The sequence below is a fragment of the Chamaea fasciata genome, unplaced genomic scaffold (genome assembly GCF_029207755.1).
Source record: "Chamaea fasciata isolate MVZ Bird 193981 ecotype frontalis unplaced genomic scaffold, bChaFas1.0.hap1 SCAF_5, whole genome shotgun sequence".
In the NCBI taxonomy this organism is placed as follows: domain Eukaryota; kingdom Metazoa; phylum Chordata; class Aves; order Passeriformes; family Sylviidae; genus Chamaea; species Chamaea fasciata.
In genome coordinates, this window is record NW_027094090.1 from 5,831,712 (window position 1) to 6,040,596 (window position 208,885).

General features: G+C 41.0%; 3 protein-coding genes across 14 annotated transcripts in view; 2 read left to right on the forward strand and 1 right to left on the reverse strand.

Annotated features, from left to right (window-relative positions):
* CELF2 (CUGBP Elav-like family member 2) overlaps positions 1 to 2,630 on the forward strand; it is a 450,951-nt gene extending 448,321 nt beyond the window's left edge. For all 10 annotated transcript variants that reach the window (XM_066182701.1, XM_066182695.1, XM_066182693.1 and 7 more), the window contains one exon: positions 1 to 2,630. This exon is cut by the window's left edge and continues 1,693 nt beyond it. The gene's annotated coding sequence lies outside the window, so the exon portion shown is untranslated.
* A 56,732-nt stretch (positions 2,631 to 59,362) lies between these two features.
* On the reverse strand, positions 59,363 to 170,560 carry USP6NL (USP6 N-terminal like). Of its 3 annotated transcripts, XM_066182704.1 has the most exons (15): positions 170,463 to 170,560; positions 165,354 to 165,443; positions 119,005 to 119,078; positions 116,890 to 116,972; positions 99,841 to 99,880; positions 95,025 to 95,105; positions 86,489 to 86,596; positions 84,477 to 84,586; positions 82,203 to 82,251; positions 80,425 to 80,545; positions 77,213 to 77,307; positions 75,604 to 75,669; positions 75,417 to 75,516; positions 73,101 to 73,253; positions 59,363 to 62,926 (listed from the first exon to the last, which is right to left on the reverse strand). In XM_066182704.1, the coding sequence occupies exons 2-15, from the start codon at positions 165,355 to 165,357 to the stop codon at positions 61,485 to 61,487; spliced, it is 2,526 nt and encodes an 841-aa protein (XP_066038801.1). In that variant the 5' UTR covers positions 165,358 to 165,443; positions 170,463 to 170,560; the 3' UTR covers positions 59,363 to 61,484. The 3 variants fall into 3 exon arrangements, with proteins under 3 accessions (XP_066038801.1, XP_066038799.1, XP_066038800.1); XM_066182702.1 differs by lacking the exons at positions 165,354 to 165,443; positions 170,463 to 170,560 and adding an exon at positions 147,627 to 147,700; XM_066182703.1 differs by lacking the exons at positions 165,354 to 165,443; positions 170,463 to 170,560 and adding an exon at positions 125,177 to 125,360.
* A 19,904-nt stretch (positions 170,561 to 190,464) lies between these two features.
* ECHDC3 (enoyl-CoA hydratase domain containing 3) lies at positions 190,465 to 196,093 on the forward strand. The gene is made up of 5 exons (XM_066184537.1): positions 190,465 to 190,604; positions 190,691 to 190,812; positions 192,951 to 193,048; positions 193,886 to 194,086; positions 195,592 to 196,093. The coding sequence occupies exons 1-5, from the start codon at positions 190,477 to 190,479 to the stop codon at positions 195,919 to 195,921; spliced, it is 879 nt and encodes a 292-aa protein (XP_066040634.1). The 5' UTR covers positions 190,465 to 190,476; the 3' UTR covers positions 195,922 to 196,093.
* Positions 196,094 to 208,885: the final 12,792 nt, after the last annotated feature.

Genomic DNA, 208,885 nt, shown 5'->3' on the forward strand with positions numbered 1-208,885 from the left:
GGTTGAAATCAGAACAATGCACAGGGCAGATCTGAAGGACAAAAATATTTTACTGCTGTCTAAATTTCTTCTGTATCTATAACTAAAATTATTTAAAACCGTAATTAACTTGTGGTTTTCCTTTTTAGATTTTGGGGATTTTGTCTTTTCTTAAAGAGCTTTTAATATGCTGCTGGAATATGCTATTCAGTATTAATAAAATAAAAGAAAAAGAAAACAATTCTTTAATTATCTATTGTGTGAGCCACTCCCAGCCAGGAGCGGTCAATCCACCATTTGAAAACCTTGAGGAGAAAAAAAAAAAAAGAATAATAATATTTTTGTAATTTAAATAAATGAATTTTTGCTTAAATCAGATGCACTAGATCTTCCTGGGTGAAAATTCAGTGTGCACTGCAGTTAAACTACTTTTTATGGATAAAGTTTACATACACTGTAATGTTTGGTGTTATTTGCCATTATTTGTCACGGCAATATATTGGCTTACTCCTGCAGACACTCATACAGAGAGGAGTAACTTTACTCCTACCCGTGGTCCATGGGAACATCTGTGTGACTGATGTGGGTGTTTGCTGGAGGAAGCTCTTTGTAAGGAACCAGGAAAGAGATGCTGGTAGCCCTTTTCACTGCCTTGTAAGTCTGATTGGGTTGTGTTTCTACCACACAAACAGTGACCAACAACCAAATTCGGTTCTTTGCCACCGGTTTAGTGAATTCATTGCCAATCCAATGTGTGTGAGCAGCAGTACCTGCTACAGGTCATGAAGTGCCATACCTTCTTCCACCTCCTAGTTCTATCTGGTTATATCTGAAGCCACCTAAAATTAAAAACTAAGCCCTATATGAGCAACATCAGCTGGTGCACTCTTGTCTCTCATCCCCAACTTAAATGCTTCTTTATGTAGAGCCCTGGGATGGAAAGGACTAGCCTCTAGTGATGCAAAAAAAGTTTCCTTCTTATAGCACATGCACTTATAAATAAATGATCTATACTTTTCTCACGTTTTTACTACTGCTGGGGCCTTCCTACACCCTTTGAGGGCTATTTTGTACTACTTGCAGCAATTGTGCGTATTCAAAGTATCATCTCACGTATGTTATATTATATATATGTACATATATATATATAATATGAGATCATCATTTGGATTGTTTAGAGACTGTTTCACTAATTTTTCTCATTGTACCCACCGTCTAAATTTCCAAAGCTTTTGTAGATGCCCTGGTGTGTCCTGTGGGTTTTCCAGTCCAGTTAGAGCGGTGATGCCTCTGGTCCCTGGGCGGTGTAACTCGGCACCAGGCTGCCCTGAATTACTCCATGGGACATTGGCTTAGCAGTGGGAGATAAGGAATCTTTCTGTACTTCCAGGCAACTGAGATGAGTCATTGCTTAGAAAAGTGTCCATCTCTGAAAAAAAAAAATCAAAAATAAAAAATAAAATTCAAATAGAAAACCAAAAACCCAAACATACACCTCCTGGGAGGCAAATTATCTACCAGTTCTCTTTCAAAATAATGAAAGGAAAAAGCTGCAAGGGTGCAAGGGCCTAATAAGAGAGGAAGTAAAACAAGGGAAATTGCTTTACAAAATTCTAATCAAAAGACTAGACTAGTTGTTTTATCAAACAAATTAGCTAATTGCAATGAAATGGCAGTCCTCAAAGGAGTAACAAGTTCATCTTTCTTTCACCATAGGGGTTACAGTTCCTTGGCTTGTGCTACTCTGGAATCATTTTACTGTTTCTGTTTTTATTATCTTAAGTGCTAATTAACAAAAAGAAAAAAAATATCCTGTAGTTTCATTACCTTTTTGGATAATGTCATACAAAAAGAAAAAAAAAAAACAAACCTATGTATTTGTGTTTTTTTCGTGCTGTGGGAATTGTTGTTTGTAGATTAATAATACTATCATTTTGTTTAGAATTACAAACTAGTTTTTAAGTATTGTCTGAGAAAAGCCAAAGTTAATGCAATCTAGTGGAAACTGTAAGACCATTTGAGTATTGTTTCTGTTTTATTGATGCATTTGGATTTTGTTGTTTGATGGAATTTGAGCCAAAAAAAAAAAAAAGAACAAAAAAAAAGGCAAAAAAAAAAAAAAAGCAGGCTTTCCTATTTCTACAACTTGATTGTACTTATGCATTTTGTACCAGTGGAACTTTTTATACTGGAGATTAAAAAACAAATGGAAATTTTTGTGGCTTACTCTCGTGGGCCCCCTCGATCATGACTGATTTTCAAGTTTGATTTCTGGATGGTAGAAAGAGAGTTGGTTTTGTTTCGAGAATTCAAAACTTTGGCTTGATTTCTTTTTTTCCCTTTGCTTATATCTAGTGTTTAGAATTTTGTCTTAACAAAAGCGGTAAGTTTCACTTTTTATTCTGTATCGTGCAGTTACACAATAAGGTAATTAGAATTAGGAGTACTCGGTCACTTTGCGTGGATAAATGTATTAGTTAAAACGTTAGGGGTTTGCTTTTTTGCTGTTTAGATCAGAGTTTTTTCTGATTCTTCTGTCCTCATTGTGAACATAACCGTGTAGTTGAAACAGTCAGACTTATTTTTGTAACGTATGTTATTGTGTGATGCAGTTTTTTGCTTCTGTCTCCAATATTAAACCATTTTCCTAATACTTGTCTCTCTACTTTGTGTGTTGTATTGTTGGTGGTCATTCTGTGTTGGTAATGCATCTGCACACCTCACTGTTTCACGTGCCTGTTTTTTTTTTTTTTTCTCTATTTGTTGGTTGTGTACAAAAGATACAGTCGATTCCACCTAAGTGAATAGCTGATTGGGGGGCAAAAGAGGATTTGTACATTTTAGACATGTTCTGGTTCCTTTGATTTTTTTTTTTTTATTATTTTTCTCTCTTCCTCCCCCTAGTCATGCCTTATCACTTGGATAATCTCTTGGAGCAGGAAGCATTTTAAATGAGTTTCCTGCAAAGTCCTATTGAAGGGAGCTTTTGTTAGCCTTGGAACTGCAAAACCTTCTGCACACAAACACACAGAAGACACCTGAAAAAATTTTTATTTTTTGCTGTGGCATTTCAGTCAGTCTGAAAAATGTGGATTATGGAGATAATTTCTTCCAAGCTGTTAAAAAAATAATAATACTACTCTGCCACTATGTTGCAGAAGCATATGAAACATTCAAGAAAAGGAGGATATAGCCTTGGGATTTTTTCCAAACTGCACAGTAATCTGTTGGCATATGGCGTTAGTCAAACTCTCCCTAGAAACTAATCATGTCTTAACTAGGGCTGGGAGAGCCTGCAAAATCTTACCAGGTGATCAAGCTTGTTATGGGCAGTTGTACATAAAATACTTCAAAAAATACAACAAGATCCAAGTGAGCACAGGAAGACTTTCTACTAAAATCAGTGGAAGTAAAAAAAAAAAAAAAATCAACAAAATAAAAAGAAGGAGAAATAAATGATGGAAAAAAGATCCCCTGTTGTTCCAATGGGTGATATTTTTGCTGTGGGCTTGCAAAGCAGATCATTCTCAGCATTGGCTGATAGTATTACAGAAATCTCAAAAGGGACTAAAGAAATACCATAGCACTTTTTCTTCTCATTATTTTTTACACTTGGTTCTTAGCTTTTTTATTCTTTCCTTTCCTGTAATTTTTTCCTACTCACAAGAATCTCTCTGCTCTCCCCCAAGCGGTGTCTACCACAATGAAAAAAAAGCTGCAAAAGAAAAATCTATGTTGTTCTGGTTTACAGAAAGTCTCTTCTCTCCTCTGATCGCAGATTACAAACCTTACAATTTGGAGAGGGGGGGAAAGAAAAAACAAAACAAAACCAACCAAACCAAACCCAAGGAGGAGAGAGAAGCACTGGCGAGTGCTCTCTGGAATTTAAGCCATACGCCCCCATCCCTTTCCTTTGTCCCACTTTCTGTGATGCTCAGGAATCGAAGACCACTTAAAAGTGCTCTTATGAGACCCAAACGACACTCCTCCCTCTTGTCTCCTCTCCCCTGGTCTTTCTGGCGCTCTGGCTTTGGCTCACACACACACACACAGCCCCATTACTACCGTCCGACAAGGTCCTGGCGCACTGGGTGTATCCGTGTGATGTCAGCAGCAACGTTGGTTCGTGCGTTTGGAAGACTTTTGAAATTTTCTGGTGGCTTGTGAGTTGGCCTGGTTGTTACTGCTCGATCTATTTTTCTAATTTTTTTTCCTTTTTTTCACTTTTCCATTTCCATGAGAAGCAAACAAATGATGAGTCTGGAGCCCCAAACAAGCTCCAGTGCCATCCCACAGGGTCTGTTATCAGAGGTCAGGGGTCCAAGCAGCTCAAGGTTTAACCTAAAAACCACAGGAGCCTGTAGCAGACAGCCCAGGCAGGAAAGCAAAACCCAGTGGTCAGACTACATCCTGAGTCTTTGACACTTCTAGAGTTTATGATCTCGATTTGGGTAATGTCGACACCAGTGGATTCAGTTAAGTAAGTCTTGACTTGCATGATGGATAAATCAGAATTGCTCTCTTGGGGTTTGTTTTTTTTTTTTTAGCTTGCTGTGGATGTTTTCTTTTTTTCTTTTCTTTTTTTTTTTCCTCCAAACTTGGTCTTAGGAAAGAAACTAGAGCTTTGTGAAGGGTCTTTTCTTCCAAAACTACAACTGAAAAAAAAAAGACTTATACTGCAGTTAAGTTTCTTTTAAATACTCAGGGCTGAAAGATACAGGGTTTTCTTTCTTTCTTTTCTGTTTTTTTTTTTTTAATTTCAACAATGGGAGAGAAATGAGTTCCTTAAAGCAGTGCAGCTGAACAGTTTGTCCTGCTTAAACACATGCTTTTAATTTCAATTATGTAAGGCACCTTGCAGTGTTAGCAAAATGTCTCTTTGTTAGCTATATGTGTATCGCCATGGGAAATTACCAAACTGTCACAAGACTTGCTGATTAAAGTATAGCCTGCCAGAGTGTGTGTGCCTTTGCCCAGTGTGACTCTTAGGTATTAGGCTAAGGAAAACAGTTTAACAAAATGTAGTGTGAATCATTCCTGATAAGTGAATAAAGCATTGTGACCAAGCAATCAGATTATTCACTTATCAGGAATCGACTGTACTGATAGTTTGCCTGATCGTTTTTGTTCCTCATCTCTGTTGTAGTTTCACTACTTTGCTGTGTTCTGTTTTTTCTCTCATGCTCTTAGCAAAATCACTGGGAATATCCCTTCGTGTGATCATGAAACGTGCTACTGAGTAACAAATAAAAAAAAATTAAATATAAAAATGATATCTTAACAAAATCTATGCACTTGCTATCAGGAACACAATACTGGATGTGTCTTATATATATTGAACTATAATAGTATTCGATTTCTTAAATAAAGCTTAAGAAAGGATTCTGTTGTCTGTAAAATTTTATGAGCATTAAATGGAAAAAAAAATTGTTTCTAGGGTTGGGCGCTTTCTGTTATATTAAATCTTCCTGGGTATATGGTCTTTAACCATGCCCAGGCAAATGTTCACTAATTCGCTTGATATTTCATTAATAATGGAGACTTTGAAAATTAGGCTTACTGAAATCTGTGGGGAGAAAAAGTCTTGCCATTCAGTGACTTGCAGCAAATGATTCTAAGATGCAGAAATTTTGATCTCTTTCTGTATTTGCAGAAGCAAATATACTTGGTCTTGCACTAAAATCAAAAAATGGCTAAAATATGTGAATCAGAAAATGCCATAAAACAATACAATACTGTACTTTTTGGTATATGACTTTTTTTCCTCCTGATTCTAGATAGGTTTAGAGTTAAAAAATGAAAACCCATATGCTCAAAATTCCACACTGGAGGTCAAAGCATCTTTTTGGGGAAGATCTATGGCTTACTGTACGTTTCCTGTATTGAGCCTTCTCTTAAAAAAAAATATTTTCACATCAAAACTAAATGGGAATCGAATAGGTAAAACTGTTGAGTACACTGGAAAAAATATTCCTTCAATGGCTGTATATTTGCCACAAAATTGTAGATTTTAAATAATCTGATTTTTATGGAAATGGCCATAATTCTTGTATTTATCAGACTTTCAATAATGTCAGCCTTTGGCAGAAAGATCCAGGAGAATGAGGGGAGGGGAGGGAGAGGGGTTGCTTTCTTTTTTTCTTTTGAACTGCATTACTGCCTCACTTTTCATATGCCATTATATTATCTGAAAAAAAAAAAATTAAATTGTGGAAATCTATGTGCTGCTTGTATCATTCTATTCATGCCTATTTAGTAAATGTTACTGAACTCAACATCCAGTGGGGCCAGGTGCATCAGCCTCGTAAGCCAAAAACACTGTTCCACCAGAGAGATCACAGGGAAGGTTTGCCTCGGTAGGCAGCAGGATGGTCCTGTCCATCCCACATCAGCACGGAGCTCAGGTGGGAACCCCGCCCTGGTTTCCAAGGGCTGCTGATGTAACACAAATATTAAGTAATCGCAATGATTAGCTCATATTTGTATTCCCTCTGATTTTCCTCATTAGCAGACTTTCTTTTTTTTTTTTTCCATTAAAGGGAACTGGAAAGTTGCAGTCATTTTCTGAATCATTTGCCCCTGTTGATAACCTAATTGTTTTACATGAATGCTAATATTTCCCTCTCACACATTTATATCTATCAGCTAAATCAGCAGTAAAGTAAACTCTTCTGGGATACATTCCTATATCAATTAGCAAGGATTTATGCTCCAAAGCACCATTAGCATTAATGGGAGTGTGCTTTTTAGCATAAACAATTGGCAATAGGTCTGGTGGACTTTATTTCATAAACAAAGGAGCATTTGAATCTTAGAGACTTGCTTCCTCAAGACAGCACTTCAGGGACTGGTGTCCCAGCCTCCCCGGCTGCTCTGGGGACATCTCACTCACAGGACATGCATAAATTCCTGAGTTGCCAGCAAAAGGAGACACTTTGGAAAGTGGGCTGACTTCTGGCACGAAGTTTTGCTGGCGGTTTTCCCTTCTGAAAACCTGCCTAAGAACACACCAGGCTAAATTTTCAGCATTATCTCATGTCACTCCAACCAACAGCTTGAGAAATTTCACTCTGAGTATTGTGTAGTGCCTCAGGATGTAGACCACAGAAGGGAGGGAGGGAAGGAATTTGGAAGGAGGCAGGAGGAAGAGCAGAGATGAAGGCCTGTAGGAAAGAAACTGGTGGGTCCATCCGCTCCTTCAACTGTCAGCATCAGGGCTCCATGGCTTTCAGTAGAGAGCTAGAGGGGACCAGTAAATCACCAAGACTCACCTTTCATATGCAGGCCAACAGTTTCTCCCTCACCCCATGTTTGATCAACAAATACACAGTCAAAATATTTCAATCCTAATCTGAAGGCACTGGGAGCAGGGGCAAAAACCCACCACTTCCCAGAGGTGCATGATCTGCTGAATCCCTACCCATGCTCCTGCAGATGTTTTCTCTGTAGGTTTTGGCTTTGCTCAGTTCTGCTACATTAAAGAGCCCTTCTGCATCTGCCATTTCCCCCCAAGGGCACTCATAAGCAGGTCTCAAGTTGCTTTTCATCCCTCATTCATAAAATAAATATAACATGCTCTGGAAGCATCCACACACAATAGTGGCTTTTCAGTCCCTGAATAATTCTTGTGCTTTATTTCTGCAACTTTTTCTTTTTTTCCCTGACATTCTTTTTAAATTTGGGTTACCAGAGCCAGATATACTATTTCAACATCAAGCGGTGCAACATGCAGAAATTAAAAATTTCATCCCGACTCTACTCCTCTGAATGACACAGTCAGGGATAACATCAGAGCCTCTGAAAGCAACAACCAAAAGCAGAAAAACACCGCTTTAGCAGAATTATTTGGGGCTGGTCCTTTAGGATGATGAAATCCCTCTGGGATGCGTTGTGATCCAGGTTCCTCTACGTGTGGTCTGCTTGCCTGTTCTTCCACTTGAAAGCTCACTTACCAGCACGCTGAGAGCATTTCTGTACAACTCCTAGTCCCCTCCAACATTTTCCAATGTTATCAACAGTTCTGATATTTACTTTCAAGTCATTATTGAAGATATTCAATAGCATTCAGACCCCCTCTAAAAAAACCACTCTCCTGCAGTGAGTCTCTTTTGACAGCTTCTTTGTTGACATGTCAGCCCATTCTTATTCCATTTTATGTGCCTTGTATTGATAGGGTAGAATGCTAATTTTTTAATCAGAATCTGTTTTGCTGTCAAACATACAAAAGTCAGAATATATTCCATCTTTGCAATTACTTTTATCAGCCAAAACCTACAATCACATCAAAGAATGAAATCCAGTTTGACAACCTTTCCTCCCTTAAAAAACATGTTGATTGGCATTAATTGTTTACCTCATCTTTAATGTCTTTATACCCATATCAATATGTCCATTATTTTGCCAAAGTAATGTCAAGCTAGCCAACCATGGGCTGGGCCATCCTTGTCTTTTATCAGTACATGAGAATGTCACACTTCCCATCTCATCTAGGATTCTGCTGATGGTCTTAAATATGCCTAAAGGGCATCACATCAATGGATCAGAGCTCTCTGTCCTACTCTCAGCTGCCTAGGGCTACCACATCCTTACAAAATGGTAGCTAAGCAGAGTGTTACAGAGTTAGACCAGAAGCCTTCTTATCCTTCTCCTGGTGTGTAGGTATGTGAAAGAGAATTTTAGACATTACCTCTCTTCCTGCAGCATAACCGGAAGTTTTCCCATCTCCGAAAGTCTAATAAAATAAACATACCTAAAGAAATTTTGGTAGTTATCCTGGCCTTCTCACCCAGATAGAGCTGCCCATTTAGTGTGGAAGCACAGGACAAGGTGTGTTTGTTTGGATGTGATGCATTATTTAAAGGCCAATAGGAAGCCTGTGTGAGGGTAAAATACCCTTTCATTCACCATCCTCCTCTGAGCAGACACAGCTGCTTTCATTGGTGCACATGTGAGTTCAAGCCCTGTGGCTTTGAAGGAGGCAACAGAGAAGAATCAGTGCAACCTGAAGGTATCTGGGGCCTAATAGAGAAGTCATTTGGAAATCTTAATCAAACAGACCTGACTCTGGAGCAGCAGTAGCAGCAGAGGGTGCTGTGCTTATCTGTGCAACAGCACAGGTGCTGTTTCAGGCCATGGTGATCCCATAGAGCTGTCTGACACAGGCCACAGAGCTGTTGAGGCACCAATGCATCTGCTCAGGAGCCTCAGCCCCGCAGACACGAGCTGCTGCTTTACCCTGCAGCCCTCTCCACTAGTCAGGGTGACAAAATGCATCCTGCAGGCAATTATTCCCACATGAAGCAGTGTGCCAAAGACCAGGCAGTGAGGGAGCTGTCTGGAGGTGTTGCTGACTTTCCAGTGGCTATAAGAGACAACAGGAGCAAAAGGGAGTTTTCTCAGTAGAGACTTCAAGTACTGCCCCCAGTGCCCAAGGATACCCTGCTGACTGCTTAACTGCGGCCACTGCAAAGAAGGGCAGTGGTGAGTTGATGGCTGGACTCAATGATCTTAAAGGTCTTTTCCAACCTAAACAATTCTGTGATTCTAAGGGCTTAGAGACACGATGCAGGATGAATAGGGCATTTATGACCTCCAGCTCTCCTAGGCCATTTCAAGGGCTCTAAATACTACAAGTGTAGGAGTCTGGTGCATTCAGATATTCAGCTAAGGATCCCTAAGCTTAGAAGGATGAATCTGTGAGCTGAATCCCACTTTAAGACCTATATTCACTTTCCTAAACCTGGACCATGTTGGATACTCTGAGGCAACTCAAATGGCATTGATTCCTGCATTTATTAAAGAAAAATTGAGCTCTAGGGGTCTAATTTGTAGACAGCTGAAGGTGAAATTCAGTGAATCCTATTGTTAACAAATGAGCCCCAGGTGATGTCCCACAGGCCCTAAATGGGAATTGTACCACACCAATAAAAACACCAGCTGCACTGGAACTGCTTTTTAGGGGATAGATGTATGCAGAATATCCCTCTGACAGGAAAGCCAGACCCCTGAGGACTTGTACATACGTGATCTATAGACCACCTCTGGCATTAGTTTCATCCTATTCAGCTTTTGGCCTTGGATCCCTAAGAAATGATCGCTTACATTTCTTGTGGATGTGGCAAACGTATCACATAATTAGTGATACTCAAGTCTCTGATCCTGGTGTAATCATGCCACACACTTTAGCATCCCATACCCCCAGACAATGTATCCTCCTGTTCAAAAGAACAATAAAATAAAATAAAAAGCAGGAAACTTCACAGACCCATTGGGCAATTTGTTGCTCAACTGTCCTCATGCTGAAGAAGTCTTTCCTGATACCTCTCCTGTTGCAACCCATGCCCTTTCCTCCCACACCTGCCAGATGCCATTGCAAAAAGCCCTGCCAAAACTTCTTGAGAAGTTCCCCAAAGACACCAGGGCAGTGTGCCACTCTTAGGTTCCCCTAAGCCGTCTCTGCTCTATGCTGAACAAGCCCAGCTCCCTCAGCCTCTGCTGGCAGGTGACAGCTTGAGCTTGCCAGCCATGGTGGCTGCCCTCCCCGGAGATCTCTCCAGTTTGTCCATTGCTTCTAAGTACTGGAGGCACTAGTATCTAGATGTGGTGTAGCACATGTCTTAATAGGTAGGGTTTTTTTGGGATGAGAGAGTGATAATAACTTCCCACACTGTCCTGGCTCTGCTGCTCTCTATGCAGCCCAGGATGTTGGCTTGGTTTGCTGCCAGGGCTCACTGCTGGCTTGTGGAGACCTTCCAGCAGGACACACACCCACCCCACGTCCCTCCCAGCAGTTCCTCCCCAACCTGCCCATTCACAGCCTTTGCCACTGCAAGCCCCTCTTCCCTCCTGGGTATGGGTCTTTGCATTTGTCCTTCTTGAATTTCACACTGCATTTCCTGCTGGCCCTCTCCTCCAGCCTGCTGAGCTTGCTCTGAATGACAGCCCCATCCTTGGTCACCCCTCATCAATTTTGTGTCATCTGCAAACTTCACAGGATGGGACGTGTAGTGGTGTGAAATGTGAATGTTGCACTTGCCTTTGGTTGCACTTCTTCTTCTGCATGTGGGTGAATCTCAGGTCAGTCAAGGCTGAGGAAGCAGACAGCACATTATGATACCACTCCCCACTCCCTTTACTTTAAGATGAAATTAAAATAAAAAACAAGGAAATTCCAGAAGGTGCCAATAAAGGAAACAGATTGTTCTCTAGCAGGCACACGGAACTAGTCACAGAGCCCATTCTGAGCACCCCTGGGCATCAGGGCAGGGATCTCTGCTCACCACCCTGCTGTGAAACACACTCAGGGTATGCTTCACCTGTCCGAACACCTACCAGTACTTGTGGATGTCCACAATAGTGACAGAGCTGTGACCCAAGATCCTTGTGCTTTCAAGTGACAGGAACACACCCACACGCCCCATTCACTAGCCAACCAGTGTCAGCCTGCTGCAGTCAGCTAAAAACATTCTTCCTTTCTGCAGGCATGAGCACAACTTGTGGCACAAGTTACGGGCCTCCTACTCTCCTGTCCTGACCCCAGTTGTTTTGGAAATTCACCTTTCTCCTACACACCCTCAGCAAACCTCAGGTTTCTAGAAAACGTGGGTAGGGAAAGGGGAAATAGTAACAGCGCCTCTCAGCCAGGGACTGAGAACATCCTGGATAGAAAGGTGCTAAGACCTCGACCAGCATAGGTGCAGGGAGACAGAGAGATCGTGGAGGACTTTTTCTCCTCCCTATCCCACATCCCAGGTTTCTGTCCCAAAAAATGGTCATAACAAGCCTAGAAAATTAGGTGGCATAGGCAGATGTAGTCTCAGTTTGTTGGGGCTTTTTGTTTTTTGGGTTTTTTTTGAAAACACCGTTTGCCAGGCCAGTGGATTCCATGGTCATTTTCATGGGCCTTACACAGTTAATGCTATCACAAATTCCCATGTTACATATCCCCCTTTCTGGTCTTCTTCCAAACACCTTCTGCATGATTGGGAATGCTTACTTACTAGACAGCTTTCCTTTATGCCAAAATGTACTTTCCAATAAAAAGAAAACCTTGGCACAGTCCCATCCCAGCCCATGTACCTCCCTTTTAGTGTTCCTGCTTCCTGTAAAAGAGTTACAGCTGCAGCCAACTTCTGAACACCAGCAGTGGGGCTGGGCAGTGTAAGTGCTACCATGACTACTGAAATTGTATCCACGATTGGGCCACAGCCTGACTGTTTATATCTTCAACATCTCAGCAAAATAGCTTGTCACTGGGTCAGAACGTAATTTCTTTGCCATAAATCACCTCCTGTGCCTCCTGCAGGAACAGATGCCAGCCATAAATTCACTCCTGGTGGAACGGAGCTCCTGGATGAGAGGTCATGTTCCCAGGTGTGAATAAATAAAAAGTTCACAGCTCACAGAAACGACACCAACCGGCTGGATTGTGGCCTTGCATGGAGGGCAGACAGGATTAATAGGAGGGTTCAGAGTGCCCCCTTCTCCTCCAGACTCATTTTTTTCAACTCCTTTAGCCTTACTGTGTTCTGTTAACAATTGGGCACCTTCCTGCTTGCTGACTGCTCTTCACTTCTTTTGTCAAGTTACAGAAATATTCCTACCTACAGTCCCAGGGCTGTGGAGTTCAGCCCGGGGGATTGATGCCAAAACGCCAACTGAGCATTAGTGTGGCCAGCCCTCAGACTCAGGCAACTGAAGCTCTTGGTTGTTTGAGCATCCCTGTACACTGGGAATGGTGGAGAGGTATCACCACAAGCAGGGCACCTCAGCCTGACAGATTATGCACTGGAAGAAACTGCTCATTCTCTGCTGAAGGCGGGTAAGGAAGGGATCCTGGTGCAGAGACCTGGCTTGAGCATCCTGACTGGGATGGACACAGTGCTCTGAGACTGTACTTCTGTAGGTAAGGAGCCCTTGTGCCATAAGAATGCACTTTGGGGCTTACCGAGAAATTTGTGATCTTCAGCTTTCAAGGTATACGGAAATTAATAATTATAATAATAATGATGATGATGACAATTATAATAATATTAAACCACCACAAAAACACAACCCTTCAAACTGGATTTTATACAGCAAAATCCAAAGGTGCTCCCAGCACTCCCAGTGTCCTTAGGAACGCAAGTTTGTGAGGAGCATTACCATCAGTGTGCTGGAAGTTCTCCTGAGTTCTGCTTCTGTACATATGCAGGACTGCCTTCACCTGGGCAGCTTTCACCTGCTGAAGGCTTTTTGGGCACCCAGATGGTTGCAGGGCTCTTGTTCATGGTGCACTCACCACCGCCCTCATTTCACATTTGGCTGCCCAGCTGTGCCTGGGGAACTGCCTGTGCTCTGCTGCTGTTTCAGACTGACAGGCATCAAAGGCATCTTCTTCTGAGCAGAGCACTTCAAGACCCCAGGAGGAACTGTGTTATGCCTCCCCGAATTAATATGCAAAAGTAAGCAGCATGAATCAGCCACGGGGCACTGCAGCTCTCCTGTATCCCTTTTACTCTTTCCAGCAGCTTGGATTTTATGCTTGGAGCATTGTTCCTTCTCCACTCCTTGCCTCTCAACTGGTCCTCTCTCATCTAGTTCCCATTCCTTTTCTTCCTATGAGGAATTCTTGGTCTCTGCTCTGTATTCAACAAGTGTTTGAAATGAATGAAGGAGGTGATTAATTATTTAGAATTGTACAAGGGAATCTAACTAGGTGCAGTGGGAAGGAATTAAGCAAGGGAGACATAAAGGCTGAAGATCAGGAAAATATTTCCTTAAAGTGAAATGTAATAGAGGGCAAGCCTGCCTCTGAGGCAGCACAGGAAGTTTCTCCTCCCATGGGATTTAAGATTGCAAAGAGCAGAAAATGGTCTTTAAGAGGAATCCTTCTGGGACAAGGGTAGCCAGCCCAAAATACTACATTTGTCTATCCCTCCTAGGCACAACGGTGGGACACAGTGTGTGAGAAAGCACTGAAACGAGAACACAAAGAGATTTATTCATGCTGCAAACTTAAAATGCAGTGGGCAACTTCCCTTCAGCGCAAAAAGCTCTTTTTATAACCTGTTTGAAGAGATTTTTTTATATCTCCTTATTACTCAAGTAATTAATTTTCAACAACAAATGTGAGAGGACACTGCATTAACACAGCAGGTAAATTTGGGAAAGAAAAGAAAGAGCACTAGCCCTTAAAATGAGATTTATTTGTGAAGACTACATCTAAGTTTCTAATGGCACTCTGAGCAAAATCAAGGTTTTCTGCTTTCATTTGCCAGGCTGTCTTCTTTCATTACACAGTGTCCTAGCACAAACTGATCTGCCGCACTCCTGAATCCTTTTATCTCTCATTAACTCTCCTTTTTTTTTTTTCCTCATTGATCACTTCCTTCTCATGCAAAGACTTGATATGTTTAACCTTCATAATCTTCCTACTTTGCAGTTGTGGTCTGTAATTACAGGCTGTTTGAGGGTTCAGCCATCAATAAATCAAGTTGTGCTAATTGAACAAAAATTTGTACAAAAACCTTCTCACTGAAGTGGTCGTTTTGCCCTTTTATGGAAAATTTTACAGCTCAGGAATAGCATGCAAACTTATTATTTATGTGTGTCAGGATTATTTTCATACAATCATAGAATAATTAAAGTGGGAAAAGACCTCCAAGATCATCAAGTCCAACCTTCAGCTGAATACCACCATGCTCACTAAAACATATTGTGAAGGCACACAACTAGTCCGTTTTTTAACACTTCTAGGGATGGTGACCCCACTACTTCCCTGGAAAACCTGTTCCAGTGTTTAACCATTCTTTCAGTGAAGAAATTTTTCCTAATATCCAGCCCTGGCCCACTGTGGCTGCAGATAAAGTGGTCCCTACAGCAGGTTAGGCTGCATGCTGTGGGCAACACAAAGGAAATGTGAGTGACCAGATGTTGGTTTGGGTGAAACCCGTCAATAGAGGACAACTCTGTCACATAAAACAGCCTGACATTTTACCACTACAAACATCCGTTCCTGCCTGTCTGAGGGACTAATAAGGCAGAGCACAAGACCATCTCATGTGGCAAAGACAACATTGCAATCCAGCTGTGGAGCACACGTGGGCTGTGGATTTGGCTTCTACACACATGGGTCTCATGAGTTCACAGTGACTGAGGCTGTGCCAACACTGGAGCAACCCTCCAACTCCTGGCCAAGTAGAGGCAGGTGTGTGGCAATATCTGGTGATAGACACTCACAGTTCTTGAAGCTTTTTGGGTGCCTAATGCCCGTGTCAGTTGATGGGAGATACCTCCTGGCACAGAATCTCCACTCTGCATTGGTATGCAGAGCAGTACTGGCTAATAATTAATGCTTTGCTACTTGCTGGTAAGACCAAAACTACTTCTCTTTGTTGTCCTTCAATTGTCATCCTGCCTGTTCTTCTTTTTTCTCTAATTTACTGCTGTTGAGGTGAGGACTGACTGGTATCCCCAGGCACAGAATGTGTCTTCAAAACTCCAGTGCTCCAAAGAGCTGACAGCAACTTCATGTTCTCACAACCTTGGCTGAGGAAGCAAGGAAAACAATTTTTACCTCTATTTTACAATACAGAACCCTGATGCTTCAGAGCTGGAAAAGCCCCAAAGAGAGTGGGGGGATGCAAAAGTGACACAGGAGAAGGTTCCTCACCACTTTTCCTTTGTCTCAGAGGGTGATGGCCGCATATTGATGCCAACAAGATTGTTCATGTTCTTTAGTTTGGCATAATAACTCCTGCCTTGCTCCTTGTCTGATCTCCTGGATGTATCAGCTGGCTCATCTTCCAGACCCTCAGCTGGAATTTCTCAGTGTACCAGCAGGTCAAACAAATTTTCTGCATGTCTCAGTTGTTTCAGAATCCTTCCCTTTCATTTAATTAGTTCTTGTAGTGGTTTCAGAATCCTTCCCTCTCATTTAATTAATTCTTGTAGTAGCTAATGGCCACCCAGTCTGCTCTATGTTTTTCCCTGTGGGTTATGAAAAGTCTGATTTGGAGGTGATTTCAGAAGGCATCCTGTAGAAACAGAGGGCTTTGCCACGCTGGCCCCCCAAAATTTTTATGCTTCTGGAGATTCTTCACTTCCAGGCTAAATGTTGCAGCAAAGGGACAGGATCCAGCAGAGGATAAGCACGCCAAAGTTCCTCCTGGACACTGCCATTTTTAGAGAAGCAGTTTGAGACTGCCAGAACACATCACCCAGGTTAACTTCACCAGCTGCCATCACCAACAAGCTCCTCTTTGCCCATTGCACTCTGCAGCATGAGCTGTTCAATACAGAGGGGCTTTGTGGCTAACCTGAGCTTGAAAAGCTGCAATCTTCAGCAGCTCCTCATATACCTCAGTGTCCCACAGATGTCTGAATGCCATTTTCCGTCACAGAATATCAAGAGATAATAGTGAGAGAAATTCTGTAACCCTGAAAAAAACTTCTTATTGGTGGCTGGTGAGCAAATTTTTGGAGAAATTATTATGTGCCTAGAATTAAAGAGAAGCTTTGGCAGGATCTTGGAAAGCAGAGATTTTGTCTGTGTAACATTTCAGTTAGCAAAGTTGTGCCAGGAGAAAGAAGAAAGGGAAGGTTAACAGTAAAAAGCAGCAGCTTTCAATTTAATTCTAAAAAATAGAAAAAGAAGATTCTGTGAAAAATTTCAGTTTTCTTACAGTGAAAAACCTGAAATGAGTCTTTCTCCTTTTTTCCCCCCACATTTCTCAATAAGCATAGTATATTTTTTTAATGTTTTTTCTCCATAGGGTGTTAGTGTTACTAAGTGATGCTGGTTCCTGAGCCTCCATTTTCAAGACCCTGCCATGAATGCTTTGCAGCAAAGATGTGCCAAGGCTTGCATTTGACTCTGTAGTGCTCAAAGACTTCAGGTTCTCATTATCACTATGGCAACTATTAATCATTCATTTGTTGTACCATAATAAATACATGCCCTCAACTAGAAAGCGTGTTACAAATCACTGGAGTACCCTCCAAGCTGCTCTGTGCAGCACTAGGTCACCCAAAGGAAGACACAAGTACATCACTGAGTATGTGAAAATGTTGCATCAAACCTTGTGGTTTGGGTCATCAGAAGAACAAAGTAATCAAGTAGTCAGCGTGGGCTTTGTGTGATTCCTCAAAAGAGTAGATGCTCATGATGTAAAGCATTTGCTCTAAAACGTGGAAGCTCAAAGGTCTGATAGTCACACACATCTCTGCCATGTGCTGGAAGATGGCAAGGTGAGCCAGCACACCACCGGCAAGGAGCTGGAACTTCATGCAAGAACAAAATTTGATAACTTGGAGACAATATAGGCACATCTGCAAGGATCTCCATTCTTCAAAGTAAGGCCAATAAGACTTTTCTTGGGCACAGGGTGACACTAACAGGGCTACACCATGCCACACTTGGAGGTACCGTGGAGGTGCCTCTGTTGTGTGACATGGCATGAGCACATTCTCTGTGTGGTCACAAACCAAGAGCCAGCACAAGGCATCTTCTGCTCTCCTCTCTCCTTTCCCAGTCCCAGCTGGCTCTTCCTAGTCACCAGTACCAATACCAAGAAAAGCTTGAGGACAACATCTCTAAAGACATTTGAGCAGCCACATTAATGAAAATTAAAAGTATCTCTCTTGGTCACACTGCTACACCAGAGCCCACAGCAAAGCCCACCCATTTCCCTTCCCCTTGCCAAGAGCAGCTGAGGCAGGCTGGTCCATATCCTGACGGCCTGAGCACAGCAACCGCTGTGAACACTGCTCAGCAACTTGACTTAGGATTCCTATTGGATGCTTCATGGCCCTCAAACATTAATGGGGCCTCCATTCCTATTTCAGACTGCTCCTGCTGTCCCTTTACAACATGCTACTGAGGGTGAGGGCAGAGCCCCAGGCCAAGGGATGAGAAGATGCCTGAGAATGCAAAGCCTGGTTAGGAACATGGGGGAGAACTGCCCCAATACTATTTCCAGAACCTACAGTGAGTCACCATGGCAGCTATGCCCAAAAGCCAAGTGACTCTGCTGAGTTACCCTGGCAGCCACCCTGCAGCCAATGAGTTTGGTCACAGGGATCATCACCAAAACAAGAAGCATCGCTGGCAGCTGGAGACTCCCAACTGCCTGGGAAAACCTTAGCCCTCATCCTGACAGGCCACAGTAAAGAGTAAAAGCCCACACACAGCATCACTGAGTCCTTGGATTCTTTCAAAACAATTAATGATTTTTATTTTTCCTGGATCAGTGTGAACCTTATAAAGTAAGAAGAGGCCTAAGGCCATCATTTATACAGGTCACTGGCACCGACAGCTGGCAGCAGTTTCAAAAGGCTCTGCAGTATCAGTAGCAATGTATCCAGAGCATCTCCTTCGCTCCAGAAGTGGGTCAGGGGAATTGATTACTCACTTTTATTTCGTGCTTGTGAGATCACATCTGGAGCCCTGGGGCCAGTTTTGGGCCACCAAGAGAGTGGTCAGCCAGTTGGAGAGAGTCCAATTTGGTGATCGTCCAAGAGGCTGAGGGAGCTGGAGCACATGATGTGTGCGGTGTTACTGAGAGAGAGAGTTTGCTCATCCTGGAGCCAGCTTCAGGGGAAGCAAGGAAGGATGGGACCTTACAGCTGTGTTCAACAACCCAAAGTGGATAGAGACAGATGTTTCTCAGGAGCCTACAACAAAAAGACAAAAGCTACGTGGACGGGACAGGCATGAGAATTTGCAGGAAGGGAACCTCCAATTAGATACAGGGAAGGAAAAGTTCACCAGGAAAGGAGTTAAGCTCTGGAATGGGAGTCATGAGAGGAGGTGAGATCCCTGACCTTGGAGACGTTCAAAATTCAACTAGGCATGGCCCTGAAGCAACCTGAGCTAACAGGGAAGTCGGCCCAGCCTTGAGCAGCACGCTGAACTAGGACCTCACAAGGTCCTTTCCAGTCAGAATTGCACCGTGGTGCTGTGATCTTTTATTTAGGTGATTCCTACCTCGCTAATCCCCAGCAGCACATCACTGCAAACAGCAGCACATCACTGCAGAATACATGCTACTTAATCCACCACTCTTTGATCTTTAGGACTGGAGTCAGTGAGGGGATCACTAGATGAATCCAGCTCTGGAGAGATCTTGTCTCCAGAGATTTATGACAGCTAACTACATTCCTCTCTCAGCCTACACGGCATTTTATTTTCTTTTATCCTGCCCTGCCCCCATCCCACCCCCCCCCCAAAATCCCTGTACTCAGTGTAGGAATTCTCCTCTGTGTTGTACAGAATGTGACATAAAGAATTCAAAGGTGTGTTAGTGCCACCAGAAAAGGCCTTAGAATTAGCCGTCTGCTGTACATCTGACATTCAGATTAATCAGGGAAATAATCACATACAATGTTCATAAACAGATGGATTCTGTGTTCCTAAAAGAGACTAAACTTGCAAAAAAAAAAAAAATCAAAGGGTGGTTTGCATGTGTGAACAGCAGGCTTAGTGGGTGGAGCAGGAAAATCTTCTCATGATATTTCTGTTCAAGTCCAACCTCCGCATAAGGTGATCATGTTATGTATTCAAAAATGAAAAATTTCCATTTTTCTGAAGGAAGCTTATCACAAGGATTATCTACAAAGGCTACACAGAAAGATGTCACAGCAAGGAATAATGTGCCAGACTGGATAGGAGCAGCAGTAAAGGGGCTCCGTGATGCCCAGCACAGCCGAGATCCTGAGATAACAGCCTCTTTATTCCAGGAATGTTTTTCCATAACACTCATAGCTGAACTACCAGAGCACTTTAAAGTCATGCACCAGGCAATATGACAAACATCTGTCATGTTTTTCCTTTCATCCTGTCCCCAGGGACAGAAGCTTGTGCAGTCATGAGGGGGGAAGTTAATTTACTCACACATTGGTACGCACACATGTGACCCATGCACACGTACATGCTGACAAAATCTTCTTCCTTTAATTTGTTTTTTGTCAGTAAGGCAAAGAGCTAGAAGACGTACTTTCCCCTAGAAGATGTTCTTTCCACAACCATCAGGGTGGAGATTTGCCATACATTCAAAAGCAGAGATGCAATTCTTTGAAGTTCTGAAATCCCAAGGTAGCACACCCAGAATTGCATCCTACAAGTAAAAGACAAACATTATCTTAAAAAACACAATCATCCCTCCTCCAGAAGTCCCAGCCCAGAATAACCTTCTCTGTTCTCAAAACAAAACAAAACAAAACAAAACAAAACAAAAAAAAAAAAAAAAAAAAAAAAAAAAAAAAAAAAAAAAGTTTTGGCTGCAAAAAGCAATGTGAGACGTGGCAAGGCAAGAGATGTAACGGTGTTCTATTCCAAAGCAAACACTCAATGCTTTTATTACAGTGAAAAACAATAATGGGATACAGAGTGTACATGATGTAAACACCTTTAATGCAATTCTAATTTTATTGTTGCTTCAAGATCACAGATTGTTATGGCAACTAAAGAGGGAAGGGGGGGGAACTTGATCGCAGCATTAATTTGATATCAGATTCATTTGTTCCACATTTGTGCTTCACTGCATGCATAATAAACAATCCTGGTTAAAGAAAAATAATATTGTAGCTATAATAATGGAATAATGTAGTATCCACTTAACCCCCAAGTCTGGTTAAAAATAAAAAAAAAATTAAATCCATTATGAGTATATTACTGTTCCAGCTGCAACCCAACACACATTATAATCAATAACACTTATAGAGCAGGAAGGCAAATTTTCAGAAATGCAGTCTATTAAAACCCTGAAAACTGCTAAACTGACAATTACAACAGTGGCCCAATGTCACAGCTGTAAACTCCAGGCAGGAGACTCAGTAGCAGGAGAAGATCTCACTCCACTGCCTCAAATGGGATGTGGGCACTGCAGCCCCAAATGCTGGGAGGGATTCTGCAATGCTGGCAGTTCCTGGGTGCAGCCCTGCCTGAACGGGGAGGGGAATCCCTCATGCTCTGTGAACTTGAGCCATGGGGGTTGAGCTGGAATTTGGTTTCTAAGCTCAGAGTGTGAGAGAATTCACTGTAGCTGAGCAGCTCCCCAGTGCTGTTTGAGCACTTACCAGGGATGCCACAGACCTGCTCAAAATCCTTCACTGGGCATTAAAGCCAGGAACCCAAGCACAGAGACCCCCATCAGGGCTTGAAGCAACTTGGTCTAGTGAAAGGTGCCCCTGCCTGTGGCGGGAGGGCTAGAACTCAGTGATCTTTAAAGACTCTTCCAACCCAGACCATTCTGTGATTCTACAGTCCTTCCTGAAAATAAAAACTAACTGCAAAGCCCTAAAAAACTTTCCACTAACCAGAATGCCCATCCTGCCCAGAAGATCAATAAGTGTAAAGTGGAAAAAAGATTGAAGCTACTTAAATTAGGATTCTTAGGGGAACCATATCCATCTCTGATAAAGTGAAAAAAAAAAAAGGTTGCATCAGAGAAATGGAAGATACAAGCTATTGCCCTCCAAGGAATGTGGTGTCTGCAGTTTGCCCAAACATAATTCTGGAGGCTTTGGGGCATGAAGTGTGGCTTCACTTTGAAAGGGACCCATTATTAATAGTGTCATGGGTTTCTGGGATTACTGTGTCTCAGAGGTTTATTGTATGTTCATTTGCTCTGTCTACTAGCAAAATGTTTCTCCTCCAGATTCTCATCTTCCAGGGCTGTAAATGCAGCTTAGGATCTGAAAGTCAAGATGAGCTCTTCCAGGGTCATCCATCAAGAGCAATAAAGTGTCTCCAGGAGGTTACACATGGGTAAGCAAGAGCAGAGCCTGACAGCAGTGGGATTACACCGTGTGTACTACAATTAGAAATTAATGATCACTCCTTTCAGATAATGCAGAAGAGAGAAAAGGCTCCAGTTCCTGAGTTCTGTTAGGACACTGGGGCTGAGGGCAGGAAAAATGGCATGTGCTTCCCCAGAAAACACAACTGCTAACACACACACAAAGCATCCAGCATCACCGAGGTGGGAACCGGCCTTTTCTGTGCCCCCCATTTTCAGAGGAGAGGTAGATTTCCCTCGCACTTCTTTCTCTGAAGAGGTGAAAGTAGTAAGGCAAGATGTGGCCTGAGGGTCAGAAAGATGAACACCCTGCAAATGCAGAGTGAATTAAAACATGACAAATGGTTTCACACAATTGGCTAATAGATGGAAAAATGAGAAATTAGTTTGTTCTGTTCCCAGAATAGAGCCTCATTCAAATGTGAGCCTGCAGTGCAGCTTTCGGAAGCATTGTCCTGTGCTTGGGAGCCAGGTAAAACTGTTTTAGTCCAGCTGTTCGAAATCTATCTGTATTATTCTTTCAGTGACAAAAAAAAAAAAACCAACAAAACAACAGGTGTCTTTACAAAGGACTACCAGAGTCAGCAATATTTGCATTTACAAATCATGAATGACCAAACACAATTCAACAGAAGCAGTGTCACATAGCTACCAGCCTCTAGATCAGTGTGATATAATTATTCCTAGCATCACTGCTTCATCTTTTTTTAAGCTATTTTCTGGGTATTCATATATGACAAAGAAAACCAATATGTCACAAACTAACCACATGTTGTGTTCGCCCTCATTGGCACTTAGTGCATAAGATGCAGCAGTAAATTCTTAATTAGCCCCAGCCCCAGACAGATCTTTTTATCTCCTCTACCAACCTGTCACTCGAAAGCAAGGAGACAAAGGCTTTCAAAGATTTTGGTGATCAGGGCTAACTGACCTGCAGGCTTTGAAAAAGCTTTGCAGGACAGGCCACCTCGGCACCATTTTGTGATGATGGCACAAAACCTGTGCTCAGGTTTACACCCTGCCACAAACATGAACTTCCAAGTTCTTCTGACCTGCCAGCGTGATCTTTAATAACCGACATGTCATGCAGAGTTGTAGGAATTCATTTGCGTGGTTGAACCAGCCACGATGGGAAGTGGAAACCTGACAAAACTTCAAGCAGGAAACAGGGTGGAAACAATAGGCTTCCTACAGAGGATACCAAATTAGATAAGCCAATGATCCTTTTGAGGATTGAAGGCCAGGAGTTGCCTTTATTTTTCATAAATAAACATGAAATTGGTGTGCTTATCCAGGTACTTGGATAATGGTTTTCTCTTTTTTTTTTTTTTCTTCCTGCTCACTGTCATCCAGGGCTAGCAAGGACAGGTTATTTGCACAGGAATTGAAATATTTGTCCTTCATAGTTCATTTCTCATTTGACATTCTTTATTCCTGATTGTTGTGCTTTAAAAGATAGGAGCATCCAGCCATGGAGAAGCAATAATCCCCAGCAAGAGAGAAAGCTGATGACACAGCACAAATAGTGCACTCTGTGCTTGGTGCCTGGCACTCAGCAGCACCACGGGAGCTGAATCCAAGGGGGGGGTTTGCATAAGCCCATTTAGAAGATTCTTCCAAACAACAAACATGTTTAAATGAGGCTCAGCCCATAAGCAAGAGGCAATTAAAAAAAATTTAAAAAAAAACCCAAAACCTGCCCAACTTCTCCCATTGGGATTTTGCAAATACTGACAACTGGGTCATGAATATTGGCCACAAGGTCTTGAATGGAGAGCCTCCAGATATTATCCTCAGTTTTCTTCTGGAAAAAAACCCCCTCAGATCAGTAGTTCTGGTGCTGCCCACAACCTGATTTCTTAGGAACAATCTGAAAATGACTCCTGTAGTAAAAAAGTCAATGCCATGGTCAAGTAGATAAATAAGAGGCATGACGTGTCCCTCTCCCAGGGGCTTGCAGCATAAAGGGTCTCTTTATGGGTGTTATAAGGGGTGTAGTTTCTGCAGTGCTGTTTCACATTCTCCTATTGCTGATATTTTTTCCTTACCATCTGTTGCTGTTCTGGAATCGGAAACCACATCCTGAAGGAGAAGTAAAACCAAGAAGGGATTCTTAGGCAATTTAGGCAAACTCAGATTTTGATTCTCATTTCTTCATTATGGAAGTGAAACTTCTAAAAGGTCTTTTCCAGACAAGAACTGAGCATCAGGAGGGATCCTTTAAGTCCCATCACCATGGTGTTTTAGAGTATTACTGCCCAGAGCTGAAGTGTGAATTCAGATGTGAATTTTCGATTTGGATTTGGTCACTTTTGACCAGAATGCTACTTTTGATGTCTTTTTGATGGTACATTTTGGATGACATTGACTTGAGCTAAGAGAGCAATCAAGCAAATGCAGTGAGCCCTCAGAGACTGAATCTGCTCTTCTTTTCCATCCATAAGTTGCCAGTTACCAGTAGTATAAAATAAGTACAACTTTCAATTCCAAAGTTGATTTTTACAGTGATATTGAGTTTTTCTTGCTGAAGTTCGTAATGTTTAGATCATTTTGCTCTTTCAAGCACTTTCCTGCTTATGATCTCTCAGCAACTTACAGTGATTAATGGAAGCTCCAGCACACCCTCATATGACAGAGGAGACACAGGATTACAGCAGTTTCTTCTTCAAGAAATGAAAATTGCACTCTCTAAGCCACTAGAATAAAGTAACTGGTGATGAACATTGTCTTTAATGGCTACTGGGGATGTCTCACTCCACTACTAAAATCCAGCCACTTGTCAGATGAGAACACATCTGCCACCCAGCCATCTGCAGCCACAGAGAAAAGCAGCTTGGAGATGGCTGTGTCAGGGTCACAATGCAACAGAAATGGAAACTGACATTCAACGGAAGTAGCTTCCCTAGCCTGAAAATTATTTTCTCATGAAATTTTAAAATAAAATTTTAAAAGAGACATTTTAAAAGGATTCACCTCTTTCAGTTAGGAGCAGTTCAAGGCAGAATGTTTTCACCAAGTTCGGATTAAATACTGGGAAATGTAATTTGTTTATAGATTCTATCAGTTTCTGAAAATCGTCTTGGACTTGCAGTATTTTCAGTGCAGTGGAAATGCTGCTTATAACACCAACAGCTCAGAGATGAGCCTCAAGACACTCTGCAGATGGATGGGAAGAGATATCCCATGTACCAAAGAACCTGGAGCCCAAAGATAAGAGTCAGGCAAAGAGAGGAAAGAGATGCATGGCAAAGACCAACCAGCAAGTCCAGGTCTCACAAATCCCACTCTGGTGTGTCTTTTATGGAATCCTACCTTCTGATGGTTTTTCCTTGCTTTAAATTGCAAAGGACTCTCAGCTGGTACCTTGACTGGCCAGGCATGAAGGCTGGGGTTTAATTCCTGATGTTTCATTCTTTTGTATGATTATAATTGGCTGAGGTTTAAAATGAAAACAGAATCACAGAACGGTTGAGATTGGAAGGGACCTTAAAGACCATCCAGTTCCAACCCCCTGCCATGGGCATAGACACCTTTCACCAGACCAGGTTGCTCAAAGCCTCATCCAACCTGGCGTTGAGCACTTCCCAGGATGAGCAAATGATTTGTATTTAATGTGTTTGGCATTAATTCTCTCACCTGAAAGGTAGCTCAGGTGAGTTTCCTGGCCAATACAGACTATTTTCTTTAGAGAAGTAAAAGCTGTTATGCAAATCTGGGAGCCAGAGGATTTGTTTCTCCCTCAGCCTTGCAGACAGAGCCAGCTCCACTGAGTGCAAGGCTCTGTGGGCTGCCTTGAAATCATCCCATTCATGCCCTGACAAAGCAAAGCCTCATGGCCATGGTTAATGTGGCACAGATTAAAGACATCCTTTGCTAGGCAGCTTTCAGCCAGCACAGCAGAGCTCCTGCTGCCTGAAAGCAGTTGGGCAAAAACACCTTTAGTGACCCAGGCAATACCCAACCACCCCATGTACTCATTGCCCAGGGAAGAGACCTCTTATCTGCAAAAACGTGCATGGCAGGATCAGTTTAAATATGTTAAGTTCCCTCTGAACAAAACCAAACATCACAGCTTGAGCCCTTCAGCCAGGATTTCCTGGGTCTTTGAACATCCTGCTCTGGGCTCACAAGGAGGTGAGACAACCCTGAGCCTCTGTGTGTTGCACAAGGGAACCCACTGGAAAAACAGCACATCACTCTTCAGTGATAAAAGCATCTCCTGCCCTTCCTCTGGCTGTTAATAGATACGCAAAAATTACCTGCTCTGCATAACCAACAAGCAGTAGTTGTTTGGAGGACGTGTCCTCCTCTGTGAACACAAGACCTCGAGCTCCTGATGGTGGTTGTGGGCTGCCCAGGGTGGCCCTCACCACTGGGAAGGGATGCTCTGCCCTTTCCAGGATTTCTGCCATGTCATCCAGTGACGAAGGTCTCAGCTGTAGAGTACATGGGTGGGAGACATGCTGGGAGGCATCGGGTTTTAACCCCTGATGAAGCCTCACGTACAAAATCTCCTGCAAAACGGAACTAGTTAGAGGTGGAAGAGACTCCTCAACACAAGACAAAAATGACATTCCCATCTCTCTCTCCAGCTGAGCCCAAGAAGTTGTGCAGGCACACTGGGGAACCCTGCCTGGCACAGGAATCAGCCCCACAGTGGTGCAAGGGCCACGGTGAACAAGACAGAAGGCATAGGGTGCAGGGCTCCCTGTGAGCCCAAGGTGGTGGGTTCATGCCTGGAAAAAATTCAGATGATTGTTAGAAGAGGTTTTTCATTGCCCATTTCCTTTGTCCTGGAAGAGAGGTGGGCTCAGCCCCCAGGTGAGCAAGACTGGGAGAGCAGGGAAGGGTGGAGCTAAATTAAAGTGTAATTCTGGATTTAGTTGTCCAAGGCTTTTCTGTCAAGTTGGCCTTGAGGTACAAAGACTGGCTCCTAAGGATCTCAGAGGAGAGGCCATCCCAGCTGATGGAGGCCAGGAGAGGTTGGTTTGTCCTTGAAGCTGTATCAGATTAAAAATTAAAGATGAACAGCTGGGGTAGGTTTCAGCACAAACCAGCCTCCCACGCCTGTCAGAAACCAGGGTGACCTTCAGAGCCTGCCCACCCATCCTCAGCCTTAGTGGATGTAAGGATGGGACATGATCAGCCCATAAAGACATAAAATGTGGCTGTCTGGTGAAAGCTGAGTCAGGATTTGGCAACTCAGGCCTAAGCAGGGCCAGTGAAACATCTCAGGAGAAAAGCAGCAGGGGTGGAGGGGGGGGAGGGGTGTGTGAGAATAACAATTGTGATGATACGCTGGAGGGTGGAACTGATGGAGAAGGTGAAGAACAGACAGCCAAACGGTCAATCTAAAGACAAGAATCCACGGGGTGAAATAAAGGCAGGAGCAATGGAGGCAGCAGGGCAGCCAGTGTGAGACAGCAGCTGACAGGTAGGGCAGGCAGTCAGGGTCCAACCGGTCAAAGGGAGGCAACTCCAGAGCATCAGTCTGTCACTCCCCTGGCATTTATTCCCCTCCACTTCCCCTTTGATTAAATAATTGCCTTTTCATCCAGAAACCCCTTTTGTCTCTGCTGTTGGCAGCTTCACTGTTTATTATCTAACCCAGCCCACCCTGAAGTCATCCTTCCCATCACTGCCCACTCACAGCCTCTCCAGCTCACCCTGCACTCAAATGTTCATGTCCTATCTCATCCAAAGCCAGTCCAGTGCTCCCAAAACTCAACATGCTGCCATGTTTTTCACTGCTGTGCAGCTGGGACACCACTCACCACATCATCAAGTTGTGCAGATGTGCTCCTGAACAAGGCACACATTTCTGCAGTTCCCACATATTCAGGGAGTCTCAGGCTCTGGGAAAAAGATCATGGATGCTCGGGTCCAGGGCAATGTGGGTACAGCACCAGAACTTTCTTATCCCCACCTCTTACAGCAGAAAACTGCTGGCAAAAAGAAACAACAACACCTAAAAGCAATTACCTGTGGTATTTGGGATAACGTATTCCCTGACAGCTGAAAAATGTCACAACCAGCTCTCTGAACATCTGTGACAGAAGAGCTGGAAACTGCTCCGGGTCACAGCCAACCTTTGCTGAACCCAGGCTGGGCCCACAGAAATTAACCCCATCTGGCCCCAAATTCCTGCCCACACATCCTCACACCTTTCCCACCATATGACCACAAGCTTGGAGAACAGTTTGCACCCTGAAAAGGGCAAAGAAATCACAGTTTTGAGTAGAGTCCAGTAAAGAGTTTGGAATCTGAAGGAGGAGAGAGAATTTAAAAAAAAAAAAAAAAGAAAAGAAAAGAAGAAGAAGGAAAAAGAGCTCCCCCAAATCTCGCAAGTATTTAACGTTTCTTTCTCTGATATTTACTAATTCTCAGCTGTCATACAGCATTTGAAGACTCCAAATAGAAATAATACCATCAGTACACTCCCATGTGACTTCACACTACTTTTGAGCAGGGACTGAACTAATCAGGAAAGTTTGTTTGTTCTTGGTCAGGACGGTCCTAGAAAGAACATAATTTAGAATTGTTTGCTTTGGCCCCATCAATGAAAACAGAATCATTTTCAGTGTGGTTCACAACCAGCTTGTAAGTTTCTTCGAAAACAAGAAGGAAAAGATAGGCAAAACTTCTCCTTCTGCCACAGCTGGCTCTTCAGGAAAGTAACCAAGGCAAAGGCAGGACAGAGAAAGAAAAATTGAAACAAACTGAATTTTAAAAAAGTTTTCAAAATCTGTGTTGGGGTTGCTCTTAATGAAAGATATCAAGGTTCCTTTTCCAAATTATGTTCTTGAAAATTCTCTATATCCAGATTTTTCAACCACTGGAAGCTACATATTTTCCATGTACTATTTTCAAAATTCAAAAAGATGGAGAAGAAAACCACCCAGTTCAGCCATTTCAAGAGGATTTTTTTTTTTGGCAGAACAGAACTCCGTGTTTGGGACATTTGCCACAAGACTCTGTGTTTGGTACATTTAGCTTGTAGCTCCTGACAGCTCTGGGAGACACAAAGTGCTGCTCAGAACAAGATATTCCCATTTCTCAGCTGTGTGAAGATGCAGCACCATGAGCACCTTCTGTTACTCTGCTCCAGCATCTGGAGAAGGACAGAGGGAAAAACCTGATTTTGTATAATGATGCACAGGCTCAGCACAAAGGAGGAGCCAGGACCTACATCAGGGAAGAAATAGTCTTTCAGCTGATGGTTTTCATTGGACAAGGAATAATTTGAATCCTCGGCAACTGAAAAGTACAAATTTTTTAATCCAAAGAGGCAAAAAACTCAGCCTTTCTCATTTTTCTCAGTGAAATTTTGCTGGAAAGGAATATAGAAATTCCAGTAAATGTGTTGAAAATGTTCTATGTACCTTTTTGTTTTTTTAATTATGGGGAGAGGTGTTGAAAGGGAAGTTTAAAAAAATAAACTTACCACCTGTCTTTTCAGCTTGTGGGCGTCAAGCTTATAAAAAACCTAACAGCAATGTCAAAATCACAGCCAAATTTAGAGCAAACATCACTTTTCATACGAACCAACCACATCATTATGCAACTTTTAAAAATGACAGATGATAGTTATTGAAAGTAAATGATAATGAGTGTTCAGATGGAAGTGTTAGGAAATGCATAGGCAAGCATACAACTTGAGCTTGCAATCTGTATGTGTTGAATGGAGGCTGTAAACTATATATTTTAAGTGAAATGAGAGTGAAATGTTCCCTAGAAGAGCTGAGCCCTAAGAGTTAAATTAGCCATTCACATGCTGAGTTCCTAAACAGATGTCAAAACTCATGGGTATGCACATATTATAGATAATTATTAAAAATTAACATTTAATTTCATTAAACATTTTATTTCATTAAATAATACGAAATAATATAAATATATCAGTGTGTGTACATAAATATATGCGTACACACATATCTATGGATTTTTTTTTAAACATATTTATGAGCGAACGTGCACACACACATCTCTACATGTGTTGGTGGAGGCCCGCACCTCGTGCACATATGACTGATCCTATTTTGACATAATGAATTTGTAAAATAGAGAGGCAAAGACCTATAAAAATGAACTCTGCTGCAAGGACAAATTAGCATGTTGTGAGAGGCCTGCAGAGGATATCAAGCATCCAGTCGTTTCAGCCTACAATGTCCTGCAACAAAGAGATCGCTCCAATTGCCTGCAGTCACAATTTTTAAAGATGAGGAACTAATTAGCAGCATTATCAGCATAACTTTATCAAAAAATCTGTATTTTTCCCAAGTTGGAGAATGAAGTGCACAGGGAAAACATTGACTTTAACAACATAATAAGAGGGCCTCAGTGGGTTCTCAGCATAATAATAATATCAATAACAAAAGCAACAATAATAGATAAGACAGGTTTTATCTTTTTCCATAGCAGTTGGTGGCACATTCCAGATACCTGTATCAGTCTTTCTTCCTCTGGCCAGAAAGTATTAAAGAAATTAATTCAATCCCACCCCAGTTTAATTAAAATATTCAAAATGTTCCTCAGGGTGTATTACAGAGGGATGCAAGGACAGAGAAGACCAGTCTTGGTGGAGTCAAAAGAAGAACTGAGAAGAGGTTCCTGCAGCAAACCACTCTCAAAACTGCATGTTGGGGAGAACAAGCTGGGGAATGAACCTACACAAATTAACCTGCACCTGTGGGCACAGCAGAGACGGCCCAGGGCAACCTGAAAATCAAACCATTGGAACAGATGCACTTTCAGACTGGGGGGGAAAAGAAAAAAAAAAAAAAAAAAAAAAAAAGAAAAAAAAAAAATCAGCAACAAAAAATACAGCCCAAAAAAAGGAAAAAAGGTGCCTTCTCCTGGTTTCAGCTGGGATACAGGTAATTTTTGTCCTCGTAGCTGGTACAGTGCTGTGTTTTGGATTTAGGATGAGAATAATCCTGGTAACACACTGACCTTTCAGTTGTTGCTAAGCAGAGTTTGTCTAAGTCAAAGACCTTGCAGTTTCCCAGGCTCTGCCAGTGAGGAGGTGCACGGCCAGCACAGATGACTCAAGCTGGCCAAAAGGATATTCCATAGCACAGGGCATCATGCTCAGTATATAAACTGGGGGAGAGCTGGCCAGGGGGTCTGATTGCTGTTTGGGGACAGGCTGGACATCAGCCGGCAAATGGTGAGCAACTGTGTTTTGTATCACTTTCCTTTTTTAATATTTTATTCCTCTCTCTCTTTTCTTTCCGTTACTATTATTATCATTGTTATTACAAACATTATTATTATATTTTAATTTGTTTCAGTTATTAAACTCTTCTTATCACAGTCATGAGTTTTATTTTTTTTTCCAATTTTCCTCCCCATTGGGGCAAGGGGTGGGAGTGAATGAGCAGCTGTGAGGTATTTAGCTGGCATCTGAGGTTAAACCATGACATTCTCTCCTTTCACTGTGATAAAGATGGAACGACTCCATGATCTGTCCATCAACAACCCTTCACTCTCATCCAGGGTCATGAGAGACATCTGAAGTACAGGGACAAATAAACTTTCACAGCCAACCACAGATTTTTTAAATCAGTCTTAATTAATTAATCAAATTAAGGAATTATTTTAAAATCAATATGAATTAATTGAATTAATGTCAGTAGTCAGGCCAGAGAAGTGCAAGCAGTGATAACACACTCTGAGGAACAGTTTGTTTTATGCAGCTTTTGTTTGCTGCTTGGTGTTGCCAACTGTCATGATTTTACCAAGAAACTCACAGTAAGTGGTGCTTTTCCCACTGGCCAGCATTCCTGGAATTGTGTTTGTACTTCATGTGTCATTGAAAGCTTGAAAAACTCAGTCTGGTATGCACCTCTACCTAAAAAGAAAGCTAAAGCAGTTTTAGTTTTCTTTTAATCTTCATTTTCAAGCCATTGCTGGAATTCACAGGAGTGAAAAATTATGCTGGACCTTGTTTCACTGAGCACCCAGTGAGAGAGGTTTCCACTGTGAGTTTTGAGGTTTTACATGAGAAACCCACTCCCAAACTGTGCATACCATGAGCTGCAGAAGCCACTGCTGAAGGGCCAAATTATCCCTGCTGGCACCTTGAGCAGATGATGGAACCTGAGGCTCCAACAACTGGGCTCGGGAAATGTCACAGAAGCCTGAAGAATAATAAAAACACGGAAATATCTCCCGAGGGAATGCATGTCACTCAACACTCCCATCAAGGAAATTGCAGAAAAATTTCAACTGACAAGCACACACCCCCCAGGAACAGCACTACCCTGGGTGACAAACCCATCACACCAGGAGAAGTGATTGCTGCACCCCCTCAAACTGCAGCCTCATCACTGGGGACAGAGCATTCACAGAAGACAAACAACCCCCAGGCCATGCAGACTGCTACACTTCCTGCAAAATACCCCTCTTCAAACCCCAGATCAGAAACAGCCCTCACAGGAAAGGAACACCCTGCTCTTACCCTTCTCCTCCCACCCAGGTGCCACCGGGAGAGAGGAACTGGAGAGAGGAACCAAAGCTTCGCAAGGAACTTTCCTGTCCAGAGAGCAGAAGGCAGCAACATCTCCTGAACAGTGCTCTGGACTTTGGAGTGTTGTGTCACCTCTGAATGGAGAGAAATCAGCCCAGAGGGAGTGTGTGTTGCCAAAAGTAATCACTGAGGTGAGGTCACTGCTCACACAGAACCCCTTTCTCACTTTCTCTCTTTGGGAATGATCAGTTAAACTGAGCCCTCGGCACTGTCTGCAGGTGTGGCCATGGGGGGTGCAGGGACTTGAGCAAAACAACTTCAGTGGCTTCTGACTTGTTCTTCTGTCCAAAAACTGAGTCTGGAAACACACCTGGTTGCACATCAAGGTAGAGGGAGAGCAGGGATGTAAAAATCACTGGAAATCTATGTAGCTTCTATGTTGTACCTAAAATATTTTCTCTGCAGATTTAATCAAAGCATCCTCCAAATCCCATCAATTTGGAGTGTTTTATTTGAAAAACAGATGCAGTGGTGTGTCAGTGCCAGACCTCAACTCTGAGGCACTGGATTTAAATAACACTGTGGGATTTTGGTGCTTGGGTTCCTTACAGAGCCCACATGGCACATCAGCTCCACTGAAAGTTAAGCTTAGGGCATGGGGCTGGCAGGTATGACATGAGACCTAAGCAAGACTTCTTTTCTGGACTGACACCTGCCTTGGGTCAAACAAATGAAGCCCCGACTGTCTGCTGTGCCCTGACTGCTGCTCTCTAGATCAGCTTCATCTCCACTGAGAATAATGGGAGATAAAGACTTCAGCATAAACAGAGAAACCAAATGCAGGTATCACTTCAGGCTGAAACCCACACTGAGTTCTAGAACGAAAAGGACAACACATCCTTTGTTACCCATCTGCTTTCTGTGGAGAATTTCCATTTTGTCTATCTACAGAGATGGGAGAGCAGCCACAGGATGAAGATGGACATCAGCTGGAATGGCCACTGGCCAACAAACTGACAGGCATCACAGACAGAGGGAAATAGTTCTTGGTGATTACCAAACCAGCTCAGGGACTCCTGGAGCTGCCCAGAGACTGTGGCCAAAGCTGGGCCAAACCTGCAGACTTGCTGATCTGGGATGACTTTTGGTGAGAGCAAATGGCGTCTGTGTTGTGAAGAACAGGCTCTATGAGCTGTGCAAGTGGTTCACACGGCCAGCAGGGGTTTTGCTAGGGGAGTGTAGAGCCTGAGGGATTTACACTTCACTCTCATCTCTCTACTCACCACAGAGCTCTGGTCTTGTGCGCAACAAAGGACCCACCAGTGACCAGCTTGAGAGTCCAAATGCAGCCAGCTGCAGACCTTTCCCACTGGGGGTCTGTATGAAGCACTTGCACAAAAGCAGAGATCCTGTCCTTCCTCCTGACACATCCAGAAGAAACACTCCATGTATCGTGGTCGTCTGTGGATGATGTTTGAGAAAACACCCCTGAAAGAGCAGAGGGACTGGGAGGTGCAATATTGCTGAACTCAATTGGACAACAGCAAGAACTCTGCTGAAACTTCACCCCAAATCTTCATCACTCCTGGGATGGCTGGACCACCACTGTGAGATACAGTGTTTTTAAAGGATAGACAAATCTTCAGAGGCTGTGTTGGGAAAGCTGGAATGCCCAAAGAAGAAGAAACTGCCAAGAGGCAGTGGCCTTCTGGTACACGAAAAGTGTGCTGAGCAAGGCAAGGGACAGTCTGTTTTCCAGGTCTGGGGCATATAGGACAGATTAATAGGATTAAGTTAAGAAGAGGGAGATTCATTTTAAATATGAGGGAAAAACCTTCCAGTGGCTGGGATAATAGAGAACTGGAATAAATTTTTCTGATGTTGACAGGTTTATGGCCCTATAACTTTCGGGATTTAGAATTATATAGTCTATTTACACTACAGACAGTATCATTGTATTTGCATGGTTTTATGTATTCTAATAGTGACTTACCAGCAGCTGCCTAGTTCTTTTTGAAGCTGTGCAATACTAGTATCTATTTATCAAAGTATAGTGCATAAAAACGATGCCTAAGTTTGGAAAAAACTTTCGCATGTCCCAAGTGGACAACATTCTGCAAAATTCAGCAAAAAATTTGCAACTGCTTCTGCATTCCCTGTTCCAGCCCATAGCTGCTATGAGTTATGGTAGCTTTGGGAATGTGGGATCTTTCAGGAACCTGCTCGCCTACTCCAATGTGCTTCTTCACCTTGTTAAAACTCTTTTCTCTTATATGTAGATACAAGCACACACATATGCGTAGAGATCTTTAAAGGTCTTTAAAGTCAATCCTAGCAAGTGGAAACAAAGAATTATTTGAGATGGGCCTAACAGATTGGATTCAAAAAAATAAATTAAACCAGCAACAAACAGCCCTTCAGTGACCGTGTGCCAACTTTAATCCCCTCGTTAATTAAAAACGGCCGACTTATAACCCCTTTCAAAAATCAGGTTTATAGCAGAAACGCCAACTGAACAGACCCTTCAGTGCAGCAGTCCTGCTGCCGCCTCCAGAACACAATCGCGGAACGGCAAAACATATTGGCACCTCCTGGACCCGCGATTGGAATATTTGCTCGGTGCCGTCTCTTCCTGCTAATTGCTGTGCGGAAAGCGGTCCCGGCACAACCTCTTTATCTGCGAGCCTCAGAAGCGCTGCCGGCGGCCGCGCACTCCGGGGGCACAGCTTGGCCAAGGCTGCGCTGCCAAGCCCGGCCGAGCCCCGCGTCCCCTCCCCGCAGCGGCAGCTGGATCGGCGCGCTTGGCTCCGGGATCGCCGCGCTTGGCTCCGGGATCGCCGCGCTTGGCTCCCGCGCCGGCGCTTGGCTCGCCCGCTCTTGGCTGGCGAGGGGCTGTGCAACAGCTTGCGGCCTCGCTGGGCGGGATAGGATGCTGGCTGCCCGGGATGGGATGCTGGCTGGGCAGGATGGGATGCTGGCTGGGCAGGATGGGATACTGGCTGCCCGGGAGGGGATGTTGGCTGGGCAGGATGGGATGCTGGCTGGGCAGGATGGGATACTGGCTGCCCGGGATGGGATGCTGGCTGGGCAGGATGGGATGCTGGCTGGGCAGGATGGGATACTGGCTGCCCGGGAGGGGATGCTGGCTGGGCAGGATGGGATGCTGGCTGGGCAGGATGGGATACTGGCTGCCCGGGAGGGGATGCTGGCTGGGCAGGATGGGATGCTGGCTGGGCAGGATGGGATACTGGCTGCCCGGGAGGGGATGCTGGCTGGGCAGGATGGGATACTGGCTGCCCGGGAGGGGATGCTGGCTGGGCAGGATGGGATACTGGCTGGGCAGGATGGGATGCTGGCTGGGCAGGATGGGATACTGGCTGCCCGGGAGGGGATGCTGGCTGGGCAGGATGGGATGCTGGCTGGGCAGGATGGGATACTGGCTGCCCGGGAGGGGATGCTGGCTGGGCAGGATGGGATGCTGGCTGGGCAGGATGGGATACTGGCTGCCCGGGAGGGGATGCTGGCTGGGCAGGATGGGATACTGGCTGCTCAGGAGGGGATACTGGCTGGGCAGGATGGGATACTGGCTGCCCGGGAGGGGATGCTGGCTGGATAGGATGGGATGCTGGCTGCCCTGCCTCTCCTCACTTGTCAGGAGAGGAGCACTCCCGAACTCCTCACTTCAACCATTCTCCTTTGGATAGCGGCAGCACAAGGCTGAAAGCCTCACCTGCCTGGAAAACCAGGCTGCTTTTTCCTCGCATCCTCTGATGTCTGTTCTTTGCTTAAGCTGAGAGTTTCATGAAGCAAGGTTGCTCTTAATTATGAGTTTCTACAATACCTTTCATAGTGCAACAGCACCCTGATATCAGCTATTAAAACCTGTCAGGCAGAAGGTGAAACGCAGTCCGTAAAATGGCTTCTGCCTTTGCAGATGGATTCCCTGTATGAAACCAGGACCAGGGGCCAGATCTCCACTGGAGCTGTGCCAGTCCACACCAGCTGTCAGCCCAGCCACAGAGGATCAAGTATTTCTGTGCCACCCCATCTCTTCATCACAACTGTCAGCTCAGGCCCCAACATAGAATTTTTATTAGTGGTGACAACAGGAAAGAATAGAAATATCAACTCTTAGGTTGACTTTTGCAAAGTCAGTAAGTGAAAAATATACAATTTTCTCCTCATAAAGGGATTAAAGTTGTTGGAAAAGATATTGGGGGAAAAAAAACCAAATCCTTGGGGCTTAGGGGTAGGTTTGCTTTTTGCTTAATGAAGGATTGGAAAAGGACTTAGACTGCATGAAACCAGGCAATGGTCTCAAATTCAGATGCTGAGAAATGAAGCAATCAGTGAAAGCACCAAAGCACTGGCACATCCATGGGTCTGACCATGCAAAAGTTATAGACAACTAAGTGCTAAGGGTTGCTCTGTACTGAGAGACCGTCTGAAGTCTTTGCATTTACATACCAGCTGTCATCAAGGCTTAACCAAAGTGCTTCCAATTTCTTTTTATTGTATTTTGTGCTGTGTTTATGTGCTGGAAATCAAGGCACAGAGCCTGCAAGTAAGGGTGAAAAAAAGGACAAAGACAAATTAAGTGAGGTGCCTGTGGAATTTAGGTGCTTAAATGCGCAGAAAGCAATATTTAAACTCTCTGCTCTGCCGCTGTTTAAATTTAGAGATATTTAAATGCCCACCGTACAATTCTTCACTATTCAAAAATTCCTTTCACTCCTCTACAGTAAGTTAACTAATTTGCAACCGTCACTGATGGCACTCAGTCCAAACCCCTCCATCCCACAGCCAAGCCCTGCCATGAGCCAGCACCTCCCCTTCCCACCAAACTGGGGCCAGTTCCAGGGCAAAAGAGCAAAACTCCCTGTGGGCTGTGTCTGGTTGGAGGAGCTTCCCAGAGACCCCATGTCTGGGACTAAACAGGAGTTAAGGTCCATCTGCACAGTCTGTTTTTGGCAACTGATTTATGGCGTCACTCACTCCCACCTGGAAGGTGGATGAGTCTGACTCCAACTCTCGTTCGGAGCCCCTGAACCACAAGCAGAAATGGAGGAGTAGGGATCTTTGGGTTTCCTGCTGGGGAGACACATCTGCAGGTGCCCCAGAGGGACTCCAGCTCTGATCCTTCTGCCTACAGCTGCAGTGGCTCTCGATGTGGGGGGCTCCTGTCACTTGACTTGGCATCCAGGCTGCTAATAAGAACTCCCTCGACCAGGAAGGCATCACTGCAGAGAACAAAACCATCTCCTGCTGAACTGATTATATTTACTGTAAAACACGGAAGGCAAATGAAATCTCTGATTGAGAGAGAAAGAGAAAGCTTTTAATCCCACTCTGTGGCGTTTGCCAGATTGACAAGTCCAGAAATACAAATGGAAGAGTAATTATACAAGACTCATGTCGCTGCTCAGATTTATTTTTCCAAAAGTAAGAAAGAGAAAGAGACAGAAAAGGTCTGGCTTGTTATACTGGTTTCCATGGCTGTCAGTGCAAGTTGATTAGAAATCAAAGCTCAGGATGTTCCAAACTACTCAAAAAAAACTTCTCCTCTTAGCTGAGGCACAATCAAAATGTTATGGATGACACAAGACAAAGGGAAAAATAAAATGAAGGAAAGAGCCATTTGGGGCAAAGACATGTTTTCATTGTTACAAGTCCTAGGGCTGTTTGTGGAAGAAGGAGAAAATGTCTGTGCTACCTGGTCCAAACAATTTTAAAGTTACATGAGTAAACTCAAAAAAAATCCGTTCAATCTTTGAATTCAGTTGCTAAATGAAAATGATAAGAGAGGACTAAACAGTGAAGTGTTTGTCAAGTTACAGTCACTAAATACTGGGAAAAGATGCATCAGGGCTTTGGGTCAGGGTTAAACTCAAAGCAAATGCATTTCTTCGAGGGCCCTTGAGGACACTGTACTTTATAATTGAACTTGTACTTCCAATTTGAGACCTGAGCATCCATCACACAAAGCATTTTTAAAAAAATGCAGCATAGACAGGATTCATCTTGCCTAATTCAAAACATCCACACTGGAGACATTTGTGCCTCACTGAGCCTCCCATCCTTTGTAGCCATGAAGGGAAACAGGCCCTTTTACAGCATGCTCAGCTGACTTATTTTAGATATCAGCTTTAGGGCAAGATGAATCATGCCTTGAATGTGCCAATTTCCCCGTGGTGCCAAAGCAAGACTAGACAACCAGTTTGTTTGCTCTGATGAATCCCATGTGGCTGAGGCTGATAGATCTGTGCTCTGATCTGGCTGAATGTGGGCTGCCTGTAGTTCCAAGCCTTACCTCATCCTATGGAGAGTCCTGTGTAGCTGTGCCTCAGTGGATCCTTAGAGGTGAGCTGGAAAACAGCAACTGCCTCCAGATATCATCAGTTCTGACAATTGCCATGGTCTGCAAATGAGTCTGGATGGCTTCCCCGGAGAAACAAATCACCTTAAACGTTTAAGTTGTCCCCAGACACTTTATAAAGTTTGAATCAAGCAATGATAGATTCAGACTAATTTCAGCAATGTTTGTATGGACCTGTAATGGGAATAATTTGCATGCTCAGTTTTTGGGTTTTAGTGGATGGATATTAATGCTCCAGATAGTATCAAGACAACAATTCAATTTACATTCTAGTCTTTCCTCCTTTGGTGAGGAGCTTTATAGGTAAAGATTCACACTGCACAAGGACATTGAATATTGAACAGGAGCTTTCCTTCCAAATTTTGTTTCCAGAAGGGCTTTAAGAAAGATAACCAGAGTTTTATGCATCTGATTAAAAAGCCAACTCTCCAAACTCTGTGCATGTAGGTTTCTGGCATTATTTCTGTTATGGTCATAATCAGCTGCTTGCCCATTCCAGCTGCTAAAGCACACTAGACAAGACTTGAATTCCAAATATTATTCTCATCACCATGGTATCCTGTGCACAGATCCCCAAAGGTAATTAAAGAAGTTTGAGGCTCTGACTCCAAAGGCCAGGTCCATAAATAATTTCAGCTCTGGCAATTAGGTGACACAGTGTTTTGTTTTGAGAGTTTTGTACTGCAGGGAGTGAATCCAGAAGCTGCCTTTGCCTCCTGCTGACAGGGAGAGATCAGGGCACCCCCACAAAAAACCACTCACAGAGCAGAAAGTCAGGTCAGTGCAAGCTCACAGAGGATGCTGCACACAGGGACACATCTGTGTGCTCACCTCTCCTGGAGGCTCCTCACCCAGGCTGGCAGGGAAGCAGCTCCATCTCCTCAGGGTCTTTGGACAGAATCCTCCTTTCCTCCTGGGTATCAGTGTTAAAACCTATGTTAAACACAAACACAATTGGCACACAAACAGCACAGGAAGACATTTTGGTCCCTGCCCCCTTCACCTGCCAAATTCACAGCAAGAGCTTGAACTGTGAGGTGACAAAGCAGAGACCCTTTGCTATGCTGGCCCAGCATTCTCATGAACATCCCAAATCCCACATCATTTTCTAGACAGCAGCACAAGCAAAACCAATTTACTTTTCTGCAAGAGGGCAGTTCTGAACCTTTATCTTTAATTCTCCCTCCCACAATTAAAAAAAAAAAAAAAATCAGGATTCAGAAGTTCATCCTTTCCTGCTTTTTCCTGCTTTTACCTAACATTAAAAGTACAACTGTTGAGGCTGACCAGCAGGAAACATGTAGACATAGAGGACTCATAAAGTGGAAGGAGAGACATAATCAAAGTCAGACCCTCCAGAATTGAGACAGGTATTATGTGTTGTTACATTATATTTTACTTGCATCATGTGTATATTTTGCTTTAACTGCCAGGTCCCTTCTGGACACCACCCTTTCTAACCTGCAAGCAAATATTTTCTTTTGGGAGTAGGGAGAGGAGAGCAATTCATAGAGCAATTAAAAGAAAAAAAGAGCAGAAGGTTGTTTTAAGATAGGAATGGAAAATCCTGGAAGGACTGCTCCCTTGGAAAGATCTCACCTTCTGCATAAGGGGTAAAGGACTGACTTTGCCTGAGGAGCAGCAGTGTTTGTCCTGGATCTTCATCCTGCAAAAAATAGCAATTAATGGATTTTAATATGTAATTTTATACACTTCTAAAGATGGTTCAGGAAGCACAGGATCAGTATTATTCAGTTGCATGTTTACTCCATTTTAGATCCTGCAGCTCAAGGTTTTTTCTTTCTGTCTGTTTTGTCCCTCTGTTCCTTTCCTTCTGCTTCAAGGATGAATCGCTGGTAATCCATCTCAGATGTGTTGTCAGTCCTAAACACTGTCAATTGTCTTCTGCCTTCTCTGTAATGAATATCTTTTTTGAAATTATGACTCTAAATTATACTATTTGCCATAATGTAAAAGCTATGAAGGAAAAGAGAATAAAACCCTTGGGAAGAGACATGTACTTTTCCCTCAAGTTCTCTTCCATCCTTGCCATCTTCCATCAGTCTGACAAAAAGCTGTTTGTAAGAGCCTCTTGAAATGAGGAATCTAATATTCAATCACAAAAAGATTAGCCTTTGACTGTACTTCACTCCATGCTACACTAACACAATCAGCACAGGAAATGTTATCCAGGAAGAGGTTAGAGGAGAGGATGGAAGACCAGGTGGTGCTGGAGACCTAAAATTATAGAGGTTTATTTTTTCATGAAGCATGACTTTTATTTGCTTCTAACTTTAGGAAGTAGCAGTGCCAGAGCTGAAGCACACAGCAGGAGATGTTCAATCACATGTGCAAGGGCAGGTGTGCTGCTGAGTCACTGCTGAGCTTGGGGCTGACCTGTGGAAAGGAGATGGGAAAACCGGGATTACTTTAGAGAAGTTAATTCAGAACTTGAGCAGCCTGCGTGCCCAAAGCGTGGGCACAAGGAACCACAGGATACCTGGACAGAGTGAGGGCACACAAATGTGGGAGTTGCAATCCACAGAACATTTATCACCTGAGGCTCCTAAAGGGCCAGAAACACATAATTTTTGCCACTGTAATTACCCAGCTTTCTGGAGTTTTGCTGCTGCACTCAGAAATGTTGTCATCTCAGCAGGACTCTGCAGGTTTGCATCTATGCCACGTACATGCCTGTTGGGATCTGCAAATTAGGTCTTTCTGAGCTTAAGTTCCCTGAGCAGCCTCAGCTTTTCCTTAGGTATGGAGCACAGGGGAGGATGCTTTGCACAGATCCTGTCTCACAACCCAGGAGCTGAGACAATTCTTTCAGAACCGGAGATGGACACATCACCTCACCTCCCAAAACTGCTGCAGCACAAGAGGAAATCTAAAGCTGGAGAGAGAGAGAGAGAGAGAGAGAGAGAGAGAGAGAGAGAGAGAGAGAGAGATGAATGAATGTGCAACCCTGATAAAAGCTCTGACCCTGCACAAAGGCTTGGGATTCCCAATCTCTGTACAGGCACCAATCTGCATTTTGCATTATTTTCAGTAAATTATGTACCAATTCTGCACATTTGCTGCCTTAGCAGCAGAAGAGATGTCTGATCTCCCACAACAGGAGACTCCCTCACAGGACAAATGCATTACATTTTTGTGGCACGTGCTGTCAGATGCTCTCTCAGTGCTAGGATAAACCAGAGTTCATGGGAAACAGAACTGATGACAAGTATCATTAAATCTCCAAGTAACTTTTTTTTCCCCCTGAGATGTCCTTCCTGAAGCCACAGAGAAGGACATTGGATAAATACACGTGTCACCATTACTTACATCAGTAATCTAGCAGACAAGACTGTGGGATTGACATGATGGCCACAGGGGCTGAATTTAGGTCACCTCCGAAATGAATTAAAAGCTTCTCCTTATCTCAGTGCCACATCTCCCCCTCACTCACACCCTTGTCGGGCACAAAGATGATGAAATCTAACCCACTGATTGCCAAGTGACTTCTGAACACCACAGCTCCTTAATCAGGGTAACAGACCATATTAAGCTGGTACAGCCACAACAGCAAAGTTCCAGATTGTGTTTGCTCCCCGTGTAGTTACTGCTACAGATCTCAGTGACCAAGGTCTGTGTGTGAGCTTATCTTAAAAAAACAAACAATAAAACAAACAAACAAACAAAACAAACAAAACCAAACAAAAACCCCACAAACAAAAAAACACCAAAAAAACCCCACCAAAACAAAACACAAACCCAACAACAAAAAAACAACCCAAACAAAAACTCACACAGAAACATAACATGAAAACCAAACAAAACCACTAATAGCCAAAAAAAAGAACCCACACATGCAAGATCTGGGCATAGGTTGCATCAGATCAAATGGCTGGTGACACCTCTGCTCCTTATTTCACCCCCACTTCTACAGAGTGAGCTGTGCAGCAGAGATAGTTTTGGGCTGAATGACAGACTGCAAGCACAGACTGCCACCTAGAAGAGCCACTCCAGCCCTGCACTAGGAAAACAACTCCCTTGTTCCCATTTTTAAGTTATTTATGGTTTTACAAAGCACACTAAATGTCCTCAGTGCCCAGATTTGCAGGCACTCATTACTGATGTCCAAACAAACCTGCAGCCAGCACCAAGGCACATCCTCAGCTGACATCAAGGCATGTTTGAGTCTTCTTGAAGTTGAAGAACAGCAGATGAAGGTGTTTTCTGAGTGTCTGGGAAGGATCTTTTCCTGGACAAGGTGGATAAAGCCTTAGCCTGGCAGCTAAAGGAGCCCAAATCCTTCATCATTCAACTCTCAGGTGTGGAAAAGAACCTTCTCAGGTGTGGAAAGGAACCGAATGTGATGGGGTTGGGGTCGCAGTGCTGACAAGACAGGTCTGGAGCTTTAATCAGGAACATTTCTTGTGTTTGGTTCTGCTTGGGTACCTAGGAACTGACCCTGTATGTTTAATCTGTAAATCCATACTGTGCCAACAATCTCCTGGGCTTTCTCTCCTGAGTCAGCTTTCCCAGATTCCATAGTTTTGGCCAGTGATTCTGACAAAAACCAGGAGCAACGTGTTTTGTTGCTGCCTCAGAAACAAAGTGTGATCCCTCTGTGAAACCACCTGCTCTTCACAGGGCTGGTGGGGTCCCAGCGGCCCATCTCTGGGTCTGCCCAGCTCAAACCAGTGAGGCTTGGCAGAAATTAAACAGAGGTTAAAATTACTGTACAATGCTTTGTATTCACTCTGATGTATTAGGATGAGATTAAATGAGAGGAAGGGGGACTTTCCTTTTTAGGATTATCTCTTGTATTTTGGGAGTTTTGTCCTTGAAGAGCTTTTTGAAAGGTTGCCAAAAGAGGCAGCAGCGTGTAGGTGTGCAGCGAGAGTATAAAGCAGCATCCTGTGGGGAGACAGGAGGGTGGGATGTCCTGCCCAAAGCCATCTGCCTGCACAGGGAGAGGCTGCACAGGGGCAGCCAGCGGGCAGGGAAGAGTGTGTGCCTCTGTGTGCGTGGGGAGGCAGCAGCAGGGGCTGGACAGCCACAGATGCCAGGAAGGGCAGTAGGCCAAAGTCAAGCAGGAGGAAGAAGAGACTCCTGGGGATGTAAGTCAGGTCAGGGTGGTCAGGACTTGCATGCAGATGACACCCAAATAGATGATCTCTCCTGTCCCCATTCAGAGAGGTATTTTAGAGTCTATTAGACCATGGATTAAGACAACCAATTTAGCCATGCCTCGCGTTGTACTTCAGCCTGTTCCATAATCACTGCAAGACAGAATTTGGCTTTAATCATTTCTCATCCCAGGGACAAAGCCTGTTTTCACCCAGTGTGCCAAGACGTTCTATAAGATTAAAATTATGTCTCTTGCAAGATTGTCCAGATCCTGCCTTCAAGGGTCTCTTTCTAATTGTTTTCAGAGGCTGCCAGCCTTGCAGGGTGTAGCGCTAACTTCAGAAGATGTGGGGTGGAAAAGTCTTTTTAAAACGATTTTTTAAATCAGAGGAAGAGAGGAGGCTCTTTAATTCCATACAGAAAATCACTTCTTCCTGCCAAGCAGCAGTGGGAGCACAGGCCTTGGAGTTCACGGTTCAAGAGTGCAATCATTTGACATGCAAGCACTGCCAGGAGGCAAAAGGAGGGGAGGCCAACCTAGGCTGAGACTCTGTGACTGACCTTCCAGGAGAAAAAACCCAATTTGCAGAGCTCTTCTTCAAGGACCTGGCCCCACAGACATTCATTGCATTCACCTGGGCAATCAGAAAACAATAACAAAGGTATCAAGGTTGAAAAGTTTGTACTTAAGATTATCAGGTTGGGAAAGAAAAAAGGGGCTATAGCCCTCCAACAATAACCCAAAAAGCCCTCACTGGGAATGGCACTTGGATTTTGGAAGAATGTGTAAAACTTTGATTTTTTTTTCACTCTCACTCTTCAATTAGGACATTTGAAAATGCAGAGGAGCAAAATGACAATAACAGCAACAAGCCCAAACACACCCTACCCTGGGATAAGTCTGTTGCCTGGCATTGAAACAGCCACCAAGTGACAGAATGTTCTGTGGTAATTCATGTCTGTGACATTACAGTGATTGGCTTTAATGCACTCACCATAAATTACTGCGAGTCAAACAAAGCACTCTGAGGAGACAGACAGACAGAAAGGAACATTCAAGGTTTTTGATTATTTATCAGTTGGCTGAAACATTTAGAGACCAACGAGAGCATTCATTACATATCCTACCCAATGAATCACCTCACAGCAAAGGATTTTACATTCAGATGAAAGTTTCCACCAAGGGCTGGAGGGGAAGGACGTGTAAACAAGGTCTGCGTGACACAAGGAGGTTTCAGCAGTGTTGACAGTGAATTTGGGTTCCTGCAAGCCACACCAAGGATGCTCTGTTAGAGGGAAGTTATCAGGCTAAACACATTTCCAGTTTCACTGCTATCATCTTTAATTGAAATTAAGGGCAGTTAAACCACATAATTTATTCTTCCCTCCTTGCCCTGTGCTTTTTTCAAGATACTTCATGCAGCCACCTAAGCAGCTTAAAGTCTTTGCCTTCCATGAGTTCCCATTTTGGCTCTCCCACGCCTCACAAATGCTGCACCATGAAAATACCACACTGTTCAAATGCTGAACAGAACCTTGTCTCAGATATTTTAAACCATTCAGGAAACACTGATCACAAGTAGATATTTTCCAGTACTTTTTAATATAAATAACATTTAAGTTTCTGCCACAAGTCACTTGTGTTCCTCCATTAGTGGATAACAACTGCCAAGTGCAGTGATTGTGAGCACAGTTTGATGGGAAGAACCAGGCTGGGAGCAACAGAGAGCAAATAGGAGACAAAGTAGTCACCTAACGTTTCCAAGAAACCAACATGAAAGTCTTGTAAACTGCTATCATACTTCCTTTTTCTCTATCATACTTAAATTTCCTTTGCATTACGAATTCTTCACTGAAGAGCACCGTAGACTTGGTGCTGGCTTTTTACAAAGCTATTCTTTAAAACGTTTCATCAAGGTGGAAAAAAACTTCAAAAAAATCCTAAGGCCCTCATGTGACGGCACCCTTCTCACTGATGCAGCCTCTCACACTGGATTCAGTCTGTTCTTAACAACACATGCAATAATTTCTGCATGAGCCACGGGAGATAAGGACCCCCATGGTTCTGAATTGCCACCGTGCTGGACTGCATGTAAGTGATAACTTAGCATTTTGGGATAGAAAATACTCAGTATTTTTCTCTCTTGTAACCTCCTCTTCGTCTTAAACTGTCTTTCATATGATAATTTGAAAGATTCTCCCCAGACCATGTATCTTTAACAGAAGTTAGACAAAGCCTGAATCATCCTGTGTTTGGCAAATGTTTTGCTGTGGATGCATTTTTAAATAAACATCTGATGCAAAGACCTGGCCACACAATGTAAGAGTGGGATGTGTTGCTGTAATTCCTCTACCCAAATATCTCAGTTCATCTGTGATGCTGCTGCATCACCTAACGTTAACATATGCAATTTATAGAGAAGAAACGGAGAGAGAAAATGTGCTGAAATAACTTGCCTATAGCAATATGCTGAGAGATCCGGTGCCAGGGCTGGGAATTAGAGCTCAAATGATTTCTGGTATCCAGCCCCTTGCATAATTCACTAGGTCACAGTGACAAGATTTAAATATGGGACTAATTGAATGTTCATATAGGTACTGCTGCTCTTTTGGTCTGGCTTGATGCAAAGTTGGAGAGGGAGAAGGATACAGAGGAGAAACTAAAGCCTCTGGAGGAAAATTCGGGGAGGGGGGGATAGCTGGAAGAGAAAGCTGCTCTGTCCTCCTCCAGCTATCTCAGTGGCAGGTTAATTCTGGAAGACAATTTAAATGTCAAATGTAGTCCATCTATTGCACCAGGGAAAAAAACCCAACTCCTCAAATCCCTGCTGACAGAGCAGGAGCAGAATGCACCTAGGCCCCCAGTGGGCTGCTCAAGAGGAGAGAGCTGAGCTCCCCAAGAACCATAAAAGTGCCTCCAAGAGCAGGAACATCTCCTGAGGGAAGTGACCACAGACCCAGGGGTCTTGTTGAAGTCATCCTTGAGCTGCTGTGAATAATCATATGCAGAAACATGAGATGACAGAAAATATAAATGTTAGGGTAAATGTCTTCAAAGGAAAATCCTCTCAAAGGTTTGAAAAAACCCCAAATGGATCAGGGCAATCACAGCTTCTCCCTTTCCTGTGCTGTCTATCACATCTGGAGCAAGATTCCTCCTCCTGTTTGTAGGGCAGGGGGTTTGAATGCTGCACATCCTCCAGCTTTCCTCTAGTTCCTGATGGAGCATTGAAGATGCTGTGCTTGCTGGGAAGATGTTTTCCCAAAGCAGCCTGCCTCGGGAGCAGCTTGTGGCTCCCAACAGGGCTCCACTGAGCCACTCCAGGTTTGCTGTGTGCCCAAGCACACACACTACAAATGCTCCTATTCCTCCCCACTGGAAAGCCAGGACAGTCTTTTTCCTCCTCCTCCATCATTCTGCTGGCACAGGAGAGGACTCACATGGCTGCCCTGGCTATGTGGCTGGTCCCCAGAGATGGATCCTGAAGAAACTGCCCAGGTGTTCTTCCCCTACCTGGGCAGTATTAAAGCATATTGTTCCCAGGATTTTCTCCTGCAAGACAGCAAATGCCAGGAGCTTCGGGTGGGATGAAGCTTTACATTTTTTGTAACCTCTAAAGCAGCCAATTCTTCCTCACCCACATGGTATTCCTTCAACTTCCCATTAATTTATACAGGACATCCCTGGGATACTGGAAGTACTCCAGGTATGTTTCCCACTGTAAGACCTGCAGCAACACCTGCTTTCCTTCTTATGCCACAAATGCCACAGATTCTCCATCTGCTCCAATCTTCAGGACCTCTGGGAATGGCACTATCAGGTACTCCCAGAGGAGTGCAACAGTGAGCAGGTGATGTGTGTGCTGAGGTCAAGTCAGGCCAACACCTCTGTCCTCCAGAGGTGGGTGCCATCAGTTCCTAAAGGTTTTGTATCCCAGTAGCTAAATCATCACCCAATCTTCCTAAAAGAGCATCTAAACAATTTCTGCCCCCTCCCAAAAAAGCCCTTTGTTTGGACTGCCCCATGGAAATATTTACTTTTCAGAGTTCATTTAGAAGCAGGAGCAAACCACAGCTGTTCCCATCAGCAAAGGTGAAGCCTGCTGAGCTGCAGGTCTAAAAACCCTATTTCAATTCTGCAATCCCCATTGGAAAGGTTTTATTTTGCTTGGTAATATTTAAGGTTAGTGTTAAAAATTAAAATTCTCCATTCATGCGTCTGTGCCCATGTCCCCTGCCCCTCCCTCGCCCAAAAATAGCAAATCCAAAGCCTTCAGTAACTCTGAACAAAAGGAATTTTAAAATAAAATTCATATTTAAAAAAGGGGGGGGGGGGGGGGGAAAGCATTTGGTTTGGGTTTTGTGGTTGGTTTTTTGGCTTTTGTTTTAATTAATCCAGTGAAATATATTCAACAAAATTATTTCAGAAAAACTTCTGACCAAAACTCACAACTTCTTTAAAATGCATCACCCAATGCCAGCAGGAGAGAGAGATGTTCTGAAAGAAAGGAAACGCTCTGTGTCCTTTTTATATGTCACCACCTGGGGTGTCTTCCCAGTTCACAGACAAGCTGTACTGATTCCTGTGCTGGAAACTCTGGACACACTGATGGAACAGCCAGTTCTTCCAGATCCCTCATGCTCAGACAGTTTCTGTGGGTAGGATCTGTTTATGGAAACGTAAATCCCTTGGCTGGGCCCTGAAATTACTTAGAGCAGCTAAGAAGGCACTGACCAAAATCATTACAAATGTTGCTCATCTTCACAGGGTCATTTGGAGATGAGCAGATACAACTCACCTTTGGACTGTCACCAAAGCAATATTAATAATTATGAAAAATAACTTGGGCTTTGCACAACATCACAAATCTGGAGTGCCATGTCTGGAATTGGCCTTTCCTCAGTGACAAATTCTAAACAACAAACATTCATAACACAAGTCCATGAAGTATTGGCTGTAAAGGATAATAAATCCTTTGGCAATACAAGGAGGGTAGGAAAATCTTCCTGGCACAGGTATTGTTAACACTGTCTGTGCATTTCAGTGACAAGTGCAGCTGGATTCCCAGCTCTGGAGGAGGGTCTAAATAATTATTATAGAAAATGCTATGCAAAATATTCCTTTCAGATAAATGCTACCTGAGCCATACACCTGACTACTGTCCTTAAAACATTTACACCTGGAATGGGTAAAGAAATAGATAACTTTTTTTTAATATCTCATCCATAATATCTCTATATATCTCTATCAGCCAGAAAAGACACCTTCTACCCAGGTGCACAGGAAACATTTAATGCTGTTTCCCTCTCAAAATCATTATTAGGTTTTAATTCAGCTCTTCATGGGCAAGTGCCCACCCTGTGGCTTGGTCCTCTGAGATATTCTGAGCCACACTCTGAGACCTTTGAATACTCAGGGTTATATAGCCAGTAAAACGCTGACATCTGAGCACAAAACCAGATGCGGTGAGACAACAGTGAACTATTCTACAAAAATCACTGTATATTGTAGAGAAAGGAAAGCTAATCTATCACGAGGAAGCACTGCTGGACATGGCCTGCAGCTGCCTAACAAAATACAGAGTTTCTGGGGAGAAAGTAAAGGTCTTTCACCTGACAGCAAAAAATCCCCCAAACCCAGCAGACACATAAAAAGTTGTTATCTGCAAAAAATACATACAGTTTGAAGTACAAATACTTCACAAAAAAAAAAAAAAAGATTAAAAGCAGAGCAGGAAATGGCAAAGAGTTTCAGTCGGGTTGAAAATACAGACAAGTAATAATGGAGAGTACAAAATTCAATGAAAACTTTATAAACTTCAAGAATTCAACATAATAAAGAAGGCAAGTTGAAACAAAGAAATCCCAAGTGTCAGGTACAGCTTTATTGTTGAACATTAATGTTGAAATTGTAAACACTGATATCAAAAGGCGACTTCACATTGTGTGTGTAATCGCATTAGTGGGAGATAGGAATTGGTGGGGCTTTTCCCAGCAGATTTCCCCAGGGACTAACTCTTGGCTCAGTATTATTTAATATTTTATCAATGTTCTAGATGGTCATGAAAATTTCTGTAGATGACAAACAGATGGGATAGCAGTAGATGATCAGAAATTAGTTTTACAAAAGAAGCTGGGTTTGGGGGTGGGGTTTTTTGTTTTTCTTTTGGCTTTGGGGTTTTTTTTTTTGAAGGATCACAATACAGGCAAATTGATTCAAACATAACTAAACATGAAGAAATCCTTCTGGGAACCAGGCAAATTTCAACAAACAATTGGAAGCCAAAGCATTATGAATTCTTGTCTGTCATAGAAGTCTCGATTCAACTGATATTTGCTTGGGAACAAAAACTTAGTTTCATGGGTGCTTCATATTAACACACTTATTGAGCCAAATTATTTGTATATAGCATTTTAAAATAATTTAAAAACCCATAAAGACGTGTGACACGTAGCACAGTCACCAATCAAATAGCATCAGTTAAATTGTCAATAGTTTGTAGACAAGACAGCAAATTCTCTTTGGAAGTCAGTGCCTTTGTAAATCCACTCTCTACTCTGGAAATTTATTTTTCTAGACAATATTTGGGCTCTTCAGCTCTAAGTTTTAAGATGTTCTCAGCTAGAAGCAGAGAAGAGGAAGATGTCTAAGTTCCCTTGATTTGTTCCCATTTTTACGGCCAAATAATAGATGCATTCTTGAAAGTTTGTTACTCATAAAAACCACATCAAATATTGCTAAAAACCCCCAAACTCATAGGCAAGGCAGGTCAATAATTTCTCTCTAAATGTAATGGGCACTCACAGCCTGATCCTGCCTGTCTAGGGACAAGTGGTGACCTGAGCCAGCAACCAAAGTCACAAACACAGATTTTACCTCGTATGACAACTGTCCTTGACCATGTTTAATTACATATTAAAAAATCCTTTCAGTCTCACAGGACAGAGACTTGTTGAGCCTTTGTGTTCAGAGATGTCGCTGAGTGGCTTTTGATTATTGTTATTATTGTTATTTCTCTGAAAGAAGCCCAAGAGAAGTTGTCTCACTTTCATAAGGAGGTCTGGGTCCTCCATCTTACACAAGCCTTTGTTGGCATCTTTGTCCTTGATTTCAACACTCTTTATATCTGACACCTCTGAACCAAAGATGCGAAGAACTTTCATAGATATAATAAGTTTCTTGAAGTTTGTTAGAATTAACACAATACATTTCCCTCCTGGTACATCTTTGCTTTGTGCTGCCACTTCAAACACAGAGCCCACTTAGCTGCTTCTGGAAGACTTCAGATGTCAAGGCTATGAGGGTCCTCTTGGAGCAGTTACAATAAAAATCTCATTTCAAATACATGCTTTTAAACAACACCTTTACAGAAAAGATTCCCATTAAAATAACAACAAAAAGAAGTTTTTCATTGTGAATTAATAAATGTATTGCAGAGCAACAGGTTCATCTATATTGAAGAGAGGAAAATATTTGGTATCCTACAGAGAAACTCAGAGAGAACCAACTTAGTTCAGTACTTCTGAGAAGAGATAAAAGCATCATGCCATATCTGTGTATGCAAAAAAATTCCCCAAATACTGAGTGAAATTAAAGATTAAAGAAATGTAATTTAAAAGAAAAATGGAAATCAGACACAGGAAGAGCTGTTTGTACAGTGCCAACCCTGCATGAAATGTATCAATAACAGTTATGAAGACCTGCCCCAAATTCTTAATCTCAGGCACCAAACACGCAAAGACTAATGGGTTTTTCACTTTGCTTATGGAAAATTCTGTCACACATAAATATCCCAGCTCTGCTGAGCTCAGTGGGCTTGTGCAGTCTGTATTTAGTCTTGGAGCACCATGGAAGGCTTTCCCCTCAAGGACAGAAGGAACTCTCCAGCTGCAAGCAAGAAGCATGGAAAAGTTGGGCAGGTACCAGGCCAGACCCATCCAAATCTGCCCAGCCTTTACTGTGGCTCTGTGCCAGGTGGTTTCTCAGTTCCCATGGTCAAGGAGACAGAGATTGGGGTGGGCAGGGTTCAGTCAGCAGAGGATGGAGGTTCCTGGCTGTGCCTGAGCCTGCCCAGGACAGAGCTCCACGAGCAGAGGGTGGTCTGGCAGCAGGAAAGGCCAAGGCAGAAATTTGGCAATGAAAGACCCGTGAGAGAGGTTTAAATCCTGCTGAGAGGGGCAGGGAGTGAACATCCCGTGGGGACAATCCTCTGTGGGTGAGAGGGGCAGCCAAGAGCTTGCAATAATCCCCAAAAACATGGCTGGGTTGACTTAAGAACTGAAGAAAAGATCTGCACAGGAAGAGACTTAATGGACAAGGGCAGAGAGCACTTAAATATTTAAGAATGTTCATCATAGCTTTGAATTCTAATTAAGATAATTAAGTATTCTAGCTGACATTCTAATAAAGCTTTTTGAATTCAAAGAGCCATTCTCATTTTCTTTTGTTAGTTCGCTGCAGTGAGAGGTTCAGGTATACCCACCTCAAAAAACCACCAGCATCTTCTAGGTCTATTCAGCTCCTAGTTGGGAGAGAAAGGAAGCAGGCAGTGACTGATAAACAATGCCCCAAGCAAAAAATAAGTCCAAAAGGTCAGACTAGACTTACCACAAGTTGGTGTGATGGAAAATATCTGAGAAATTCTGTTCAGCACAACAAAGTGCAGTTACAAGGACACCCCAGGAATTAAACGTTGCAGAGCAGGGGAGGCACTTTAAATCTTGTTAGGCTGACAAGCATTTATTATTTTTTCACAGCAAAGGCAAAAAAATAAAGAGGGAATTTCTCCCTAAGCATCCCCATCATTAACACAGGAGTTAAAAATAAAAGGGCTGCAGGTTTTTCATAAAAACACTATCAAGGAAGTGTCAGATAGAAGATGCAGGCTGGGGAGGTTTTATAAAGTGGCTCAGCTATGTAATGGTAAAACTCAGCATGTCAGATGCCAAAGATATGAAGACAGGAGTTCTTATTTGCCTTCCTAAGCAACAGGGACATTGGCTCTTCAAAATATATGAAGAATAGTGGGTACTAAGTCACTTCAGAGGTTGGACACAACGCTTTGGCCTGCTTCAATAATTTAAAATAATTAAATGCAATTCCCTCATAGGAGCAAGACCATGGAAAGTGCTCCTTCAGCACTGTCGGAGCACTGTTTGCTCTTATGGCTGGAAAAAATTCCAACCCCCACAGCAATTCACTCTTACTGTATTCTTAAAGAGCTGCAAGACAGATGTTCAAGACAGCTTACCTTCCTTTTCTGAAGATAAACCCCTTAAAAATTACTTCTAAACCCCCAATGGCCTCCACAGGTCATGGGTTAGGCTCATAGATAGAAACACAGTCCGTGGTTTAGCTCCAAAGACATCTACTGAGGTGGCCAACTTGCCAGCTAAGATTTTGCTGAGCTCTTCCAGCAAACATGGATGAATCCTTCAGCATACAGTACACAGGGGATACGCTCAAGGTACCTTTAAAAAAGGCAAATCCAGTTCAATTACCTTGTTAGCAGCTGGCAAGTCGTTTCAAAGGTACAGCTAACTCTCCATCTTTGGATGGGTAGTTAAGTAATTTTTCCTTTATTAATCCAGTCCAAGGATAATTTGCAGTCATGGAAGTTTGGCTTCCCTCCTACAAGCCCCATTAGTCCAGCTGGAAAGGAAACTTAAGATCTGAGCTTAGGGTCATTTTAATATCAGAAAATGATTCACTTCTAAAAGGGGAGGTAGACAAGGAAGTCTGGCCTTCCAGCTTATAATAAAGTAATTATCAGGGTTGCACAGAACATTATTCTGGAGCTCAAAGGCCTCTGTAAGAAACCACTTAAATGAACAGGGAAAAACATCACCTGACCAACCCTATTGAGTTTAACATGAAAGTTATAATAAAAGTGATCTGCTTATGTGCCCAAAATCACACGTTCTGAAAGCATTTCAAAGCCTTTCAGACATAACATTTACAATGATAAATGTGTGCCCAGTGTGACACCCCACCCAGTCACTGAAATCGTGGGGTTTTATAATGGCATTTAAAGAGCAAAACTATTTTGTTCCTTTCTGAAGTTCGGCTACCAGAACTTTTCTCTGTGGGGGGCAGACAGAGCTGCACAACTTCCAGCAGGTGAAGTCCACAGATGTTTGACTCCAGAATTCATGATTTTCCCCTATCCTTTAGTACAGGGCATAATTTGGACAGAGCGAGTCAGACCAGGAGACGTGAAAACTGAATACATTCTAAAGCTTTGTCACAAAACCAATAAACCCCACAACCAGCACCCAGAAAGAGCCATAAATACTTAGAGCAGAGAAGGGGCTAATTTATTTCCATCAGACTTGGTGTGCCCAACAGAAACTGAGCCCGCCAGGAAAGCCATGGGAGCAGGCAGGATGGACACTGCCCACCTGCATGCACAATTGCACAGCAAAAAGCACACCAGAGCTAAGTGATGCACTTTTACACAGTACACAGCAAAATCACAATGTACAACATCAAAAATGTTGGGGTATAGCTCTGCACAACTCCAGCAGCCACAAGTGACTTTCTGCGGCTGTGAGCATACTCATTCTATGGCGAGGAGAGACTATTCCTTTTTTATTCACAAAATGCGATGAAATCTATACAGAGAATTCTGTGCTCAGCCATCCAATAAAGGCTGACTTGCTCCTTTGTGCCGACCAGCATTAAACTGTCAAATCATGACACAGCCTCCCACACAAGCCAAGTATCACTGGGGGAAAGAGCTCAGCAAAGCCACTGATCATCCCAGCCCTTCCAATTAACAGGGTAATAGGTAAACACCTCCATGATGATAGAGGTGCTGCTTACAGCACAACCACCAGAGACACCCTTCTAAAGTGCTTATGATTGGCTTTTACACTCATAATTTCTGTTTTATGATCTCCAAATCATGTACTTTGTCCCTTTTTCAACGTTTTCTCCAAAGCAAAGTGACAGTGCTGCAACTTGAAGACAGACTTTGAGATGGATTGGAGAATGCAATGAATTGACACAAAGCATGAAGCTCATGACAGGCTGACACAAGAATTGAAAGAAAACTCATTCACTGGAGAAGCAAACAGGTGGATATCTCTACTGGAATTGAAAAAACTCAGACGGAAAAAATCTGACATGGTAAAACCTGGGGAACAAAAAGGAAAAGCACTCTGAAGGGTTTCAGGAGTTACAGACACAAAGTCTGAACAAATTACATCAAAGAAACATCTAACACAGCGGCTTTCTTTGGAGACTGAAAGGTTGATTGGGTGAGCTGTCTCTAAGGAACACTAAGGCCAAGGGGACTGTTTGAAAACCACTTCAATATAAACACACCCAGTTTGTTCTACGTTACCTTCACGGGGCTTGTGTCCAGGAATTTGAAAGTGCTGACTTCCAGAACGTACCCAACTCCTTCTCTGAGAGCAGGGGTTCTCCATGATGTGTTTCAGCCAGGACACTGCTGACCTTGAATACTGTGTGCAGATTTGGGCACCACAACGTGAGGGAGATGTGAAACTATTAGAGAGCATCCAAAGGAGGAAAACAAGGATGGTGAAGGGTCTGGATGCCACAAGGAGTGGCTGAGGGCACTTGGTCTGTTCAGCCTGGAGGAGACTCGGGGGAGATCCCATTGCAGTTACAGCTTCCTCATGAGGGAAAGAGGAGGGGCAGACACTGATCTCTGCTCTGTGGTGACAGTGACAGGGAATGGCCTGAAGTTGTGTCAGGGCAGGTTTAGGTTGGATTCTAGAAAAGGTTTTTCACTCAGAGGGTGGTTGGGCACTGGAACAGGTTCCACAGGGAAGTGGTCGCAGCACTGAGCCTGACAGAGTTCAAGAAGTGTCTGAACAGTGCTCTCAGGCACAGGGTGCAACTCTCGGGGTTTCCTGTGCAGGGCACAGAGCTGGACTCGATGATGCTTGTTTCCTTCCCTGTGAAATTTCAGAGGAAGAAAACCCAGGTGCTGCTAGAAACAAGCTTTGAACTGAACTCCACTCCCACAGGTTAAGGCAGTTAACATCACCATGTTTGAGAACCCCTTCTGCTCCAAAGTTATGTTTTACTATAAACCACACATTGCTGCTGGGGTCAAGGGGAACCTTGCACCAGTAAAGGTTTTCCACTTACCTGTATTGCAAAACCCCAGTTTTCATGCTGAGTGCTAACATGCCTGAAAATACCATCCAATCCATCCGACGGCAGCACTGGAGATCACTTACTACCCATGGAGTCATTCCCAGATCTGAGTTCTCTTTGGGGAAATAGGGCAACAGAGAAGTTTAAAAAGAAGGTACAGATTAGACAAAGTAATCTGACAGACCTTCTGTTATTGGAAAAAAACCCCAAGTCCTAAGGGACAATGGCACAAATTATCCTAAAAGATACTGCTGAACTTACGAATATAATGATTGAAGCGGACGGTTTGAACCAAAAGCCAACTTCAGTTCTCCTAATTACAGAGGTGCTCAGGCACTCCAGGCCGCAATTCTTTACCTCAATTTCCAGCAGAAAAATCTGACAAAAGCAATGCATTACCAGGAAACGGGCTATTTACTTAACCAAATCAAACATATTAGACTGGCAGGAGGTCAGCTGTAGCTCCAAGCTAGTATGTTTCTGTGGCAGGGACAGCATTTTAGAAAAAAATTCTTCCTTGGCCTCTGTGTAATATGGGTTTTGGTGCTTGACCCCCAAGCAGAAGCAACCTTAGACTTTGGATTCCACAGACTTTTACAAAAGTCTCCACCACACAGGTCCTTTGATTGCCAAATTAAATTTCTTTCTGTCAGGAATTACCTTTCCTGGAGAATTTCTGACCAACTGCAATACTGAGAAAATAATTTTTGTTCCGTTAATTTGCACATAATCTAGAAAGGAAACGCTGAAGAGGCAAACAATAACCTCTGATATACAGCAGAAACAGCAGCATAAAGGCATCACAAAGCCTCTGAAAAACACATGTTGGCACATTATTAGAGAAAGAAGACAGAGGAATCACATCACACACAGCTCACCTTGACAAGGCTGACAATAAAATCAGTAAAACAAACAAAAAAAGGAAGAAAGAAAAGTCAGAACAAGATAGCTTTGTTTTCTGATTATTCATTCTAAAAGTTCCCTTGATTTTTCTACTAACATATTAACTCCATAAGCACAAAGAAAAGCAGTTGGTGTGAGAAGAGAGAATTAAATCACACAGGAGAGGGACCTACGTGTTCCCTGCTGCAGTAAGAATTTCTCTTGGCACAAAGAATCCAGAAAATAGTGTCTTTCCCAGGATTTGGCAACCACTTAAAGGCTATTCCAAAATGACTGCAATTATATTTCCAATTTCAACTCTTGGCCTAGTCATCTCCTCATTGCATCTCTGCCACTAAAAGCATTTAGATTGTCTTAATATTGCCCAAAAGAAAAAAGAAACTGCAGCAAATTATGCAGTACCTTCGTGCCATCTAAAGAGGAGCTTGAATGATACTCGGTTAAGTAGCTGTTAAACTGTAACTATGCTACCTTTACAGAACTTTACAAAAATGCAGTATTTAAGGGACTACAAAAAAAAATTATATTTTCCTCTCACTGAAGTATCAGAAGTGGAATGTTCTCTGCTGGAAATGAAACGGTGGGCGTTTGATAGCATATTTTAAATAGTATTCTTCTTTGTGCATGCAGTGTAATGCCACCCAAGGGGGAGATTAAAAAAAAAAAAGTCTGCAATTTGCAAGTCCATTTCAAAGTCATATTGAGGATGATGTGAAATTCAGGATAGGATTCTTGAGAAAAATCTCCCTGGAAAATGTGTATGCACCTCAGGGAAGCTTTGGATTTGCTTCCCCACACTGGAAGGATGTTCTGCCTTTTGATATTTCAATGTTGTTTACTGTTTGCATCTAATTTCGGAATTATTCTGTGGTTTATTACAATTATGTATCTTTGACTAGCAGTAAGGTACTTCTGCATCCTCCATGACTTCTAAAAATCTCTGGCTATTTGTCTTGAAACTTTACTGATAGTAAGGATAGAGCAGTTACTTTTACAACAATTCATGCTGCTGACAGATATTACAGAAGTAACTGGCATTTATACATCTTGGCCCTGAGAAAAACAGGGTTGTCCACTCCAGCCTGATCATTTTGAAACAATTGCAAACAATATCATGCTTTGAGGCTTTAGGTAGTCATCAGCAGGTGTAGGAGGGAATACTCTCCTTAACAGACTCCTGGCTAAACAGGTTCTCTTTTCTTGGTGTTGCCCTCCCTAAAGCATTACAGACTGGCCACAGATGGATCTGAGGAAAGGGGAAGAATTTTCCTAAGCTCAGATTCCCTTCCTTAGCTGCCCAGACAAGTGGATGTTCAGATTCAGATTCATCACCAAATCTGATGTCAGAACCTTCGCCTGAAGGAGGAGCAGGGATGACTTCTATCTTCACTTGCAGTGCATAACATATCTTGGTTATACAGGTAAGCAAGCATCTGGATCTTGCAATCACATCCCACTCACCAAAAGGTTAAGAGTACCAACAATAGCATGATCATTCCTGTCTTTCTTCCATGGGCACAACAATTTCTACTGCACAAGACTGAAATGCTTCAGTACCACAGTGAAGTCACTGGAGCTAATCTAGCAGAGCATCCAAATGAAAGGAAAAGCAACCTCAGACTATACTCAAGGTCCTTTCTTTTCCCTTTAAATCCTAATTATTTATTTTCACTAAATTTTTGCCATACAGAAGTTAGACATGTCTCCTTACTTAGTCTTCTGCATTAATTCTCCAAATCCCTACACTGAATTTGTCTCACCAAACACAAGGAATGCCGTGACAACCAACTTGGACAAGAAACCTACAGTTTATACAGCTCAAAGCAGAGATCTTGGAAAATTATGAAACCATAGTTAGAAAAAAAAGGTCTCAAATATTTTATGTTGATACTTACCACTCCACTGTTTACAGATCAAAGAAAACAGTGACAGCCAAGCTCTTATGAGGATATCTAAGCCATGACACTGAGATGAGCCTCTCCACCAGCAAAGCACTGGCACAGCAGCATCCCACTTCACTCTCCATCAAGTGGGTTTTGTTACTGGTATGAATGACAGACCCAGATCTGGCTGTACCTTGAGTCTGGTTTGCCCAGTTAAATGAAACCAAAGATGTATTTTGCACTACAATCAGATGCCACAAGGCTGGGCTGCTTTAAAAAAAAAAACAACTCAGTAACATCCCCCAAACATGACAGACAGAAGCCACAGTCAGACTATTATTTTGCACTTTGATCAATCCAACTTTGCAAATTCCCTATGCCAACAATTCTCTTTTAAACTGGTATTGGGTGAGATTATTAGAACAAAACCAGAAAATTATGATCACAGTTTATGCTCCCAGCTTTTGCAAATGACGGGCTAAGGTTTAGCAGTGCAATAAACTATAATCAATAATCTTGCCACTTCTGCAATAATGAAAAAAGCACTATATAGATTGTATCCACATTGCTTAGTCTAAAAATAAACATGTACAAATTAAACAGGATACACCATATATATACACATGATTCATTTATGAAAAGCAATTATTTGTGCTGAGAATAGCAGAAGTCCAGTTTGGAGCTAATAAAATAATTAAGAAGAAAGACAAAACAACATAAGCTTAATTATTATTATTTTAACATGTTAAAAATACAGTCACATCAAAATAGGGTACACAGTTATAAAACTGTTGCAGATGAAATAAGAAAATAGTGTGTATATATTTTTATATATAAAAATCTACAGTATTTACTAATGCTGATACATATTTTGGAGCCTCATGTTGTTTGCACAAATAAATTGTACAGCTTCATTATGAATTACAGAACCATCATTAAACACTGAGATTATTACATTTAGCCACAGTATTATATACATACATTTCTAAGCTTCTGTAAGCAATGAGAATTAAAGTAAGCCCAAGTCATATTTCTCTTCACAATTTTAGTCTAGGATTTCAGTGTAGTGCTTGGCTACAGTTACTTTGCTGCAGTTGTCAATTTTTAAAATATAAAATTGCCCAGTTATTAAAAATTACATCAGACACGTTATATACACAAAAAAAATGTTTTGAAACATACTAAGTAAATGTTACTTCCATTTGTAAAAATTGTTTTACTTCTGTACCTTAAAACTTACAGAGCCAACCTGCAGCAATAATAGGCACTAAAGCTCATTCTTTAAAGGAAAAAAAATAATATCCATTTCTATGTTTTCAGTTAACAAACCTTACAAAACAAAAGGGAACAGGACAAACTGGTGTTGATACCAATGTTCAGTACTTCCCTATTAGAGAAATCTCTCTGTTCAGCACTCCAAGGACCTCTCCTGGCGAGACCCTCCTCTGCCTCAGCTCCCGGCGAGAGGCCAGTGCGTCCTGCAGCTCACAGGACTCCGTCCTACATGTGCCACTTCACCTGCTTTTAATTCCACCCCCAATTCACAGTCAAGGAAAGGAAAACACGAAGTAGAAAAGGCTGCAAACGCTAATTAGAATTACTTAAATCAGCAGGAGTTTAAGGTTCCTGTTAACAACAGTCAGGGTCATTTTAGTGTAAAGCACTGCACAGTGCGAGCCCGACAGCACAGCAGCACACGCCCCACCACAGACAGGAACCTGCCGGCAGTTTGGGGGGAAAAAGGGAAAAACACAAAGGAATCCACTCCACAAAGCTTAAGAGAAGGGACACTGCACACTCACACAGCTCGAGGAATATCAAGCCTGGAGCAAAGCTCAAACTCCTGCATGCACTTCACAGAGGTGTCAAGGAGCTGTGCAATTCTCTGATACCTGTGAGATTTGGCCCTGCAACCAGTTTTAGTCTGACAGCACAGCATGGCAAAAAGTGAAGGGTGAAGCACCATTTCTGTATCTGACATTAGTCTCACTGTGCTCCAGTCTTTTGCATACAGAACGACATTCTGAAGGTAGATCTGGGTGAGAAGGTACAAATTCTCCACTTTCGATGCACCGAAAAAACCCCTAAACACCGCCCTGATTTTAAGCACCATTTCTTAGCCAGATTAGAGAGACATTTTTGGCTTTCTGCTTTTGCCTGCCTGCTCCTTCCTGCTGAGGAAAATGACAAACAGTAGTCAAAGGAGAGGAAATTAACTCTCACTTATGATTAAATTAATAATCCCAAAGCATCTCCCCTGCCCAGAACAGATACTGGGATGCTGAGGCAGCTGTATAAAAATGACAGAAATACCCATTCAAAATGAATGGCTTCTCAAATAAATTACAAAGAAAAATTAATACGAAATAAAAGTACTTCACGAGCTTTGCCCAAAGTTAAATGCATTTAAACTCTTTAGCTCTTTTCCATATGAGTTTGTGTACTGTGAGTGCACACTCACACAGGCGCACACACACACATCTGTACAGTGCATTAACAACGTCAGTTAAAACAAAACTTTTCAGTGTGTTACAGGTTTTAGGCAGAAGGATTGTAACACAAGTTATTTAAAATGTAAGGAGCGACAACAGCATGAACCACATGGTATATATGAGCTTATTGCTATGTCTATGTGCATTAGATCACTTCCAGTAGCCTCCACGCAAGTCCAAGAACTCCACCAGCTTTCAACCAAAGTCTAGAACATCTCTGAAATAGTGTCATTATTTTTGAACTCACATGAACCACCCACATTTCAGAGAACTGAGGTGGATACTACTAACACAGCACTGTTCAACTGGTTTTGGTTCTTGCCATTTTACTAAGCACAGCCAGATTCTCAGAGAAGCACAGATTCATGCATAGACAATCCATCAGTTCTGTTCCGATAGTGTTGGGCTTGAGCTGACGGGCTTGGATATTGGTACTGTGGGGAGCCATTCTCTTCAAAGGCTGGGGAAGTCCTGTACCTCACCGGACTATCCACAGAAACAGCAGGGAGGCTGCGTTCTTGTAAAGGTGTTGACTGAAAATGCTGGTATTTCTGGAAATGATCCAAATGGCCTTTGTTAAGGTCTTGGCTCCAGGGCTGCCGGTAGGGTTCGTGTCTGTAGGTGTAGGCAGCGTCCGGCCACTTTCTCTCCTCTGGTAAATAATCTGCTGGAGGGATTATGAACTTGACACCTGGGGAGGACCTCGAGTTGCTGGTGTAAGCATCAACAGGAGCGACTTCTATCTGAGCAGGGGCTGGTGGAAGAGGACTTTGGCGACTGGCAGGGTAGGAATTCATTTGTGGTTTATTTGGGGAATGATCTACTGAGATGAAAGGAGCGTGTGGCCTTCCAGAGGGGCTGGGCCGATTCCCGTGGTAATGCAGAGGTGCAGAACTTGCACTGCCTATACTGGAAACATGCTTTGGAGAACTCCCATAGTAAGTAGGGGGATTACTATAACCTGGCAGTGACTGTTTTACATTCAGTCCATGAGATGGACCATCAGATTGAGATGCATATTTTGGAGATCTGGGTTGTGAAATGAAGGTATAATTATTGGGTATTTTTAACGGAGCTGGTACTTTTTCCATTTGCTTTCTTGGACTATTAGAAAATGCTACATGCCCAGGACTTTGTGGATGAGCTTTCTCAAGCATCTCTTCAACACGATTCTCATTCTCAGTTTCATCCTCTGAAACATTGTCATACTGAGATGCATTAGACCCTCTCTTACCTTCATCAGCATCCAAAACCCTCACCCTCTGCTTTACATTCAAAGGCTGCATTTCTCCAGGACTTGGTGGTGGGCCCAAAACAGAATGGTTTACTGGCCTCCCTTTCACCTCTGCAGTGAGTTTCATTGTCTTTTCCATTATTTTGATATCAGACGGTTTATTCCACTTAGGTACAAATTCCCTTCTTGTATTGGAAGTAGCATTAGAATTTTGATTAGCAGCTGCATTATTGTATAGACTCGAGTTGTCTTGCTCTGTTGGCTGAGGCTTTTTTCTGGTATCCACCTCGTTCTTAGGCAAACTGTTTTGTGTCTCTATTGGTCGAATCTTTTGCTGTTTTAAGGAAGGTTTATTTTCCACAGAATTAATTCTTTTTCGGTCATTTGACGAACTTTCTGGTTCTTCTTCCATGGACGGTCTTCTCTCTGTTCTTCTTGCTGCTTGGCTACCAGTACTGTTCTGTCCATTAAGCACTGGAGTGGAGTTAAGCACAGAAGGCGAAGGTCCTGACGGAATCTGCCCCAATGGCTTCTTTGGAAATTCATCTTCTTTACCTAAAACAAGAACAGGAATAACATAAATTCACCTTTGTGCAGAAGCCTCCTTTGATCTGTTCATCATGCAAGCACAAATAGCTACATATTAACTGAGCCTCTGTCTGGGTCACCATTCTGCTGAACACCTCCAAGGTTCTTCTGTACACTGACATCAAGCACAGATTTTCTTTAGCCTCTCATCCCAAGCAGTTATTCCTTCCTACAGCTGATGCAATCTCACCAAGCTTTTGCTCTATCAGGACACTGCTGAAAAAAACCACATTTTCCTAGATGACATGCTGGTTACACTATCTACTCTGTATGGAACCCTCCTCACACTTACATTAAGCAAACTACTTTGTCTGCTTTAAAAATCCTTCCCAGTATCACTCTCCCAACTGTTTATTTTCCATCTATTCATCCTTTAATGTTCACCTCTAGCAAGCCACATCATCAGCTCCTCCCTCACATGCACGAAGTTCCCAGATGACATCTTTGAACTGTCTCTCACTTCAGTTTTTGGGTGGAGCTACTCATTAACGTCTACACAATTAAGACCTGGTTCTCCCTAAACCCTTTCCTGCCTAGAAATTTCATCCCCAGTATTAAAAGCCTCCAGTAAAAGGCTCCATACACAGAATCTTTTTCTTCAGTTCAGCTTTCTATAAATACAGAACAACTGAAGCAGCTGACATCAATATTGGCTACGTCATGGCTTCAATTGAGTGTTCCATGGATGGGTTTTGCAGGACACAGGGACATCATTTACAGAACAAGGACATGAACAGAAAGTTCTCCCAGACTGGAGCTCAACACACTGCAACAGTCAGTGGTAAATGTCAATTGTGTGGGGACCAAGAGCAACCCACACTGACATACAGAAACAATAAAGAAGTGTTTCATGGCTTGACGCTGCTCACAGAACAATTCACATCAAATTTTTTACTGCAATCCTCCTTAGCAGTCAATGACTTTCATAATCACAGCCAAAGTATTTTATCATATCTACTTGCATATAACTTATTTGTGTAATCCATTACTTTCTCATTATAAGAAGAAAAGGTCATGCACTTCTCATTAAATGTATTCATCTAGATTTAATTCATTTGATGTTCAGCATTGAAAAAAAAAAAAAAAAAACAAAAAAAAAGACCACAGAAGCTTTAAAGTCAGCATTACCAAACAAGTTCTATTCACTGTGCATCTATTTATAAACAGAAGCTTTGTTGTAAGGAGGAAAAAAGAAATGGCTACCCTTGCTGAAATGCTATGCAAAATAAATTACATAAAATGGCTGTTGGTAAAATAATTTTGTCTAATCCCTGCTTCTTCCTAAGGCAAGGACTGTAGAATCACTTCCCATCAGAGATCAGAGAGTTAGCACCTCACTTTCTAGCTATTTGTAATTTAAATTTTTTTTGTCTTTAAGGGTTCACAGGACTGAATACACACAAATGTCTCTTCCTGACAAGTGCTGTAGCTACAAGTGAGCTATGTTCATTTATACAGGCATGAGCAAGAGCTCCATCTTTGATGAGTGGCTCATGATACAGATACACGAAGGAAAGCCAGCAGCCAAGGTCACTGTTATTTGTTATAACAGAGTAACAAATTACCAGCACGGATCAGTTGCTATACAAACTAAAGGAAAACTCTGAGTTTGAGCCAGCCAGGCCATTGCAGGAGGACAGCGGAGAAGAACACAATGGTGCTGCCAAACAAGACGAGGAAATAAATGCACTTAATAGTAACAGCCGAGATTTGCCAAACAATTAAACTAATGTTTTCTTGATTTTTCTTCCTAAGGGTCAAAGGTCATATGGAAACCTACTCTTCGCTACAGAAATAACTTCAGGAACCTCACTTCACATATAGCACACATGGTGGGGCCAGCCTTCAGCAGTAGGCTCCAGTGAGTGGTGGCTCTTGGAATTACAAGTGTGATGTTTGGTCTCTGTCCATATGTGCCGTCATTACTCCCGAATAAAATCTGGAATAGGGCTCTCAGACCTGCACTCCCCACCCCAGCAAGGGAATGCTCCACCACTGAAAAAACAGATGAGGGGACAAAGGGAAGAAGCTGCATGGATGCTATAAAAGAGGTGATTTAAGAGCTCTGCAATACAGACTGCTGCACCAGCCTCTCCAAAACTGTCCTTTAGTCTTTATGAATAGGAGTTCACTTTCTGAACTTGCTTCTGTTTAGCAAGAGGCATTGGTGTAACTTAATTCCATCTGCATCCTCAAACACACTGTTAGGCAAAGCTAAAGATCTTGTCTCCTAAATACAAGTGAACATTGCACATAATAAATATTCCTGATTTATTTTCTCCCAGCTTTTACTCTAAGAAATACCTACAGAGCAATAGAAGATCCCTTAAATATACCTGGCTGCACAATAAAGGTGGGGTTTGTGTGAGTTTTTGGTTTTTAATTTCACACACTTAAGGTTTCCTAACTACCATTAAGCTCTAATAAACCCAAGTGAGAATACTGCAGACATTTTTACTGAATTCTATTGAGGTTGTTTTGTGTCACCTTTCCTTCTCATTTTAGGGTAGAGGAACACCCTACACCCAGGTATATGTGGGCTGCATGGTCTAGGCGATGTAACCTGTAACATGAATCACAGTTGTAAAATGAGCATCAGAGAAATGCCTGTAGTGAAATTGTTAGAACACAACAGTAATTCACATCCTGAGTAACAAGGAAAGTGTTGCAAGACAACAGTTCATTTAGAAGAAAACCTCTGCATTTTAACAGCATGATACTGTGTTTTTGGGCTGGTAACACCAGGGCTTAGCGCTGTCAGGGAAAACAAAATACAGAACAATGAGAACGAGTGGAAGAAGGTTCAGCAGGGTAAAGAAGAAATATAGGTTGAACCTCAGCCCCAGGACTTCCACAAAACTTGGTTTAACTTGACTTTGGACACAAACAAGTGGCACTGGTTGCTCAGTCACCCACGTCTGCTTGTGGAACTAAGCAAGGCCACATTGCTGGAGGTGCCAACTCAGGAATCGAGGCTACCAGAACAGGCCTTGTTCTGGTTCAAAGTGCTCCAGCACTGATCACCTCCAGCCATCAAAAGCACTGGGAGGAAAGGAATTGTGTAAAGATCTATGATGTTGCAGCAAAAAGACATCTTGCAAAACAATCATCTTCTAAAGGAAATTTTCTGAAACTGCAAAATGGCTACTTAATTCTAACTGAAGTGCACAGATCGTACAAAAATACTCATACAGCACACACACAGAGCTTGCCACTTCCAGTGAAACAAGAAGTTTAAAAACCCCCAAACAAATAAAAACTCCTGAAGTTCCAAAAAAGTTAACAAAATTAACAAGTAGAAGATAACCAAATTACCACCATGCACATGACTACAATGGGACACTCTTCAAATGCACAAAGGACATGCCAACTGTGTTTGGGAATGCTTTAAGTAGTCCACTATCTGCAATAACAGCAACAAACCAATGATGCTGCATGAAAGCATGCTAGCAAGAAAGAAAGAAAAAAGGTAATTGAAGCAAAAAAGCTGAGGAAAAGAAACCATAATGCCAAAGTAAACAAAAGAAACCAAGTCACAACAAACATCTCTACCCGAAGAGGTACACAAACAGCTCACCAGACAAGCATGCAAAAGCATTCATTCCTTCAAGCCCCATTTCTTTTATCTATCATTTTTCCACTCCAAATCTGTCTAAAGCCTCACGCACGGCTCTCAACCATCTCCTTTACTACTTCAACTACACTCAGTATTCAAACTCCTCAGGTTTGTGAACAAAGAAATTTTATTTGGATGTTTTAAAGGAAATTCAATTGAGTATCCGTTTGTGTTGATGACCCAAGATCTGAGTTAATTCGCTGTCTGGACCTTTCTGTCTCACTGAGAAATGGAGAAACTGCCGAATTCTACAAGAAGAACTTTTGGGACAAGTGCTTTTCTATACAATCTGGGATGTTTACATACAAGAATTGAAAGAATTTTAAAACTAGAAGTTAAGAAAAAGCTGTCTAGTTCAGCTGTGACTGTTTTGACCTGTACAATCATCGAAATGTCCCTTTGCCCTCTGAAGCGATCTGGGCAATGAGATTTTTCCCAAGTTGCCAGTATTCCTGTGAGATATGGGTATCTCTACTTTCATCCTTCTCTCCTTCCTTCTTTCAACGGAGTAGGTTTGTAGACAGTTTAGTTACTGGCTTTTCCCAAAAACAAGCACTATAATAGCTTGTATCAGAGTTTACAGAGCAGGAACTATGCATTTTCTATTTTTCCTTTAAAAGAAAGGTAATGATTTAGCTGGCTTCTATGCAGTATAGCATAAAATAAGCAAATCACAAAGGAAATAGGGTGAAAAATGGGTGAGGAAGGAGAAAATGGAAGTAGAGGAAGACAATTTAAGCAAAACAAGAACAATCAGGTGCTTGTTTTTGGCAAACATATTCCCTGACATGAAAAGCAGCAAAGCAAATATGAGCAGGTCTGACTGTTCCCCAAAAGATAAGAAATACAAGCCATATAAAGAAAGTTTGCCTCTTGTCTTCCTCCTGCTCAAACAAGCCTTGGCCACCACCCAGTGGAAGTCGATCACCACTACAAGACTTTTACAGATAATTGCTTCAGGAGGCACTAACAGCCTCGTGCATCGAGTAGCAGACATATAATTGGAGTAAAGTGCTTTAAGTGCTCTCTCCAGTGAATAACAGTCTAGTCCTTAATTTCAGCACCAGAATACATGCACTTTGACTCTTCTAACACAATTTTCAAGGATGGTAATGGTCATAAAAACAACTCTTAAAATGACATCTTGAAATTTTGTGTTTATTTTCCATTGGTGACATCCCATCTTCTTCAGTTTACAAGTCCAAGAGAATTTTAAAGAAATTTAAGTGCCTGCACTAGAAGCTCAAGCTGCTGTGTGAAAGTCAACCTCTGCTCCTCCTTCCTTTATATGCCATCACTGGCACAAGAGTTGCTAAATGAAATACAGCTGGACAACCTGAAGGGAGAACTAAAAGCACTGTTTGCCTCTCTTGCAGCTGTGTCACTTTTATGGTACTGAGAGTAAGGAAAACGTATTTTGTATAGATCTGCTCTCAGATAAAGAACAGAAATCTTAACAGATTTGGTTATTAGCCAGAAGACACAGGTGACCAGCTGCACATCAGTAAGGTGCCCTTGCAAAAAAGAAATTTCTAAAATTAACCACTGCTTTACATTCCTAATTCCACATTTCTTCCAGAAAATACACTTCCTTGAAAAGGCAATTTTAAACAGTAATATGAACAATGACCAACACAACTATCTGGATCATCTGTTTAAAGATCATGCAAGTTCTAAACAGTACTAAGATTTTTTTAATGATGCAAAGCCGAAGTCTAGAACTGCTAAGGATATATACTAACTATATTAGTATTACTCCACATATTATTTTAGTTCACAGCATAGTAAAGTAGTTGCATCACACAAGAAACAAGGCAGAAAAAACAGTTTAGCTGATTAAAGCATGAAATGCATTGTCTGAAATAGCTACTTGTGTATTCTTGAAGAACACGAGAAAAATCCAAAATTCCTCTGAAACAAAACACAACCAAAAGAAAGAAACCATCAGAAACAGGAAAAGTCAAGCTGATTTACATATTTCTACTGTTCTGCCTGTCAAAAGGCTCATTAACAGGAGAGAACAGACATTATTTAATAGATTACTGAGGCAGTATACATTTCTGCACTATCACTGATGACTCTGTAAAATAGATCATTGAATAAAAGATACTGATAATAAATTCAAAAACATATAACAACAAAGATAAATATCAGATAAACATTTTAGATTTTATGGCAAATGCCATAAATTCTGCTAGTTTGCCCAGAATACAGAAAAGATTGGGAAAACTAGCACAACTACAGTTTAAAGTTAATCACAAGGACAGAGGCAGATTCCAAATTTGCCAATATTGCTTTAAAATTAAGGTACAAGACCTTTATCTTTGATTTTAGGCCTTCAGCTGCTGCAAAGTCTATTAAACTTTCAGTTATAAAAATCCAGCCCAGGACCCCCCCACCCATGCCTTTCAGGACTCTTATATTAAAACACAGGTGAGAAACTGTCTCAGTAACAGACCTGAGGGGCTTCACGCCTTGAAGGTGGGCCCGGCTGTCTTGTTTACAAAACACTGGATTAATAAACTATTTTCAGCAACATATTTTTAATATGGAACTTTCACTGGTAAGCACTTCTGTTTATTAAAGTCAGACACTATAAAAATCTATCCATATATAAATACTGTTTATTAAGCATTGCATTATTCATGTATTCCTAAAGGAAAAAAATCACAGCAAAGCTAGAAATTCTATCCATATCTTGTGAGCATTTATAGAATTTAGCTGCTGCATTAAATAACAAACAAGGAAAGAATTTGCATCAAGGAATTTTGGAAATCAATGGTGTATACCAAGAAAATTCTTCTCATTATGGTCTTAACATCACCCTTGAATTAAGGAAGAGATTGTTGAATTTACATTGGCTCTGGCTCCAGGAGAACATGTAAAGTCACGCACGTAAGAGTGCTCTTCAAGAACCAGCCATGGTGTGGACATACTTCATCACATTCCAGGCAATCTAGAAAATACCAAGTGCCTTTTCTTCTTTTTGAGGCTGTGTCAGAGAGGTACCTTCAAGGACAGTTTCTGCGTACAGCTGCCACAGCCTCTCTTCTCCAAGGTCTCAAAAGGCACAGCTCCCCAGTAAGAGGAGTGCTTATCAGACAGCCCCATGTCTCCAGAGCCACAGGAATAGAGGGATGCCCATCCTGGGTTGTAGGAGCAGCACTGGAGTTGCAAACCACCCTCTGGAGGTTGTAGTTGCTAAGTATGGGCTACCCTGCACTGGCCAGCACTCAACTAGAAATCAGCACAGAAAGGAAGAAAAATCCATGGCTGCCTTTATGGAAAACAACCCTGGCACTGGCAAAAACAGCTCATTGGCATCCAAAATTAGCAGGATCCCCTTAACACCCACGTCTTCTGGCTGGACATTTTAAGCGCTTTATCAGTGAGAAAATGTTAAACAAGTCTCTCCCTTCTCTGCTCTGAAGGGAACAAGAAGCAGCCCCTTAATTCAGTGAGAGAAGCCACGGAGGAAGTGAGCCAGAGAAAGCTACATCAGGCATAAATAGACATCCACTTTAAAGTAACACAAAAGTTATTACCTCTTTTAATATCCTACTGCAGCTTACCCTACTAGGGCAGGAAAATCTATACAGCCTAACAAAGGATGCCAGATGGAAAATTCCACTGAGCTTAATTAGCTCACTGCTATTCCTGGATGACTGATACTGATGCAACTGCAAGATGAAGATTTTCTTTTCTTTTTCCTAACACGCATTTTTACTTTAGTTCTTAAAGGTGTAATTTTTGCTCAGTGCAAAAAAAAAAAAAAGTGCAAGATAGGAAGCAGTGCTTTGATTTCAGCTGAGAAAATGAAAATAAACATTATTTTCCCAGGCTACAGTGAATACTTAAATGAGCAGGCTAGTATTTTTTGTGGCTGTATCACATATAACAGTTTCATATGTTTTAGATGAGATTAGAAGAAGAACAGTGACGTTCAAGGTAGTAAAGAGAGCAGAGCCAGACATTTGCATGGGGGTTGCATGGCCAGGTTTTGGCTGCCTGTGGGTCCCACCCTGGGGAAAGGGAAGAGTGTGAGAGGAGTCCTCACCTTGGGAGAAAGAAGCAGCAGAAACAATGAATGATGAACTGACCACAACCCTAATTCCCTGCTTCCTGTGCTGCTGGGAAGGAGGAGGCAGAAAAAAAAATGGGAGTGAAGTTGAACCCACAAAGAAGGGAAGAGTGGAGGAAGTGTTTTATTAAGGTTTTTTTCTCACTATCCTACTCTGATTAAATTGATAGTAAATTCAGTTAATTTCCTCAAGTCAAGTCTGTTCTGCCCGTGACGGCAATTTGCTGAGTGATCTCTCCCTGTCCTTATCTTGATCCAGAAGTCTTGTTTTGTTTTCTCTCCTCTGCCCAGCCGAGGAGAGCACCTGGTATCCTATCAGGATCAACCTGCCACAACACATGAGCAAAGCTGAATATCTAGAGAATGTTCAGAACCTGAAAAACAATACTGCTTGAAGACAGTGATTAATAAAACCAAAATTAGGAGAGAGTAGAAAATTTAAAAAAACAAACCCAAAGGCTTATGAAATTCATACAAAAAACAAATGAGGCAGTCTCACAAACAAATCAGCTAGATTCCCAAGGATGAGGATGAAGGCATTTTATTTTTAAGGATTAGGATGAAGGCATTTTATTTTTAGTCTGTGGAAGGTTAAATAATGTTCCCTTCTGCCCCTAGCAAAAACATACAGAAGGGCTTGCCCAGGTTAATCTGAAATTAAAAAGGAAAATAATTCCAGCACCAAAATACACTTCATTTTGGCTTTGCTCTTCCTGTTTTAAAATTAAATAAAACCTTCTCATTCGTGTTCAGGGGGGAAAAAACAACATACAAAAGACATTTTGTTCCTGATTTTTCTTTAGCTACCAAAATTAAGAACCAATGTGGCCCAAAACACTTCGCATGCTGTCAGCTCACTGCATCAGAAGTTACACCTAAGTGTGCATGGTGTGAAACCAAACAACTGCATCCCACTGCCAAAGTGTCTCAGGAAGAAGACACAGTCACCATTCCTTGCTGTTGGCATCCACAAGAAGACTGAGTGAGTCTCACATTTTCTGTCACAAGGGGACATAAAAAAATCTATGAAGTTGTTGGGATAACCCCCTCACTGCTCCAACGTAAGCATGGAGAACTCTGTACTCAGGACTGAACAGACAGGACTGCCATGATCTATCTCCTTGTAACGTGGTGGTGTGGAGCTGATGCTAAAGGACACAGCTGCTGGTATTTGTCACCCACTGCACAAGACACCTGAGCGGAGGCAGCACCTGGCTCAAGTGCAGGGATAAAGAGCAACTTCTTCTGAAGAGAAGGTCAAGACTGAAACTCATCTTGGGGAAAAAGGATGGAAAGATGGCAGAATGGGAATGCTGTGGTGAGAAAGGGGAAGCAACAGATGAAAACACAAGGGCAGAAAGTAAACTGAGACCTTTTGTGGGTGGAAGAAATTCTGCTGGACAGACTGTCCAGAAATTCAGGAACAGGGTAAAATACAGGAATTGGGAGAAAGAGAAATGGCAACTCTGGGAAGAACCAAAATAACAAGCAAATATACAGAACAACTTTGTACTCTATAGGAACAGATCTGAAGAACTAGGTAAAACAGGTATTTACTTGTGATGAGGATTTCTGACACTGCCCAATACCGCATGCAATAAATAACATGAACAAAACCAGAAAAATTAAGTTCATTAATGAAAGAACAAATTATTACAACAATGCTACATAGGCAATCTTTATTCTGACACAACTTCTGAAAGCTAACTATAGCAACTTAATAAAGTTACCTCATGGTAAATTCTGCCATGTTTGTAATTTTTTAAAAAAACATTTTCTCACATATTTTTCTACAATTAACAAGGGTAGAGTAAAAGGACTCTGAGTAATCACAAGAAAAATTCTAATTAAAGACTATGGAGATAGGGATAGAACAGAGAATAGAATCTTAAGAGATTCTAATACATTTCATAAGTAAGGCCACATAAAACAACCACCTCTTATCTGCAACCAAAAAGCACAAAGGCTAAAAAGAAATAATGAAAACTATTCCATTAAACACCCAGCAAGTCTATCACTTGCAAAAAATTAAAAAACTGGATTTGACAAACAGAAGAAGCTATCTGACCTGAAGTTTGGTCCATATCTAATCAATCTACAAAACAGTCTGGATCTTCAGACACTTTGAAACCTTGATATTTGATCCTCTCTCTGAAAGGTTTTATAAATTCAAGTTAATAAAATTACCAGAACATGGTATTTTTCACAGTGCTTTGCCATTACCTTAAAAACAGTAAACAAAACACCAAAAGATGAGGAAATTCATGAAAGGAAAAATGGTGATTTTACACTGTAAAATATTCTTGGGTAAAAACTCCCCAAATCTATGCAGTGATGAAGAGGAAAGTATTTGCACAGTTTTCAACAGCATTAATTAACATTTTTAAAATTACCAATGTGTGAATAACTCCAAATATCTAACTGCATATCTGCAAGTTTCTTACCAGCTACTGGTAAATCCAGCTTTGCTCGTTTCAATTCTGATATAGAATTTTGGAGCTGCTCTATTACAAAGTCATCTTCATAGAAGAAATCCTTGGCTAAAGTCTCCTGCAGAAATTCTACAAGCTCTTCCATTTGTAATTTCATCAGATGCTCTATATAAGGAGAAAATATTACATTATACATTAAGATATCTTGATAATGAACAGTAAAAAATGTACTTTAGTCATGAGGTGCTTTTGTTTTCAAAGTAGAATGAAAAACACTTGTTAATTAGGCAGATAACAGATTTCTACAACCAGAGATCTAAAAATACATTAAAAATACATTAAAAATTCACTTGTCACCATGGAAATCCTTTCTACACATTGTTCTTAGGATGGTGTTTCCCAAAAAGGGGGCATCTTCAGAAAACTAACTACAAGTCACCCTCCTTCACCCTTCTCATGTCCAATGGCTTCAGGTCTCTATTTGTCTGCCTGCATCCTCAATTAACAACCACTGCTGTGGATCTGTACAACATATATCATCTCTCTTATTAGGAACTCTGAAAAGGAGAAAAACATTTCAAAAATCGCTATTTACAGTACCCTCATTCACAACTGAATTAACTCCCAATGAAATGATGGTGGCAGTTCACACTTCAGAACCACCGCTTCAGGCTCTCTGAAAATTCAGGTCATATTTTGAAAGTCATTTTACAGTTATCAGAATATTTTTCTTTCCCTTTTTACACAGCAGTAAGGCCATGTGGACTGCAAGGCTGTAACTGCACACCTATGGCTCTTTTTTCATCATCTGTACGTCATCAAAAGTTTCAGATGTATCATTTCAATATAGAAACCATAAAAAAATATGTTTTGGTGCTGTAATAAAAATGCTCTTTGCACGTATTCCACAATGACACTTGAGTAGCTATACCATCCATGTTTTTGAGGGGAATCAAGAAATTGGAAAACAAATCAGAATCTCTCTCCTGCCAGCTTTTCTGCCAGCCCTCTCATCTCCTCTGTTGCTGTGAGGTTCTCTCAGTGTTTGATCATGGAGGAAGTTGCTGTGGACCTGCTAAGCAAGCAAATCCACACTCAAACCTTTTCCTGAGGTCTTCCCATCAAAAGAGCGGTGAATAATAAAAACAAAATCAAGTAGATATTTATTTGCAAATAAAGAGAAACCAAAATGTTAAGCCTAATGATTTGCCTCTAGATGTTTAGCTTTCTCAAGTGCAATAATGTAGAAGGAAACCTTCTCCATTTTTCAAAGTTTTTTTAATGAACAAACTGATGAAAGCATCCCAGTGAGACAAGTGAGGCAGCATCACCACAGTTCAAGAAGGATAAGCTAGCAAGGAAATTATAACACTGATCCTATGGCCCCCACACAGACCTCTGCATTTACACAGAGTCAAATGACTTCACTCAGGAAGCCAAAGTCCCACAGGAGGAGTGTCTCAAAGCTGAGCTACAATGTACCATCCTTAGAAATGCTCAAATCTATTTAGAAGCCAACATCCACCCTCAAAAGCTTTTTGGGTCCTTGGAACTTAGGATGCCAAGTTACTTTGGGGAGTCAGGCATAGATGCTCTAGACAGTTCTGTTCAAAATCTCACATTTTACTTCACCAAAAGTGAAGAGATGAAGGAGAAGGTCACACAGGCAGACTAGAGAAATTCTGGATTTTAATTACATTCTTGGGCAAACAATGGTATAAAGTGACACAGAATGGTGATTCCTTATTGCTGAGATATTTTGCTGGTAGATTTTAAGCATTTAGTGGCAAGTCTTGATCCTTTGTGTGCTTTTTTGATTATTTTAAATCCTGTGGGGGCTAAGAAGCCATTTCCAGAACATGAAACTCTACCACACTATTCCCCATTGTTTAGTCAGTAATACAACTGATTTCAGGTCCAAATAACTTTCTTACTCTAACAAATACTTCTATTTGACAATCACACTGCACTGGGCCCAGCTGGGATTGAGTTAATTTTCCCCACAGCTGCCCTCACAGTGCTGTGCTGTGCACTGGTGTCTAGAAAAGTCCACCTTGTTTTCCCCTTCCTCCAGTCCTGCTGAGGAGGGGAGGGATAGAGCAGCGTGGTGGGCACCAGGATCCAGCCAAGATCAACCCACAATATACACACATTAATAAAGCAAAGATTTTTAACTTTTTGTGCATAAGGAATGAAAAATATCTGTCAGAAGCAGCATAAGGCACATGGGAAACTATGATTTTCACACATTAAGGTCAAATTACAGAAAATGAGAACAAAACTAGCTGAACCTCTGTTTAGGTTTCAAATGTTTGACAGATTTCTTACTTCTGTGCAGTTTCAGAATTGTGTAAGACATAGCAGTGAGAATCCGCTCTCCTTCAAGTATGTAGATATCCCATATCCTGAGGCTTAATGTAAAGGGAGTCTGCAATGACAGAATCAGGCAATGCTGTGAAAACAGTCTGCCCCAAGTCACAATTAAAAACAGCAACAGAAAGAAAAACATACTCACACGATCAAGAAAACACTGAAAAAACCACTTGGTTGTGTAAAAGCTGGTGGGCATATCCTGGGAGTCCTGCAAACAACACAGAAGTTGAAAACTACTTTCAAAAATCCAAGTAATGCCTTGCACTGTCCATGAAAAAACATCTTCCTCTTAAGGCCAATGTACTCTATAGTCACCATAAAGAATTAATTAAACTATACAGGACACCGTTACTTCAATCCAACAGATGGAATTTCTGGTTTTTATAGCTTTTCTTCATCAATTTCACCATCTGAAGAACATGCACTTGAAGGTGCTGAAGTATTAATACATCCCAGACTTTTATCATGTTCTGGGGACAGAAGTAGCAGAGGATAAAATCCTCTCTCAAGAAAATAAGGCAATATTCTGGAACAACCCAAGTTCAGACACTGGATCCATTACATCTTTCATTTCTCTGCAGCAAGGCTGACAATTCCTGCCCAAAGCTGAAAGGACTTCCTTACAAAAATACATATCCACCAGAAATGACTGGCAGACAACCAAATGCTTTGACCACTGGGCCTCTGACAGGATGTAGGCTGATAAGGAATTTTATTTCTTGATTAAGGAGTCTAATTTCCCCTAGAGCACAGATAAACCATGAAATAATTATACCCATTCAAAGACTGCTAAAGCTTCTCTGCAGCTTCAACAGAGCTTCAAAATTCTTTGCACAGTTAGAGGAAACGGTGAAATAAAAGCTGGAAAGTTAAGAAATCCTGAATTTTAACTGTGGGATAACATCATATTCTATGCTTGCCACATTCAGCTTTTCAAAAAATCATGGACCAAATTCCAAAAGTTAGTTATAGAAACACTGAATAAGCAATGGGCCAAATCCCTGTGGTTTATGTGCAGGCTTTACTTTTGTCTTTCAGGAGTTAACATTGCCTCATTGGAGTGACACACTCACAGTAAGAGATGAGGAAAAAGATGTTGCTACAAGTGAGCATCTCTTACACCATCTTTTAAGAACTGGAGATGGATTCTGGCAGTACCAATGTACCGTAAAAAGGAAATTCTTGATGCCTACCGGAAGGGCCTTTTTCTCCCATTAGAAAAATAATTTACTTCTTCAAATAAATATAGTCAACATTAAAAAAAAAGAGGCATATTATTTTCTATTTAAGAGCATTAGAAGAGATAAAATTCTGCATGGAGCTTCATGAAAATAGAAGTGTTTGAAAAGGATCATTAACCCTTCTTATAAAGGTTATTTTTTTAAACAGAGATTAAAACTAGTTGGTTCTAAAGTCATCTCTGTCCAGAGAGCCACAAAGCTAAAAATACAAAAACCCCCTGATAAAATGTTCTAGCATCAGTTTGCTTATAGAATTTGCACAAGGCCAAAGAGAAGAACCACACATTGTCCTTAACTCAGAGGTCCAAAGTGAGACAGACACCCGAATTAATCACTCTTAGGATCCAATTTTATCATAGCTTTCTCGAGAAAACAACAGCACCTCTGCATCTTCAAACTTTGCATTTTTTCCTGAGGTTTCAGTATTCTTGATCTAGTGTGTTCACCTGAACTGAAACAAGGTAAAAAGCTGCAAATTAGCATTGTTTGTATAGTGAAATAAATACTTACCATATGCTGCTTAAGTTTGGACAAAAATTTCTTCAGTATTTTGTCATGATGTTCCTGAAACCTCAATAATTTTGGGAAACCAGGAATAAAAAAACCTAAGAAAAGAAACTGACCATGTAACAGGTGTTTGTACTATAAAACGACATTTAAAAAAGCCATTAAGGCTCCAGGAACATTATCCTTCAACAAGACCACTGGATCTGAACAGATACTCATAACAATATTTTGATGTCTCCATACAGATATGCACATACTCGTCCGTAAATAGCGACAATCAATACATTCTCTTAGTGACTATTATTAGATCAGAATGACAAATGACAGCAGATCCATCAGTCCTACATTAGTCAAACCAATATAAGATCATGTGAAACCCACATTTATAATTACTCTTTAAAATAAAACCAAAACAAAGAATCACAACCCTCACCCACTAAAATTGCAATTATAGCCTAGAAAATTCATGACAGAAGGACAAACAGTACAGGTATCTACTAGAACTGTCTGCATTGGAGAAAAGACCATAAAAAAGACAAGAGGGATATTCTAGCAAAACAAATATCATGATTATATCCTATAAGTAAAGACTGTGAGCTCACACAACTGAAACAAAGGGCATTAAAAACTCTAATTGTTTTAGCAATTACACATGGAAAACTCTAAGACTCCCTTCCAGCTGAGGTATCAGCAGAGTTAAAAAAAAAGCTCCAATGTATTTTAAGTAGTATGAAAACTGGAAGAACAAGTACAGACTCATAGTAGCCACGCAACTCAAAAAAATAAAACAAAAAACCCAAACCAAACCAACCAACAAAACCCCCCACAAAACTGAAGTCCTAAACCAAAAAGCAAAGTCCTTCTCATTACCAAATGTGCACTTCAGTGCACAGTCACTAAGACACAAGATTTACTACCTCAAATTCACACAGATTTATTATTTCATAGATACAAATGCAAATTCTACAAAACTTAAATGTCAGGCTGCATATTAGGAAATTTCAGTAACACAGGCAAGGCATTTGGGTTTTTTCTTACTGTAAACAGTGACTGCATCAAAGCTAATTAGCCATCAACAATAACAATAAAGGTTCTTTTTCCATGGAAAGTTGCTCTTTCACATTTACATACACCAAATCATTACCTTGAATTTTTAACACTGTAGAAAGATCAATGGAAAGAGCTTCCAAAAATGCAGATAATTTTCAGGGTCAGATGTCTGTATTTTATCATTTAGAAACTTCACATCATCCATACAATACGGAATGTTAGAGAGGCCAAATTCATCTCTTGATTTCAAGTAGTTTTGTACAAGAAATTAGTCTGGCTAATGGGCTGCACCCAAAAAGTATTCCAGGTTGCTGTATCAGATGTAAAAGTGAAAAAAACCCACGAAAAACCTTGTCTGTGGGGAGGCGCTTTGCCAATATGACTCTAATTGAATTACTTGGCCCACCCCCATGATTTCCACAGGGAAATGCCCATTTCAGAGAACTATCTGATGGTCAGTGGCATCAAGTGCAACTCTAAAAGTTTTTCTTCATGGATATTGGCAATTTGGAATTGAAATTACTTAAGCTTTAACAAATTGACAAACAGTGCTCTAGGCTACTTTCCCCAAAGAAGAACATAGAAAGTGCAAACTGTAATATGACATCAATTAAGTCAGTTTTCAAGTTTCCTTTCCAGAATCTACAGTGATATTTACAGATGCACAGTGACATTTAAAACAGATACATATGAGGAATCACAGGAAATCCAGGTTGGACAGGACTTCTGGAGATTATATGGTCTAACTTGCTGAAAGCAGAATCTTAGACTAGCTGGCAACGTTTAATAAATGATAAATTTGGAACATATGAGTTCTAATTAAAGTTTTATCAACCCATCTCTAAATGCAAACTTGCCTAACAGGCACTGCCAAGACAGTTTCAGTGTGCATAATAAAGCTGTGGCACAATGGTTCATATGCCCTGTGGAGCAGCTCATCAAGCCTTGGGCTACTCAAAGCTCCCTACTTCCCTCTCACATCACTTGACAGGTGTGTGGCAGGAATAAAGGAGGGGAGGAGGAAGGTCTGCAACATCTCAGGCAATGCATCTGCCTGTGTTTATCCTCTTGTTTATCATGCACTTGATTTGGTAAACAAGGAGCTGATTTGGACTTAGTTCCCCCAAAATATCTAGAATTTTCTGTGAGCTTTGAGGAGCTCAATATTCTACATGGTTGGAGTTGTACAGGTTTGGATTACTATGAAATCTATAGGGTTTTTTAAAGATGCTTTTATTCTGTGTTATAATTGCGTAAAGCTCCAAGAAAATCTTTTGACATTTGATGAATTTAAAATTTCATTTATGACACTGAGATCAGATCACACTTTTTTTTTCTCCCCCCTAGTCGATAGCTTTGCAGAACTGTAAACAGCAAAGTAACAAACTATCCCTCTGTTTTGGGGGTGGAGAACACCCAGGAACAATGAAAAGCTTGGGAAGGAAGATATCACAGAATGAGCAATTCTTCAGCAGGGAAAAGCAGCTAGAGCTTGTTGGTAATTTGCTAAAAAGCCCACATTCTGGATGGCATTTACTATTGGACGCTTCCAAGAACCACAGCTTTTTTGAATCACCAGAACTGTAACATCACAAAGGTTTTGGAATTCCTGAACTTGTTCCATACCAATAGCCATGGAATGTGCATAGATCATACTAAATCTGGCATGGAAAGAGAGAACTACCAATAACATAAGAGCAACAATATCATGAGAGCAGGAAATTCTGTGTGAGGTAGATAAAACTGAGAAGCCTGAAGTTCATGCCTAGACGCAAGTCCATTTTTTACTGCAGATTCCTGTCCTGCCAAACGATAGCACAGCTGCAATATTATTTAACACATTCTATATTAGGTTTCCACTACTATTTTATTACTATATAGATGTCTACATAACCAGTTTTCAATTGGTTACATTCCCTGAGAGAATAAGAGAAGAGGAAACCATCTGATTTTCATTAAGAACTATCTGAAAGATATCACATATAAAAACCACTACTCTCTCTTATGGATGAGAGCTCCAGTGACACTCAATTCCTCCCCCAAGTATAAAGCTCCCATTATGTTCTATTTTTGACCAATCAGAACAGAATAGTTTCATTTTCAAATAATTTACAGCTTAAACAGGACAGGTTGAAACCCAAACACACTGACATGAAACTCCATACCATGCATAGCGTGCTTTGGACCAGAGAGAAGTTTCACCAAGGCCCAGAAGGCATCTTCTTCATTCATGTACATCAGGAGCAAAGCTGTGATCTGGCTCATTCCCTGACAGTATCCAACCTCCTGAAAATCATACAGTGGAAATATTCAAATGCTGGCAACAAAAGCCTCATAGCCATGAGCTTTTAGCTCTTCCTTGAGTTAGTGGAGGAAAGGTGATGCTTGTCTTAATGGCAAAGCTTCCCACCAAACACACCTCATATTTAATCATTAAAAATATTGACTGATAGAATGCACAACCCTCCAACTGAAAAGGAACCTGGAAGTATTGATTGCTCATTAGAACTCACTACTGATGAACAAAATCCTTGGTTAGTACTAATATTTTCAAGTTACTGTATCATCTTTTTGTCCAATGGATGCATTTCTCATTTAGTTGTAATACGGAGGGTTTCATGGAGGGTGAGAGTATCTGGCTTTTTTCTGGTTTACAGTCAGGGCACCATCTGATAAACACAGGATTTTTCAAGAGTGACCTGTAACTATAAACTTGTTCAAGTTTAGCAGCCCAATAGCAAGCAATTGTAATAAACCCAAAGAAAAAAATTTATTGTTCCAAAACTGAACTTGAGTACTTCCTCAGCTATTAATTTTAAATTTTATGGCAGGAACCAGCTGTCACTGTTATTCAGCTGCAAAGATAACCCCATCAATAAAGTATCTGTAAGGACAATTACTAAATTGTTGAGTAAGTTTTTTCAGGTTTACAAGTTCTTAGCACAACTTTCTTCTAGAGATAAAACCAAAGCGTAAGAACTGCTACACATTAAGAGGAAAAATACAACAGAAGTGCAAAATAAAAACTTCAGTATAATAGTCTCATCGTTACACTTTGATGATTGATTTTAAACATTATTCACGCAACTTGAAAATACTAGTCCAATGGTTTTATAGGAGGTATAAAAGGTCAGACAGAAAGGTCACATTTCCTAGAACTTTGAAAAAATTCAAACAAACCAGTACTTAATTCAAGTAACTGCTTTAATTTCTCTTCCTTCTTCTAAAGTTCACATATTTTATAGACTTCTAGGCAGTTGCTGATGGATATAAAATGGAAGATGTACAGAAATGCTCAAAATGAGCCCAAGGAATGAGGTGACAGTGCATTAAAACCACAGTTAAATGTGGACATGAAGGCATTTCTTTTTCTTCTATTTTTAGCACACAGCAAAAAGACATTACACAATATATAAGCTTCTGTCCCTTATGATGCAGTCTGGAAACCCCACTCTAATAAATCCCCATTCAGGACTGCAGCCAAGACTAAGGGCTTATCGAAAGAAGATGTAACCTTTTTTTAAACTAATTTCAAATTTTTAGAACCTTTCAGGTTATGAAATACACCTGTGGACTCCAACATGCATCTTTCTGCAGTATTTTCCTCCCCATCATTAAAATAAAAGTGAGGCAGATAATATAATGGGGGAAAATACCAGTCACGTAACACTCCAGCACAACACAAATTTATTATTCTTACTAGTCACAATCCTTGGCTTCAGCCAAATTGTAAGCATGGTTCAGTCTGTCCAATAAAACTCGTAATTCAGATGCTTTGTTTTAACTTCAGCTCAAAATATGCCAACAAATAATTTATTTCTATGTGCTTCCAAAGGTCTCTGAAATGTTTTTTGGTTTTTTTTAGGGAGAAAGAGAGATGCAAGTTCTTATCTTACAGCACTTTCAGAGAAACCAGATTTAAGTGTGAAGGAACACAGCTTACCGTATTATATATGGAATATGCAGCTAAAACATGGAACAAAGATTGTTGCCTGGAGAAATAAGAGCAGAAAATGAAAAAAATATATCATTATCTTTTGTAAAAACAGAAAATCACAGAAGTAGTGAACTAGATTTTGGAAACATGTTTTCCCAATTTAACTTGTCTAGCACTAAAGAACAGGATAAACCACACTTCACAACGGTAAGTGCTTCTGATTTCAAGCCTATTTTGTAATTAGCACTGCTATGATGTTTTATATTTCGAAATGTTTCAAAAAGTATCAATATACTTTAGAAGACAGTGGTGGCATATCATCATTTTTACAGACAGGTAAAGTGAAACATTGCATGGGTGACATTTCAAACACTGATTTATTCTGAATGCCAAAATTTAAACTCCCCAAACCTGATTCCTGTGCTTGCAGAACACTAACAGCTGTTACTGATTCCAAAGAGAGATGTAGAAGTGAAGATGTGAAATACACAAAGCAGCCACAAAGGTGTCTTAATCTTGGCACCGAAATTAAAGTCTGCTCTAATGACTGCTACTGTCAAACTGACGAAAAACAATATTAACTCTGGCTCAGTACCCTGTGCTGAGCCCTCTGTTGATCTCTGGGTACCTCAGAGCTAGAAATACGAAGAGCTTTGTAGAGGTCCCTTATTTTCTGTAAAACAGCCTAACTCGTGAAGGTAGCCAGACAAAAAACCCCAAACACCAAACCAGCCAGCACAACTCTGCTCTTTCCAAGTTGTATATGAAAGTAATGGTGGAGAGCTCTCAAAATCAACTTTGAAACTCACAGCTACTTTTTGTCACCTGTTCAGGAGAGGATCTGGATACCTGAATGCCTACTTTCATCTCCAAGTAAAACTGCCAAAATTTAACAGCAGAGTTTTGCATATTGTCCTTTTGCTGCCCAGTGACATTTTCTCCCTGTTACTAATCAATGAATGGAAAGAGATATTAGCAGGCTAAAAAAACCATAAGCAAGGAGGTGCTTATTTCCTTTTGAGAAGAGGATTTATACTTGGAGAATTTAATCAAAACATCTGCATTGTGGCATTTTGGTTTACCCTCTCACAGAACTGAAGTTTAGCCATTCTTCATTAAGCAAAGGAAAGTGTAACAAGGTACTAGACATTAGGCTGGAGCCTCATTTTACAATGACAAATTAACATGTCCCCAATGTACACAGGAATCTCCTGTACCCTCAGCTGACCATATGAAACTGAGGTAGGAGCTCAATCTCATTCACAGTGCTATACACAGAATAATGGTGATTTCAGTATTATTTACACTAGATGAAAGCACTGAAGACCTGTAAAAGAATGAACCTTCAAAGGCATACAGTCTACTTAAAAGTCAAACAAACAATTGACTTACCCAGGGGACTTTATTTCATTGCTATGTGAAATGATTTCTGAATTTTTCTTTGAGGCATTGCTGGAAATGCATAATATATGTACAGTAATTCCAAGATCTGTTCCAAGTGTGAAACTGCTTTAGGCAGCCAAAGGCTTTCCTGTGGACACTGAGGGCATGGCTACAACAGCCACAGGGACTGGAGCTGGCTCTGCCCATGTTAACCCCAAAGTGACGAGGCAATGAGCTTCTGCTGACATCTGAAATGTGTGCACAGAAGGAAGAGAGGCCCGAGCAGCACAGGCACTGCCAGCCCTGCACAAATGGATCTGAACTGCACTGGCTGCACGGCACCATCTCAGCCTGGGAATCTCCGCTCTGTGCTCCTTCCTTACAGCCACCAGAGAAATTCCCCTGATTTAGGATTTTTCCACAAAATATCTAGGATGATAATGTAAGAACATGTTTCTTTTATTATGTCATATTGAAGTCCACAGCTCTGAGAACTACTTTTTGAGTACAGCAGACTACCATAAAATCTGCCTTGGCAAGAAAAGGAGATTAAAAACTGAACTAAGACAGAGAGAGAAGGGGAAAAATACTCTCTTCTTCTCAGCAGGGTGCTGATGCTGCAAGCAAGCAACAATACTGATGTCTGTCTCCCCATTTTTTTCACTATTAAGCATTTTTAAAGATGACAGCTGCCTAACATTCCTCATCTAGTGGCAGCAAAAAATAACAAAAAACGTTTTGAAGAAATCCAAAAGCATTATGGCCTAGAGCTGCAAATAATTAAACGCTCACATACAAAAATACTGCTGTATTTAGTTCTGAATTAGATACTGGGAGAAGAAGAATACAAAACCCATAGGAAGGCTAAAATTTGTGGGAAGATGAAAGTTTACGCACTTTACACCATATCTGTCCCGAAACATGATGTGGTCTCTGTATGTCCGGTTCACATCGAGGTCAATTTGCCGAATATCTGGCGAAGACCCTCGTGCTTGACTCTTCAATTTCTGGGAGTAAAGAACAGAAGTTTAAAATTGTGAACTCTAAAAAAGCAGAAACCTGCTTGACTGTAGAGCTCTATTGAATTATTTTCCATCATGTCGTTTAAAACAATATAGAATAGCAACTTACAAGATTAACAGTTTTAACTTCTAAAATAAGCATATACATGTACAAATTCTAAGAATAGGAAACAGCCACTGAGTAAAGATGGAGAAAGACCAATCCCATAATACACTTTTTTTTGACACATCATTCACTACCCATATTTAAGGCTGTATCAGCATTTCAAATTTCTTATTGCCATTTCTCAGGCAGGTACAGCACTAAAGAAAGACAGAAAATTAATTTTGCTACTCAGGAAAAAGACCCTGAGATGCAAGTGCTCTAGACTAGGCTTTAAGCAAATGATTTAGTGTGGTTTTCATACTTTTCCTGTCTTTTTCTCTAGCAGAAGTAATAGCTACATAGCTGCCAGTTATTATCTAAATATAGATAATGGACATTTCTCTAGTAATTTCCTCTGTCTTTCTGTTCTAATCTAATTTAGCTGTAGAATATGTCTACTTTAGCACTTGCTTTAGTGTTTCATAATTAAATCCATTTTTGTAATTGAATACTTATGAAACCTGCACAGGTTTAGACTGACACCTTATTTTTTGCACTTACAATAATTTTCTCTTGACTCTCATTCATTTATTCTCACTTCTGTCCGTAAAAGTTGAGTTTGCAAGACCCTAGATTCAATACGGTATTTTCAAAACACTGCTTCTGACTATTAGAGAATACCACAGACAATCAAAAGGCAAAACTCTATGGACTCTGATTGCAAGAAAACAAGAGCAAAGTCAAAAATAATAATAACAAAGGGATAATAATAACATGCATCCAGTCTGTTGTACACAACCAGAAGCTTTAGGCACATGAGGAATTACTTGTAAGTCAGTGAACCAACACAACACCAACCACAATCTCAGCTATGTGCTTCTTTCAGTACAATTTAAACTAAACACCCAGAATGATTTGTCCCTCAGACAGACAGAAAAGCAGCAAAGGGAAAATTTCTATTTTTAAACACCTGAGATTTGATGGAATGTAGGAAAAGAAGCACCCTAAGCCCTTGCAATCATGGCACCTTCACATGTGAGAGAACAGAAAGGTACCAAAAGTTTGAGAAACAGGAAGGACAGAAGGTTAAGATCTGGTCTTTCCCCTGCAAAGAGAAGTGAAAGAAGCTATTTGACCTACAATAAACATGTATTATCCTTCTAACTTTAAGGTGTGCAGTTTCTGACACTTGCAGTGAGCAGTGTTAATATCACTTCAGGAAACAGAAAAATAGAGAGCAGCAATATGAGTATATCACAAATAAATCAGACAATGATGGAACACACTCTATTTCTGTATCTGAACTACAAACATTTTTTTGTTTTGCACTGAGCATTAGATGACATTATTAATTCCTGAACATTATTTCACCTATTTTTAAATGCTTCTAATTTTACTTGGCATTCTTTCCTACAACCACATTATTAAGCATAACCTCTGTTTTACCTCCTTTGGATCTCCCACTAGTCTAATTGAGGAACTTAAACAAAATGTAATAGTCAGAAAAAGCAGCCTGTTACACTAAAAAGCAAGAAATATGAGGAAGGTAACAGACACCAAAATTTAGATAACATCAATACCAACACCAATCGTCTTTCATAAGACTCCTCCTGTATTCAGACTGAATCTCAGCTCAGCTTTTGAATACACAGCCTTTTTCCTAGCTAAAGCAAGCAATAGAGTGCAATGTAATTTCTAATTTATTTTTTTAACACTGCGTAACAGCAAAGGCTTAAAAAAATCTGTAGCTTTAGTATCTGATATTTTAAAATTAATACTAAGTAGAAATTCTACAAACTCACATTATAAAAGTCTTTCATTTCTTCTTTCATCTTAGGAACATCAAGCAATAAAGACCAGACTTGCCCTCTGAACTGCAGTGGGATCCCTTTATAAATTCTCCTATGAAACTGGAAAAAAAAAAAGAAAAGAAGGTAAAAATGCAGCACAACTTACAGTGCTCTGAATAAAACAGCAGTGATGCACAACACTCTAAAGAGAAAAATGCAATTACACCAAGCACCCTAGGAAAGGGAAACCTGCTGGGGACAAAGTGTTCCAGTGTGTTTTGAGGAATGTGTCCAGCAATGCCACTTGGGACCTCCTGACAGAACCCAGAGGCACAGGGACAAAACAGACACACAGGCCAAACCATCCCAGGCGATGTTTTCAAACCAGGACTTGCATGTAGGAAGGTCTATCAAAATTGTATCACCTCTGCTCAGCAAATTTTGTAATTCAGATCCCAAAAATCCGATTCTTAGCAACACTCTATTTAAGGATAAGCCACAAATAACTCACTGTAATTACGGTCTATAAATAGAAACAGCAAAAAGCAAGCAGCAAAATCACAAAGCTTTAAAAATTATCAGTAAAAACCCAAAAGCAGAAGTGATTTTTGAATTACTCTCAAACGGCAACAGTACGCTCAAATGTATGTATGTACGTATGCAAGAAAACAAACTGTGAGATCACAAAAAAACAGAATGTATCATTTCTAAAGCTAACAGATCTCACATTCTATTTCTAAACTAATATCAGTCTCCTACATGCACATTAAAACATTCGCCAAAAAAAAGAAAAAAAAAAAAAAACAAAAACAAAAAAAAAAAAAAAAAAAAAAAAAACAAAAAAAAAAAAAAAACCCACCCTGAACACAAAAAGGTGCTACCATCTTTTGAAGACATATCTAAGACAAGGAAAATTGAAAAGCCAACTCTAACACAAAAAATGAACCTTTCTGAAGTTATATTTTCATCATTACTTTAATGATTACACAGGGAGACCCATTAGGTTTAAAAGAGAACAAACCACACACAACAGCTCTCCTATTTTTTCTTCATGTTTTTCCTACAATGGAAGTGAGACCTTAAAAATTTCAGTTGACAAAGCTACCACTTCCTTTAAACATTTTTACAAAAGTTATGTTTGTAGTAAGAAATATTTTAAAAGCAATGTCCTCCTCAAAGACAGGATTGTTTTTCTTTTCACGTATTTCACATCTCCAGTTTTGGAAAATTAATGAACCCCTTGTTGCAGTATATTTCCAAACCTCCTGCCATTTGGAAAATATCGGCTCTTTAAAGGTGCCTTTAATGCCAGCAAGGATTTGTGTCTGGATTGCAGAATCTGTAACTCTTGCACAAGTATGGTTATGAGTTTCTTCCCTTGTTCCTTTTTCAAATGAAAAACATAAACTTGTATAAGATACAACAGCCATCCTGGAGGCTGTCCACAAAAAAAATGTTGTGCTTCATGAAGAAAACTTTGCTGCATTAATACTAAGAATGCTAAGGCAGCGACACTTGCAATGTGAGCACAGCTGTGCCAGTACAGTTTCTCCTGTAAAAATTAAGAACAACCTACAGAGCCCCAAAGCAGCATTCTGTACAGATGGATACCCTGAACTCAGGTCACACAGGATTTCAGTGTGTGTCAACCCAGATATAAGGGTACCTGCATGTGGGAGAGAGGAAAATTTAGTCTTTTGAAAGCCAAACATCCCCAACTGCAGCAGAGTCATCCTAGGAAGAGATTAGCCTGTCTGCTGGAACGCAGAATGAGCCAAATTTGCAGTATCTTTTCTGGAAATTTGGAAGAAAACTGTGGGGAAAAAATGCAGTAATCTATGTCCTCAGTGACAGGTAGTTTTATTCCTCAGACCCATGCCCAGCAACAGAGTACCTTAACAACAAATATTTTTGTCAGCTAGTTATATTTTTAACTCATTTTCAAATGTATCCAAGAACAAAAGGTTATCAAAGAAGACAACCGGTTGAAGAACAAATTCTCAAAATTACTGTTGATGTACAAATTAGTATTTTGGGAGAAGGTCAGGTGGATATAAAATGCCAGAAATAAGTCTTTATAATAACAGCTTCTTATCCAAACAGAATTAAAACAATTCAAACCATCCATCCAAAGTGTGTAGTTGTTCAGGGGTATTTTGGAAAATAAAACTGAAGGAGAAGAACCTTCAGAGGAGTCCATGACATTTACAATTTTACCATCTTCTGCACTGCCTAGATTGAAACAGCCAAATGCTCGAAGAGCCCTTAAAGCAGTAAGTAAAAACAGACGGAGAACTGTGGAAGCATTTTTCACAGAAAAGTTTGAAGGTGAGTTGCAAATGTAACTTTTAAAAGAGCAGAAAGGACAGAGGGGTGAACAGTTTCATGAGCCCACTACAGCTATGCCAAAAACAAAAACAGGAGGAGAACAAACATTTTTAGTAGCAAAGTTCTGAATTGTTGCACTACCTGACTGCATAAACCCAAATAACATTCACAGCTTCTTGCAAACCATTTTAGATCTGTGTTCAGCTGACTCTGCTGTTCCATCCTTTTATTGAGGCAGAGAAAAAGCTCTCAGTCATCCCAAGCCATTACCAGATCCTGCCTACAGACTCAGCAGAACACAAGACCAAAGACTTTCACTATCTGATACAGAAGAGAGAAATGTCACTCAGTCATGGCATAGGCTCCACTACACAAACAAGAACATGGAAACTAGTGGGAAAAATTTCATACACAATGGAAAATTGAGAGGAGTGGCTGATACACCAAGAGGCTTGTGCTGCCATCCAGAGTGATGTTAACAAACTGGAGAAACTGGCTGCCAGGAACCTCACAGAGCTCAACAAGGAGAGGTGCAAAGCCCCACATCTGGGAAGGAACAACCCCAGGCACCAGAAGATTCTAGGGGTCACCAGCCAGAAAACAGCTCAAAAGAAAAGGACCTGGGGGTCCTGGTGGACACCAAATTGAGCAGGAACCAAGGCAGTGCCCTTGGAGCAAATATGACCAATGGTATCCTGGGCTGCATCAGACAAAAGTATTCCCAGCATGATGAGGGAGGTGATCCTTTCCCTCTGCTCAGCACTGGTGAGTCCAGTTCTGGGCTCCTCAACACAAGACAGACATGGACACATTGCAAAGGGCTACAGAGATGATGAGACTTGACCATCTCTGCCATGAGAAGAGGCTGAGAGGGCTGGGAGCAAAGAAGGCTCAGGGGGATCTTATCAATTTGTATTTTGCACCATCTTGAAGGGAAAGTGCAAAAGGTACAGAGCCAGGCTCTGTTCAGTGGTGCCCAGCCACACAACCAGAGGCAATGGGCACGAACTGAAATGCTGGAGACTCCCTTTGAACATCAGGAGACATTTTTACACTGTGAGGGTGACTGAGCACTGGCACAGGTCACCCAGTCAGGTTGTGGTGTCTCCAACCTTGGAAATCTCAAAACCCATCAAGACATGGTCCTGGGCAGCTGGAAGTGGCCCTGCTCGAGCAGGGGGCTTGGACCAGGTGACCTCCAGAGGCCCCTTCCAACCCCAGCCTTTCTGTGACCCTGTGCAATGCTGCAGTTTTGTGAAAATGACACGGCTGTGCTGCATCTTGGGGAGTGGGGAAGTTCACACACACTCCACTGCAAAATTCATTTCTGATAATCATGCAGACACCAAACAGTTAAAGAAAATAAAAATGAGTACAGTGATTATTAGCTAGTCGAATGTCTTTACCATAAGCACCATGCTAGTGCCCTCTGCTGTCTTGTATGTCCTTACATAATACCAGAATAAAATCTGCTGAGAAACGTTGCTTGTATCTATATACTTGCTCATCTACTTTTCTGCTCTCTCTGAATTAATAATTAAAATAGAAAGTAGAAAATTCAGTAAGTTACTTTTTTCTTCTGCTTCTGGGAAGATGAAATACTGAGTTAATTTTAAATAATTTGTGAAGATTAAGATAATGGCTCAAAACAAAACACAAATAAATAAACTCAGAGTTCAGATAAAACCACACATCTATGAAAACATTCATTCAAAGAATGGGGTTATGGGATCTGGGATGTTTCCATCAGCACAGGACATAAAAAAAGAAGGCGATCCTTGATACATATAATTATATAAACACAGGATCCATAAAAATATAGGTTTAAGTTCTGCAGCACATTAAGCTGATATTCAGCCAAGGACAGCAGTCAAACTCTTGCAATTATTAATAAGATTGTTGATTCTGAAGTATGTGGGAGAAACTGACACTAAATGAGGCCCTATCACCTGGGAATTCAAAGCAGCTTCTCATGTAAAAACAAATCAGACCTATAAATACACTGAATATTACAGAATGAACCAAAACCCTTATAAAGCAAGAAGACAAAAAAAAAAAAAAAAAAAAAATTAGCTGTCATCTCAATGAAGGCCATAAGGTCCAACATGCAAAAACACTTGGAAAACATCCCACCTCCCTTTCCCTGCCTGGCCCCCACCTCTCCAGCTCATAAACCCAACTGGTTTCTGGAAAAGAAATGAGGCCACTGTCACACAGCACTGGCCTGAAGAGTGCAACTGGCACCACTGCTCCTGCAAGATATAAAGTTGTTTTTTTTGAAAATGAAACTTTCTCAGCTGTCAGGAAGAGCTGCACATGTAGCAAAGGGACTCTGCCACCTCAAAAAGAATCAGTGATGAGAAGCATAAGAATTAAAACCTGAAGTCTCACAAGAAAGTATATTTATAATGAAAAGAAAATATATTTATAAAGGCTGCTGCCTTTAGAGGTTCTTCAGCTTCTGTGGGTTGCATAAAAAGAAGAAAAAGTGCAAATAGAAGAGTTGCTCCATCTCATTCAAAAATCTCAGGAAAGCAAAGAGGGTTCTTCATTAAGGCTCTGTGTTCAGACTCCAAACGAACTGTAGACTTGATTATTATACTGTGTGTGAATGCCAGAACAGCTGGAAATGGCAGCTACCCTGATTGTTTCTCTTCTTCCTTTCCCCTTCAATTTAGGCAACTTCAATCACAGCTAGATGAAGGCAGACAGGGAAAGACAGAAATACTTTGGTGGAAATACTCAAATGGGAATACAACACATAACAGTTTTATTTAATCTTTCCTGAAAGTTATGATCATACTAAGCCAGGAAGGATTTACTATCTGTGGGTGGTTGATTGTACCCTGAACTACTAAGCAGCAGAATACAAATAGGAAATAAAAGCACAAACTAGAGAAGAACCACACTGAAACACAAACTTTGCTGCTCTGTGACACTTCCTGCATAAGAAATGACTGATGGGGAGATGAAAGGTTTATTTTGACAAATATCAATCAAGTAAAGACACAAGGGCAGTTACACACTTCAGAGTGGTATCTGTGAGAAACATGACAACTCCACTGAAAGAGATGCCTAAATAACCACAGAGGAATCAAGGAGTTTTATACACAAAGAGCAAGTCAGACAAAAGCACCAGGAAGCCCTTATGAATGAAAGGAGTGCCTGGACAATCTCAAAGAGAAAAAGGAAACTTACAGGGGGGAAGCAAGGACAGGCAGCTTGGAGGAATACAGAGGGACTGTCTGAGCAGCCAGGGATCAGGTTAGAGAGCTGAAGCCCTAGTGAGATCAAACCTGGCCAGGGACATAAAGGCAACAAGAAAAGCTCCCAAATAAGGAAGAAATTCTTCCCTGTGAGAGTGGTGAGACCCAGGCACAGGTTCCCAGAGAAGCTGTGGCTGCCCCATGCCAGGAAGTGTCCAATGCCAGGTGGGATGGGGCTCTGAGGAAGGTGTTCTAGTGGAAGGTGGCCCTGCCCATGCCAGGGGGCTGGAACTCGATGATCAATAAGGACCCATCCACCCCAGGCCGTTCTATAGTTCTCTGATTCTACACTGTTATGGAGCTGTACATGGGCTCACTTTATTATGTCACACTTCACTACTTCTATTACCCAAACATGGTAGAGCCTGGCACATTTCTGATCTCAATATGACAATTCTTCCATCTTTTTCCAGTTCCTTATGGTCACACATCCCTAAACTCTATTCCCCATCCCATCTTTTCTACAAGGTTTAGCACAAGAGTTCTAACAGGAAAACAGTGTTTTCAGTTCTCAGAGGCCTCATCTATTTCTTGAGATATTCTTCAGCAGTCAAGACCAGGAGAAGATGTAAAGCAAAGCATCTCAAATGCAACGCCCCCAACAGTGTGTTAATGTTTTCTCATTAATTCTCTTTGTGAAGTTATGACAGAAAAGAAAGAAAGAAAAAAGAAGCAGAAGCAGCCTATAGGCAGTTCTGCAAGACTATTGAATGAAAACTGTAGTTTGTAATTAAGTATATGACAATTTGGGATAATGGAATCAAATATATGGATTCATTTACAGTATGTGTACAGTATGAACAGATTTCTTCAAGGCAAAGCTCTCTTAGCTGTATATTCTGAAGGCTCATCACAAACAGGCTGTCATCCAAAGTCCTGTATTTTGTCCATATCTGCTATCTCACTTTCTGTGAGTCTCCCTTCCTACCTATTTAAGAGCACAAGTGTGTCTTGAATATGACATTTTTCAAAACCAAGCCATCTCTACAATTATAATCCATAATCTTACAACATTATTACTGTTGTTGTTGCTGCAATGTTCCCTTCAGTGCTCTTTCTAAAGAACACTCATTTCAGGAACAGCCTGACTGCACAGAAACCATGGCAGCGTCAGGTGATGTGTGTCTTGTAACAAACACACAGGCTGTTCATTTTCTTTAGCAATTTGCTCCTCTAGCATTAACTACTTTATCCAGTCAAGTGAAGACAGGAAACAAGAGTCAGGAACTGTTCCTGCAACTACTCCTTCCATGTTTCGTGAATGTGAGCTCGGAAAGCTGGTGCATTCTTCCAACACACTTCCAGATAAAAACTGTCTCTAACTGTGAGTTTTGCACAACTCTGAGAACATGGGTCAGGCTTTCCATAAAGAGCAGTGACAAATAATGTCTGGCTTTCCACTGGATGCTCAGGAGGAAGAGGAGGTGGCTGATTCTTTATTCTTAATCTTCTGGTTCACTTACCACACAAGATGTGAGAAAGAATAAGGAAATCACCCTTGTTTTTTAAATCTCATGTGCTTCACTAGAGTTGAACAATGAGTGAAAATTTTTCCTAGCCTCAAGCGAAGTTCATCCCTTTATGAACATATTGAATTATTCCAGCCACTATTTATAGTTCAGACTATAATTTGTTACATGAACTGAAACTCTTTCTGCTCAGCTGATCTGCTAGACCTTCAGCATGCCTGGTGAAGGGAGGATTATTTATTTAAGTCAGTGTCTCATGGATTGATGTCTCCAATGGCTGAAGAGCACAACCACTGCTGCTCAGATGACACGTGGTTACTGTGTTACCTGAAATGTCGTATTTAACATTCTCTTTGCAAACCAAGTACCTGTTACTGAGTTTTTTTATTGCCCTCTGACTTGGGAACATACTTGTTTGAAAATCTCTTCACTGTCAGATTTACAAAAAAAAGTCACAAGTGTTAAAACCCCTAGTTTCTCCTCCCAGAGGAAATGGCAGGACAGAAAGCAGGATTATAGAAAAAACTTCGGGAACAAATAATTATTTTTCACGCATTCACATGATATTTTAAGGAAATGGACTTTCTAGATTTTGAGCAACACTCTGAAAGAGATCAACCACTGGCTTTGGTTTTTACCAAAAAAGCTACAATCTCAAAAAGAGAGGCAGTGAGCAGACAGGATTAGCAGGGGACATGCCCAGTGTCCTTCTCCCCCTACTCGTAGCACCTCAGCTCTCTGCTCATCAGGCTAACAGGTATTGTGGCCTCAATCTCTCTGTTCTAAGGTCTCAACTTTGCATAGATCATTTATTTACTTGAGCAAAAGGCCAGTAAGGGAGTAAGGCCATTCCAGGCCAGTCATCAGGGCAGGAACCTGGGATGTGTAACAGTGCTCCTTGGTTGTCTGCACAGGACAGTCCTCTGATCAGCAGCATCAAAAAATACCAACAGAGCTCCCAACAGAAAATGCAAGTCTTAAGCTGTGTTGAAGAAAAGAAGGAATCTGAATTTGGGATTCTGTGCATTATCCACCAAACAGCCACAAGACCAGCTATGAAAACCCCCCCAGAACCCAGTGTTGGGAAGACAGCCTCTCCAGCAAGTTTTTTTCCAGGTGAAATTCTTCCATAATTTTAAGATGATTGAGACCACAATTCCAGCAAATAAACTGTTCACGTGGAAGTCCCCACCCCGCTTTTAAAGCAAGTAAAAGTATTTAGCACTTAATGGCACACCTTACATAACCCACTCTGTCCACAGATCATTCTGCACGTATGAACACACTGAACACAATTCCGCCCATCTGATCACCAATTTTACTGGGTAATTACTATTGGGTTATTTTGGAAGAACTAAAAACTATATTCTTTCAGCATGGGGTTTGATTTTTTTTTTTCCCACGTATCAAACACAGGCAATCTAATTTCAGGGTACACATTCTTTCAGAAGTGACAACCAATGACAAAAGCATGCAGAATTTTACCTTTTCACTATTCTTGTATTTTTCCCAGCTTTTCAGCATCTTAAGCCATTTTGTAGTTCTTTCAATTTCAAGGTGCTTTTGCTGAAAAGGAATTAGAAATTTTTAGTGTCTCCAAAATGAATGAATTTGAAGTTATTTATATTTTTTTAAAAAATAACAAGAAGAAGTTTAACAGAGCATTATGAACTTTTTATTCAGTCATCTGAGAATGGCAAAGAGTAACATCAGTCCATTTAAAACACCCAAAAAACCAGCCAACCAAAAACCAAGCAGAAACACTCATTTTCAGCATTCTGGATGAATTGTATTTTGAAAGAGGAGGTTAAGTACAAGATTTCTAGAAGTTTCTTCTTTACATATTTAGCAAGTTTAAAAAAAAAAAACAAAAACCAACAACAACAAAAAACCAAAACAACAGAAACCACCTACAACTTCCATTTGCCTTTATACTCAGTTTTCAGGCAAATAATTTCTGCTGCAAGCCGCTTAAAAGTTAGTTGTCTCTGAAATGATCTTCTTTACCCAGACCTGCCCTAAACATAATTAGCTTCTGTTTGCAAGTGATCACACAAACCATCCCTTCTTAAAAGGCACAAAGTTGAAAAGGAACAAACCACAAGTGCATGCAAGAGTGACAGTGCAGGACCAGAAGTGGGAATAAGCTTTAATTTTTAGACATTAAAAGCTAGAAATCCTTGCCATAAATTCTCCTCCTTGGCATGGCACATTTTTACCTGAATTACCCTGTAACTTAACAGCAGGGATTTCTTCTGAAAATCTATTTGCTTAAATTTTATTACTGACAAGAATATTTCAGTGACAAGGTGACAGAATGAGAATCCAAACCAAAACAAACCCTATCTTCTCAAAAGAAGTAGTTACATTAAGCAGCCTAGCAAGTACAGTCCTACTACCTTAGAGACTGTCCTTCTGGCTACGAAAATAATACCGGAGTTGCCATCAAATTCTTGAATTTAGGAACCAAACAAGCACTTGGAATCAGCCATCTTAGTCCATGGAATTTCAAGGCACTTTGGCACTACACAACCAAAAATCTGTATTTTGTTAGTTCTAAGGATAAGACTTCTAGCACTTATTTTTACAGCTCAGTTTCACATTTTGAAAAGTGTCTCTGATTATACTACAAAGTTAATAGTTAGCTGTGTGTTTTCACATGTTTTTAATGAGACTATTTCAACACTCTCATAAAGCTTCAGAGCAGAAGATCCAGACTGGAAAGGTTAAAGCAGAAAAATGTATGTGTGTGGCTACTGCTTTCTTTTCAGAGCTGAATATAAACAAGTATTTAGTTTTATTGTAAAGGACAGCCCCTCTACCTCCAACTTCAAATCCAGGGATTAATAAAGACAGGAAGGATATTCATATGGTTAGTGATTCAACCTGGTAACAATGTAAAAGTTTAATTTCAAAGCTCCACAGGATACTGCAAAGTTATTAATACTTTCATTAAGTATTTATAAAGTCAATTGCATCCAAAATGTTGGGAGAAAATATAAAAAAAGTTATTACTAGTTATCCCAACAGAATCCTAATTTTACTTCTAGCTTTTACCCATCAGAATTTGTGCAGTTTTTTTTCCTGGCTATCAATGCAATAAAATGGGCTTCTTTAACTTCCTGAACTTCTTTAATCCAGGAGCCCAAAGCCTTGCATTAGCAGAAGTATAACTTGATCAAGTTTAGGTCTACCCCAAGCATGACAGGTCCACAAAATGTCCGGGAAATAAGCTGGTTTGGGTTTTCAAGTTATTTTTGTTTGAATTCAAATTCTATAAGTCTGACGAAAGTATAAAAATGTTATGGGGAAAAGAAGTGCCTCGACTCTTTCAACCTTATCTAATTACTCATGTTGCAATCAACTGCCCACATTCCTGTTCAGGTTCTGGCTCTACTGGTTACTATCTCAAATACTTGCCTTTTAAATTTTTTTTTAAAGACATTTCTTAAGATTTATGTTAGAGAGAAAAGCCTGAAAAACTATTGCCTCAGAGATTTCACAACACTGTTTCTGATTCTCCTTCACACTTGAAACCCCTTTAAGGAATCAGCATTTTCTCTTAAAGCAGCTGTTCCTTAGGCACAGTTTAGGCTGCAGGAGTAACAGGAAGTCAGGAAAGGTCTTTGCCCTCAACAGGTTGTTCGTGTAATTGGTGAGGAAAATAAAACCCTATCTGTTTCCACAGTCTTTTTGTTTGTATGTTTGATCTGCTTTCAAGATTTTTGGTCTTTTGAGCCAGAAGCTCACTTCAGTTGTGTGTTTGTTCAAGCTTTTATGTCTTTGTGTCAATTTACCCATTCTCAAGTGATACTACTGTAGTCAAAACAGCAATTATTTTTTGTTCAGTTGTTGAAAATTTTTAGCTATTTCTTCCCTTTCTGAATTATGTTCACTTTCATGTCTAACAGGTACAACACTGAAAACACAGACAGATCTGAGGCAGCTCATTGCAGAGCAGAGGGATGCTGCTGCTGCCCTTTCAGACAAGTTCCACGCAGTTCTCACCAAAAAAAAAAAAAAAAAGGAAAAAACCCCCAACATTTATCTGCCTTCTGAGTACATTTTACACTTTGAAGCATTTTTGCCACAGGGAGTAACAGAATTCCTAATTGAAGCAGAGCTGGTTTGCTACTCTCATGTCAGTAAACAATGCACGAGTGAAAGCACAAAAATCAGGAGGTTGGCAAGCACCCCTCTCGTGTGCAGCCTCCACCTTCCCACACAGCATGTGCGCCAGGGGCTGAGGCTTAAAGCACTGCTTCAGCAGAAGCCTCAGACAAAACCAGAACTTATTGAACTCCTCCCCAGAAAATTTATAATCAAGTAAATCAATGACAAAGCCTAACTAAAAATTACTTGTAAAACATTTCACGGAACTTCAAAATCAGAGTCAGACACAGACTCCAGATTTCCAGAGGTCAGTTCTCTGTCTCCTTTCCTCCTCCAGAAAATCTTTCCTGCCCTTGTTTTATCTAAGATGTGCTGGATGATTCATCTCCAGGTTAAGCAGTTTATAACACAGGACAATGATTTGATGCATTTCAGGCATCCAATGTGCAGCAAAGAAATGAAGCATTAAAATGAGTAATTATCACTCAACGCAGAACAAAGGTATTATGACCAAAAATAGGCACACAAATACACACACAGAAATTCCAGCCTAAGGGGTTTTTTGTATCTGAAGAACAGATTCCAAATTAATAAGGATATCAACCTTTTACATAAGTTGCAAATGAAATGAAAACTACAGCTAGGAATATTTTTTAAAATTCACAAGGCAAAAGGAAAGCATAAATAGTTCTGCCGAGTAAGTGACTTCAAAAGACATTGTATAGAAAGCTTTTAATCTTAGCCTACATTAACGTAACACAGTAATCCTTATGAATGGTATCTTGAAAATTGCAGATTCGAACCCTGCTGACAGAAGGCAGATAAAGCTCAGACCAGCAGAGGTCAGGATACCATCAGGAGTGTAACAAGGAGTCTAATGCAGGAGCATCACTGGATGATTATAAAAACACAGCAGACTTGCAATTTAACTCTGACTTCATAAATACAGTTTCTGTGCTGACACTTTCAGGCAGCATGAACACAATTTGGGACAGAGAACTGAGACACTATTTCCCCCAAATAATTTAAGGCTAACTACAAAGCCACAGTGAATCAGAGCTTCAAAACAGATCTACCACAGTAGCTGCAAGCTGCCTAATATTTCCGCTCAGAGACTCATCCCCTGCTGTGTCCTTCTGATGGAATTGAAATTATACATGCGCTCACTGTGTTATTAAATGTAATGAAACATGCAACTATTTCAGGCTGTGCATGCAAAACCACACATGAACCAAGGCAAAACAAAAGAGACAAGTTCCACTCTTTTACAGTAAACATATATATTAGCTTCAGTATATAATTGAAGCACAAAATAATTAATTTTCAGAAGCACTGCTGCTGTTAACACTCAAGGACCCGAGCTGCCTTGAAATAAGTCATTCCATCCTTTTTCTATGTATTCTAGGGATTTGTGCAGCCAAGAGGGCTAACTTAAACTTACAGCTTTGAATACCTTGAGTTTTCTGATTTGATTTGGTCTTGGAGATAACAACAGACCCGACTGACCAAGGGGAAATACCAACAGTAGCTAGGCCCAGACAAGCAGAAAGTCAGTTCCCCATTATTTTTTCACATTCCCAACACATCAGTTGTCAAACTACTTCTCCAGAATCCTCCAGCAGCGGAAGGATTTTCGGACTAGGACCCGCAGCAGCTGCCAACAGGAGCTGCATGTCTGGAATACACCCAGCTCAGCAACTCAGCATTCCAAGGGAGGTCACCACACTGCAGTGGCAGCAGGGTATTTGTCACCATTTCCCAAAGCACCCCACGCTCCTCAGGACGGCAGCACACCCGTCATGTCAGTGCCACCACCTCACTCACATCATCCATCCCCCTGCACAGCCAATGGCAACTCCTGGAACAGGGCCACAGCTTTCACTGCTTTAGGGCAAAGCAGGGTGTGAGATCTTAAGGGGCTCCATTTCCTTCACTAGACCACATAATGCGAGAGGAATATTCACTCTCATTGACAGGAGCAAATATAGGAAGAACAACTGGGCATCGAGAAATCTGTGGGGAGTTAATGTGGCCTCAAAGAGGACAGTTCTTAAGGGACTTAGAATGTCCTTCTTTCGAAATGCAAATCATTAAAATGCTTCATCAACTCATTTCACAATGATTTATGTTTTTAAAAGCTGTAAATGTTTACTTACTAATTCAAAAACCTGGAGGACAGTGGGCTTACCTTTTCTATCACCGCATCATGGACAGGAAGCTCCTCTGGACTGAAAACAAAGACAAGGTTTATATTAGTCTTGGTTGATCTTGGCACAAAATCATTTCTGTTTAGGTTTTCACAAGTCAGCACTTACACCAGCAATTTGTAGTAACAAGTGAACAAGAATTCCGAACTGTAAAGAATAACTAATATTTTAAGTACAGAACTGGGATTTTAAATCAAAGTAGCTGCATAACTTAAGAAAAGCATTGCATAGCTTAAGAAAGAAAACCTTTTTTCTCCTGTAAAAGCACTCTGTGCTGTACTACTGAACTGACACCCATATGATTTTTGTTTTGTTTTCTTTGACCATACTATTGTTAGCTGATTTACCAACAACAACAAAAAAAGCTTCCTCCTTTACTACTGTACTCAAGGAAAGGCACTGAGACGTTGCTTCACTTAGGAGAGATAACTCACATGTTCCCAAAACTACAAATCTCACTCTAAGTAACAAGCAGGAAGTAGCAGAAGAAAAAAAAAAAGAGTTTTGTTACTAGGTACCTAATTAATACTAAAAATTAAAGTCTTTTCACTTTTTACCCCAAGCCTAAAAAGGCAGTTTAGGAATTAAAAGCTCTAAAAGCAGCCTTTGACCTGATACATCTTCAGACTCTACATTACTTTAATTTCATTCTGAGGCCCCGACTTCTGTTTTTCTTAGCAAATAAATTTGTGCTTTTCCTCTCAAAAGTAACCGGACCACCTTGATGCCAAGTGAGCCTTGCCTTCCCCTGCAGCTTCTGAAAACACAGCAGCTTCACTGTAAAAAGCAACTCCCTTCTGCTCTAGAGGTCAGATAAATAACACACCCAACAAAACCATGTTTAAAAGGGACTAAAACACAGAAAACATGTGAAATGTTTTTAAAAATTCCTACTGAGTCTTGATATTATGAAAAAAACTCTCATACCCACATCATTATAGCTTTCTACAGAGAAGCTATTAAACCACAGTATTTTGGACCTGTGTCCACTGTGCAAAGGTGACCTTGGGGAAGGCTACAGAAGTTAACACTGCAGTCAGTGTAAGAACTCTGACACAAAACACTTGAACCGTATTCAATCTCATTTCACTTATAAGATGCTGCTTCCAATTCAGAAATTATATTTGAATAAAGAAATACATTTGAACCACTTCATCTAATGGAAAAACTTGCTCCCATCAACACCTTCACACAGACCACACACAAGTCAAAGTTTCCAGTCCACAGCTCAGAAACTAATTTTAAAACCAAGACTGTTGCTTTTGAGCAGCACTGCAAAAACCATAATTCGTTCTTTTAGACGCATTTAACAAATATCTGAAAGTTTTTCTGCTGAACAACAACATAATCAAAAAAACTCTTGATCAACATTTAATGCACTAGAAACAACCTCTAGTCATTGCCGTTTGTAAATGCTAACAAAATTAGAGTATTGTGCACGCTCTCATAACTGAATCATCTGAACGCAGGCCCTTTATACGCCTATAAAATCAGCTTATTTGAAGTGGAAAGAAAAAGCAAAGGGGAAGAAAAAATTCAATTTAATACAATCTGCTTGGGGTGGCTGTGGTTCAGTTTGATGCACAAATACTGCTGGGCCCTCACATCACTTAAAATCTCCAGTTCTTCAGTGGCAGTTGCAGGCCCTGCCTACCCTCCACCAGCCTTCCACAGCTGCCTCATTCTTTGCACCCCTAAGAGGTCACACCAGCAGCTGGGCCGTGCACACAACAAACCCTTTTTCCTCCAGTGCTGCCTGCAGCGAGCAAGGCAAGGATCTGACAGCTCCGCATGCCCACGGACCCACACCGGCCACAGCAGCTCCTCTGCTGAACTGGCACCACTTGACAGCTTCTCTTCACACTGGTGTGAAAGCTGATCATGTGAAAGATTAAGCACATCTTATTTTTCCCGAAAGGAGAATGAGTTTTAGCAATTTATTAAGGAATTGCTCTCTGCTAATTTTGCGAGTTATCATCGATGTACAAAGAAAAGACACGGCTGAACCTCCTGAGCAGGGGAAGGCAGCCCTCATGTCCTGGCAAGCAGACACTAAATTAATCCAACATCAGATTTATGCCCAGATTGCTCATTACTTTTTGGAGCTGCATAGCTCTACACTCATACCACAGAGCTACAGTGACACTCCACAGGGGCACATTAAGGCAGCCCCGTGTTTCTAGACGCTGCTGAGCACCTGGCAAAAAGCATAGGAGCCAAAGAAATTGCCTGGGGCTGCTCCGTACATCACTGGACAGGCAGGAGTTCCTGGAGATCTCCCTCTCCATTAACAAGATGGCATCAACTATGCCCCGACACTCACAGATGTAAATATCAAAATCTACCCTGCAAGGACTGAAGGAAAGGCAGTGCAGGCACAAAAACTCTCTCAAGCCCCTAAAGGTGTTTTAAATAAATGTATTTCCACTTAGTGTGTTTTTCTATGTATTTAGAACCTTAGAGGTTTTCTTTTAGTAAGTAGGATCAGACACAAAATCAATTAATGTCTATGAATCTGTTATTTTACTGTACCTTCTATTTTTTCCTTATAATGATGCATCTTTCCCTTCCATCCCCAGCCAAGCCAATCTAATATTGCTACACCTTAATTATTTCTTTTAAAAATGAATCTTCTCCAACCATTCCCGGTCAATTTAAACTTGCATTTCACCATGGTTTTTATCTGCATACTTCACCAAATAACAATGGGAAATAGTAAACAGCATTAACATAATATAGCTATATCCCGCCCTAAGATGACTGTTTTTCTTTAACAGCTCAAGTAATACTAATTTAGGGGATTCAGAGAGAACAGAACTGATAAGTATAATTAGCTTGGAACCATCCTGGATATCCAAATGAAGAGTCACAGGGATGCTCTTAACTGAAGTCCTGAACATAAGGTCTCACTTAGCAGAAGATCTTAACACTCTGCTGTCCCTACTAAAGTAAAACCTGAATAGGTAACATCAGCTGTTGAATGGGGGAGGAATTAACAATCACTACACCTGGTCTGTGCCTTGCCATGAAGACAAGAGCTCCCAGCTGCAGCCACATGGGATCCCAACAGCAGCTCAGGGCTCTGCCTATCCCTGCCAAGCAGCTCTGGAGTTAAAGCACCAAGAGAAAGGGCTGCAGATCTTGTGTCTGGGTCTGGGAGCTGCAAACCACTGCAAGATTAAACCCCAACTACAGTGACGTGCCTGATGGTCATCCTACAAAGAAGTTCCTCAAAGATGTCTCACTGGAAGAAAGTAAATGCTGGATTCCAAGGTTTGACTGGAACTGAGGATCTCTACCCATGGTCCTCACTGGTGGTGATCTGCAGCACCAGCCAAAATCCATCTTCCCACCTTTCAGTCTGGACTACTTCTATCTGCTGGTGTCAAGGTCTCTAAGGTCTAAGACAAGACTTTATTTATTAGACTTGATTGAAAGTGACTTTTTTTTATTATGTTGTAAGGGATGAATGGATCTTACATCTTTAAATCCACCACGCTTGCTAACACAGGTTTTCATGAATGTTTAAAGAAAACTTTTTTAAAAATTATGTCAAATGCATAAACATCTGTCACTTCTGAACATTAAATATGCAGATCTATGGTTCTGACCATTACAGCATGTGTTGTAATTAGCCTCCTTTAGTAACAGTGGTAGTTGGAATAAATTGAAAAGTCTAAGACTTAACAAGCTTACAGTCCCCTACCCACTGCTGCTGTATAAATCAGTAATCTTTAAACAGCACTTTGATGTATTTGTTCAATACAAACGCAAGGAATTACTTTCTTATATTCGACACTCAACAGATTTATTCTTTTCCTACATTTGTATTTAAATCCCATGTATGCTCCCTGCTGATTCAAATCACAGCATTTTCTTGTTTCTGGTTTGGCTTAAGATACGTAAAGCCTCCGTCCTTTGCAGCTTCAGTTGGGGATGGAAGATATTTAGTGCCATAATCACCCTTGGTACACCAGTCACTCCAGAAGATCAATCATTACTTCACAGTTACAAGCTGGACAAGGCCTTACAAAAAACTTTTCATTGGGGGGGAAAAAAGTGGCAAAAATTGACCAAATAAGACCAAAAATATTACAAAGCTTAATCCCCCTAAGAATTGTAATGTTCAAAACCTTTCGGTATGCTGTATTTCTATTTCTCAATTTCTATTTCAGAACTGGCCAGGGTGCTGTGAAGAACTCTGGGGCATGTTACCATGAAACATTTGTGGGAATAACTGGGATACACCCAAGTCTAATTAAATTAGACTAATCTAATTTAAAAGTCAATTACATTCAATATTTCTGTGTTACTGAACCCAGTGTAACACAGACATTAAATAAGTTTAATACTCATAAAGCCTGCAAAGCAGTACCTATGCAAAAGGTTTTCTCAAACTGTTACTCAATTATTTTCTCATGCTCTCCTGTAAGTGCAACATCATCACCTTGTACCACTGCACAGAGCTTCATTTTAAATGAAAAGTATTTTGAAATCATATCTGGCATCACATTTTAAATATAATGTGGGAGAAGTCTCTTGCAGAACACTGATCTTCATGGTCTCATTGAGTTAATCATGAAGAAACAAATGCTGTGCATTCAGCTTGTAACATTTTTAAGTGTCTAAACCCATAAGGAAAACATACTTGCTATTACCCAGGAGACTTAGTTTGAAGAAAGTATTTTTAAAAAATTTTAAAACCAGTCATTCTTATAATTTTGAAACCTTCACGATCAAGAAATCTGTGAGGAAACATCCACAAAAACATTAGCAAGGTATAAAACTCAAAACTAAAAGTGACGTGAAATAAATTTGTAAAAGTGACCATGCACAGGCAAGGTATGAGAAGGAAAGAATTCACTTGACAGGTGTCTGAACACAAAGAGCTTTAATAGAAATGGAGTTGCCTTGCTGTACAATAAGGAACTCAGATTGCTGAAGTAACAACTTGCACCATTACAGTACCCAGATATATTAGGAAAAAGTAAATCTTCCCAAATAGGTACAGTTTTAAATTGTGTCATTTGTCACGAGAGTGAGTTGCAGGAGTCTATGGCTTTACAAGACACAAAAAAATGAGTATATTCACACTGGGAAACCAATTCTACAGCAATAAACACACTAACGAGGTGTTCTATTAGGTCTGCCTCCCCTCAGTGTCTGATACATGGCACATAAAGCTGTCAGGGCAATATGGGGTATTATGAATATGTACAACAATGCTTTGCAACAGAATCACACCTTCAAGGGAATTTGCAGAGGAATCCTGATAATGAATACTGCTTTAATCTTCCAGCTTTTCAAAGGAAATTAAAGCAAAAGTGTTCTTTTCAAAATCAATACTTTATGGAAAAGATTTCTGAAAATATTAAGGAGAAGGTAAGAAAGCTGTTGTTTTTCACAGATAAAATTCTATGGCTCACTTCCTACTTTCTATCTCACAATTTACTTACAAACTCACAATTTTGATTGAGTCTGTCTCTCAAAATAATTGGAGCTCTGCTACTGTAATCATCCGCTTGGAATTTTCACCAAACAACCTCTGCACAGTATGGGGGTAGTGACTACAGCAGATTAAAAAACAGCTTTCAGAAGTTTTGTTAAAATTCATAGGCAAGCCAAAGCAATTAATTAACATATGGGATAAGCCAGTGTGACATTCCACAATATAATTATCAGGAAACATGCTGCAAGAAAGAATTTAATGCTGGCAAAAGGTTGGACCACATGTGATTTTGTGAGTAGGTTTTATTTGCAATTATTATTTGTGGATTCTGTGGATGATGCTGCCAACTTGCACAGCACAGTGCCATGAACATGTAGCTCCTGTCCAGAAAGTCCAAGCAATGAGCACTGTGAGAGAGGAGATAAAATAAATTCAAAGTTTTATCAAATTCAACTAAATCTCAAAATGGTGACTTTTAATAAAGTACTTTGCTGCTTGAAAGAAGACTTTGCTGTTTAGTTTTTATTGCCAATATGAAAAATTATCAAGAAATTCACAGCAATAAACACAGAACTGTGTTTTCACTGCCAAATGCTAAAAATATGTGCTTTCCTGTGTTTTTAGTGAAAAGGCGTGTTCTATATGCAAACTTGAAAGTTTTCCCAGCATCAGAAATCAGAAAACCTTTGAGAAAATCTATAATCTTCTTAATTGAGCACATCAGTATTTCTAGTGATTTCTGATGTCACTTTCATTGTACATAAATGAACACTGAGTCTAAAAATGTCTTCTCAGAACCACATTTTTATAGAAAGATAGAAATTAGTCTAAGCTACCTTAAAATTCTCAAGAGTCTAAAAGGCAAATGAAAGAGAATGCTTTGCCTCTAATTTACATTTGATAAAAGTCTAAAACACCTAGGATTTTTCTCCTTAAACACGTACCTCCTGTTTTGAAGTACTGCTCAAAGGTTACTTCCTGTGCAGATCACTTACACCATAAATTAACAGCGATCCATGCTTTGCATGTTGGCAGCTTCATCTGCATTAAAACTCATGTGCTATGCAAAGCGTATTTCAACATAACTTAACTAAGATGGTATTGTTCCAGCAATATACACTTGTTCACTGCTGAAACTCAAAGCATTATGTACCTACACTTGCTTCTTTGAGGAAATCAACTTCACTGGTCTCAATCCCATTCTGGTGGATCCTTCATTGGGTCAAGGGCAGCAGCATCTTTGCACTTCTAAAAACTGGGTCCCCTTTTAGCATCCTGTACAAACTGTGCCATTGAAACACACTGCCCATTCCCTACATTCAGTTACTTTAATCATCTATAAATGCTAAATTCAGTAGGAAATATATGAGGTAATAATGATTATGCTACATACTTATGTTTTAGAGCTTAAGCAGTAACTCAAAACCACTGCCTATCGCTTTATGAATGCTGTATTAATTAAACCATATTAACATAGCCAATCATTTTTTTCACTTCTGCTACCTAATAGCTCTTTTCATACAAGGAAGTACTTTATGAATTCCTAGTACACACTGGATTATCTTCTACTCAAATCAAGTAGCAGCAGCTGTTAACAAAAAACCACGTTATTTGTCCTTAGTTGGCAAAATTATCCTGCAGCTTATTTTTGTGTTTGCCATCAAATCTGCAGGACTGCATTCACTTCATTTCCTACTGTATCTGCAGGGGATTGCTGAAGTGACAGCCTGGACTAACTCAGCTGAATGTATTTAAATTTCAAATTTCAACTCTAGTCCTAAGATTAAGCTTAGAATAAAGCTAAGCCAAAGAAAGGGGTAACACTGACATAGATTTAGGAAGAAAAAAAAAGACTATACCATTCTGAATTACAGCAAATAACAAAAGAACATTTCTTCCTTCCACAGGAAGAACATGCATGAAAGGAAAGGAAAGAGAAGAACCATACACTAGATCACCATGATAACACAAGGAGAAAAGGAAGACAAAAAATTAAAGAGGAGAACATCTTAAATACTGTTGCAAAAGAAATGAAATGCACAGTCCAAGTCACAGAAAAATTCAGTGGCAACTTCTAGACATGTAACTTAAAGGTACTTCCTCCTTCTCCTGGTGAAGTCCTACCACTAAATACACAAGTGATGTGCAAATACATGCACTTGTAAAGCTCACAGGTGACCACCAGAAAGAAGGTCTGGTTTCTCTCCCCTTTGCTACATCTGGTTTAGACAATTGTGGTGAAACAGCTTTGAATAAACAACCCCTTTTCCCCATTAGGCTGACACAGAATACTTGTTAAAACAGCAAGTGTGAGAAAAAGTGAACAACAAAGGCACCGAAGAGTTCCTTGTAGTAACCAGAACACCTTCTAAAGCAACACTTCTGACCACATGCTCTTGCAAAATAAGACCTCACTTTAAGGAAGCAAATACTGCAAATTGCCACAGACAGCTCATGCTTTTGGACGTAAGTTCAAATGCATGAATGCAAAAAGGAGAGTCACAACACAACCACCACCAAGAGTGCAGACAAATTCACAGAACAGTGTTCACTGTCCCTCCTGGAAGCAGAGCTGTAAACTCAGTCAGGATGGACAGGACTGAGTTTTACAGCAGGTCCAATGTACTCTTCCACTGTCAGGGATGTTTAAATAAAATCACCTATTCACCCTGTTCTCTGAACCAGCTTCACCACAACTGCATAGTAAACAAGGATTCATTTCAACTGATCAGGAATTCCACAGCTGATAAATCATGTGTTTGCTGTGTTTCCAAAACAGGTTTTGTCATACAGAAATGCAATTAAAATATTATTTTTAAAGTAGTTCCCTGTGGAAGCATGCAAAGAGGAAAAAAAAAATTGTCTCATGCTAGGAACATGGACCTAAAAAAAGCATTTTAAATCTCAATAACTAACTCAAGAAAACTACTACTTCTCTCTTTAAACAAAGATAACATCCTCAGGGTATATTAGGGCAAAAGGAAAGAATGTTAAATAGAGCTGAAATTTGTGGGTTTTTTGGTTCTTTTTTTATAAACAGCAGTTCCTCAATATGATTAGCAATGAATATTCTGCAGCAAAATCAGACAAGGCAAGTGTATCACATATTAGAAGGCAGAATCCATGGCACATAATACAAGATTCCAGTGGAGAGAAGAGAATTCAGTGGAGTTCCCATGGTAAAAGTTTATAATGCCTCATGAAAAATTCCAGACAGTCAAAATGAGGCATATTTGTATATTTAGGAGAAAGTGAAGAGAAACACAACATTTCTCTAATAAGAGAGATCTGAACTTTTTTTTCAATAAAGATTTGACTTTGGCAGCTGAAAGAGGCTGAACTTGGCACACTTCTTCCCAAGAGAGGGAAGAGTTGAGCTGCTCTCCCGACAAGAGGGTCTGACCCTGTCTCACAAAGCTGAGAAGAGGAAAATGACAGCAAGTCCCTGCTGAACGACCAGCATAAATAAAGTGCAGTAAGACTGACATTTATAATTGAACTGTTAAGAATAAACGCTTCATTGCTATTTTAGCACATCACCACATCACTTAACGTGTTTGGCAGTATTTATTGTGCCTAGAAAATTAAGAATTGTGGCTCCACGTCGCTATGAACAGTAACTTTGCAACTTTTCTAGTAGCCCTGGAGCTCTTTCCTTGAACTCTGTTGTGCAGATTTAATGGCTTTAAAAGGAAATGGCCTTAAACTGAGGCAGAGGAGACTACATTAGATATCAGAAAAACTGTTTCACTCTTAGGGTGGTCAGGCATTGGAACAGTTTGCCCAGGGAGGTGGTGCAGTCACCATCCCCAGAGATGTTTAAGAGGCTTCTGGATCTGGCACTGGGTGATGAGGTTTAGTGGTTATGGGGTTGCACTGATGGTTCTGGGTTTACGGCTGGTCTTGATGATCTTAACTCTCTTCCAACTCTGATTCTATGACTCTCCTACTAAAAATCTGAAATTAAAATTATATAAAATCCCTGGGGTTTTTGAGTGCTACACTGATTAAATTACATCAACCATGCTTGTTTCTTTCTCTCTTTAACTGCTATTACACAAAACCTCAACATAGCTTCTTTTGCTGCCAAGAACCCTCAGACACCTTACAGCTCTTATCTGGAGAGGACTCACTCGTGTACCCACCCAAATCAGCAGGGAGAGCTGCACGAGAGTTATTGCTCTTGGACATGTGGTTCAACAGGTACACAGGAGAAAACACTAAGGAATGCACACAGAATGCTTCAGAGACAAGGGCTATTTTCCAGCAAGGCTACATACAAATTACCAAGAAATAGAATCCAGGAGGGGGTAACTGGTAGCTCATCATATTGCTCCCTATCAAAAAGTTCAGGGTAAAATAATAATACTGAAGGGGAAAAAAGAATCAATAGTTTCATTTGGAGACATTTAATAGAGTATCTCAATCCTTGACTGAGCTTGCCATTTCTTTGCTCCCCTAACTCATTTTTGGAACACGCTGTAGAAATGCACTGGAGTCAATAAAAATGCACTGTTTTTTTAAAGAGTGAAGTTCGATGGAGAAAAGCAGGTAGGTCTCATCTCAGCAAAAGAAAGAATGAATTCTGCTATTTGAAAAGTGCCTCTGGCAATGTGATAATCTCCATCATTAGCAAACTATTCTCAAAGCGTGTTCACTGCTTTAACAGGCTCATGGGATAAAGACTAAGGGTATGAGTCACATTCTCAGCTGCTGTGAATTGGTACAATTCCACCAGAATCAGCACAGAGCTACTGTAAGAGTAGCACAAGAATCTACCCCGAATTTTGGAGAGAGCCTCATGAATGGGGTGAGGGGCAGACCACATCTGTATTTTCTACCACTGGTACTTCTGTTGTACCACTCGAGGGGATAAAAACTCACATGAACAATCCTGCGAAATAAACCTCCTATCTGCCTAATCTCCCTATGCTGGTCCTGGAGTATTTATCACTAAAACAGCATCTGCCACAGCAAATATACATCCCCAGTTTCCCTTTACTGAGCAGGCAGCAAAAGGAAAAAACATGTTTAAAGTGAATCACCCAAGTCAGATTACAAAGTGCGGCAATATAAGTTATTGCTGTAAGATAACAATTATTAATATAAGTTAACACAAACCTTGATAATAACAAGGTCTGAAAAGAACTCATATGGTGCAGGTTGAAGAAATAAAAGGTACTTTTTAATTTTTTGAATGATGCCATGTCTGCTATCATTTTCACAGCTCATCACCAAAAATTACCAGAATAAATTCTGTTGCTGGCATTCCTCAGGGAACAATGGAAAGAAGAAAGCTTTTGGAAAGTCACAGTAAATAAACTGCAGTTTCTTCTGTTTCTACTTCATAACTATTAAGGTCTGAACACTTTAAACACTTTCCACAATATATAAGTCAGAGTATTTAAGTCAGAATCTGTATTTCCAAATGAGGAGTAGTAAAATTTGGATTTGAACTGTACCTGCCCCAAATTCCAAAAAACATTATTTTACTTAAAAAAGCCAAACTGTGGTCTTGAACAGTTTTCTTATAAAAGAAAACAGAACACCTCCCTCTCAGCTGGGTGATACACAGAGAGAGAAATACAAAAGAATCATCAAGAATATATACACACAGAAAAATGCTTTAAAAGACCAGATAACGTAAATCCTAATTTACAGCTAAAAATAAAACGTGTGGGACATTTTATTTTTAAAAAATATTTTTGCTCAGTCCCCAAACGATTGAAAGACTGAAATCTATAGTTCCAACAGGCACCAAACAAATGAACCTGGCTGATATTTCTTCTTCAGGAGGACGTTGTTCAATGCTTTACAAATTTCAGTCCAAAGCCCCACAGGGCCTGGAGTACATTGACCAGGGGTGTGTTGGTGTGGTGACCTAAGGGCAGGAAGATGCTGTTTAGATTTGCTCGAATTTGAGCTTTCTGTGCCATCCTAGGAAGACACTGAGGCCATTTGGCTTATCCTGCTCTGACTTTTGGCCTGGTGTTGAAAGGCCCCAAAGAGGATCAGCTCTTTAAACTGGTGTTGACCTTTACAGTTGCAAAATGCTGTTTTCAGCTTCCACCCTACTTCAGGATCACACACAAACTTGGGGCTGTTTTGCAAACTTCAACCAGCTAATGCTCTTGTGACCATCCAACCTTAACATTATGTTGGGCAGGGAGGAAGGGGAGGGAATCAAGTTATTTTGTCCTTGTAGTTAACTGGAGAGTTTCATAAAAAATAAGTACAAGGATATATTCATGAAAAATACATCTTTAAGTATGTGCTTCAATGACAGTCAGTTAAAGCTTAAATTCTTATTTACAAGAACAGTGTCATGTGAATTTCTTGCTTTCTTTTACTGTCTTAAGACCTTTAATGATTTTTTAGCTATAAAAATAACTCATAGAATTGTTAATTCTAAACAGACAAATCAATGTAGACATTACATAGACTGTCAGTTTAAAAAAATAAAATGCCTTTTTAAATATTCCTAGTTGTAGTAGGGAACTTGTCACCACCCAAGGAATAAGGTATTTATTTTAGTAGCTTTTTTAGCCATTCCAAAGCAGGACCAAATCAACTAAATTGAAGGGGAAGGGGAAAATCCCAGATCCTGAGGCATTACTGGAATGCCTGCTATGAGCTTCAAGATACTCAGAAACTCCTTTAGGTTTAGGGTTTTTTTTTTCCCTGAAGTTATTCCCTTATCAATAACTGCTGATAGAAAAAATGCAAATAGAAGTTAACTACAAGGTAAAGAAAAGGGCTGATGAAAGAACAGTCCACACGGAAAATACTGAGGATATTCAATTTAAAATTTAGCCAGGTTCCAAGATAGGACAGACAAGAACTGCTTTTTTGTGGGTGCAGGGCCAACCAAATTGACAATGTTGACCAAAAAGATACAACATATCCAACGGGGGGAGGTGGGGGGAGAAAAAAGGAAAATCTGATGAAACAAACTCTGATTTTTTTATGACTACCAAACACATTCCGCCTTTTTCATTTCCAAAACCAACTAAAACAGCTTTTGTTATGACTATCTGTGAAGAGATCTCAGGCATTTCTCCCATTCCTAAAATTCTTGATTGCAGAAGTCATCTATTACAGGCTAAGCCTCATCTGAGCCCCATGGGAGTCCCCAGAGATGGGCTGCTGGACTTCCATCAGCGCAAGGCACAGCTCAAAGCATCCAACTCCTGCACTTTTTAAAAAAGAATATCCAATCTTATCAAAACTGGCAGATTGTATATACACACTGGTGCTAGACTTCAGAGGAAAAACGTTTGTGTTAAAATCGAACAGCACTTTTCACATCAGCCTGACTGCTCAGCATTCCTGCACTATCATGTGAAATCAGCAGCAGGATTTTTACTGGAAAGCAAATTGCATTGAAAAAGGACCATGCCTGCCTGAGGTTTTTCTGGGAAGGGATGTTGCTGCCTTTTTTGTTTTTGTTTTCTTTAAATATTTTTAGGTTTATTGGTAACCACATTGCACTTGTACGAAATATACCATATACCGGTCTGCTCTGCCAATACTTGTGGTCATGACTAAGACAAGCTCCCTGACATGGGATTCTCTGAAAGAAACACCACAAAAGAGCTGTTTTGTTGTTGTTTTTTTTTTTTTTATAGGCTATTCCATGTGATAGGAATATTTAATTTATTTAATTGATGTGTTAATTTAATATACTATTCCATGTATATCAGGTGACACCGAGGAAGATCAACAGCACTTGGTAGAAACAAGTCTGTATTAATTAAGAGGAACAATACTAATTGGAAAGACAGAAGAGATATGTGGAAGGGGATGTTGAGAACATGAATCAGAACCAGAACCATTAGGTTGGAAGAGACCTGCAGGATCATCAAGTCCAAGCCAACCTTAACTTCAACTAAACCATGGACCAAGTGCCACATCCAGTTTTTTCTTAAACACATCCAGAGATGGTGAATCCACCACCTCCCAGGTAGACCATTCCAATACTTTATCACCCTTTCTGTAAAAAACTTTTTCCTGATATCCAACCTATATTTCCCTTGGCACAGCTTAAGACTGTGTCCTCTCATTCTGTCAGCTGCTGCCTCATGGCTGGAGATGGACTCTCAGTGAGAAGAACACCATGTCTGGGTGGGAGAAGACATGTAACACAAGGAGCAGAAGGAGAAAATAAGCATAAAGCCAGGAGCAGCAGAACGAAAGCATCATGTGCAGGAGCTCCTGCACTGCCTGCCACCTCGCCAAAGGAACTGGGGTGATCCAAGGCTAACCCACAACAAAAAGCAAGGTAAGGAGGGGACCAAAGGGGAGACAGGTGTTTCCTCTAGGTGCCTGTAAGAGTGTTATGGTTTGGAGTGTTCCTACCCAGCACCCAAGCCAGCAGTCAGAATGTCATGTTATCTGGCAGTAAATTATGACAAAAATTCTCGAAGTTGAGTCTGGTTTGCCTGCAACACCACATGGCTTAAATAAACCACAACCCACCACTTCCTTAGAGCCTTGCAACAGCAGTAGCTGGTAAAGGCTAAATTTTCTACAATTTAGCTGATAATGAACTTTTACTCCTCTGGTTCCTGCACACTTCTACTGTAGAAATTGTGTTTCTCATAACTGCTACAATTTAGTCAGTGCCACCAAACAAACTCCTCCTAGTTGCATTTTGTTTTGTAAACTCTGGTGTTAAACATCTCAAGAGACAATCCCCTTGAGCTCCCCACAGGTTATTTCACAGCTTAGCTTTGCTGGAAACCTTCTTCCCACATCCAACTTCCTCCTAAAACTTCCCTTTATTCATTTCAAGTAAGTCTCAGTTTTATAATGCTCTGGTACTTCTCACTGAACACACTTTCTTGTTCCCTAAATTAATTAAGTATAAACTCAGCTATTTCTGTTTGTTTGTTTTAAATAGCTATATTAATAACCTGTCTGCACCACTTTCCTTTTAATATCCAAAGTTAACTCGAACATTCACATTCATTTTGCAGAACTGCAAGATAAAGTACTGCAGCAAGCAAATTAAATTGTGTTCTGAAGGCAGCAGCTACTAAAAATTAAAGACAATATTGGGTAAAGATGGACCTAACTCCTGTAAACAATAAATACTACATCACTTAGAATTGACCAAAGATGCCAGATACATCAACTGAGGGTCTTATAAATAGGTTAAAGCAACATATTTTACTTGAAGGGAAACGTTGTATCTGTTTCTAATCACAATCCAATTTCTCCACTGTTAAACAAAAAGGCACCTTCCCTCTACCTCTCAGTCTGGTCCCTGAAGAAAACCTGAGCCACTTCTACTGGTGTGGCAGGAAAACAATAGAAGTGTTAAGCCTTCAGGTCCCTCAAGTTTACAAATTCCCAGTTTAACACACAAATAAAGACACTGGGACACCAGGAGGATTGCAGATCTAGACCAAAATTATTCTTGGAATATCTCTAGCCTTTATATTCTCCCATCTTCTACCCAGTGGTGAGTTACACATGCAGCCTGAGTGCTCCTTTCCCTCAAAATAATCTTTTCTGCCCTATCAGCAATCAGCTGAACTTTGAATGCCCTTTCACAGAGCCAAGGAAAGCTGCAAACAGGACATAGACAAGGAAAAAGAGAAAACTACTGATAGTAATCAAAGCCTATTGTACTTGAGACAACAAGCCCTAATTTTGTATTAGGTTCCTCACAGCCAGCACCCTCCTGATACAAAAGAGACCTCTCTTAGTATTTTAAGATGTCAATAAAAACAAGATTACAAATCCCTGCAGACCTTAACTAGGACACTAAATTTGGTACTGCCCCCAGATTTCGTTTTCAGTGTGCATCAGCCCATTTGCAAATTTACACTGTAAACACCTGAGAGGTCGTAGGGAATTATGCCTCTCAGGGATGATAAACTTTTGAGGCTTTTGGTACATCCTGCTGCATTTCAAACTCCCATACAACAGGAGTTTCCTTCAGACACAGCAGGCCCAATTAGGATATGTTTATCCTAATTATATTTCTTCTATTATATTTATTCTATTAGGAGACATTTTGCTTCTCAGGAAAATAAAAACATCATTTGCAAGACACTGAATTTATCTTAAGCAATCATAAAGCAGCCTTGAGAGCAGTCCCAGATGAAATCTGCCCTGTAACAAGACATGGATAAGCCACAAATAGGCACAATTAGTGAAGAGATTATCTGCACACACTGTTAACCTGTGAAAGTCTTTATGTAATTTAAATCTTTCAGCTTTCATCCCTTGAAGTTGACTATATAGAGAATTAATTCTGTGTTGGTGAGTAAAGATGTTCCTGGGCAAGAGGTCTGGGGTAATGACTGAACAGCAGCAGCAAGTGGAGAGGACTTGAGTAACGATCTGTCACCCCTAAGGCATAAAAATGTCAAATATCACAACACAAGTAACAGGAAAAGTTCAGGACTTCACAAGGACACCAAAGCCAGAGGTGAACCCCACAGTGGCTTCTATTACTTTTGCCCCAGAAATAAAAGAACTCTGACATCCATTCTTCATTAGGAATGCTTCACCTGCAGGCCTGTGGTGCTGCAGCTGGGGGTTACCAACACAAGGACCTCTTTGTGTAAAACAGATCTCTGAATGTCACACATCGAATTAATTCACACCAATGAAGCACAAGCAGTCTGCAGGTAAAGATAATTTTTACTGACAGCTTGTAAAAACAATAATATTGCAAAAGAGAAGGAAGAGAAAGAAAGTCCCCCAAAAAACAGAACATCCCCCCTTCCCAATACTATGAATTACACAGGTATTATTAAGTTTTCCACTTATCACTGATTTTTCTGGATTTAAACTCCATTTCATGTATTCAAACAAAAACGTCAAACACCAAGAACCTCAGAGAGTCCTAATATCACCAAAAGTAGCAAGTCAGCTTGTGTTCAGTTTCTGCAAGCTGGATATTTACATCTGCCAACCACAAAAACCCTAACAGTTTAATATTCTAATCTTCTATTTGCCAAAAAGAAACAGATTATGTTACAAAGGAGGCACCTAGAGGGGAACTGCATCTGGACTCTGGCATTTTCTGACTTAAAGTTGATTCAAAATTAGGTCCCAAATCAGCAGAGATTTCAGTAAGGTTAAAAAACACATGAAGCCAAAAGATACTAATCTTTGATGGACTGAGATACACTGCTGCTCGTATACAACCACTGAGTAATGTGTTGGGAGCTTTTTAAAACTAAACATTTTAACAAAATTTTTATAAATCCTTCCAAGAACTTCAAGTCTGTTTACATACAACTAAGTTATTCACAACCAAAATTTATCTGCAATTCAACTTGAAATATGTTTTTTGTAGGCTATCAATTTTCATTCCTCAATAAAATATTTTAGACCTTTTCACTCCCTATGCAAGATCAAATTACAGGAATAAAAACCCAGATAAAAACTGAACTGAAAAGCACAGTGAAAGATTAGCCAGCAGTAACACTTACACAGCAGTTTCCAAAATATCTATTAAAGGCATACTAATACTTTCACCAAATAGGTTATACAATAAAGAGCCTGAATATTAATAGTAGCAAACTTTTAATCTTATTTTCTTTACAAGCTAGCTACTTACTGTAGAAAGCCAAATCTGTCTGTGACTTTGTAAAGATGGTAGTCAGCATCTTCCCACGGTTCAATCTGAGCACCCTCACGTCCCTAAGGGGAAAGGAAAAAATAAAAAGCCAAATTATATCTTATGACACAATAAATAAAGACGTAAGAGAGCATTCAACCACTGAAAGAATAACCTTTGGGACACTTTGGGACATGGTGTAGGAGGAGGAGAAGAACTCCAGTCCTTAACTAACCAGCCAAGAAAAAGGAGACCAGAACACCTATCCCAGCCCTTACAAACAGTATTTTCATTACAGGAAATCTCTTTTGGTCACTGCTATACACAAAACACACTTCAAGCAGAGTCACAGTAATCCCACACCTGTTGTTAAACTCCACAATAATCCATCAAGGTCCCCAGAGTGGTCTCTACTCATTTCATTTCCCAAGTTCATCTTTCCTGAACAAGCACCTGCAAGAGCACATCCTGCAGACTCCTGAGTTAATGCCCATGCTGACTTGCAGCAGTTGTGAAATAATGCAGCACTGAATTTTCCCTCAATTATGCATTCACTCATATCTCATTCTTCCTCTCCAACTGCCAATCTTGCAGAAGTCTTGCAGAAATTTAACTACATTTCAGCTCTATCTGCAGAAATTTAACTACATTTCAGCTCTATCTGCTTCTGGTATGGGCTCTGCACAGGTTGCTGACTATGAAATCAGGCTACCACTCAGAACACAAAGTGTACAGGGTTTGTGTGGCCTGGTTTTTGTAGCAGGGGGCTCCAGGAGTGGTTTCTCTAAGAAGCTGCTGGAAGCCTCCCCCACATCCAACAGAGACCAAGCCATCCAGCTCCAATATTGCCCTGTCAGTGGCCATGGCCCAGACCACACTGGAGCAGGTTGGGTGGCAGGACTTGTGACCCTGTGCCTGAAGGACTGACCCTGATGGAGGGACCAATGCTGGAGCAGCTCGTGAAGAACTGCAGCCCATGGGAAGGACCCACACTGAAGAAGTTCATGGAGAACCCCAGCCTGTGGGAGGGACCCCACACTGGAAAAAGGGAAGAGTTTAAGGAGCCACAGAAACAGTGTGGGATGAACTGACCACAGCCCCCATTCCCCATCCTTGTGTGCTGCTCAGGTGAAGGAGGTAGAGAAAATTAGGAGCAAAGCTAAGCCCAGGAAAAAGGGAAGATTGGGGAGAAAATGTTTTAGAACCAGTTTTTATTTTCTTATTGTCCTTCTCTGATTTGATTGGTAGTAAATTAAACAGATTTCCTCAACTCAGGTCTGCTTTGCCCATGACAGTCATTGGTGAAGGATCTCTCCCTGCCTTTATCCCAAGCCATGAGACTTTTGTTATATTTTCTCTCCCCTGTCCAGCTGAGGATGGCAGTGACTGAGCAGCTTTGAAGGGCACCTGGTGTCAGCCTGCACACACAAGCAGGTTTTTCCTTATTCTAAGATGAGACACTAATTTACTGCACACTGTGCAAACCACCAGTACATCTGGCATATAAAACACTTCATGAACTCTGCAAACAAGGCTACTGCTCTGTACTCCAATGACACTTAAAAAGTACGAAGTGTTACAAAAATACCTGTCTACCATGCAAGCATTCTAGGCATACTCTGTGCCAGGCTTTTCCTGACAAGGAGTCCAAGAACAAACATGGCATCACCAGGGTATTTCTTTAGTTCCTAACAACAATATGAGGAACAATACAGCTCACTCATCTTTTACTTTTTTACGATTTCAGTGTTTGTACTACCATAACCAAAGATTAAATGAATAAAAAGTAAAATCAGAGTCCTTCTGATCTCATAGATGCACTGAGCATCCTCAAACACCCCACTTTCACTACTTCTAAGACAATACACTCCCTGAAATAGTCCCAAAGTAACTTGCTATGCACCTGAAAAATGAGTTGGTTGAGTCATTATCCAGAATATCCCCTGCGGAGGAAGAGTTTAATTCACCCCAAGGACAGTGTATCATTAAACATCAGATGAGTACTCAACAGAGAATTTTAAACAACAGCTAGCTGGAATCATCATCCAGTTTTTAAAGAGACACATTACTAAGATTCATTATAAAATGTTTTCAATTACTAAAAAGTTCACTTACTCTGTCATACTTGGCAACTATTTCTGCTCGTTCCTGGGCAAGTTTGATAGCAGCATCCTGCTCAGCATCTGCACCTGTAGAGGAATTAAAATAATGCTGTTCAGATTTTCTCCCTTGTGAAAAAAACTTCAGCCAAATACTTGGAAAATCAACTTCAGGGAGAATACTTCAATGGAGAAATGCAAAAACTGTTGTGTCAAAGCAAAGTATGACCTTGGTGTATGTCTCAAAGCAAAGTACAGTTACTGCACAGTATCTTAATTGCTGAGTTTAGAATATTTCTGATTTTCCACCAATGTAGATATTAAATAGAGAAAAAAATACTCTGCACAACCTACTAAATGAAATACTAAAAAAAGTACTAAAAACCGCTAATTGGCAATTCCACAAACAAACTCTAATAGTCAAAAAAAGCTGAAATATTCATTACTGGCTTGAAACAAAATTGTGATGTCTTTACAGGATTTCTAGAGATTTTGGAATACTGAGGAAATACTGCAGGGCTTCTTAGAAATGGTCTAAAACGTATTTCTCAGAAAACAGGGAAGGATGTCAGTCAGAACTGCAACTTGGGCAACCCAGAGCTGGAATAAGTTCAAGGATATGACAACAGGAAGGTTGACAGGCAAGAAAAAAAATCAGTGCGTGAGTAAGCATTCGACAGGAGAATACTGCAGATGCAGCACTTATTACATGAGTGAAGTTCAAGTTTTACTCAGTCCTGTTCCCTGAGCAGAAACCATCTCCAGCACATGGACAGGAACAGAGAGCACCAAGAAAGGAAAAGTTGCTGTTTTGAACATCCAACAACAGAACGTACTTCAATATCCCAAATATAATTATATCAAACCAGTGAGGTAAATCAGCTTTAATTAGTAAGTTTCTGGAAGATACAAGAGTTGAATTTTTTTGAATATTGGATAGCAATGAACTTCAGATAAAGAAAGGCTTGAAAAAGGTTTAAAGTGTATTTCCATCTAACAAGGTTATAAAAATAACTCCAAGCATGTGGGGTTTTTTCACTACCTAGCTCATGGCAACATAATGAACTTCAGGAATTGTACATACCAACCATCTGGGCCACGAAATAGAAAAACAGATCAGACATTACAGTTTTCTATTGTATGACATTAACACAATTATTTGTTCAAAGCTAATGTTTCTTTAATAACAATTACCTACGTATTTCTCAACATTTAGACAAGAAGTTGTGCCAAGGTGGCCTTCTAAGCAACCTGTTAGAGATTTAACTTGGTCTCTGCTTGTTTTCACTCCACCTGTCTCCAGGGGAAGGCTGAGAGAACCTCAGTACGACCCACCACACACACAAGCACCAGCATTCAGACACCAGCACTGCTCATCCCTAAGGGAAAGTCTGGCTACTTCTTCAAAGCTTTCATTTATGATCCCCAGAAGTCACACTTGGTTACCCTCACCTGGCCCCTCTGTCACCATCATTTGCCAATCATATTACTCCTGTTTATTAAGAATACATAGAGCTCTGTCATTTTTTTCCAGCAGAACCAGCACCAATGTATTTACACAGTTATTTGAGGGAGAAAAAATATTACAAATAATTTAATCTGCTATATTTGGAAGCTTCAAATACAGCAGATTAAATCTTTTCCTCCCTGTAAGACAAGGGGTGAGTAGAATCATTTCATATTGCTCAGACTCTGGTGTGTCCAAGCAGGGCACTGCTCCTTCAGGGTCTGGATCCTTTATTCCTAAGCCAAAAGAGGACTCAGGACACAAAGCAGCTGGGTCTCAGCTTTACAGCCACTGCACCGCCCTGCTACCCTGACTGCCCATGTGAGCTCTGCAAGAACAGCACCCACAGCCCCGCAGAGCCCTCCCCAGCCCTGCCACACCCAAGGGCACAGACACAACCTCACAGCACTGCCAGCGCACGCCAGTACTATCCACTCCCCCAGAACAATTAGAACAATCTGGTTCCTAATCTTTGCTAGTTGACATAGCGTGTCTGCTGAACTGACACATCCACTAAAGCTACCAAATCCCTCACAAAAAGCAGTGGATGAACCCTGGTTTTACTTTCAAAGTGAGAAGATAAAGGAATTGTAACCAAAATTAAATTGTTTTCTTCTGTAACACAGATATGTGCTTACAGCAAGTCTTTACAGAATACCAATTATGGGTTTTTAAAAAGTAAACTTTTAACTTCCTTAGAAACCTGACATTCCTTCAGCAACTTCAAGTGCTGATTGGCTCTAATCTCCACTTCTCCCATGGACAGCTGTGGGGAAAAGCTCCCTTGTTTGAAGTACACCTGCTGCTGAGCTTCAAGAAATAGGTAAAAAAATCCTATCACTAATTTCCAAGTAGAAGAGATTAGATTAAATTTGAGAAAGAGTGAAAGAGTGTGGCTGAATAGAAGCAGACAACATTGCAATATACAGTAGTCACTACATTCACATAATATGTAGTTGATACATTTTTTAAACACAACTAAAAAGAGTTTCTATTTTTATTTTAAAATGTGCTCAAAAGGACACACACAGATCTTCAAAAATACAGACAGAATAACAGTGTAAGCGGAAAAAAGTTTAAACCTTTGCTTAAAAGAATGCCAAGCTGTATTTGCACCAGAAAGCAAATTCCTGATTTATGCTGAAAACAGCCATGGCTTACCATCCCTTCCTCTGCATAAGCAATGTGTGAATCAAAGTTTGGCATGTTCTGTGTCTCATGACAATTCAATTACATTTTATGTGTAAATTATCATATTCATTGCCTTTAAAGTAATCCTCTTTGCTTTCTGCCAGAATCATCTTAACCTTCCAGCTGCACTGAGACAGTTCAATGTTTCATTAATCCATCGATACTGAAAATCCAGAAAACAGCCTGAGATGGGGCAAGAGGTTTTATTTTGGGAGATAAGCATTCAACGTGATTTTTTCTTATAAGAGGAAATATTTAAATATCTTCCAACTTAGAAATTACACATTAATTGCTGATAAAGTAAAAGCTAAATATGAGAACAAGAAAATTCTTCTGCACAAAAATACATTACTATGAAACTGAAGACAAATAACTGGTATTCCAAAGTCTTATCAGTTTTATTCAGTATTATCTCAGTGAAAGCAGTTAAAGATGACACAAGTATGATTCAATTTACTAATTAAAAGTTATCATTAAAGATGATACAGGAAACAATGCCATCTCAAATGAGGTGGACATTAATGGGATCAATTAAGTATCAGAGTACAGAGAACTGATTTGAACTAAAAAATGTGGAAATATATTAGCAATGACCTGATGATAAATTCTGTCAATGATGGCATGCTAAACAGCACTTTCAAGTCCCCCCAAAATCAGTCAGGCTTACAAGGTACATGGCTAAAATCCTGCCCAGCATCAATCATACAATGACAGGTTGGAAGGGACCTCAAGGACCATCTAGTCCAAGCTTTCTTGGCAAAAGCACAGTCCAGACAAGGTCCAGCACCTTGTTCACCTGAATCTTAGAAGTGTCCAGTCTTGGGAATCCACCACTGCCCTGGGGAGGTTACTCCAATGGCTGTTCTCACTGTGAAAATTTCCAAGACTCCTGAATCTCCTCAAGAGTAACAGATATAATGCAAACTAAAAATATGTAACACCACGCTCTATTAATGAATGCTAAACTACTTGGAAGAGACTAACTGCCATAAGTGACATTTAACAGCAAAACAACAGATCTAAATAAAAATAAACACTAGTAAAGAAAAAATAGATGTAACAATTAAATTCTGATTTTTACTAAAATGATTCTCAAGGATAGAGATTTTTTGCAAGAAACAGAGATACGGTTTGATGATCTGATGAAACTAAAAAAAAACCTGCCTTACTCTTGCTTTCATGCCATCTTCTCTCTTCTGTTCCACATGGAGAAAGAGTAGTTGTGGGAGTAGTTGTAGTAAGGTGGGAGTAGGGAGAAGGTAGGGGGAGAAGAATTTACAATGATGTAATTTTGTATTCATTTAAATCACTGAGCTAAACACTGAGGATCCCTCTTGCAGTCCCTGCAGTAACTCAGTTTTCCAGGATAAAGGAGGGCAACTGGCAGCACTACCCCTTATGTTTCCAGCAGTCAAGAAGGAGCTGAACAGCCTGTGACAGCCTAGGCAGCAGCTCCGCTGCTCCTGGTTGGGGTGACTAACACAGAGCCCATGGTTACACCTGGCTTTCATCACAGCCTGGCAGAACTCAGGAATGGCCAGAAGACAATAAAACACCGGTCTTTCCCACAGAAAGAAAAGCTGCTGCTCTACAATGTTTACTACGTACTTGTATTATGAATTGTTTGTCTAATCCTGCATTGCCTCTAATCCTGTTCAGCTACAGAACTGCAAACCAGTAAGGCACAGCCTTTTTTAAAGTGATCTCTATGTGCAATCCCATGAGCACACATTCTTTAGTCCCTACAGAAGTAGTCATACAACTTATAGGAATGGTCTTGGGGTTACTCCAACTCACTAGTGCTGTTCTCCCTGAAAAAGCCTAAAAAATGAGGCTGTACCTCACCTGTCAAAGGTAACACCCATGGAGGAGCTCCCTCATGAAGGTAGTATGAAATGAGTGCCACCGAGAGCCTCAGTGAGTTCCTTACACTGAAGGAGTAGTAGGTACAAGATACATCACAGTGCTTGTGCATCAGCAGCAGTTTAAGGAACTGCCTCTTAGAGATGTGCCATAAATTTAAGAAGAATCACAGATTTGTTTAGGTTGGAGAAGACTTTAAGTATCATTGAGTCCAACCATTAACTCATCACTGCCAAGCCCACCACTAACCATGGCACCAAGTGCTTTTAAACACCTCAAGGGATGGTGACTCCACCACTTCCCTAGGCAGCCTATTTCCAGTGCTTGATAACCCTTTTGGGAACCGAATTTTTTCTAGTATCCAATCTAAATTACCCCAGTGCGAATTGAAGTAGTTTCCTCGCATTCTGTGATCTGTTACCTGTGAGAAGAGCCCAGCCCCTACCTGGCTACACCCTCCTGTCAGGGAGTTGTAGAGAGCACCAAGTTTCCCCCTTGAGCCTCCTTCTCTCCAGGATAAACAACCCTCAGCTCCCTCAGTCACTCTTCACAAGACCTGTGCTCCAGACCCTACCACAGCTCAATTCCTTTCTCTGGACACGCCCCAGCACCTCAATGTCCTTCATGCCACAAGGGGCCAAAACTGATCCCAGGATTTAAGGTGGGGCCTCATCAGTGTTGAGTACAGGAGGACAAAACAGCCCTGGTCCTCTTGGCCACCCCATTGCTGGTAAAGGCCAGGATGCCATGGGCCTTCCTGGGCACACACAGGCTCAGGCTCACCCACTGTGGACCAGCACCCTCAGAAGCAATGCCTCTTTCCATGGGACTGAGGCTCAATACTAAGAGCATCCTGCGTAACCTTATCCCAAATTCTGAAAAGCAATTTCTTCCCTTTCTTGTCCTTTAACCCGCCACCATTCTCTCTCCAACTGCAGAGCACTCTGAAAACCCCAAAAGAATTGAAAATGTCAATTTGTTTCCCATTACTTTACTAAAATTCTCGCTTGTTTGCACATTACACATCCCACTGCTCAAAGAGCTGCACTGGCACAAATTCCTGTTTGCAGGCACTACCACCAGCTGCTACGCATCCACACATTCAAAGCACATATCAGAGCAATAAACAAAGTCTCTGGTCATAGCAGAAAGTCCCTTAAATACTCAGGCTGTTTATTTTCCTTCCAGTTCATTCCCATAAACAACGAAATAAAAGCCATGACGTACACGTAGTAGTATTTTGTTGTGGGTACACGATGTTCAAAAGGAAGAATCTTGGTAAATACCTGCACATCGATACTAAACCTGCTCTGAACAAAAGGGATTAAATGTCATTTATTACACTTTCTCTTCATGCAGAGAGACCTTCTAACACAGAGAAGAATTTTTAACATAAAATGAACTAGTTAGTTAGAAAAACAATCCCTTTTGCATAGCAACGCTTTCTCTGAAATACGTATTTCCAGAAGTTAACAGAGCTACTTTTCTTCCACTATTAAACATAATTATATCCCTTAAATATTATTACATATTTAAAACTCAGTTATCACTAATTTGAAATGAGATTTAAAATAGTACAATAGAAACAACTAAAGACCACGACATAAAATTTTACACAACACTTTACCAGTCTTTACACTGTCATTTTCTTCCCAGTCCTTGCAGAGCTCTGTTTTAGTCTTCATGAAGTAAATCTGTTTGCTTCTAGACCATATTCTAAAGCAGTGTTTATCAAAAATGACCAGGGGAGAAGTTCTCCTCTTTCACTTGCTGCATTTGCTCCACACAACTGAGCCACTTGACACGTGCTCCTTTTTCCAGACACAGCCCCTCTACAGCTCCTGGAGCTGCAGAGACTGGAACAAAGCTGCCATTTGTTAATGCCAAGTGTCACGAAGGCACCACGCTGGTGTTCTCCAGCCCAGCCCACAGCCCTGCATTCCAACTCATAATAAACAAAAGGATTTGAACAAACAGCCTCAGAGGCCAGGGCTCCTGTAACACATCACTGTTGTACTCTTGGGCAAGAATTTTTACTGGTGTTTTCCAAGTGCTGTAGGAAAAGCGTCTTACTGAAAGGACTGACTTGAAATGGGGCTTGAAGTACCCTCTTTCTAGCTTATTACCAAAGAAACCATGAAATTAGGTAATTCTAAAAATACAGTTTAGATTTCTGTAACTGGCATTCTCTACTTAAAGGATGGGGATTTTACATATTTTCTGATCAACATTCCTTTACTGTTCAAGATATCTTGAGGACTTGAAACACCTAGGACATCAGGAGCTGGCAACAATATTTCTGTTGATAAAAGTACAAAGATTCAGGAGTAAAACCTGAAGAATAGATCTCCACACCAAATATTCAAGGAAAAACACAAAAAACGTTCCCCTGCACAGACTTCAGCCCTCACACATTCTCTCTCACACAGCTATTCTGCTGCTGTGTAATGCCTGCAGCCAGGAACCAGCCAATTCCATATCCTAACCTAAGGGAGTCAGGGCACACACACTACCAGACACTTCGTGAAAACAGCTGAAAGATGATCAGTGGCACTGGCACAAGTTACCCAGGGAGGCTGTGGAGTCTCTCTCCATCCTTGGAGATGTTCGTAAGTTGTCTGGACATGGTCCTGGGGAACCAGCTCTGCACAGCCCAGCTTGAGCACAGGGTTGGACCAGATGACTTTCAGAGGTCTCTTCCAGCCACAACCCTTTTATGGTTTTCTTGCACTCAGAGAAGTGTTAAAATGCCAGGAACAGGAGATCTGATCAAGTGTGTTAGACTATTCTTTTTTTCCCCAGAGACTGAAAAAAGAACAGTTCCTTCAATTGTTTTAACCTTCCTCCCCCATATCGTCTGGCAGAGCACCGAGCCTGGAAATGAGCAGCAGCTCCTTTGTCTTTACCACTGATTACTGTTCATGGATCCCACCCAAGCCCAGGTGTCAATAGTTTAGTCTCTGCAATCAGAATGAGTTTAGACTAAGCCAGTGCCATGTCCACTACCAGGCACATTTCCCTCAAAAGCAACATTTTCTTACTGCTGACGCATACAACAGAAATCCTCTTGCTACACAGAAATAATCTTCCACTTTTGCTCTTAACATAACTACAGAACTGGTGTTGTAAAACCAGCTACTTTCTGTTTCCTTTTCTGTGAGCATATTCCTGGTGAGGATGAAAAGAACTTACAGGCAATGAACACAAGCACTTGTCCCAGGTTAACTCTCTCACCCCTTCATCACTTGAAAACAATTTGCTTTTTAACATCACTGCTGCTCTTCTACTACATGCTAATCCCAGGCACCAATAAGCCTTATTACTGACACACACACATACGTATGTTATAGACAGACTAGAGGTACCTATACTGATACTTCCCTTATGTCTCTCAAGCTTAGCACTTCTGGTTTTGTGGGTGTTTTTCAAGTAGACTTACACACAAAAAAGGTATGATTTTAGCTTAACTGAAATTTCTCTCTATTCCAAAGAAAAGAAAGAAGATGGAGTAAAACTCTTTGTAAAATCAAGATATTGCATTACACTCTGCACTAAAAAAAGCCCATTGCAACAGCAAAACACCTGCACCCTCTCCCTCTTAATAATCAGCAGAGTAGATGCTATTGTAGTTTTACAGCATGAGGAGTAATGAGTAAAAAATATGAAAGTAAAGATTTAACTTTCCTGAAGAAACGTGACTGAACTCTTGTCTTAATGAAAAATCAAATTTCACTATGGTAGACCTCCTGCAGTTTTGCAACATCCCCTATGAGACACTCACATTCACCAATGGAAAATGGTCACTTTGGAGATTAGTGGAATTAACTGCTACTAAAATCCCTCTCAAATCAATTTTAGAGTGATCCCCAAAGGACTCAAAGCAAGAGCAGGGAAATCAAGGCAGCCCTGCTAAGCAATATTCCACAGAGGGAAGTCTGTGTCAAAACATCAAATGAGAATTTAAGAGTCTATGTATTGCATAGAATCTAAATCAAATATTCTATCTTGCTTTTAAGCAACATTGGACTAAAGGGCTTACAGAAACTCTACCAGTATTAATCAGTTACTGCAATATGCCTATCATTTTATTTTTAATATCAAAGCCTTCCTAACACTTTTAGTTAATAGAGCAATGAAACCACAAAACTCAGAATAAAAGAGAAATAAAACAGAAAAAGGACATACTCTAACAAAATACAACTTGGCCATTTAATTAGTCCTAATTTGCAATTTGTTTTTCTGTGTGTTTCATGTAAATAATTACACCTCAGAACTAGATCACTCCATCAGCAATGCCTACACCTAACCAGCTGGAAGCTGCATCGGAATGCTCACCTCACAACTGAGCCTTATGAAAGTTCCCACAAGGGTTACAAAGTGGAGTGACAAGATCTGGCAGGGTTCTACTGTAATTCCATTTCACAAAGTGTTATGTGCAGTCGTGAGCCTGAAGATAATTAATTTGCTGAAGGTTAACATGATCAGTTGCAAAGCCAGAAGAAACCGTAATTGCCGATTTTCAACAAGCTACACTGAAAAGACTAAGCCCAATTTTGAACAATGCTCCTTTCTTAAAAGGTTAAGAGGACAAAGCCAATGCACAACCCACCCTCCCACATTTATGGCAGCTCTTAATAGACTTAAATGTAAAAACTCAGGCTGGGTATAATTTGGGGCTTGCCAGTATGTAAAGACTGGTCTGACTTGTGCCACAACTAGTTCATGTCTTATGTCCAAGCTTAAGTCATCCTTTGTTCTTCTCTTCCCAAGGGTGTAGCTGGTATCTGGCCTTTCCACTACAATTTTTCTCTTTCCTCAGTGCTAGGGAAGAGCAGCATTGTGGCCACAAAGAAGTGGTCACTCACCTACAGGAGACACTAAGACTGCCGAGCTTGGCCCTGCAAGCAGCTGTTCCAGAGGCTCTGGGAGCAGATCTGCATCCTGCTGTTCAGGGGACACAGCCAGCCTTGTGTGTGAACACATCCTAACCCAGCAGCCATGGAACAACAGACACAGCCTCCATGGAAAAACACAGGAGCTTTTCTACTACATGCAAATCATTTCATGGTCTTCCACCAAAAGATGACATTTCTTAGGACTCCTACTGTGGCTAGAACTGATCCCATTGTAAAATACAATCTGTTTCACCTACAGCTCATGAGTATTACTCCCACACTCCCTCTGAAATCCATGACCTTTCCCAGCACTAGCCCTAGCCTTTATAATTATGTCTTAATAAAATACGCTGCAAATCATCTGCTGCATTATATAGTAAGATCAGACACTTGACTTCAGAAGCAGTATTGACGATGAAAAGCAGAAATATTTCAGGAATTTTACCCTCAACCAAATGTAAGTCAAGGCATCTCTTACACCAGTGGCTTTTCAGGTACTGGTTATGATTTGATAAGCAAACGTAGCTGAAAATGCCTTTATTTTTTTGATCCCTTACACTTTGAAAGTATATTATGCCTGCAGCTCCCAGGGGCTTTTAGAACTAAAATATCCCTTCTGTACCCTGACGTTGCTCATGCTTCTTTTAACCATGACAGGCTTACTAAACACACAAGCAAAACCATCTTTCAGCAAGACTGAACATAGCAGTTCTCTGCAATAAATTTCTTCTTCGCTTTCCCAATGCCATATATCAGAATGACATATAAAAATCATTTTTTCCCAGCAACATAAATCAAAAGAACATTAAAAAATTCTCTGAAATGTTGACATTATTTCTGACATAATTTCAGATTTCCTGTTTTGAACATCATAATTAGTGGTAGAGTATGAATGTTTTCACAGCACTAAGATTTGCAGTATCAATTTAAAGAGTAAAATGGTTCTAATACTTTCAATTCTGACACAAAGTAGAACATTTCATAACAAGAGCTATGTTTCCCATGTTAACAGACTTATATTTAAGTAGTCAGTTGCCATACTGCACTAATTATGTTAAGTCTCCTGATTAATCATTTTTCTCTCTGTATTAGTAAAAATTAATGAAGCAAACAATAATTATATTTTAAAATTCAGTGTTAATGATGTGAAGTCTATTCCCAGTCTAAAACATCACCAAGACAACACTCATACAGACTCTGGATGAAGTTTTTTTAAAAGAGGGCGGTTCTTCATTTTTGAGGAAGCTGGTTTATTTCTTCTGTGGGGCTTGAGAAGTTACAAGGTCTCCAGTTACAAAATTTCATCTATATTGATATTGTTTTATACTGGCTCAAATAAAGAGATTTGTTCTTCTACACAGACCAGCTTTGAACACACTGACATACCCACAGTCCAGCTCATCATTTAATTACACAGCTGATTTAACTGATTACAACAGGAAGAAAAGGAGGGTTTGTTTTTGTAATAGATGCTATTCTGCCACTTAACAAGACTGAAGAGCTCCAAGCCAGCTCAAATACGGGCTCTGACTGAAGGTGGCAGGAGCAGAGCTTGAACAGCACCAAGAGGCCAGAGCAGCAGCAGCTCCCCCGAGCTGCCCAGCGCCCACGGCCCCAGGGTTGGCACCAAACCTCGCTGGCCCCACGGGAGATGGAAAAGGAAGCCTTCACAAACAAGCAACAGATCAGCAGCTCCTTAAAGCACCAGCTTTTACTCCCCAGCTGTGCGTGTACTACCAGCCTTTGACTTTTCTGCCTTCTCCTGGAAGAGACAGCATGAAGTGTGCAGGGATCAGTCCCTGCACAAAAGCGTGAGAAGACCTCCCTGCAACCTCTGTTCGCACCTGACCCTGACCCTCGCAGGTGCTGAGCTACTGCTCTGCCCGTGTGGGCACAGCCTCTGCATGGGAGACCTTGGCATTCATTTTCAAGCTTTCAATTCAATTTCACCCCAATACACAACAGGAAAATAAAAAACATTGTGAAAGTTGTGGCAGGATGGAAAACCATTTCTCGCTTTTTATTCCAGCAACAGCATGTTACACAAGTTACACCAGTTCCCACAGGCTGCTAGACAGACTGCTGTGATCCATACCACCGTGTGGATGTCAGCCATCCTTCCATCTACCACTGGGATACACTGAAGGAACCACCAAAAACCACAGTAACAATGAGAGGAGCTGCAAGGCCCTTCTCTGTTCAACTTTAATTATCATCTTAACGTACTGAAAGCATTTGACAAAAGAAACCCAAACTGAGTTACACACTACAACTCAGTTCACCAAACAGCTTTCTTCAATTACTCTTGTCTCTGAGCTATTCATCTTTGGGCAGATAAACATTTTAACTGCAGTAATAATACCTTAAGTAGAAATAGGATCCTCTAAGGGAATCCTCCAAAAAGTCTGAATGGCACCAAGAAGCTCAAATGACACTAAACCTTCTCTGTGATAAGTTTAAGTCCACAGAAAGACATCAAGGCAAATTTAGATACCTGCCTGCTTGTATCAGTCATGTCTACACAGCATGGAGCTGAATAACTAGCTACTTACAGTATCTGTCATTCATTTAATTAAAAACTAAAATGACATTTAAGAAAGGAGGGAAAAATGCTGAAATCGCCTCTGAACATTCAAAATCTTCTCAAGTGTCAGGCAGCAGTAGATCCATGTTTTTTATGTTTCTAAAGCAGCTATAGAAAAAGCTGGAGGAGTAAGAGACAACCAGATGAAAGGTAAACAAGTTTGTCAAATGGCAGCAGAAACAGGGGAAGTTTCTTCATCTCTGCTACAAGAAAAGGAAGTTAGTGGTAGACAAGAAGGTTCTGTTGTTTTCAGTTTCACTGATTGAGGACTGGTAAACAAAACAAAGTAAATAGCCATGGCATTTCCCATGCGAAACAGGAATTAGGCCTCCAAGGCTGTCCTGTGTGCCTGGTCCCAGCTCCAAGCTGAGGGAAAACCCAGCAGAGCTAAAATAAACCCCAGTGCAATACCCACCAAATCACAGTCAGGTTGCATTCATGCTGCTAATTAGCAATAACAGTATGAATTTGCTTGCCTCCACCTACTTTGCATCAGTTCAAACCTTTGTCAGTATAAAACAACTTCAGAGTTTGGATAAAACAACCCAAAGGTGGGGAGAAAGGGGGAACAAAAAAGATCACAGACTTTCTGGCTGTGTATCTACAGAAGACTGTACCAGTAAGAAAAACCTTCTGCCTACATTATATCCATCCCCTTTTTTTCTTTTTCTTTTTTTTTTTTTTTTTTTTTTTTTCTAGAGGAAGCACCAAATTAGATTTTAGATGCAATCTATTCCTAAAACTTAGGAGACTGTACCAAAAAAGGTCTTGGTCCTTTCCCCTAACCTTTGACTCCAGTTAAGTACAGACAACACTGAAATGTCAGCACCACTGAGAGGCAGACACAAAGCTGCAGTAGAAAAAGACCACAAAACAAAAAGTCATTTGTTTGAATCTTTGATTTTAAAGGACAGAACAGAATTTTCCAAAGAGGCTCTAAATCTCCTTCAGGTAAGAGATCACAGCAAGAAGAACCATTGGATACTCTGAGAACATTTTACAAACATCCAGTGTTGAGGTAAGATGACAGGTATTAATTTATACTGCTGTTGCACAGAAACGGTAACTTTAATAATCAGTGCACTAACAGGCACATCAGTAACACTTTCCTTTTACTGGCTTAGAAGAAGAGGAGCACTGAGGTTCTTCAGTAACAGAAACCCACCATCAAGTTTTCAACGTTCTCTCAAAAATCAGCACTTTTATTTCAGTACCAATGCAAAATGAACTGCAAACACATGCTGTGAACACCTTAACAAGTTCCTACTGCAAAACAAACATGATGTTTATTCTAGTCTAAGCCTTATAAACAGGCATCAAGAAAAAATCCATTTGTTTATGTTGCAGTCAATAATGCACTGAACCTACTAATGACGATCTGATTTAAAACTGCGACACTCTGTTAAATAAACAAGCCAAACTGAAGAAAACCACCCATAACCCAGAAAAATCTATTTGTCACAGATTCTCATATCTCAGCAGAAAATTACCTGAAATTTTAAGAAGCACTTTTAAACTCAGTAAACTGAGAAAGCCTACTTCATCTAATACAAACACCGATGCAGTACTTTGGAAATCCCTATTCCAGGTTACAAGCATTAGCCCTAGGACAAGACATAAATAAAGCCTTTTATGGATTCCAGTCCAGCCCACAGAACCCATTTCATTCCCAACAGATCCCTCTCAACCTCTGTGAATTCATATTCCCCACAGAATCAAATCCACAGGAAGAGTCAGGACTTGGCTGAGCCTGTGAAGCTGCACCTGGCAAACAGGATCCTGCTCCCTGGGAAAAGCAGCCCCACTGCAGAACCCTCCCCTAGGGCAGACATGAGCTGTTCTCTCCACCAGAGAGGAGGAGGAACAGCACCAGCTGGGATTTAAACACACATCCACCCACTGTCTGCTGTGCCTGCAGACATGCAATTAAGAGATTTAATTTCTTTGTGGAGGGTTCAAGTTCTCGTTTGTGCAGCTCAGACGGACCAGGAGCAACAGGGCTGACTGGTTACCCCGCCATGAACCAAACAAGCCAACCTGCACAAGACAACAGCTCTGAGCTCTAACTAAAACCAGCTGCAGAGAGAAAACTCAAGAGGTCAAAGCTCTACGTGAGCCTACATGGCCTTTAAATCCTTGTTTTCACTTGGAGAGGTAGACACAGTGGTCAGGCAGGAAACCTTCCCACGAGGGGCAGCACTCATTCTAAAATCCATTGACCTCACGTGGAAATTCAGCAAATTCATCAGTGAAATTTTCATCAGTGAAGCTGAACCCAAAATTACTTGCAAGGGAAAAACATATTTTGGTTATGAATTATGGTTCCCCCTTACCACTGAAGGCGTTTCTTCAGTACATGTTAAAATGATAACTTTGCATTTCTGATTTTACTACAGACAAAGCCAAAGCCTCTTCTTGAAGCAAGGAACTGTAATGCAGTAAACCAAAACCATCTCTGCAAACTTATTCCTGAAAGGTCTAGCAATAGGATGGGAAATGAAGAGGATGAACATGATGAATGTTCCTTCAATTACAACATTTTGGAAGAATAAGGAGCTATCACTCCAAGGGCTTCAAACTGGATGAAAATCCAACAGCCTCTCATCAACTCTTCCTTCTTCAGCAGATGTACTGCTTGTATCTGCTGTCACACAAGTCTGAAAGTGAAAGAAAACTACTAAATATTTCTCCTGTTGTAGAGTTTTCTGAAACAATTGAATTTAACAACAAACTTCTTGTTATGACAACAAGTTACTTGAAAGAATTTACCAACAACTCAGTCTCCCTTAAGGCTGGCAGAAAAAGAAGAAATAAAATTTTCAATTTAAATTTGTTTTACTATAATCCACACTAAAGACAACAGCTTTTAAAGCACATTAGTCATCAGTATAAACCTTACTCTACTTAAACAGTGAGCAGAATTTCTATACTTTCTCCTTCTCTAGCTCACTTTATTCCCTGGCAGAGAAAAATCCAGGAGTGTAACTATCAAACACTCTAAAATTACTCACACATACTCTATTTGCCACCACCCACTGTTTTGGAAGAGCACACAAAACCTAAGCATTGACAACAGGAACCAGTGGTTCACATTACTGTGATAACATGGGCTATAAATGTAGAAAAACAAAAGAATCAGAGAGTACTTTGTACCTGAGGTACAAGAGGCTGCTTGATCCCAGGGTAACAACAGTCAGGCCACCTCAGACACAGTGATGACAAGTTTCTCTGCAAAATGAGTCAGCTGCACGCCCTGGGGAAGTTCTCTCTCAATTAAAACAGTATCACAAACAGCCATTATTCTTCAGGTGCTATTGAGCCCAGGTGGTGTTTCACTGAATCATCAGCTCCAACAAAGACTAAGTCACTTTTCCTCAGATAAACAGACAGGATTTTAAGCAAAGGTACATGCCAAATTCATGGATTTGAAACTCAGCTAATCAGGCTTTACTAAATAAAAAAATCTTTGGTGGGAATGCAGTGAGAAGCTCTCCTCCTGTTTGAGAGGCCCAAATCTGTTCTGATGCTGTGGATGCAGGTGAAGCTCCAGGGCTGATGGAAGTGCAGCCCAAGCACTGCTGCTCACCTTGGACACTGTAACCTTTACCCCGACACACAGCCCACAGCGAGGCAGTGACCTGTGCCGTTGTTTTCTGTCATGTAACACCTCCTGAGACTGGAGAAGCAGAGTAGTGAGAATTTACAAGTCACACCTAGTGACTGTACAAATGCAGACAACAAGAAAAGAGGATACAGAAAGCAGGGAGGGGGGGAAGTGTGACGTTTTAGCTAAGGAATGACATTTTAAGAGGATGATGTACCAAATTGCTAGGATATAATTAGCTGTCAAGTTAAAGCATGCAGAGGTCATCACCAGTAAGGGGTATGGGTTTACAACATTCCATCAAATCTGAGTTACCAATTTTCCCACCACCCTGCACCTGTTCTCCTCCCTCACACCTGTATGTTACATCAGCACTATTTGGTACCTCTCTGCTTACACAACCAATACTGAAATGAAAGAAAAAAAATTTAAAATATCAAAACCCTAAAGGAGAACTCATGGAGGAAAGCACAGATGCAAAACAACTGCACATTCTCAATATGATGAAGAAGCAATAGCAAAAACTGGAGAAGAATAGACTATGGCACAAGTTAGTGTGAGGGGTCTATGAACCGTAAGGAACTTTGAAAAGCAGAGTTTTCTCCAAAACACAACTGAGACTTACCAGCACAAAAAGAATACAAATGAGGTATAAATTTGCTTCTTTTAAAAGACTTTATAGTCACCTTCTAGGTATCTCCAAGTTTTAAGGATATAAGGCTATGACACAGGGAACTGCCATATTTATAAGCCACTGTAATGATGTGACTGCCACAGCTGCTTTTTGGCCACTTCAGGGCAATCAAGGACAAATTCTTATTCTTACACCTCAGAGGTAATAATTCCTCAGTGAAACTGGTGTGTCATTACTAGTCCAGTATCACACAGTTCCCTGATACATCATTCAGCCATCAGTATTTTAAGTTCAAGCTTCTTAGCTCACATAAACAGAATACCAAATATTTACAGCCTTTCACACGAGACTGTAGGATTTAGCCCAAATTTTAATTGAAGGGCATTTCGCATTTGGCTCAGAATGAAAAAGAATGCTTGGGAAGTAAGCTCATCTGTAGCTTTTTTTAATTGTGGAGGAAAAAAATAATTTAAAATAATAAAAGAACTACAGTAGTTCTTATGTTACAGTCATTTTATAATGTCTTTGTACTAAAATAAATTATTCCCAAATATGAAGCTCTAAGTCGTTGGGGTTTTTTTTTTAATTTTTAATTGGAAACAAAGGTTTTCCCACTAATCAGAAGTCAACTGATGAAAGCTGCATGACAGATAAAAGGCAGGTAAAAATAGGTTTGAGAGGAAAAATAAAAAAATTTCAGAAAAGTTGTTTTAAATTTAAAAGGAATCAGAAATTGCCAAAGCAGCTTAGTCAAATAAACAAAGCCCAGACCAAACTATTAAATAGCAATTCAACAGCAGCAGGAATGAATCAGATATATCAAATCAATGCTGCGTCCCCTTGTCCCCCTCACATTCAAGTGCATTCTCATTAGCCCTAATGTGATTATCTCTTCTCCAAGCTCCTCATATCATGAAATTATATCACAGCTAGGATGCAAGAAATAATTTGTTGACATTTCTTAATGGTAGCAACGACCTTAGAATTTCTAACACTTACCAGCCAAAATTGCTCAAAAGTGTCCACTGGCATACCAGTAAATACTGTTTCAAAACCAATTACTACACACCAGTAGTTGGAAATGTTATGAAGCTTATTAACTTTTTTTTTTTAAACACAAACAGATTTTACTTAGAAGTACATTAAGAGAGCATTAAAGGAAAAGGCAGGAGGACATCATTCACACATCCAGTCCTGGATTTACAGGGCTTGTTGACCACATCATTGCTTTTTGTCTCCTGCTCTGCTGGAAGTTACTGCTCTGGGCAGAGCTGGTAAACAGCATCATGTGAGTGCACTGCAACCCAGGGCAGAAAAGCCCAATTGCTGAATTTGCTCATGCTGCCGTCACTGGCAGCTTCAGGGAACCTGAACTGAGGCAAACTCACAAAACAGAGGCCTGCAAAGTTTAAGTTTGTCCACATCCTCAGCACTGCTGTGGTGGGTTGACCCTTGGCTGGCTGCCAGGTGCCCACTGAACTGCTCTCACTCCTCCTGCTCGACTGGGGGAGAAGAAAAAAGGAAAAAGCTCATAGATCAAGATAAACATGGAGGTCACTCACCAATGACACTCATGAGAAAAACCTACTTGGCTTGGGAAAACTAATTTACTGGCAATTAAAAATAGTCTAGGTCAGCCCATAACACTTGGGTTTTGCTGCCCCTTAATCCTGACACCCTTCCCATGCTCCAGCACGGGGTCCCTCCAAAGGGACACAGTCCTTCATAAACTGTTCCTTTCCCACCAGCTGCTGTTCCTGCCAGAAAACCTGCTCCTGGAGAGGGCTCCTCTTCCAGGGCCATAGTTTCTGCCAGGAGCCTGCTCCAGGGGCTGCAGGTGATGTCTGCTCCCTCCATGGGCTGCAGGGGCACAGCTGCCTCATCATGGTCTTTTTCAGAGCTGCTGATGACTTTCTGCTCTGGTGCCTAAACACCTCCTCCTGCTCCTCCACTGACCTTGGGGTCTACAGAGTTGATTCCCACATATTTTTCTCTCTCACACAACTGCTGCACTGTGGTTTTTAGCACTTCTTAACTATCCTATCTCAGAGGTGTCACCAGCTTCACTGATGAGCTCAGCTTTGGCCAAGGATGGGCCTCTTTTGGAGCAAGCTGTGGGCAGACCTTGGCCTCTTCTCACACAGGCCACCTCTGCAGCCCCAGCTACCAAAACCTTGCCAAGAAAGCCCATTACAGTGGCCAAACAGAAACTCTGCCATTAAGTTAGCACTTAATCTCAAGATGCAGAGCATACAGAAACCGAGGTCATAAATGTCAGTCGTCAATGCTTTAATTCATATCTCTTGATCCCCTTTCTGCCCCTGAAGTATCAAGCCTACCAGAAATTCCACTTATTTCCAAGAAAAACCTCATTAGGCTATTCTATCCAATGCCAAGATCATAAATCTGGGATAAAAGACTACGGATGTTCCATGCTATTCTATAAATAGCCTTTTAGTCTAAATTGGAAGAGCCCTTTGGAGCAAAGCTCCAAATCATCTCTATTTACTGTTCTTCACTTTGTGCTGGGAAGAGACTTGGAAATATGCAAACCTGGATTCCTGCCAGGTTCAACTATCTGGGAGATGCACTCCTACCTCCAAGTTACATTCTACTCAAAGGATAAGGCCAAAGTTTGATCTAGCCTGGAAAAAAACCTGCCAAAATACAGAGGAATGCTGAACTGCCAGCTTTCCTCTCTCCATCTCTGCCTCCAGTGCCACACTCCCTGCCAGCATGGACACAGTTCATGAGCCACTGTTATGTTAAATGCCCAGCCCGGGCCTCAGCACAGTTGTCCTTTGATTTGCCTAAGTATATTTGCTCATTCCTCCTTTTAGAGCTTATCTGCACTATTTATAGAATGGTTTTACATTCTTATTAGCTGCCAGACAATGATTTTTAATACATGTTCCATCACTGCAAACACTCCTCTGCAAAGCTTTGCACATTATGTAAAACAGGCAATTATCACTGCACAGATTAGAAGGTCATTCCAATGCCTATAAACTAAATAGTAGTGGGAATTGGAGTCTGTGTAGCTTATTTTCTTTTTCATCTATAGATTTGGCAAGCTCCAGAGTAGCATTCATCCCACGTATTTCAAAACCTAGCCAGGGTACTAATTCACGGCACAGAATTGACAAAAACAGATCTTTGATTTGTGCCATGTGTGATCCACACTACAGTCTGTGAACACAACATTTTCTTTTACCCAGTGATGTGACATGGTGGCTTCAAGACTTGATGCAGCTGCAGCATAGATGGGGAGATTTTTCAAAACATTTAAAAGTCTTTTCAACATACAGCTGTCATCAGAAAAAGGAAAAGATTAGTCAGGTTTTTTTCTTTATAGAAGGAGAAAAATTAGGGCACAGAGCAATAGTGCAGCCATTTATACATCACACAGCAAAGTGCAACGCCTGAAATCAGCAGTATATTGCACACTGGGGAGTCCTGGAAGCATCCCAGGAACACCCAACACTTGAAAGTGATGAAGAATTGTTCCACCAATCCAAACAATGTGACTTTAAATGAAACAGAAAATATTTCTCTAGGAGAGATCACAGCATATTCAAGTTACCAAAGTCCCTTCATTATCACAAACAGTATTTCCTTTTCTATCAGCAAGAGGAAGTCTGAGATCAAGGCAACTTCTCACATTCCAGTTGAGACCTGTGAACTGCATTATAACCATGTCCTTCAGACTCCAGCTATTTCCCACTCAGAAATGAGGCTTAGCAACAAAAGCTTCACTTCCATTCTAATTGTCACAGGAATCGGTAAACCAAAATTATTAATTAAAACTTTGAAGAATTTTTTTCTAAAAAATAAGCTTGAAACTCAGCCTTAACCTCTGTAAAATACTTCTGACTAAGTGGAGATTAAAAAGCACTTGGAGAGTGCCCTGTAGTCAAAATATTTGGGGGAAAAAATCAGCACATAGTGATATGGTGAAACCTGCCTGTTCACACTCATGTTCCTCTTCAAATGCTTACATACTCATCTTGCCTGATATATTAGGTGAATCTCAAAAGAAAAATGTCTCATCTGAAAACAAGGAAAAGAAAAAGCAACCGATTTCCCCATCAGTTTCCAAGGAATAAAATTATTTCCCAGTCGATAAATGCAGAAAGCTCTGTGTGATCTGATTTGCCCACAAAATTTACAGGACTTTGCTAGTTGCTTTTGGAAAAATAATAGGCAGAAAGGTTACATTTGAACACTTCATGTTCAGATATAACTGATGCCTGCAGTGGTGCGAGGAAAGGAAGGTGCAGCCATCACTTACACAACTATAGCATGAATACTAAGAAAAAGACATTTGATTTTTAGATCCTTTAATAGAAACCTATTTTTAAATGATGAATTAAACCACAGGGAAATAAGGAGACTGCTTTTCCTAGTATTCCACTTACATTTCATTAATATCTGCATTAGACTCTAACAGTCCAGTGGCTAATGTGCCATAGGAGTGGAGCATCCAGATTGTGATAACGCGTTGTTTGGAAAGCACAACAGTGCCAGACAAAAAAATAGACAAAGTTAAAGAAAAAACAACACACCAAGCAGACAACAAAACCCAGTACCAGACACACAGTGGGAAGAGAGGAAAAAATATCAACTGCAGCACACAACTCTCACTCCCCAAGGATGAACAGTTTCAGCTGTGTGAATCAGGGTGATACCTGGCTTAAAAGCTACAAAACCCCCGAGGTCTTCAGAACACCCTGAGACTAAAGGAACAGGTAAATCCCATCTTGCAGAGTTATTGCTCAAACCACCAATTCCACGTGAAGTGTGCACTCGAGCTGTTAACACCTTCAACCCAGCAGTGGTATCGGGCAAACAAGAGTATCCAAAGTCCACAAGCTGAATTATCATGAGCTTCTCCATGTGGACAGAATCTGCTCACAGGAGCTGTGGCCAGGCAGCCCAGACTCATTTTACACCAAAACCCACTTGCACACATGGAGCCCCTGTGGCAGGTCCCAAGATTTACACTCCAGCTTGGGGTGCAGAGTTAAGTGACCGTGACACCTGACACGGGGGTCGTGCTCTTCTCCTGGAGAGAAGAGTGTGCAAACCAGTGCCTGCACATCTGTTTCCTTTTATTTTTGCTGACAAGTAATAATGCTACAGAAAATAACAGTAGGGGAAAAAAACCTGCATCACCTGGGACACGAAGCAGAAGGGAGCAGAATGTGCTCCTTGAGGAAAACATTTTCAACAAGGACCTGCCCCCTCCAGGTACTACTAAAAATGCCTCGTTAGCTGCTTCAGCAAGGAGACAGCAGCAGTCTTAGGCATCTGTGTACTTATTTTCTCATTTCCACCAAGAATTTAATTAACTGACATTAATTAAGTTTTCTGTTTGATCTGGAAATTCAGTTCAAATTAACATTTTTATGGATTGCTTAATACTAATGCTGACAGATAATTTCCTTTAGAAGAAACTGCTTGGACTTGCAACAAGAAGGACGAAATAGTGGAATCTAATCCACTGAAAAACCAATATTTTTATTTGCTGTTAGACAGGATTAACTAAAAAAAATTGCTTTGATAGCTGATTGGAGAAGTCTGGATGTTTTCCTTACAAGCTATACCAAAAGATCTACAAGTTCAACAGGCCAAAAATACTTTGAAGAAGCCAGATAAGAAGTCCAGGGAAGTTGTGAATGTCAATATACACCAACACACTGTCTAAACCACCCAAGTGCTATAATTATCTGTTGTAGAAAATGTCCAGCTGGGACCTTGTCACTTTGAAATATTCACCACATTTTAAGTTATTGAAAACAAACAGGAAAACATATTAGCATTTATATTTGCACCACGCCTTAATTGTATCTACTGTAATTTAACAAAAAAAACTGTCACATTTTAAGCTTTTTAAATAAATTCTGTACCAGCTTCCCTATTAACAAACATGGACATCAGCATTCATATTTAACATTGGACTCCAAATTCCATAAACAGGAGGATAAAATACTGAAAACTTAAATTGAGATGATCCCTCATTGCTTGAATTTTGCACATCTCAACAGCACAAGTTTTTCTCCAAGGAAAGGAATATACTTCCTCAAGTAAAATAACATCAGAATTACCCTTTGACAGTCAACAAGATGAAAAAAGTTCTACATGCTTGAAAAGAGCATATGCACAACTGCTATCCCACCAAAACCAAGATCAGAAAAATATGAACTGATGAACTAATACCTGAACTATGAAAATGCAAACTGAGAATGAGGCTTGTTTTTCCAGATCCTTCAGGCAGAGCTTCCCAGCCTTTTCTCAATAGTCTTCAAATCAAAACTAAAATGACTCAGTTGTAGAATTCACACATTGATAAAACACAAGAGCCAGTAGAGAAGGAAAGGCACAGGGCACAAACATCTTTTCACCATGTTCAGATCCGGGCTTGAGATCTTGGCTCTACTGCAAACACAGTGGACAAATGCCTCAGGCAACACAGAATCTTTGTCTCAGCTGGAGTATCACTGAAACCAGAAAGCCAAATATATTCATCCTACCAGCTCGAGCTCAAAACCATGTAACTCATTAATCTTCCCAAATGTTAAGCAAAAACTTGAATGAATCATTATTTGTCCTCTTCTTTCAAGGAACCCAACAAATCCACCTTGTTTTCAGTTGGTCTTTTCAGCCAGCTGCCAGGTGCCTCCTGCTGCAGTGAAACCAGGACAGGGTTTGCAGATCCCCACGCACAGCAAGTCAGATCAGCTTCAGTGATGCCAAAACAGCTGTGCTGATGTACACAGAACTGAATTTCTGTCCCATCTAGCAGAAACATCACTGCAAACCTGTTGTGCTCTTCCCATTACCCTACTGCACCGTTCCCTAATCTTCTTTCTTTTTCAAGCCTACTTGTATAGAAATATTTTATGTTAATCTCACATATTTCCCACATGCAACAAATTAGAACACTAAAATTGTATTTCAGGATTATTGAGAATACCACAGTTGAGAGTTCATGGGTTTAGGGTCACACTGTCCCAAAAACAGCCCCAACACATACTAGAATAGCAAATGATGGTAGGAAGCTGAAGATGAGTTGCTTTTGCTGTGCTTACCTGCCTGTAAATTAGCTCATTTCAGGTGACTAACATTACTGCACAGAGAGAACACAAGTAGTGTTTTTCTCTGTAGTTCCTCCATAGCTAAATGAATTCTAGCTGTCTGTATTCATTTTGTTATGCCACAGACCAATTCCCAAGATAGAACATCTACAGACTTTGTTTAATGATGCTACCTACCTAATAACCAAATACACAGACACTAAAGTAAACCATTAACAGCTACATATGGTGAAGCAGCACAAGGACCTTTCTTAATCACTGCAGCTGGCATCACACAAAGGAGAAGAATAAAATTTCAAATGAAGTTAAAAGGAAACAAAATGTCAGGATAAGAAATTCAACAGAAAAGCTACAATGTATGTGTAACCCATGAAAGTTACTGCTGTTTAAAGTGAGACATCGCAAATGCCAGCCACAGAAATAGAGTATATTAGGTAAAAACACTCAGGATGGGCCACTGTGTGTCCAGCTGTGCAGTGATCCAGCTGTATTATTATTACTTGCTTGTGTCTGTATCATCCTGAGGTGAATTCCTCACTGTCCAGCAGAAGGAAGTCCCACCAGCATTTCCCATTAGCCTCAGCCACTGGTACCACTGAAGGAAGGTTGTTCCCATGGATTCACTCACATCCCACTGCTGGCTCCTCCTTGGAGCTCAGCCTTGTGCAACTGCACCAGCATTAGTTAAACTGATCAAGGTTAGAGGAGCTCAACATGAATGAAAAGTAAACTGTCCCACTCCACACCACTGCATGGCTACACAAAGACAGGTGAAGCACTGTGGGGATTCGAGCTGGGATGAAGAGGTCAAGTGAGCAGCAGAGGCAAGGCAGGAGGAGTCATTTCTGCCAGCTTTGATTATTTGTGAAACCACAGCTGAAACTTCAGCACAAATAATGTCAGCAGAACTGTTGAAATAGAGTTAAATTCTGTCAAACTGCTGGAAACTTTGCCACAGTAAATTATGAATTGAAGCTGTGTACCTGTGCTGAGGAGCTGCAGCCTACAATACACTATCTTGACTGCTGTGGGCAGAATTTCCTACTTAATGACCCAAAAAAAAAAAAAAAAAAAAAAAAAGAAGATTTAACTCCCTGCTTGCAGCTCACTGAAGAGCTCATTAATTTTTATTAACTTGGCTCTTCTGCCCAGTCTCCTTTAAAAAATGAAGTAATTCAAGGATAGGTATATGAGTCTAGAGAAACCTTTACTTCTAATCCAGCATTTATCAGTTAAAATACTCAACCTGGATTATAGCAGTATTATATGAAGAAGTAAAATAAGAAATTCAGGTAACCCTGGAACCTCCAGGCAAAACTCTCAGCCTTCCTTGCAGAGATGCTACAACAAACAGAAAAATAAAGGGATTGGGGAAAGTTTCCCATATTTCAGTAGATGCCTTAATGGAATGCATTTGATTTGAGTACGTTTTTCCTCTACTATCACCAAAGCTAAAGAGAAAACACCACAACTACTTGATGTGGGACCTTTATTTCATTTTCTCCATCTTGCAACTAATCAACTTAGTCCATGGCCAGAGAAACAGACAAAAAACCACTGTTCATTTCTTGTCAAGTCTAAGTGTGAAATACAAGGTACCACCACAGTACTAAATCCAGGCAGTGATTTCCCAAGTGTCATTTATTGATGGAAAATTTAAACACAGTTATCTTTGGCTGGCCCAACCCTTACGCATCTTCAAGGATCAAAACAGTGCAGTGACCAAACATATGCCCCCTCCTGCATTCCATTAAAAAAAAAAAAATCAAACTGAAGTTTTCTCTCAGGTTTCTCTCTCTCACACTGAAATATTTACATCCCTTTTAAATTCTGTGATTTCAATTTAGTTGCCTCATCTGCTAGAAGTGTTTTAATACTTTTTATATCCTAATATCAAGGGGATGTTGTCAATTAAGTTCTGCTGTAGCCATCTGTAAGAGGAAGAAGGGAGGTAAGAAAATAAAATGAGTATTTCTTCAATAATTTTAAACAACCTGTGTTTCAACCAGGATTTTAGTGATGGAAAAGAAGAAAATTATTAGATTTATACTCTATACAGATTTTTCTAGGACAAGTAACATTTGAACTATTTTTTAAAATTCAGAAAGTTTTCATATCTCATAAAATGTTTGGCTTCAACTCAGAATGATTGTCAAGAGAATTTTATACTGCCATGATTTACCATTTTATTCAAAGCAGACTTTCAATTTTATAAATAAAATGATGGTAGCCACTTAAATTTCTTCACCACTTCATGTTTGCCTTCACACTTAGAGGGCATGTAAAGTGTTACCCCTCTGACAATAAATGACTAGTAGCAATTTTTTCCTCTAATGAATCTGATATTATCTAAATATGGTAAGTGTCTGGAGTTTCCCAAAAACTAAACCCATAAAAACCAAACAACAAACTCTATGCACTCAGCTTCACTGCAATTGGAAAACTATGGGAAAGAATTATAGAACTTTTTTTTTCCTAAAAAAAATGAGTAATTCAAATTTTAAACAGCACAAGATTTTAAAAAAGTATGGAAATGTGAGATATTATAAATCAAAACCTACTGTTTAGCTCACTCCATGTATTCACTCAGCAAGACTCCCAGGTCTACTGAAGGATTTTCTGATGTCAGCCCCAGTAGCCAAAGGCTGAAGACAAAACCAGAACCACAGGTCTTGCACTGGGAGACAAGGTGGACACTCATGCTCACACTGCCTGACTATTTGTGGGATTTAGTCCTGTAAACCACCTATTTATCAATCTCTTATGATACAGAAAATTTAATTTAATTTAACCTGTGGCATAGGTCACGGCCACAATAAAAACAGACTGTCTCATAAAAAAACAAAATGAGACCCCACAACTCTGTCAGGCTCTTCAGCTACCCCATTAAATCCACATTTCAACTCATGAAACATTAGTAATGGGGCTCTTTTAAATGGCATTCTGCAGGAATTTCTTCTGCAAGGATTGAATTTTCATCTCCATAGTAGCTGTGCTTACTGCAGACCTTATAACAAGCTTCTGATGCTGAATGATGGATGCAAAAAGACACTCTCTTGGCTATTAACTGTGCTTCTAAGCCTCAGTCTGCAAATAAATCTTAGGAAAATTGGAGGGCAGAGGAATCCTTTCCCTCCCCAACCTTAGGTACTAGTTACAAAAACAGTTACTTGGTTAGGACCTTCAGTCTTAAAGAAGTTTTTAACTTGATGCTACATATGAAATATGCAATTAATACAGTGTGCTCCTTTGTAACATCTACCTCCCAAGAAATTATATTCTAACGAAAATACTTTTTAAAGGGAAAGAGCAGGATGCACCTGAGGAGTGGAATTTAAAATCTTTACAGTTAGTAACACAGATTTGAAAGCACTTTGGTAAATTCTTCACACATTATCCCCCGTGTCTCAATGGATTCATCTCACATTCACAGTGGGCTTCCTAGCAACTCTTTCTTTACAAGTCCATTTTTCCATTTACTGAGAACAATACTGAGAATGAGTCATTTCTGCAGAATACAGCCCTTCATGTACACCAGATGCCTGATCTTGCATGCTGTGAAGAAAAAAAACCTACTGTCTACTCAAATTACTGTATCGATCACCAAAACCTGTCAGCATTCTGCATCTTTTGTAAATGTTTTCTTCAGAATACCTGAATGTTTTTTAGTGTTAAGATCTTAATATTGCTTGTCAAAATGCACCACCAGGTTCTGTAACAGCTAACACCTAATCAGCTCAGTTAGTAGCAGCTTGAGAATACCATCCAAACATTGACCAAAATAAATGTCTTTCACAAGGCAGTAAAACAAACAGGAAAAAAAAAACACCTGAAAGCTTTAGAACTGAGAAAGAGCATTTCCTCGTGTTTTTTAAAGCTTTCCCTTTCAATTCCATTGAATCTCTTCCTATAAATAAGTATTTTTATGGGTTTTGATGTTACATCTTTTTAAACAGTCCTTACAGTAGTTCAATAAAAACCCTGCCTGACTAGTGAAGTATGTGCAGAACAGACAAGTAGAACTTCTGCCCCTTCGTCCTTCTCTGGAAGCAGCACAAATGAGAAATGAACAGTGAAGAGTGCTGAAGTCGAGTAACTCACTGGGATGAAATTATACAACTCTTGAGGGGGATGTTCAACCAATCACTGCAAAATCTAAGGAAATAATTAGGAAGCTTATCTTTTTTTCTTTCAGAATAAGAGTGTTACAACTGAGCCCAGTTCTACCTTCACTCCTTTTGTTTACTTACAGATTTGTTTCATTAACTGACTTGTAACAATTAGAGCAGCCTGATGTTACTTGGTTTGAAATAAAAGTACTTGCCTATAACCACACATTGCACATAAGGGCAGAACAAAAAAATGACACAGTAACAGGCAGACACCGTTAATCCTAAATTATTCACAACCTATTCAACACAAAATAAACTAGTCCTAGAAAAATCATTCTAGGAAGAAAGGAATTAAATTTTTAAGTTACTCTACAAATTATTTAGTTCCTCTACAAACCAAATATTTAGCAGTTGCAAATAATTAAGATATAAAAGACAAAAGAAGTGTTTAATCAGTTCCTCATTAGATATATGTGCCAGATACCACAAAAGATGGCACTACTTTAGCAAAGGAAAAACAAATGTTCAACACACTGAAGTAAATGAGAACAGCCTTTAACGTCAATTAAAATTCAAACAATCACTGATTATTTCAAGTAGTTTTTCATACACTTGCAAGAAGCATTTTGGATTTTGAAGTTAGTTGCAATCTAGAAATAATCTAATTGTAAAACCTAGCCAGCAGTGCAGCTGTGTACTTCCAGTCTCATTTCCATAAGCACTAAAGAAGCCTATTTTTGTTCTTATTCTCATTTAGAGCATTAAGAGTCTAAAAACTATTTTGATGGGATTACACAGAATACAACTGCTATTTTCACAACCTGAGCTTTCCTGACAACAAAAATGTTTCTTACCACAAAAACAGAAATAAAACCGAAAACCTTTAGTACAACAGTAACAGTTACAGATGCTGACAAACTCAATGTTCAGCTTAATAAACATCACTGGGATTCTCTTTGGGAAAGCAGTAAAAACGATGATAATAATTAGGCTTAATATAGTTCTAAACCAAATTATGGCAGCTGTACATGCCACAACAAAGAGCATTTTTAAGTATCAAGTATGCAATTTAACTACAACCAAACTCCAAAATATTTCTGATTCCCAGCAAGTTACTGAGAGCACTGAGTGTATCCCAGAGCTGCTCTTACCTTTCCTGGCAGCATCTGTTCTCCGTCTCGCTGGCGACACCAGATCCTTGACAATCTGCAGCACTTGAATCATTGCTCGTTAGCAAGATCAAAGGAACGAGGTGCTCCTCTAAAATTCCAACAGGTTTCATTACTACACCTCATTACATGGCTGTCTTCGGTATGCTCAAGCAAAACTGATGCAGGAAGAACTCATCTACCTTCCCAGGAAGATTTCTGTCTGACGACTCCAAAGGCTGGGGTGATGGATTTAAAGTGACTTCAGCACAAAGAGACAAAAAACTGCAAGCAGTCCTAAACGTATTTCTACAGAACATTTTAGAATTCTTTACTGCAGAGAATGCATACTGATGTCTCTAAATAAAGTTTAAAGGAAACGTTCACAAAGTAGCTAAAGGGGAAAAAAAAAAAAAAACAACCTTGAAACGACTGCCGACAGATGCAGCGTGCTCCCCTAGGCTCAGTAACTAACAAGTGTGGCTGCATCCTCTTTTCAAGTCAGCCTCAATTCATGAAATTTCACGTAATGCTTAAAGGAAGACTCCTGTGCAGTGCAGAGCCGGCCTCAGACCCACCAACAGAACTAAAATTAAACCCAGCTTGCAAAAACTCCATCAAGCACAAGCAAGCTCCTGCTAAAGACATTCACGGGGTTCCTTTTCTCCCCCCTCAGAGAGAAACCTCTGACACCCTCGGACGTGACAGGAATTCTCACACACCGGGAGGCACGCTGGAAATCCTGGGAGAATTTCAGGCGTTCTCTCACCCACCACCAGAGGCCCGGAGAACTGTTTCAGCAAAGGGATTGTCATTACTTCTGTCAGGTAATTTTAGGCAGACAGATTGCTGTATATGTCCCGCTACAATTTTAATGACATCTGGAAAATGTAAAAAGCCCCTTCAGAAGTGCCTTTTGTCAAAGTCTCTGCAGAGCTAACCCAAAAAAGAAAAGTCATGAGGAATCATATTTTATGCGATCACTTTAAATAACTGTCAGGCCTGAAGAGGCTCTGTGAACACTTCAGAAAACCGAATTCCTGAGCAGCACTATGAGGCTTTGCACACACAGATCAATTTAGGAAGCCAACTACACGTTCTGAAAACTGTAACATGAAAACAAACCACAGGCCACATTCTCTGGCCTTTAGACCTTCTGTTCCCATTGCTTAAGTGTTAGATGGGGGGCAGGGAAAGGAGGTCATCTCTTTCCATTTTTCCATTTCCAGCTGCTCATCACAAGCATTGCAAATTTTAAGATTTAGTGGCATATTTATCCATGTCCATGTCAGTCTCTTGAATCACACAGAGCACGGGAAACGACAAACTATGTCTGTTATGTCAGTCTCATTCACAGCCTGCCCATTAATCTCTGCCAGAAGGAAGAGCAACCCAAAGTTCTATCCTATTTGATTAGGCAAAACAAAGACAAGTAAAATCCTCCTCCCTGCCAGGCTGATTTCTTCTCCCACTCTGCAAACATTCAAGTGTCCACCCAAGAGGAAGCTTGCAGACACACTGTGCAACTATGACTTATCCCTTCCTGAAAAAAGATTCTTCAAAAGGTTACAAACAGAATCCTCCACTTTTCTATATTAAGAACAACTTCTAACTCCTGGACCTAAAGTTAAATTCCAGATTTAAGACCAACGACTTTGTATCTAGAGAGGTCTGGAGAAGATCACTACAAGCAGATCCTTCCAGAACAACTATAATTTCAGAACATTTAAATAAGATATAAAACGCGGAGTTGTACAGTAAAGTTTACCCGGAGGTCCATTATTCAATAATCCAGTGCTCAAAACTGCCATTGGAAGAACTTTTTCTATGATTATCTCACCATGATGGATTTAGTTTTTATTTAGTTAGGTAATCAAACATCTTATCTTCAAGTCAAAGATATAAAACCAAAGGAATATCATTACTTGCAACTATATTACATTGCAATTTTTCTCTAAAAACTGACTTCTAAGTTCATGGTGCTCAAAACACAACTACTACAGAACTACTAACCTTTTGATGGTCCTTATATTGCATAATATAACATATTATGGATAGGAGGAGAAAGGAAGAAAAAAAGACATTAAGGTTGAATAAATATTCAGTAATAACATCCACTTGGCCTTCCAAAGCAAGAATATACCTTGCAGATCCTACAGTTGATTTTTAAATTAATTTGATTATCTCATTGCTACAGCAACGTTCTCAACTGCAGGAACAAGGAGAGGATGGTGGACTGACAAAGATTAACAGCTGGGAAGGGGGAGCAGAAGAAGAAAGGACTGGAAGGCATGACTTTCCTGAAAAATTGTTTTAAAAGGAAGAAATCAAGCACTTCAGTACCAATTCCCAACTGCAAAAAGGAAGTTGTTCCTTTTTCTCCCAAACTGTCCCTCACCTTGCTGGTACAGGTCCCTGTCCTACCTTTTAAAGGGAGACACATTAGAACTTGAGGACTGGAAGACATTTTCACACACACTTGCCTTCCTCAACATGAAACAGTTTCCAAAGTTGGGATGCACAGGAGTTTCCCTCTCTTCTTTATTGTGATAATTGGCAAGTAGAAAAAAAACTTGCAAAGCCTTAAAATAATTTAGGAAAATGTAAAATACATTCCATATGTAATGTAAAGAAAATGGTGCAAGTCTGAAGCAGGCATGATAAATAACAAATTTCAACAAATCACTGAAATTTTGAAGAATCACACAGTAAGCTTGGTGCCTGCTACTTGTCTTTCCTCAAATCAATTTATACACCAAGACAGCAACACTAAACCTGCTTTAGCAAAGAGGCCATACCAAAAAGACTTCTAGAAATAAAACACACTAACTAGTTAAATTTCATCTAGTTTAGTTTCACTAGTGTAATTTTATCTGTTATTTATGAGTCAGAATTTGGTTATAGTTCGCTCTTATCTTTGACTGATACTTCCATACAATCTGTCACTACAACTGCCACCTCTCAGACCACACATCCTGACAAAACACCCACTGTGGGCAAGGATACACCAGATGGAAGTTCACAGCAATTCTGACACAGATACACAAGGTGAACCACAAAAAAAAAAAGTCATAAATTTAATGTAACAATTTGAGTAGATTCTGTTTGAGAAAAAAATTAGTGCTACATATTCAATGCATAGACCAGGGATCTCTGCCAAGCATCTTTCCTCTTCAACAGAGAGCTTGCTAAGCAATATGTGCTTAATGATGTTCTTGGATTTCGCTTTTCCTCTTTGACTTCAAAATTGTAGGGACTACAGAAATCATGCACGTTATCAACCTGATGAAATACACAGGTATTGGAATGAACAGTTAACCAGGATGGGATCTTATGGATCACTGTGTACAGCCCTTGATCTCTCTCAAGCATAATAAAAAAAATGACCTGCATCCTGATTAGTCAGCTGTCATAATTCAGAATAAAAATGCTTCCGTTAGTGTAATTATAATTAACTGATCTTTGGAAGCAGTTCTTTTTCATGAAGCATATTGCCAGGAGGTAACATATTTACAGCACAAATGATGCTGCAGAAGGATGGCTCAGTGGGTATTTGTCAAAGGTATTTGACAAGGGGTGGGGAAGATTGGAATTTAAGTCTGAGGAAGACTTAATATTTTCTCTTTCACTCTCTTCTTCTCATCTGCAATGTTTATATATTCACAGCCTTCTATCTAGGCTATTAAAAAACCATCAAGAACCCTTGGGGTTTTCCCAGGCAGCACTGCAGCTACCCAAAAAGTGCCTGCTTGTTATGTCGTCGTTTACAGAAAAATGTACAAGCTACTAACAGAAAAAAGCCCCAACCCACTGCAATGACTCCAGGGCTTTCATTCATAGGAACAACAGCCTTGCACACATTTGAGTTGAGATGCAAAGTTACTGTCACTGTTCTTTTTCCATTTCTGATAAACCTGAACTGGTGAGAATTCAGATATTCTGCATATTGGTTATTCCCAACATCTCTGCAGAAACCTGTGCAGGTCTGGCTTCATCATTCTCCCCTGCCTTCCCCACTGCCAGAATTCTGTCCTTTCCCCTCCCTGCTAGACTCCACACACGGTTAAGATGCCAAGCTTTCAGGCCTGACACCCCAGGGAATGGAGAGCCCATAACAAAATGGCCAGGAAGGTCCTAACCCAGGGCAGGTCTGTCACTGATGTTACAATGGCAGCAGGATCAAGCCTTAAGTCCTCTAAGAAAGCAAATAAATGAACTAAACACTTCTGGTGACGTTAGTTCTGCAAGAGAGCAAAGTCTGACGTTGGAGGCAGGAGAAGAGGATTTACAAGAGACCAGGGTGCATCTGCTCTTTGGACCCTCCTTTGCAGGCTGTAACACCCAGAAGGTGTTTCAGTACCGGAGAGTCAGCAGGGCTGTCTGGAACAGGGGCTGTAAAAACTCCAGAGCCATGGAAAGTGAGGGCACCTGCTCTTCATGGCCCATTGGAATGTTTGCTTTAAAAGCTGCGGTTTCAGAAACCACACATGGCACAACTGCTTCAACTGCTTCATTGTCCCTCCCATCTCAGCAAAGGGGCTCAGAAAACAAAAACGATTTTCCGAATCACTATCTCATATGTGGGACAGAAGTTTTCAAGAATAGACTAAAGGATTAAGAAAATACAAGTCAGGCATCAGGGAAAAGAGTCTTTAAATATCAAATTAAAGGAAGAGTATACAATCAGAATATTTGCATAGTCTCTTCCTAAGAAAACCTCGTAATTTCTTGCAAAAACAATGAATTCAGATAAAGTCTATCCAACAGCTAAGGCAAATACCTTAACTATCCCCGCTATCCCCAGAAACATTGTTTCATGATACTCCTCTCTGACTTTTCTTGTCACAACTGGTCTTCAAATTATTATCTCAAAACAATGAGGCACTGAACTCTAAGACAGGCAATATATCATAATAAAAGTTATTACTACAGCTGCTATGAAGTCGGTTATCTGTTGTTTCTCACTAATATTTTGAATTAATTTTCCAATCTCTGAACTGAAGCCTACAGTTTTTACTAAGTTTTTAATAATCCATTGTAGTTGGACAAGTATTCTAGAGTTCCAGATCAATAACTAACTGTCCCCATAAATCTCTGAAACTTTAAACTCTTAATCTTCATTATTTTCTACAGATCATTCTGTGAAGCATGAATGAGTCAAAAAGAAGAAAACCTAATGCTCACATAGAATTCCTATGTGAAATTCTAATAGCTTTTCTTATAAAAATGTTTGCACCAGTAACATAACTCCATTTATTATTCAGGAGCTCATTTTTCAAAAATGACTGCTTTTGGCTATGCATTTTGCAAAGCATCCATGAAAATAAATAAACATCCTCACAGTCTTCTCAATGGTCCTTCAGAGTCAGTAACTGCTTAATCCAATGGAACTTGCATCCATTTAGGAATGTTTTTCCTTCATCTCTAGCAGTTTGCTTCCAATTTTAAAGCTTGAAATAATGGCTGCAGTTTTTAAAAGAAACTGATGCATACCTAGGAGCCTTATTTAGAAGGCATCTTCTTGGGAAGAGAAAGTAGCTTGATCTAAAGGCTGGAAAAGTAATAGTTTCAAGAGAAAGCTATTTTTTTAGTCTCTTTTTCTTTACACTGTAAACATACAAGAAAGCTGTTCATTAAATTCAGATGATGGAAATCTTCAATAAATGGTCAAAGGAAGTAATTATACATTTCCAGAGGGAAAAAAAAAACCCTATAAACCCAAAATAGAAAAACAAACTGGGAAAAAAGGGAAGACAGAAAAACACAGGGCCACATTCCACAGACTGAAGGAAAACTACACATTGCACAATCCCATCCCGGCTCAGTGCTATCAGTGCCACCCTTCTTGCATCAGTTTTCACCCCCTCAGCTCTTGCTAGGACACATTCTGTAACAAGACAGACACTGAGTCTCCCAGAGAGCCACGATGAAGCCAAGGGAACTGTCCCTGGAGATCACTTTTATCACCCTGATAAGAGACACCAGACACTCATGGGGATCAGTATCAGAAGTTTGTGCTCACATAAGTCTTGATACACTCTTCTGAAAAAAAAAATTTACAAAAAGGAAAAAAGCATGTACAGATGTACTATTTGTTTTTTCTTCCCAATGAATGTGTTTTATACCTGTCACCTCCATAGGAAAAGGGTACTGCTGCTTCTTTGCTCATATATTTTCTGTAGGACTGTAGATTTAGACATACAAGTGCATCTAAACTGCACCATTTACCAACAGCTCAAAGGGTTCCAAAAGCTCTTAGATATTTAACCCATAAAGACCTGGCAAAAGGAATAGCTCAGGCTGCAGTGCAGAATTCCTTAGATACAGAGGTACTCATGTCTTTTGGGTCCATGTGGTTAGGACTGTGTTAAGCAAGCTACAAAATATTACGAAAATGACTAAGAATAGAATCACAAATTCTTCAAATTAATTAAATTTCTTTCTCCTCACACTCACCCCATGCCCTTCAAAGGCCAAATGGTCACTTCATAAGACTCATGAAATGGTCAAGAAAGCCACAACAAAGCAAATGGAATTCCACCATCACCCCCCCAAGCCCCCCCCCCCAAAAAAAGAAAAGGTTATATCTAAGCAGTGCACTTTAAAGGATTGATAAAATAACGTTTGATGGGGCTGTTTTAAAGAGGAGGAAGAAAGAAGATGGTAGTACAAGATCTCATCTCAGTGAATGCACACACCTCACAAGATTTCTCGGTCTTCCTCACATTAGATGGCAAGTTTTCATACAGCTTTAGCTGCAAATGAAGACTTTTCTGAGAAAAAAAAGTTCCATACTAGAAGTCTCAAAAAGAAATCAGACATTAGTGAAGTTGGAATTACAATAATAAAAACTATTTCAAATATATTCTCCAATAATATGCAGCATTTCCTGCATTTGCAGCATTTCAAACAGAATATGCAGAAATTTAATACTGCCTGGATTTGGGTCATGGCTGCAGTGCTAATCAACAAATTTATCTTAAGCTAAAGGACATCATTAAATGTTCTGTCAAACCTAAGCACTCAGAAAGAAGCCACACTAGTCATTAAAGACTTTTTTGGTTTTGCAGTATTAAAAACCAAAACTATTACTACCTTACATGTGCTAATACTGAGGTCAAAGTACATTCATTAGTTTAATCAAGCATAGACTGATAAAAATGAATGTGTGCTCAATTCCAAGAAAGACAAAAAATAAAAACTTTGCTTTTAATTTAAACCCTTACTTGGTTTCCTTTTGAAGAGGATATGAATGAGACTAATAATCTTGTACCTCCCTGAGGCAAAGAAAAACTAGAAAATTCTATGCACTGCTATTTGTTAGCATGATTAAATCCTTCACTGCATGTACATTTAATCCAAGTAATAAAATGCAGCTGTAGAGAGGCACCAGGAAGAACATCAAACCTTATTAGTCCACTGCAAACTACACATTACTTTTATTAAGCCCATGTATTTGCAGCCATAGTTTGTGCAGCACACAGTACACAGTGTGGCTTTCTGTCTCTGCAAGAAAAATCAAAACTTTCAAAACAAGTATTTGAACACTCTGTAATAGGCTAACGTAACACTAAGGTGGATCTAATCCCCCAAATGCAATCTACCTCAGTGATGAAAAAACTATTACAAAGAGACACATTCAAAGGAAGAACAAATTCAACATTTCAAAAGTAGCCAATGGAAATTAACCCAAAGGTCACACAGAGCAGAAGGGAACCACCCTCCTTTAAAAGGAAGTGACCCTGGGTCTGTTTGCTTCCTGCAGTTGTGTTCTAATGGGAGACACCATTACCTGCTCACTTTCAGACTTCTGCCTCTTGCTCTCTTTCTATGTTCACTCAGAAATGCAGCCTTTCAAAGCAGATTGTAACTAACATGTTCTAAAAATCCAAGCTTAGCACCTGAATACAATCATGTTAACTGTGAGTACTTAAGGTTAATGTTAGAGCTGTATTTGAGATGCTTTGTGTCTAAGTGGCCGGTTGTGGCTACCTTTATGGTTATCTCTGGTTTGCCTCTGTTCTTACATCTGGATGTATTTAGTGTGCTACAATGAGAGGTCCCACTTCCTTCATATCCAATCCTATTTCCCATAATAACATATAAATGCTTCCTCTGCTTCACCTTAAGACAATCAATTTATCCAAATGAAGAACACCTTTCCTACTTATTCCATGAACGAGAACAGAGGAACCTACTAACACTGTCTCAGTTTTGGCAGATGAAAAACTGTAGTGCATTTACTGTTGCCTATGTTCTCTGCAGCTGTAAATCATGCCAAGTTTCAGCCAACAACTGCCATGGTCCAGACAAGAAGGATCATCACTCTACCCAGTATTACATTCAGCCACTGCAACTCAGCATTGTAACTTCCACTGGCACTACACCAGTGCTAAAGGAACAGAAGTTCCCCCCTTGCAGTGGATATATCCTTGTGAATAACACCCAGGTAACCAGGCCTTGCTATAACATCCTGTAAGTCCACTGAATACACAGTGTTAAACAAAACCACGAATTGTGTTAGCTCTCCTAAATGATGCCCCACTTAATGACTGATTGCACTAAGAAGAGGGGAAAAAAATTTCTCAAGAGCCTTACAGTGAGTTTGACATAAATATTATTTCTTTTAGTTTGTTTTAATGCACAAGGAATAAATAAATACTGAGATGTCACTAAAAGTGACTCATTAGCCTTTGCTCTAAAAAGAAAACTTTCCTACCACATACTTAAAGCAAATGTACAAATATTTTTGTCACTGCACTGACACAGAAAAGGGGGGGGGGGAGGGGGCAGGGAAGAAAGTGAGGAGAAAATAAAAAGCAAAATTGATACTTTTCAATTTTTACCTCATCTTTTTGCAGCAAGCAACAGACCAAATTTTTTTCTCTCATGCTCTCCAAGACCATGACATCCTTCAAACATTCTTACAGTAATTTGAGCAACTGGGGAAGAGAAGCAGCTAAAAGCTTGTCTAGTTTTCACAGCCAGATATAAAATGAGCTGTAACTGTGCTGAAGCTCCCAAGGCAAAGAGGGTCTGCAGAGCAGCCTGACCACAAGCATCACTCCAGGAACTCAGAGCTGCAGCCCACAAGTGTCACCTCCAAAGGTAAATTTGAGGAAGTGCAGGAAAGGAAGGTTATGCCATTATGCTGTTTGTACAACTCGGGACACAGCAGCACCACAAAATAGAACTCCTGGTATAATGCTGGATAAAATTCTACTACAAAGAAAAAAGAGAAGGAAAAAGCTTTTTATTGAATGCAACAGAACATTCTGGTGAGAGACCTACTTCCCTATGTCCCTAAAAATTCTGGCAAGTCTGACTTGATCTCAAAAGAGCCCTGAGTAAGGCTTTCAGCACTCCACCACAGAATCAGGCAGGTTTTCAAAGAGCTTTTCAAGGCTAAAACAGAAAGACTGCATTCAAGAATCCCCCCCTATGGCAAACCAAAGTGCTTTATTAAAACAAAGTGCCCTTTTACATTAGTGATCTGTTAGATTAATGACTGCCCTGGCCAAAAGCACTGAGGTTCTACAGCATGTTGGTATGCCTTCCATTCTGGAGACCATTATGTTACACAAAATAAAACTGTGGGGAAAAATGGAAGAGAAGAAAGAAAACAACACATCACACCAGCTTCCCAAACCAGGAGAACTTGGGAGTTCTTCTCAGCTCTGTGCTTGCTTCAGAAATTTGGAGCAGGATAGGTCCAAGTTTACCAATAGCCTTGAAAAAATTCCAGGGCTATCTTGCAGTCTCCCACATACTTTTAGGAATTACAGTATCTTAATTTTAGAGGAGAGGGTCCTATGCAATGAGAGCTTAAACAAGCCTTGTAGTCAGCTGATTGATAGGATATCACCTAAGTGCAGCTACTTCACCACAAATATCTGCAACCATCCTTCTGAACAGTGAAAGGATAACAGGCCGGATAGTTTAAGTAAAGAAAAGATCTTAAAGTTTAAACAAATATGGAGCCAATAATCTCTCTGACATTACTTACATAACCCCACTTCTGGCAACAACCCCAAATATTTTCCAACTGTGTTACAAATCAGAGAAGTTGTTTCCTATCAGCAGCTGGGTAAAGCACATCAAAATATTTTTTCTTGAAACATAGTCAATTCAGCTTAAAATACCCACACATCTTTTAAACCAGGTGCTTTGTTTCTTGAGTATGAACATGAATAACAAAATAAAATAAGACTGCAGCTCAATTATTTTTCATATCTATGATAAAGTTACACCACTGAGCAGCAGGACTTCACTTTTCCTACACTGTGATGCATGTTTTTCAATCACTTGTATGCAAAGTGAGACTCACCATGACTCATGACAGGCAAGGAAAGTCCTGTGAACACCTCATTTAACACTGCTGTTGGGAAAATTCTTCTTTCTTTCTAATCCTTCATTGCATTCAGCTGTTCTGTGAATTCTTTCATTCAACAGGAAATAACACCACCATTAGGGAGCTTAAAACTGCAGCCTGTCAAAGTCCTCCTGCAGTAACTGCAACACTGGTGTGTGACTGCACAGTGCCTTATGCAGAGAAGGGGGCGCCCACCCAAATGTCTGCATTCATAACTGCTGCTTTTCATCTGTATTTTAGTGGGGAATGTCTGCATCCTTTCCCCTTTGGAATGTACTTGAACACCACCCTCAACTTCTCACAGGATGAATAGGATCCCAGAAATATGAATTGCTTACATAGCGGCAGATACTCGATACTCACTCCAGAGAACAAGGTTACAGTGTTCTCGTGCTACTCCCTCCTGCTGCTGCAGGAGCACCAAAGCCCCACGATAAAGGCATCATTGTGCAATGTTCCATAAAAAGGAGCACAGAGAGAGGCCCAAAGACTAAGATTTAAATAAAAAAACTATGTAATGGGAGAATATTATCATGGCAAAAGCATGTACTCTTGTGTGTGCCAATTAGTCATCATAATTCAGCACTCCATGGCCATCAATAGAAACACTGAGGCAGACAAATGGCAGATGACTCTCCTTTACTTATAAGCACATAAATAAAAGAATTTTGATATATTTTATGTAGGTATATAATTTTACATCGTAAAGAGAAAATAATTACACGAAATATATATCACAAATAAAACAGGTAATGAATGTTTAAATATACATAAATTATTATCATAACCATCTTTCTATCATCTCTGTTGTTTTAGAGACACATACAGCTAGAGTATCATAAAGGAAATATTTTGTAAACAATCCAACCTTCATTTCCAGTACAGACATGGCAGAATAAAGGTGAAGTGCAAGGGCCTAAAAAGGACACATTTGGGGACCAGTGTGTGTATACAAAAACACTGGAACTCCAACAACATTAATGATGGTAATTTTCCTGCCACAGCTCTCCTGTCAGCTCAAAACAGACAACAGTTTCCTGCCAGAGCCAACATTTGGGTTTACAAACAGAAATTACATCTCTTTAAAAGTAGGTGTCATGTTGCATTAATATATTTAGAGAAGCCTCATCAACCTGCTAGGAAAAAGCTCAAATGAAAGAAGATTCAAAGCTCCCTTTATGGAAAAATAAATTTAAAAAAAAAATCTAACACCTTTTAAACGATGTTCAGTCAATGTATCTGAAATGTATGCAAAAGGTTTTACAAATATAACTTTACTACACCTTAATTAGTTTAAATTAAACAGTAAATATTATACAATACCTCTCTGTTAGCAAAGCCCTACAAAAAGTGACATCACTGAACTTGAACCCACCACCTGCAAGCAGCTTCTGGATGTGATGAACACATTTTTGGTAACTTCAACCTTCTGCAAAGATGCAACTGCATTTCACGCTCTGGAGACTGAGGACTTACTTTGTTCAAGTAAATACATAACAGAATAAAATTCAAAAACTGTTCATCTGCCTCGTTGAGCTAAAAATAAGTTTTAAGTGCAAGGAAAGCAACAACTTACCAGCCGTAAATATCCTAAAATGTGACCAAAAATAAAGGAAGGATTATGAAAACAAATTTTAAAATTAATTTTAAATCCATTTAAATACAGAGAAATTTCAAAAAACTTTCATTTGTCTTCTGATTTATTTAAATAGCTGTACTATGAGAAAACAAAATCCATAAGGTCTGAGAAGCTGCATAATTATGTCAATTGAATAAATAAAAACCCAACATAATAAAACGCAAATATTAAAACAACAAGATCCTACTAACGTGCCTGCATTTCCCCCATGTGATGCATCAGTTTTGTGCAAAGTATTTGGGTTATTATTACTGCTACTCATGCACTCTGTGTATTCAGAGGAGCAGTTTAATTACAGTATTGGTGAGAAACTGGGTCATCCAAGATCAGATTAGCCCTCTGGAGATGCCTCTCCTTGCTCAGCACAGAGGAAGCCCAAGATTACCACATTCCTCAACAACTTCAGCTGCAGTTCCATGCACACTTCCAGCAAGGGAAAAACAGCATTTCCCAGAATCTCACCCAGGGGATCACTGATCCCCACTCCTGCAGGGCACCAGTGCAACCATGGATGCAGCTACCAGGGCAAGAGTTTAGGGAGCCCACCCAGTTCTAGTCAGCCTGATGTAACAAGGAAGAATGCAGGAATTCAGGCAGGCAAAGGACACTGATGCATTACTGCCATGGGCAACATTTTAAAGAGGTCATGAAATTTTAAGACCCCGAGTTCAGCCTTGGCTCCTGCAGCCCAGACCTTTCTAATGCAGCTTCATTCAAAACTTCCTTGTCAAGACCATACAGGTTTCTGTAAATCATTATTTCTGATCTTTCAATCTGTATTTTGAGTCAGAAAATTATCTCCAGCCCAGTTGCTGACAGTGTCAGCAGTACAAGCTGCACTATAAAGCGGAGATAGAGCAACAAGCAGCAGTACACCAAGAAAACAGACCTGAAAAGTTAAGAAAACACAGAGGAGTAACAGTGAAGCATGACCAAGTGCCAAGTTCTCCTACTACAAGATTCCAGAGCCAAACAACAACATGTGTTCTTCATGCTTCAACAGCCCACTATGAAGCAGTTAATAGTGTACCACTACTGATCCCAATTCTCATTTGTCTCTACAATTACAGTGGTGAATTCCCTTGACAGCTTCAATAAAAAAGAATAATTAAACACTGATATTATCAATGAAGCAGTTTTTAGGAGGTCACTAATATACAGCAGTTTACTATTTCAGAGTCTTATGGGTTTCCTTTTTCACATAGCTGAGTTGCAGGAGGGTTACTATTATTTAACTCTTAAAAATTTTTACAAACATATCACAAGTCTTCAAAGCCACCTTCTGCAAATATGCAATATGGCTCTTTGTCCCCTGTATCCAACAATTCTTTATTATTCAGAGTTTCAGTTTTTCATAGAGAATTACTATTTCAAGTTTCAGGAAAGATAACCCAGGAGACACAAGAGCTTCTTATCTATTTCTGAAGTCACTGTATTTATAAAGGTTAGAAGACAACTGAGTTGTGAAATCATAACAATTGTGAAAACACTTCACTAACTGTAGCTTCAAACTTGCATTTCATGACTAGGCTTTCATGGTTCAAAAATAAAACAAAAACCTAGCATACAACATAATAATCTGACATCCTTTAACTAGTCATTATTATATATTGTAAAAGTATTTTAGTTTACTTGTAAGCCTTTCTTGACCAGCATGTAGTCATCTTGGTCAATCAGAACCAAGACTTCTTTCTTCCTTTCTTTCATTCAATCTCAGCTCACTGCAAAGAAGTGATGACTACAAAGCCTCTCCACCAAATCATCCAGCTTTAAAATTATTTGCAACACTTCACCCACAATACATAAAATCCTCAGCCACTTACACTTTGGGTAAAACAAACAAAAGGTCTGTCTCCCAGTATTTATTTTATGAACAGTTTCACTTGGTTCTCAGGTCACCACAGATTCATTCTGACACACCTGGAGGGGATATTGGGGGTCAGGGGGGAAAAGTTAAGCCAGGCTTAACTCACAGACTTTCCTTAGGACAGGGAGCTCTACACATGCCCAGAGTACTTTCCTCAGCTGCAGGCACAGAAATAATAATGTGTAGAATGGTTTGGGTTGGAAGGGACCTTAAGACCATTCAGTTCCAATTCCCCTGCCATGGACAGGGCCACCTTCCACTAGACCAGGCTTCAAGCCCCATCCAGCCTGGCCTAAAGGGACTCACTACAGCACTGATCTATTATGGCTGATCCTAACATTTGTTTTGATTCCCAAGTTCATTGCTCATGAACAGGGAAATTGACAGCCAAAACTATTTCTTTACATACACTACTAGAACACAGAAGGAAAGAAACAAAAAAAAAATATCTGTGTTTTTAGAAATCCCAAACTCATAAGGTTCCTCTGTGAACACAGACTAGAAAGGCAGAGCTGTAATGAGAGGTCAAGGTATGTAACCAACCATCAAACAGAAGCAGCCTTTAATCACACCACTGTGGGCTTGATTTGAACTGCTGAGGCAAAAACTGCCCCCATCATTACCAGGCCACACCAATCATTTGCACAATGTAAGATTACATTGCACAGCAGCTCTCAAAATGTGTTCTCTCACATCAAATGTGTTCCTACCCTCAGTCAAACAGAAAGAAAACCTGAATTGATGGGAGTGAAGCACAAAGAAGCAGGTGACCTTCCCAACTGCACGCAGCATTAAGTTTTTAGTGTGTTAGAAATAAAACTTAAAGCAGAAAGACAAAGTCAGGAAAGAAATATTCTGTACCATAAGTTGTCACTGCATCTTATGCATATAAGGGAAAAAATGAAGATGTCAGCAGCTTGCTGCAATAGTGTGCACTAACCTTAGGTTTCGCGGCAGCAGCTCAAGTAATTTAATTGTTCTGACCTTTCCCCAAAGCAGAAAAGCACAGGAAAATCCCCAAAAATAAAGAGCAGAGATTATAATATTAAGAATTTATCATGACACTACTTATTTTCTGGCCACTAAATAGCTGGAGAAAATGTAGATTAAATCAACTCTTTCTGTGGTGGGACATTTTGGGCAGGCTGCATCCACCAGGATTTCTCCGAAAAGTTATCTTTAAATACAAACCAAATCAATAATCAACTTCACTTAGCTACACTTGACACTATTACAAACCCTTGAAGGATATGACCTCAGTGTCCCATAAGGCATACAGTGGAAAAGCACAATTTCAAAATCTGTCTTACCCTTATTTATGAAAACTGACGTTTACAAAGTTATTCCACAGAAATAAAAGCCTGAACAGGGTCTGCCTCAGATGTTTTGTATTGTCCAACAACAAACTACCACCATGAATGGTGAACTTGGCAATTCTGTCAATGCTCTTCCCCAACACAGGGGAAGATCCAGTACACAACAGGATCCAAACCACGCACTTACACACCTGGTAAGTATTAAAAAAGTTAAACAAAAAAGTAGTTCTCTCATTCACTTTCAAAAAAAAAAAAAATTAACTGATCACTGGCTTAAAAATAAGCATGCGTGTGCTTTCATAAGTACCAGGATATTAACAGATTTACTTCTACAAGGTATTGAAATAAAATAATAAGCTTTATGTAATGAGTTCTATATGGTACACAACAAATATTATATGGTAAAAATTACTTGAGCTGGTGAATAAAGTTGGCAAAAGAGCCAAATAGATATGATCTGCCTGTGAAGAAATTTAGGACAGATTCTAGAAAAAGGATTTAATCCTTTTAGCACTTAGCACCTAGCACAGCCCTTCACAAAGAGCCATGGAAATACATATTGAATCAAGTACATCACAAGAAAATAACAAGTAGGATTCAATCCTGTAGCCTGCACATAACAGCATTCTGGAGTTTTTAGTGGCCTCCTGAAGGCTAAGATTACCTCATTAGATAGATTTTTTTTGTTTGAATGACACAAGGGGATGCACATTTTAGGAATACCAGAGGATCCCACCATTTTTAATAGCTATTCTAGGTGCCCACAGATTTTGTGAATAAGCACACATATAACAGAACTATGCAAATAAATGCAGCTTCAAAAAATAGAATACAATAATGTAAGAGGAGGATTGTGCTTATAGCTCAAGTTTCTCTCAAGTAAACCACAAACTAAGAAATTCAACATCAGCCAAACATAAAACATCTCATTTTCTCTGAACCATGTTTTTAAAGAGTGGCACTGTGAGTTGTGCCCTTGAAGCCCATCACAGCCCAGGCTCCAGCAGCCACTTCACCACAAGACTGCATTGAAGAACATTGTTACTGACCACCACAAAAGCACTGCCAAAACGTTCCCTTGCATTTGAATAAGTCTTCATTCTTCCTTATGAACAGCAGAACCTTCCAGTCTGGAATAAGCTCAAAATCCGATCCAAACCAAGAGTGTTTTGCTCTAGCACTGTCTGTGTGTGCAGTACCCAAACCAACATGACGACAGCAACAGCCTGGAAGTCACACTTCACACAGCAGCTATGAGTCAGGTTTTTGTTATGGGTAAGACTGTACATAAGGCAATGACTGCACATGAAAAGTTCTATAAAACAAATGAAGATTCACATACAGTGTTTGACAAATCAGGATGTTCCAGTACTTCAGTAACTGCCTGGAAAATTGTCCTCTGTGCAATACAGCAAATACTTTCAACATCAGAAAGTAAACAAATGTGAACAGTAATATGAGAGAAAATAGAAATAAATCTGTGTAAAAACTAAAATAGTTCTAAGCTACACCAGCTGAACCCTATAGTTCAGCAATTCTTTCAGGCCTTGTTCTGGCGTAATTTTTCCTCTGCTGCATTTAGCAAGCATTTCCTTCATCACTCTTTTTTATTTCCAGTTGTCAAGAACAATCATTATTCATTTAGTTTGACAAGAAATTTAACCAACAATTTTCTTTACTCACTTCCTCCCAGAAACTCAAATCATCTTCTTTTACTAACACAGGATATAATTATCCCACGAAAAAGATGCTTTTCCTTCAACACGTTCAGTACAGTTGTGTTGAAGCTGAGCTACATTACAAATACAGTTCCTATGCAAATGGAGTTTTATCTTTATTTCTCCATGAGGAAAGGCCAACACTGCTGACAAAAGCTGCATGAACAAGTCTCACATCTGCAAAACTTAGGAGACCTTGAAATACTCAAAAGAGTTCACTAAAAAGAGGTTATCTCACCCATCAGACATGACCTAACCCAAAACTTCCGGTGTCTTTCATCTGTTTTTTTCCACCACAACAGATATTAAGTCACACTTTTCTATGGCTCAGATCATTCCAATACATGCCAGAACACCTTTGGGATCAAACCTCTGCACTAGAATTTGTGTAACATGTTTATTTTTTTCATATAAAATGAAGTCCATTCATGTATGCTGGATTTTTACCAGTTATTTTAATTTACTAGGCCGTCATAATTTTGGAGTTCTTAGCAAACCCAAGGCATTTTCCCCTCAGTTACATGTTTTATTTATACTGAATAAAACAAACATCATCTTGTCACAAAACTCAACTCCTTGAAAATGAGACCAGACTACAGAGAAGTCTTATAGAGCACACTTTGATCAAAAAATTGCAGATTAAAAATGGCATCTGCCAAATCTCAGCTTCATTTGGTTATTTTTACAGGACTGCAGACACAAAACTCAGTATGAATATCTTCAAGGAATAACCACCTCCCAAAACCTACTACAGAAGTACAGTTCTAAATACAAACTAAGGGATTTGGTTTATTTCTGAAAGAAAGCAATCTACTCACTCATGACTGGAAACTTCTTTGTATATAATCCAAGACGGGTCTTGAAGCAAGGTATCTTGTTGGAGAAGGTTTCTCAGAGGTATACATGTCCTGAAGGTGGGAGGAAAATAAAAATACAAATCATTTTTTCAGCTTCAAATCACTAGAATATATGTTTACCTATAAACTGCCTTTCCTACTCTCTTTTCATCCTCCTTGTTAAAAAAAAAAAAAAAAAGAAGGAAAGCAAAGATGTGTTTGTTGTGACTGGAGAGCTTTACTGTTTATGGATATATTTAGCTGTTTATCAACTCAAAACGTTCACCTTCTCCTAACAATCACATTATAAACCTCAGTATGTGCTAAAAAGAAAAAAAAAGTGCTACAAAATATAATGTTTGTTATCTCTTGGGAGCAGTTAAAAGGTTAAAAATACAAGACTACAACATGGATGCAGTAACTGAAAATTCCAATGGAGTACTTTCCTTCAGCAACCTCAGCTGGCAAAACTAAGCAAAAACCCCACTGTTTAAAACCCAAGAAATGCACTGAAGATTACTGGACAAGCACAGGTTGGCACTGACATCCAGCATTTCCTTCTGAGAAACAAAACCTGAACAAGTTACCATTTCTAGCAACTATAAACCTACAGTTCCATCAATCCCTCATCGATTTCAGAAGAGGATACCCAAGTAGGGCAGATGGATTCACTGACAATAAGCCTGGCCCTCCCTGAAGCCAAATATAGAGGACTTAATCTCCAACAGTGACAGCACAGCAAGTACATTTTAAAAAATTTATTATATAATCTCCCTCCTGCTGCTAAAAGCAAGTTTATACAAGTCTGAAAGATCAGTTAAATGAAACTTCACCTCACAGCTGAGATGAAAAGAAGAAACCCAACATATCTACTAACCTATACAGTTTTCTTCTAATACCTGCACAAATCTGTAAATTAAGGAATAATTTCCTCTTTTCAAAACCATATAGAACCTGCTGAACCTCACCACCTGTGCTAATCCAGCCAGATATCTTGTGCTCAGATTCAAGTCTTAACTGTCCTGATCTCTTCAGACTCAAAAAAAAAGTGCAAAGTAAAATGTAAAAAGACATAAGAAGAGATGCAACTTTTCCTAAATTCTGACTTCACATAACCCTTACAGATCTACAGCACACAGCAAAGTAGTACAGGAACTACCACAGGACATCACAAGAAGGTTTCTTTATCAACTGCTAAAACAATTAAAAAAAAATAAATTCAACATCAAAGCCACAGACACCATGAAAGAAAGGAATCCAGCTGCCAAAAGGAAGCCTTTGGTAAAGCTGCAGACGGAAAATTACAACCAACTTTCTTGCAGAAAAAGTAACACAGGGAAGAGGCTCTGTAGGGAAAGAAAGCAGCTGAAAAAATCCACAAACATTTTAAATGAGCAGAGATGAACACAAAGCCATGAGATGCTACAATCAGTGAAGAAGAGTTTGAACTGCAGGCCCTGTCAACTGTCCATGAATGACTGCTGAATTAAATATTTAAGCACACACAGCCCAATCAAAAATGAAGTGTCTGTTAGCACATATCATTAGAACTGCACCTTGTCAGCTTCCTCTGGATTACTGGTGCCAAAATTGGCAAATATAACTTCCATGACATTTAATTAATTACTGGGTTAATAATACCTATTAGGAACATCAAATGGATCAGACATCCCTCAAGCCAGGTCCAAAGCACTTTTGACCAGTTTTACACAACACCTCTGGGCCCAAATTCTTCTTGAATCTTATGCATAATCAACTGGAAGACCAGAGCCTCCCATTCAACTTGATGTTCCAAAGGCATTATCTCACCTTAGTTTTGTAAATATGAACTAACAATCCTTTGCCTCTGAGACATGGTGTTACACGACATTTTATTGTGTGTGTACAGGAAAAGGCTGTTCATTAGGAAAAAACAAAACAGCAGCTCTGCGAACCACTTAAGGCTAATAATAGCTTAATTATGCACCCTCACCACTTAGAAAAAACCTCGCCACCGTAACAGGCAGGAAATGAGATGGGGACAATACAGAAACTCTGTTCTTCCTAAACGTGTGAAAAGTGAATGCTCCAATGCACCAGAGCAACCTGACCTCTGACTCCCAGCAAGAAACTGCTACTCCTGTACTGCCTTCAGTGCCCAAATATTTTGTTTAGCTATTGCTAGCATCTGTTTAACAGACAACGCAGACTTCTGGTAAATTCACTTGTTGTTCTCTGAAATAACACTACATGTGTGTTTTATATCATTTCCCTTGTAAGCAACTTTTTTTAAAAAGGAAAGTTTTTCTTTTCATCTGTAATTTTGAGTACAGCAACAGCAAGCAGCGTTGAAAGTCAACACTATGAAATAGCAGACAGTCCCTGCTTTCTGCTGCATTGCAATAGCTGCTCCTTTTCCTAGGGATGTGTGTTAGAAACCAAACTGTCTTCACTTTGCTTTCTCAGCCAGCCTGGTTTATTTCAATGTTTGCAGGGTTCTCTCCTGTAAAGAAATACCAACTACTACAAAACTGAAAGACAGAGTCTATTACCTGTTCAGTGTCTTTCTGAAAGACAGCATCTTGGAAAAACTTATAATTCAAGAATTAAAACAGTGCAGATGCCATAAAGAGTGCCTGACACTCTTTCTGCTTTCCCTTGCAATCAACAAGGCTATAATAAAAATTAAAGGAAAAAACCACCAACCCATGCCACATACCTTTGATCTTTGTCTTTTCCTGAAGAACTAACCCTTGTATTCCATCCCATGTTTCCTCTAGTGACACACATCTACTCACTCTTGGGAGTATCACATTCAGCAGCCATGAAACTACAGGCATTTTAGCTGAGATTTGAAAGGAATACCTGCAGTGAGCAAAGCTCTTTGCAACTTCAAACTCACACACACTCATAATACATTCAATTACCTGTTTCCATAGCTGGAGCCAGGTCTCTTTTTTACCCCATACTCTTTTTCAGGATAATTAGCAGAGCCAGATTGCAAAGCAAATTACAGCAAATTGTAGCTCTATGCAGTATGACTCTACCCAGAGAAGAGATTTTCCTTTAAGTTGGCAATTAAAGATTCAGGTTTAGCCTGTGTGTGTGTGCTAGTGTAGTATCTGTTTAATTTAGATACTAAGGAGTGAACATTAAGAATGTATACCCCCAGTTCCCAAGAACCAGGAATCACAGGAGCAGCATGCAACTGCACTGCTTAAACACACAAAGACAAAATAGTCTAAAGAGAGCCTGCCTTGCACAAATCAGTATTTTAGTGTCATTTACCATCTTCTTTAAACCAAACACTATGGTCCCTCACAGAAAACAGAGATTTCAGAAGCACTGTGTTTTAGAGTTGCACACATAGCTGGCTGGCAAAACATTAAGTCTGAAATTGGTGGTTTCTGTGCTGTGTAATCAGACGGCAGAGGAACAGCTGGTTAAAAGGCAGTTCTACTACATATTAATTTTATGCTGCATCTCAGCTGAATTAACTCAAAAGTTATAATCAGAAATAGTAAAAGTTTAAAAGGAGCAAAACTAAGTCACTTCAGAGTACAGTTATTAAAAAGAACACAACAAAAAGGCCTAATATAGCACCAAGCCTCTGAGCACCCCAGCTCAGTAAAATGCCCCAGACAGCACAAATGCACAATTCACAACAAAGTGGAATTGCTACTGTTTCAGAACCTACACAGAATCACTGACTGGCCACAGATGAGGAAGCACATGGAAGTACAAATGAAACAAGCCAAACGACACACCCTCCTTTGTTCATAGCAGGAATATTTACACTACAAAGCGTTGAGGCAAATCGCCTTTAGTTTCAGGCACTGCTGATTGGCCGCTGCGTTTAATACACACACGCCTGGCAGAGTTGGAGTTTCGACTGTCACACAGCAGCTCTAGATTGCAGGGCACGCAGCAAGCTAGAAAACCATAGAAAACAATTATTTAACATAATTGTCCTAACTGAAATGATCCTCCACAAGATACATTTGTTGTGAACAGGGCAAATGTGGATTTGTTTTCACTCCACTGTAATTCAGTGAAAGCTGAAAACCGGCTCCCCTCACAGCCAGCTTTCAGTGCAGCTGCCTCCTCCGAGCAGTAAATGGCACAAAGAAAGTTACTCTCGAGCACATGTGGGTGAACAACTGGTACAGGAGTTTGGAGACAGTGACTTTTAAGTCACCACTTGACTCTCGTTCAGCTGGCAGTTCAGTGGCTTCGGTGGTTTTCTACAGGCAGCCATGCACGCCACAGAAAGAACCTGAAACACCTGATAATAACTGGCTCTTTGCTGGCAGTCCCAGCGGAGACTGAACGCTGGGAGACGGCCGTGGAGACCCAGGGCTGAGCACAGCCTGGGGGATGGCCTGTCCCAGCCCACCGCTGCCAGCCTGGTACTTTCCACCACATACCTGAAGTATTACAAAAGGCAGTGGAGGGAGCAGGTACAGAGAGAGCTGTAGTGCCAGAAAGTCACATCAAAAGGTTCAGCCATCGAAACCCTCCCTACTCCCGACTGGGGTGGCAGTGTCGCCTCCCACATGGCCGGGAAAGGGGGACCTCAAGGAGGCCCCAAGTGTCCGACCTACAGCCGTGACTCCCTCGACCACACACCCACAACACAAGACCCCCAGCCCCGCTCTGACTGCGGCCCCTCACGCCGCCACACCTCACTCCAACCTTACAACGGGACCAGGGGCATCTCCACAGGGCTTCCCCCGGGCTCCCCCAGCACTCCCGGCTCCGCCGCGTCCCGCAGCCCCCCCTCCAGCAGAAAGAGCAGGGAGCTTCCAGAAACACACACACCCCTCCGCTGGGAATGGAACAGTCCGAGCACCCCAGTACCCTGCGGGAGCCGGCTCCCGCCACTTCCACCTCCCCGGCCCCGCGGGGGGTGAGCGACCCCCCCCCCGGGGGAGGATGGTAGCGCCCGCCTCCCCTCAGCCGGGAGGAACCCGCGCGCTTCAATGGAGGGTCCGGCGCGGCACCTCCACACACACACACGCGTCTCCCCCCGCACCCCCGCAATGGACGACTCCAGCCCGGCCACCCCGGGGGCCGCACAATGGCCGGAGCAAAGTCCCGGCTTGTCCCTACCTTTGCTCGGCTTCCTCCTCTTCCCGGGGCCTCCCTCCGCCGCCTTCCCCAGCGGCGCGTCCGTGCTCGCTGCCCCGGGACTGGCGGCCTCCGACCGGGAAGTGCCCCAATGTGACACCGCCGCTATGGAAACCCTGCCCGCCTCCGCCCCTCCCACAGGGCTGACCCGGTGCCGCCATCTTGGGCTCGGGACGAGGCGCCTGCCCGGGGCCGGGAGGCGGGATGGGCCTGGCGCCGCTCGGAGACTCCTCGGCTGTGCTGCCTGAGCCGCCAAGGCCCTCAGCATGGACACCCACTCTCCTGTGCCCATTTCTGGGCTCCTTAGTGGGACACCAAAAACATCGGCATAAATTCAACTCCCAAACTCTTTATTTCATACTCGGCATTTCTTTATTACCAGCTGGGGTGCATAGCAGATAACTCCGACCGCATGCACTCCATTTCCAAAACTTTTCACTCACACATTTTCAGCAAACAAATTATTGTTCATTGGTTCTAAATTGCATAATTCTCTCCCTTAATTACTATTCTATTATTCTATTACTGTACTATTCTATTAGTTATTGGTTTCTTGCTTCTAGTGCTAATTAGTCCACATTTTTCAGCCTTTGTATCAATTTTTCCCCGACTGAGTCTACAATGCTTAAGCTGTAATGTCTTTATTAGTCTCTTCTAGTTACTCCAATATGTCCTTGGAGGCCCATAAATTTTGGATCCTTAGTGTCCAGCTTTCCTTTGTTCATTGAAGCTTATCAGCGTTAGTTTAGCAAAACTGATTTTGGTGATCTAACAATAAGTCTGTCAAAAGAAACTTAGCGACGTGCTGGCTAAAGTGGAAAATTACACTGCTTAAGACTAATACACTGCTTTTGCTGAATTAAAAAAATTACTTTAAAGAAATTAATTAGGAAAGTGATATAATTTCCAACAATTCCTTCCTTTGTAAGTGATTTTAATTATTTCTTTTAAGATTATTTCCACTTAAATAACTGAATATTTGGCAAGACTTATCTCGACCAATGGTGCGGCACTGGATGGTAATGAAGCCAAGGAACTGGGATCCCTGTCCTGGGATGCGGGTATTGGCCAGAGGATCAGGAAAAGACCAGGAATTCTCAACCTCTGGAGGCAACTCTTGTCAAGTGTGAGGGAAAGACACCTTTGCAAGGAGGACTTTTCAGTGCTCCAAGACAAGTGGAACACTTGGAAGGTACCTGGTGCCTGAGAGAATTAGCTATGCTGGAGATAATCTTTTCAGATAACGAGCAATTCCCTAATAATCCAGACAGTGTCCACTGTACACAGAACATGTGGTCATGTGCCAAGTCATTGGGAGTGTTGGCATGGAAGGAGGGAGAAAAAAAGTGGGCATTCTGGTCTGGCAGACTCAACACATGAAGAAACTATCTCCACCCTATTTTGGGTCTACATGTCATCCATGGAAAGACTGATGGAGAATTTCTGGAATTCAAGAGAAGAAATTAAAGAGGGCCACCAGAAGCTTTTAGAGGAGCTTAAAGAGGAAATTTTCCTGCCAGTACAGACCAGCGTCTCTGCTATTAGGAGCAGGCATCTCCCCGCTTGAGAGAGGGGGGACACTCCAGGAAGTAACCTGTGGTTTTACCTGCATGGAGAAGACATGAGGAGCTGGGACAGAAAACCCACCTCTGCCCTGGTGTGTTTTCCAGGTATGTGACTTGAGAGGAGGAATGACTACCACAGGAAGCTCTTAGAGGATAAATGCTCCAGTTTCCCATGGGCAAGCCCCTAGGCACAGTAGAGGGGATGATGTTATGTCCAAACCTCTCCAGGCCAGGAGGGACAGGGATCACTCACGTAGCCAGCAGATCAGGTACAGCTCCCTCTCCTCAATGTATGACGCTTAGTCATTGTGTAAGAAGATCAGGAACCTGGAAAACAAGCAGGATTTAGAAATGGAGATGGATAGAACACAGCTTCACATCATAGAATGGAACTGGAGAACCTCTCCTGTTCCTCCTGGAGTAGGGGACATCCCAGTCCTGGATGAGACCAGATGATGACCCCAAACTCTCTCTGTGCTCCCCAAGGCAAGAGAGAGGCTGCCCAAATGCTTCCCAGCAGCACAGTTCCCAGCCAGGCCCTTTCCCCTCTGCTCTGAATTCTCTTCATGCTCCAGCCAAGGGAAGTAAAGGAAAACATTTAATTGTTCCTTCTTTCTGCAAAAAGAAGTTATTTTTTGAGTCTTTGGGACAACGCAGCAGAACACCATGACTTGAACATGAAGGAACTGGGCACAACTCCAGGGCTACACCTGCAGCCAAGTGAGAGGAGGAGAGTCCCTGGTGCCTGTGGGGAACAGAGAGTTCTGAGGGGTTCCAGGAGCTCTGAAGTGGCATCTCACAAGCTGGATAATGCACCCACTTAGTGCCACGTGCCTCTGAGTAACAACTCCAGGCCCTGGAGCTGTACAAAAGGTGCAGAATAAGGGATCAACGTTACAACCAGGAGTAAAATTGCAATATGAGTAATAAATTAATCTCATTTTCATTTATTAAACACAGATCAGATAGAACTCAGCACAATTTAGAGCAGATCCAGAGTGATTAAATCCTTTATCAATCTCTTCAGGAAGACTAAAAGCCTTTTTTTTTCATAGATCAGAGTGGTTTTGCCCCTTCTTTATTCCCAAAAAAAGCTGCTCCTAAACTTCAATATTTTATAAGCTTAAATGCACTCAGCTGCTATACCACCTGCTGGGTTTACTTTTGTTTATTTTCCCCAAAATGAAAGTGGTGGGTTTCAGGTGTTAGTTCCAGCCCATCCCTTGCCTAGTCATGTCATTGCCATTTCCAGGAGCTCTGCAGAACTGATGATTTAGGCAGAGGTTTGCCTGTACACACACGGGAGCATCAGCCCACACGGAGACGCTGCATTACTAGGAAGGGCTGTGTTAAAAAGCAGGAGTCAGGTGGGACTTGGAGTAGGAGGGTTTGCCCTTTGCTTCACTATTTCTGGCTGCCTAAAGGAGTGTTTTCCTTTTGGTTGTGATTGTTCACTTTGCCTTTAGCCAATTCCATTGTCCACAGGCTCTGCTGCTTTGTTGAGGTTCAGGTTTCACCCATTCAGGCCTCTCTTCCTGCTTTTGGTGGCTCCTGCCACGGGAATCAGATTTGAATGTGTGTAGTGCTTGATGCCTGATGAAAGGGGCTATTTCTGTCCCCTCTGTCTGTCAAGACAGATTTTCTTAATTCTCCTTCCTTTTTTCCCAAATTTTCTGTCTCCTCTAGCATTTTCTTGCCTTTCCCATTCACCTCCTTCTGTCTTATTCTGTTACTTCAATATTCCCTCATTTCCTTCTTTCTCTCTCTTCTATGTTGATTTAGCTTTCAATATTCTTTATCTATGAAAACTACACACAGAACATCATTTAATACACTTACACAGTACAAAACACCTTTTTAAAAGGCCTCCTTAATACCAAGTAGTTTTTCAGTGCACTGAGAAACATCACAACACCAAAAATGAGTCACTTACCTGTATATCCTATGTTATAGAACTTCCCAGAGATCCTTTTCTACATTGAGTACACAGACAGTCCACAGTTGGCTGTGCACAGCAAATGCAAAACCCAGGAAGCCTGGCTCAAGAAGACACGTGTGGCTGTATCTAAACTGAAGCACAGGATGGGCTTTAAAACATAAATTGGGATATTTGACTGAACCTGAGTTTTATATTCTTGTTAACAGGATTTCATCCTGTTCCCACAGCAGAAGGCGAAGGGATTTGGTGAAAGAGAGGGAAAAGCTATAATCAAATCAAGGAAAAGTAGAACATAAAACGAAGAAAAATAAGAGATAAGACAGAAGATTAGGTCTTATTGGCAATGATGCACAACAAAACAAAACGTCAGCTTCATCTTTTGTGTCCCTTATTGTGATTTTCCAGGAGAGTAGCTGAAAGATACATTTTTATAAAGTGCAGATCTGATGTAGAGTTACAGTAAGACTAGAAACCAGGAATCTCATGACAGTATTTATAGAGTCAGTGTTCAGAGCACAGTCATTATTAAAGTTTATTATCACTCACTCATAACCACCAGAATGTCAGAAGCAAGTCAAAGTTAACAGAAATAGAATCATTTCTTAGACACCAACAAATCTAAAAGCCTCAAGGGGAATCATTTTCATGAAGTTACAAGCGAATGAAAACAGGAACCTGTAATAAAATGTGTCAATACTCTGTGCTGTGATAGTGTATCCTGCAAAAGGTGTAATTACTTGTCTAATGTAGTGCAAAAGTTAAATCTTTATGACCTTTTCCATTTGCTGCTGAAACCTGCAGAACGACAAATGTGAATGGCTGATGGAGCAGAAATATATTCAGTTCGTTCAGGTAAAAGCTCCTTGTGAAAGATCAAAATAATTTTTTTCCAGCAATGTGATATTTAGAGTCTTTTCCCAGCTCTGCTTCATGTAGAATTTATGTAGCACAACGTGAAGTGGAGGATGCAAGTTGAGCTTTGCATTTAAACACGTTCTTCCCCCTCTGCCTTGAGCCATCTGTGTTCGGTCAGCCTCCTGTTCGGGGTAAAGCAGCGTGAAGGTTTCCTACAAAGCCTGAACTGCAGGAATTGCTTGCCAGGGAAGTAGAAGTCCTGTCGCACTTATCTTTTCCCTAACGAAGCCCATATGGCAACCGTAGAGTGAAACAAGCCAAGGAGAGGGTGGGCATGCTCTCCCAATCTGTTTCACACCCATAAGGAACAGAGTTCATTTCCCAGGGAAGGGCCACTGCTGCATTTCCCAGGGTCAGGCTGCTCAAACACAGGGACATGAGGTTCCTGGCCAGTAAAGAAGGTGTGCTCACAGATCCTGCTGTGGCTGGTGTTTACACCAGGTACCCCATTTCATCCTGTAGGGAAACCAACATCCCTGCACACAGCCACCATCACTAATAAAGGCACCCCTCACCTTTGGCAAACAAAGCCAGCTTGAGGCTGTAAAGCAGGATGAAGCTTCCCAAAGTTTCAGCAAATACCTTTGAAGTGTAAACATTCTTTATCCTTTTTATGCAAGGAAGAGATTTCTGAAAGGTGAGGCATCAACTACCAAATAACAGGCTGTTTTCCTCAAAGTTTCCTTACAATCCAGTAATTTACTATCACATCCAGAGATACTTCTCCTTTGGTAACCTCAAGATAATAAGCAGGATTCAATCTGACCACACTTCAGATCGATCAACATCATGAAAGGTGGATTTTCTTAAATACTGGGTTGAGGGGAAAGTGAATTTGTGCAAGGACACACATACCTTGAGATATATGAGCCAATCGGCTTAAAATGTTGTTTTGCCCTGACCTGACAAGACTTGCTGTCTGGCAACGCATAATCTCTTTTAGTGTACTCCCGGGAAGGTGATGGCTGTTTGAAAACCCTTCTGAACTGCAGTTTATCTCCATGGCTGACACCTGAATAGAAACCACACAGCTCTCTGGAAACCCCAGGACAAGCAGGTATTAATAGGAGTCCATGTTGATTCAGGAGACAAGTGGATAAGGAAGGACTCTGAAACAACTTGCTATAGGTTTTGTGAGAAGTTTAAAAAATTGTGTGTCGAGGATTTTGAAGCGGGCACTGCCCATGGAGACACGTATTTCACTGAATAAAGCCACGAGGCTTTGTCCTGCACATCAGGATGTTTTCCTAAGAGTGTGCTGCTCTTATTCATCTCCGTCAGAGTGATTTCAAGTTGTGCATTTAAGACTCAAGTAAGCTCCTTTGCAAACACTCTTGAGAATAGGATCAAAATGGGAAGAGATTACATGTAATCTAATTATGTTAGGTTCCATTTGAAATCCTTCAGTGTAAAAATTAAAAGAATACGACACAGCTTTGCAATATGCTGTAGTTCACATGGAAGTGACACGAGCATGTGGAACTGAGGCAGCATGGGAGAAAATATCATGTGTTGGGTGTACAGCAATGTTTGCTTTAAATAATCTAAACCTCTGGACTAGAATGGTTTGGTGAACTAAAAATAAATTCTAAGAACTTTACGCCCTCTGTCATTAATGTGACACTGGCCTTTGCCTTTTATTGTCTGGCCACAGCTTATATGAAAAAGCTGGTGATTAAGAGATGAATATCAAACAACACCAAACATGACACTGGCCAGCAAGGTTGTGCCTGGAGCAACACTGACCCTGAGGATTGCCGCCTGCTCATGGGACAGACAGTGAATTCCTGTTGCTGAGTGCTCTGTACCTTTAAACCATAACATTCACCTTCTGGTAAGGGCTGTCAGAACATTCATAGTCACTAGAGATTGTTTTGAGTAATTCTTCATCTTCACAGTCTTTCAAAATCACAGAAGTGAATTAAATTAACAGCTGTAGGATAAGAAGCAGTAGTTTCACTGAAATTGCACCACCTTGTGATCCACACTGAATCAGGCCTCAAATTACAAATCGAAAGTCTGATACTCACAAGTGCTCCAAATGTGCTTGGAGGGAGGACCTAGAAACCCTGAGATCTCATTCCCCTCATGCACTGAGTGCTGCAGGTGATCTGGGAAGGCTCAGGTGTGGTACCTTCATCTTTGTATCACCACTAATGCTCCCAATCCATCTGTGATCAAATTTAGAGCTGGAATATGTTTCATTTGTCAGTTAGGTTTTGGGATGAAGTCTGTCCTTCCTAGACTTGACCCTGAGCACTACTCCATGTTGTATGAGATTCCTCAAAACTGGGATTGTAGAAAGTTCTTCAAAATGTCTTGTCCAGTTCTGTTGCCATTATTCTGAGTTATGTCAAAACTGAATTAAAAAAACAAGTTCCTTTATCTTTTTGAATTCGATCTATGAGCTTAAGAAGTTTCTGCAAAATCCTCCTAAGAAAGAGAAGGTCAGATTTCCCTTCAGATTTTCCTCTGATTTTAGCAAATGGATCAAGCTGGAAAATTCAGACGGGCATTTTGCCCTCCACCACATCACTCACGTTCTAATTACATCTAAGTCTACAGATCATTTGCCAGGGCTCTTTCTTGCCCAGTTCCAGACATTTGGGCACATCTTGATCTCATGTTGTACTCTTTGTCTGATCACAGAACAGCGGCAGGGGAATCCTCATGTTATGGGTCTACAACCAAAAGAAACAAATACAGTTAAAACAATGAAATAAGTTCTGTAACACTTGCTGGCCAGATGGTATTGTGAATTGTTATAATTCATCAGCAAAACAGAGGAAGGAAGTGTTTTAAAGCAAGATTATATTATTTTCCTTGAGTTCTTATTATGAAATCTTCCTGAGGTGAACTTTCAAAACTTGAAAACCCTTCCAGAGGGAATGAATGGAACAGGGCAAACCGGAGACTTGCTGGGGAGTAGTTAAATACAAGGGGGAATAATAGTATGCTAGTGAAATAAAGGAAGAATTCATTACCAAGCTTTCAGTTTGTGAAGAGAAGTGAAGAAAAATACAAGTGATTAAAAAAAAAAAAAAAAAAAAGAAGAAAAAAGAAGTACATAAAATATATGTGGTGTTTCTGTCCTCTTAATAATTCTAGATTGGAAAGCACCCACCTCCCTGCCACTGGAGGGAAATAAGCCTGAAAGCTGAGAAAGCAGATAAGACCAGCAGTGACATATTCACTATATAGAGAGGCTGCAATATTTAGCAAATTACTGCCAGCAAAGTGCTTTAAGATCCTTAAGAAAAAATGCTGAGAAAAATGCATTTTATTCTTGCTGTCATTTAAGAAACAAAATACATTTGAAAACCATGAGAAAAAAAAGTGTCTTAAATGAAAACGACCCATGGCCATTAAGTTCACTCCAGTAAAATAAAACACATCCTGTTTTTGTAACTTTTTTATACAAAGCAGATCCTGGACTATATAGACTCTTTCCAGCCAAGGATTTGACCCATAGCTGAATTTTTATTAGAAGCAGGAGAGGAGGTAATGGAAAATACACAGTGCTGCTGCTGCTTCAGTTAAGATAAAGAGTGAAACCTGAATTTGGGAAAATGCAGAAAATAGAGTAAGTTCACTGCACTGGCTCTCAACTAAAATTAGTTGGTACAAAGAGCTTAGAAATCCTCTGGCAGGGCAAACATAGCTACAGTATCAGTTAATTAAATGACACAAAATGCGTCACCTAAAATACATCCTGGACTTTCCACACAGTCAGGAAAATCTGTCACACAAGCTGCATTAGCCTTTTCTTGATAATTATGTTCTGAAACAGCTGCATTGAGTTAGAAAAGGACAATCATGTTGTGTCCTGCATCAGTCATCCCCAGGTCTTTTCCATGGGAAGGAGGAATTGTTGGTCACACCCCACACCCTTATTGTCCATAAAGAAATCTTTTTTTTCTTCTTGTCTAGACTTTGTGGGAGAGCTGGGAAAAGCCTGGTCTGTGCAGAGGCTCCAGGCAAGATGTAGATGAACAGGGCCACAGGTGTAATCTAACCAGTGCTTTGGTGAGACTGCTTATCCAGAGTTCTGAACTCTGCTCTACAGCCTGGTTCCTGCAAGAAGTCAGCTGAGAGGATCCCTTCCTCTGGTACTCCCTTTGGGTGGGATGGATCTCACTTAACCTTAGGTTAAGGTCCTTATGTCCACAGTGCATGTGCCTGTGTGTAAACCAGGTGTCAGGGCTCCCATTCTGGGGGCTGGAGGGCACTCAAAAAGCTTGAGGGCATGAGGCAGCTCATTATACCACACTTCCAGGTGTCTGGATTGATGCCACCCTAAACCCCACTCTCCAGACTTCCACTGATTACCCTGGGAAGTTGCTCCATAAGAACTTGCTCAGATCTGATGACCAGTGAGTGAGTCTGGAGCCCACTCAAGCTCAGGAGCCCTGGTGCCACCTCACAGTTCAGCACCTACGTGCAGACACCTAAATTTAGGTGTCTTAATCTGCATGCTGAGTCCAACCTTTACATTAGGTAAATGAATCTGCTTCCAGACAACTTGGTAGAAACACAGGTTTAAAATCCAGATTTGAATGACTTTGATGAAGTAAATGGAGAGAAGTAAAGTGTTTGGAAAATATAATCTGAAGTGCTAAGAACTGAGTATAAACTAGTACAAGAACCAAACAGGAATCTGCTCTGTGTGGTATCTAGTCTTTAAATATTCACTTACCTCCTACTCAGCTGTTCAGGTGCCAGAGTAGGACCTGCATTTGTAGAAGAAGTGTGGAGAAGATCAGGCTCATTTAGTCCTTTTCATGATTATCAGGTTGTTATCTATTTTTGAAAAGAAAAAGCACCCTTTGATATTGTTCATCCATACTGAAAAGAAAGGGTTTACATTAAAGATTCTTAAAGAATCTTAAAACTGAAAGATTCTTGGTATTTCTGTTGCAAATAAGAATCAAGGACTTACAGGTTTTAGTGTTTTCAGCTGGTAGCATTGCATATCCATGTGTTAAACACTCGGCATTTATACAGAACACAAAACATCAGTCTATTTTTGCCAGAGATGGTCCATGTAACTGAAAATTTTCAATGCTTATTAAAGCATTCTCATGCAATGACAATGAGTGTCAGACAAATACCTTGCAATCAGGCAGCACTCCAAATCTGCTCCTGTGTTCACACTGGATATTGCTGATAATTATCCTCTTCCCAATCACATTATCACAGAAAACAACTGGAAGGAACACTGAGATGGGCTCATCCACTGCATTCTCCTACCCCCAGCTGGATCAACTGCACCTAAACTTCTTAGGTAAGTCCACTTTTAAAAATGCATTAAAGTAATACTTTGTTCTTTATAGTTTTTATTGCAGTATCGGACATTGCTTGATTTCCTTTTGGGAGATGGGAAATGGATCAAAGAAATAGGTCAAAAAAACCCTCCACATTTTTCTGTATATTTGTAATCTTGGACAGAATGCAGCTACAAAGTACCTGCACATACAAAGAAAAGGAGACTGGCTTGTTGTTGTTGTTGTTGTTGTTGTTGTTGCAGTTGTCATGTTTGGGAATAACTGGAAAGGGAACAGTAGAACTTGAGGATATGGATAATTATTCTTCATCTAAAGCCTGCCTCTTCCTACAAAGAGTAAAAAAGACTTCTAATGATAATAACAGGTATCCAAAAGCCAGAAACTATTTCTGAGTAATATCAAGCCATGCAGGTCTAATAACAGGAACCAAATTACCCTCCTGGATGCATGTTAGTCTTTTTTTTACAAATGAGTGGAAGCTGTAGGTGTGCAGCTGAGCAGGATGTAATTCAGAGCCTGCAATGTTCCTCATAGCTGAACCCCTTCCCATGGTGAATCAGTGTGAAGCTATAAAAAGAAAATGGTGATTCCTCGAGACAAATTCTAATCCCTGCTTGAGCAGATGGAAGAAACTGACAGAGAGCTCAGTGTGTTACAGGAGAATTCCCTCAGCACAGGTCAAATCCTGAGGTGGCCTAGAGCTGATAGAGTGAAGAAACAAGGGAGCATCAACACATCTCATCAATGGGGCTGTGAGCAGCCAGTTCTCATTTCAAACCAGCATTAGACTTGCTCCAGTTTAATATGTGGATACTGATCTTTGGTTCCTAAACTTGAGATCTGGGGCAGTATTTCCAACATAATGTGGCAAATGTCCCTCGGTGTACTCTGTGTGTTTCACTCCTTAAATCTGCTTAAAAAGGAACTTCAGGGGAAAAAAAATACATTAACTATAGATGCTTTGGCACACACCTATCCTGAGAACAATCCCCATTCCTGGGGGAACCAGGTCTCAGATGGGATAGAAGCAAGCCATGAGAGCAGCTGTCAAGGCAGGAGTGACAGCCACCCCCAGAGTCACTCTGCAGTGCTGGCTCAACATTCACCCACATTCACTGGTTGTTTGTTCCAGCCCCTGTGCTCAGAATATCTTCCATCAGCTTCATTCCACTCCTGGGACTGATACTCCAACAATCCTCTTTTCAGTGTCTCTTCTCCTTTCTCTCCTCTGTCTGTATTCTCAAACTGACTCTTACATTACCAAGGTACTACGTGCTTGCTCTCATATTACAACCTTCACTTTACAAACATATTAATCTGCTTTTCTCCAGCTCTGAGCTTTTTTGGAGCAGAGAGCACAGTGTCTGCTAGGGAGAGCTTTGTACTTTCTCAGCCTTAGGCACTGGTGTAATAAACATGATTTACCTTCCTAATGTCCCTGTAATTTCACTTCTATGGATTGGTCCAAATCTAGACAACTGATTAGTGCTAATGTGCACTGAAGAAAAGTAGTTGGTCTTCCAGTACCAAAAAGCTGTGCAATTATGTACCTCTGTAATTTTGGGAGCACTGGGGATTCAAGGTGCTGTCTAAATTATTTTTGTACTGTTGTGGCACCGAGATTGTACAGATGATATTATCACAGAATCACAGAATGTCTTGGTTGGAAAGGACCTTGAATATCATCTAGTCCAGTTTGGATGGCACTTCATGTCCCAAAGCTGAAAGTAGGTCTTACGTGAACTGTCATGAGTTGCCACTAGTGTCAATGCTTGAAAATTGCTGTGCCAGGTCCAGCAAACTGGCAGATGGAAACCTGATGACAGTGAAATCTGTAAGAATCCAGCCACCAGCTTCAAACTGAACTGGGATTCAGCTGCCTTACCTTCCATCCTAAGCAACTCAAATGAAACCTTGTGCCACTGTCAACAACCAAATCTGTATGTTCATGAAAAACGTGAAGGACTTGAAAAACTTCACAGCTGCAATTAATTCATGTAATCCTATTTCATTTATCTCAGATGTCCAAATAGGTGCTGTTCATCTCCCTGAAGGTTTCCTGCTGGGAATAGTAGTGTCAGCTGAGGCACCCAGGTTCCTAGAGCTGAACATGCCAGGCACAAAAGGTACTCCTGAAACAAGGAGAAATTTAAAAAATAAAAATAAAAATAAAAAATACAATCATAGAATCATAGAATATGCTGAGTTCAGAGGGACCCACAAGGATCATTGAAGTCCAAATTTAAATAAATTTACTATTAGGAATGGTCTTCTTTTGCCTCCTCCAGAACTACGCATATAAACACTGATGAAGGAGAAAAGCAGGTGGTCATGTTTAAAAATAAGTGATAAATTAAACTACATTATTTCAAAGAGACCTAGCCAAACCCTCATATTTTGCATACTGTACAGATCTAATTGAACAAATCATGTACCCAGATTTAAGTAAATTAATGTCAGTGGGATTAAGCAGGATGTAAATCGAGGAAGCATTTGATTTCCTTGCCTCTGATGAGAAGAGAGGGAGAAATCAGCATGTACGTCTCTCCTGCTGTCTTGTGAAGCCCAAGCCCAAATTTCTTATACAAGTGGAATGAAAAAGTGAAAATAAAAACAAAGATAAACTAGTCAGTTAGCTGTTTGAAATAAATGGAACTCTAAAAAACCACTAATGGGATTAGTTCATTAAAATGTTCATGATAATTGATAAGTCCATTGCCATATTAAGAATCTTTCCAGTACTAATTGGTTCAGCTTTCAATAAAATAGATGAATAATGATGAAAATCTCTAGTTCACTGTAGCATTGCTGTTATGCAGGAGGCTGTTCATAAAAACAACGGCATAATTTTAAATGTAGGAGTTTAACAAGATTGTGAAGGTTATTTTAGCCTGGTTTCCAGGAAATAGGATCAGACTGTATGTCTCCTGCTACATTTAACACCAGGCTGGAGTTCTCAGTGACCTTAAGTATCCACCTCTCCTAAGAACACCAAAGGCCAGACAGAGACTGGAGACCCAAATTACCACCTCAAATTAGAGAAGAGCCACAGACTTGACTGGGCACTGCTGTGTTTGACCTGCCAAAAGCCTGCACTCTTCCCACCACAGCACATTTCCTCAAGAGGACTGAAAGGAATGGGGGGAAGCAGGAGGGCAAGCGACAGGGAGTGTCAGGGATTTTAATCCAATCAACTCGGGTTCTTTCTTCAGCTACAGGACTAGTAAACACTGTTTACAGCTAATTTTAATTCTGTCATGCTCTGTCACAGTAACCTGAAGTTCCCCACGTATGTAAATCCTGTCTCCAGTGTGTCTGTGTGGCACAAACACAAACAGCCCGTGTCTCAGCTCCCTCCCACAGCCCATAGCTCCTGGCTGGGTGAGAGCAGGGCTGGCTCTGATGCTGTGTATCAACGGGCACACCATGGACTGGTCAGGAGGTGATACCAGAGAGAGCATCACTGAGCCTGTGTCGCCCTGACTTTTTTCAGCCTTCTGATGTTTGCATTTTTGTAGTGGAGTTTCTCACAGATTGTCATGTAAACAAAGTGATGTTTACATTCCTCTCTGGAGGAGGGACAATTGATGGACTTCTAGTTTGACCAGTGTGGTTGGAGAGGTGGCAACCTTCATCCTCCAATCCATGGTCATTATCCAAAATCTATATAAATCGATGTAGAAAAATAAATCTCTCTCTTTTTGCCCTGACGACTGACTGTGTGCGTGTCCTTCATTTCGTGTCCTGTAGCGACAACCCTGTGCTGCAGCCTTTTCCTCAGGACAAGAATTCATTTCTGTCTGTTAGTTCAGCAATACTTTTCCTGCAACTTTTAACGTCTCTTCCAATCTCCTTGACAGATCCAGGGGACTGGCAGACATAATTTCCTGAAGCTTTTTCTTTTTCCTTCAAAACTAAAATAATTGATTATAAAAATGACCCTTTTCATTGGTGGGTTAGTAGTTCCTAAACACAGAATAATTTTCTTTGCTCATTATGTATTACTGCTTCCTCTGCTTGGAAACAGGAACCACGAGCACTTTGACACAGAGAGTTACAGGATGTTTCTCCACAAAATCAGACAGCTGTGTTGGATCAGGCCATCACTCCTTCCTTTGTGCCAACACACTGTGAATTTAACATGTGTGGCCTTGATAAGATGAAAGTGTGTGGTGAGAGTATCGGGGCCAGCTGGATGGTCTGAGCCCAACCTGCAGCCCGGCATTTCCTTCCAGAAAGAAAATGCACACAAGCAGTTGGCAGCTTCCCCGGTGGCTCCTTGTCCTGCCTTCTGGCTGCCACGTCTGACACAGCCCCGGGAGATAAGATGTAAGATAAGGTAAAATACACACCATTGAGCTATGTAAGTCACCACCAACACAGTAATGAGAAGCGTTTTGTGTGAAGACCCTTGCAAGGAATGTTGCAAGGACACATAAAACCCTCCCTGTTCTCTTCCTGCTGCCCCAGAGTGGTGTGGACATGATTGGTTTCAGCTTCTGACTGAACTAATTTTTTCTGGGACTTCATAAACATTTCTACCTAAGGTGGATGTTGTCTGTGTTATCCCTGTGGAGCTTCTGATGTTGGTGGTGCCAAGGAACCATTAACTATTAGGGTTCTGTCACTCTCGTGCTCATTTGTAAGAGTCTGGTGTTCTTATTGGATAAAAATCCAATTTAATTGAAAAAATGAATATTTCCCCTGGTTCTAATATGATGGTTGTAATGAGATGAAAAGGATTGAAAGAAAATGAAACTAGTTGAAAATTGGCCAAGGGGTAGAAAACAGGTGAACCAGAAGAGTCCAGAAAATTCAATGTATTTTGCTACGGTAAAGTAGTTACTAGCAGAGTCAGGGACAAGCTGGGTAGAGTGTGCAATTTTGTGGGGAGAACTGTCATTTGCAGAAGGAGCTTGTAGCAAAACCAGGCCACAATAGAGGGTGTTCACAAGTATGGACAACTTTAGGCAAACTTTTGCTCTTTGCCCCAAACAGTAGCTACAATTTACGTCTTCATTTACAGCGATGTTTTTGTCTGTAACCACAGCAGAGAGGCACTGACATCTGTAAGCGAATTCTAAGACAGTTAGAGGATTATTTGGCCGAGAGGATTCTGGTACTCCCTTCTTCCACTGAGGTCCCTGGGCTTCGGTCAGTATTTGTACCTTTCATGTGGATGAGAGGAAAGTTCACATGCCCTGCAAGAGGCATCAGACCAGCCTGCCTTGGTTCCCTGCTGATGATTTGGGCTGGGGCAGAGCTGGTTTTCTTCACAGTGCCCGGTATGGGGCTGGTTTGGATTTGTGTTGGAATTAGTTTTGATAGATCAGGGATGTTTTTGTTAGCGTTGGGAAAGGCTTACACACGGTCAAGGCCTTTAGCGCTCCTCGCCCCACCCCACCAAAGAGGAGACCAGGGGTGCCCGAGGAGCTGGGAGGGGACACAGCCAGGACAGCTGACCCCAACTGACCCCAGAGATACCTCAGACTATATGGGGTCATGACTGGCATGTAAAACTGCAAAGAAGGAAGGGGAGAACATTTTGAGTGGTGGTGGCGTTTGTCTTCTCAAGTCACATTAGGCAGAGCCCTCTGTCCTGGGCATAGCTGAACACCCGCCTGCCCATGGGAACTGGGGAATGAATTTCTTGTTTGGCTTTGCCTGTGTTCACCATTTCTGCTTTACCAACTGAACTGTCTTTATGTCAAGCCATGACTTTCCTCAGTTTTACTCTCCTGACTCTCTCCCTGATGCTGTTGGGGGAAGTGAGCGAGCGGCTGCGCGGGGCTGAGTCGCCAGCTGGGGTTAAACCCGGACACTGCAATGAACGGAGAGCAGGGGGAGCCTGGAGAGGCACTGACAGCTAATTTAGACACTGCTCAGCCCTGCGGGGGAGAGAACGTCTCTACTGATTGTGTAGGGAGCCTATCTACCTTGGGAACCTACGGTTAGATCCTATGAGGCAAGGAGTAAATATCACCTTTTTTCCAAGTCTGTTATAGCCTCACATATTTTATAATTCTGGTCATTGTTCACATTTTTAGAATCTCACATACCAAAAAAATTAAAAAAAAAAAAAAATCTAATGTTAACGCCAGGGAAATATGAATCACTTTAACAGTGAGGACAATATAGGATAAAAGATGAGTGTGGGGAGGATAAGAGAAAGACAGCAAATGGAGAGGAGCAGGAATGGGTGTAGTGACAAAAGGGCTTTGGTCGATCACCTGGTTCACAAGCGGAAGGGAAAATAAGCAGCACCCATTACACGGAGCAGTGCTGCCACACAGTGTCTGGGAAACAGCTCTGAGCTGTAACTGCAAAACATTGCAGCAGAAGTGACTCTGGGAGCTTCATGTTTAATGTCAAGAGCAAACAGGACACTGGATTGTTTGCTGAAGGCATGCTAAATGTAAGGGCAGGAGGCAGCCGGGGAAGGACCTGATCTGGGCCTGACTGGCAAGTGATTAGCCTGGTTCACAGGCTGCTGCTAATTCTCAATGGCAGTCATGGAGTTAAAACTGGATTCAAATCCTCTCTTTTAGCAGAATAATCAATATTCTTCTTTTAAAGTACATGCTAAAAACTGTTAGCCTCCTATAAATTAATCCTATAACTGATTTTTAATTGCTACATAATTAGTAATTAGAGCCTCTACAAAGAGAAGGATGATAAATAAATTACCTTTCTCAGACTTTTCAAAGAACAAAACCCAGGGCTAGGACTCAAAGGAGGTTTGGTAGCAGAATCATGGGAATTCGAGGTGTGGACAGACTAAAGGGGTTTCATGCCCTTAGAAAACCCCAGAACAATTATTTTCCTGAAGTTTCTGTGCTATTTAAATCCTAATAGCAATATAGAAAACATAAATTGTCTAACGACACAATAAAAATGTTACACAGACAGCACCCATCCTGTGGTGCTGGAAGTCAGCTCAGAATCCTTGCTAAATGGAAAAAAGAAATGAAAAATCCTTTTTCATCTGTTCTTTAGTCAGTCCTGGAGGGTTCCACATCAGAGAAACCATGATGCACTAGTCTATCCCTTTGCTAGCAGAATTTACAAAGCAGGGAAATAAATGATTTTCCTTGGCCTGGGTGCAAGAACAAGACCTTGCTCTCCCTGTTATCCTGGAACTACTACACACCTGAGCAGAATTAAGCAGTCTTTGAGTTCTAAAGGTGCCAAACCCCTCTGGCTCCCAGTGGGATTTAAATGCCTTCAGCAGTGTTGAAATCAGGTCACAAGATCCTCTGGGAATGCCAACGTTTGACAAGAGATAATTTACATGAAACTCTGCTAAGGATATGTCTGCCTCGTGTTCCATGAAACAGTCCCAAGTTTTCATCATAGCATTCCAATTAATAGAAATGTCTTTTTGGATAGATTTACTAATTTACATACGTGTATGTGGATGTATTTTACATTTCAGCTGCATCCCAACAAGACCTGCCTTTGCCCTGGGTGGACCTGCTATTTACAGCAGCAGGTGCTCCTGCAAGATTCATATCCCATCTGGGCTTGCTGAAAGCCAAGGAAATAAAGACCCATATAAATACCTGTGCTTCATAAAGGAAGGGATCCTGTATCTTTATTGTCCATGCATGCTATCTAGCAACACCACAGTGGAGAGCACATGGGGCTTTACAGCAGCTAAGCACACTTGAATCTCAAAACATTTTTTCCTGTACAGTGTGATACCCTGATAGTTTCTGTAATGATCTAAGGATGAAGTCAGGTCATGTCCTTTGTCGTTTCCCTTTTTATTTTTTATGAGGATCAATACAGCTAAAGGTTAGAAAAGCCCTGTCTGGTACTTGCAATCCTGGCTTCTGGCTGTCTCCCGTTGAAACTGTGAGCTGAGCCATAACCACAGTGCTGCTGGCAAATGCTATGAAAAGGAAATCTGACTGAAATCAGAAAGTTTTTCGGTACTTTCTCAGAGAAGGCAGCAGCAGGTCTGCTAAATGCATTGGGGAAGCTGCAGCCAAAAAACAATCTGTAATGGGGGTGGGTGTGAAAGGAAACATGAGGTTGTCAATCAAAGTTAAAAAGAACTGAATTTCCAGAGAGCTGGAAACACTGTATAAAAAATAAGGTTTTTGGAGAAGACCCCAAAAATACTCTTTCCTTGGGGATGGACAGAAAAGGGACGAGCAGATGGAGAAAGAGAAGGAATTGGAAGAAAAAAATCAGGTGGTATTCACAAGTTTGAACGAGGTCAGTGATCAGAGTTTCAGGGAATTGGGAACTCCTCCCAGAGCAAGCACACGCATTGTGTTCTCAGTGTGTGGCCTTTGCCACACCAAGCAGGGACTTTGAAACTGCTGAGATCGGTATAAGATGATCTCATTTGCTTCTAAATGGGATTTTTTTTCTACAAATTTCTACTGCATATTAAAAGTAAATTTTGGAAGAACTTTTCAGTGAATGACCATGAGGTACAAACAACCCTGAGAAAAAGAAAATGGTCATGTGGGGAAAGCCCAGAGCAGAATTGGCTCTCAGGTCTGACAGTGACCTTCAACACTGAAAAATGTACGTAAATGTACATAAACCCATTGTGCCTCTTACTGTAGAGCCACAAAGCCCAGGGATCCGAGGGGTCATTGTGTTAGGCAACATAAAATCTGTAAGCAGAAAGTGCATCCCCACACTAAGCTGTTAATACCTGTGTAAGTAAATATATTGCTAAACACAAGATTCAAATGGTTCCTTTATGAGGCTGATGCTCACAACTGAGAAGCCTCAATTACCACTGCAGTCAAAAAAGCTGCAGGGGTTCAACAAACACTGATGAAAACTGGAGACGCATCTGGGAACCTACACGTACTTTGCAACAACTCACGAGAACAGGGAGATCAGGAAGCAGGAGCACAGATTTACATTTACAAGGAGCACATGCTGGACATAAATCTATTCCATTTTAGGGTACCTGTATCATTTGGAAAAAGGCTGCTTGGTCTTTTGGCCTGTCAGCATCTCCTGGCGGATGAGATTGTTCCCTAGCTGCCTCAGCCACATGACTGCCCCTCTTTTCGTTTGACTTCTGGAGCACAGGTGACCAGAAGCATAAGCAATACTCAAGAGGACTGTGAATGTACCTGTAAGTCCCTAAAACACTCTGAATTTTTAAATTACATTTGAAGTTTAAAATCACCAAACCATCTCTTAAATCACATTTGCCTTTTTTTTTTCTTCTTGAAAGCATCATTTGGACTACAGACTGACTCTGTAGAACCAATTAGAACACACAAGGCCTTTCCCATGACAATGTCTAGATGATGAGTTCCCAGTGAATGATCTTCTTAGCTCCCAAGTAGCCCTGCAGAACTGAATTTCATCTCATGCCAGTTACTCTGGACCTCAAAGTGATGTCCTTTTCTCGGCATGGCACCACTGTCCTCGCTGTCATGACAGATCCCACCCCAGGTGCCACTGACAAGTTCACTCAGCACAGTCCTAATCTTCATCCCATAGTCACAGATGCAAGTCTCAGTGGAATCTGAAGAAATTATCACATTTCTGAGTGCTCTACAACATTCCAGCTACTCGTTAATGATACCACTGCCCACCCAGGCTTTCCAGTGCACGAGTCAGGTCAGAGCAGGACCGAGGGAGGCTCTGTGTGGATGGTCTGTGCCAGGAATAACTTGTCCAGCAGCACCAGGGAAGTGGGCACTGGTGATCCACACCTCGAGTGCTGGGCCCAGTTCTGGCCTCTCAGCTCAGGAAGGGCATTGAGGGCTGGAGCGTGTCCAGAGAAGGGCGATGGAGCCGGGGAAGGGGCTGGAGCACAAGTCCTGCGAGGAGCAGCTGAGGGAGCTGGGGGACTCAGCCTGGAGAAAAGGATACTTGGGACCTTTTCACTCTCTACAACTCCGTGACAGGGGTTGTAGCCAGGTGGGTGTCAGGCTCATCTTCCAGGCAACCAGCGACAAGAGGACATGATCTTAAGCTGTGACAGTAGCCGCTTGGGTTGCACATGGGGAAGAATTTCTTCATAGAAAGAGTGACTGGACACTGGGGCCGTCCGGGGAGGTGGTGGAGTCACCGTCCCTGGAGCTGTTTTAGGAAAGCCTGGATGTGGCGCTCAGTACCATGGTCTGGTTGACAAGGTGGTGTTTGGTCACAGGTCGGACTCGATGATCTCAGCGGTTTTTTCTAACCGGATCGATTCTGCGATCCTGTGCCCCGGCAGCCCCCCAGGCCGCGGGCCGCGCTGCGAGCCCCGGTGCCGCGGCGCTCCGCCCGCCCGGCGCGCTCCGCCCCCGCCCGAGCCCGCAGCGATGGCGGCCCGGCTGTGCCCGCTGCCGAGGCCCCTCAGGGCCGCCTTCAGCAGCGCCGCGGCCGCGGGAGCCGGGCAGGCCCCGCCGGCGGAGCCGCTGACGGAGCGGCGGCAGGCGGGGGGCGTGCGGTGAGCGGGGGCGCCGGGGGCTCCGGGACGCGGCCGCGTTCGGAGCTCGGTGACCGTAACCCCGCTGTGTTTCACGGGTTTTGCAGCACCATCGTCCTGAACAACCCGCGGCGGCGGAACGCGCTGTCGCTGCCCATGCTGCAGAGCCTGCGGAGGGACCTGCTGCACGACGTCAAGAGCCGGGAGCTCCGCGTCATCGTCATCGCGGGTACCGCGGCACCCGAGCGGGCGGGCGGGGCACACGCCGCGCAGCGCGGAGCCGAAACACAAACCTCGCTGGGAGCTTCGGGAAACGGGGCAGGAAGGGACCTGGGCGATTCCCCAATGCCCCCCTGGTCTCCCGTGGGTGGCTGCACCCGTCTTCCTCTATACTCACCCCAGCTTCCCCTGTCCTGTACTTAATTCCTCATTCCTAACTCGGTATTAACCATTGACTGGGGTTTTGTTACGCCTTTGGTTTTAGCCAGCGTGTCTAAGCATTAACACGTTTCAAAACGTCAGCATTTCAGTCGGGGTATGAGAATGTGTACGCCTCGGCTTTTTAGGGTTAGGGTTAATTGGTTTTAAGATTGTATGTAATGAACACTTTGAACAGAACAAAAGCCAAAAAAAAAAAGTTCTAAGAGTTATCAAAGTAAAGCATTAACATCCACACATAGGAGTTTTGTGCAGGAACGGGCAAAGCTAGGATGGCACCTGTTGCCCTGTTGTCAGGTACAGACTGTAGTAAAAAACAGCGTTTCTGTAAATCCAGTGCTCTGTTTCCCTGCTCTGAGCCAGGATCAGCTTCATCGTTGCCAATGGTTTGTCAGAACTACTTTAGAAACACTCCAGTGAAGGAGACGTCACAATATCAATACCACAGACACCCATGACCCACGGATGTAAAACAGCCTCTCTCAGAGCCTGTTACAGTTTCCTTCCATTTACACATTAAGCTGTAGTGTTCTTAAAGGTGCTGAAACTTGAGCCGTACTTAAGCCATCTTTTTTTCCTCTGCTATTTTAAGATAGCCTTCCTTTGCCCCCCTTCCAAACATCTCAGATAAATTGGTTTATTAATTTACGATCATGCTGTTTCCTATACGTAGGGGAAAACTCTGTGTTAGGGCACACACACAAGAGTGGAAGAGACCTGATTTCACAGGGATGAGTTTAAATATACATATTCCTCATTTCAAACAGCAGTTAGAAATTTTGCAAAACACTGAGGTGTTGGGAATGCAGTGCTCTGGGAGTTTGTGAGCACAATTGCATTTGGTGTTTTAGAAATTGCATGTTCCTGTTTACTTCTGATTCCCCTGCTGAGTAAAATGCAAAAGAAGAAATTTCAAGAAAATAAAAGATTCCACAGAGAATGCTTTGGGCCTTTAACACAGACTTTGCAGCTGATTCTTCAATGAGGTTCAAATGCAGATGTAAATAATCTCCAGATTTATATTGCCAACCCCATGAGTTGACTGACAGTTGTGTGGGTATTTCTGGATAGATTGTGTCTTAGTAATCTGATTCATAAGAAACAAATCCATAGGTAAGGTTTGGTCTGCATAGGTGTAGCTGGAAATGCCAGATCCATACAAATATCTGAGAAGTTCTGAAGGACTGGAAAGCATCACTCTGGTTCATTTGAATGGCAGGTAGTCACATGACAAAGGAAAACTGTTGTAAAGATTGTGTACCTGTACAGAGTGTTTTGATCTTAGCAAATCCAAAGTTTAGTTCCACAGAAACCTCTTTTGCTGCCCAAACCCTGAACATACTTTTGGGGGTTCTCTAGATGACAGTTTAGTAGTGGAGAAGACACTCCAACAACCCTTCTGGTTCTCCTGTAGCAGAATAACCTTTTTTCTTTATTTATTTTTCCATTGTGACCTTCAACACCATGACAGAAAAAATATTGATGCTTATTTAGCAAAAGTTAATAATTAATTCTGGGTACAGTAAATAGGGACTAAGTATATTTATCAGTCTGAGAGCAGAGCACTCCAGCCTTGCTCCAGCTGATAAGTTTGGCTGTATTGAGGGGCTGTTTTGAACATCCTTACACAAAACTGGGCTCAGAGGTGTGAAGTGCATTCTTTCTAACTGAGTTAAGTGTAATGGAAGTGAAATGGGACCTTGAAAAGTGATAATGGGTGTTACTGTGCTTAAATGTTGCATTGCAGCAATTTAAAGTTGCCACAAAAACCTAGAAGGCGGTATTTTGGAATTGTGCTCAAAACTCCCTCCCCAAACTCCTTTTTGAACATTTATATGTCATTGACATCCCTTTAGCTGGGACACTGATATGCTGCAGCCCCTGTTTTCTTCATTACTACAGACTGACTTTTCCTGAAATTCTTTGCAGCTGAAGGACCTGTATTTAGTTCCGGCCATGATTTAAAGGAACTGTCAAGTGAAGATGATGTGAAGCATCATTCCCAAGTGTTTGAATTATGTGCAGAGGTAAGCAGTTCTTCTTGAGTGCCTCTGCCTTTGCCTGGTGTTAAGAGCAAGTGTTGGCTTAAGGAGGGACAGCATTGGTCATCTGCTTGCTAAAGCACAGATTATTCCTTCAGATTCCTTGATTTTTGCTGCTCTGCTGTTTCAGTTCCTGATCCCGATGCAATTATGTTTTCCCTGGATTTCTCTACGTGTAAATAAAAGGGCTAAAATGCCAATGTGCATGTCTCCAACAATGGGCACAGTCAGGGTGTATTCCTTAGTTTAGCCAGTATTCCTTGCAGCTGAGTATTTGAGCAATGTCTTTTGTAGAAGTCTCGGGATAATCACCTTCAAATCACTTGTGATCAAATCTTTCCCTGCATTTGTTTAATTAAAAGTTCAGGATTTGCTTAAACATCAAGTAAGCAATGTGAAAGTAAGATCTGACTCACTGGTTGTCGGAGTTCTTGTTAAAGACACAGGTCAGGGGGGTGGAGAAGTTAAAGTGAATCCTGGAGCCTTTGGAGAGAATGGCAAAATCCCCTCTGATAGTGGTGGAGCTAGAATTTAACCCCTACTCCTTCTCAGTGTGACAACAGTGAGTACTTTGAAAGCTTTTTTCTAGTTCCTCCAGTACTAATGATCTCTAAGACATTGCTGAGCCCATATTTAAGGAATTTTGTAAAAGCCATGTGTGAAAGCTACAGGGCCTTCTTCATCCTTTCATCAAAAAAGAGCCAAGATCCAGCAGTTCGGGGTTTTTTTGGTGAATAGAGAGGAAGGTACTTTTGATGACTTCCAAAACAGGATTATGTTTTCCCGAATTTCCATACTGACCACTGTCTTTTGTGCATGCAGGTTATGACTTTAATCCAGAAACTTCCAGTGCCAGTGATTGCCAAAGTAAATGGCTTGGCTACAGCAGCTGGCTGCCAGCTCGTGGCAAGCTGTGACATCGCAGTGGCAAGTGAGAAATCTCAGTTTGCTACTCCTGGAGTAAACATTGGGCTGTTCTGCTCCACACCAGGTGTGGCCTTGGGTAGATCTCTTCCAAGAAAGGTAAGCTTCCTTTCCAGATATTCCTCACAATTTTGCAAAAAGTTGGTTCCCTCGTTAGGAGTTTTAGTTCCATTGCCTGAACTTTATTTTCCTGTGGTGCAACATTCAAAATACTTTATTTCAAAAGGCATCTCCATAACTCCTTGGACTGGGAAAAATAATAAAGGGTGAACTCCTGTTTAGGAAAGGCAGTTTCCTACTGATGTGATTCCAACCAGCACGAGCTCATCCCAGCAGCTCAGCAATCCCTTTCCTTTCCAGCAGACAGTTCAGGGCTTTAGCCAATGATGTTCTCCCCTGAGGAGGAAACCCCTTCAAGTTCAGGATAACAATCCCACCGAGGCATCAATTCTTGCCAGGCAATGACATTTCACTGCCAGCAGGATCTGCCTGGCTGTGGATCAAGATGCTTTAAATAGCATCTAAACCCCTCCTCTTTTATGTCCTACTGATTGGGGCTGCACATCTCTCACAGCGTAAAAAATAGTACAATCTATAAAGCTTCCATAACTGAGAATAGAAGTTTTAAGTTCTGATCCAGTTAGATTCATGCATACAGACAGTCCAAGCCCGGCAGGGTTCTGCTGAGATGCAGTGACTGAACTGCACACATCCCATTGCTGGATAAGAGCTTCAGCTTGAAATTTCCCATCTGCAGGGACATCCTGTTCAAACAGAGTCCATGGGGGATTTTTCCAAGTCTGCTCTTGTGTGCAGTTGTAGCTATTTCTGAATTAGTAATTCTGGGCTGTAGGATTACCTTTTTAAAACGTGTGGGAAATACTTTTCTCTGTGCCACTTTTCAAAGCAATAAGAACATTCCCTACAGTTCCCAGAATTGCTGATTTTTGCCTTTTAACAAAAGAAGTGTTGCCATTGCTCGTAGCCACCAGAGCAAAGATGCTAATGAGGATAATAAGCTTTTATGATTCAGGTAGTGGTCAATTGCATCAGGAGTCTCAGAAAACAATCTTTATTGATACATAACATTGAATAGTCACTGATTATTTGGGGGATTTTTAGTTTCAAGCCTCAAGCACCAGATGCTGAAAGCAGCAGGAGTCTGAAATAATGTGGCTATAAAAAGGCCATATTTAAAACCACCCATACTAAACTTAAAACTAGGACAGGTGTTTTCCAAGACTGCACATATGACCAGCTTAAAATACCAAGTTCAGTAATTTGACTTTGTAGATGATCCACCTTCTCTTTTAATTCCTACAGCAATCACTGTAGAGACTGTGAGCTTTTGAAGAGAAACCCAGGGGTGTCAGCCTAGGATAGCTGGAATCAGCAGGCAGCAGGTTTGAAGAGACCAGCTTTAGACCCAGTCCTTCTCTTTGCTGAGACCTCTTAACAGATCCTTGGCAGTTTTAAAGACCAAAAGATTTAAATCATTTGTGAAAAGAATAACTTGTACTTGAAGGAAGAGGCTGAAACTCCCCAAACAAAGCAAAGCACTGAGGCAGTTGGGTTGACTTAATACAGTATTTTTCCTTGTTCAGGTGGCTCTGGAGATGCTTTTCACGGGTGAACCTCTCTCTGCCCACGAAGCCTTAATGCATGGGCTCGTCAGCAAGGTGGTACCAGAAGACAAGCTGGAAGAAGAGACCATGAAAATCTCTCAGAAGATCTGTGAAAGCAGCAAATCCGTCTTGGCCTTGGGGAAGGCCACCTTTTACAGACAGATAACCCAGGACATCGACACTGCTTACAAAATAACTACTAAGGTCATGGTAGATAATTTGACTTTGAGAGATGGGCAGGAAGGCATTGAAGCCTTTGTTCAGAAGCGCAAGCCTGTCTGGTCACACTCTCAGGAGGAGAAGAAGTGAGTCCTGTCTCTAAACAAACCTTAGCTGTGCCTTATGATTCTTCATGCAGTTGCCTTTGGGAACTATATTTTTATTCTTACTGAAAGTTAAATTTCTCTTCTTTCAAATGCCAGACACAATAAATTTACTCTAAGTATGTAATAAATGTTAAGAAAAATCAAAGAAAATGGGTTTTCTTAGCAGTGAATTTAATCTGTGGTTTTAGAAGAAACTCTGTTACTTTAAAAATAATGTTAAACTGCTGCAAAAATCAGTTTAACGTGTCTCAGGTTACATGGGGAGTCACAGGGGCTGAGAGGGAACTCAGATCACCTTGTTCAGAACCGCCTCTCCGTAGTTCTGGATGAGAATTGCTATTTATTGTTACTAATAGAGAATTGAAGGGCTTGGACACATTCCAGAGATGATGGTAGTACATATAATAATGAATTCTGGGACTGTTTTGAGTGTTACAGGCAGAAGCCTGCACACAGTCATCCATTGCTCCTCGTATCTTCCTGTGAACTGTATGTGTCAGCAGTTTGTCCCCCACAAATCCTGATTTTCCACCATCAGTTCAAGCACTTATCCCAGCTCTAAGGAGTTTTGTTGACTCCAGGGAGGATGACATGGGTTGGGGTGAAAAGCAGTGTCTTGCCCCAGCTATATTTTCAGGCTAGTGTGTTAGTTGGGAAGTCCATCCTTGTGCTCAAAGCTGGGCTTTTACCAGCACTGGAGCAGTCCAGCCATGGATTTAAGGACTTGACAACTTTCAAAAACAGGGGTTCAGCTGCTCCCCTGGGTAATCAGTTCCAACCCTCAGGGTGAATTTTTTATTAATGTCCAGTCTGAGCCATGAAGCAGCATTTTATGGCCATTGTCCCTATTTACATTATTTGGCGTTACTGAGAAAGTTTAACTCCATTATCTATGTAACTCTCTTCAAGCAGTCACAGGCTGCATGTAGACCACACTTATATTCCTCTGTGCCAGACTGACAAGCCCTGCTTCCTCCACCCTCCGTGAAGGTCATGTTCTCTGGGTAACCAGTTTGGCACCCCTCCAGTGGACCAGTTCCAGTTTCTCCACATCCCTTCTGTACTGGTTGTGCCAAAACTGGGCTGTATCCTAAATATGGCCTCACCAGATCTGAGCAGAGAAGAGCAAAATAGGCCCTCCGTGTGCTGGTCTGTGAGTAGTGCTCAGTGTGTGTTTTGTCTGCTCTGTGATGAGAGTGCACCTCTGGCTTGGATTCAGCCAGGCATCCCCTGGGAGCCCATTTCCAACAGGACTCTGCCCTGCCAGTCCTCTCCTCACCTGTTCTGCTATCCTGTACTGGTTATTCTTCCCAGGTGAAGAAACTTGTATTTCTCCTTGGATCGTGGTTGGTTTGGGTTGAAGCAGACCGTTTGGGGTGTCAGCCATTGTCCCAGTTTCACATAATCTGCAGGTTTGCTGAGGATGTGTTATTGATGGCAGTACTGCATGAAAGGAGCCTTGATATAAATCCATGGTGATCAACATGGGATGACCTCCCAGCAAACACATTTTTTCTGAAGTTCCACATAGCCAAATCATGAGGGCTCATCCATCTCATCCTTAAATGGACATCTAAGCAAGACCACGTGAATCACAGGATGGATGGGCCTTTTATTGTTGACAGTAGAAGCAGCCTAAAGGGCTTGGTGCAGACTTGGATGTCTTAAGTTAGATCAAATTAATCCTACCTGTTGGGAAAGATGAGACAGGAAAAGCTTACAGATATGATTGCCTGGCAAGAGATTCTAAAAATATAAAACCTGTGAATGAAATAGAAATGAAAGCTAGTTTTGAGATGTAGGCATGGCAGGCAGGAAGACGGTGATTAACTGGAGATGGGTTGAGTGATAGCAAACAAAGGGACACTGAAGGACCCAAGGGAGTAGCCCTGCCAAGGTATCAGGGAAAAGGCAGATAAGAAAGTAGCCTTTAGAGTTTAGAATACAGAATGATATGGTAATAGAGCAGTTGTCACAGGCTGTATGCAAAGTCTGTAGGTTTTGTATCTCGCGCCGGTTGGTCACTGTAAATAAGAATATTCAACACAAAAGGAGACATAAGGTATTGTAACAAGGACCCTCTCTCTCTTACCTCTCTCGCTCTTACCCCTTACTCTCTCTTACCCCTCTTACCCTCTGGCTCTCCCTCTCTCTTTGGGGCATCCCTTCAGCCGAGGCTGGTGGCTGAAGGCAAGGCCCTTTTACCCATGACCCTTGCAATAAAACCACGTGTTCCTAGAGTCTCAGGTCTGCAGAGTTCCCTCTCCCTGCTGTCCATGGATGCTCCTACACCTACCTATGACTACTAAAACTCCAGATGTGGAAATATCAATTATACAGCCCCACAAATCAAGTCCCTTTTCCATCTCCAGGTTCAAAAGACAGAAGTTTTGTTTCTGCTGGAAGTTTTAATTTTAAGAATGGAAACTTAACATTTAATTCACCATTAAAGTGTTTATTATTAAATGTGAAAAATGTGTATCATTGGCACCAGCTGTTTTTAACATACAAATTTTTATTGTTCCCACCAGGCAAGGTGGGTAAGTTTTTTACAAACCCACATAGTTTATATAGGTTAGAAAGTGTTATGAGCAATTGTGAGATGGAAGAGTTAAATCTGGAGCCCAGTAACCTTCCTCATGTCCTTTCCAATGCAGTAAGATGTTGCACTTAGACTCTGTTCCCACATGCTGCTCTAAAAGCATTAGGAAAGAGTAAATTGTTTTTAAAAATATTTATATTTAATGGCCATCTTGCAACTACTCAGCAAATCTCAACTGGCTCTTTTGTCCCAGGCTTTTAGAAATAAGTACATTATCTGATTTTTGCAGAACAGTGCCCTTTCCAGCTAACTGCAGTAATAAAATGGTTTCACTGGCCATCTTAAAGCATGAGTGACAGTTTAGATGAGCACACTCTTTCAACTATTCAGAAATTCTTCTGCAGTTGGTTGCCATCTACACAAGATAGGGTTGGGCATTATTATTAACTCCATTCAATTTTGAAGAGAAAATACATTTTTGTTTTAACTCAGTTTTCACAGTATTTGTACTATTTTCATGTAGTAAAGTAATTATGTAATTACAGAATCATAGGATCATCCTAGAATGGTTTGGGTTGGAAGGGACATTAAAGACCATCTAATTCCAACCCCATGGCAGAGGCACCTTCCACTAGATCAGGTTTCTCAGAGCCCCATTCAGGCTGTCCTTGAACACTTCCAGGGCTGGGGCATCCACAGCTTCTCTGGGAAACCTGTTCCAGGGCCTCACCACCCTCAAATTAAAGAATTTCTTCCTAATATCCAATCTAAACCCACCCTCTTTCAGTTTCAAACCACTCTGCCTTGTCCTGTCAGTAATGCTTTTTTAAATAGCAGTCATCAGTTCTAAAAATGTTGGCATCCACGGGAACATTTCCCTCTTGCTTGAACACTAGACAGAAAAGCTTCAGAAGGTTTTATAACATTCTCACACTGGCCCCTGAAGACTGACAAAACAACTTAATTTTTCATTTCTGACTTGCATGGGCTTTTTATTTTTGCCCACATCTGCCCTTATTGTTTAATTTAATGGATTTACAGTCTATTTCTGGAAAACAGAGCAGTTCCAGAACTGTTAATTAAGTACTACAGCCAAGAAACAGCAAACCAAATGATAGATTGGGAGCCTTACCACCATGGTTATCTGCTGCCTGAGGGAAGAGTTTGTCCCAAAATAGCAAGGAGCCTATCCCTTGTCACCCTCTCCATTTTTATTAAAGAATCTCTCTGCAATGTAGTCTGCCAGGTAATTAGCCTAGTTTCAAGTCACCCTAACAGCAGGTGGCTCTAGAAAATAAGTGCAGCTCCATCTGCATACAGCCTCTAGGATGCAACTTATCCTTGGAAATGACCAACAGGACACATTTTCTATCCACATATACAGGAACAGCTGGAATGGAAACCAGTCATGATATGCAAGCAAGGAATTGCCAGCATGAATGGAATGAACTGCCTCAGAATCCATGGAGGCCTTAGAGGAATGGCTTTGAGCCTTTACCTGGAAATTTTAGAAAAGATACAAAGGCAAAATCTAGAGAATATGGTCATATCACTTTTGATTTAGCTTCAGGCTCCCCTCATGAACAAGGCAAATGAAAAGCCAGGGAGCAGTGACAACACGTGGCACAAGACCATTCCTAATTCATGGACCAGGCAATGACCTGCCTGACCACATCACTTGGGGAGTATGTACTGAAAGTAGAGTTAAACAGAGGACTTGGGTAATGGGCAAGGTATTTATACCCTCTGTGCTCCACAGAGCCAAAGAACACTTTATATAAGCTTTTATATAAACTTCATGGAGTTTCCTTAAGGCCACCCAACCCAGAATTTAGCAGCCTTGGCAAGAATTAGTTTTGGGTTGGTTTGAAGTAATCTCCTGTTAGCTGTGAAGGAGAGAGCTTGAAAATATGTCCTACAAAGTCCCAAAAAGCTGAACGTAGTTAACATTAAAAATACATGACTACCTCATTGGCAGAAGTCAGCATCAGTTTTTTACCATGTAGCTCATGATTTCTGAGCATTTGGATGGAGCACTGTGTCCTTCACAGAATTGCCTCTGGGTAATTCCTGTATTGTCATTCCTGTATTGCAGATGGGGAAATGGAGGCCAAATGTGCTGTGCCCGAGGTGTCACGGTGAGCCCGTGGCACTGTAGCAGTGGCACTCGGAATGCTGACACCTGCTCCTTGGATTTCTTCAGCAACAAAGTTTCCTGTAAAATCAGCAGAAATGGAGGGTGACAGCATGCCCTGAAGTGACTGCAAAGGCTTCTGAACAGGAATTATGAGCTACTGCATCAAAGGCCTCTTGCTTGACATTTATTGGCTTTTTGATGAATGTTGGGGTAATTCTACTGTCAACAGTTTCTCATTAGGAGCCTGGCAATGTACTTTCTGACCATTAGCTTTCTCAATATCACACTGGGTTGCTACAAAGAGCAGGGATTTTATGTAAAACCCATCTATCTCTAGTTGCAAACTTTTCTAATAATTCTACATTTAAATAATCTCATGTAAATGCTGGCTGCCATATCTGAGCAATAAGGAGACTAGACAAATGGTGAAATTTCCATGAAGACCTAAAGCTATAGGACAAATTTCATACTGCAATGAGTAGGATTCATTTGTCTTGATTCCACTGGCATTGCACCTCAATTATACTAATTCTGAATTTCACTGCTGAATAATGCATTCCCATCCTGCTTTACACTTGCAAAGGAAGAGAAAAACCATCAGAGCTGCACTTTTCTCACTCTCCACAGTCTGATGTACCATGTCCTGGATGCTTACGGTCAATATTAGGAATTATTTTTGTCAAAACCACAGATTTTCTAAAAAGAAAATAGCAGAAATATACCCCTAATACCACTGGGTATTTGGAAACGGGAAAAGAGTTCATTCAACTTTGATGTGCCCAACTGTAGTAATTTTCACGCTATGAGTTTTAAAGCATTAACACTTATTTTAAATATTTGTATCATGGAGTCATGAGAGTGGGAACATCACAAGGCTGTTATATATTTTATTGATTATGGTTGCTATAGATAAAGAAATTAAAACAGAACCAAATGATAAAATAAATAATGGAATTTCTACTACCAAAATGGACTTGATTAATGACTAATGGTACTTAATTAATGGTACTTAATATGAGAGACTTTAATTTTCCCTCCTAGAGGCAGGATGGTGTTTTCAGCCTACCAAAACCAAGACTTGTAATGCTGTGGACTCTAACTAAAAGTAAACTTTCCCACCAACTCTTTAAACTCACTTCCATGGCAGTGAAGATTAACCTGTTAGATTTCACACAGATTTAGGTCTCCATCTCATCCACCAGTCCTGCTGAGGGAACATCCCCTCCCAGAAATGCAGCCCAAGTATGGATGGCAGTGTCTGAGTCTGTCACTCGGCTCATTAGAGCCCCGTCAGGAGCTCTGATGTAATGGGCCATGTCTGAGGGAGCAGCTCTGCTTCCTGAAGGAGTTTTTAAGGACACATTCCCTGCAATAAGGGAATGCTGACATTCAGGCTGCCTCAGCTGCTGATGACAGAGAAGGCGTGAGGTCTTCCAAAGTGGCACTCAGGTTTTATTCCAGACCTGTCCCCCTATAAACAATTACAGTGGATGAAATCATGTTTGGAAAGATGAGTGATGTTTTCCCTGTCCACTCTGCCCTGTCAGCATCAAGGATAAAGTGATATATATACCTGCTTTGGTCTTCTCCTCTTCCTGGGCCAAAATCATTCTCAGTGTAGACAGTGAGTGATGCTTCTGGAAAGAAACAATAAAGATTTAGTAAATCATATATAGAACACAGGGGAAAGGAAAAAGGAAATGAACACATGAAGTCATTCTCCTAATGTGGTCTTCAGTCTAGATATGAATATTTTGTTTCTTGTACCTGTTTAATGAAAGACACCCTTCATGCCAATAAAACTTTATCATCTGTTGTTTAAGGGAGTTGATCCTATGTTAAAAAAAATCCCCATTCTGAAGGTTAGGATATTGTATAAATATAGACATGGTGAATAATTCTGAGTTAATCTCCCTTCTCTTTCAGGACCTCATTAGTGTGCTTTTTCTTTTTTTGTTTGTTCGTTTGGTTTTGAGACCTCAGTGCAAAGTCAGAACTTTTATTCTGTTTTTTTCTCTCTGTCCTTGGGGGTTAATTTTGTTTTAATGAATGCTGAGATTCTTACATGACTAAAGTACTCATTCTTACATGGGTCCACAAATCTGAGCCATAACAGATGGAAGAGCAGGGTAATGAGAGAATTTGGCTCTCTGAAAGAAGGCCCAGCAGGAGAAACACTGAGGTGCTCTCCAGAGCACCCACACAGAGGATTGGAAAACTGACCTAATTTACCCCCTTTTTATTGGGACATTGCAAGGATGATCAGCCCCTTATTCATTAGCCTGAGACTATTATTAATTATCAATACTATTACTTATTTTTACAGTTGCTATAACTCCTGCTATAATCTATTTAATAAAATGACAGCACTGAAGTTCAGGAATTTCGATTTTGGTATCTCCTCCCCACGAATGAGCTTGGAAACTGGCCTGAACCACTGAAATCAGACGCCTTTGCTGCTTGAAATGGGGAATAACATTTATTTAGCAGCAAGAGAAGACTTCATCCTTTTACAGAGCCTATGAAAAAACACTTAGTCCCTTACTATGTACTCATCACAGTAAAATGGAAGTTGTCAAAGATAAAAGTCCTTTTTCTTTGCTGTGGATGTTCCTGTAAGCTTTTAGTCTTTTTCCACATGAGTATTTATTCAGAGCAAGGAGTCGAAAAAGATTTCCATTGACAGCCTGAAATCTTTATGAGGTTCTGGATGGTTGAAATGCAACATGAATTTATTCAGTGCTCATAACAAACACAAGCTGTGAATTTACCACAGGAAAAGTTGGTAAAGCACTCAGTGCCAGTTCATAGGCTAAAAACCCACCTGTTAAACGTCCTAGGACTTTCTGACCCATTCACTATAACATTTCAATATATTTCTATACTTAATTTGTTAGATAATTCTGAAACATAAATAAAAGAAAAAAATGTTAAGCTGGACAAAAACAAAAAACAAAAACAACACACAAAACAAACCCAACACAAATAAACTCTTATTCACTACCTGGCTTTCTCACAAAACTCCACTATGACCTTGGTCAAACTGACAGAGGCAGAGCAGAAATGTGACTGTCCAGTCCAACCTTCTGTTTATCACAGGTCATTGCTTCTGCCTGCTTTACCCCCAAACAGCATTTGAATTGTAGCTTTGGGTGAGCTAAGGAGTTATCCAATGTCATGATGAAAAAAAAATTGGAAAGCAAAAAAAGAGAAGGTGCCAACAGTGTGATCCATTCTCCTTGCAGTCAGGACTTGTGGTTTACTTCTGCTTTGAATTAACCTGACTTCCAGCAGGGAACCAGAGCTGCCTTTTTGTGGGCTCAGGTAGACCTTTCAGTATTGCAGAGATGTACAGGTAAAATGGGGCTGATCACTGGGTTATTTCCACTATGTTTTATTTGAGTTGTCCCTGTACACCATAACCTCTACAGGGGAAATTTGGCTCTCACTCCCCGTACACTCCATGCCTTGCACAACAGCTTACACTGGACTTGGCTTTGATGTGGGATGATTGGTATTTGATTGATTGATTGATTGATCGGCTGACTGACTGATGTGTAGCATCTAAGTTACGACAGTGAGAAAGGACATTAAAAAATCAAGCAATAAACCCCAAAAATCTCTGTCTGAGGGAGGACCCTTCAGTTTTCTGCGGATCCCCAGAACTCCTTGTTTGCCGTAAAACAGAATTCACTCACTTTGCAGTGAGAGCACCGTACACCGAACTGTCGGCAGAGGGCAATGGCAGCTCACAGCTTGAAGGGGCTGCTGGGACCCGCGCCAGGCCGGTGCTACCAGACTTGTTTTCCTACTGGACTGCTCCCAGGGAATGAGCCCCTAGTTTATTCCGAACAGCACGTGTGAGAAAGTACCCCCGGGAGCCCTGCAAGTCAGAGGCCTGAGCTTTCTTCTCCCGCTTTTCCTGCCTTTGCATCCTCACTGATTACATTGGAGGACCAGTTGCAATCTGATTCAAGACAGACAACTCGGTAAAATATTCCAGGGAGATCTTTGGAAGCAAGAGGAGACCCTGTTCTGCTTTAAGAAATACACCTGTAAGCAACACAGCTGTGTCTGGGCAGCTGGACCACTCAGCTGAGCACAGTTTGGAAAAGACTGTCTGTTCTGGCTTTTCTGGGGAGTCTTAAGTTTAGATCCAAATAAGTTTGTGTAGAGCGGTAAGAGGTTTTGGATGGAACAAGTGATTCAGAAAGACCTTCCAAGGAGGCTGTGTCAGCAAGACAGGTAGAAGAGGTGAGTGAAGTGTGACAATCATGCCTTCATGCCTCAGGCTTTCAGGAATAGGATCCAGCGGATGGACCTCCCAGCCAGAATCTCAATGCTGCCTCTTCCACCCACCTTAACAGGTGAATTAAGTGGCACCATCTCTTCTCTCCGTGACTCAGTTTCCCCAGCTGTAAAGCAAGTTCTAAAGTTCTGTGTGACACACTAAAAGCAGTGAATGATAAGAATTAATCAACTGTGCTACTCACAGCTTGGTGATGAACTAATGTTCTTGTCACTGCCGGCCCAGAGTCTGCTGGGCAGAGAAAAAACTGCTGAAGGTGTTAGTCCAGATGGACTGTAAATGCCAAGGCACAGCAGGAGCTGTTGAAAAATAAAAATATTCTCTCAAGTCCTCTCCCGGCAGGAACAATATTCCAATTGTAATGCAGATATCCTACCGGGTTGTTCCATCCCTCAGGCCAGGTGAGCACTCTGCAAGAGTCTGTGAAGGTAATCATTACACTGTTGTAAATATGAACGAATACAAATGCCAGGTGTCTCTATCTGAGCCTCCGTTTTACTCCTGGCGTCATGAAAAGTAAGAGAGCTTGACCACCTATCATGATACTTTTAGTAACTGGAATTTCAGAGAACACTGGTTATCAGCCAATTCTCCCCGGATTCTCATACTGTAGAAGAAGAATAGGGAGCACATTCACTGTTCAAAGTCACCACAGTGAGGGAAATCTACAACTTTAAACACCAAGACAGCCAGTACAGTGGGCTGTGCTGGAGCAGCAGAGGAATTCAAACAAACAACATTGAACGACCAGCTCTGGAATGCAGCAAACCCAGCCAGGTCAACAAGAACACTGATAAGGTGGCAAGTGGGGTCCAGCCCAGGCCAAACCTGCAAGAGCCCATGGCAATGGGGTACAGGTTATGCCAGCTTTGTGCCCAGCAGCTTCTGGACAACTCTCACCAGTGGACTGACTGGAAGATGTAATTTAACTGCTTTGCCAGTTTTCACTATAAAGGCTCCACTCAGACCAGTCAGTCATGATTCACTTTTCCACCAGACAGCCTCAGCCCTGCTGCGCAGGTGTGCTCCCACAGAGCCAGGACAGGGGTGACCTGTCCTCTTGGTTTTGTTTTCCTCCCTGCCACTTTTGAGCTTTCCCTGACTGGGAGAAGCTGGTTCAGGCAGGAGCCATTTCAGACTACAGCCATCTGTAGCCACAGATATTGAGCCACCACCAGTAACATCCCTAAAAGCAAACAACTGAAATTTTGGAACAAAAAGCAAATGTTACCTCAGAGCGATAAGTAGCAGTAACAACAGACGTGGCAAGATAGTATTTTAAGCCAAAAATGTGCTAAATAAATACTTTTTCAGCCTGTTTTAAATCTTTTCTTCAACAAAGTTGAAGTGTTGGTTTTAGGAAAAAACGTACAAAATATCAGTTTTAAGCAAAGGGTTTTTTCATCGTAATTATAAACATTTTATAAGGTTTAAATGAAAGTTTATCCAAACACTTCCATACAAATTAAAAAAAAAAAAAAAAAAAAAACAACCAAACCCAAATTAAAACACCCTTTCATGTGGACAGAGAGTTTCTGTTAAGGTGGTGGTTGGTTGCATGGAGGATACAAAAATAGCTGCTAATACAAGTGCATACGGGATGCCATTAAGAAATCAGGTGCTAATGAGACTGCTCCGGACTGAATCACAACTGCCTGTGGCTATTCCATGACAGCTCTTCCAGGAGGTGTCTCCAGCAGCCATGAGTCAGATTCCTGCCTCTGCAGGAAACTCCCTACAGAGGAGCTACCAGGTATGTCCTTAAAGGCAAAGGAACCAAGGTCTTCTCAGGCTTTAGCACTTCCAACTGCACGAACAGGTCACAGAGGTAGCTTGGAGTGAGCGTGGATAACAGCAGCCTGAGAAGGAACCAGCAGCACTGTAAAGGTACAACAGATGGCTGTGAGCCAGGTGTGTTTCTGTTGGTCCTTGAATTGATGTTGGCTCTGACACTCTTGTGATCTTGAACACAGGCCTAGAGGACAGACTCTTCACTGCCTGAATTAAAATCTTGCCCTCAGTTACCCTAGGCAAGGTTAATGACTATAATTTATTAAAAGGTTTATAATGACTTGTTAAATGATGTTGAAAATGGTAGTTGCATGAAAACAAGTTACAAAGTGTCCTGACAAACAAAATGTTTGCCCTGTACTTGCTTTCAAATGGAACATGGCAGTTAAAAGTAATCCATTTGTCATTTTTGAGGGGACAAGAACAATGTGTTAACTACATACATTTGCATCTACCACCGATATCCAGGTGCCCTATACTGTTCTGTCTGTTGGTACCTCAAATGCAGCTGTGTGATGGTTTCCTCCCCATCATCTTCCATTCCATGGTCTTGACAAGAACAGCACCTACAGCAAAGTCTGCATGGAAAGCACCAAGTGAGCCACTTCTCTCATTGCTGTGCCTCTCTAGCAATGTGCTCCCCGTGAAGCTCCCTTCCTTGTGAGAACCAGGAAAGAATCCATAGGCAGCACCTCCCAAGAGGCAGGGCTGGCAAGAGAGGAAGGGATTAATGCACAGGTGACCTCTTCTGTCTGTGCTGATTTTATTCATAAAACACTTTTCATAGCTATTGAAGAAAAACTTGGTATTACAAACTGGCAATGTTTCTTTGGTACTTAGCATTTGCAAGGGACCCTGCATGGCTGGAACTCAAAAAAGCCTCCAATGTTCAAATTATTTTCTCCTGTTCCCAGGGTCATTCTCTCTCCCTTCCCTGTTGCAAATCTCCTGATATCTTGTGTCTGAAGCTCAGGTCACCAACCAAAAATGATATCCAAGTCCAGAGCTAATTGTCTAAGCTCCTTCTATAGTTATAAAGAGGAAGAAAAGCTTCAAAAGATCAAAACACCCGAAATGCTGGGAGGTACAGAGCTGCCTACCCACAGCTCAGGTAGGGAACAGATATCTCAGAGCACTTGACCTTCATCAGAGAACTCTTCAGGAGCTGGAGCCAGGCATGTTATCCTGAGCATAGGAATATTTTCAAGAGTAGAACAGGGAGACTGTTGAAATCTATAGAAGTTTTTAGAATAATATTCTTCACGTTATTTGCACTTATACGTAGTGACTTTGCACTTATTTAAGGGCCTGAGTATTGCTCTTATCTTGACATAAGGCTTATTTGGTTACTCTTTTTTTTCCTAATTTGGGAAGGCCTCTCCCATGCCAGTTTGAGAGATGCACATGGTAGCAGTGTCCCAGCCTCAGAACAGACCTGTTAGTGCAAGATCTGGTACTGGTTGTCCCACTGCCTTTTCCATCTGTCCTTGCACAGCATCAGGGAGGAAAAGGAACAAAAACCCAGCAGTAACAAATGTGCTTTCAAGGTTGAGATTTCCTTTTTATGGAGAGATCTCTCAAATTATTTACTGTTGGAGCCTGGTATTTTTAATGGTACCTTCTTCCACCAAAAGAACAAGTTATTCTGTAAAAAAGCCAGTCCTTTGCCTTTGCCAGCTGCATGCAAGTACAAAATTACAAAGCACTCACTTAGATGAAGTGAATACTTCATTAAACAATTAAGCAATAAGGCAGAACAAAGGCTGTGGTTTCCAGGCCTTGCTCTGTAATTGTATCCTGGAGCATTAGGAGAACCAGTGCTCAAACACAGGGTTGCAATTTAGGTTAGGATTATCCTCTAATAGCCTTGTCCTGTGGGATTAGGGGCTTGCCACGATGGGGAATTATTTTATCCATCAATGGCAGTGTTAAATACATGATTTGTCCCTGAAGATCTGGAGGTGAGGATTTCCATCCGTCTTTCCTCCTTTCATCTTCTTGATGTAGTGCCTTGAGTAGAAGCTTTTATCTCTGCTTTCACTTTCTGAACCATGAAGGGTATCCCCCAAGCTAGTTTTTATGGAGGTACAGTCACAGAACGTAAGTTCACAAGTAAATATCCCTGAGTGTCCCCAAACACACTTGTGGACACTCTGAGCTTGAGGGAC

What these genes read in the sequence shown, in the direction of transcription:
- USP6NL (XM_066182702.1), bottom strand. Translation starts at nt 147,699, where the DNA reads ATGATTCAAGTGCTGCAGATTGTCAAGGATCTGGTGTCGCCAGCGAGA. An exon ending in CGGGACAGATATGGTGTAAA is followed by an intron (nt 82,252 to 84,476) that starts GTGCGTAAACTT and finishes TTATTTCTCCAG; the next exon opens with GCAACAATCTTTGTTCCATG. An exon ending in GCTGGATTTACCAGTAGCTG is followed by an intron (nt 62,927 to 73,100) that starts GTAAGAAACTTG and finishes TTCTTGTTTTAG; the next exon opens with GTAAAGAAGATGAATTTCCA.
- ECHDC3 (XM_066184537.1), top strand. Translation starts at nt 190,477, where the DNA reads ATGGCGGCCCGGCTGTGCCCGCTGCCGAGGCCCCTCAGGGCCGCCTTC. An exon ending in CCGCGTCATCGTCATCGCGG is followed by an intron (nt 190,813 to 192,950) that starts GTACCGCGGCAC and finishes AATTCTTTGCAG; the next exon opens with CTGAAGGACCTGTATTTAGT. An exon ending in TGTTTGAATTATGTGCAGAG is followed by an intron (nt 193,049 to 193,885) that starts GTAAGCAGTTCT and finishes TTGTGCATGCAG; the next exon opens with GTTATGACTTTAATCCAGAA.